The 266066-nt window shown below is 49.0% G+C and overlaps 9 protein-coding genes across 23 annotated transcripts; 5 read left to right on the forward strand and 4 right to left on the reverse strand.

Annotated features, from left to right (window-relative positions):
- The first annotated feature begins 1054 nt into the window (after window positions 1-1054).
- On the forward strand, window positions 1055-15946 carry ATP13A1 (ATPase 13A1). The gene is made up of 26 exons (XM_066268167.1): window positions 1055-1478; window positions 3490-3579; window positions 3685-3875; window positions 5228-5300; window positions 5471-5626; window positions 5709-5778; window positions 5859-5965; window positions 6462-6591; window positions 6735-6790; window positions 7341-7467; window positions 7543-7680; window positions 7756-7876; window positions 8218-8375; window positions 8717-8892; window positions 8977-9087; window positions 10019-10144; window positions 11248-11356; window positions 12762-12961; window positions 13038-13134; window positions 13827-13987; window positions 14063-14177; window positions 14265-14461; window positions 14894-15036; window positions 15199-15310; window positions 15395-15538; window positions 15623-15946. Exons 1-26 carry the CDS (start codon window positions 1089-1091, stop codon window positions 15731-15733), a joined length of 3609 nt encoding a protein of 1202 aa, XP_066124264.1. The 5' UTR covers window positions 1055-1088; the 3' UTR covers window positions 15734-15946.
- A 1604-nt stretch (window positions 15947-17550) lies between these two features.
- Window positions 17551-27602, forward strand: GMIP (GEM interacting protein). 3 transcript variants are annotated; one of them, XM_066268192.1, is made up of 21 exons: window positions 17551-17682; window positions 18583-18667; window positions 19059-19134; window positions 19244-19301; window positions 20037-20162; window positions 20245-20309; window positions 20404-20511; window positions 20955-21047; window positions 21190-21282; window positions 21375-21512; window positions 21824-22020; window positions 22356-22462; window positions 22535-22624; window positions 22913-22990; window positions 23063-23217; window positions 23436-23624; window positions 23712-23849; window positions 23950-24146; window positions 24897-25284; window positions 26502-26565; window positions 26692-27602. In XM_066268192.1, the coding sequence occupies exons 1-21, from the start codon at window positions 17619-17621 to the stop codon at window positions 27069-27071; spliced, it is 2889 nt and encodes a 962-aa protein (XP_066124289.1). In that variant the 5' UTR covers window positions 17551-17618; the 3' UTR covers window positions 27072-27602. The 3 variants fall into 3 exon arrangements, with proteins under 3 accessions (XP_066124289.1, XP_066124279.1, XP_066124297.1); XM_066268182.1 differs by having other exon boundaries at window positions 20955-21035; window positions 21112-21282; XM_066268200.1 differs by lacking the exon at window positions 17551-17682 and adding an exon at window positions 17953-18106 and having other exon boundaries at window positions 20955-21035; window positions 21112-21282.
- A 334-nt stretch (window positions 27603-27936) lies between these two features.
- Window positions 27937-32089, forward strand: LPAR2 (lysophosphatidic acid receptor 2). Of its 3 annotated transcripts, none has more exons than XM_066268231.1 (3): window positions 27937-28115; window positions 29670-30411; window positions 31127-32089. In XM_066268231.1, exons 2-3 carry the CDS (start codon window positions 29670-29672, stop codon window positions 31438-31440), a joined length of 1056 nt encoding a protein of 351 aa, XP_066124328.1. In that variant the 5' UTR covers window positions 27937-28115; the 3' UTR covers window positions 31441-32089. The 3 variants fall into 3 exon arrangements, with proteins under 3 accessions (XP_066124328.1, XP_066124310.1, XP_066124318.1); XM_066268213.1 differs by lacking the exon at window positions 27937-28115 and adding an exon at window positions 28129-28242; XM_066268221.1 differs by lacking the exon at window positions 27937-28115 and adding an exon at window positions 28342-28480.
- A 3411-nt stretch (window positions 32090-35500) lies between these two features.
- PBX4 (PBX homeobox 4) lies at window positions 35501-53673 on the forward strand. Its single transcript, XM_066252639.1, is given in 6 exon segments — window positions 35501-35506; window positions 35863-36053; window positions 46359-46432; window positions 53037-53200; window positions 53202-53303; window positions 53521-53673. Coding segments are annotated over 6 exon segments (690 nt in total).
- Window positions 53674-73645: 19972 nt separating this feature from the next.
- Window positions 73646-82061, reverse strand: CILP2 (cartilage intermediate layer protein 2). The gene is made up of 8 exons (XM_066253267.1): window positions 81986-82061; window positions 80947-81045; window positions 79857-80129; window positions 78567-78722; window positions 77380-77658; window positions 76934-77042; window positions 76623-76780; window positions 73646-76422 (listed from the first exon to the last, which is right to left on the reverse strand). The coding sequence occupies exons 1-8, from the start codon at window positions 82047-82049 to the stop codon at window positions 74087-74089; spliced, it is 3474 nt and encodes a 1157-aa protein (XP_066109364.1). The 5' UTR covers window positions 82050-82061; the 3' UTR covers window positions 73646-74086.
- A 580-nt stretch (window positions 82062-82641) lies between these two features.
- YJEFN3 (YjeF N-terminal domain containing 3) lies at window positions 82642-92053 on the reverse strand. Of its 3 annotated transcripts, none has more exons than XM_066253271.1 (6): window positions 91934-92053; window positions 87651-87759; window positions 84849-84953; window positions 84501-84614; window positions 84264-84423; window positions 82642-82902 (listed from the first exon to the last, which is right to left on the reverse strand). In XM_066253271.1, the coding sequence occupies exons 1-6, from the start codon at window positions 91990-91992 to the stop codon at window positions 82697-82699; spliced, it is 753 nt and encodes a 250-aa protein (XP_066109368.1). In that variant the 5' UTR covers window positions 91993-92053; the 3' UTR covers window positions 82642-82696. The 3 variants fall into 3 exon arrangements, with proteins under 3 accessions (XP_066109368.1, XP_066109369.1, XP_066109367.1); XM_066253272.1 differs by having other exon boundaries at window positions 84273-84423; window positions 84843-84953; XM_066253270.1 differs by having other exon boundaries at window positions 84843-84953.
- Window positions 92054-92598: 545 nt separating this feature from the next.
- On the reverse strand, window positions 92599-101472 carry NDUFA13 (NADH:ubiquinone oxidoreductase subunit A13). The gene is made up of 5 exons (XM_066268257.1): window positions 101335-101472; window positions 94656-94734; window positions 93364-93435; window positions 92943-93012; window positions 92599-92783 (listed from the first exon to the last, which is right to left on the reverse strand). Exons 1-5 carry the CDS (start codon window positions 101426-101428, stop codon window positions 92664-92666), a joined length of 435 nt encoding a protein of 144 aa, XP_066124354.1. The 5' UTR covers window positions 101429-101472; the 3' UTR covers window positions 92599-92663.
- Window positions 101473-101617: 145 nt separating this feature from the next.
- On the forward strand, window positions 101618-103502 carry TSSK6 (testis specific serine kinase 6). Its single transcript, XM_066268241.1, has one exon. The coding sequence runs from the start codon at window positions 102283-102285 to the stop codon at window positions 103102-103104; it is 822 nt and encodes a 273-aa protein (XP_066124338.1). The 5' UTR covers window positions 101618-102282; the 3' UTR covers window positions 103105-103502.
- A 1639-nt stretch (window positions 103503-105141) lies between these two features.
- On the reverse strand, window positions 105142-238489 carry GATAD2A (GATA zinc finger domain containing 2A). 9 transcript variants are annotated; one of them, XM_066268283.1, is made up of 14 exons: window positions 181833-181920; window positions 181122-181272; window positions 157192-157313; window positions 151602-151867; window positions 118570-118702; window positions 118314-118445; window positions 116529-116618; window positions 115391-115522; window positions 115059-115226; window positions 112680-112959; window positions 111182-111480; window positions 110440-110514; window positions 109964-110159; window positions 105142-106957 (listed from the first exon to the last, which is right to left on the reverse strand). In XM_066268283.1, the coding sequence occupies exons 3-14, from the start codon at window positions 157228-157230 to the stop codon at window positions 106827-106829; spliced, it is 1941 nt and encodes a 646-aa protein (XP_066124380.1). In that variant the 5' UTR covers window positions 157231-157313; window positions 181122-181272; window positions 181833-181920; the 3' UTR covers window positions 105142-106826. The 9 variants fall into 9 exon arrangements, with proteins under 9 accessions (XP_066124380.1, XP_066124414.1, XP_066124396.1 ...); XM_066268317.1 differs by lacking the exons at window positions 157192-157313; window positions 181122-181272 and adding an exon at window positions 238132-238489 and having other exon boundaries at window positions 151602-151862; XM_066268299.1 differs by lacking the exons at window positions 157192-157313; window positions 181122-181272 and adding an exon at window positions 238132-238488.
- Between the last annotated feature and the right edge of the window lie 27577 nt (window positions 238490-266066).

The raw sequence follows: 266066 nt of genomic DNA on the forward strand, positions 1-266066 counted from the left end.
TTTAGAATCCAACTTTGATTTCACAACTTCAAATCACCTCTATGCTTTAAAACCATTCTCTCTGAGAAGGTTCCCTTTATATTGTGTATTGAAACAAAATGAACGTCATCATTATTTTATTAAATATAGAATATTATCTAAGTCCAATTGTACTTAAATTCTCCTTTTACAAAACCTTACATTTATATATCTTAAGAATATGTCAATATATCGCCTGGAAATTTAAATATCCAACAGAAAGCTTAAAAAGTAGATAAAATAAATTGCTGTACCGGAGGACACAAAGAAACGTAAAAACACTGTTATACTTTTGTCTCCCATGTATTGTATAATTAATTCTACTATAACTACAGTACTACTAATTATCACTGTTAAGTAGCTCTTGATGGTTTTGTTCAAATAGTAATATTTGTGTAACAGTAAATTATACAAACTAATACAGCCTTTTAAATAAACACCAGTTTTTCATATTTTTACGTTAAAGTAGTAACTTTGCGTCCGTAATTATCCATTACGTGATGGCTCTTGCCCAGCGTGCCTGTTTCTGTGCCTGCTCTCTAACCCCGCCTCCCCAGCCCTGTCCGTGATCCGAAGAGAGGGACCTCCGAGCCCCAGGGGACCAACTTGGGCTCCACCCATCACAAGTTCTCCCTCCTAACAAATTTGGCATCTTCAGCGCTTCCAGGACCCGCTCCATGAACAACGTCACTTCCCTGACTGGCCCCACCTCAAGGTTTCGCCCCAGTCAGGCCTGGGCAGTCACCGAGCAGAGCCAGCCGCTTCCGGCTCAGGTTGTCATGGTGGCACTCAGCCCGCCTTGCCTCGTCTTTTCCGGTCTCAGTCCGGCGTGGCAGAGTCCGCAGGCACCCCAGCTCTTTCAGATCCTATCGCTCATGGCGGCGCCCTGCCTCTCCTTCCGGCCAAGCGCGTTATGGCGGCACCCTAAATAGCCACTTAAGGACTAGCCTCTTACGTTGCCCTACCTCTCCTTTCTCCCGGGTGCCATGACCGCGCCCAGGGATCACCGGAAGTAAAACTTTGAAAGTGGGGCGGGGCCTCTGCCGGAAGCGAGCGCGGTGTTAGAAAAGATGGCGGCAGCGGTGGGCAACTCGCTTCCGTGCGGGGGCCGGCCTTGTGGGTCTCCGCCCGGCGGACAGCACAAACCTGTACCTCAGCCGCGCACGTTCCTTGCCGCCGGGCCGGCGCTCATCGCGAGCGGCGACGAACTAGTCGCCGCTGTGTGGCCGTACCGGCGACTGACGCTGCTGCGGCGCCTCACGGTGCTGCCGTTCGCCGGGCTGCTCTACCCGGCCTGGCTGGGTGCCGCGGCCGCGGGCTGCTGGGGCTGGGGCAACAGCTGGGTGCAGGTCCCCGAGGCCGCGCTGCTTGTGCTTGCCGCTATCTGCCTCGCGCACGCGCTCACCGTCCTCTCGGGGCATTGGTCCGTGCACGCTCACTGCGCGCTCACCTGCATCCCGGTAAGTGTGGGGGCCGGAGCCCGACGGCCACACACACGGTCCGGTCTCGCGGTGGGTCGCAGCCACGGCGTTCGCGTCGACCCTCGTCCCGTCCCGGGCCTCCTACCTGCTGCTCCTGGGTTCCCAGCGGCACCCTATACCCTTTAGCGCTGGCATAATTTTCGTCCCACTACTGACTTGCTGTGCGACCCGGGCACAGGTTATTATCCTTGGGGCTTTCTCCCCGGTGTTGTCATTTAGATTCCATAAGGTAATACCTGTAAAAAGCTTAGCGCAGGGCCCAACGTATGTCGCCATTTGATAGCTCCCATCCTAGCGAGTACTCGGCTGTTTCTCCTGGAAAGATCCCTATCTTGTCGTCTGCTTCCCATCTTGGTTTTGGAAGTGTGACGCTAGACCTGTCTGGTGTCTTTTCCTGTCTGTGAAGCTTAGTTTGAAAACTAAGCATCAGTCCTGCTATCCAATGTTCAGAGGTCTCTGGTACTGCAACCAAAAGGGGCTTGGAATGCAGTAAACAGCAGCATTTAAGAGGAGCAAAGAGCTCTGTGTGATCAAGTGACTTAATTGTTTGGGGTCTCTTTATGTCCGTATGCAAGATGAATATGGTATGAACTGTTGTCAGGATGTAACCTTTAGCCCCAAGATGTGGAACTGCCCTGGGTCAGCAGTTTATATCCGTGATTGTGTCTCCGCTCTCTGGGCCTGTCTCATGACCCCAGCAGGTTTGGAGCATTGGGGGCAGAAAGATGTCAGCCTCCAGCCAGCCCTCCCCTCTAATCCCAGGTGTGTCAATTGAAAGAAAAGGGGAAGGGAACAGCACTAAGGGCTGCATAAAGAGATAGGAGCCCCCATCTTTGACTCTGAATGTGGACTGAATTTTTCTTCTGAGAGAGTGTAATCTCCCTTATCCCAACAAGCCTTATTCCAGGGGAGGGGCTCAAACTTTAGGGCTTGTTAGAGTCAAATCAGTACAATGAAAGACCTGAACAAGGGACAGAAAAATGGAAGGGGCTACAGGTAGTTTGACAACCCCCCCCCCCAATTTCTAGCTGAGCTGCCTTTTGGCCTGCAACTTAAAAGTGTGACTTAACTTCCTTCCCAAGGATGGAGAACAAGGAGGAGCTAAGCAGCTGTGGGGTTAGGACAGCGAAGTATGAGTTTGCATCAGAGACCTCAGACATTGCTGCTTCTGCGTTCTAGGTTTCAGTTTTCCCTTTTGTAAAGTGAGAACTGCAGCACCTGCCTCGGGTGCCATTGTGAGAGGAAACATGGTATCTGCAAAGCTCCTGTATAGGGCTGGCCCACATAGCAGTTTGCACTTTCTTTTCATGGCATTACCAGATAGTTCAGAGAGTTCATAAATATATGTTATTTTCTGACCACTTCCATTGCCTATGAACTCTCCGAGGGGTGGGACCTTATTTTTCATCATCACTGCTGTGACACCCACTTTCTCTCCCTCCTCTCAAACACGCTGGCAGAGCAGCAGTGAAATGGATGCAGCTCATGACTGATGGAGTGCTCATTGAGCTCTATTCGGCCCTTCCGTGTCTTAGGTGCCAAAGAAGCAGCAGTGAACAAAACAAAACTTGTTGCTTTCCTGGGATTAATGGGGGAGACTTGCACTCAACAGTCCATGATAAAGAGAAAATAGGGTTGAGGATAGGAACATAGTGATGGAGCTTCATGTAGGGCATCCAGGTGTGACCTCTTGAGAAGATGATATCTGAGCAAAGGCCTGAAAGCTGTGGGACCACGTGTTCCAGACAGAACAGCATGTGCCAAACCTCTTAGCTAAGGCAAGGACGAGCCTCCAATCTCATTGCTCCTCCTTGGTGAGAACACAGCAAGAACAGTAAGGGGGTATGGGGAGGAAGCCAATCAGCAATAGACCAGGTGAGCTCTGACAGGGCTTGGTTCACATGGATCAAGGGTGCACCGTGTGCCAGGCAGTATTCTTCCTACAGTGGAGGTTAAGAAGGGCTCAGCAGCACCCCTTTGCCTCTCACAGGAGTATGATCCCAGCAAAGCGACCTTCGTGAAGGTGGTCCCGACCCCCAACAATGGCTCCACTGAGCTCGTGGCCCTGCACCGAAATGAGGTAGGGATCACCTGCCAGACTGTTCAGTGCAGGACTGAGGTGAGATTCCCAGAAACTGACATCCCAGATCGAGGACCTCTGCCACAGACCAGCCTTCTCCCACAGGGTGAAGACGGGCAGGAGGTCCTGTCCTTTGAATTCCAGAAGATCAAGTATTCCTATGACGCCTGGGAGAAGAAGCGCTTCCTCCCTGTGGCCTTTCCTGTGGGAAACTCCTTCTCTTACTACCAGAGCAACAGAGGGTTTCAGGAGGACTCAGAGATCCGCGCAGCTGAGAAGAAGTTTGGGAGTAACAGGTACGTCCTGATGTCCCCATGTGTCCCCCCCTGCTAACAGATCTGGGCTTCTGCCTGTGGTCATAGACCTTGCACTGTCCCAGCTGGTGGCCCCTTTCCTGTTTCTGCCCCTTCATACTCCTGAGTCATGGTGCCTGAGAGATGGGGTAGAGGAATCCACCTTCTCAGCAAACATCCCAGGTGAAAGCGGTGCCCTTTGAGGAAAGTGCTAGAGTCCAGTCTCCTGAACTTGCCTGCAGATAGGACCCTCAGAGGGCTCTCGGCCAGGAGCCTTCCTGGGGAGCCTGGACCCTGGCATATAAGAGTTGGTTATTAATCCTCGTGTTGTTTTTGCAATCCCCCTCTTGATTTGAAATTCTTTCTTTAAATGTAGGTTCTTGCCAGTCAGTCGTCTTATACACATCCCAACCCTGAAAGTCAGTGATCAGGATAGCTCTTACCTGTAGCTCTTACCAGGTAGAGCGGCAGCTGCTCCGTACACACTTTCTCCTCTGACCTTCATCTGAACTGCCAGAGCTAATGTGCCTGGAAGAAGGCAAGGCTGAAGTTCAGAGCCCCATCCTTGCCACTGTGACAATCAACCTGACAACTCTCGGAACCTCTAGAGAATTCTTTCTAGGCTTAATTGTTTACCACAACTATCAATCTATTAGGAGTATTTATAAGAAGTGTTTACTGGTCCCCCCATCCCCACAGGTCACATCATTCTGGCTCCTTTAAAGGCAGCAGACACAATACCGGGTGGGGCTGTTTATTTTTATCATGGTGGGGCCATGGTAGTTTCTCTACCCTACATCCAGGAGCTCATTACACACAGTGCCACGGGACACACTTTAGCGCCCTCCCCCTCCCCTTTGTCACATGCTGAGGCTTTATTCAGGGAGTTTTTAGGAAATCCTGGCTCCAGACCTCCCCTCTCCAGAGGGATGTGGGGCTTAGGCACTATATCTCAGGCCCCAGGGGGCTCAGAGGTATCTGGCTGCCGGCTGCCTCCGTGCAGCGTCAGCTTCAGGGCTCACATCCCAGTCACAGGTTCCTCTGCACTTGCTTTGTCTCCCGACAAGACAATGGATTCTTAACCCACCAACCCCCACCCAGGTAGGGGTACTGCCTGAAGAGTTTGTTGCTAGTTCAGAAGTTTCATCTGGGTTCTGCAGAGCAGAGAACAGGGGCAGTCAACATGCCTGCCCTTTTAGGGGAGGGGAGCCATAGTTGAGTGGAGCATCCTGTCTAGAAGCTTCCTAGGATATCTTGTTTCCTGAGGAGGCCTGCAGTGCCCCAGGTAGAAATGTCAGGGTGGGGTCTTCAAGGCCTCCCACCTTGAACAGGGCCTAGGGTCTGGTTTCTTGCAGGGCCGAGATGGTGGTGCCTGACTTCTCAGAGTTGTTCAAGGAGAGAGCCACAGCGCCTTTCTTTGTGTTCCAGGTAAAACAGCAGCTCCAGCCCTTCTCCCCACCCCATTCTTTAGGACTTTCACAGCCAGAGCAACCTGTGTCCCAAAACCTCCTTGTCCTTGTGGGGCAGAGTCCATGGGTAGAATGGCCCTCAGTGTACGTTCAGTCCTCAGCAAATAATCTCTTGCATTCCCGGGACAGGTGTTCTGTGTGGGGCTCTGGTGTCTCGATGAGTACTGGTACTACAGTGTCTTCACTCTATCCATGCTGGTGGCCTTCGAGGCCTCCCTGGTGCAGCAGCAGATGCGCAACATGTCTGAGATCCGGAAGATGGGCAACAAGCCCCACACAATCCAGGTGTGGCTCTCAGGGTCCCTGTGGTCTCGATGGGGCTGGTGCAGATGCATTTCCAGAGCTGACCGCACCCCACTCCACTCAGGTCTACCGAAGCCGCAAGTGGAGACCCATTGCCAGCGATGAGATTGTTCCTGGGGACATTGTCTCCATTGGTGAGGCCCAGTTCTGCTCCTTCCCAGTGGTATCTTAGCCTTGGCTTCTGCCTGACCTTGTGGCACTAACTACCCTACAGGTCGCTCACCTCAGGATAACCTGGTGCCATGCGACGTGCTGCTGCTTCGGGGCCGCTGCATCGTGGACGAGGCCATGCTCACAGGGGAGTCGGTGCCACAGATGAAGGTGCGAGGAAGGGGATCCTCAGTCCACTCAGGTGTATCTCTGACCCATTCTTGGAGGAGTCACCTGCCAGGAGAGTGCTGGGATTATCTGTCCAGGCACACATGAAAGACGCAAAGTGGGTACAGCATCTGGACAGAGCTTCTGGTCTCAGTGCCCCGGGCAGAAGGAATCTTGGTGGTAGTGGAGAGAGGAGATGAAAGTCCCACAGCATTAGAGCATGCAGGTGCCCTGAGATGCCAGACCTAGGTGAACTGAGAGAAGTGGGAAGGGCGTGATTTCTGGAAGAGGCCCAGTGCAGGGTCACAGGGAGTCAGCAAACATGCAAGTGGAGAAAAGACAAGGCAGGGCCTCTGTCCCTGGGGAGATTTGCTGCACCAAGTGGGGAGCCCTGTGGAGCAGGTAGGCTCCTCTAGTCCTAGGATCCAGCTCTTGAGATGGATGGAGAAGGCCAAGATAGGACTGCCCGTTGACTTCACTGTCCTCCCATCCTCCCCAGGAGCCCATTGAAGACCTTAGCCCCGACCGGGTGCTGGACCTGCAGGCCGACTCCCGGCTCCACATCATCTTTGGGGGCACCAAGGTGGTGCAGCACATCCCCCCCCAGAAGGCCACCACAGGCCTGAAGCGTAGGTGCCTTGGGGCTTTCTGGGATGTCCTGACCCCACCTCTCAACCTCCTCCATGTCTGGTTGGTCATAAAGGAGGAAAGTCCAGACAGACATTTGTTTCCAGACAAGCACAAATGACATTGGCTCTGCTTGTTTCCACAGCAGTTGACAATGGGTGTGTAGCCTACGTCCTAAGGACTGGATTCAATACGTCTCAGGTGGGACATTTTGCCTGGCTCTGGGGAGGGTGGGCTCCATAGCAGGTGGTGGACACTCAAGACAGCAGCCCTTTCAGACCCCCAGTACGTCCACCGCAGAGGTTTACTCTGGCAGCAGGTACTGGGCCAGAAGCCATGTAGCGGCAAGCCAAGACAAAGCCTGCCTCCCTGGCTGAGGGTCTGGTGGGGAACAGACAACAGACCAGCTGTTAGCATGAACAGAGATGGGCCCTTAAATTTACTAACACAGCAAGAAGACTGCCTGGTAGAGGTGATGACCAGACCTTTTTCCAAGAACTTCTGTCTCATCTTGGCCACTTCCTTCCCACACCCCTAGGCTTTGGCCACTGATCTCCGTAGCTCTTGACTGAGTTGCAGCCTCACACATAGCCGTGTAGTCCCTGGAACATGTGCGTGATGGGTTGCAGGACTCACTGGGCCTACAGCTGGTGCTCTGTCAGCTGAGGGAGGACCCAGCCCTGATGCCCTCAGATCAGGGAGGCTGCCTCCCTCCACCCCCCAAGAAAGACCTCTAACTCCATCCTTCCAGGGCAAGCTGCTGCGTACGATCCTCTTTGGGGTTAAGAGAGTGACTGCGAATAACCTGGAGACCTTCGTCTTCATCCTCTTTCTCCTTGTCTTTGCCATTGCGGCAGCCACCTACGTGTGGATTGAAGGTAAGCGCCATGTCCCCTACCTGTCTTCTGAGTCCCCTGCCCACCACCCCAGGCTGGCAGGCCCTGTCTTCACAGGCACCAAGGATCCCAGCCGGAACCGCTACAAGCTGTTTCTGGAATGCACACTGATCCTCACATCAGTCGTGCCCCCTGAGCTGCCCATTGAGCTGTCTCTGGCTGTCAACACCTCCCTCATTGCCCTGGCCAAGCTCTGTGAGTGCCTGGGATGGGTGGGGCACCAAGGGGCTGGGCCCTGGCAGGACCCCTGACCCTGACTCCACCTCCCAGATATGTACTGTACAGAACCCTTCCGGATCCCCTTCGCTGGCAAGGTGGAGGTGTGCTGCTTCGACAAGACAGGGACCTTGACCAGTGACAGCCTGGTGGTGCGTGGTGTGGCTGGGCTCAGGTGAGCATGGAGACCTGGGCCAAGAGATACCCAGCCAGCAGCAAAGGGCTTTCTGGGAGCTCAAGAGCCTGAGAGTTGCCTGCCCAAGCCCCCAAGTGAGAGTGTGTCAGAGGCCCCACTGTAGGGGGCTCCGTGTGCAGTCTCTGTGCATGACGGGGGCATGAGAATCACCTTGGGCTCCAGGCAGCCACATGATCTCTGGGAGCATCTGTGAGACAAGGACCAAATCAACACCCTACTCCGTAGAAGTGACTGGCACAGAATATGGGGGTCCATCTCTCCTTCTGGCTAGCAATTCCTAGGGGGTACCTCCACCCTTTAACTGTTTCCTTTCCTTGCAGAGATGGAAAGGAGGTGACCCCCGTGTCCAACATCCCTGTAGAAACGCATCGGGCCCTGGCCTCTTGCCACTCTCTGATGCAGCTGGACGATGGCACCTTGGTGGGTGATCCCCTGGAGAAGGCCATGCTGACAGCCGTAGACTGGACACTGACCAGAGGTGAGGGGCTGGAGTTTGGGGCACAATGCAGACACATTGTCAGTTCTCACACCCCCGGGTAGGCAGGCCAGACCCCTCAGAGACAACCGTTTCCAACTCAGGCTGGTGGGTGGGTACAGGCACCTCTGACATGGGACAGTGCCACACCCTTGGTCATCCCCCTGGGGTGGAACCCACCCCACCCAACGCTACAGGGCAGGGCCCTCCAAGCCCAGGTCTCCCAGCACTGATCCCTGGAGCCAGGAGCCCACAGGCCCCGGGTCTGGGATGGGGAAGCAGGCGGGGGCCTGGCTGCCTCTTTGGAGCGAAGGCCCTCAGGACTCGTACTTATTTGTTTCCAGATGAGAAAGTATTCCCCCGAAGTATTAAAACTCAGGGGCTGAAAATTCACCAGCGCTTTCATTTTGCCAGTGCCCTAAAGCGAATGTCCGTGCTTGCCTCTTTCGAGAAGCTGGGCTCCACCGACCTCTGCTACATCGCGGCTGTGAAGGGGGCCCCTGAAACTCTGCACTCCATGGTGAGCTAAACCCAGCCCGGGGCTTGCTGGGGGTGGGGGGGTCAGTGCAGAGTGGTCAGTGACATCCTCCTACGTTCCCTGCAGTTCTCCCAGTGCCCATCCAACTATCACCACATCCACACGGAGATTTCCCGGGAAGGAGCCCGCATCCTGGCTCTAGGGTACAAGGAACTGGGGCACCTCACCCACCAGCAGGTAAGGGCCCAGGATCCCCACCTGCCAGACTGTCACCACACTCACCCACAGCCATATCACCTTGTGTCCTTGTAGTGCCCTTTTGAGTAGGCACTATTTCATCTTTCTCCCCCCAGCCTCTACCTTTAGAGACTTCCACTGGCACTCAGTCCTCAGTTTCTTCCTCATGGTGCCCTGCCTCCATGGGACCCCGGCCCATCTTGGAGCTATACCTCCAGCCTCCTGTCCCCACACCCAAGGGTCCTCACATGCCCGCAGGAAACAGCAGGGGACATCTTGGATGATCGTCTCCAGTCTAGCTCTGCCCCTGCCCAGCCACATGGTCACTGGGTGGCTTGGGGACATCCCCAGCTCCCAGTTGTACCCCATGTCCCATCAGCTTTTCTCCTGTCTCCACTGCCAACACTCCTTTACCTGCTTTCACCTTGGCCTTCATCCAGGCCATTTGCACCCAGTGGCCAAGAGATCCTTCCAGAACACATTCCTGATCACATACTTCCCTCAGACCCACTCCTGCTCAGCGCCACCTTGGCCCTGCCTATCATATTCCCTGTCTTCATCTGTCCTATGGCACTCAGCATTCTGATACTGTGATTTTATTTATTATACTTCTGTTCCAATAGATAACAAGCTTCACGAGGGTGGAGCATTTTTTTTTGTTTCGGGAATGTGGTAGAGGGTGAACGCATGTTTGGTGGTTAACAAAGAACAGGTACCGATAGAAGCCAAGACACAATGCCTCCGTAATGACATGCCATGTCCACACCAGGGAGTAGAGGCACCATTGGAGGCAGGGCCTACTCAGCCATTGCCAAACCCCTAAGCTACAGGGGGAACCATCCCTTCTCTGACCTCCCCACCCAGCACATTGTTGAAGCTTGTGATGTTAGGGAGGGGACAGGTCGTGAGCATAGCCTTTGTTTGTCTGCAGGCCCGGGAGGTCAAGCGGGAGGCCTTAGAATGCAACCTCAAGTTCGTCGGCTTCATCGTGGTCTCCTGCCCACTCAAGGTTGATTCCAAGGCTGTGATCCGGGAGATCCAGAATGCCTCCCACCGGGTATGGCTGCTGGACCTCTCCAAACCAGGCCCCGCAAGCATTTGGGTGGATGGGCGGGCCTCAGCTCCTCCTCACAGAGAGGAGGCTGTGACGGCAGAGGGCACTTCCACCTTCAGTGGGGCAAGTTGGTACTTCCTTGGGCCCACAGCATCGCTGGGAGGCTAAGGCTGGGGAAGGAGGTATGGAAGCAATTCAATACCCAGATACATTTGTCTCAGTGGCTTTAGTCTGTACGGTAGTTTGTGTTGTCTAGTTCGGGACTTGGGGCAGTTTAGAGTATGGGAGATAAGTGAGCTGACAGTCCTACCTAGCACTTGGCAGGCCTCACCAGCTCTAAGCTGGGGGGTTGGAATGTGTGGTTTACACCCCCACACGCACACAACTCCTCGGCAGTTAACCGAGCCAAGAAGGTCCACTCCAAAAGCTGGCTCGTAGTTTATACTGAAAAGAAAAGGTCTGGGTGTTCTCAGAAAGCCACACATACATGTGTTGGTTTCTTTCTGTTTTTTTCTGTTTTGTTCTTTGATATTTAGAGGCCCTGGCCAGTTGGTTCAGTGGATAGAGCGTCAGCCTGGTGTACGGAGGTCCCAGGTTCAATCCCTAGTCAGGGCACACATGAGAAGCAACCATCTGCTTTTCTGTCTTCCCTTCTCACAGCCAGTGGCTCAGTTTGTTTGACCATCAGCCCTGGGTGCCGAGGATGGCTGTTATTCGAGCATCATATCCAGATGGGGGTTGTCGAGTGGATCCCACTCTGGGCGCATGTGGGAATTTGTCTCCATCTCACCTCTCACTTTAAAAAAAAAAAAAAGTTAGAAACATTGGTTTTTGTTCTACTTATTTACGCATTCATTTGTACATGTTCTCTGACTGGGGATTGAACCCACAACTTTGGTGTATCGTAACGACTCTAACCAACTGTTACCCAGCCAGGGCTGTATTGTTTTTATAAAACATTGCCAGGCGAGGGCAGATTGTGGCCTTGGAAGCCCAGTCCTCAGTCGGGGGCCAGAACCTCCCTCTCTGTCCTTCCTTAGAGGGACTCAGGCACCAGGTTTGCAGGCTGGAGTTCTGCTCCACTGAGCCTCCACTCCTCTCTCTAGGTGGTCATGATCACAGGTGACAACCCACTCACTGCCTGCCATGTGGCCCAGGAACTACACTTCATTGAAAAGGCACACACACTGATCCTACAGCCTCCCACGGAGAAAGGTGAGACCCAGAGTAGCTGGGGCACCATGAGTCCAAGAACAGCTCTCCTGGTGGCCCTCCTGTGTGCCAGGCCTCAGTGAACACACCCATGTCACTGAATACCTGTGATGGTTGCAGCAGTGTGGCATAGGCCTGTGGATCACAGCCCTGCTCCTTGAGCCTCTGGCCAAGGAGCTCCATATTCGTGTGTCTAGCAGCATGCAGCCAGTCACTGGCTCCAGGATCAGTGATGACTTACAATCTCAAGGTAATTGATTATAGTCACACCATCCCACGTTTCATACTTCATACCCATTTTGGACCCGACAGGCTGCCTGTGCACAGCAAGTCTCCCACTCCCTAGCTCAGGGACTTAGGAGGTGGTGCTTGGCACATTAGGCCTGGTGTCTGTTACCACACTGTCTCTTCACCCTGCACAGGAGGGCTTGCCATCCTCATGCCACTTAGGTAGAAGCCATCCAGGTCAGCTTTTGACACCCAGCTTTATAGACCATGAAATAGAGAGCAGTGAAGCCACCCACCCAGGTCACTTGGTGTCACTGTGACTAAGCATTTGAACCTGGATGGCCTGACTCCAGCCGCTGGCTTCTCCTAAGTGATAAAAAACTGGTCACTTAATTGGCTACAAGTGGTACCCAAGAGTTAGACCAGTCAAGAAGCCAATCCAGCCCCGGCACTTTCTGGCTAGTAGGTTGGGGTGGGTCAGACGCTGAAGGATGGTGTCTCAGGGCTAGAGGCCAGGGGAGCGTGTTGGTAAGGCCTAGCCAGGGCAGCTTCTGGAACCTCCTGGCCTTTCTCCCAGTCTGCACTGTTGGTCCCAGGGCTCTGTCCAGTTCCATGTGCTGGGCTTTTGAGCGGCCAGGGATTGTGGGCAGGTGGCCCAGAAAGGTGGCTGTCAGGACTGCTGATTGGCAAGTGAAGTTCCTCTAACAGAAGGGCAACCATAAGCCAGGTGGGGGTTAATTTCCTGTCCAGGGTGAGCCATCCAGTTCCAGGAGGGCTACTGGGCGAGCCAGCTAGAAAGAGGAAGCGGATAGTAAGTGGCCAGAGGAAATGACTTGAGGTGCTCCAGCTCTGGGAGAGTGGGGTTTCAGCAGGCCACAAGGATGGGGCCAGTCAGCTAACAGGCTTGGGTATGCCTCGATTAGAATTTGGCCCCTTCATGTGGTCTCAGGCCCTGGGTTTTGGGATACCCCATCTGTGTTGGGAGGATTCTGAACAACTTCTGTAGGGCAGTTGGGTCCAGGGTGCATGTAGATGTGGATGAGGCTTGGGAGGGTAAAGATGGGTGGGGGTTCAAGACGGTGCTCCAGAGAGGAGAGCCAGGGACCAAGTATAGCATCTGTATGAGGGGTCTGCCTCAGCAGCTGAGCCCTGTCCCTGACCTTGGGCACTGGCTCTGCAGGTCGACCTTGCGAGTGGTGCTCCATCGATGGCAGTATTGTGCTACCCTTGGCCAAAGGCTCCCCAAAGGCACTGACCCTGGAGCATGCCCTGTGCCTCACAGGTGATGGCTTGGCCCACCTGCAGTCTGAGGACCCCCAGCAGCTGCTGTGCCTCATCCCCCATGTGCAGGTGTTTGCCCGCGTGGCCCCCAAACAGAAGGTGAGTGCAGGGGGGTGACGGGCAGGTGGGGCCTTAAGGCAGCACACAGCCTTCATTTGGTTCTTTGCCCACACAGGAGTTTGTTATTACCAGCCTGAAGGAGCTGGGCTATGTGACTCTCATGTGTGGGGATGGCACCAATGACGTGGGCGCCCTGAAGCACGCTGATGTGGGTGAGCCCTGTGGGCAGGGGCTGTTCCTGTTCTCGCTATTCTGCCAACGAGAGCTAAGCATAAAAGACACCTCTATGTGCATGAGAAGGCAGTGAAGGGGGTAGGGCAGGGCCGATAGGATCGGGGAACCAAGGGTCTACAAGGGCAGGAAGGACAAAGGTGTCTAAGGAGCAGTGTAGCTGGGGCCACCAGAGCCATGCGGAAAGTTTGGGACTTGTGTGGGGCAAATGCGTCGTGGTTTGCTCAGGCCCCCTGGGCACCATGCGGGTACAGAGGCCAGGGAGAGATGGAACAAGTTGGGACAAACAAGTAACTGGATCTGAAACATTTGCCAGCAGTTCACAGCCTCGGATCTCTATCAACAGAACATATTTGTCTGCTTTACTTGTCAACTACAGCATTTACCAAGTATTATTTACCTCAGAATTATGATCCTTGGCAATAAACTTCTTTGAAATTCAGTTAGTTTTGACTTATTTAGAGTTATGTGCTTTGGGGGTTTTGTTCTTATTTTTAAGTAGGAAGTAAGATAAAGGCTCTCTGAGGTACTCCTTGGGGAGGTCCAGTGCAATGGGGAGGTTTAACTTCAAGGCCCATGGCTCCATCTTGGTATTGACCAGACACTCTGTACTGGTCTAGGGCCAGTGGGCTCTCTTGGATCCTAACACACATATCTCTTCCCCCACCCCAAGGTGTGGCACTCCTGGCCAACGCCCCAGAGCGGGTTGTCGAGCGGAGGCGGCGGCCCCGTGACAACCTAGTCCTGAGCAACAGTGGTGTCAGGGCCACTTCCAGGGCAGCCAAGCAGAGGTTGGGGCTCCCACCCCCAGAGGAGCAGCCCACCTCCCAGAGGGTGAGTCTTCAGAAAGGGGCACCAGCACCCCCTTTGTGGCCAGGTTTCACCCACTGTCACCAACCCACCCCACAGGACCGCCTGACCCAGGTACTACGGGATCTCGAGGATGAGAGCACACCCATCGTGAAGCTGGGGGACGCCAGCATCGCTGCGCCCTTCACCTCAAAGCTCTCATCCATTCAGTGCAGTGAGTCCCGCCACCTGCCCTGTCCCCCCAGCTGACTGTATGGCACCTATGCCCACATCTGTCTCTCCCCTCCCTTTATCCATGCAGTTTGCCACGTGATCAAGCAGGGCCGGTGCACGCTTGTGACCACACTGCAGATGTTCAAGATCCTGGCTCTCAATGCCCTCATTCTGGCCTACAGTCAGAGTGTCCTCTACCTGGAGGGTGTCAAGTTCAGCGATTTCCAAGCCACACTGCAGGGGCTGCTGCTGGCTGGCTGCTTCCTGTTCATCTCCCGCTCCAAGGTAGGCTGGGACCCCAGGCAAAGTAATTGCTCCCACCCAAGGGCGTACTCTGCCTCTGAACCATGGCACCAGCCCTGGAGGTGCTGAGCGGCTTTATGGATTCGTGGCAAGGGACACAGGCCAGCCAGGGCAGGCTGTTAGAGGTGCTGCTGGATATCTTCTTCCTCGCAGCAGCCCTCAGGGTGGAGCTGTCATCCCCACATGACAGGTGGTAGGGGGAGCCTACTGAGGCTCTTGCAAGTAGCGCAGTTCAGGCTCCAGCCCGGTCCACAGGCAGCCAGGGCTGTGGAAGTTGGTGCCAGCCTATGGCTTCAGGAGGTGCTGACTACTCTCTGCACCAGGCCTGCAGGAGGCATGGTGGGTGTGTGGATGGTTCTGGGTACTCTGGGCTTTGACACCTGCTTATTTCTGTCCCCTACCACACCACTGCAGCCCCTCAAGACCCTGTCCCGAGAGCGGCCCCTACCCAATATCTTCAACCTGTACACCATCCTCACGGTCCTGCTTCAGTTCTGCGTGCACTTTCTAAGTCTTGTCTACCTATACAGCGAGGCCCAGGCCCGGAGCCCTGAAAAGTGAGTGCCACCCAGCAGTGGCTGTACCCAGAAGAGGCAGCATCCCTGTGGTGGGAGGTGGGGAGTAGGATGCAGGTGCAGACATTGGCCTGGGGCAACCAGGACCAGGTAGAGCCCTGGCTGTGTTCAGTTGGGAGCCACAGACCCTCATGCCTCCTGCAGGCCGGAACAGTTTGTGGACCTGTACAAGGAGTTTGAGCCGAGCCTAGTCAACAGCACTGTGTACATCATGGCCATGGCCATGCAGATGGCCACCTTCGCCATCAACTACAAGGTGAGGTCCATCCCTGGCCAGGACATGCCCAGCCCACCCACCTGGCCCCCATAATACACAACTCTTCCATCTGTGGCCCCACAGGGCCCACCCTTCATGGAAAGCCTGCCTGAAAACAAGCCTCTGGTATGGAGCCTGGCTGTGTCACTCCTGGCTATTGTGGGCCTGCTCCTCGGTTCCTCACCTGACTTCAACAGCCAGTTTGGCCTGGTGGACATCCCCGTGGAGGTGAGTGTCCCTGTGGATGTGGCCCCGGGACTCGACCTGGACCCATCTGCAGTCACCCAGTTCATCATTGCTCCTGCCCTGCAGTTCAAGCTGGTCATCGCCCAGGTCCTGATCCTCGACTTCTGCCTGGCACTCCTGGTCGACCGTGTTCTGCAGTTCTTCCTTGGGACCCCGAAGCTGAAAGTGCCTTCCTGAGACAGCAGTGCCAGCATCCACTGTCCACCCTACTACTGCTGGGCAGGGGCCTCATGCAAGCCCCAGGAGGGAACACCACCCCGTGGCAGGGCTGACCCAGTCCTGCCTACCAAAACTGAGCTGGGATACCACCCCCTTCATGGCTGTCCATGAGCCTATGTGGCCCCAGCCAGCATCTTTAATAAATAAAGCAGCATCCACAATTTTTAAGAAGTCCTGTCTCCACCTCTGTCTTTACCACACAAATGGTCACTGGGATGCTGGGTGTTCACCAAGGAAGATTCTAGCACCCTCCCAGAGGGCTGTGTGTGATGGTAATGACACCGTCTGCAACAGTCAGTACTTGGTGGATAGGCCAAGCTTCCAGGACTGAGAGCTCTGCGTATTTCCTGGTTTAACAAGCGCCCTCATATTTCTGAGGTCTCAGCTTCATATTTTGACACCTTTGGGCATTGGGGGAAATCTTAGGATCAAGGACATTTTTCCCTTTTCAATAATATGCAAAATAGCATGCCTTCCCCCCATGGTGTCTTAGGTGTGAGGAAGTTCAACCCACATCATTAGAATATTGGCTCAGGTTGGAGTACTGGAATCCTGAGCCACATGGGTGCTGTCGCCATCTCAGTTACAGCCAGATTTTGACCCAGCAGCCTGGCTGTCATACTGATACTGTCCTTCCTTTTTAAAGGGCATGCATTCACTGCAATTCAGGAATGTCCAAGGCAGCATGAGAACTGAGTCCCAGGCAGTTAAAAGATATGCCTTCTCAACAGCAAAATCTTTAGGAAGCAAAGGTACAAACATGAAGTTATTTAGAGCCAGGAATTCCACTGAGTGAAGAATGTGGGTGCATTTTTGTAACTTTGACAAGCTGCATGTGACAACCGCAGGCCAGGAGTCTCAGGCCCAGACTTCTGGGCAACCTTCCCTCTCTACCAGTGCTCACTGGGGGACTCTCAACCCTTTCCTGCCCTGCCCTGCCCTCTTAGTCATCTGTAGTAGCCCACCCCTGTCTGGCTTCTCCAGTCAGCAAAGTGTTGCTGGAAGCCCAAGGCCTTGGGTAGCAGCAGGGACCAGCCCTGGACACCCCATGAGCAGTGGCTGGCCAAGGTCTCCGAAGGGGCTGTGGCTGCAGACCCCAGCCTGCAGAGGGGTTGCTGTGGTTGTGTGGAATGTAGGGGAATGTCAGATCCCTTGGACAACTTGAGGCAACTCAGAGGAGCACTCTGGAATTGGGTTTGCCAGGGATGATTCTTTGGGTGCTCAGAGTGGGGTCTCTGTGCCGCCCTCCCCCGGGCCCATGCCTAAGAAGCACTAAGGGTGTTTCTGGCTGCACTATAATCCAGCCTCGAGCCTGATCTAGCTTTGAGTGCCACTAGGAGTCCTCCAGGCCATGGGTCTCCAGCCAGCTACAAAGCGTTGTAGGACTTCAGATTTGGCTGTAATTGGGCAGGACTGCAGGCCTCTACAAGGGGTTTCATGTCTCTGGTTGTGCTGGGATGGGTGCAGGATTCCAAGACACCTACCTGAACAGGGCTGTTATGGTGTATAGAAGGGTCAGAAACAAGTGAACTCTGGGATTTAGAAGTCACTTCTGGGGGGAGTGTGCTGGGGCTTTGAGACCACACAAAGCTGTGGGGAAGAGAAACCTGGCCAGGATAGAATCCGGGAGTGTCCAGGTCTGCAGCATTTCGGGCTGTGGTGGTCGCCCAGGAGGCACTGGCTCTACAGCCTCTGCTCACCACTTGTGCTTCTGTACTTTGGAGGCGTGGCCTGAGGCAAGGGCGTGTATGGGTGATACAGTGGGTGTGGCCAGGCAAGGGGCAGGTCGTTGCAGAAGCCGGTGGAGTTGCAGCAGGATATCTGGGCTAGGCCCGGCTGGTGCATGATCCCATCCCAGTCCCTGTCCCCACCGAGCGATTCTTGGGCCATGGACGCAGCACAGCCGGGTAGGCGATCCGGGATACGGGATCCAAGAGGGGCATTCCCAGCCATAGTCTACTTACTAAATTGAAGGGCCATGGTTGCCCCTCTCTGTCTAGAGCAAGGCGAGGACTTTCTCAATGAGGAGGACGCAGGGATCCTCCATTGTGGGAACCGAACCCGCAAGCCGAGAGGGGCCTGGGACACCAGTCCCTGACCTCCTCCCGCTTTGGAGTCTTCACCCCGGATGCCTGGGGGAAGGGGCCCAGGAAGGGGAAGTGGCTGCTTCTGCTTTTGATATTTGTGATGGGGGCAGGGTGTCACGACCGCTAATGGAGAACGGAGAGAGCGACAGCGCGGCAGGATCCCCACCTGGCTGCTCCATAGCCCAGGGAAGGGCAGTGCTGAACTGAGCCCCCTAGAAGAGGGGGCTGTTGCAGAAAAGTGAAGGTTTTACTTGTCTTTGGGGCTGTCTTTTGTGTCCCTGCTGTGCATGTTGGGTGTCATTCAGTCTTTATGACCCTCGTAGTTTCAGTCTGCCAGTGTTTCTGCCACAGCTCTGTGCCTGTCTGTCCCACGTATATTTCCATCTCTCTGGCCTGAGGTCCATGTGGTTCCGTTGTCAAGCTGGCTGTCTTCCCTGAGGACATTGTGACTGCATCTTGTCTCTTGGCTTCAGAGCCCGTGCATTTGTGGGTGCCCTGTTCTCTGTGTTGGGTTGTGCTTAGGTCCAGCTGCCTGCCCCGAGTCAGCCGCACCCACCCAAGCCGATGCTCCCCCTTTCTCACACTCCCCATAGAACTAAAACTTTATCTGTGTCTGTCTCCTCTTTTCCTCTCTCTTCCAACCCTCCAAACAACAAGCCAATGTGCTGTGGACAGAGGGAGGCTTCAGTGTGCCCATGTTGACACTTCTCCCCTTTCCAGGCCTACCCCCAGCTCCTGAGAGCAGGAAGAGGTACAGTGACATCTTCCAGAGCCTGGACAACCTTGAGATTTCACTGGGGAACGTGTGAGTCTGCGCCTGGGTCACCCTCAAATCCTGCCAGAATCTCTAAAACTTCTGAATATCCCAAAATGCAACCCCCTAAATACACTGGAAATCCTCATAGTGATTCTAGATAGAACTCCCACATACCCTTCCTGTGACCCCTAATACATTTGAGATCTCTATAATCCCACTCTCTGAACCCCAAAGTTACCTGTAATCCATCAGACTCTCTCAAGTCCCATAAGAAAGCATACTAGTTCTCCCCCAAAATCAATCCTTTAGACCTCTCAGATACAAGAGATGTCACTGAAGTGATATCCAGGACCATCCATCAAACTGCTCCGGGATCCTCAGCACCCCTCAGAGGGACAGACTGGGTGGAGGGTGGTATTCTTACAACCTTACCTCCTAGGACCCTTGAGATGCTGGCTGGAGACCCTGGACTTTCAGGAGACATAGAGCCTGACAAGACCTCCACAGCCACTGCGGTGAGAGGCAGAGCCAAGGGGGCAGGGAGGAGGGGCACCCAGGAAGAGGGGCTTTAAGGAGGTGGCCCCTGACCTGCATGCTCTTCAACCTTGTCTCCTTCCCCCTCAGACCAATGAAACCAGCCATTGGAGTGGCCCCTCCCTGGAGGCTCCTGCACTCCTTACAGGTAGGAGGTTTTTTTGTTTGTTTGTTTTTGTTTTTTGGGGTTTTTTTGTATTTTTCTGAAGCTGAAAACGGGGAGAGACAGTCAGACAGACTCCCGCATGCACCTGACCGGGATCCACCCGGCACGCCCACCAGGGGGCGACGCTCTGCCCACCAGGGGGCGATGCTCTGCCCCTCCAGGGCTTCGCTCTGTTGCGACTAGAGCCACTCTAGCGCCTGGGGCAGAGGCCAAGGAGCCAACCCCAGCGCCCAGGCCATCTTTGCTCCAATGGAGCCTCGCTGCGGGAGGGGAGGAGAGAGACAGAGAGGAAGGAGAGGGGGAGGGGTGGAGAGGCAAATGGGCGCCTTTCCTGTGTGCCCTGGCCGGGAATCGAACCCGGGACTTCTGCACGCCAGGCTGACGTTCTACCACTGAGCCAACCGACCAGGGCCAGGTAGGAGGTTTTGAGGCCAGGGACTGAGGGCTAAAAAGAAGTCCTTCCCTTAAGTCATCACTAACTGCCCATCTCATGCACCTATGACATTGCAGTGCACACAGCAGAGCTGAGCCCTTAACTTCAGGGATCCCCCAGTCTGGGTGGAGAATCAGTATAAAATTGCAAGTCATTGTAAAAGGGTATTTTGGAGCCATAGGGTGTAGAATAAGGGTTACTGGTCTGGTATAAGGGCTCAGGTGAGGTCAAGGTCCCATGGGAGTTTAGAATTAAGAGGTCAGAAGTCCACCCATCTGCCTCAGGTGAGGAACTGGACTTGCGGCTCATTCGGACTAAGGGTGGTGTGGATGCAGTCCTGGACTACGCCAAAACCTGGAGCCGCTATGCCAAGGAGCTGCTGGCATGGACTGAGAAGAGAGCCAACTTTGGTAAGTGTCCCTTCCACCCAGCCTCAGGCACGAGGGAGCAGCCACACCCAGCACAACTCAGACCCCTGCTGTCTACCCCCAGAGTTGGAGTTTGCCAAAAGTATTGTGAAGATTGCTGAGGCTGGCAAGGTGTCAATCCACCAGCAGGTAACGATGACCAGACACCCCAGAGGCCAAGCCCTCCATAGCCCCAGCCTGACCCCCTCCAGATCCTTAGCATCATCCAATACCCCCACCCCAGAGCCACATGCCACTGCAGTACATCTACACCCTGTTTCTGGAACACGACCTCAGCCTGGGAGCCCTGGCCGTGGAGACAGTGGCCCAGCAGAAGAAAGATTACTACCAGGTGAGGGAGCTGTGCCATCCATGTGTCATTCCCTGCACAGCCACCCCGCAGGAAGGCATCCTTACCATCACTGCCATTTTGCTGATGAGGAAGCTGAGGCCCATAGATGCTGAGGAACTTGCCCAAGGTTACTCAGCAGAGATTCACACCAGGCTTCCTGTACAATTGCAAAACTGTGCTTTTGTTTGTCGGTGGGGCACAGAATGAGGCACTCAGTGTTCGCAGGAAGAGTCTTGGCATCTCTGGGTCAAAGCAGAAAGGATGAGGTGACCACCAAATCTCTGTTGGAAGTGGGAATAGGGAAGAATAAGTCTGGGTCAGAACACCCCCTGCGAGAATGCAGACCCAGAAAGGGTCCAGAGGGTACAAGACACATACATGGCCTTGGGCAATGGAAGAGCCAGTGGCCCTGAGGCAGCATCCTCATCCCCTATCATTGCCAGCCCCTGGCAGCCAAAAGGACTGAGATTGAGAAGTGGCGGAAGGAGTTCAAGGAGCAATGGATGAAAGAGCAGAAGCGGATGGTGAGAACCAGGGTGAGTGAGGGCCAGCTGGGGAGGAGAGGAAGGGACGCTGACCTTGCTCATGCCCTGCCCCCAGAACGAGGCAGTGCAGGCACTGCGGAGGGCCCAGCTCCAGTATGTACAGCGAAGTGAGGACCTGTGGGTACGCTCCCAGGCATCCTCAGAGGACCCAGCCCCCCAGTCCGCACTGGGACCCAGTAAACAGCAAGAGCGGCGGCGGCGCTCGCGAGAGGAGGCTCATGCCAAGGTGGGGACCCAGGCCCATGATCCCCCCGAGCACCTTGGTGCCCCCCATTTCATGCTGTCTCCCACATATGCCCCCGGCCTTGGTTTTTCCAGGCACAGGAGGCAGAGGTGCTATACCAAGCCTGCATCCGTGAGGCTAATGCAAGGCAGCAGGACTTAGAGGCCACCAAGCGGCGGATTGTGTCGCACATACGCAAGCTGGTGTTACAGGGAGATGAAGTGATGAGGCGGGTGAGGCCCCCCCCCCCAGCTGAGCGCCCCTCCCTCCTGCTCTTCCCAAACTGCCTCTGGAACAGCAGGCCTAGCTCCATCTCCACAGACAGCCAGTTTCTGCCCCCAAACCCTGATGGCGGCTCTGCCTAGGCCCCACTCCCATGGGGTCCTGCCCCCAGGATGACACTGCCCAGCTCTAACCACCCACCACCCCAGACAACTGCCCTCATTCCTAAGCTGCCCCATTTCCAAATCCTGACTATGCTGGTGTTTCTAAGGGTCAGCCCTCCCCATCCACCCCCATCTCATGCGTGGTCTCCACTGGGCAGGTGACCCTGGGACTGTTCAGGCTGCGGGGGGCACAAGCAGAGCGTGGTCCCCGCGCCTTTTCCGCCCTGGTCGAGTGCTGCACACCCTTCGAGCCCGGCCAGCGCTACCAGGAGTTCGTGCAGGCACTGCAGCCAGAGGCCCTGCCACCCCCACCACCTGCCTTCTCTTTCCAGGAGTTCGTACCTACCCCGCACAGGTGGGCCCCGAGGAGCAGAGCCAGGGAGGAGCCCCAGAAACAGTGCCAGCTGTTGGCATCGTGGGGCTGAGAACTCAGGGTCTGCTAACTCAAAGCCTCAGTACTACCTGAATTTAGTACCCAAGGCTCTCATTGGGGAGCGTGCATGGGGGGCTGGGGGGGCGTGCAGGGAGTTCCAGTCCTGGACTTTAAGGTTATTGCACTGACCGTGATGCTCAGGCACATCAGGGCTTGCAGATCCAAGTAGCTAGAGTTGGATCCAAGATGCAGTACCTGTGTGCTGTCACTCCTGGCCAGTGTGCTGATTCTCAGAACCCTCAAACCTATCCTCTCAGTGCCCCTCTGGATACCAGAAGAAAGCTCTCCGGCCCGCCACCTCCACGGCTGGATGGGAGTGCAGCTGAGACAGGCCCATGGGAGGACACGGGCACAGGCTGGCAGGGTAAGTGAAGTGAAGAGCGAGCAGGAACGGTGCTAGGACAAGGGGTGTCCTCACTGACCTGTCCCTTCCTAGGAACTCCAGGCCCCGCTCCGGGCAGCGATGTGGACAGCATGGGCAGTGGCAGCGAGCCTCGATCCCTGGACTCTCCCACTTCCAGCCCAGGTGGGGCCAGGCCCTGGCCCTGACCCACTCCTGACCTCGGACCATCCTCCCTCCATGGCCAGGCTCTGACCTTCAGTCTCTAACCTAGCCTTTGTTCTCAAACATACCTCCACTCCTTACCTATTTCTTCGGCCTCTGAACCGGTCTGACCCCCTCCAGACCTCCAACCCTTTCCCCAAGGACACCTGGGGGGTAGCTCTGAAAGGCCTGAAAACCAGGAAAGCGTCCTTAGCCTGGGAGTTTCCCATGACCCCTAAAACCTCAACTTCTGTGACCCTCTGACTCTAGGCCCTGGTACTAGGCAGCTGGTGAAGGTTTTGTCCACAGGCACTGAATCCTCAGATGACTTTGAGGAGCGAGACCCTGGTGAGGCTGGAAACACATGGGACAGGGTGGGATGGGAGTGGACCAGGCCCTTCTGACCCTATTTTCCCACAGATCTGGGGGATGGGCTGGAGAACGGGTCGGGAAGCCCCTTCAAGAAGTGGACACTGTCCAGCGCAGCCCAGACCCACCGGCTGCGGCGGCTGAGGGGCCCAGCCAAGTGCCGCGAGTGTGAGGCCTTCATGGTCAGCGGGACTGAATGTGAGGAGGTGTGGCCCAGGCCAGTGACCCATTGCCCTCTGCTGACCCCTAGTGACCTCCCTCAGCCCAGGCACCTCCATAGCCTGATATTCCCATGAACTTCCTGCCCCTGGGACCAACCCTGATCTGATGGTTTCCCATGATCTTCCTGTTTCCTAATGATCCTTAGAACCTTTACTTCTGCTGACCCCCAGTGACCTCCTTGACCCTATAACCTTCCCTCTAGTGCTTTCTGACCTGCCACAAACGCTGCCTTGAGACTCTGCTGATCCTCTGTGGACACAGGCGGCTCCCAGCCCGGACTCCCCTCTTTGGGGCCGACTTCCTGCAGCTTCCCAGGGACTTCCCAGAGGAGGTGCCCTTTGTAGTCACCAAGTGCACGGCTGAGATAGAACAGCGCGCCCTGGGTGTGCAGGTACCACCTTACCCTTGACATCTGACTCTCCTCAGCAATGGCCTGCCCCCTCCATGGCCGGTATTTATTTACCACCCCACCCTGCAGGGCATTTATCGGATCAGCGGGTCTCGGGTTCGTGTGGAACGACTGTGCCAGGCTTTCGAGAACGGCCGAGCATTGGTGGACCTGTCTGGGAACTCACCTCATGATGTCTCAAGTGTCCTCAAGCGATTCCTCCAGGAGGTGGGTACTCAGGGAGCAGGGGCAGGGGCTGGGCAGGCTCAGGCTAAGGACCTTCTGCAGCCTGCCCACACCCATGTCCCTTCTGCCATTTCATCCCCAGCTCACTGAGCCCATGGTCCCTTTCCACTTCTACGATGCCTTCATCTCTCTGGCTAAGGCCCTGCATGCAAACCCTGGGCACGACACTGGGACCCCCAGTCCCAGTCCTGAGGTTATACACTTGCTGAAGAACCTCTTGGTGCAGCTGCCTGGCTCAAACTACAAAACCCTGCAGCATCTGGTGGCTCATCTGTTCAGGTGTGCACTGTCCCTGACCTTGAAACAGACCTCTGACCTGAGGCATGGCTCCGTGACCCCTTCCCTAGACATGTGTCTACTGACCCCTGGGATGGACCTGACACTGACTTCTGCCCTTTGTGTTTTCTGAGCTTTGACCCTTAATACATGACTTCTGACTTTGGGTGCCCATTCCTGACCCCCATCATTGGGCAGGTAGTGAGCTGCTTGGTCTCAAAAAATGACCACTGAAGCCCTGGCCAGTTGGCTCAGTGGTAGAGCGTCAGCCTGGCGTGCAGAAGTCCCGGGTTCGATTCCCGGCCAGGGCACACAGGAGAAGCGCCCATCTGCTTCTTCACCCCAACCCCTCTCCTTCCTCTCTGTCTCTCTCTTCCCCTCCCGCAGCGAGGCTCCATTGGAGCAAAGATGGCCCGGGCGCTGGGGATGGCTCCTTGGCCTCTGCCCCAGGCGCTAGAGTGGCTCTGGTCCCGACAGAGCGACGCCCCAGAGGGGCAGAGCATCGCCCCCTGGTGGGCAGAGCGTCGCCCCCTGGTGGGCGTGCCAGGTGGATCCCGGTCGGGCGCATGCGGGAGTCTGTCTGACTCTCTCCCTGTTTCCAGCTTCAGAAAAAAAAAAATACAAAAGAAAAAAAAAATGACCACTGACCCGTGACTTGGGCAGGTTGCTATAGGTCTGGGCTTCAGGTCTTACCTGATAAGTGATGACTGTGCCCTCTGTACCCTCTTACCCTTCTCCTCACCCCATCCCCAGGGTGGCTGCACAGTTTGAGGAAAACAAGATGTCTGCCAACAATTTGGGCATTGTGTTTGGACCAACGCTGCTGCGGCCACCAGACAGTCCTGGAGCAGCCAGCACTGGCCCTGTTACCAGCCTCCTGGACTCTGGGCACCAGTCCCAGCTTGTCGAGTTCCTCATTGTGCACTACGAGCAGATCTTTGGGATGGACAAGCTCCCCCTAGCCACTGAGCCCTTGCCTCAAGAGCCCAGCCTGGCGCCTGGGCTCCTTACAACCAGCCCCCAGCCTCTACCCCCATCCCTTACACCAGATCCCCTGCCCCCAACCCTGCCCTCAGACCCAGCCCCAGATCCTGAGCCCCACAGTACCCTGGAGACGCATCCTGAGGCCATGCCCCCTGAGGTAGGAACCCCCTGAGCCCACAAACATGGGAAGGGGCTTCTCTCCATTTAATCTTCTCACCGTCTCTCCTCTCTTCCTTTCTTTCCCTTTACAATTTTCTTTTTCATTTCTTCCTTATGTACCCCATGCTCATTGTAGAAGGAAAAGTGAGGAATGGACTGTGGGGGTGTGGAGGGCGGATGTTAATAATGGAATGATGACAGGAGACAACCCTACAGAGGAACTAACGTGGGTGATCATTTATTCCTATTTATTGGATACCTACTATATGCCAAGCATTGTTCAAGGCATTACATATATATCAGTGAGCAGAAAATTCAAAGACTACAGAATAAACCAGCAATAAATAAGAAATATGATACAGATTAGTCATATAGGATGTTTATGGTAACAAATACTAGGGGGAAAAGAAAGGGTAGCATAAAGTGAGAGGTGATGGTGTGGAGGTGGATTTGAGCAAAGACTGGAGAGTGTGGAGGAGAAATAAGCCAGGTGGAGATCAGGGGAAGTGTGTCCAAGGGAATAGCCAATGCAAAGGCCTTGAGGTGGGATCATGCCTATTGTGTTCCAGGCATGTGCTATAATGAATAAGGGGAAGGTGGTCAGAAGTGAGGCCCAAGAAGGGTCTATAGGGCACCACCTACTATGCATGGGCACTTTGTAGGCTTCCTGTCATTCTCATCACAGCCCTGAATGATATATACCACTAGCAACAACCATTTACAGGTGAGACTCCTAGGGAAGTTTTTCTGTCACTCAGATTCTGTTATACCTGCCATTCCTGAGCACGCAGACCCCCTTCAGAGCAGCCCTGAACTGAGGAAAAGGCTGTGCTGTGGGACTCTTGAGAATGGAATGGCTCAGGCAGTACTCAGGATGGTGTCTGACACGTAGAAAGAACTCCAGCTGCTATTAGCATTTAGCTAAAAGCAGAACAGAGAGAATATATAGCTAAAAAGTGGGCATAGGGTTGCAGATAATAGAGCAGAAAGGAGATTCACCTCATCCTAGTGTGGAGATGGGTAAGTCACAAACTGGTTCATGACATTTATTGCTCTGCGCAGCAGGACAAGCAGTACACTGTTAAGGACATCATCTCTCCCTAGACTCCAAAACTACAAAGGAATTTGCATGTCCAGGAACAAACCCTCAGTTCAACAGTCTCAACGAAGTAGGATTTTATTGTTGGGGTCTTCGTCTTGGGTTTCTCCCTACAGATTCCATCTCCACAGAGTGAGCAGAGAGAAGTGGCCAAAGACCTCAAAGATGAAAGAGAGGAAGGTGAGTGTGTCGGAAAGTAACCCAGGAGTTCTGGGGCTGCCCAGGGTTGCTTGGCTGAGAGATGGCTCCCGGGAAGGATATCCAGAAGACCTACGGGTACTCAGCAATGACCATCCCATTCCACAGTGTCCAGCCAAGGCCCTCAGGACTCACTTCTGGGGACACAGTCCCGTGCTTACTTCAGCCGCCAGCCAGTAAAGTATCCCCGGGGGGGCATGAGGCCTGTCACCCACCAGTTGTCCAGCTTGGCCCTGGTAGCTTCCAAATTGTGCGAGGAGACCCCAGTCACACCAGGTTCCCGAGGGAGCTTGCGGAGGAGGGGGCCAGACCCTACTGCTGCCTCCCCTGAGGGCAGCCTCCTGCGCCACACCACACTGCCCAAGCATTTTGAGATCACCCAGGAAACAGCCCGACTACTTTCCAAGCTGCACAATGAGGCTATGCCCAAGGCCACCTGTTGCCCGGACTCCCAGCCTGAGGATGAGGAAGTCGAGGACCATCTCTGACCTTCCCAGCACTCTGACCAAGTGGTCCAGGACTAAGGAAATAGATCCATTTCTCCCCAGGAATTCAATGTTGGGTTTTGGAGAGTTCCTATAAGGAGAAACTACATGTCCTGTGGGGAGACTAAAATCCTTTTGGGAGCAATGTACCAGGATCCCACTAGACACAAGGCCCTGCCAATCAGGGCCACTCAGGTTCAGAGGTCAGTCAGGGTCAAAACTCAGGTTTAATACAGGTCACAGGATCCTTGGGGTCCACCATAGTCTCTGACCCCTGGGACAGGAATGCCTTTTGCTACTTTGTGGCCACTTCCCCTCCTCTGCCTGTCTCCTTAGCTGACCTCGAGGGACCTGCTCTTGGAGTGGGGGAGTGAAAACTTAGGACATCCTGGTGGTGCCTGGGGACTGGTGACCTCTGAATAAACTGTGTCTTTATACCCTTGAGTGTCTTTCTTTGCTAGGTGAGGGCAGCACACTCTGGTCCCATATTACCCATCAGGGAAACCGAGGCTCCCTTTCTTTGTGCACCTACAGTCGGGCTGGCCCTGGGCACCGAGTTGAGTCATGCCGACCGGCCCTCCCGGAGCTCTGCATCCCGGATCCGGTCCTGCGTAATCAAACAGAACAAAGTGCAGATAACCGGGACAATGAAGCTGTGTGCTCTGTGTGCTGAGCAGGGCCGTGGGAGCCCGGCAGGGTGCAGCGCCGCCAGGGGCGGCGGGGGGCGGGATTGCGAGAAACCTGAGTGATGCGAGACGATCAGCCAGGGCCGAGGAGTTCCGCGGCATATGAGAGGCGGCGGGCGGTAGCTCCGCATTAAGAAAGACGCGGGGGGCGCGTGTCCGGGCGGTGGGAGCTCTGTCGGATCAGGGCGTGGCTTGGAGCTCGGCGGCGGATTGGACGTGAGGGAATGGGGGTGGGCCGGGGCAGGGGTGCGGACCCTGGGACCACCCGGAGCTGAGCCCGGGCGGCGTGAGGTCACGGCAGGAGTTCCACCGGCCGCGAGTGACTCAGCTGCCCCGAGGCCCGAAACTGCGGGCGCGTGAGGTGTGCGGGGACAGGGTGGAGGCACTGCACCGGAAGTGGAGAGGAGCCGCGAGGCGGAGAGGAAATGGGGGGCTGCAGTTCCGGGCGACCCTGTCTTCGCAGGGCCGCGGAGGCGGGGCTGCCCCAGGTGGCGAGGGCAGGGCGGGGCTGCCCCAGGTGGTGGGGGCGGGGCGCCGGCGCTGGGCCGGGACTGGGCGGTGGGGGCGGGACCCGGGCAGGACCCTACCCGGCTTCCCGCACTGTGTGTATCCCACACTGAGCGCACCCAGACTCTCCACTCTCCGCGCGGTCGCTGGGCCATGGGTTTCCGACCCGTCCCTACCCCCCGCGAGGCCGCCCCGTCTGCGGCGTGACGGGCGACCCAGGTGAGGCCGGCATGGAAGGGGGCGGTTGGGCACCGGCCCCGGGGAGGGTGTGGCACGTGCCAGCGGAGCCCAGGTGCCACCTCCTTCCTTCTCCCCCTCCTCCCTCAGTCTGGGGGCTCCAGAAGACCCACCGACTGCCCTCTTTGTCGCGCAGGCCACCAGGGCCCTCCGTCCCACCTGGATCGGCCTGATGCCCCGCCCGTTTCGAGAGCGCTCTTGTCCAAAGTCGGCTCGGTGCCCAACTTCTGGGGCTGTCTCACTGCCCACTTAGGTCGTCTCCCCAGTTACCTCCACGCCCCAGCCCCAGCACTGACTGTCCGCAGGGTCCCAGCAGTAATCCCAACCTGTGCACACATCCCCTCTAGGCTCTGCTCTCAGCAGTGATTCTGACCCCAAACTGACCGCTCCCTTCCCTCCTTTCACAGCTCACACTCCTTTGTCCTGCCCTAACCAACTCCCCTCACTGATACAGATTGGCCCCATATTGGTGGCATGTGGGCAGATGGATTTTTGTTTTGTTTCTTTAGGTTCCAAAACGAAACCAACTGGGGTGAAAAAACAACAATAAACCCAGACAGTTGTTTGATTTGACCTTTTTATTTATTTTATTTATTTATTTATTTTTTTTACAGAGACAGAGAGAGGGATAGATAGGGACAGAGAGAGATGAGAAGCATCAATCATCAGTTTTTTGTTGTGACACCTTAGTTGTTCATTGATTGCTTTCTCATATGTGTCTTGACCGTGGGCCTTCAGCAGACCGAGTAACCCCTTGCTTGAGCCAAAGACTTCAGATCCAAGCTGGTGAGCTTTTGCTCAAACCAAATGAGCCCGCACTCAAACTGGCGACCTCAGGGTCTCGAACCTGGGTCCTCAGCATCCCAGTCCGACGCTCTATCCATTGTGCCACTGCCTGGACAGGCTGATTTGATCTTTGTAAAGAGTCTTATTAAGTTGTAAATAAGCAACAGCTGTCCCACTATCACCACCACCACCACCACCACCACCCCCAAGCCATGGAGCTTACTTTTCTAGGTCATTCTGGTCCCCATTAACACCATTTTACCCTGAGGCACTTGAGTTGGAAAACTTTGGCCTTCTTCTCCTGACCTTATCCTCGGGGTGCTTCTCCTTTCAATGTCCTTCCAACAAGTGCCACCTGCATTGACCTTTTCATCTGTGCTCCTAGATGGTTACCATGGGCCAGTGCTACTACAACGAGACCATCGACTTCTTCTATAACAACAGTGGCAAGGAGCTGAGCTCCTATTGGCAGCCTAAGGATGTGGTTGTGGTGGCCCTGGGGCTAACTGTCAGTGTGCTTGTGCTGCTGACCAACCTGTTAATCATCGCAGCCATCGCCTCCAATCGTCGCTTCCACCAGCCCATTTACTACCTTCTTGGCAACCTGGCCGCAGCTGACCTCTTTGCTGGCGTGGCCTACCTCTTTCTCATGTTCCACACTGGCCCACGCACATCCCGGCTCTCACTCCAGGGTTGGTTCGTGCGACAGGGTCTACTGGACACAAGTCTGACGGCATCGGTGGCCACACTGCTGGCCATTGCTGTGGAGCGTCACCGTAGTGTGCTGGCGGTGCAGCTGCACAGCCGCCTGCCCCGTGGCCGTGTCCTCATGCTCATTGTGGGAGTGTGGGTAGCTGCGTTGGGCCTTGGGCTGCTGCCCGCCCACTCCTGGCACTGTCTCTGTGCCCTGGACAGCTGTTCACGTATGGCCCCTCTGCTCAGCCGCTCCTACCTAGCGGTGTGGGCCCTGTCCAGCCTGTTGGTCTTCCTGCTCATGGTGGCTGTCTACACCCGCATCTTCTTCTACGTTCGTCGGCGGGTGCAGCGCATGGCGGAACATGTCAGCTGCCACCCCCGCTACCACGAGACCACGCTCAGTCTGGTCAAGACTGTTGTCATCATCCTGGGTGAGTGGGACCCTGCATCCCCCCCAATTCCTCCGAGACCTGGTGGAAGAAGTTTGGGTGAGGAAGGTTCTCCAAGATGATATTTGAGTAGAGACTTGAATGCTAGAGAAGGGAAAAGATTTCTAGGCAGAGGGAACAGGGAGCCCCAGGCAGGACTAGGCCAGTACATCCAGAAAGGAAAGGAGGCCAGCACAACTTCAAAGGGCACAGATAGGAGTAAGATTTTTTCCCAAATTCTATGGGAAACCCTTAAGAGTTTTTAGCAGGAGTAACTTGGTCACTTTGGCTATTGAAATGTAGGATGGTCTGGGTAAAGCAGGCAGTAAGAGGCCTTCCCATTGAATATACCCCTTCCACACACACAAGAACAAGGAGCAGCTCTTCCCAATGATCACCTTCCCCCCATAGAGTAACTGTTCTATGCCATGGTTGACCTCCTTTCCCCCACAGAACAGATCTCCATGTAGAAATGTCCAGGGCTCTGGCCACAGTGTGCCAGTTAGGAAAGGTGTCCCTTCTCGGGCAGACAGATCAAAGAGTCCCTTCTTAGCAGTTCTGTCCTACCACTCTGCCAAGGCAGCAAGACAAGCCTTTCTGGCAAGGCAGACCACCGCTGTTGTCTAAGCTCTGTACACCCCTCCAGCTCTGAGCTCAGAACTGTGGGTACCCGGTCTTCTGACAGCTGGCCTTGCTCACGTTGCGTTCCATCCCACAGGGGCGTTTGTGGTCTGCTGGACACCGGGCCAGGTGGTGTTACTCCTGGACGGTCTGGACTGCAAGTCTTGCAATGTTCTGGCTGTGGAGAAGTATTTCCTACTCTTGGCTGAAGCCAACTCACTGGTCAACGCTGTGGTGTACTCCTGCCGCGATGCTGAGATGCGCCGCACCTTCCGCCGCCTCCTCTGCTGTCTCTGCCTCCGCCGGTCCACCCATGAGCTGGCCCGCTTCACACCTTCCACCCGGACAGGCACCAGCACTCGCATCATGCTTCCTGAGAATGGCCACCCCCTCATGGACTCCACCCTTTAGCCAACGTTGGACTTCAGTGGGATGCTGCAAGTGCCCGACCATACCCCTAACCACTTGTGGATGTGCCTGGTTCAACACAAGCTGAGGGACAGAATTAAAGGCGGCCCCTCAGTCTAAGATGACATGACTTTGCTGCCAGGCCTCCCCTGACACACAGCTCTGCCTGCTCGAGGGCCTGGGGGTATGTGGTCACCTCCAGGTGCTCAGGAGAGTGTCAGATGGGGTATAGGAATCTAGCTCTTCAATCATCTCAGGTTGTGGAATTTTTAACAGGCCTTTTTCTATTTTTACTGCTCATTCCTGGTAAACTCGATGGATGGATTGCTTCCTTTGTCTGTGGTGGTATATGGTAAAGGTAGGCAATATGAGGACTCTTTCAAGCCATGCTGTCCAAAATAACAAAGACAGATCATGGATGTCATCTACCTGAGGCTGATTCTTTTTTATTCTTTTTTTTTTTTAGAGAGGAGAGGGAGAGACAGAGAGAGAGAGAGAGAGAGGAGAGACAGAGAGAGAGAAGGGGAGAGGAGCTGGAAGCATCAACTCCCATATGTGCCTTGAGCAGGCAAGCCCAGGGTTTCGAACCGGCGACCTCAGCATTTCCAGGTCGACGCTTTATCCACTGCGCCACCACAGGTCAGGCCTGAGGCTGATTCTTCACGAGCATAGCCTGAGCGGGAGCTGGGAAAGGTTTGTGGCCCTGTGAGGCCTCCAGAGTTTGCCTGTCCCCGTTAGACTTGAGGGTGTCCAAGAGGAGGGCATGTTAAGGAGTAAACCTTTATTTCTCCTCTGAGGTCTCCAAAGCAGTTTCTGTCATCAATTCAGTCTGTCACTGTGTCCCAGAATTGTCCACCTCAGCTTTAGCCTGGCAAGGATCCTTCAACAAGGTATCTCTTCCACCCTGTTCTTATTCCCCTTCAGGCTCTGGCTGGCTGTTACTCCATCTTTCTTGGAGTTTTGCGTCTGTTCCCTCTTGTTCATCTTCTCCATTTGTTCCCCTGCCTTCATCTTGTCAATTGCCTGTCTTCGTCTTCTGGAGCCCAGAATAGCTCATGGCCCATGTGAGTACTCTCTCCCACCTGCCCTTTTGTCCTGGTCCAGGTTAACAGTCAGGTGTGTCTATCCCATTGCACACTATATACGTGCAGGCTAAGGAAAGAGGAATCCATGGAGCAGGGTGCAAGATTTGAATGTTGCCATTTCTCAAGCTCTTCTAATGTTGCTTGGCACACTGATAAGCACTTTAGGTGCATTATTTAATCATCACCTGCAGGTATTACACTTATTTTCATGTGAGGACAGTGGCTCTAAGAGGTTGATATCTGGCCCATGGTTACACAGCTTTGAAAGGGCACAGAGATACATCCTGGGGAAAGGGCTTCAAATTCCCACAAAGTGTGGAATTGGTCACAAGCTCAGGCTGGCTTTTCTCATCTCACCCTACAGCCCCCAAAGGCCTCAGATATGCCAAAGCCCTGAGGATGAGCCCCATCTCAGATGCTCATAGAGGCACCCTGCTAGACATGACATAGACCAGGATCCAGATTCTATCCTTACACCTAAGGAGGAGCTATTGTTATGTCCCTACTTCAGGTTCACACAGAATAACGGCTGAATTTGAAACCAGGCCTCCCATCAGAGGTCCAGTTCTGTTTTTGGGTTTTTTTGTGACAGAGACAGAGAGAGGGACAGACAGGAAGGGAGAGAGATGAGAAGCATCAATTCTTCGTTGTGGCTCCTTAGTTGTTCATTGATCACTTTCTCATGTGTGCCTTGGTGGGGGTGGGGGGAGGTAAGCAGAGCAAGTGACCTTGGGCTCGTGCCAGCAAACTTGGGCTTTAAGCCAGCAAATCTTTGGGCTCAAGCCAGCAATGATGGGGTCATGTCTATGATCCCACGCTCAAGCAGGCAAATTTGGGGTTTTGAACCTAGGTCCTCTGTGTCCTAGTCCCACGCTTTATCTACTGCGCCACCACCTGGTCAGGTAGAGGCCCAGTTCTTAAGCTACTAATGTACATATTGCCAAAGAACCAAAAACATCTAGGTCCTCTACATTAAATGAGGCTGGGCTTCCCTTTGGGAAAACCCCTGGCCTAAGGCAGTGTTATAAGGAGGCAAGAATGAACTAGGGCCCTGGCTAGGTCTCAGTTGGTTAGAGCATTGTCCCAATATACCAAGGTTGCAGATTTGTTCCCAGTCAGGGTACATACAAGAATCAACCAATGAATGCATAAATAAGTGGAGCAGCCTGACCTGTGGTGGCACAGTGGAAAAAGTATCGACCTGGAAATGCTGAGGTTGCCGGTTTGAAACCCTGGGCTTGCCTGGTCAAGGCACATATGGGAGTTGATGCTTTCCAGCTCCTCCCCCCTTCTCTCTCTCTGTCTTTCTCTCCTCTCTCTCCCTCTCTGTTTCTCTCTCTCTCTCCCCCCCTCTCTCCTTTCTAAAAAATGTATAAATAAAAAAATAAAAAAAATAAGTGGAACAACAAAAATCAATGTTTCTCCCTACCTCTCTCTCTAAAATCAATCATTTTTTTTTAAACGAACCAGGGTGCTGCTTACATTTCCAGGGTCCAAGGTGGGTAGCATGGTTCCTAGGGGCTGGGCCCTGAATCTCCAAAGGAGATGCTCTAGGCCAGGGGCAGTCAACCTTTTTATACCTACCACCCACTTTTGTATCTCTGTTAGTAAAATTTTCTAACCGCCCACCGGTTCCACAGTAATGGTGATTTATAAAGTAGGGAAGTAACTTGACTTTATAAAATTTATAAAGCAAGTTAGTTAAAGCATATAATAATAATTACTTACCAAGTACTTTATGTCGGATTTTCACTAAGTTTGGCAGAATAAATCTTTATAAAACAACTTACTATAGTTAAATCTACTTTTTATTTATACTGCCCACCATGAAAGCTGGAACGCCCACTAGTAGGCGGTAGGGACCAGGTTGATTACCACTGCTCTAGACCAACAGCTTCCACCATGTGCCTGGGCACATGCCAGTGAAAGATGCAGTTCTTGCCTCCATGGAGCTCTGGGCTTGCTGGACACACATGTCACTTTAGGGGCTGAGGCAGCCAACCAATTCCTATGACCTCCAGAAGACAGCTGTGTTTCACCTGCTCTGAGCTGGCTGCCCTTGCGGCAGCATCTCCAGGTCCCAACTCACACTCCTTAAGTCTCCTTTGGGATTTTGTCTCACCAGATTTTCCCTCTCTTTTAGGTCTCTTCTCTATCAGGTGACCAGTTTTGTCTCTGCTGATGTTTGAAGCTTTCAAACACCTATCCCCCATCCTATTCTCCAAAGGACACCAAAGTTACCCACTGTTTTCACACCTCCTGTGCAAGTAATATGTGCGGCAGCTGACCTTTTTATACAGGGCCTTTGCTCTCTGTGGCGCCCACGTGTTCTAGTACTTCCTGTTATTGGGGCCAAGTGTCAGCTCTCATCAGGAAGCTTTCAAGGTTCTTACACTGGCCCACATCACTCATTTCCATTTTCTGCTGTCTCTTTCGGAGTTCCCCAATCTGATCATGCCAAATGGTTATTGCATTTCCTTTCCGGCAGCAATGGGAAGGAACCCTGCCCCGAAGGGTTGGCAGCCAGGCTGAGGACCTTTTATGAGCCTGCATCTGGAGTCTGCCCTCAGAGCAAACAGACTTCAGGAGGTCCCAAAAAGTTGGATAAGTAATTCTTGTCCAGTCTTTCCTTTTCTCTCACGTGAGGAGCTGTTTTGGGTTCACCACAGGGTAGGTCTTCTGGAACCATTTGCTCATTAACCATGTGACAGCATTTTCTAGACCTGGAATGCTGCAGAGCAAGAGAGAATAAACAAGAGAGATCATGCTCAGACATCAAAAGGTGACTAGAACTGACTTCTACCGCTGACAAAAGCACTTAAACATCGTCCTCCCGGTCACCATCCTCCCAGACACCATCACCACACACTTGTGACCCTCATGGAAAGCCAGGAGGCAGAGAGCTCTAGTGACCTCCTGATGGAGCTGACTGGAGCATTAGGGGATTGAGCAGGGGTCTGGGTCTGGAGCTTCTGGAGATGACGGTGAGGGGTGGGAGGGGGTTGTTAATGGAGCTTTGAGAGCCAAGGAAGACTGAGAAGGAATGGTTGGCTGAGAGGAAGAGTGGGCTACTCTGACAAGTGGGGACTCAGGAGACATGCTGGTGTCTAAGGAGTGGGGACCTTATTTATGAGGGCTCAGAGGAAGAGTAAGGAGCCGCTCTGCGGGGGCTCAGGAGGCGGAGACATGAAAGGCGATGATGTGGGTAGGGGCCGATGAACGCGGTGGAGCCAGCGGAGCCCTCTCGAACTAGAGGAGAACGGGGGTGGGAAGTGCCGTTGCCTCGACAACCCTAGCGTATCCGGGAGCCGGGCTGTTAGGGGCGTGTCCGCGGGACTAGCGCGGCCGGAGTGGCGGCGGGTGGCTGCGAACCCCGCACGAGTGCTTCGGGACCCGCCGCCACCCACCCCGCGCCACCCGCCGCCGGGGCTCCAGCCCGAGCCGGGATCGGGCGACATCCTATAGCTGCTACAGTGTAGCAGCTCCTAGCCGTCAGGGACCAGAGCCTGGAGTAGAGAAGGCGCAGGCCAGGTGCTGCACGGGTCCGCGCGGCGGGAAGGGGCGGGCCGGGAGGGCTGGAGCGTGAAGCCGGGGCCCGGGCGACGGCGGGGGCGTGTCTCCGAGCGGGAGGGACGGCTGAGGGGCGCTGTGGAGGACGACGGGGGAGGGGGGCTGGTTACGGGGTTAAAATGGAATGGATTGAAAGGCTTGTGGGGCTCACAGTGGGGTAGTGGGTTTTGGGAATTCGTCCTGGGGTGAGAGGGATGGATTTAAGGGTAGTTCGTGGAAAGGAAGGTTTATGGTAAAAGGTGGTTTCAGGGTTCTGGAATTGTAAGGGGGTAAGAGGAGTGTGGGGGATTCATGGAGGAGGAAGTTTTGAGGGCAAGAGTGTTGTGGGAAATGGGCGTTGGGAATGAAGAGATCGCCCCCCCCCCCATTTTTTAATTAATTTACCTTTTTTTTTTCTTTTCCCAAGTGAGGGAAGGGGAGATAGAGAGACAGACTCCCACATGCACAATTCCCGTCTGGGGCCAATGCTTTGCCCATCTAGGGCCATGCTTGATACTAAGCTATTTTTAGCACCTGAGGTGGAGGCTCCATGGAGCCATCCTCAGTGCCCCTGGGCTGATGCTCTGGAACCAATGGAGCCATGGCTGCGGAAGGAGAAGAAGGGAGGGGGGGAGTTAGGAAACTGCCTAGGGCTGCAGGAAGGGTGGATCTCTTTTCCTGTGTGCCCTGACCAGAATGGAACCCAGGACATCCACATACAGGCTGATACTCTGCCACTGAGCCAACCAGCCAGGGCCTCGGCAAATATTTATTAGATATTATGCAGAGCACTGAGCTGGCTGCTGGCAAAGTTCCAGTTTTCAAGCTCACGGTTTGAGGGAGAACATAAATGCGAAAAACTTAGTATAAATTGTGAGAAAAACTGGAAGGGAAGGGATGGCATGCTGTGGGAAGCCAGGTGGAGAGGGCACAGCACTTTCAGAGGCCTTGAGGTGGGAGAAGCGGGAAGAGAGCAGAGCCAGGGACTGAAAGTCCCCAGTTGAGTTTGGAAGGAGGTTGTAACATCATACTCGGCCTACAGATCTCAGAAAGAGTTTGAGTTTTATTTCAGTTGCAATAGGAAAATCACAGCAATTAGAAGACCACTCTCCTGCTTATCTCTACCCACCCCTTTCCATCAGCCAGGACTGGTAAAATTGCCTTCACAAGAAAGCCCGTGTGTTTGGGTTCTGTCCAAATTATTAGAAAATGGAAAAGGATTGAAGTCCTTTTGGAGGATGAGGTCTTGTTACATGAGAGCCTTTTGGGGGGAGAAGGATGAGACCAGGGTCTCACGAGACCTGTAGTCAGTCACAAAAGCCTCCTAGTGAAGAGGGGTTACTAAGTCAGTTGAACAGCAGCCCTAAGCAGTTTCCTAACTATCTGGAAAGTTGGGAGTGTCACCAGCCACCACTCCCAGCAGCACCACCATCATGTTTACTCTACTTTTTGAAGCATTGTGCTAGGTGTTGGAGAAACAAAGATAGCTAAGATGTTCTCCGCCCCTCTTGGAGCTCACTGAAAAGTACGGTGTGTGGGAGACTGATTTATGAATAGTCATATCAGGAATATGCTGAGTAGAAGTAATTCTGGCACGAAAAAGCTGGGCTGGGAGAGGGTTCTTCTGTGGGTTGCCCTATCTGCTAGACTAATATGAGACCAGGGGTTTTGTTGTACTTTTCTTTGTATTTCCAGGGCCTGGCACCTACCATTCATAAACTTTTGTGGCACTTAGATTCTGGAAGGATTAGCAGGAGCTGGGGGAGAAGGAAAATGGGTTCTTCACACCCAGAACCGCAGAGGCAGTGCTCTGCTTGTTGGTAGAGCTACCTGTGTTCCTTCTGTTTCTAGGTGGAGAGTTGCTTAAGGAGTGAGCTCTGCCCAGCGATGGCCTCAGGAATCTGTCACCCCAGCACAGCCCCTAAGCTGCTGCTTTTTTCTTCTTTTTAAAATTTTTTATTTATTGCCTGACCTGTGGTGGCGCAGTGGGTAAAGCGTCGACCTGGAAATGCTGAGGTCGCCGGTTCGAAACCCTGGGCTTGCCTGGTCAAGGCACATATGGGAGTTGATGCTTCCAGCTCCTCCCCCCTTCTCTCTCCCTGTCTCTCTCTCCTCTCTCTCCCTCTCTGTCTCTCTCTCTCCCTCTCTCTCTCCTCTCTAAAAATGAATAAATAAAAAATTTAAAAAAAAAAATTTTATTTATTGATTTAGGAGAGAGAAAGAGAAAGAAACATCAATTTGTTGTTCTACTTATTCATGCATTCATTGGTTAACTCTTGTACGTGCCCTGACTGGGGATCAAACCCACAACCTTGGTGTAGCAGGACAATGCTCTAACCAACTGAACTACGCAGCCAGGGCTCTGCTTTTTTCTTGTAGCCACCTCTTGAGACTCCCCTAGATAGGCTTTAGAATAAAATGCAGTCAGTTACCTCTTCTTGCTGTTCTTGAAGACAGCTCTCTTTCTTTGAAGGCTAAGAAAAGAAATATTGGGGTGTTGTACATGCTTGACAACATGGCTGTTAGATATCTGACTCCTGGTTTCTTTCTGCAGAAAAAAGACTACGGGGCTTTTATTTTGAGATGTAGAAGCTTAGGCCCTAAATGTCACCCCGAAGTCAGACCTCAGGTGGGCCACTTAGTCCACTCAGGAGAAAACAGCTTAAGTAAGTCTATTTTTTTTTTCCATTGATGAAAGTAGGGGATAGGGAGGGAGAGAGAGATGAGAAGCATCAATCATTAGTTTTTCATTGCGAGTCAGAGAGAGGGACAGACAGACAGAAACAGAGAGATGAGAAGCATCAATCATCAGTTTTTCATTGTGACACCTTAGTTGTTCATTGATTGCTTTCTCATATGTGCCTTGACCTGGGCCTTCAGCAGACTGAGTAACCCCTTGCTCAAGCCAGAGACCTTGGGTAGAAGCTGGTGAGCTTTGCTCAAACCAGATGAGCCCACGCTCAAGCTGGCAACCTTGGGGGTCTCGAACCTGGGTCATCTGCATTCCAGTCAGATGCTCTATCCACTGCGCCACCACCTGATCAAGCTAGTTCCATTTAGTTTTGTACTCATTGATTGCTTTTTGTATGTGCCCTGGCTGGAGTTGAACCCGCAACCTCTGATACACTGGGTTGCCATTTTAATGACTGAGTCACCCAGCCAGGGCCTTGAGTGAGTCTTTTCTTCACAATAAACTCTGCAGCCTGGACAGCTGACTGGATGAGTGAGGCTTGCACATCTTTCTGACCCTGCCCTTTCACAGTGTGCCTGCTGACCCCTTCGTAGTCCCTAGCATCAGTTTAGCTTAACTGGCTAGCAAGAAAGAATTTTTCATCTCAGCTATGAGGCCTTTTCAACCTATTTTTCACCACGTTACCAGAAAAGGGACCTTACCCTGAGCAGGCCTGCCTAGGCACTGTGTGGGTTCTTGACTTTGTGCAGGAAAAATTTCACAACACAGGTCAAGTGATTTGGGGAGTACTTTTATTAAAGCTGGGGACATGGAAACAGGGAAGGGCCTATAACAGAAGAAGCAACAGGAGAGACTAGGTTGGCTGCTTTGGCTCTCGGGAAACCTTATAGGAAAGAAAGAAGCCTACACTGGGAAATCAGAGAAAAGGGAGCCATGGAGACAGGGTCTGGGGTTAGCTCGGGATGAGCTTCTGATGCCCACTGCTCTCTTGGTTGCAAGTCTCATGGGGACCCTTCGAGTTTAGGTGATGCATGCCTTTAGGGGAAGAAGAGGGGTGAGGGAAAGGTGCCCACTGGAAGTTTTTAAATGTTAGGAGTTTAGGGGAGGCTTAGGGGAGATCTCAATAGAGTATTCATCAGCTTTTCCAGGGGTGCCCTTTCAGGGTCATGATCTCTACTGGTTGGTCAGATCCAGAACAGGGGCTCATTAGCCACCACAGCTGGTCCTGGCGCACCCGCCTGGCTTTGCTGCTTTTCTGAGCCTGGAGCTAAAATACAACTGAGGCCTATATGTCATCTCTAGGAAGGTGACCTTCAGTATCTTGCTGTAAATTGCTGGGCCGGTTTGTTCAGTTATCTGTCTCAGTTTTTCCATTTTACTTACCAAGAAATTTTTCTAGCTTCTTACTATACTACTTCAACCATAGTGTATTTAAAGCACATCTGCTCTCCTTAAACCCAAATTCTTTTTTTTTTTCTTTTAAGATCTTGTTTATTGATTTTAGAGCGAGGAGAGAGATAGAAGGGGGAAGAGCGGGAAGCATAAATTCATAGTGGCCCATCTTGACCAAGCAAGCCTGGGGTGACCTCAGCGTTCCAGGTCAATGCTCTATCTACTGCACCACCACAGGTCAGGCTAAACCTAGATTCTTACTTAAATCTTTCTGCATTATTAAGAAGGCAGCTACATGAGCTTGTGCATAATGTATTTTGTCATTACAGCTAAATAGTCTCAGGATACTAAACTGTGTGTTTTTCTTCCGTCTGATACACAGATAGTGGAGGGACACTGGGAACTTTGGGGTGCACCATCTTTATTTACATTCAGCCCAAGTCAGCTAGAGGCTTTGTGTGTGAGGGGTGATCAGTCTCCTTGAATGATCTTCTGACCTTCTTAGGCTGTCTCCTGAGCTCTCCCTGGAGAAGGGATAGTTCCACGTCTTCTGATTTGAAACTTTCATTAATCATGTTCTCATATATTTCTTATATAGGACCAGTAAGGCAGAAACTTTTATCTCATTTTCCAAGGATTATCTGAATATTTTGCTGTATCATGCATAGCCATATATATATATATATATATAATTTTACAACATTTTACAGTTTACATAGTTATTTCATTTCCTTTTCTCTACAACCTTTATGAGGGATTTATGAGAGTTATCCGACTAGGGTTGAAAGCTCTTCTGCTAATATTGTCAAGCTCCAAAGTTCTTCCCTTCTCTCAGGCCCTTCTCTCAATGTTTGAGTCATGCGTGCTTTTGAAAATCTGTGCAAGCTCTGGGCCCTCCCCCGCTCCCTCAATAGCCTGCCCTTTTACCACACCCTTGGGGATCCTCAAGCTTCAGGTGTCCTGAAGCCTGGACTCCATTTTTTGTCTATAGTGTGATTCCTAAGAAGTCAGTATGAAAACTCTATAGAGCTAGGAATGGCTGAGGGGTGCGATGAAAAAAAAGGAAGCAGAGTGGTCAGCAGTGTCATCCTGAAGACCCAGGCTCCATTCCTGAAGCTCTGCTAGAAGCAGCTGAAGAGGGCTGGTCCTTCTTCACGTGGTTCTGCGTGTAGGATGGGCAGATTTGGCTGTAGTTCTTCCTTCTTGACCCTTTGCTCACAGGTGCATGTGGATACTCTGGAGGATTGCATGGTCCAGTGTGGTGGCCACTCACCACGTGTCTTTTTGAATTAAAATGAAATAAATTAAGCATCCAGTTCTTCAACTGCATAGTTACATTTCAGGTGTTCAATAGCCATGTGTGGGTAGTAGCTATCATATTACCTCAGACAGAGAAGAACATTTCCATCATCGCAGAAAGTTATCCTGGACATTGGTGTTCTAGAACAGTACTGCTTAGGCTCTATGTGCAGCAAAACTGTGGGAGTCTTATTGCATTGCAAATTGTGATATACTGTAGTAGGTTTTTGGGGAGCTAGGGGGCAAGAGCCTACATTCCTAACAAAGTTCCAGCTGAGCCAGTGACCCCTCGCTCAAGCCAGAGACCATGGGATCATGTCTATGATCCCACGCGTAAGCTGGTGAGCCCGTGCTCAAGCCAGCGACATCAGGGTTCAGAACCAGGCTCCTCAGCATACTGGGCCGATGCTCTATCCACTGCGCTACCATCTGGTCAGGCCTCTCTGAACTTTTTTTTTGTGTGTGTGTGTGTGTTTTTCTGAAGCTGGAAATGGGGAGAGACAGACAGACTCCCACATGCGCCCGACCGGCACGCCCACCAGGGGCGAAGCTCTGCCCCTACGGGGCATCGCTCTGCCGCGAGCAGAGTCACTCTAGCGCCTGGGGCAGAGGCCAAGGAGCCATCCCCAGCGCCCAGACCATCTTTGCTCCAATGGAGCCTCCGCTGCGGGAGGGGAAGAGAGAGACAGAGAGGGGGGGGGGGGTTGAGAAGCAAATGGGCGCTTCTCCTATGTGCCCTGGCTGGGAATCGAACCCGTGTCCCCCGCACGCCAGGCCGATGCTCTACCGCTGAGCCAACCGGCCAGGGCCCTCTCTGAACTTTTTAATGTGCTTTTTACACATATGACTTCTTAAGTATTTTCATGAAGGGCAAAAGTAATGCACCTTGGAGGGAGGAGAAGAAGGGCAAGGGATAGGTTTGGGCCTGCTGGGGAGAAGAGCCAGCTGGGTCCTTGGCTTGAGGGTTTTAAAATCTGGGAGGATCTCAATAGAATATTCATCAGCTTTATGCTGATGTGCCAAATGAAAATTATTTCTGTCCTCATTTACATGGCATTCTTAATGCATTCAGTATCTCAGCAGATTGACTTTGCTTGAAATACGGATTAAATTCTAATAATTATTAAAGGGAAGTGATGTAATTTTGAATATCCTTAGAACCTACCCAAATGGCAAGGCATAAGCTACCTACCGAACAGTGTGCCCCTTGTCTCAGTAGCTCTGGAATACTAAAGGGGACACAGACCTTAGAAATATGCACATTAATGCATGTCAGCCTCGGCTTTCAGCACGCCCATTCAAAGAATTCAAGGGTTAGAGGAGGAATTTATGGTTTGGAATTTCCCAAAGCCAGACAGCGTTGGCACGAGAGACTGTTAGTCCACCAGAAAATAGAATTTCAGAGTCAGAGTGTTTTTTCATCATTCTTAAGGAGCTTCATTAGGTGTAGTGGACTCAGTGCCTGCAGTCTGTGTTCTTAGCCTGCTTATAGCTTTTAGTTTCACTCTTAGGTTAACATCCTTATCTTGGCTTGGTGTAGTGCCAAGGCTTGTCATCTTTGCTGTGCTTGAAGTTGAATTTTGTGGTTTCGAAACGATTTCCTGAAGCTGTCTAAAATCTAGGATCACAGTAAAATCCCTTTTGAAGTGATTTTATTAATAAATAAAGAAATGTGCAGAATGTTTCATGAAAGTTTCACAAGTGAGCCGGTACAGCTCATTCATTGAAGTGACCAGTTGCTGAGTGCTTGAGTCTGAATACACACCTCCCAATAACCCTAGGAAGTGGGCAGTTTTTCATTGAGTCTCTAGATGAGGAACTGCTCCTGAGTGAGTAAGAACTTGCCTGAGGTCAATTAGGAGGTGGTTGGCTAGAGATTTGGCTTTATTCTCTTAAACTGGTGCTGCCCTGCAGAGCTCCTCCTCCCAGAGTTCCTCCGTGCTCACTAGAAGATGACATCACTTCCTGCTTCGGGTACTTGAAGAGATCAGACTGTTGGGCTAAGGTTTTAGAGCAGGGGTCAGGAACCTATGACTCACGAGCCAGATGTGGCTCTTTTGATGGTTGCATCTGGCTCGCAGACAAATCTTTAATTAAAAAAAATAACGTTAAAAATATAACACATTCTCATGTATTACAATCCATTTATTTCCTACCGTGCATGTTCATGGTTGCGGGTGGCTGGAACCAGTCACAGCTGTCCTCCGGGACAACACCAAATTTTTATTGGATAATGCGTAACATACACGGGTTATTGTATGGCTCTCACAGAATTACATTTTAAAATATGTAGCGTTCATGGCTCTCTCAGCCAAAAAGGTTCCCGACCCCTGTTTTAGAGGAGCAGAAAGAGGGTGAGGAATTAGCTAGGGCAAGGGAGGCCACCTGTCAGCAAGGTGAGAGCTTGTGGAGCATGAACAATTGGACCCTAGAATTCAGCAAAAGTCAGGCTGGGGCACAGGAGTGTACCCTGGAGATGACCATGATCTAGACATGAGCCTTTTTGTTCAGCAGAGAAAGCAGGGCAACATTCTAGGCTGGGGGCATACGCATGTGCAGGGAACGCCCAGAGCAGGAAAGCATGTAGTGTGGTTCCATCTGGCATGAGAAGAGGACATGGCCTTTGAGGGGGGACTCGGGTAGGGTGCCTGCCTGCTTTAGCTGCTGTTCAGTCAGACGTGGCCTTGAACTCCTTGCCATGCCAGAAGTGAGCCTGCAGTTAGTTCTGTCCCTTGTTTTTTTTTTTAAGTACTCTGATCTTTCTAAGACATTTGTCTTGGATCAGAAGAAATAGTCATCACATCTGTTTCTCTGACCACCACTGGAAGATTTTGTGCACTTTTAATATGCTGAGAGTGTGATTAGACTTGGGTCCTCTTTTTCTTTCTTTCTTTCTTTCTTTCTTTTTTTTTTTTTTTTTTTTTTTTTTTGAGAGAGAGAGACAGGAACATCAAGCTGTTCCTCTTTGTGCCCTGACTGGGAATCAAAGAGCACTGTAACCTCTGTGCTCTTGGATAGTGCTCCAACCAACCGAGCCATCCAGCCAAGGCTTAATTTTTATTGATTTTTAGAGTGACAGAGAGAAGGGAGGGGGAAGGGAAACATTTGTTTCACTCAATCATGCATTTTTTGGTTGCTTCCCATGTGTACCCTAACCAGGATCGAACCTGCAACCTTATTGTTTTGGGATGACGCTCGTAACCAACTGAGCTAATTGACCAGGGCCAGACTTGGGTTCATTTGTATAACCTGAGTTGATCTCTCCATCTCAGAATCTTTAACCTTAATCGCATCAGCAGTGTTTTCCCTTGTAAGGTAATGTGTCATGATTCTGAAGATGGCACGCAGACATCTTTGGGGCCATTCCTCTGCCAACCACAGGCAAACAAAAGCCAGATTCAGCCTTACTGCCTCTCTAATGTCACCACTTGGCTCTCTCACTCACCTCTCACCCTACAGCATCCTGGTTTCTTAAAAAGGTAAGTGTGGACCCTGGCCAGTTGGCTCAGTGATAGAGCGTCGGCCTGGCGTGTAGGAGTCCTGGGTTTGATTCCCGGCCAGGGCACACAGGAGAAGCGCCCATCTGCTTCTCCACCCCTCCCCCTCTCCTTCCTCTCTGTCTCTCTCTTCCCCTCCCGCAGCCAAGGCTCCATTGGAGCAAGGTTGGCCCGGGCACTGAGGATGGCTCTATGGCCTCTGCCTCAGGCGCTAGAATGGCTCTGGTTGCAACAGAGCAGCATCCCAGATGGGCAGAGCATCGCCCCCTGGTGGGCGTGCCGGGTGGATCCCGGTCGGGCGCATGCGGAAGTCTGTCTGACTGCCTCCCTGTTTCCAACTTCAGAAAAATACAAAAAAAAAAAAGGCAAGTGTATTCTCACCCAGGGCCTCGGCACTGGCTCTGTCCTCTGCTTAAATTATTACCTCTCTTCAGCCCTTTTCCTGCCTGCCTTCTCCTTGTCATTCCCATCTTGACTTCGGTGTCACCTCAGAGATCTAGAAATTCCAATAAACCTCTAGTCATCACTCTACTGAACGTTGTCACAAAGTACCTGCCATAGCTGATGGTTTTCTTGTTTGTGTGTATATTTGGTATCTCATTCCCTCCACCGTAATTGCCACATGAGTAGGAACATTGTCTACCTGTGTCTTTGTGATGCTAGAATGGTGCTCAGTAGACACCTACTAAGTTAGCATAACATGACTGGAATAGGATGACTGGGCTTTCCCCTTATCCACCAAAATGCCACTACAGGACAGTAGTGTGAGCACAAGTTTCAAATGCCTGGACCTTGGAATTTTATAGTTCTTTTTTTTATTTTTTTTTTATTATTATTATTATTTTTTTTTTACAGAGGCAGAGATAGGGACAGACAGACAGGAACGGAGAGAGATGAGAAGCATCAATCATCAGTTTCTCGTTGCGCGTTGCGACTTCTTAGTTGTTCATTGATTGCTTTCTCACATGTGCCTTGACCGCGGGCCTTCAGCAGACCGAGTAACCCCCTGCTGGAGCCAGCGACCTTGGGTCCAAGCTGGTGAGCTCTTCGCTCAAGCCAGATGAGCCCGCGCTCAAGCTGGCGACCTCGGGGTCTCGAACCTGGGTCCTTCCGCATCCCAGTCCGACGCTCTATCCACTGCGCCACCACCTGGTCAGGCGGAATTTTATAGTTCTTGATGAATTAATGTATTATATGTATTGTTTAAAATTCTACATATAAAAGGAAATGTTTTGAATATTTGTGTATTGCTCTGTTTACACTTTGTACAAATCGAACTCATATGAAATGCTATGGTATTGTATTTTCGTAAGGGATTTTCGAGAGAACTGGGTGACTCAGTATGGAGGATCTTTACTCTGGTGGACAGGATGACACTCTCACACTCCTCTGTCACATCTCTTTCAGAAAGCATGCTCTTCATTGCCATCGGATGAAGCCTGCTCTCTTTAGTGTGCTCTGTGAAATCAAGGAAAAGACAGGTAGGCCGTTGAGAGGACACTTTCTGTGTGGATCCAGGATTGCCACAAGCATACGCCTCTGGTCCTGCCTGGGCCCAGTGTGCACCACGGACCATCTTGCCCAGCTCATCTTCTCTGGCAGCTGTTGGCTCATTTTCCGCCTGTCAGAGCCCTCCTTTCTGATATATCACATCATCTATTTTACAGTTTAGAGCTGGAGCAATTGTTGCCAACGAACAGCTGCATTTGTCTTAAGCAAAATCTAAGAGGTGCTATGGCATTCGCTGGTTTAGGAAAAGGCAAGGATGATAGCAAAGTAAATTTTCTTTTGTTTGTCTGTTTTCAGCATCTGAAGTGATGCCCATGGAAGGCTTTTACCACAGCAGTTTTAAAAAAAAAGCTTTATTTTGAATTAGTCTTAGATTTGCAGGAAAGTTGAAAAAAATGTAGTACAAAGAGTTCTTCTACACCCTTCTCCCAGCTTCCTGTCTAAGGTTAACACCTTCAGACCGTAGCACAGTGATGGAAACCGGGAGGTGAATCTTGCCACAGTGCTCCCTCACTGAACAACAGGCCTTCCTCGGACTTCCCGGGTTTTGCCCTAATACTTCTGGCCCAGGTTCCCACGTGGCACTTAGTCCTCATGTTTCCTTTGTCTCCTCCAATCTGTTACGGTTCCTCAGCTCTGATGGTTCCTTGGTCTTTCCTTTTCGTCCACAACCCACACACTTTTGCTGAGAACTGCTCATTTTCTGGTGTGCCCCTCAGGCTGGTGTGTGCATTGTTTCCTCATGATGAGACTGCAGCGGCCTGTCTTTGGTGGTGATCCCGCAGAAGCAGTGTTGTGTTCTGTTCAGAGCATTGTGTCCTCTGAACAGAACACATGTGCTGTCAATATTTCCTGTTACTAGTGGTGCTGACCTGGATCACTCGGGCAAGGTTAATAACAATTTGAAGATAGTTGACGAGAGAGGCCACCAAATAAGATCAAGATATTGAAACCAAAGATCATCGGCCCTGGCCAGTTGGCTCAGTGGTAGAGCATCAGCATCATCCCAGCAGGTGATGTCCCAGCTTTGATTCCTGGTCAGGATACACAGGAGAAGCACCCATATGCTTTCTCCACCCTTCCTCCTCACCTTCTCCCTTCTTTCTCTTTCTCTTCCCCTCCTATAGTATTGGCTCTATTGGAGTAAGTTGGCCCCAGGTGCTGAGGATGGGTCCATGGCCTCTGCTTCAGGTGCTAAGAACAGCTCTGTTGCTGAGCAACAGAGCAACTTCCCAGATGGCCAGAGCATGGCCCCCTAGTGGGCTAGCCGGGTGGATATCTGTTGGGGGCTTGCAGGAGTCTATCTCTGCCTCCCCTCCTCTTACTGAATAAAAAAAAAAGAAGTGGCACACACAGCTTAATGATGAACAGTTTTATACCAAATGAAAGCAATGTATGGGAAAATAATTTTGAATTGCCGTACCCCTAGTGTCAGGTAGGCATGGCAACTATTAAATTACTTCACTCTTTGAGATGATTTTTATCAGGAAATAGAAAGAACCGTCACTGTTTTCTGTGATCATTGATCTTTAGTGTTGAAACTGTATAAGTCACACAGGTGATTATCACCCATGGTTTGTGCCTTAGTAAGAAATGTTAGGAAAGCTCATTGTTGTCTTGGTTACTGATTAAGTAAGCACCCTCTCCTTCCCTCCATCCCAGCCCAACTGAGGGCTGTAGGGGGTATCTTTTCACTCACTTGGTCAGAAAGTTGTTGATTAAAGGGGACAGTGAGGGCCTCCGAGTCTCTGGTGCTCAGCGGTGGTTTAGAGTTCTTCCTAGGTAGTTGGAGGTCCTGGAGTAGCCTCAACCCCAGATAGCCGTGCCTTTGTACCATGAGTAGAGAAAAATAAACACAACTTGGGGTCATGTTCCTGTCTTAGTCTGCTCAGGCTGCCACAGCAAAACACCACAGATTGGATGGCTCAGACAGCAGACATTATTTCTCACTGTGTGGAGACTGTGAGTCCAGGATCAAGGAGGTGTGGGTGAGGAAGAGGTATCTCTTCTTAGAAGGCCACAGTCCTGTCATTCAGGGACCCAATCTTATGACCTCAGTTGACCTTTTTTTTATTGTGTTGAAGGCTGACTTGCGATAGATTGCAGCAAGGGAGATGCTCTGCTACCTACAAAGCTCCAGTCATTTAACCTTAATCACCTCCTCATGGTCCTGTCTCCGAATTCAGCCACATTGGGAGTTGGGGCTTCCACATGTGCATTTGAGGGGGACACAAGTCAGTTCATAGCAATTCCATGTTGTTTCTTACAAAAAACGGATTGATATTCATAATTCTATTGTACTTCATTGTTTGGTTTATCACCTGCAGTAGGTTGGGAACAGAAGGAAATCTGGCAGTTTGGGGTCAGTGCCTTTCTTTGAGTTCCCACCTCCTCTTCTGAGATCTGCAACAGATGGTGGCCTGAGCTGGTCCCCAAGGCCTCCTGCCCGCCAGTCAAGTCCCTGGGGGAGGGGGCTGAGTAGCACGTCTGAGATGCTCTGGAACAGTCCACAGGAAATGAACGTGTTGTGATTGAAGGTATCAAATGTCTAATGCTCACAATTAGGCCAGTGACAGTGCCCTGGGATGACAGGTGCCCGGTACTGAGGGAGAGGCAAGGCTGCATGGGAGGCAGTGGTAGAGCAAAGAGACACTGTGCAAGCAGGTGAAGTGAAGCCCAGATACACACGTGTCGCATGGCCTCATCCACAGCTGTGATTTGGAGTGGTGACCGGGTAACTTTTTGTAAGCTAGGCTTTTACTTATACATATTGCAAAAATGTGCAGCCTAAGAAATAAAGCTGATAGTGTGATTGTTGGTTATAACAGTACCTCAGGACATATACTTGGTTAACACCATAAGACACAGTAGTCATGCTGTCTCCTTCATGGACCTCTGGGCAGTTTGGAGTCTTCACTCTTACTCACAGTGTGGTCATGTACACCCTGTGAATGCAGCATTCACAGGGGACAGTGCTTCTGTACACTTTCTCAGTATTAATCAGCATTTCAAAACTGCTCCAGGCCCTGGCCGGTTGGTTCAGTGGTAGAGTGTCGGCCTGGCATGCAGGAGTCCCAGGTTCAATTCCCGGCCAGGGCACACAGGAGAAGCGCCCATCTGCTTCTCTACCCCTCCCCCTCTCCTTCCTCTCTATCTCTCTCTTCACCTCCTGCAGCCAAAGCTCCATTGGAGCAAAGTTGGCCTGGGCGCTGAGGATGGCTCTGTGGCCTCTGCCTCAGGCGCTAGAATGGCTCTGGTTGCAACAGAGTGATGCCCCAGATGGGCAAAGCATCGCCCCCTGGTGGGCGTGCCGGGTGGATCCCGGTCAGGTGCATGCAGGAGTCTGTCTGACTGCCTCCCTGTTTCCAACTTCGGAAAAATACAAAAAAAAAACTGCTCCAGCCTGACCAGGTGGTGGCTCAGTGGATCGAGCGTAAGACTGGGATGCAAGGACCCAGGTTTGAAACCCCAAGGTTGCTGGCTTTAGCGTGGGTTCATCCGGCTTGAGCACAGGCTCATCAGCTTGAACATGTGGTCGCTGGCTTGAGCGTGGGATCATAGACATGACCACATGGTCACTGGCTTGAGCCCAAAGGTTGCTGGCTTAAAGCCCAAGGTCGCTGGCTTGAGCCCAAGGTCACTGGCTTGAGGAAGGGGTCACTCGCTCTGCTGTAGTCCCCCGGTCAAGGCACATATGAGGAAGCAATCAATGAACAACTAAGGAGCTGCAACGAGAGGTTGATGCTTCTCATCTCTCTCCCTTCCTGTCTGTGCCTATCTTTCACTCTCTCTGATTCTCTCTGTCTCTGTAAAAAATATATAAAATAAAATAAACTGCTCCAAAGAAGGCTGCACTGGCGCACAGACCATGGGAAGCGAAATAAGAAAGGCCTTGGCTATTCTCTTCATTGTTTAGAGTTTTCATTCTGACAACAGTAAGTTCTCTAGGGGTTTTTGGTGTGGGAGGTCTCAGATGCTTGTTATTGCTTAAATAAAAGAATGAAAGAAAAACCACCTTACCCCCCAGGCAGCCCAGCCTCCCATCTGCAGACTCACATGAACGCACACACTCGGAGCACCCTTTCACTAAGCTGCACATTCCAATCTTGACCACTCCTTGTCCTAATTCAATTGAAGCTGTAATGGAAGGTGAGGAGGTAGCCTCTTCACCCCTGGGTGGCAAGGCATGCTTGGGGCCCTGTGGGGAGGGACTAGGAACTGAGTATCCCTCTCAGCCTGCTCCGGACCCCTGGCTGGGACTCAAGGAGGAGCTAGAATCCGCCTGAACAGGAGCAGAGCACCGTGCTGTCAGAGAGCTGAGCAGGAAGAACAGAGGGACAGTTCATGGAGGTGGGTTTTGGAGGGATATCAGGCAAGGCTCCAGGTTTTACCTGGATGCCAGGGAGATGCTGAAGACTTTGAACAAAAGACTGGTGTGGGGAACACAGCAGTGGGAGGTGGCTGGCCTGCAGGTATACACCATGGATCAGCAGGAGAGAGCATTTTCCTTTACAGGTCACAGAGGGCTCAAGATGGGTGGTGTAGCAGGGGCCCAGGAATGGCATTAAGGGAAGGGGACGGATGGTGGGTTGCTAGTGAAGATAGAATCAGGAGGATATGGACACAGAGGGTCTGCAGGGGAGGACAGCTAGCAGAGGGAAGGGAAGGGGCCTTTACAGTTCCCCTGCAGATGAACTCAGGAGCGGACTTATGTCCAGGAGGTGTCTCCCAGAGTCTGCAAGGACCAGAGGGGCTGTGTACAGTGCTCAAGGAAGCACTGTCCTAGCTGAGAGGATCCCTCACTCATGGGGACTAAAGTTTGTGTCTGGTGCATCTTAAAAATCGAGTCAGATTGTTAGAGAAGTGAGTCTCTGTACTGGAAAGCTAGTAGACAACTGATGAAAGAGCCACTTCTCCTTCAGTTCTTTCAGAAGGAACCTCGTTGCAGCTGAATGAGACTGAGTGGATGTAAGGGTCCCTGTGTATGAGATGAGGGTCCCTGAATGTCGGGAAATTCCTGCAAGGATATCTTTTGAGCTCCTTTAGTTTTCCCTAATGAGCCTTTGACAGAAAAGGTAAATCTATGTGTTCTGTAGGGAAGAAGAAAGACCCAAGTGATTGAGGCAATACAGGGTGAGGCAAAAGTAGGCTGACAGTTTGAGTATGTGAAATACAGTTTATTCTTGTATTTTCCATATAAACAACTGTAAACCTACTTTTACCCAGCCCTGTCTAACCTTTAAGTCAATTATTAGCTGAGAGTCTGTTCCCAAGAAAACACTATAAACTTTGTTTTTCTGTAAGGTGAGCCCTAGAACGACACCATCGCCTCCCTTCCTGTCCCTGCCTTCTCCCCTCAGGAACCGCCCGCCCCAGCCTCCCACCTGCCCCTTTTCCTGCAGACATCTCTTCTGTCACTGAAAAGGCAAATAAAACACGTGTCTGATTAGACCACCCCCCTCGGTCTGGGCCCTTGTTCTGCCTCCCATACTCCTCTGGAACATTCTAGTTGGGCTTTGCCTCACAAATCATGCCTCTTTGAGGCTTCTGGTTTTTCTCGACTGACCTGATCATTCTTTCTGTCTCCTCCCATTGCTGTCACTTAAGTGTAGGCTTTCCAACACACAGGCACTGTGGCCTTCTTCCCAGAAGTGGAACTATAGGAACAGGCAGATTGCACACCAATTCTCCAAACACACCAAGTACAATGACGAATAAATGCCCGTTTCCCACCTGAACTGGTTAGCTCAGCCCCGACTCCCAGTAAGCAGCTGCCTCAGCCACCTGGACACATGCTTAGCTGGGCCAGGGACCAGGCTATAGTGTCTTTTCGGTTGCCCATCTGCTGCTCTGCACACTGTGTTTGGGAGAATGCTGCCCCACACAGGGCAAATGTGGACGTCACCCTGGCCTCTTCCTTCTTCAGCACCTGCAGCCAGTGGTCATGGATCCTGAGGACTGTCTTTCTGGCTGCTCTGTGGCTGTTCTGCATCCCACCTGGATGGTAGTCACACTCCCCACTGCCTCCTCTGCCCATCCAACTCTGCCCTTGAGCCGGTCACCCTCTCAGACCATCTGGAATGGCTTTTCCAAGTTGCAGGGCCAGTTGTCTCATTTCTCTGCTTAAAATCTCTCCCTGGGTTATTTCATCTCTTCTGGCACATCCTGGATCAGACTTTTCCTTCCCATAGACACACACAGCAGGCATGACAGACCCACCAGGCACACACACAGCCTGTGCCCACTCCTGTGCTGGGCTAGCATCTGCAGTGTGTCTTGCTCTCCCTTCAGGAGATATGGTGCAGGGCTCCAGCTTCTCAGCGCCAAGCACCACCCAGCCAGCTTTGGACTGTGAGCTCTGCCCTCACAGCGGCCCTGAACTGCAGCCTGTCTCTGCCCTTAGGCCTCGCTCCTGAGTGTGGCAGTGGGTAATGGTGTCTGTTGCCAGACAAAAAGAAAACCTCCTCCCTAAGGATTCTGGGAAGTTGTCTGTCTGTGCAGACATGGCACCAGTGCTCACAATGTAGTGGTGGTTTTCCCTCAGTGGACCCTGATTCGGTCCTATCTCTTACCCAGTGTTAAGCATCTGTGGCATTCAGGAAGAAGGTCTCCCCGTCACTCAGCTCATGAGGCTGGATACCCTGCTGCTGGCTGAGGGCGTGTCCAAATTGGAGAAGTGAGGAAGAGAACCAGCAGTGACAGTGGGCATGGCAACATCAGGTGGCTGTCCAAATGACAATAGGACAATAGGACTCTGACTACAAGGCCAAGCTGTCCCAGATTCAACAGATTTACCACTGTGAGCCAGAGAGCTATGAACAGATGATCTTTCTGCATGGAAGAGTTTCTGTCATGTGAATGCACATTTGTCAAAGCAGAACATGGACCATTGACTGCCTTTCCTTTGTGGCACAGACCAGGAGTCCATGCTCTTGGTTCACAGCATAGGTGCTGGTTTGACTGGAAGCCCTTTGCATTCACTTCTTCGTAGCTAGCTTGTGTGGGGCCCCAAGCCCGTCTGCCAGATAGTCACAGCCTGGCATGTGTGTCCCTGCCCCAGACCTGCCGTGAGTTCACTACGCACGTCACCAACCACCTCTAGAAGCAGAGCAGGGTGAGGCCCGTCTTGCCCGAGGAGATGGAGCACATGGTTGGCATCATCCATGGCAAGTTTGACAACATCCAGATGCAGCTGAAGCAGAGCCATGGATGACCCTGTGCTCCCGGTTCCTTGATGCCGGATCAGGCCCTGCTCACCAGCCCCAGCCCCAGGGTCAGCTCTCAGAAAGAGGAGCTGACCAGGCCCACCCAGCAGTTCTGGCCACAGCTGCAAGTGTAGCCCTCACACGGCCTCTTAAAAGATGATCAGAAGAGTTGGCTGCTATTTTTATAACCTCTGGAATCATAGGGGAGTGAGGGGACATTGGTGGATTCCCGGTGTATGAACATGGCCATAGTTATCTGTCTTTGCAGGCATAAGTGGTAGAAGTTTAGCAAGGAGGCTATGGAGGTTCTTTTTTTTTCTTTTCTTTTTTTTTTTGTATTTTTCTGAAGCTGGAAATGGGGAGAGACAGTCAGACAGACTCCCGCATGCGCCCGACTGGGATCCACCCGGCATGCCCACCAGGGGGCGACGCTCTGCCCCTCCGGGGCATTGCTCTGCCACGACCAGAGCCACTCTAGCACCTGGGGCAGAGGCCAAGGAGCCATCCCCAGCGCCCGGGCCATCTTTGCTCCAATGGAGCCTCGCTGCGGGAGGGGAAGAGAGAGACAGAGAGGAAGGAGGGGGAGGGGTGGAGAAGCAAATGGGCGCTTCTCCTATGTGCCCTGGCCGGGAATCAAACCCGGGTCCCCCGCACGCCAGGCCGACGCTCTACCGCTGAGCCAACCGGCCAGGGCCTATGGAGGTTCTTAATGAGTACTTTTATTCCCAGTTGAACAACCTTATCCCACCTAGGAAGGGTGGCATCAGAGTCTCCCAGGTGACAGGCCTCTCTTGCCGTGCTTCCTGAACCCAGAGAGAAGGAAGGTTAAGCCTAGTGAGGAAGACACGTACGAAAGTTTACTAAATGTGGAGCAGGAGCTGAGTGTCCAGCCTGGAGGTGGCCTGGCTGGGCTCGGATTCCGGCTGCCTGCTACGGGACTCGGGTGCGCACTCCTACCAGGCATGAGAGCTCCCTGAGACTGGTGGGGTATAGCCTGTGGTCGTCCTCAGTGTATTGTAGTAGTTTCTGTTTAGTATTATTGGATCAGATGAAGGTGCTTTGTTGCACAAGAAAGGTCAGGGGTATAAGTTTTGAAGAAAAAGAACTTGGGGCAAAATTAAGGCTTACAATGAAAGACCAGCTCTTGAGCTAAAGTAGCAATTCAGTTATACTGGGATAAGTTCAGGTGTATGCGTGCTTGATTGCTTCTCAGATAGTCCAGTGTGAGTGATCAGGATACAAGATAGGCAACATCTGGCTCTGGGGGGGATGCTGGTGCAAACAGGAGATAGGACCTAGATGACCTTGGGAGTCCTGAAAGTCTTCTCAGTGGAATTAGGGGTGCGGGGAGGGGAGCTGGAGGCAGGACCAGGCCACACCCATGGGCAGCGTGAGTGTACGGGCGGGTGTCTAGGTGCAGCGCGCCCCATCTGGCAGCGAGGGTGCCTGGTGCTGACAGCGCCCATACTGGCTCACTGAGGCAGCCCCCCCTCCCACTGTATAGTTGGAGGGGCTGTCAGCCCAGTCTGGCTGTCTCCAGTGTCTGTGCCCTTAGCCACCACCCTGAGTGCTCCAGCATAGGACTGCCAAGACTAGCTGTGACTTCATGATGAAAGTACTCGGGGCCCTAAAGAGTCACTCAAGCAGAATTTTTCATGTGTCTCAGTCACATCTGGCTTTGCTCACCCAGAACTGCTGTGGTGTGCTCAGCACCAAAGCCAGAGGTTAAGTGAGGGGCCATGCCTCTGGGGCTCCCAAGGTCCCAAAACAAATGTGAGGTGGGGGCTTATTTGTCATCATGAGCAGTTGTCTGAAGAACAACCAGGTTCACTTCAGAGACTGGCTTGTCTAGAGAACAGATGTGTCTTTGGGACTAAGACTTTATCTGAGGAGAGGATTTATTGCAAACAAAATTTTGAAAAGTACCAGCCACATTCCAGTGACTCCTGCTCCATGGCCGGACCCTGAGACCCTCACCCACCAGCAGCAGAATTCTGTGCTGGAAGCCTCTCCTTACTTTGGTGGGTCCCCTGGTCTCAGGACAACCTGAAATAGCTGACAGGTGAGGGGTCTTCCAAATATAGAACATGGACATGCAGGCTCTGAGGTTCACCTTAGGGTACCAGCTGTCCCCACCCACCAGACTCCCCCCACACACATCCACCCAGGAACAGGGCCAGCCTCCCCCGCACGCTCCCACACAGGAAGCTTGCTCTTTGTCCCTATAAAATACCAGTTGAATTCAACATAGAAAACTTGCCGCCATTTGCCTGCATACTTAGTTCCACAAAGACGTTTTGGCACATTACTTGTTGATAAGTGGAAACCAAGAGAAGGCAGGAAGTGTCAGTGTGTAAGAAGCAGGGAGCACACCCCTTTCATGGTTAACATTGAGAGGAGATGTGGGGACTTTAAAGTAGGTAAGTCATCCGCAATCTGCCATCATAATCCACTCTTTGTTTCTGTTGTTAAATTGCAGACATCTCACTGCAGGAAAAGCTTCTCTATTGTGGAGCATTGAGGTGTTTCCAGCTGTGCTTGCTGGTCTCCACATTTGAAGGCAGGCACTGGCCCAGGGTCCTATGTATGTAGTTCTACCCTCAAGGGGCATTTTCGTTGTCATGACTGGGAAGGTACACTACTGGCATCTAATGGATTGGGGGCTAGGGATGCTGCTCCCCCTACCACCCTACAGTTCCCAGGGTTGCCCCACCCAGAGAACGACCTCTGAGGGAAGCCCTGGCCCAGAGGGTCCCCTCCATGTGTGGAGGTGCTGGCTTATAGAATGGATGTGATGATGCCTCCCGTGGACCCCTAGGACTAAACACAGGCAAGGGTGAAAGGCACTAAGCTCAGTGCTGGGATGCTCTGGCTTTCCCTAAAGAGAAGTCTATTGCTGCACCTTTAGTGCATGGACACTCAGCTCTGAGTGTGTCACGGACATGCCTGTTCTCCTCCCAGCAGCACTGAATTCTTAGGCAGCATGGCCCCTTTCTCTCCCGAAAGACATGCTAGCTTCAGGGGACCCTCTACCCACCATAGACATTTCCCTGGGTCCACTGCCTTCTCAGTCCCGCCCTCCCACCCCACCCCCCAGGACCAGACAGTGGGAATAAAGTTACCTCAGAAGGAGCCTAGCATCTGTTCACACTGGCTCATCACTGGGTCATCTCTTCCAGCATCTTCTGTCTCTGTTCACAGGTCTCCAACTGGCTCTGCAACAAAAGAATCTGGTATAAAAAGAACATAGGGAAGTTTCAAGAAGAGGCCACCATTTACATGGTTAACACAGCAGTGGACACCACTGAAGTTGGAGGCCCATAGAGCCGGGCCAGCCACCCATCCAGACCCCACTCTGGTGAGTGACACTGCCCGGCCCAGGTCCCATCATTCCCATGAGGCTGGGCCCACTGAGCTGCGATTTCTGTTCTTGATGGCAATGATCGTGATTGAGTCAGCTCCCTGCAGGCTGTGCTGGTGCTGCAGAGCAGTGACACCCCCATCGAACACCTCTGTCCTGACCTCTTCCTGGTGAGAGAGCCTGGGAAATCCAACTGAGGATGGTCTGCAACTTTGGGGGCTAGAACACTTGTCATGACTCCTCCCAACCCTTCCAGGTTCCTCTGGACCAGAGGTTCTCAACCTGTGGGTCGCGACCCCAGCGGGGGTCGAACGACCAAAACACAGGGGTCGCCTAAAGCCATCAGAAATACATATTTTATTTTAAATGTATTGTATAATAAATATGTATTTTCCGAATAAAATATGTATTTTCCGATGGCTTTAGGCGACCCCTGTGTTTTGGTCGTTTGACCCCCGCCGGGGTCGCGACCCACAGGTTGAGAACCGCTGCTCTGGACCCTTCCCTCTGACCAGTGCCAGAGACAGATTTATCACCCTGCGGACCCTGGCCTCTCTCCAGCCTGCCCCTGGGGAAGGCATCTTGTGGTTCCAGGGGAGTCTCAAGGATGCTTTTAGGGTCCCTGACTCAGTTTCAGGACAGAGATGCAGAGCTCGGGTGGATGGCAGGTCCTCAGAACGGGCCATCTTGTTAGCAACATCTCGGGCTCTGCAAGGCCCCCCTGAAGTCCTGGCAACAACACTGGCTTGTTGGGTACTACTTTCATTTCATCATAGAGATGAGTGCAGGTTGGCAAAGCCACCAGCAGGCACAGCTTTGTGGGGCCCAGTCTGAAAAACCCTGTGCCCTTCACCGCTGTCCCTGCGGGATTTAGTAACTCTTAGCTGAGTGGTGGGCACCAGTGCCCAAAACAAGGCTTTGGCTGTTGAGGAGAAGAAGCCTGCCCCGCAGAGAGCGTCTGTACTCCGGGGTGGGGGTGTGAAGGAGTGGGGGCAGGCAGATGAGACCCTGACCATGAGAGTGTGCAGGCAGCCCCATTGAGCTCAGACCTGCTGCCCTGTCGGTGCCTGGGCCTCGCCAGCCTGGCTGCCCCTCAGTTGGGACCCCGCTGTTCCACAGGGAAGATGCCCACATAGGTACCTGGGAAGAAAATGAGCCAAGGAGCTGGATTCAGTGTCTGGAAGTTGCTCAGGGTACTGAGCATCATGCCGGGCTGGCCAGGATCGAGGGGTACCATCCTCGTGATTCCTGGGACCACCCCAGCCTCTCATGGCTAATTATAGGGGCCCAGCCCCATACTCAGAATCATCTTGAGGAGGCTACACAGTCAGAGGTAAAACTGGGTAGGGCCTTACACAGCCCAGCTGTTTCCTTCATGTGGGTGTTCCCTGCCAAGCCAGAAGCAGCCCCCCACCGACTTACCCTCACCCTTAGTAAGGGTGCAGGGGATGGATGCCTCCCGGCATCTTCAGCAAAGGGTACATGTCCTATCACTATGGCAACCCACTGTCCATAATAAGCACGTAGGCAGAACAGGGGACTTTGTGCTTGGGGCTTAGCACCTCGGTCACAATGGATGCCAGTAGGTGAGAATGAATTGGGTCCCCACTGTGGGGACCCTGACACACAAGGCCAACCCTTAACTCTAGAAGCATCCGAGGTCCAGAGCTGCTGAAGTCCCCACAAGGTGTCCCCAGACCATGACCTGTAGTAAGTGGGGATGTAGAAACTCTGGTGTAGGCAGCACGCTGTGAGCCCCTTCCTGTGCTGCTGCTCCCACTGCTGCACGGCCCCTGCCCTGGGCAGGCACAGATGCCCTCTCAGTGGGACGGGTTGCTATCACCTCTGTCCTGGGCACCCGAGCAGCATCTGAGCTGCCATTTGGCTCCCATCCCACCCCTATGTGCCAGTCTGTCCCCCAGTCTGCAGGTGGACACCTCCCCTCATCGTTCACGTCTGCCTTTCAGGAACACAGGGCTGTGGGTGTCCATCTGAGGGTAAAATGTTGTTTCCCTGCGGCCAGTGTCTGCACCCCAGTTGCTCAGACTGATGGGTGGGGCAGTACCGGCCCCTTGGTGTCTCCATGTCATATGCCAAGGCAGTCCTAAAAAAAGCCTGTTGATTCATTTGCCCAACACTGTCCACTGAGGCACAAGCACCATGGCAGCTCCTTGGAGCATGGAGGAGGAAATAGCTGAGGTGAGGCCCTCCTATTGGTGGGTTAGATGGAGTAGAAGGCCAGCAGGAAGGCTCAGTAAAGGAAAGTGCGAGAGAGGAAGGTGAAAAGGCTCATGCTGCCCTGTCCAATGGCGGCAACCATGGTCTTGGGCCGAGTCAGGAGGTCTGACCCTGAGGTTTTGAGTACTGTTGTGGGGCCTGTGAACCATTGACTCAGGAGCCAACACCAGAGCCTGAGTTAGGAAGGGGGACTTATAGCCCTCCTCTTGTGGGCTGTAAATAGGACTTGCCACAGAGCAGACCACCTTAGGAGAGCTGTTTTCAGTGGTGTTTTCCTTTGGAGTGGATGTTCTGTGGACAAACATCTCAGAGTCATGTGTGCTTGCTATGTCTCTGCACTGCAGACGGAGCCCCCGAGTGTCCAGCCAGGTTTCTGATCCACTTCTCGCTCACTGTGTCTCGCTGTGATGTTCCAGGGCCTGTCATCAGCTCCAGGCCTGACTGGGCCTCCATGCTCAGAGTGTCTGGAAACCCCAGCTGTACTGAGATGCCTCATCAGTCCTTATCCAGAGCCCCCTGGGCACCCTTTTCCTGCTGGGGAGTACCGCCATGTCACAGGTCAGGCATCAAGGCCCAGGACTGACCCCTCCGCATCTCTCCTGTCTCCTCTTCGTGGTTTACCGGGAAATGGGGTCAAGACAGGCCATCAGTCTCAGGGCTGCCCCTCTGACACTCTCTTGCTATCTTTTCAGGCAAGGGAAGCTGGCGGTGAACCAGGCCCCCAGTGTCGACCATTTCACTCGCTGGAGATCCTGGCATTGCCAACTCACATGCGTCTAATTAAGTTTTGGGGACAACAGAAAAGAGGACAGTGTGACCTGCTGTAGATTGCCAGCATTGTGTTTTTACTGCATATGCAGCCGATTACCTCAAAAAACCCAGAGCTGACAGCAGATAGTTCTTCCTGAGCCACATTCTGGGGACACCACACCGACTCTTGTTGATGATCTGGGATTTGAAAAAGACCAAGATGCTGCTCATTTTCTCAACTCTTTTTTAATAGTAATTTTATGGTAAAACTGATTGTCTCTCCTAGGACTTGTCACAAATTCCCCTGTTAAATTTTTTTACTTTAATTTTAATATTGTTCACCACTGGATCTGTTTCTGGTGATAGTTGACCGTGGGGACGCAGGGCCGTAGTGGCGCGTTCGTCCGTCCATTATTACCAGCTCACGCAGACGCTGCCTACTCTTGTATCTTTTAGAACAGCTTTGGTTCAAGTCTGTCATGGGCTCAGAATTTAACCAAGGGTTAGTTTTGCACTTTTTTTTCCCCTGTTAATACAAGTTCTACCATTTTCAGCTGAAATGTCATTGAAGACCATGACAGGGTGTTTTCAAAGAACCGAGGTGGCCTTGCCCCTGGCTCTTGTGTGCCCTCTTGTGGCCATGGTGTGAATGCAGCTCATGATTCGATTGGCTACTGACTTCAAGCTGGGTCTCTTGGAGGGTTTTAATTTGAGGAAATGCCCCCAGATCCAATTCTGCACATAAAGTCACATTTTACTAACATTACATATTGTACTATTTTAAAATGCCTAGAATGTGGCCCCACAAGAGTAATCAAGCTGTAAAGATTACAAGAGTGCAAAGAAGTTACCCTGGCGCCCCTTGAGCCTGCCCTGCTAGCACAGAGCCTCCATGCAACAGGTGGGGAGACTGGGGCTTGGAGGCTTCTTGACCTGTGCCCCAGGCCCCAAGTTAGGAGGAACTGGCAGAACTAGGGTTGCAAGCCTGAAGGCAGTGCAGGGGTACTGCTCATCAGTATAGCTGCTCAAGATGGCAGTTTTTTGGCCCTGGCTAGTTGACTCTGGTTAGAGTGTTGGCTAGCATATGAACATCCTGGGTTCAATTCCCGGTCAGGGCACACAAGAGAAGTGACCATCTGCTTCTCTACACTTCCCCTCCCCCTTCTCTCCATCTTCTCCTCTGCAGCCAGTGGCTCGATTGGTTTGAGCATCGGCCCAGGTGCTGAGGATAGCTGGGTTGGTCCTAGTGTGTCAGCCTCAGGTGCTGAGGATAGCTTGGTTGATTTAAGCATCGGCCCTAAACAGGGATTGCCTGGTGGATCCTGGTTGGAGCAGATGCGGTAGTCTGTCTCACTATTTCCCCTCTCACTTAAAAAAAAAAAAAAGATGGCAGTTTTCTAGAGGCTATTAAATATTAAAAATGCAACCCTGGCCAAGTGGCTCAGTTGGTTAGAGTGTTGTCCTGATATGCAAAGGTTGTGAGTCCAATCCTCAGTCAGGGCACATATAGGAACAGATTGATGTTTCTGTCTCTCCCACTTTCTCTCAGATCAAATAAAAAAAATTTTTTAAATGCACACACCTTTTCCCCGCTAATTCCCCCTTCTAGAGATTTTTCTACAAATACTTGGATATTAGTGCAAAATGATGCTTTTCTTGCCACATTTTTTTGCAAATTAAACAAACATTGCCTGACTTATAGTGGCACAGTGGGTAGAGCTTTGAGCTGGAATGCTGAGGTCGCTGGTTCAAAACTATGGCTTGCCCAGTCAAGGCACATACGAGAAGCAACTACAATTGATGCTTTCCACTCCTCCCCCTGCAAAGGAGATCAGGGTGGGGTGGGGTGAGAGGTCCAGCCGCTGTGTCTGAACACAGACACCAGGGGTCGCTGTGGTCCACAAATTCTGCAGAGGATGCAGAGATGGAGATAGAGTCCTGGACACATGCCTCTTCTGGGCTTTGACCCCAGGAATGTAAGACATCCTTACTGTGTGTCTGTGGGGTCCAAGGGCTAATCTTAAAGGGCTGTTCAGTAGGAAACAGTGAACTCTATTCTTACTGTTATACTCAACATGTCCCTTGCAATGTGTCTGACGACCTCCAGCCCAGGCTCCCTCCTTCAAGTTATATTTGCATATAATGTACAGGCCCTGATTTGTTTGTTTATTAAAACTGATGTTTGCATATAATTTTTATGTTATTTGCATTGCTTTTTATAGATTTGTCTTGATTTTGTGAACCACTTTGGTGGGAAACACTGACTGGGAACCACCAGATTGCCTGGTCCTGGGCCACCATGAAATCACATCTCCACTTACCTGATTGGGAGTCATATAGGAAGTCATGATTCATCCTCTCAGGGCCCACAGATTCACTGAGGCAGAGGCCACCAACACCCAAGCAAGGTTCCAGGCAGTGGAACAAAGACCAACTGATAATCCTCCAGTCATGGGGGCTACCCCGAGGGCTGTAGGCCAGGGCCTCTCAGCTGGACCACTGGGTTAAACACAGGTCCTGGCAAGGGGTCTGGGCGAAAGAGCTGCTAATATCCTCCCTGATCCACACCTTTCAACCTCATTCCTCTTACCAGAAAAATTGCTGATGTTCACCATGCTAATTATTAGCAAAGTATCTAGGGTTGATTGGCAATTTTTAAAAAGGCTGAGCTTTAAGTTAAGAGTTTTTTCTTCTTTCTTTAATTGATTTTAGAGAGAGGAAGGGAGAGAGAGAGGCAGCAACACTGGTCTGTTCCTGTATGTGCCCTGACCAGGGATCGAGTCGGCAACCTCTGTGCTTCGGAGTGATGCTCTCACCAACCAAGCTACCCAGCCAGGGCAGTTAGAGTTTTTCAAGTGGCAGCTGAAAACCTAGAGTTGAGCCTGACTGAGATCATTGCCCTACCTGAGCATGGACCCTACATATGACACCTGTCACTTGGGGCCAGCTGAGACAGGGCACGGGCTCTCAGCTTCCTAAGAGTCTTTATTTTGGAATAGCAAGATTCTGGAAAGAGAGAGATGGCACTTCCCATCTCAAAACACATTCAAACCTGTGGGAACCAGAGGTTAGGGAGCCAGAGGACCTGACTTTTAAAAGTAAATTACAGGCCTGACCTGTGGTGGCACAGTGGATAAAGCATCAATCTGGAATGCTGAGGTCGCTGGTTCAAAACCCTGGGCTTGCCTGGTCAAGGCACATACGGGAGTTGATGCTTCCTGCTCCTCCCCCTGTTCTCTCTATCTCTCCCTCTCACTCTCTCTCCCCCCCCCTAATAAAAATGAATAAATAAAAAAATCTAAAAAAGTAAATAAATAAAAGTAAATTACAAGCACAGGCTCATCTTGTCCCCATTCTGCTGGTAAGAACACCAGGACAGGAAGACAGGAGATGGGTCATCTGAGTGAGATCTCCAGTATTAAAGGAACCACCACTGGCCTATGATGGTACCAGCTGACCCAGTAATCACTAACAGGCACCAAAACTAGCGAAGGTAAGTTTGAGGAGGGTATTGGTGCATTCTTACTTGCCTCCCTCGACCAAAGCATTGGGGAAACCGAGGCACGGGGCTGGGTCCTGGGGTGGAGGTGTAGGCCTTCTCCCCCACATTCTGGGCTCCTCAACCCTCCCCCTACCTACCCACCTGTGGACCTCACAGGCCCTTAATGCCCCCTCCAGTTTCTGACCCGGGTCCAGCTGCTTGGCCAAGGCTTCCTTACACCAGGGCCACTTGTCAGGAAGGGCTCAACCCCCACCAGGAGCAAACTTCTCCTGCCAGAGCCCCAATTTGAGTCCTACCTCCACATCCTATGTGCTGCCCTCCCTGACTGTTTCTCCCTCTGAGAAGTGGAAATAGATGTAGCTCCGCCTAGAGGGCTCTGTGGGACTCTTATAAGTACATCCCCACGAAATACTAAAGATGGTATCCACACCTGTGGAGAGTCTGGGGTTATATTGTCCCCATTCTGCCAAGTGGGACACCAAGACTGGAGGCCAGTTGTCAGACCAAGGCCAACCTTACTCAAGCTGTCACACTTGACGTGACCTGCTGTGAGTGCCAGCATGTGAAGCAGAACTTCCCCTGACAGCTCTCCACTGGGCCGCTAAGGGGCAATCTTACAGTGAAGCAGGCCTATGTACTTAGTGGCCCTTAGCTTCTCTTTCCTCTGAATCCAATCATCCCCCCCCCACTGCACCCCCGCCACAGGGCCTGTAGGATCCGTCTTTTGCATCATCTTTCTCTTCACCAGTCCCTTACTATCCCTCCCATAAATACATTCCCACCCCAGGGTCACTTCCTCTGCCCGAGTACCTTCTCTTCCCTTCTTTGCCTGGCTAACTGCCATGTCCCTACCCAGACCTTTCCCTGCTCCCAGCCGCTCCCCAACATCATCAGCCATAACCTCCCCCCAAGCTTACTTCTCCCCCGAGCCTATCCTGGGACCCCGGCCATAGGCCAGGAGCACCTGAGGGGCTGGGGACATTGTTTCTCCCTCCTGATACCTTGTTCTCTTTTAGAGTGAGATGAGGCACTTCAGCAGCTGCTGGCCTGGCTCCTGCTGAGCTTGCCCTGGGCCTCCAATTACAAGCCAGTAACACGGAGGGTCTGGGCTGTGTGTCCGTTAAGATGTCTGCCCCTCTCTGGTTCTCAGCCTTATACCTGCCTTGCCAATGGGAATTTTCTCAACCCAAGCAAGCCCTAAGCAGGTTGAAAGGTGAGGAGAGCTATGATCTGGGGCAAGGAGGTCTGCTATCTCAGTCATCCCACATTGGTTGGTTGTCAAAGTTTCCCTGAGACCTTCTGGTTTAAATTCCTAGAGTAGGCAGGCATATGTTCTGGTCCACCTGGACCCTGCCCCTCACCTGATCCACCACCCCTCTGAGGCCTCCCTGCAGTAACCCCATACATGATCCTGACTCTGGCCCCCCCCCCCCATCTGACATCTGGCCCTGCCAAGCCCTGGCTTTATACCTTATTGTGAGCTTTGGTCACAATAAGCCCCTGATCCTGGCTCCACCCCTTCTCCCTTAAAGCTTCTGCACTCTCCACTGCTGCTCTGAACTCTGAACACTGAGCCTTCTCCATTTCCAGAGAGTCTGTCAGAGAAACCTGGGACAGGGAGGATCGGAAACTGGGATTATGTCTGTGGTGAGATTGGCTGCTGTCCCTGGACTCTGGACCCCTCTCAGTCCTTGGGTTTAGAGGGGCTCATGTTCAAAGTCCTTGCAGAATTTCCTCCAACTCTCCTTGCACCTCAGTCTCCTACCTCCAAGAATGGCCACAACCTTTCCCCCATCCCAGGGCCACTAATAAGGGTATGATTCTAGAAAATTTTTTGAAATTTTTTATTTATTGATTTTAATGAGAGAGAAATGAAAAGAGAGAAGGACAGGAACATCGATCTGCTCCTGTATGTACCCTGAGCGAGGATCAAACCTGCAACCTCTGCTTCAGGACAATGCTCTAACCAACTGAGCCACCTGGCCAGGACAGTGATCTAAGAAATTTTGTGGGCCCCTCGTCCCTGCATGTAAATTTGGAGCCTTAGTAGAAGTTTTCAGATTCCCTGGGCCAGTGCATGGGAAAATTTAGAGGTTGTAGAAGTTCATCCAGGCCCAAGTTAGGTGGGTTGTGGCAGTTTCAAGTTCTCTCACATGCAGTTGTATACCCTCTTGCAGTTTCAAAGTCACCCACATCAAATTTCAAGATGAAAATTCTAAGAGCCTCTTCGTCAGTGCATGGTAAAGCCCCATACCCAATGCCTAGAAAAGATTTCTGTTCCACTAAGACTCCAGGAGGCATGTCAAGGTCTGCCCCACCAGAGCCCTGCAGGAAGTCTGGAGGCCCTCAGATCTGGTGGAGAAATTAACGCCCTGATTTAGGTGCTTTGGGAAGTTTTAATGTCTCCCACCCAACACTACTGCAAAGCCCTGGGGGAAGGCAACAGCTCAGGGAGGGAGCTGGGCTGCCTTGGATACCAGTTCAATCCCTGTCCCTCTCCTGTGTGATACTGAGCGCCTCTGCACATCAGGCAGCACCACCAAGACCTAAAGAAGAGAAGCCGTTGTTGGCCCAGTCCTCTGCAAGGGAAATTAGACTGTGAGGTGGACTAGAGGCAGGGCCTGGGTTTGACCCAAGAGTCTAGATTTTTTGCTCAGGGGTCTCTGTGGTGACCCATCAAGGGTTCACCAGAGAACGTGCCCCCACTGAGGAACCATGAGAGCCATGCAGGGTGTGTGAGCAGGGCTGTAACCAGAGCTCGTGGGAAGCCAAAGACACTGAGGCCCAAAAATGTGGCTCAGGCTGTAGCTCTTCCTTTGCAGGGGTTTCCCTGGCCCAAAAGACAAGGCTCCTATCCTGGAGCCAGCAGGGCACTGGATTCTACTTCCAGAATCAGCCCCTGCTACTCCAGGACACCAAGTGAACCCTCTGAGCCTCAATTCCTCATCTGCAAAGTGGAGCAATAACAGGAACAGCCTTACTGGGAGGGGTCAGTGAAGAGATGCAAGTGCTTCAGAGCCACTGGGCAGATGTGTGAGCCACCTGTCAGCTGTGGTTCAAGGCAGGTGGACAGGTGGGCAGTGCTGAAACATATCCACGAGCCAAGGTGCACATTCTGGGGAGAGATATTCGGGTCTACTTGGAACACATGAACCCAAAAGGCCTGGGGGAAGTCCAGAAGCCCTGAAGAGAGTCAGACACACAGAAGGGTCTGGGGTGGGTATACTGAGGCTGCCCTGGCCTTCCTCCATGTGGTCAAGGAAGTCAGAGCCTCCTGTGTGATATCAGTCCAATTATAGGCTCCTGGCTGCTGGGTATAATGGCGGTGAAGGGGTGAGCTCCCCATTGTCAGGAACAAGCAAGCAGACAAGGGATCTCCAAAAGTAACTAGGCTAGGAAGCCAAGCCAAGAGGCCTGATTCTCCAAGGATACACTAGGAGGCAGGTCACAGCCTCATGACAGGAGACCGAAGTTAGTACCGCCCAAACACTGGATTCCCTGGTCTAACAACAGGTTCCAAAGAGCTAGGGAGTGAACATTCCTCAGCTCTGGGCATCGGCAGGCCGCTCTTGCCTGGTGAAACGTAAGCTGGGCCTGGCCCCGTAGACTGCATGTTTTTCCAGTGGCTTCTTCAGCCATGGTCTGACCACAACCTAGATTCCACTGGGTCGGTCATTTCCAAGTGTTTGTTTCCAGCTGGGCCAGACAGTGGGTGCGGACCAAGGACAGGGGCCTCAGCCTCCCAGAAGGCCTGGAGAAGCACCCTCGGGCCTCCACTTGGTCCTCCCTCTTCCTAAAAACCCCTCATTAAATACACTCAGCAGCCAAGTGACAAGCGATGGGGGACAATCTTGCTGAACAGGCCCAGTGGAGCTTGTGTGTTCCATACAGAGGGTCTTCATCCCCCACCAGGACCCCATATGCAAAGGCCCCCACCAGGACCTCAAATGCAAAGGACCCCAGATGCAAACCCTAGGCAAAGCTGATTTACTTGAGCCTTACTGTTCTGTCCTTCAAACTCTAGGGTCAGCTTGAGAGCAGGTTAACAACTACAATCGCAGGTCAGAGGCCACAATTATGTGTGAACCCCTCTCGTGGGGTCTTAGGCAAGGTAACTCCCTCTCTTAGCCTTGGTTTTCTCAGCTGTAAAATGGGGATAATAGTGGAACCTGCCTTAAAGGGTTGTTGCTAGAATACAATCCAGTGCATAGCAAGTACTTCATAAACCTGAAGCCTCTTCTATCCCTCCCGGCTGGGTCTAGCTCTGCCTCTGATTGAAAGCCCTCTGTCCCTGCCCTAGCCAGATAGCTTGGTTGGTTAGAACATCATCCCAAAGCACAGAGGTTGCCTGTTCAATCCCCGATCAGGGCACATACAGGAACAACTCGATGTTCCTGTCTCTTTCTTTTTCCCTTCCTCTCTCATTGAAACCAATAAATAATCATTTTAGGCCCTGGACAGATGGCTCAGTGGATAGAGCGTTGGCCCAGCATGCAGACGTCCCAGGTTCAATCCCCGATCAGGGCACACATGAGAAGCAACCATCTGCTTCTCTTCCCCTTCCTTTCTCCCTTCTTTCTCTCTTCCCCTCTTGCAGTCAGTGGATTCAATGGTTCAAGAGTTGGCCCCGGGGAGGTGCTGAATATAGCTTGGTGGGTCTTAGGTCGGCAACTGGCATTGAGGATAGCTCGGTTGATTTGAGCATTGGCCCCAGACGGGGGTTGCCGGTGGATCCCAGTTGGGACACATGCAGGAGTCTGTCTCACTATCTTCCCTTCTCTCACTTAAAAAAAAAATTAAAGAAAGAAAAAAGAAAGCCCCCCTGAGGGCAGAGGCTATATTCTTAAGGGGAGGTAATGGATTGGGGTTGTTTGTGTCCCTCCCCTGCTCAAAATCTCATAGACCAAAGGCACACTCACCAGCATTCAACACCTTTGGACATCCGATCTTGGTTTGGCAAATTCCTCTTTATCCTTCAAAGCCCACATCAAATGCCCTCTCCTGCAGAAAGCCTTCCCTGAACCCTCCTCTGGGTTTTCCCAGCCCCTGGCCCTCCTGCTGACCCAACTTTGATCCTACAGCTAGGGTACCTCTGCCTTGCTCTGTCTTGCTCCTCAGAATGGGGCTCTGTGAGGGTCAGTCCAGAACTGTGTATCAAGTATATGTGAGCCAGCCTGACCAGGCGGTGGCACAGTGGATAGAGCGTCAGACTGGGATGCAGAGGACCCACGTTCGAGACCCTGAGGTCGCCAGCTTGAGCGTGGGCTCATCTGGTTTGAGCAAAGCTCATCAGCTTGGACCCAAGATCGCTGGCTTGAGCAAGGGGTTATTCGGTCTGCTGTAGCCCCACAGTCAAGGCACATATGAGAAAGCAATCAGTGAACAACTAAGGTGTCACAACAAAAAACTAATGATTGATGCTTCTCATCTCTCTCCGTTCCTGTCTGTCTGTCTCTATCTATCCCTCTCTCTGTAAAAAAAAAAAAAAAAAAGTATGTGAGCCCACAGGTCTGCATCTGGCCATCACCTGGGTGTGTGTGTGTGTGTGTGTGTGTGTGTGTGAGAGAGAGAGAGAGAGAGAGAGAGAGAGAGTGTGTGTGTGTGTGTGCGTGTTTCTCTCTGTCTGTCCCTATCCTTGTGCTGGGCCCTTGGATGAGCAGCCAGCCCAACTGTCCCCAGACCACCTGAGAAAGCAGTGTCTTTAGGAGAGTGGGCTGAGCAGGGCCCCTTTATGAGGGAAACCTGGCTCAGCCAGGATGAACTGCGGGTATGAGCAGCCAGTCTCAGGCTCAATTACACCTCGAGATCCATCTAGGGTGAGGGAGGGCTGGGGCCCAGGGAAGAGATGAGTTCCAGTGGAAGCCCCCACCCCCGCCTTTGTGGAGGCCTTGCAGGCAGCCTTTGAGGACATACCTGAGGTTTGGCAGCGCCTGCTGGCCAGCCCCCAGGGCTGAATCAGCAGGAAGAGATTCAGGACTTCCCAGGAAAAGGGCTGGGACCGTCATCCTCAGGGCCCAGAGAACGTAGAAGGTTCATGTGCACCTGGCTGTGACACAGTGGGCTTAGAAGGACCAAATTCTGGGGGGTAGTAGGGGACTGGAATCACCCTATTAGGGCATTCTGGGTGGGGGTGGGGGTCAGAGGGTACCCAAATGTGGGGAGAAAGCAGGGTGACTGTGGGTGTGTCAATGCTCTGTGTCATGGATTGGCCTGTAAGGGTGCATCTGCCTGTGCGGCTTTGAAGGTTGGACAGCATCCAGTGTGTTCGTTGTGACCAGTGCACTGGGCAAGTCAAGCCACATTCACCTTGGGCGGGGTGACTGCGTGTGGGGCTGCAATTGAGAGTGATAGTGTAGATGAATGGGTGACAAGAAGGTGGCTCCAGTGGTGTGGGAGGGAGTGTCTGACTGGGGAGGACAGGGACAGGGTGTGACAAGAACAGTGTTACCTCGGGCATGACAACAGGGTGCCTAGTGGGCCATATCCACTGTATTGCACCTGGCTGTGACTCTGGATAAAGTAGTGTATATTCCTCTGCATCCATTCAAAATGTCTGTCTGTTGTTCCCTCATCCTTGAGTCCTCCCTCTCGCCTGCCCTGACTCCCACCCCAGGCCCTTTGGTCTGGCTCAAATCCTGCCCTGGGAGGTGTCAGAAGAGTTACCTAGACTGGTGTTTTTCGACCACCGGTCCGCAGACTGGTGCCAGTCCACGAAGGAGTTAATCACCCTGATGTAAACCCTGTAATCTTCATATAACATCAGGGCGGTTAACTCTTTCACAGACTGGCACAAAATTTCTGGTGGATCGGCACTGATCCACGAACATGAAGTTGAAAACCACTGACCTAGACTGCTCTTTCTCTACTGTCACTCTGCCTCTGTTTCCACCATTAAAACCAGCCATTCCCCTGACCCAACTACAGCCAGGTCTCCCCGCCAGGCTGGCTCCAGACTTAGGGGTCTGAGACTAGGTCATACCCAACTCCAAGGGCTGATGAGAGAGACAGACAGGGCTGGGGAAGTGGTGGGCGGCCACGCCAGGTCCACGAGGCCCCAATGGAGGAGCCAGCGACGTTCAGCCAGGACAGGAGGCAGGAGGGGAGGGGGCGCTAGGCTGAAGGGTTTGAACCCTGCAAAGGCTGCCACATGGGAGGGAGCAGACCCTAGTTCCATTAAATAAACACTTTGCAACAAGCCTCAGACTGTAACAGCTCCAGGGGAGTCTTTGTTATAAGAAATTGCAAACTTGCCCTGCTCTGGCACCTCCCCTCGCTCGCAATCACTCGCCAGAGACAACTCAGGATCCTTACTCAGTATTCAAAGCCCGTTCGCCTCTCTGTCGCCCTTCTGCTGCTGCTCTCCATGCCCACCTGAATTTTTCCTCCTCCAGCTTTCACATGTTTCCAGCTGCCTGGAATGCCCTTGCTGCTTTGTTACCTGGCAAACTTCTACACATCCTTCAAAACCCAGTGCCTATGTTCCCTTCTCTGGGAAACACTGCCCTTCTTCCCAGCCCATAGTGTCCCTGTTTGCTGTGTGACCCTAGGAAAGTCCCTTCAGCTGTGAAATGGAGATAATTGTGAAATTCACCCTCCTAAAAGCCTATTTTGAACCCCAAGACAATAAATAAATATTAGGTGCCCTTAACATGAGTTAGGCCTTGGGGAGCAAGGAGAGCTTGCATCCAGTCAGCACTCAATGTGTGTTCATTTTTATCTTCCACCTCTTGGATTCTGTGGTTTTAAGACTCTCTTGTTTTAAGCATTATTCCAAGATTTTTCTCACACTCCGCTCGCTAGGAATTTTAAGAACCCCTGGTTCTAAAGTTATAGAAGTCTAAAATGCTGTTGGAGGGATCAAGGGTCTTCCTGTGCCCTGAGCTGACTTCAGGGTGGCTCAGAGCCTAGGTCTTCGGGGGGCCTCATGCCCTCTGCTCCCTGCAGGCTGAGCAGTGTGGTCTGGCAGCCTCAGCTGTGGAGAGAGCAATGAGTTTACCAGGAGGCTGATGGCCAACTTTCTGGTGGGGGTGGGGGAACTCCTGGCTCATCTGCTAGAATGGGGTCACGAGGCAGTGTGAAGAGGCTCTGGGCTGGAAGCTCAGAGTGATGGCTTCTTTCTCTTGGAGCCTCAGTTTTCTCATCTGAAAATTGGGGCTAGGTGTTATCCTTTGAAGAGTTGTCAGCAGATGGGGAGGACAGTCCTTGTCTGGTGCCAAGCATTTGTTTTGGGCTGGGCCCTCCACCTGGAATACCCTCCCTGATCCACTTCCCTCCAGGAGCCCCTGCTCACTCCTGGCCCAGCCACAGCGGCTGAAGAGGAGGTTTCAGGATGACGTTCACCCACCCCTGCCCACCCCAGGGAAGGAGGGCTAGCTGTCTACCCCAAACTTGTCTGCCCCAGGCCTGGCATCAGCCATGGCCCCAATACTTTCTCAATGGAAGGTATTTGACTGTGGAGCCTGACACCTCATTACCCTTGGCCTGAAAGCCAGCTTCGCCTGCTGGCTGCAATAGGAGCCCCCCCCACTCCTGCTGCTCCCCAAAACCCCAACAGACAGCCCTGAGCAGGGCTTTGTGGCAGGCGGACTCAGAGTTTGGTCACCTTGGGCAGGGTCCTGCCCCTCTGAGCCTGTCAGCTAGCGGTATAGACACAGTAAGGTCTGGATAAAGAAGACATGTCTCCTGGATCCTGAGGGGCCTTAGAGCATCTCTCCTCTCTTGTCCATCACAGCCTATCCAGGACAAGGCTGGGGTGCCAGCACCTGGGGTCTCCCAAACCTTGACTCCAGCAGAGCCTCGGGGCCCACCCTCACAGACTGGGGCTGTTGCCCTTGGGTTTGCCATCTTCTCCCTGACTCTCCAAGCCCCACATGTACTGCCCAGGCAGAGGCAGGTGTTCCCATAAAGGGAATGGCTTAAGCAAAGGTTTGAGGTGGGAGAGGTTGGGAGTTGTCAGATGGAGAAGAGCTAGCAGGCTGTGTTGGGGTCTACATGTGAGCCTATCTCCCCGCCAAGGCTGGGCCCTCTCTAAGCCTCTAGTGTTTACACAGATGTGATGCCTCTAGATCTGGACAGGCAGACGGTAGGGTAATAGGAAGGGGTGCAAGCAGGCAGGTGGCTGAGTAGATGGGTGGGTGACAGAAGGGGAAGTGGGTGAGTGGGTATGCAGAAGGCCCAAGAATTTCATGGGCTCCCTTTCATTACTGCTTCCCAAGGGTGATCAACCAGGAAAAATGCCTCTCATCCCAGGTTCTCAACAATGCCACTTTGATGGCTTCCAGGGGCCAATATCTCCAGACCAAAGGAGTCACATGTGTGCTCAGGGAGCTGCTGGGTCATCAAGGGAGCCCCACTCCTGCTGGGATTCACTCCAGGGTCCACGAAGCCCTTAGCCTCCCTTTTGGGGCCTCTGTTTCTCTGTCTGGAAAGTGAGGTATGATCAGAACAGTGCCTGCCCTGTAGGGTGCCAGGAGGACTCACCTAACCATGTACACAGAGCGAGAGCAAGTGATGGTTCTGCCGCCTCCAGACTGAGGGTCCTGGTGAGGTCAGATGGTATCACTTGGCCAAGGTGTGGGGCCTAGGGTAAGGCAGCTGTGGCCTCAGCTTAGGAAGTCCACAGTAGCCTCAATTCCAGCCACCTGGGGCATGCAACCCTGTCAGGGCCCCTCCTTCCCCATAGCAGCCCCAGGCACACAGCCACGTTCTGAGAAGGCCAGGGCAAGAGCTGCTACTGTGTTCAGTGGTCAGGGCTGCACAGGTTCCGGCCACTCACGAGTCAGCTCTGCACACACGTGTCACAGACACACTTCTGCATGCCTCAGCCAGAGCAGGGGTGAGGGTGGGGTACAGGCCTGCGAGAGGCATATCCGGTCACTTCTGGGGGCCCTTGAGCTGTTTGCACATGAATTTGCTTGTGTGTTGGGGTCTTCTTCTGCCAAGATATGTCTGGGTCTGGCCACCACAGCCTCCATCCTCTGCTCCCGGACACTGACACCATGAGTTAGAAATGAAGCATCTTTAATTGATTCCCTGCCCCTGACTCCCTGAGGGGTCCAAGCACCAAACATGAGAACTGTGCCCCCTAACCCCAGAACCAAAAAGCCCCTTCCCCAGTCCTTCACTGGGCCTGGACTTCCCATTTACTTCCATGACAAACCCCATAGGCTTTGTTTCAATAAATAACCCCAAGAACAAAGCTTGGGGCCTAAGACCTGATAAAACGCCCAGCTCAGTGACACACAGAGAGCTTTAGGCTGAAGGTCAGAAATCCCAAGGGATAGAATATTTGAAATCAGGGTCAAAATAAAATTGAAATCAGAGCTGACATGTAATCTGGGAGCCATTCCCTCCAGCCCCCACAGTCTCCCAGGATGCTGGTCCCACAGTCAGGATAAACTCAAACTCCAGTTAACATCACAGCAATAATTTCCTGCTTGGTTTTTCCACCATTGGAATTGACTCTGAATTCTGAGCAGGGGGCAAGGAGGGGACATCTGGAGAAGAGGATGCAATTTCCCAGAGATAGAGGAGTCCGGAGCAAGGCAGAGGAGCATAGCTGGGGCCCAGGTCACTGCCAGGTCCTGCCCCGGCGGGTGCGGAGGGGACCCTCAGCTCTGGCCTGTGCCTGGGCCACCTCACTCATCTCCCTGCGAATGTCAGCAAGTGCTGTTGCTGGGGACTCCAGCAGCTTCTGGAAGAGGCTGGGCCTGCCAGCCAGTGGTTCCCGGCACTGGAATGTGACAGCTATGCCTGCATCAGCCTTCATCTCCCTGGAGAAGCCATCAGAGGAGCCATCAAAGCAGCGACCAATGGCAATCTCTTTGGCCAGCCTTGGACTCTGGTCAGTAACAGTGTAGACACCATAGTTGTGACCCAGAGGGTCGAGAGGGGCCAGCATGGCAAAGGTGGTTGGGTCATCAGTCGGGGCGGGTGGGGGGTGCCTGGCCAAGTAATCTCGAAGGAGCCCATTGATGGCCACACGACGACAGCTACCCTGGGGCATGATGGTTACCAGCGTCCTGTCTACTTGTCTTTGGTCAAACAGCATCCCGCTGCACTTGAACTCCACGCAGGCAGCAGACGTTCCAGGGCGCTGGGGGTCTCGAATGCTGCGGACATCCCGCAACCCATAGAGCTGGCCCTTGGTGCGTGGGTGGCTGCCCCCCACGTTGTGGGAGCGTACCATGTACTCCTGTGGGCCTTGGACCTTTACCTTGAGGAAGCAAGCCCTGAACTCCTGGGGGTTGGGCCACCAGGCCAGGAGATCTCCGATCCAGGAAGCTGGCGCGCCCTCCCGGAATGGGACCACGTTATACTCATACTTATCCGCCTCCATGCGTGCGAAGCGGAAGTGGCTGGCAGTCACTGGGGCCTCCTGGCACTCCCGCAGGCTGCGCCAAGGATATACCGGGCCATTGACTTCAGCAGAGACGCCAGGCCTGGGTTTGGCTAGGTTGATGCGGAAGCCGTTGCGTTTCAGGGCAGGGTCGTCGTGGTCGGTTCGGCGGTACCCCAGCTTGTCCAGGTAGGGCTGGGCCACGCCCACGGTGGCCGGGAGTGGGCGAGGCCGGGATGGGGCGGGTTCCAGTTCCTCTCCGCCCAGGGTAGCTGTGACAAGGGCTGTGTAGGCGTCTGGCCGGTCTGCGTCGCAGAAGGCTGGGAGGCAGGCGCCGCTGGGGCCTGTGACCACACTATCGAAACGGCCCCAGGCGCGGGGATTGGCGGAGTAACCTGGAGCTGGCTCCAGGTTGACCAGTGTGACCACCACGCCCTCTACCTGCTCGCTAGGGGCGAACTTGTCGCTAGCATAGGCGCGCACCTTCACGAAGCAGCGGCGGCGCTCCGGCACATCTAGGTTGAACAAACGCCGCTCTCGAATCTCTACATTGCCCACTAGGAAGACGCGTTCTTCGCGGCGGACCCGTGGGGCTGACGACTCCTCACGCTGGAAGCTGCTCTCCTCCTCCCACAAGCCTGTGTCAGGATTCAGCGACCATAGCTTGAGGGCCTCCACGTGGCCCGCCATGTGGATCTGGCCGGTGGCTACACGCACAGTCAGAGGCCGGGCCTGCAGCTGCTCGGTGGAGCCGGCAGCCCGTAGGTCCACCTCGAACATGCCGTAGGTGCGCAGTGGGGCCAGCTCACCATCACTGTCCACAAAGCGCAGGTCACTGGGAGCAGCAGCCGCCGAGGCGAGATCTCGAGGATCCACGAAGGTCACCCGGGCCTCCACAGCCCCTGAAAAAGGTTCTCCATTGGTTCTGTAGAAAGTTCCAGGTGGGAGGACCAGCTCGCCCAAAGGGGGCTCTTCTTCCAGATCCCCAAGGGGGAGCGTGTTGCTCTGGCTGGCATCTAAGATGACGGGGGCTTTCTTCCGCATGGCCTTGACCTCGTGGTACACACCAGCACCTCGAGGATCAAAAGGCAGGACCCTGACAGTGTCCATGAAATCACCACTGGGCTCCACAAAAGTCACCACCAACCGCTGGGTAGAGGGCGGCACTTCAATAGTGAAATCACCCTGGTAGGAGGTAAATCCGATAGGCTCAAGGCCCAGCAGGATCTGGGCAAAGCGCAGAGGCTCCCCTGAGTCAGCAGCCACCACGCGTCCCTGGACTAGCCCCCGGGGGGGCAGACATTTCTGGCAGCCACACTCTGTCACCACCTTAACTGGAAGGATGTAGTTGGAGCAACTGATCTCCCTGCTTTCCAGGCGATGCACAGAGCAGCAACGGGAGCCTGCATCTCCACACTTGGGGCTAGAGCCTGCAGGGCTAGGGCAGGGAGTATCAAGGCAGAGACCCACATTCAGATAGGCGGGGCCACTGCCTGGCTGACTGCAGTCATCTGGGAGTTTGATGAGGTGCTCGTGAGGCTGAGGGTCACAAGCTGGCTGTCCTGAGGCTGGAGATGGAGATCAAGAAATAAGCCTAATCAGAGTAAGTGAAGGTCTCCATCTGAGACCAAGGATGGGGAATTGGACTGGGGTCAGTGGCTTAGAGGGGCCTGAGATCAGACTCAGCAAGGTCCAAAATCAGTCTGACTTTGAGTCTTCTTTTGGGATTGAGTTAGGGCTTGCTGGGAGGAGGGGGCAGGCTGCTCACCAAGCACGATGAGCACGGCGGAACCTGAGTGCACGGAGCCTGCATCATTCCATGCTTTGCAGTGGTAGGTGCCTGCCTGGTCTGGGCGCAGCCCCCGCAGCTCCAGATGGGCCCCATACCTGTGCTCTCGCTTGTCTAGCAGGGTCCCGTTGTGAAACCTGGTGGCAGGTGGGCAACACCATGGGGGCCATTGGCACAGCCCAGGGAGGGTGCAGAGCTGCTCCCTCCAGGTCTCTGAGGCACCACATATCACAAGAAATCCAACACCAAAGCAGGCACGAGGCCACTGAACATGGGGTGGGGGCACTTACCAGGAGTATTTCTTGGGCATGGGGGTGCCTGAGGCTTTGCAGCAGAAGGTCACATTCTGGCCTGCCTCTCGTACTCGGGACTCAGGGTGCTTCACCAGGTAGGGTTTCTCTGAGGGCAAAGGTGGCAAAGGTCAGGGCACTGCCTCATCCAAGCTTTTCCCAAGGACCCCTCCAAAGAGCAGGGTTCACCCTCTCCTTTCCAAGGACACCTTATTCCCCCAACTCAAGTTCACCCTACATCTGCTCAAGATGATGAGCCCCATCTTAGTGCTTCCCTCTGCAACTCCATGTCTTACCTTGCACCTTCAATAACTGCATCACATCTCATTTCTTCCCCTAGTGACATTGCCCTAAAATATCATCCCAGTCCCAAGTGCTTTGCATCACCCCAGAACTTCCTCCCCAGTTCCTTGGTCCCCTCACCCCCTTTGCCACAAGGTGCTTACCTAACTTATGAAGAACAATAGTGACCACAGCTGATATGGAGCTGTTGGCCTGGGCCTGGGCCACACCAGCAGAGAAGCCATCCATTTGGGCACTGACGTTGGTCTGGCTGCTGGCACAGACTCCAGGCATATGAAAGGTTCCATGGGCATCACTGGTAACCACAGTGCCAGGCCAGTCTCTCAGGAAGATTCTGGCCCCTGGCAGCGGTTGACCAGATGAGGTGACCACTGAGCCCAGGAGGATGTGATTGGGGCATCTGCATGTGTTGGGGCTGCACCCTGGGGGACACAGGGAGAACAGAGGGGCACAGGGGTCTACATAGCAAAGGTGTCTCAGCATAACCCTGCTTGGAACAGCCCCTAATGTGAGGCGGAACATGGGGCTGACTGTTAGGGCTGAGCAGGGAGAGACCCGAGGACCAGAAGGGCAAGATGACTTGGAGAAGGGGATAGGAGAGGTGACTTTCACAGGACCAAGGGGCTCCTTCCAACACGAGAGAAAATGTCCAGGTGGGGGATGGGGACCAGTGAGGGGCTGGGTCTTGGGCCCAGAACATTTCCCTCCCTTCCCAATCCTGCGGTTTCTCCATAAAATGGAAAATTCCACTGGAAACTTCAGGGCAGAGCCAGGCAGGGTAGGGTGGGGACCCCACCACCGTATTGGCCACCATGCTCCCCCACCTGGCTGCAGGCTCTGCCGGCACAGTCTCCAGACCGTGTTTGTGGAGCCCAGGCCGGATCGGAATTTCCAGTCGCCTCCTGGCTGGCCTGGTGTCTGGCCCTGGGAGGGCCTGAGTATCGTGTCTGCCAGGGTGTAAGCGCGTGCCCGCGTGGGTGTAAGGGACAGGCAGGGGCTGCAAATGCCGAGTGTGTAGACCTCAAGTGTGTGAGCCGGCTTCTCTGTGTGTGTCTATGTCCACCAGGGGAAGCGACCCCCTCAGAAGTGCCAAAACTGGATACGACCCCGGGGCGTTCACCCGTCCAGATGTACACAAGAAGGGGGGCCCAAAAGGAAAGGAAGGACCAATCTTGTGAACCAAGTTGGGTCCCTCCAGACCCTGCTCCTGCACTCAGGCCCCGCCTCCTTCCTCCAGACCCCGCCCACAAGGCTCCCACCTAGCCCCTCCCTTCTGAGTTTCTCCCTCAACTGGCCCCGCCCCCTGAAAATTCAGGACCCGCCCCCCTACCTGAACACCGAGGTCGCACACACTTCTGCACCTCCAGGGGACGCCCAGGACAAGTATCGCCAGTAGGGCTTGGGCACAGGCGGCGACGCAAACGACGACCTGGCCCGCAGTTCCTTGAACAGGGACCCCACGGGCCCCATGAGCCCCATGCGGCCTCTGCGGGAAGAGAGGTTGGGGAGGGTCAGGCTACCGCTCACCCTAGGGACTGCGCCTTGGAAATCTGGTGACAATGTGGGACCGGAGGACGCCCCCGCCACGTGTACCCAAGGGCACTCCAAGCAGAAGTCCTGTCCACTGCTTCCAACAGTTCTCCCCCAGGCGCACCCGTCGAAGGTGCAGTTGAGGTACCTGTCACCCCGGTAAACTCTCCGATGTTAGCCTGCTGTTCTGCATTTCGCACACATTTAATAGGCTCAAAACACACCCCAACAGAATTGGAGCTGTTACAGATGAACAAATGAGCGCAGCGAGAGGTAGCTACTCCTGGGTGCCCCTTCCTGCCACCACCTGGAACTCCAGCTATTCAGAGCCTCTCCCTTCTAAAGTCCCACCCCTATCGGGTCCTACCCTCTGCTAAGGTCATCCTCCTAAAGCAGTGGTCCCCAACCCCCGGGCCGCGGACCGGTACCAGTCCGTGGGCCATTTGGTACCGGTCTGCAGAGAAAGAATAAATAACTTACATTATTTCCATTTTATTTATATTTAAGTCTGAACGATGTTTTATTTTTAAAAAATAACCAGATTTGCCTGACCTGTGGTGGCGCAGTGGATAAAGCGTCGACCTGGAAATGCTGAGGTCGCCGGTTCGAAACCCTGGGCTTGCCTGGTCAAGGCACATATGGGAGTTGATGCTTCCAGCTCCTCCCCCCTTCTCTCTCTCTGTCTCTCCTCTCTCTCTCTCTCTCTCTCTCTCTCCCTCTCTCTCTCTGTCTCTCCCTCTCCTCTCTAAAATGAATAAATAAAAAATTAAAAAAAATTAAAAATGATCAGATTCCCTCTGTTACATCTGTCTAAGACTCACTCTTGACGCTTGTCTCGGTCACGTGATACATTTATCCGTCCCATCCTAAAGGCCGGTCCGTGAAAATATTTTCTGACATTAAACCAGTCCGTGGCCCAAAAAAGGTTGGGGATCACTACCCTAAAGAACCCTGCTTCTCCCTAGCCACGCCCAGGCCCCTGGCGTCCTCCTCAACATCTTTCATTCAGGCCCCACCTACCTGGAACCCCACGGGTCTCCCGATTTCCCCCCCCCATACAGGCCCCGCCCTCCCTGAGCCCTGTCCTCACCCAGCGGGCAGCGGAAGCGCACGTGGTAGTTGGAGCAGCGGCGGCCGCGGGGCTGCTCGCGGTTGAGGCACCAGAAGCCGCGCGTGGGGTTCAAGTGCACACGCTCGCCGACGGTGGAAGGCAGGGCCCAGTCCGTGGTGCGCGCCTCCAGCGCCAGCGGCCGCGGGCACACGCGCGCCGGCCCGTAATAGAAGCGGATGGCAGCTAGGCTCTCGAAGTCACCGTCGCCGCCCGGGTGGTCCACGTTGAACCAGGATGTCCACTCGCTAGCCTCTGCGGGCACCATAGGCGCTGGGGCTCGGACCACAGCCTGTCGGGCCCCACCTGCGTGGTACGGGCCTTACATGCAGTCTAAGCATGAACCCTCCCTTCCTCCTCAATCCAAAGAGAGAGAGAGGGCTAGCAAAGCCTGCCAAAGGCCAACGGTCCCTTATTCAGAGCCCTTAAGGGCAGAAGCTGTGAAGGGGTCACCGAGAGCTTAACCTGTTACCCACTGCCTGAGCTGGTGCTTCAATGAAGCCAGAGATATTGCCACTGTCTCACCTGTCCTCACCTTCAGAATTCAGAACCCCTGAGGTGTGAGGAGATATAAAGGCAGCTGGAGAAGCCGGCCAGACACAAGCCGTAGCTGTGTCACTACCTAGAAGCTCCCAGTTAGCACCAGCTCTGGCGTTGCTCACTGCCTGGTTGAACTCAGCACAGGTGGGAAGGGACTGGCCCCCTATATTAATCCCCCAGAGAGAGCTCACCCTTTTTCTGCTTCAAGAGCAACCAAACAGAACTTCCCTGACCTGGATACTAGAGACCCAGGTTCCAGAACTTGTGCTTTCCTGAGTGGTCCGGACATGTGGCCCAACATACCACCACCACTCCTCCTCAGTTTCCTCCTTGACAAACAAACTGGACTCTCACCTCCCTGCTCCTTAAACTTAGACATCTTGGGGCACCACTTCCAGGGGCTGTCATGTCCAGAGACCAGAATGATTCTGGGCTCTTCACCCAGCTTGTGTCCCTCCTCATATGTCCTCACAAGCCAGAGCTCACACAACAGTCCATAGCAGAACCAAAACCGAGACCCTGGATAACTCACCTTCCCAATCCTCCAGGGCTAACGCGGACTGACTAGGGTGCAGTGAGGGACCTTCAAGGCCCCACATGGTCTCCATGGGCTCCTCAATGGGGGTGGTGCCTGTGGAAAGGGTGAGAAGTGGGGGAAGGAAGAAGTGCTGATGGGGAACCCTGTGAGCTCTTTTTATGCATGGTGCTGCCATGATCATCCCTACTTCACAGGGGAGAAAACTGAGGCTTTAGAAGCCAGAACCAAGCCCTTGCTGACCCCAAGGACTGCTGCACCCCTTCCTCCAGGAAACCTCCCTCTGACACCACAGCCCCAACTCAGTGGGCCTTGGAAGTCTGTCTACCCTGCTCCCCTTACCAAGTTCTCTCCCTAGGTGTATTCTGCCCTCAGGTTGAGCTGCATTCCCCTTTGTCCATTTGCCTGTTGGAAATTTTTCCCTCACTCTACCTTCCATCCCTGCACTTGGGGCCCACCCTGCCCTCAGGAGGTCTTTGGAATTGAGCCTGAGTCTCAAGTGGTCTCAAGTTGTCTAAGATAGTTGGGCTGGGCAATGAATTTACCAGTCCCTTTCCTCTTGAAACCTTAGTTTCCTCGCCTGAGAAATGGACCCAATTCCCTCCTCTGGAATTGAGTGTTCCAGATATAAGACTTTCTATTCTGAATGGCAGGTGTGTGTGGAAGAGGGAGGAGTTAGGTTAGAGGGTCCAGTACAGGTTGATCCAGGGCCCAGATGTTGGGGCTGAGATTGAAATAGGTACCCTGATATCACCTGGTACCCAGAAGAGCCTGAAGTTCATATCCACACTCCGGGTGCCCCTACATCTCTTAGAGGAGAGAAGAGAATGAGAACGTTTCCCTCCCCACCCCAGGCAGCCCTGAGCTGTCTTCCTGGTGCCTTGCCACTCCCTCTACCCCCTAGCTGGCAAAAGGAACCCAGGCCTGGGGAAGCGAGTGGTCTCTTGGTTCTCTATCCAGGCGCTGCTTCATGCCAGGCCTGCTACCAGACGTTGGGGCGCTTAGGGGGCTAGGCTGGGGCCTGGGGTCACCTCACCTTGGGCCCCCACCAGGTGCGCGGCGGCGACACAGAGGCAGAGAAGTGGCGGCAGTGATGCCATGGCAGGGTCCGAGGGTCCGAGGGAGGATCCGGACTCCGCCGCGCGCTTAGGTCGGACTCTCCGTGGGTCTGGCGGCCGCTGGACCTGAGATTGGGGGCGGGACGCGACCGCAGGCCCCTCCCAGCCCAGGCCCCGCCCCGTTCAGGACGAGCTCCTTTGCCCTGGGTGACTTCGGTGCGTGAGCAACAGATCTGGGTCGCCCCCCTAAGTGCGTCCGGCTGTGCCTCCGCCCTCAGGCTGGCCTACGTCCCCCTGTCGGTGGCTGGAAGTCCCTCCCTCCACCCATTATCCACCTTCACGTTGGGTCCCAAGCTGCCTTTGGGAAGTGCCTCTTGGAATAGGACCTGAAGCTGCTCGAACCTTCACGCTTTAGGCGGCCAGAAATCCTCCATCGAGTAGAACTTCGAACCTATAGCCTTAGACAATACTAGCAAGCTAGAAGTCCCTGAATCTACCCATTACGGAGATCAGTAGGAAGTCCCACTCTGCGTCTGCCCTCCAACCCTCCCGCCTTGGGCCGTTTCGGAACCAGTGGGAAGTCCTTCCCCGAGTCTGCCCACCCGCGGCACACAGAGGAGGCAAGACCAGGAGGTAGTAGGACGTCTGTTTATTGGCTCACGTCCAAGCCGCCTGGGCGCAGGTGGCGGTCACAGCGCCGTCACGCAGTCGGTGCCTGCGTACCCCGGCAGGCGCAGAGCAAACTTTCTGCGCACTTCATCAGGCACAAACCTCCCGGCCACAAAGTGGTGGCGTCCAGAGAAGCGGCCGGCGCAGCGCTTGGGCGCTGCCAGTGATACCAGCACGTCGGGCCGTAGCCCATCCTCGGAGTCAGCGCCTGTTTCTGCGTCCCAGCCTGAAGAAGGAGGGATGGGAGGGAGGTTCAGGAGCTGGGTGCGAGATCAGGACCCTCAGATGAAAATCCTGTGCCCCACTAGCCTCCCCATAGAACTGAGCCTCCATCCTCAGACCAGTCTCTTCCCCTCCTTGGAAATGTTTTCCCCTTCCCCTCTGGACAGAGCCCCCATACTTTTCTGCCCCTCCTCCCATCTTGCTACCCAATCTTTCTCCTCCATCTGATTCAGCCTCTGCCTTCAGACTACATCATTTTCACCTACTTCCCTTTCACAACCAGACCCATGCTTCTTCCAGTGTTTATCCCCCTATCTCCCTCCTTATCAAGCCTGAGCTACCCCACTTAGACTAGAGGCTTTTTCCACCCAGACTTCCCAGCCAGCCTCCCCTCTCTGACTAGATCTCCACTTAGAGGACAGACTTACCTTCATCCTCAGGCAAGCCTCTCCTATCTGACCTGTCTCTTTGCCCAAGTTCTTGCCTCTGATAGGAAGTGCCCCCTTTCCCACTGAACTTGAGCATCCATTGTACTCCCTTGACTAGATACTCCTTCCTCTGATCTGACATCCCTGCCTTCATCCTCACACTAGCTCTTGCCTTTTCACTGGGCAGGACCCAACCACCTCACTCATTGGGTCATAACCTCTGCTGCCCCTCAAATGACCCTCCACTCTCAGACCCTCCACTCTCTTGCCTTCTCTCCTGCTTCTGGCTGTAGTCTGAAACAGCTAACTAAAAGCCTCCTCGTTCTGACTTTAATCCTTCTCTTTCTGATCCTGACCACCATCATACCAAACAGCCCAGCTCATAGCCACCCAAGGCCCTGTCTTCAGCACCCTGCTGAGATGGCTCTGAGGTATTGCAAGCCAGGGGACATCCCTCTGAGTTTGGCCACCTGTGGAGGCTCCCACTGGCAGGAGGCTGTTTGTTCTGCCCGTGGCCTAATGGCTCCAACAGGCATGGGGCGGCAGAGGAGGCCAGGATGGGCGAGGCTTTTGCAGAGTGAGCTCACATCTGCCGTCTGCCAGGGGACCCGGGAGAGAGGGGATGGGGGACAGGGGGGTGGGGAGGGGGGGCGGGACACACGACTAGGCCTGGGTAGGCAGCAAGAACATTGGGCTGGGTGTGGTGGGGAGGGGACATAGGATCACCTGGGTAACAGCCTTGGTTTTCCCCATCTGAGGAATGGATGTGACCATCTGCCACACACACCATGAATAATCCATCCACACTGGGAAAAATGAGGCTCAGAGTGGCCCAGACAACAGAAGCTGGAGCACAGGGAGGTCCCCTGGTCCCCCAGCCCCTCACACGCATTGCCCCCCTGGTCCCCCAGCTCCTCACACACATCCCCCCCTCCACCTGGCTTGCCTGACGGAATGTCCAGGCTCACGAGGGGGATGGACAGCAACTTGAGTGTGGCCAATGTACGGGTGCAGGGGCCCCCGATCTCATGGGGCTCCACGCCAGGGCCCAGCACGGCATCCACCACCAGCCCATAGGCATTGTTGATGAGCTGGACCTGGGAGGGCAGACAGGGTAAGGGGCGGCCTTGAGGTACCACCCACACCTGCCGCTCAGTTGCTGAGGACCACTGACCTCTGTGGGCAGATAGGACAGGAAGGGGATGTCCATCTTCTCACACTGGGTGGTCAGGTCCCGGTGCAGTGGGTCCAGTGAGCGTGTAGGGTAGAAGATTGTTGGTTCGTACTCCTGGGGGGCAGGAAGGGGTCAGTGTGGGGGTTGCCCGTGCTCCTACTAGGCTCTGCTAAGCCCCCAGGCTTGGTACCAGGCAGCAGACCCTGCCTGAGGCAAGCACTGGACATTTTCTGTAATATTTCCAGCCTCAGTGTTCCCCTAGGACTCTACCAAGAGGAAGCACGTTCTTCAGGACAGGGTGGGGGGTGACCCTAGGAGGGCCATGGGGTCCTTGCTACTCACAAATACCCGCAGGTGCCGGGCACAGACCAGCCCCACTGCTCCGTTCTGCTCCGGGCCACACACGACCAGCACCATCCTCTGCTTCCGGGATAGAGCAGGCAAGGGGAACACCTGGCATGGGGCACAGCAAAAGCAAAGGCACAGCACTTGGAATTCTTCCTAGCTCAGGTGGGAATACTGAGGCCCCAGGTAGAGGAAGGGGCTTGGGCTTGGAGACAATAGACTAGGACAAAAGAAGGGGCATTCTGGGTGAGGGGTGGCCCTTGTGGGGCCTCAGATTCCTCCTCGGAGATGCAGATTCCTTGCCTTGGGATCTGCCAAGCCAGAACAGGAAAGTGTACCTTCTGCCACCATCAGGAGCCTGGACTGTGGTTTGTTTATTCTCAGCCTGAGTTGCAGACATTCTTCCACTTTTTTCTACTGCAGTAGATGCCCTTCCCCTGCCCATTTTCCAGGACTCAGGCCCTCCCACAGGCCCCAAAGTTGGTGAAGGAAGTACTTTTCCAACCTGCCATGCCCTGTCTCCCCCTCTTCCTCTTCATCAGCCTCTGTCCTCACCTCCCTGTCTCTCTGTATCTCTTAGACTCTCTCTGTGTCTCTCCCTATCTGTCTCTCTCCATCTAGCCTGTTTCTGTCTTTGTCTCTTTGTCTCAGTCTCTATCTCTTAGAATCTCTGTCTTTGTAGGCCTGTGTATCTCTTTCTTTAATACAGGAGTTAAGCATGCTGATGTCAGAGTCCCAGCCTAACCTGAAACTGTGTCAAGCCTCAGTTTGTGTCTATTAAGTAGAAGTGACAACAGCTCTGACAGGCCCATGGGGCCTCTCCCTGGCTCCACAAGGCCTGTCCATACTCTAACTTCCAACCACACAGAGGGGAAGTTATTCTATTTTCAATCTCCTCCCATGGTCTCAGTGATGTCCTGAATACTGACCCTGACTATGCTTGTGACCCACTACATCACATTAAGAGTCAGGAAGGGTGACACTGTCTGGCTGGCTGGGCCCAAGGGCATTCTGGACAAACTTGGGGCTTTCAAGGTAAAAACTGGATGGTCACCAAAGACCAGGCAAGAGTCTATTACACTGCCGTTGCTTCTGTGGCTTAGATTTTCATCATTTCCTCCTTTGAGCACTGCATTCAGGATATGTTTCATTTGGAAATAAGAACATTTAAGAGTTAAAAAAAAATTGAGTCCACATAAAGAAAACTATTGAGGTTTTTAAAAGTATATAGTGATGCCCTGGCCAGGTAGCACAGTTGGTGAGAGCATCATCCCAATACGCAGAGGGTGTTGGCTCAGTCCTCGGTCAGGGCACATACACACAGTTCGATGTTTCTGTCTCTCTCTCCCTGCCTCTAAAATCAATTAAATAATTTTTAAAAAAAGTATACAGTGGTAATAAGAAGAGGAAGAAGGGGAGGAAGAGAAGAAGGGTTACATGCTGAAGCCCTGACTCTATCAGGCACTTAAAAAAAAAGATTTTATTAATTGACTTTTACAGAGAGGAGAGAGAGAAAGAAGAAGGGGGGGGAGCAGGAAGTATTAAATCATAGTAGTTGCTTCCCATATGTGCTTTGACTGAGCAAGCCCAGGATTTCAAACCAGCAACCTCAGCATTCCAGGTCAAATGCTTTATCTATTGCACCACCACAGGTCAAGGTATCAGGAACTTTTCTCTTTTTTTTTTTTTTTTTAATGATTTTATTTATTCATTTTAGGAAAGGGGGGAGAGGGGGGGGGAGAGAAGGGGGAGGAGCAGGAAGCATCAACTCCCATATGTGCCTTGACTGGGCAAGCCCAGGGTTTTGAACCGGCGACCTCAGCGATCCAGGTCGACGCTTTATCCACTGCGCCACCACAGGTCAGGCGGTATCAGGGACTTTTCTAAGGAGTTTATATTTATTAACCAGTGTCAGTTTATTATCCTGTTCAGAAGTAATATGGGGCAAAGCACGAGATCATAATATCATTGTTGCTATTAGTCTCCAGTCCTTGTAGACACCTCAAGGGTAGGGGGTTTGCCCCAGAGCCAGACACAGCTATGCTTCCCACCCCCCTGAGACCCTGCTCAGGCCACTCTCTGCCCAGAGCATCAGTTTCCTCACCTGTGACGCTGGAAATAAGTGTCAGGGCTTCAGCATGTAACCCTTCTCCTCTTCCTCCCCTTCTTCCTCTTCTTATTACCACTGTATACTTTTTTAAAAAATTATTTAATTGATTTTAGAGGCAGGGAGAGAGAGACAGAAACATCGAACTGTGTGTATGTGCCCTGACCGAGGACTGAACCAACAACCTCTGCGTATTGGGATGATGCTCTCACCAACTGTGCTACCTGGCCAGGGCATCGCTATATACTTTTAAAAAACTCAATATTTTTCTTTATGTGGACTCAATTTTTTTTTTAACTCTTAAATGTTCTTATTTCCAAATGAAATAAGAACATTAAGGTTGTTTGGTGATATTCAGACTGTGGGAGCTGACATTTTCCATGCCCAAGACCCAGGAGGTAGCAGAGACAGGTGGTCATGTCTGCACCTCAAGGGCACCAGACCCATCTATGTGGCAGCCTCAGTCTCTGTTCTGACCCTCACCGACACCCTGAGTCGTGGGTCCCTGCTTGGCTTGGCCCAGTGATGAGCTGCTCGGGCCCGTTTCTCTATCTGAATGATAGGCTGGGGTGGTCCCAAACAAAGAGAAGCTTCTTGAGGGCTAGACCATCTTGGCCATAGGAGTCATGCAGCTAGGCCTCAACTTTGTGGGCTGGCTGTCCGGCTGGGGTCAAGGTCAAGGGTCAGGGGTTTGGTACCTTGGTCACAGCCACAGCACTAGCATGGCCATATAACTCCACCAGCTGCTGCCGCCCAAAGCGATAATCCTCCAGTAGCTCCCGCTCCAGAGCAGCCGCCTCCTCCGTACTGGGAGACAGAGAGGAGAGAGATGCTTAGAGACACAGAGATGGAGACAAAGGTTCAGATGGAGTCCAAAATGTTCCATCAATGTTCTGAGCCAGTCTCTGAGGCCCCCCTCACCCCTAACCTGTTTTCCTAGTCGATGCGCACGCGACTGAATGGAACCTGGCGGTAGGAGGTTTGAGTCAAAGCCTGAGGTGAGGGCGCCCTCTGGTGATCGAAGAATTGTGCGGTGGCACGTATTGGTTCTGTTCTTCCAAAGTGTGGGAGATTGATCCTTACTCAGAGCTCCCAGCCCCCAAAGCGAGAGGAACCCAGGAGAAATGGAGCTTGAAGGACTTTGATGGGGATGATGGGTGGATTTCGGGCAAGGGAAACCACAGTTTGAGCTCTAGAATACTGGAGGGGGCTGACTGGTCTAGGGGGTGCTTAGGGTAGGTGTGTAAAGGCTGCAGAGGCATTTAATAGCTCACTCAGAGAGGTGAATGTGAGCCCTCTCCAAAGACAGTGGTAAAATTCCAATAATTGTGCCTAGAGAGATGGGGCTAACTTGTTTGAGGCAAAGCTCTGCTATAGAGTTGACTCACTGGAGTGACTGGGGTCCATTTCATCTTACTGAGCCTTGCCTCCTTCTTTGCAAAAGTGAAAAGCAGGATGGGCTACATCAGGGGTAGTCAACCTTTTTATACCTACAGCCCACTTTTGTATCTCTGTTAATAGTAAAATTTTCTAACCACCCACCGGTTCCACAGTAATGGTGATTTATAAAGTACGGAAGTAACTTTACTTTATAAAATTTATAAAGCAGAGTTACAGCAAGTTAAAGTATATAATAATACTTATCAAGTACTTTATGTCAGATTTTTGCTAAGTTTGGCAGAATAAATCTTTATAAAACAACTTACTATAGTTAAATCTATCTTTTTATTATTTATTTATTTATTTATTTATTTATTCATTTTAGAGAGGAGAGAGAGAGGGAGAGGGAGAGACAGGGGGGAGGAGCTGGAAGCATCAACTCCCATATGTGCCTTGACCAGGCAAGCCCAGGGTTTTGAACGGTTACCTCAGCATTTCCAGGTCAACGCTTTATCCACTGCGCCACCACAGGTCAGGCCTTTTTATTTATACTTTGGTTGCTCCACTACTACCCACCATGAAAGCTAGAATGCCCACTAGTGGGTGGTAGGGACCAGGTTGACTATTACTGGGCTACATGATTTTTGAGGGCCAGTTCAAAATGCAAATATGGGGCTCCTTGTTCAAAAACTAAGAATTTCAAGCCTGACCAGGGTTGACCTGGGATGCTGAAGACCCAGGTTCGAAACCCCAAGGTCGCTGGCTTGAGCATGGGCTCACCAGCTTGTGCATGGGATCATAGACAAGATCCCATGGTCACTGGCTTGAGCAAGGGGTCACTGGCTCAGCTGAAGCCCCCCAGACAAGGCATGTATGAGAAAGCAATCAGTGAACACTAAGGTGCTGCAACTATGAATTGATGCTTCTCATTTCTCTCCCTTCCTGCCTGTCTCTGTCTCTCGCTTAAAAAAAAAAGTTCAGGATGGTGATGGCATAGTGTTAAACCAAGTGTTGGGCCTTGGTAACAGCAGGGACCCAGCTAGCCCTGGCTTGGGGGGTTTTCAAGGGAGCTGGGCTTGGTGGCTGCAGAGAGGAAGAGCTGAATTTGAAGATCAGGTGTTCCTTACTCCAGAATCAGGAGTTGGGGAGTTGGGCAGCTAGGCAGGGGGGTCTGCGGCCTGATGCTTGCTTTCCCTAGGCAGAACCTACCCCCAGCTCAGCAGACCCTAGAAAGGGTAATAATAATAATAACAATAATAGAAGCAGACTCAGAGTTGGAAGAACATCAAACAACTCAGAGAAGCCAAGTGGCTTGCCCAGGGTCATGTAAGAAGCAAGTGGGAAAACTGATACTTTCACCCTTGGTGTCTGTCTCCAGGGCCATGGACAGAATCTGAACAAAGCAGCAGAGGACAATCTTCAACAACAGAGGTTTGGGATGAATCTTGGATTCCCTCAATTCTGTGAGTAGGAAACCACAACTTTCCAGCCTATTTGCAGTGTGACTGGGCCAAGGAGTATGGGGGCAGAAATGCGAAATGAAGACTGCTGTGACATGCAGAGTCAGGGAGGGCTTCCTGGAGGAGCTGGCCTGGAACACTATAGGAGGTAATCCAGGTGGCAAGATCAGTGAGGGTCAGGGCCTCTTGGTGGGAGTGAGTTTAGCAGGTTCAAGGGACAGAAGGGAGACTGGTGTGGTTGGAGCAATAAAACTGAGAAACTGGGGCATGAACACACTTTGGGGGCCCAAGCAAATGGGGAAGATGAAAGCAGAGGACAAGGAGGTCACATACCCTGAAACCCCAGCAACTAGAGCCAGATTCAACCCTCAGTTTGTCTTCAGCCAATGTCAGATGAGACTGAAGTACCAGGTGGGGAAAGGAGCTCACAGTGTGAGCTCAAATGAAGTTTACCTCCACCTCTCCCCCACCCCTAGCAGGGCAGGTGGGCTCAGCTCCTGGGAAGGTTATTTGAAAATGTGGCTTCTCTGCCTTCATCTTGTTACAGATCTGGCTTCAGCCCTCACTAGAGGCTGGGGAGGGGGGCAGATGAGAACGGTGGAAGGACCATCCATTCTTCTTTTTTTTCCCTCTGTCCCAAAGTTTTGGCCTCTGGTCACCACTCAGAACATTATCTTCCTGCCAAACTGGTCATTAGAGTGATAATACGGACTCCATAGGAAGAGGGAGGTCCAGGCAAGGATCCTGAGGTGGTGACTATAGGTGGGGTTTGAATGGGAATTAGGGCAGTGCCATTGTGTGACTGGGGAGGGGGCTCGGTTATGAGGGTGCCTCTTGCTTCCCCCACCTACCTCCCAGATAAGGGCTGTGAAGCCTGGGATTTGCCCGCCAGCCCCTGAAGGGCTAGCAGACCTGGTTTCAAAGGGCATTAGGCCTGACACTTCCAAAATGCATCCAGGAGGGGGCTCTTTGGGAGATGAAGCCATGAGGCCAAGATACCCATATCAAACCCTCCCTGTGCTCTCAGCTCTGTGTCTCTTCACTCTCACCACCCTCATACATCTCCCACCAGCCTGCCATTACTGTCCCCCTGGCTGCCTACAGCAGTTTCGTGCCATACTCCCACAAATTCCCCAACACTAGCCATGGGCTTTGAAAACTTGAACACCGGATCACATCACCCTTGATGCAAACCTTAAGGCTCTCCAGGGCCCTCTTCTCAGGGCAGATATTGCCTGATGCCTGGATTCACAGAATATTCAAATCTCTCATCACATCTACATACACCCCTTTATGTCTCCAACCTCGCTGCCTCTTCCCCTTCACTGTTCCACTCCCACCCACCCCACAGAGCCCATCACTCTTCAATTGACGTTTGAGGCACCCCACTGCTCTCCATACCAGATGAAGCCATAGCTTGTTTCTGGAACATTCATCTCCCCCTGCCTACGATGTGCTAGGTGTTTAGGCTGAATCTGGATATCAGCCAGAATCCAGACATCAGGCAATATCTGCCCTAAGAGGAGCTGGTTGACAGTGGGCAGGAGGGGTCAAACAAGTGGCTGTGGAACAAATCTGGTTTTTAGTGAGGACCATAACCCTGTTTGGGGTCCCATGTCACACAGGATGACTCAGAACAAGGAATGAGAGAGCCATAGCTGCCAGACAGTTCTAGACCCTTGGCAAGTAGCCCATGTGTTCAAAACTCGCCCTAACCTTGACTCAGGGAGTGGCACTCCTCCCCAGTCCTGTTTCTTTCTCTGGACAAGGTGTTAACTATAGGTGGACCACCATGGAGGAATATAAGATTTTTAGGAGCTGAGAATAAGAGTTCAGATGGGAAAGGGCAGTTGGGGGTCCAGAGTCCCTGGGAGATGGAAAGGGGAGGTGTGCTCTGGTCGGGTAAGGGGTGATGGGGAAGCAGCAGTGCTGATGCATAATTCATGAGGGGCGGGGCTTCTGAAGATGCAGTTTCTTTGGCAATGCAGCTTCTGAGGCATGGGCAGCCTAAGGCCGTCTTTCCAGTGAAATGCAGGGTGGGCCTCCCATACCTGGCCCCCTCCTGTCCATACTTCTTACCCCACTACCCCTTTCAGCCACACCCCTGCCATGGAGTCCCAAGTATCCTTATCCCGGCTGACCTGAGAAAACGCCGCTCCTCCGGCGCCACCGCCGAGTCCCGGCTGGCCGCACCGCTCATGGCCCCTAGGAAAGCCTGTGCTTGAGTGGCCCTTGCAGGCCCCCGCCCTTTTAAGCGTATCCCCAAGCAGGCCCCACCCCCAGCCAATCAGAAAACGCCGCGAAGGCGCTGCACGAGGCCATTGGTCAGTGGGTGCAGGACGACTTAACCCTTTTTTGTGCTAGAAGAGCTGCTGCAGACATGTAAAGATGCCCACCGATGCCCATACTGGCAGGAAACGAAGTCTGAAGGGGCAAAAGTGGGTCATGATGGGTCGGTCATCCCTACTATGGGATCCTTGCCTGGGAGTATGGGGATGTACTTCTACTGCCCACTCCTGCCACTGGTCTGCTCCCCTCCAGGCTCTTAACCATCCCTGTGCTCTGGTGAAGCCTAGAGAGATGGACTGTAGTCAAGCAGGACTTCAACAGAGGTAGGAGAGTCAACACATGTTTAGGAGTCCATCCTGGTAGTGGATTTGGGAACAGCCTCTGGGTGTTTTTTGAGGCCAACCAGCTTGATGTTTTCTGCCGAATCCCCTGGTCCAGTCCCTGAGTCCCCACATCACCATGCGACCCAGTGGCACTCCCTTTCTCCCAGTCACTCAGACCATGGGACACAAGCAGCCAGGTGTCCAGAGCATTTATTCTCTCCATCCAGAGGGGTGGGGTCCACTGGCCCAGCGGCAGCCTCTATGTATACCAGATGAAGCCATAGGTGGCATTGAGAATCTCCTCATTCGTGCGCAGTCCATAGAGCTCGCCCATTATGGGAGACACCCAGCGTGTTGTGTTGAACACAGACTCACCCACCTGAAGGAAAAGCAGATATAGGTGGGGGTGCTGGCCACTGTCAGAAGCCTTCCTCTCCTCACACCCAGCACCCACTACCCTTTCCAGGCCCCAGGTTTTCTGTGGGAGGCTTCATTTCTGCAGTGTCCTAGATCCCTGCCCTCCAAGCAGGGGACCCACCTTCCAGTCGGGCACATCCTTCATGATGATGGCCTCTGCCTCTAAGTTTTCTCGAAGCATCTGCAGGACCCTACAAGGATGGAGTGGGAGACAGGCCTAAGTATCCCAAGGGGACCCCTGCCTAATGTATCTTCTAGACCTCTCCCTGCTCCACCCCGTCCCATCATTCCTGCCAATTCCAACCCTGCCCACACTGACCCCTTTTTCTTTCCTTTCCTCTCCCTGGTAAACTCTTTCCTGCCCCAATCCCATCCTCTTGCAGAAAGGCTTCCTGTTCTTCCCCTTGGGTCTCCACTTTGTCTAGGGTCCTCTCTAAGGGCGACAGCAGTCCATGTGTACAAGGATGCAGCTTCCAGTCCCCATGTGCATTTTGGCTGTGTTCCCAAATTGCAAGCTGGGGCACTGAGGCCTGTGACCCCACCTCCGGTCCTTCTCTGCCTGCAACAGCGGCATCAGTGCAATGCGAGCCTCAAAGTCCTCAATCTGCAGGCGCCTGTGAAATCCCAAAACCAATACTTGTATTAGATTAGAGTGGGCAGGGTAGAAGGCAGGCAATGTGGCTCCTGAACAGTCAGGGTGCTGCATGGGAAAGTAGCTGCGAGAGAAGCAAGTGGACAGAGCTTGGGCAATTGGCCCTGCCCACCAGAAGCCCAAGATGGAAGGACCCAACTAGTGCAGGCATTGTCCCTCAAAACTGCTGGCTTCACACTTTCTTTTCAATTAAAAACTTTTTTTTAATCCTAAAAATAGCCCAGGCCTGTGAATGCAGTGAAGGAGGGGGAGCGTTCACCATTGCCTCTGGGCCTGTCTCCTTCATCTCAAAATAACCTCAGGGTGTGAACCCTGGGCAGGTGGTTCCTTTCTTTTCCCTGCTCTTCAGCATCTTCCAAGCCATCATCAACCCTGTTTGTGCTAGGGGGTTGAGGGGAGCGGAGCCATGTTGTGGCCTCTGGTTCTGTCTTCTCATCACCAGAAATCTTACAAGGGTACAGGGAAGGGGTAGATGAACTTCAATTCCTTTCCCCACCCCATTCCCCAGGCTACTGCCCCAACCACAGCTGCACACTGTGGTCACTACTGTGTCCCCCTGGGAGGCTGGGCCTGGTCTTGCCTGTCCAATGCAGAGGCCCTAGCATTGGCACCTACCAGGTGCTCCTGAGTTCATTCAACAATGTGAAACACCCTCCATGAGCTGGGTTTTCTCTAGCACTGTCCTCAGAGATTCCTGGCCTTGTGGAGGATGCTAAGGACACATGACACAGGTGGGACAGGATGGAGGGACAGAAGGAGCCACCTGGCAGGGCAGCAGGAGAGTGCAGAAGTGGCTGGAGTCTGAACCGAGACTACCGCAGGCTTTGGTTCCACAGGCCCCACATGACTGCCAGAGCCATTGTCTTGCATGATCTGCTTTCTAAATCCTTATATCACCATTGCCTGGTTACCATGGACAAAAATCTAACAGAGTATATTCCTGAACTACACCTTCACCTCTACCCAACAGGTTATCCTAACCCAGGCCCTTGAGTCCCCAGCAACAGAGACTACAAGGGTGCTTGGTGAACATCTGGAGGTAAGATCCTTGCTTACTAGACAATCGAGGGTAAAATCCAGAAACAGACTTGCTGGGTCCCCAAGGCCTAGGGAGTTGATGAGGGGCCCCGATCAAAATAAAGTCCACAGGCCGTACCTACCCTCACCTGGAATAGGGCCTACCTGCGTTCACGATTCCACTTCATCATGCTCCAGTACCCGAAGAGCAAGGTCCCAATGCCCATGGCAAACATGCTGTAGCCTGTGGAGAGAGGAGCGCCTGCTCAGCATCTGCATGTAGAACAGGCCATCCTTGTCATTTCTTATGGAGCACAATCTACTCGCTGTACAAACAATCCCAGAAATATATAGGATAGAGGTGAGAGCCTCCTGGCCCTTTCTAAGACGGCTCACATTTCTTCAGACCATTTTTTTGTCTCTGGAATGTCCACTGGCCCTTTCCTGGACATGCCCTCTTCCATAGCTGCAGACCACTCTCTATCACACTTGTCCACTTGGTAGGCAGGGGACACCAGAGAAGTCTCAATTTCTCTCATAGGCAAGGCTGTTGCAGTTGTAGCAACTCTGCTCCCATACTGGGGTTTCTGGAAGATAAAGATCAGGGAGGGACCACAGAAGGGCTCAAGGGTCTAAATGTTTATGGGTGAGTAGCCCTAGCACCACAATCTTTTAGATTGTTTGGTTCCAGGTAAGCTGGCCAGTCCCCTCAAATTACGTCAGTGTTGATGGCTGGGTTCCATTTCCATAGTGGCTCCTGCCTGTCTGGGCCACCTCCTTGCATGTTGCCTACAGGGGGTTGAACAAGGCTGCCAGTGACCAGCAGTGCCCTTCAGGGACTACTATCAGCACCTGGCCTCCTGGGTGCAGCTACTGGCCCAGTGGGGTCCATATCACCCCATCTAAGACCAGGGGAACAGGCTGCTATGAATATTTACTGAGCTCCAGCAGGCATTCTTTATAATTCTGACTGACAGGATGTGTGTTGTGGGGCCACTAGGGTCTTCAGGGAGGCCGAGACACCTGGGGGCTGGCTGGCCCTGCACCCCCTCTTTTCAAGCATGGTCTCTTCTCAGGCCAGGCTTTAAGGTTGCTATGACAAATGGACAAGCTCAGCCAGGTCAAGCTCCAGTTAACACCTAGTAAAAGACCAGTAAAAAATGGATGATGCCACTTCCTGGGCCTCATGGAGAAAAAAACGAGGGCTTTTTCTTATTCAGCTCACCAGGCACCTCTGCTGGACCTGAAGATAAATGAGAAACTTTTTCCATATTTTCTCCCTTAGTTTGACTTGTTAAAAACACCTGCTCAGGTCAGCAAAGGCACCCTGGTTCCAACACTGAGAAGCAGGACCCCTCCTAGCATAACTATAGTTGGTCAACTCTGTAGGGCATTTAATTAGAGCTGCCTCATTCTTTTTAACAGCTGCAGAGAAGCCCAGGGGCCTCTCCCTTTGATGCCTCCTCAGGGGACAGACGTAGGCTATCTTTGTGGAAATCCTCTGCTGTCACACTAGGCACCCAAGTGTGGGCCCATCTGTAGGATAAACTCCAGGACTAAGGCAGCCTTTGTGATGATACAGCTCTTCCTCTTAGGCCCTGGGTGGGGGATGTCTGTGCCTCTGGAGCTGCCAGTACAGTAGGGGAGACCAAGGAGTGGCACGCCCAGAAAGGTGTGTGGACCATGGGTAAATAATGGAAACTCATCCTGTGTTCATGGATCAGAGCTTAAAATTTAACATTTTGTTCAGATGGCAGCACTCTCCAAGATGAGGTGGATTCAATGTAGTCCTCCTCAGAATCCCAACCCATCCCCCAGTCTCGCAGACATTGACAAGCAGATCATGAAATTCATATGGAAATGCAAGGGAAGAGAAGAGCCAAAACAATTCTGAAAAAGAACAAAATGGCCTCACATTTCACAATTTCAAAACTTCTCAGGCAGCTGTGTGTACAGGACAGCGTGGCACTGGCATAAGGACAGACATGTACATTGACAGAACAGAGCCAAGAGTCCAGAAATAAACCCTCAAATTTATGGTCCATTGAATTTGTACAAGGGTGCCAAGACAATTCAATGGGAAAAGAATAGTCTTTTCAGCAAATTAGACAACTAGATATAGTGTGCTCTTTTTACTCCCACAAAAATTAACTCAAAATGGATCAAAGACCTCAATGTAAAAGCTAAACCTATAAAACTCTTAGAAAACAGAGGAGTCAGTCTCTGTGATCTTGGATGACGATATGGTTTCTTAGATACCAAAAGCACAAAAGACAAAAATAGATAAACTGGACTTCATTGAAATTAAAAACTTTGTGCTACAAATGATACCACAAACAAGCTGAAGACAACCCAGAATGGCAAAAGTATTTACAATCATATATATAAGGGAATGATATCCAGAATGAAAAACTAACAAAACTCAATGATACAAAAATGACCAACACAATTAAAAAATGTGTAAATGAGGCCCTTGCTGGGTAGCTCCATTAGTTGGAGTGTTATCTCCACAGGTTGAGGTTGTATGTTCCATCCCAGGTCAGAGCACATACAAGAATCAAGCAATGACAGCATGAATAAGTGGAACAAAGAATTGATGTTTCTCTGTCTCCCTCCCTCCCTCCCTCCCTCTAAACAGAAGAAAAGATGCTCAACACTATTAGTCACCAAGGAAATGCAAACTAAAACCACAATGGGATAGAGACCCACTAGGATGGTGAGACTCATTAAATAAAAAAATAATAGCCCTGGACTGACAGCTTGGTTGGTTAAAACATGTCCAGAAGGGTAATAGTTGCCGGTGAGATCCCAGTCAAGGCACATACCAAAGCAGATTGATGTTCCTATCTCTCCTCTCTCTAAAATCAATAAAATAAACATTAAAAAAAAAGAGAGAGGCCCTGCCCAGTTGGTTCAGTGGACAGAGTGCTGGCCCGGCGTGCACACATCCAATTTTCAATCCCCAGTCAGGGCACACACAAAAAGCAACCATCTGCTTCTCTTTCCTCTCTCCGCCCCCTTCTCCCTCTCTTCTGCTCTCGCAGCCAGTGGCTCAACTGTGGCTCAACTGGTTCGAGAGCTGGCCCTGGGAACTAAGCATAACTCAGTTGATTTGAGCATCAGCCCCAAATGGGGGTTGCTGGGTGGATCCCAGTCAGGAAGCATGCAGGAAGGTGTCTATCTCCCTCCTCCCACTTAAAAGAAAAAAAAAAGTGTAAATATAGATCATGGTGATGGTTGCACAACTGTGAACAGATTAAAAATCAGTGATTTGTGCACACAAAATCAGTGAACTATATGGTATGGAATCTCAATATAAATGGCTGACACACAAGAAAAAAAAGGAGCCACGCACTAGGGAAAAGAGGGAGTAGAGAGAGGATTTGGGTGTGAGAGATGAGATATCAGGGTAGCAGTCACTATGGGAGCAGTGTGGATTAAAGGCAGTCTGAACCAGCTTGGCATGTTCTGGAATGCTGGTGGTGAACAGTCCAGGGAGAGAAAAGGGTAGTTGGTGCCAGGCTTGGGGCCACAATTCCTTAATAAGAGCAGGGGAAGCTTGACCAGGTGATGGTACAATGGACAGAACGTCGGCTTGGGATGGTGAGGACCCAGGTTTAAAATCCCAAGTTTGCCAGCTGAACACGGGATCATAGACAGGACCCCATGGTCACTGGTCACCAAGGAGCCCCCTGGTCAAGGCACATATGAGAAAGCAATCAATAAACAATTAAGGTGCTACAACTAGGAGTTGATGCTTCTCATCTCTCCCCCTTCCTGCCTGTCTGTCCCTCTGTCTCTCGCTTAAAAAATAAAAATAAAAAATAAAAAAAAACAGGGGAAGATATGCTGTGAATCATGGTGCACAGGCAAGGCTGCAAAAGGGCCAAGAGGACCAAAGATGGTGGTGTGTAGGCTAGAGCACAGGGTCTTTGCACTTGCCATCTCCTCCACCTGGGAACTGTCTTCAGAGGTCCTTCAGGCCCATCCTAGCTAAAGCAGGCCCTGGTTTACCATTGGCCACAACAGGAAATTCTGGCATATGACACTGAACTCCTAAAGACAGGGCCCACAGCCATTTGCACACTAAACTAGTTAATGAATGAATGCAGAAAGAAAGTGTTATACATTTAGCCCTGGTTAGTTGGTTAGAGCATTGTTCTGAAGTGCAGAGGTTGGTTTGATCCCTGGTCAGGGCACATACAGGAGCAGATTGATGCTCTTATCCCTCCTCTCTCTAAAATTAATAAAATAACCATTAAAAAAAAGAAAGAGAGCCTTACCAGGCGGTGGCGCAGTGGATAAAGCATCCGACTGGGATGCAGAGGATCCAGGTTCAAAACCCCAAGCTTGAACACGGGCTCATGTGGTTTGAACACAGCTCACCAGCCTGAACCCAAGGTCCCTGGCTTGAGCAAGGGGTCACTCAGTCTGCTGTAGCCTCCCCCCCCCCCCCATCAAGGCACATATGAGAAAGCAATCAATGAACTAAGGTGCCGCAACAAAGAAGTGATGCTTCTCTCATCTCTCTCCCTTCCTGTCTGTCTCTCTGTCCCTATCTGTCCTGTCTGTTACACAAAAAAAAGAGGACCTGGTCAGTTTGCTCAGTGGATAGAGAATCAGCCCAGCTCTACACATAAACAAAAACCAAACCACCAGAAGGGGATTCTTCCTCACATCTCTTCAGGCAATGACATTTAGGGCCTGGCCTCTGGGAGGCACAACTGTGTCATGAACAGGGAAAGGGCAAGTATAAAGGGTGCATCTGTGACTCAAAAATTTAAAACACTGTCCTGTGGTGGCGCAGTGGATAAAGCATCGACCTGGAAATGCTGAGGTCGCCGGTTCGAAACCCTAGGCTTGCCTGGTCAGGGCACATATGGGAGTTGATGCTTCCAGCTCCTCCCCCGTCTCTCTCTCCTCTCTAAAATGAATAAATAAAAAAAATGACACTGACTGGGGAAAGTCTAGGGAGGCCCAAGGGCTGGAATCTTTCTGGATACAGGTCACACAGGTGCATATGTCTAAGAGAACTTGTGCACCACACTGACCTGGGTGTATTGTTTGTTATGCCTCAAGAAAAGAGACTTAGATCACATTAGATTCCTTCAATTGGCTCTAGGACGTTAAGTGTCCATGTGGTGCCAAATCTAGTCTGTAATCTGTTTTTGTGTTGCCCCTAGCCTAAGAACACTTTTAGATATGTAAATAGTTTAAAATAAGCAACAGCATGGCAAACCAGGCAGTGGCACAGCACATAGTGTTGGCCTGGGACGAAGAGGACTCAGGTTTGAAACAAAGAGGTTGCTGGTTTGAGCGTGGGCTCACCAGCTTGAGCAAGGGGTCACTGGCTCAGCTGGAGCCCCTCATCCCCCAGCCAAGGCACATATGAGAAAGCAGTCAATGAACAACTAAGGTGCAGCAACTATGATTGATGTTTCTCATCTCTTCTGTCCTGTAAGCCCACTCCTTCGCCCTTAAAAAAAAAAAAAAAAAAGCAGCAGCAACGGATAGAGATCATCTAGCCCAGTGGTCCCCAACCTTTTTTGAGCCACGGACCGGTTTAATGTCAGAAAATATTTTCATGGACCGGCCTTTAGGGTGGGACAGATAAATGTATCACGTGACCAAGACAAGCGTCAAGAGTGAGTCTTAGACGGATGTAACAGAGGGAATCTGGTCATTTTTAAAAAATAAAACATTGTTCAGACTTAAATATAAATAAAATGTAAATAATGTAAGTTATTTATTCTTTCTCTGCAGACCGGTACCAGTCCGCAGCCTGGGGGTTGAGGACCACTGATCTAGCCAGTAAAGCATAAAATATTTATCTAGCCCTTCAGAGAAAAAACTTGCCAACCTCTGTTCTGAAATACAAAAAAGCCAAGAAGAGGAAGAGGAGGATTTGAGTTTTCACTAGACATTAACTTTTCTACTGTTTGAATTATTACATTCTCTCTACCATGCACATAAATTGTTTTTGTTTTTAATTAAAACATAATTTGCATAATATGCATATTTTAAATGTAAAGCTTCTCGCTTTACAGCAAATGTATTTATCCTTAACTTGTTTTAAACTTCTCTGGCCTGACCTGTGGTGGCACAATGGCCTGGAGTGCTGAGGTCACCAATTCAAAAACCCTGGGCTTGCCTGGCCAAGGCACATATGGTAGTTGATGCTTCCTGCTTCTCCCCCCTTCTCTCTCTCTCTTTCTAAATATAAATAAATAAAATATAAAACAAAAAAATTTTTTTTGTATGTCATTATGGATCCTGGGTGTGGAATATGGGCGCCTTTTACTTTCTCTCTTACATTTTTCCTGTGATGAACCCTGTAATAAATTTTAAAATGTTACAAAACATGAAAAATTTAAGAATACATATTGCTGAGACATACTGCAAGTGGGAGGCGACCAGCAAGGACCCACCATACAGAACATCTTTTTAAATTACTTCGGTGTTCCGGGTTTTGGCTCCAGCTTTGCTACAGGTGGCCCTGGTGGGTTAGGTTGCAGCCTCTCTCGGGCCTCAGTTTTTCCACCTGTAATATGGAAGCAGGGTTAGGGCTATGGGTACAGGTTAAACTATTATCAGTTTAACCTCCTGTGAAATGGGAATAATGAACAGGACTGAGTTCTGGGCTATTACGAGAAAGAATTAAAAGATTTAATAATCGCTCCTCAGATTGCACCAGTTATCATTACTGTTAACAGTAGGATCCCCAGACTCCGCCTCTCGCCACACCACAGCTCCACTAGGGCCTATTAGCCTCCCCAAAGCCCTATCTCCGTTGCGGCGCCCAGGAGGCCCAGACCCTGCCATCCCGGCACAGGCATATACTGACCCGATAGGCCCCGACGCGGAAGGTTCCGTTTGTAGGCGATAGGACCGTAGCCTCCCGGCGGGGGCATGTCCTGCTTCACCTTCGAGGCCGCCATATTCGCTGGGCTTTGCACTTCCGCTCGTAGGAGGAAGTGACGTTAGGCGCCCGCCGCCACGATGAATGGGGTGGAAGCTGTTGCGCTGGCTTCGGGCGGGGCTCGGGAACCCAGGCCTCTGGGGTAGCGACCCTACTGTTTGGGAGAAGTGAAGTTGCGACGCCAGGTTGCGCCCGGCCGAGGAATCCTTCTTTCCTTTTCTCCCAAAACGAGACGTGGCTCCGTCCGTATGGGACGGCTGGAGCCCGTCGGGTCGCCCAGGTCCTTGCATCAAAGGACCGCCGGTTCACCCCCGTCTGGGGCGATTCGCAGGGTAGTAAAGCTCCCAAGGGAGCTGGGTCACCAAGCTAAGCCCCCTTACCCGTTTTCTCCCCCTCCAGGCCTGTACGGGTAGCGAAGGGCTGCATATGGTTAGGGATGGTACAAGATGTTGGGTGGGGGCGGCTGCTGCTCAGATTTGGACTCGCGAGGAGCCATTCCAACCCCAGACACGGTTTCTGCCCCTCAGTGGTGATGGAAAGTCCTTGGTATTAGTCTTTCAGCGGATACGACCATTTAGAGCGATTATGAGTCACAAAACCCTAGAGTCTTGCGGGCCTTCATCCACAGGCAGGGTGACGCCCGCGGGGTCCCCACTCCGAGATGTGGTGACGCTGCGGTCACTTCACAAGGCAGAAATTGTTACCTGGGCAATAAAATTCACTGCGGCGGCGGCGGGGGCCCAGGAGTGGGCACATGGGGGTGCGGGGCTGCAGGTGCCAAGCGCCATGGGTTAGGCCCGAGATCGGAGTCCGGCCGCCTCCACACTCCCGACAGCAGCCGCCTCCTCCTCCCCGCGCGCCCCAGGCGCCACCATGTCGGGTGACAAACTACTGAGCGAACTCGGCTATAAGCTGGGCCGCACGATAGGTGAAGGCAGTTACTCCAAGGTGAAGGTGGCTACGTCCAAGAAGTACAAGGGAACGGTGGCCATCAAGGTGGTAGACCGTCGGCGAGCGCCGCCCGACTTTGTCAACAAGTTCCTGCCGCGTGAGCTGTCCATACTTCGAGGCGTGCGGCACCCTCACATTGTGCACGTCTTCGAGTTCATCGAGGTGTGCAACGGGAAGCTGTACATCGTGATGGAGGCAGCCGCCACAGACCTGCTGCAGGCTGTGCAGCGCAACGGGCGCATCCCTGGGGGGCAGGCGCGCGACCTCTTCGCACAGATCGCGGGCGCCGTGCGTTACCTGCATGACCACCACCTGGTGCACCGCGACCTCAAGTGCGAAAACGTGTTGCTGAGCCCTGACGAGCGCCGCGTCAAACTCACCGACTTTGGCTTCGGCCGCCAGGCACATGGCTACCCTGACTTAAGCACTACCTACTGCGGCTCGGCAGCCTACGCTTCGCCAGAGGTTCTCCTGGGTATCCCCTATGACCCTAAGAAGTACGACGTGTGGAGCCTGGGCGTCGTGCTCTACGTCATGGTCACCGGGTGTATGCCCTTCGACGACTCAGACATCGCCGGCCTGCCCCGGCGTCAGAAGCGCGGCGTTCTCTACCCCGACGGCCTCGTGCTGTCCGAGCGCTGCAAGGCCCTGATCACTGAATTGCTGCAGTTCAGTCCGTCGGCTAGACCCTCGGCGGGCCAGGTAGCGCGCAATAGCTGGCTGCGCGTGGGGGACTCTGGCTAAAAGTTGGGGTTCCCCTATCTCCCGCCTCCCCAAGCACTGCGCAAGCGCAGCGCACACGCGAGAGGCGCGCTTCCAGGATCCCGCGAAGCCATTGCGCGCCAATGCGCATGCGTCCTTTCCCCTTTCCCTTTTGGGCGCGGGATGCAGTTCCCCGTCTGGAATCTAATTCCTCCGCGATTCGGAGATCCAGAGGGCGCAGAAGCATCCTAGATTTCCCGCAAGAAAGACCCGGGAGGGGGCGGGACCAGAGGATGCGGGAGCATTGCGCCTGCGCGGTATGAGCAATGGCTGTGCGGCAGGCGGCTTCCTGGAGGAGCTGCGGCCGAGAGCATGCACATTGAGTGCATGGGTTCCCACCCTGTCCGGCAGGCCGCCACGGAATGGCGTGCTCCGGAAGCCACTCCAGTTGTAACTTGCAATAAACTTGCTCTGCCTCGCATGTGGCTCTAGTGATGGTCCGGTTTTACGGGAGCGAGGTCACTCCCCCAGAAGGCAGGTGCGGGCACTCCATTTTAGTTTGTTTTTGTATTTTTCTGAAGTTGGAAACGGGGAGGCAGTAAGACTCCCGCATGCGCCCGACTGGGATCCACCCGGTATGCCTACCAGGGGGCGATGCTCTGCCCATCTGGGGCGTCGCTCCGTTGCATCCGGAGCCATTCTAATGCCTGAGGCAGAGGCCATAGAGCCATCCCCAGCGCCCGGGCCAACTTTGCTCCAATGGAGCCTTGGCTGCGGGAGGGGAAGAAAGAGACAGAGAGGAAGGAGAGGGGGAGGGGTGGAGAAGCAGATGGGCGCTTCTGTGTGCCCTGTACACAATCCGGAATCGAACCCTGGACTCCTGTACACCAGGCCGACGCTCTACCACTGAGCCAACCGGCCAGGGCCTACATTTTAGTTTTAAGGTTCTGCTCCACTTCTCAAAAGTGAGTTGAGAGGATTCAAACCTGGACCTTTTGGGCACCCTCAGCTTGGGAAGAGGCGAAGGTGCTTTGAGGTCCCTTCCAGGGTTGATATGGTCCCTGAAAATAAGAGATGCTGGGCAGCTGAGCAAAGACCTATCACCCTTCTAAAGTTTAAGGAAGGAATGGCATCAGTGGGTGGGCGGACCTGAGTGTTTGCAGATGAGGAAAGTGATGCTGACACATGTCACCTGCCCAAAAACACAGCTGGGATTTGAACCTGGATATGGCTTAAGTGGGGCGAGGGGTGAGGGAAGCTTCTTTCCTGAAGAGTCTATGGGGTAGCCTGACCAGGCGGTGCGCAGTGGATAGAGCGTTGGACTAGGACGCAGAGGACCCAGGGTCAAAACACTGAGGTCACTGAGGGGCTCACCAGCTTGAGCGCAGGGGTCATTGGCTTGAGCATGGAATCAGACATGACCCCATGATTGCTGACTTGAGCCCAAGGTTGCTGGCTTGAACAAGGAGTCACTCATTCTGCTGTAGCCCCCCTCCATCAGGGCACACATGAGAAAGCAATCAATGAACTAAGGAGCCACAGTGAAGAATTGATGCTTCTCATCTCTCTCCCTTCCTCCCTCTCCCTCCCTCACACACACACACACACAGTCTCTCATTTTCTTGCCCTTTTAAAAAAGTTAGGTTTCCATCACAGTAAGTCATCTCTGATGGGAATGTGCGTAGTGATGCTGGGCTGGAGGAGGCACAGCCAGGGCATGGCTGTCCTTGTCCTCCACCTAGGTGGTCTGGCCAGGTGAGGGGAGATGAGGACAGGTGGTTCCTGAATGCAGTTATGAGCCAGGTTCTGATGGGGATGGGGGACCAACATATGCCCTCAAGTCACAGATTCAGTCAGTTAAGCTGGGGGTGGGGGTGGGGGTGGGGGTGCGGTGGGGGAGGAAGGGGCCATGACAATCCTAGCACACCCCTCCAGAAGTGACCCTGGCCCAAACACCTGTTCTGGTTACTGCATAGAACTGAGATCTGTTTGCTGGGGGTGGCCAGCCCAGTGCTCCTTGTTGGAACATTTGGAGAGTTTGGCCCATGTAACTGAACAGAGAGGGTTAACAGCTCAGGGTAGTATAAGACAGGTATTTATTTACGAGGCACACACAAAAAATGCGAGGAATAGAAACGTTTGCATACTAGAGTTTTTGGTGTATAAAAAACACACCCTTTCATCCCACTCCTGAATGTTAATTTCCCTTTCCCCTCAAATCCCTGGATTTTGTAATGAAAGCCACCCTTCACCCCCTCCCCTCCTTCAGCCCATCTACTCAAAACAAAAATCAATGAGAAATTTAGGGTTCTACAGAACAAAAAATTAGAACATTTTGCAAAACTAAGTCTTCTACCACATGTCAAAAATGTCTTCTAAACACTGATATTCACACAACATGAGGGGATTAAATGAGCCTTTATTAGAATGTTGAAGCAGTGTGTTTGAAGAAGGCAGCCTACAAAATAAGAATTTTAAATTAAGTCCCTAACAGCATGGACAGGAAAACCAGGGCAGGGGCTGAAGTAGGGAGCAGTGTATCCCGGCTCTGCATCAACACACAAGTGCACACATGAGACTCTCACATGTGCATGAAGCCAGCCCTATGTGCAGCATACACATGACATCTTCTGCCTTTCCTCATGGAACTTTTAAGGAGTGGGAGAAACCAAAATGAAACACAACTAAGAGATGACCTGATCCTTTGTAAGACATTTCTGTAGCCTATAAAGAGGATATTAAAAAAAGTCTGAAGGCGAACGCTGGCAGCATGGCCCTCCTTCAAGGGAAGATTCTAAACTAGATCCAAATGGAAACCCTGAAGTCTGTGGGTGCAGGGGCACCTCCCCACCTGACACACCTGAAAGGAGCACAGGCCAGGGCAGCTTGGGATGTTGTCCATCAAAATAAGTAGGAAAAAAAAAGGAAAAAATTTAATAAAATAAACCACCACAACAAAAAAAACACAATTGCCCCCCCCCTCCAACTTCCCATTCAGGCTCTGTACATTGTTGCCGTTTCTCTCTTCCCTTCTCCAAGGACAGCAGCATGGCTTCCAGGATCCCAGGCTCTCTGACTGGGTCTGGGTTGCAGTTTGTTCTTCTGTGAAGTGTGGGAGGTTGGGGGTCTCCAGGACGAGCAGCAGCACAGGCCTTCCACTGGAGCAAATGAGGGCTGGTCAGTGAGTGGCCCATCCTCTGGGGCATAAGGGCTGTGCTCAGCAGGAACCCCTGGGTCTGCATGGTTTACTTTAAACTCCATCATCATGAGGTGATTAAAAAAAATTGTCAACCTAGAGATCGCCGTGAAGGAAGGCAAAGATTGGGAGGCTAAGACAGGAAAGAGCAAAAACAAAACAGAACAGTCCGCTCAACTTCAGAATCCCCGGGCTCCGGTCTTGCCCGAGTGTGTCACAGTGTCCAAGCCGCCCATATGCCCTGAAGGGGCTGAAGGGGAGGACGGGAGCAGAACCAGTCCCCGAGGTCCGAATTTCTGCTGGTGTTGGGCAAACTAAAGGCAAAGAAAGGAGGAAAGCCCATGGGAAAAGTCCCCCAGTGATGATAATCCTCATCCACCTGTGAAGTGGCCCTCCAGCCATGACAAAAACAAGACTTTGCAGCCAAGAACGGAGCTCTTGTTTTTGCAGTGCAGCAGACACTCGCTTGCTCTCTTGGGGAGCAGGGTGTATTCCCCAGTGAGCAGAGGGTGGCAGGCCAGGTGGGAGGAAGGGAGGGGGGGCCTGTTCTCCACTGGGCTGGCTCGCATTATTTCCACGTGGCCGACTGGGGAATGGAGCGTGGCGGGATCATATCCAGGAGGTACTCCCGCTGGCGGTCCACGGCTGAGGAGGTCTTGTGCACCGCCAAGCTTGGGCTGACAAACGCAAGGGCCCCACCTGCAACAGAACAGGGCAACAGGCCAAGATGCACCCAGTTAGGAGTAGGCTCCCAGGAGGATACCAGCCTGAGTGGGGCCAACCAAGCACGGGCAGCAAAAGTCCTAGCCTCAGAGATAAAGAAAATTTAAGAAATAACTCAGGTCCTGGCTGGATAGCTCAGTTGGTTAGAGTGTCATTCCGATACACCAAGGCTATGAGTTTAATCCCATCAGGGCACAAACAAAAATCGACCAATGAATGCTTAAGTGAAACAAAAAATCCATGTCCCTCAAAAACAAAAAAAAAATGCCTTTACAATGTTCCCAGCCCCTGATGCAGTAACAGAAATTCCATCAGCTACCTGAGAGCTCTATAAACTGAAGTGTTCACCACAGTGCCGTTTAGAACAGTGAAAAATCACAAATGGCTGAACTGTACAACTAGGAAATCAGGAAGACGGAACTAACAAAATGATAGGGTAACATTCTCTCATTAAACCATTCAGAGGGACAAAATGGCAAACACAGCACAGTCCCTTCATAGGACATTCATTGACACACGTGACACGTGAATAAAGAGGCAGACTGAGGAAGGCCCCTAAATGTTGTGTGTTTTCTCCTGGGGTAGAAAGTACCAGTCGTTGCCACCATGCTCCCTTTTTATAGTCTCTAAATTTCCCCAATGCACTTTTTTAATTTGAAAATGAGAAAATGGCCCCCACACACTTTCGTTTTTGACTGCTCTGGTGTAAGGACTGCCTTGCATCCCTAGCTCCAACAGTGCCCTCCCAGAGTAAATGCATTACCCCAAGAGTATTTTTGGTGGAGGTTAATATACTCTGTGGAACAAGGGTTCTGAGGTCAGATGCACTAGAGAGCCCTCCCTGCATATTGAAGGCAGAACCGCTAACTAAATCACGCCCAATTTCCCTCAAACCATCACCTAGTAACACAGAGTAACCAGGAGTTCTAGCAGAACTCTCCTGGGAAAAGTGGCTTCTATGCCTTCTTCACCTCTAATCCAATCACTAAACACAGTCAATTATTTGTTCCTTCATTCCCTTTACCCTTCAGTGCACACATGGTTTTCACATAGTTGCTATTACAGTATATACTATCCTTCACTTTTCCCACATTGTTTCATGTACTTTCAAATTTACCATAAAAGGAATTTCTGACTAGCCCATGAGGTTCTTAGCTGTTATATCTTACACATGCTGAGCAAAAGTATCTTTGCCTGGTGTGTTAAAATGCTTTCTGCTTTCCAGGAGACCTGAATTATTCTTCAGACAGATGAACACCTTTCTTCTCCTATCCTGTGGGAGACTGAGACTCACTGTATCACTTATACATGGTCAGCTACATGTATAGCGGGCTGTGCTTCTGTTGCACAAACAGCCCTATTTCCCCAGGTCTGACTAGGGTCCCTCTTTGATGGTGCTGCTTCTTCCTACAGGGATGCAACATGCACTCATGTCCACAAAATGAGCACTCTAACCCATCTCTTTAACTCAGTCTTTTGTGCCTTTCACTTTCTTTTTTTTTTTTTTTTTTTTTTTTTTTACAGAGACAGAGAGAGGGATAGACAGGACAGAGAGACAGGAACAGAGAGATGAGAAGCATCTATCATTAGTTTTTTGTTGCACGTTGCAACACCTTAATTATTCATTGATTGCTTTCTCATATGTGCCTTGACCACGGGCCTTCAGCAGACCGAGTAACCCCTTGCTCGAGCCAGTGACCTTGGGTCCAAGCTGGTGAGCTTCTGCTCAAACCAGATGAGCCCGCGCTCAAGCTGGCGACCTCAGAGTCCTCGCATCCCAGTCCAATGCTCTATCCACTGTGCCACTGCCTGGTCAGGCGACTTTCCCATTTTTTTTTTTTTTTTTTTAAATTTTATTTATTTATTTATTCATTTTAGAGAGGACAGGGCGAGACAGAGAGAGAGAGGAGAGACAGAGAGAGAGAAGGGGGGGGAGGAGCTGGAAGCATCAACTCCCATATGCGCCTTGACCAGGCAAGCCCAGGGTTTCGAACCGGCGACCTCAGCACCTCCACGTCGATGCTTTATCCACTGCGCCACCACAGGTCAGGCGACTTTCCCATTTTTGATGGACATAAATACTGAACTTAATGCCAGCACATAATTAAGAAATTTAAAAATATAGGATGGCCCAGGATGGTGTAGGGTTGTGCAAGAAAAATATCTGCCTGAGCATCTCCACATCCCCTGGATCATTCCTCAAATGTCTCTTCAGAGGTCCTTGCCGCCCGCCTCAGTTAAAATCCCATGTCCCCCCTCCTCTCTCTGTATTCTTGTTCTATTGTGCACTCTGTACTACCTGATCTGTCCAAGCCAGAGCAAGGTAGGAAGTGGCCTAGAGATCAGGGAATAAAGGACACCATCTGGGTGAGCAAGAAATAGTACAGCAGGAAAGGCATAAGCTAACAGTAAAAACAAGTGTTACCAGCCATGGCTAGTTAGCTTAGCTGATTAGAGCATCGGCCTGAAACACAAACGTTGTGGGTTCAATCCCCAGTCAGGGCACATAGGGGAAGTGACCAATAAATGCACATCTAAGTGGAATAACAAATGAATGCTTCCCTTTCACCTCATCTCTCCAAAATCGAACAATAAATTAACAAACAAACAAACAAAAAAGGCATCCCCTATGGCGGAGTAGAGCAAAACTGGTTGGCAGGGGTAACAGTGGCTGAACTGGCTCTGTCCCACGTTTTGGGTCAAAGGCTAAGAGTCTGAGTACAGAGTGTGGAGACGGTGAGGACGATTAGCATCTACCCAGGGATGCCACTTGTTCAGGGCATCCTATTTAGTGAACAGAAGAGATTTAGCTGAAGGCAGCTACTCTCAAGGAGAGTTCTGGGGGTTCAGGGCCCTTTGTGCCATTTCTCTTCACCACGCGCGCGCATGTGTGTGTGTGTACATCTTTGTTAAAAAAAATAAGGAAGGAATGGACCCAACCATGGCAAGGTCCTTACTTTGAACCCATCAGGGGCTGCCCACCTGTACTCAGGGGTGCCTTCTTCCAGTTGGAGGTGGCATTACCCTTGCCAGAGCTAACGGCTCTCTCGGAATGTCTGCCGATCCTACTGACGAGGGGTGTGGCTGAGGCTGCATTCTGCAGTTTGGGTGACTGGCTGAACGTGTGCAGAACACCTCGGGGCGCCGTGGCCGAGCCCCGGGACAGCTGGCTGGAGGCCTAGAGTGGAGAGAGGGTGCAATGACTCATCTGGGAAAGGAAAGGGCAGAGGGTGAGATGCTCAGTGCAGCCTTTCCTTGCTGTGGCTGACCTCTACCCACCCACAAAGGCACCCTAAAGTCCAAAATCAGGAGACCAGGTAAGTTACACTGAGGGAACAGGGGAAGGAAAGAGAAGAAAGAAAAATAGACAGACGCAGGCAGCTGATGTGGTCACGGTGTGGGGTATGAGGGCTGGTTGGTGGCGTGGTGCAGAGGACTCCCAGCACTGCAGTTCTGACCTGTAGCACAGCCCCGTTACTCCAGTCGCGGGCCTCTCCTGAGCGGAACGCCAACTTACGTCGGGGTTTTATGACCTACACAAATGGGGGTTGAAATCAAGGTAAGCACCATCTACAGGCTGGCCCAGGGTGACCTAGAGTGACCAAAGGGCAGCAGCTGTGGCCACATGAGGCTGAGTCCCCATAGGACAGGTCGTTTCCTGAGGGCAGTGTGGCCTCCCATTACGTAGGGACCTTGAGAAGATGTGGTCATTAGTAAATTACAAATGACTTCCAAAGATACAAAAAACTGCCAACAGGGCAATTTGTATCTAAAGGGGATGGGAAAGCAGAGCATTAAAAAAAAACAAAAAAAACCCTGGATTTCAAACTTCCTTCTCTCCTTAATTTAGCAAGAACATTTCTTCCAAAAGTCCTTTTCATCTTAATTATCTTAATATGGCTTTCAGAAAAGACCTTATAGACAAGAAACACTTGTCGGCTGGCACACAGAGTGTGAAAGCTACAAAATCTAAAGAAACTGCAAATTAGTATTTTCACCATCAAACACCACCATTAAATGCAATTTAGACACAGTTAACAATCAGGCAGATGCTTGCCGAGTGTGGAGAGAACACCAGAACATCTTGCCTGCTAATGACAACTTCCCCGCCAGAGAACAGGCATCTCTCTTTGAGGGTGAGACCCCAGTCCAGCTCCCAGTCCTCCAGGACATGGCTTTGGCTCCTACACAAAGACTCACCTGCTTCAGAGTGGGGTGTGGGGCAGTGGTGGGCTCAGTCTTGGCCTGCACAGGAGCTGCGCCCTGCTGCAGGAGACGCTGCTCGATCTCCTGCTCCTGTTGCAGTGCCTTCACAAAGGCAGCCTTTAGTCTGCTCGTGTGCTCCACCTTGAGTGCCTTCTTCTGGTTGGACGCCATGCAGTTCTCACACATGATGGCACCACCCTTCTCCTCCCGCCAGCGGCATGTGAAGTCTGTCTTGCACTGTGCACACATGTAGGGTTCCCGGGACAGCACAACAGCAGCTGACATCCTGCCCGCTGTAGGGAGAGATGGGTGGGCTCACAACCAAAGGAACAAGATGCCAGTCAGAATCTCCACCACCCAGGGTGCAGGACAGAAGAGGAGCAGTGCCCCGAGCCGTGTGGCCCAGTGGGTATTAAAAACCAATGCCTCAGTAGATGCCAACTGTGCACAGAACTAGCCTGACCTCAGGAAACCTTTTCAGGCAGAAGCTTTGGAAATGCCATGGGTAAGGCATCCTTGGTATGAACTCTCAAAAATGTTAGCACCACAAGCTTAACTTCTCCCAAATGCCTTGCCAACCCACAGTGCTGGATGGCGAGGCACCTCATCCTAACTCGGCTTCCCACCTGTCCTTCCTATACTGGCCTTGCAAGAGCTCTTTTGCCAATAAAATTAACTCATCATAAGACACCAAAAGGAGCCAGACATACCCAGTCCATGTCAGAGTCTGCCAGCCCCTTTCCTATTCCCCTGGACCAGTTATAGCCATGCCTCCTCCTCAGCTCTGAGCATCTGAAAAGATCACACAGGAAGAGTTCAGGCTGGCTGCTCAATAAACTTCACTACTAGCTCCATCTCAGGGAACAACAGTACAAGTTCAGTGTTTGGCAGAGGCCCCCTAAGGGCCCACATGGCCTCCACCTCCATTTCCAATATTGTCTTTGATCACTATCTTGTTTATGCCCTTTTATTCCTAAAACTTCCTAACATGAAGGTACACTTTCCAAACTGATTCCAAGGAAGGTGATTTAGTGAGTCTGGCTCAGGTATAGGTATCAATTCTCCCATCTTGGGGGCTCCAACACTCAAGGCTCTGGTAAGTTCCACCTCTATGATCACTTCCTGTCTGGGAGCAAAGCCTGTCATGCCAGTCTCCTGAAGGCATTCTTCTTCACTACCTACCTGCCTCACAACACACCAACATCAGTGCTATTGCTTGTCCCACTGGGCCACACGTGTGGGGATCTTGGGCCTCACAAGGACCTGACTTCTCAAGAGGCCCTAACAGGAAATATGCCTGCAATGTGTTTAAAAAACTATCACCTCACAGCAAGCAGAACTGATGACAAAATGTCATCCATGATATCCAACCTCTAAGACAGCTCTGGGTACACCACTGACACACAGATGTACTATACATTGAGAAAAAACCTATGTAACAGAAACTTCAGTGGCAAGAGATAAAAACAGCCCTAGCCCAGGACCCACTCACCTTGCGTCTCCAGCAGGTTTTGTACCACCTCCTCCAGGCCGACCAGGTAGATAAATTCGTTGTTGGCGGCACTGGGTAGGAAGTTCATCTCTGGGGCAGGGGGCTTGGGCGGGGGGATTTCAAGCAGCGTCTTCTCCAGCTGTTTTCGCAGTGCGAGCTTGGCGGCTGCCTGCCGGCTGGCTGGAGAATCACCAGAAGTGACCACGGAGGTCACACTGGTGGGGGTGGAGTTGCCCTGAGCAGAGGTGGCTGTCGTTCCTTTCAGTGAAGCTGGGGAGGGCTTTTGGGAAACAACAACCTGGTCAGGGTGCTGGGGGTGCCCTGCCATGAAGCAGGCCCTATCACTGCAAGCAAAGCCCAGGTCAGCACCATTAGCTGCACTAATAAGTCCTTGAGAGTGAAATTCCAAACTGCCTGACACCTGTGAGCAACAGGCAGAGGTAGCATTAAACTGTTCACCCTATGAGATGACCCATCATATACACACACTTGTTGAGGCTCAATTGAAATCCAATAAACCACACACACTTTAAATGTTATTTGCTACATTTTGCCTAAAGCACACTCATGAACCAAACCATCATCAAAACCAGGTCAGTGGGTACATTCTCGTCAATGGCCCCATGGCACCAACCCAGACAGCATGACCACCATCCTGGCTCTGCAGCCTGACCCTCATCCTCTCAGCACAGGTCTGGACAGCCTCCTTCCTTGCAGGGATGCAATGATGGATCAAGTGGCACTTGTGACATCTCCTTTGTGAGCATCTTTCTGTGTGTTTATCTGGAGATGCTAATGTTTTAGTCAGCTCACATGTCCTCACTGGGGTTTCAGGAGAGCAGCCCCTACACCAGCCACTCGCCTCTCAACCTCCGCTATTCCTGCACTACTGTATTGTCTTTGGACCCCAGTGGCCTAAGTTCCATAGTCTCTTTGCTCCAGTCCACTCACCCCCAGCTCTGTCAAGTGCTCTCACCAAAACCTGGAGCTGACCACAGCAGTGCCCTTAGCTTCACAAGGCTGAGGACCCTTTTGGAAATCTGAGGAAAGCGGCATACATCATCCCCAGGAAAATGCACATACCTGGTAATTTGCTATACTACATCACAGGGCTCAAGAAGCCCAGGATGCTTTCCCAGGACCTCTACACTCACAGAGGATCTGAGCCAAAAGAGGCTCACCAACACAGAGAATGCCAGCCATTTCAGCACCTTGGCCTGGCCAAACCCCCACTGACCAACCAGACAGTTTCTCTCTGACTCCCTCTTCGGTTCCCACTCCACTTGGAGAACCCGTGCCCCCTGCCAGCTCCACTGTTGCTGGCCTGCTCTCCATCCTCCCGGCATGCTGAGTTGGGAACAGGGTCTGGCACCCCAGAAGAATCTAATCAAGATTTATGGGGTAAATGAACTGCTTGCACAGATCAACCTTTTATTCTGCCAGGACATCCCTACATGGTAGCAGGACTATATCTGATTCCAACTTAGAGGAGGCAGGCAAGAATATACCAGGCCAGTGAAGGCAGAGAAGCTGACTTGCCCATCAGCAAAAAGCCCCTGCAGACCCAGTAATTTTATCTATCAATGAGGTTTTGCTTCCTGCCTGCCAACTTCTTGTTCCATCTTCCTGGCTCCACTGGGTGGGAACAGCCCCATCCCATCTCAGAGGCTGTGTCCAGAATTGAAGGGACTCGTGGATAAGAATAGATGCGCTGGTATTGTGAGGACATTCGTAGACACATGTTCCTCACGTGCTGTCCCTGCAGGGGGAAGGGCAGGGAGGGCTCTGGTGCCCCCCAGCCATCTCCAGGCTCATCAGACATCTCACCTGACCTCATCTATCTCCCAAACCCTGCCTCGCCCAACCCCTCAGACTCCCTAAGTCTTGGTTCAGGTCTGCACTCCTCACTCTCAGCAACTCTCCATATCTGGTATGTGGCAGATTCAAACACAGGACTCCTGCCTGTGATCTTTATTTATTTTATTTTATTTTATTTTATTTTTTTAATTTTATTTATTCATTTTAGAGAGGAGAGAGAGAGAGAGAGAGAGAGAAGGGGGGAGGAGCTGGGAGCATCAACTCCCATATGTGCCTTGACCAGGCAAGCCCAGGGTTTCGAACCGGCGACCTCAGCATTTCCAGGTCGACGCTTTATCCACTGCACCACCACAGGTCAGGCTCCTGCCTGTGATCTTCATACCTGACAGACCCCAAGGAGCTCAAGTACAAACCCTTTAGGTATGGGGTATATAAGGCCTCACCTGGCTCTGAGGGAACAGGCAGGTCACACTGCATAACCCCACTGTATCCCAAGACCACAGGCCCTTTTAGGAGCAGCTGCATGGCACACTCCCCACGTTGGCATAGCAGAGCCCTCACCTGCGGGATGTTGACGAGCAGACTGGTGTTGGGGACATTGGCGACACGGATAAGGCCCTGCTGAATGATCCTCTGCCCCTGGATTTGCACATTGGGCACAGATGCCCGGGGGGCCAGAAGAAGTGGTGGTGGCCCCGTGCTGGAATGTTGTCTGATATTGTGGATTTGCTGTGGGATGGGGACAAGACAATGAGGAACAATGGAAGAAGGTATAGGCAAAGGGCTAAAATCCACTGTCCCAAGCCTGAGGACTAAAAAGTATCATTCTTGCAAGGTGAAAGGTTGCTTTGGGCTGCCTGGCCGTACTCCTGTCCCAAGGATGCCCTACTCACCTGGGCCCCTCTGACAAGTGGAGGCATGATGACCTGTGAGCTTGCCTGCATCCCCAGCTTTGAGGACACCTGCTGCCCACCACGGACCAAGGGAGGTGGGATGACACTGCCAGGCATTCGAGTCGAAGAGGTCTGTCAACAAAACCAACCCCCAGATCTTACACAGTTGTTTTAAACAAAGGTTTGCTTTTGGATTTTTTTGCTTTGTTTTGTTTCTTGTTTTCCAAGTGAAAAGAAGGGAGGCAGAGAGACAGACTCCTGTATGCACCCCAACCAGGATCCACCCAGCAACCCGTTGGTAGCTGATGCTCTGCGTATCTGGGGCTCTGCTCACAACTGAGCTATTTTTAGCGCCTGAGGTGGAGGCTCCATGGAGCCATTCTCAGTGCCTAAAGTCATCCTCAGTGCCCCGTGGCCAAAGTGCTGGAACCAATCCAGCCATAGCTATGGGAGGAAAAGAGAGAGAAAGAGAGAGAGAGAGAGAGAGAGAGAGAAAGGGGAGTGAGGGGGGTGGAAAAACAGATGATTGCTTCTCCTGTGTGCCCTGACCGGGAATCAAACCCAGGACATCCACCCGTGGGCCGATGCTCTACCACTGAGCCAACCAGCGAGAGCCAGTTTGTTATTTTTGTAAAAGCACATTCTCATTAACAAAAAAAGAAGAGAGCAATAAAAAAAATACACAAAAACAAGGAACATGAACTCCAACAAGAACCTTGTAAACCAATTAAGACACAGACCCCACCACAGCAAGAGTCCAGCCAACCAGGACTGGAGCTGCTGCTTGCTGGTATGAGCTGGGAGCTCAGGCCTGTTTGAGGGGGAACTGGGACCCTGTCCAGATCTCAGTCCTGTGGCTGGGAACAAGAACTTTGCCTGTGAAGAGAGGAGGCTGGAAGTCTCACTGGGATAAGACCCCAAGACCATTGGGAGACTCTGGATAAAGGAAGTCCAGTCTGTCTAGGCATTGGTGTGATGTGATTTTTATTTTTTACGATGTCATTGGTGGCCTAGTTTGGGAACATGAACGTAATTTATTCTGGGGCCGCCAGCAAAAAAACCTCACCCAGTCTAATCAAAAGGAATAGGCAGCCTCTTGCAGGGCTGCTCAGGAGACCGATGAAGAGGGAACACTTACCTGAAGTGATGGCTTGCCTGAAGGAATGGTCTGGGTGCCCCGTACAAGTGGGGGAGGGGTGGTCACTATGCTCCCAGCAGAGCCTGTGGGCTGCAAGAGAGCAGGACACTCAGAAAATTAGCCACCAGTCCTACCCCCTGCCCCACCATAATTCAGATGGAGTAGGATGGGTTTTTTCTTCCTTTTCTAAAGGTACTAAGCTCAGGAAATTTTGCTTCTAGCCTGTTAAATGACTCTTATCTATCTGCATCAGGAAGTGACACGTTCAAAATGGGCAGAGGAGAGGTTTTGTTTAGTTTTTACATTTTATTTATTGACTTTTAGAGGAGGGAAAGAAAAAAAAAAGTTGCCCTGGCCAGCTGGCTCAGCGGTAGAGCGTCGGCCTGGCATGCGGGGGACCCGGGTTCGATTCCCGGCCAGGGCACATGGAGAAGCGCCCATCTGCTTCTCCACCCCCCTCCTTCCTCTCTGTCTCTCTCTTCCCCTCCCGCAGCCAAGGCTCCATTGGAGCAAAGATGGCCCGGGCGCTGGGGATGGCTCCTTGGCCTCTGCCCCAGGCACTAGAGTGGCTCTGGTCGCGGCAGAGTGACGCCCCGGAGGGGCAGAGCATCGCCCCTGGTGGGCGTGCCGGGTGGATCCCGGTTGGGTGCATGCGGGAGTCTGTCTGACTGTTTCTCCCCGTTTCCAGCTTCAGAAAAATACAAAAAAAAAAAAAAAAAAAAAGAAAAAGTGGGGGGGGGAGAAACAGGAAGCATCAACTTATAGTAGTTACTTCCTATATGTGTCTTGACCGGGCAAGCCCAGGGGTTTGAACCAGCGACTTCGGTATTCCACGTCAACGCTTTACCCACTGTGACACCACAGGTCAGAGAGGAGAGCTTTTACAGCACTCACCACCCCCTGGAAACTCCTGACATCATCCTGTAGTTCAGGTGCTGGCTCTGCCCTTCAGGAGGCAGGAAGAGCTGACAATGGGAAAGGACCTAACTCCTAGACAGATTAATGCCAGGAAAACAACATATTCCACTAGGGAAGGGGCAGTGACAGACTTGGGTCACTTTACCATGTCTTCAACAACTGACAAGAAAACAAATAATAGGCAGGCTCTGTCCACTCGGAGATTAACAAATGCCAGGCCACAACAAATGAGTCTTGTCCCATCTTCTTGGGGATAAATGTTCTACATACACTGTCAGCCTTCCTGCTGACATGTATTCACTTTTCTGGTTTAGTGGCAGTGGTTACAATAAAGGCAGCTGCATCATCAACCACGAACCTTCCCAGAACTCCAATAAAATAAACATGAACTTGCCCTACATGGTGAGCTGTGCTCAAAGCAGCACCACAAAGAGTCTTGGGCACTAGAGGAGACAGAAGGAGCTCCAGGACAGGGCCTCTGTCCACAACCCCACTGCAGCCTCTGCTGGCCAGCACAGTCATCCACAATATAGAAGGCCTTTCTGGAAACAAACTCAGGAAGAGATCTGAATTTAGAAGTGTGCTTCCAGCAGCCTTACACATCTATCTGCTTTCCCACTCTCCTTGATGCTTTTACAGGATGTAAGTTTTATGTACTCATATCTGGAACATTCTAGACCAAGGAGAACTCTGATATTCTTTTAGCTAAATCCATAGTGAAAATTTGAGTCTCCAAGTTTCTATTCAGACCTTGGCCCTTATGCCCCCAAGGAAATCTGTCCCCCATGACCAGCCTGACCAGCCTTTCCACCCCCAGCTCGTAAAAGCTTCCATTGACTGCTGAGGAAGGTAAAGACTTGCACAAACCTTCTGGGCAGTGGTTTCCTTTTGTATTTGACTCTGCCGCAACTTTTTCAATAAAACGAGTTTTGCTTCTTCTAACCGTAACTCTTCTTTCAGCTGTTTAATCATCCTTTCTCGTTCTTCAGGACTGCTTTTCTGCAAGTGTAAGAGAACAGGGTTGAGAGGGAGGTCTGGAGGCCAGGAGCACAGGCCTTACTCGTGAGCTGCACTCAGGGATGCCGTCGGGTGGTGTGGTCCCCAGCATGGGGACAAGGCTCACCATGAGGACCTCGGTGCTGGTCTCCTGCATGACCTCTTTCGGAAGCCCGTTCACCCGCGGGCTCACAGGCTGCTCACTGTCGGAGAGCACAATCACATCAGGCGAGGGGGCTCTCTTCTCGGACTTCATGTCACTGTTGAGCAGGGATAGTGGTTGTTACCAGAGCACTCTGACTCTGCTGGACACTGTTTTCCTGAGCCCCATACTCACACCCTCCAGATGCCCAGATTTAAACAAAGACACAGCAAGGAGGTGGCAAGCACACTGCTCTACCAGTGGCAACCTCTCTCTTGTGTCTTCCCTGATGGGCTCCCCACAACCCTCCCAGTATGCCTTCTCTTACTGTACTCACCATGCAGTACCCCAAACCACCAGTGAAGGGCTGTGCCTCTCCCACTTGGTTCTATTCTTGGTGCCCACCTGTGTCTCCAAGGATTAGAACACCTATATGTCTGTGGATGACACAGACATTTTGGAAAACACCACCACTCTTTTCTCTATCCTGTGGCTAGGCGTTGAATTAAAACCACTTGGTCCTAGCACTGGCTGGATGGCTTACTTAATTGATTAGAGTATCATCCCAATGTGCAGAAGTTGCCAGTTTGACCCCAGGTCAGGGCACATAGTTCCTGTTTCTGTCTCTCTCTCTCTCCCTTCCTCTCTCTCTAAAACCAATAAAATAAACATAAAAAAATAAAACAAACAAATGGTTGGCTGAGGCTGCCTGCTGGATAGTCCTTTCTGGGCCACATGTGGCCTCTTCATACTTCCAGTGGCAACGTGGCAATAGTGGCTGCATGTTTTGAAATAGATAGAACATGGAACACATTTTATCTTGCAGATCTGGGTTCTTTTCATCCACCTTATCTCCTCAAAACTGGTTTCCAGCAAACCCCTCTCCCCATGCTCTAACAGCAGGAGGACTAGTCCAGTGCCAAGGTGACCCCTGCCCATTGCTCTCTCGCCCCTTATCCCAATCTTGACCAGTCACAAACCCCCTAAGATTTGTGCTGAGGGCACAATGTAAACTTTCTCTTAAGATCTGGTCTCAATACTTCTGATGAAAGGAACAGATTCTTCTTTCTGTCTGCAGCAAAACTAGCAAAGGAACAAACATGTCTGCTAGGTGGCACTGTTACCCAGAGAATAAACTTGATGAAGTTAACTAGGAGTATTATCTCAAAGCTGTTCCACTCCTTCCACTATGTATCCCAGCTAAGCAGAAACAGTTATAGATTAAAAATTGGTGCTTAACGGCCCATTAAACCAAGTTTTGTTCCTGGTAGTAAGCTGCATATTCGCAAAGAACCAGACGCTGAGAGTTTGCCGACTCCCCCTGGACCCCCAACCTTGATCCAGGCTAGTCCTAATCCCACCTCCCAGAGCTGCATGGCAGCTGTACCTTAACACTCCAACCCTGATCTGATTTAGCCAGCACAGCTGCTAGTTGGCCTCTCACAAGAGACCAGGGTAGTGGACAAAAAGGCACCCATTTCAAGGTATACAACCCCTCACTGGGGTTATCAGCCCACATTCTCAAGTCCAGAAACTGGCTGCTGTTTATAAAAGTAATCCAGGACATCTCGCTCAGGAAGGTCTCAGTAAACCAAAAACCAATGCAATTTAGGAATTGCCGCTTTTTCAAGTCTCTGTCTCTGTTGGCTGCCCAATCAGACCAAAATCAACTTCCAAGGTGACCATGGACTCCATTTCCAGGTTTTCTGGATGTGCATACAGACACCAAGAGCATGCAAGGCCCCCAGCACAGGAGCTGTGGCACTGGCCCCTGCCCAGGTGGGCTCCCAGGTGGCTGTACACAAGCAGAGCAGCAGCTCAGGCAGAACCACACCTAGATTTACAGATTGTAGGCGCTTCCTAAGAAAATGTGTGCTGAGACCAGGGTGATCTACAGGGATTTATCACTTATTTTATTGAGAGCATGTACTTCTTCAGAGGGTGAGATGTCTTGAAAAAAACAAAACAAAACAAAAAACTGAAATTTGCCTGAGGGAAGAGAGCAGGGTGAGGGAATGAGACCATCTGGAAGCTGAAGCTCCCAGAGATAGCCACTCTGACCACAGCATTCCCAGGTCCCCCACCTTGGACTGACATTAATCAATAACTCGTCCAAGAGATGACATCACCTCCTATCAAAGATCACTCAGCATCCCAGCAGGGAGTGAACCTCCTGTATGCTAATCAGGCCACCCAAAAGTCATGTGACAAAAGCAGTTCCTTCCTTTGTCATGTGATCCTTTAACTGTGCCTTCCAACGTGAAAACCATGGCAACAGCTAGTTCTTACCGGTTTGTGACAAGCAGCCTTCATTTTGAAAAGTAAGGTAGGGCTCAGGTACTGTCAGAAAATGGAGGCACCCAAATTCACCCTGGAGCTGCCAGGTTGGCAGGCACTTCCCGTGTGTGGTGCCCACCCACATAGACTATAGTATATTATAGAGATTGGGTCACCTCTTCAAAACTTTCCTAAGCTCCATCTTAAGTAAAGATTCTTCAAGTCTCTCAGTTCCTTCCCAGAAAGTTCTTTTAATTCAAGGAAAAGAACACCTCTCTTTGATACAAGACCAAAATCAACATGGGCATTCTTTTTTAGAAATTGTTTTAAATTACAGAACCATTTAAGCTAGGAGAACAAAAGCAGAGGAAATCTAGCACAACATGCTAGGGGGACAGTGGTATGGCCAAGTGTACTTCCTTCAGTTCACGGCAGCCACCCAGGCACCAAGTTTATTTGGAAGCTATATAATTTCAGGGCAAATCTGATTAAGCCCATCCTGCCCATCTTGGGAAACTTTATGTAAAATACTATGATTAAAAGATTTTTTTAAAAATTGATTTTAGCCTGACCTGTAGTGGCACAGTGGATAAAATGTCAACCTGGAACACTAAGGACACCAGTTCAAAACGCAGGGCTTGCCCCATCAAGGCACATACAAGAAATAACAACTACAAGTTGATGCTTCCTGCTCTTTCCCCACCCCAACCCCACTGCCTTCCCCTCTCTCCTCTCTGTAAAATCAATAAATAAAATCTTAAAAAAAAAAGATTGATTTTAGAGAGACAGAGAAAGGGGGGAGGGGGAAGAGTAGAGAGAGACAGGGAAGGAAGGGAGGGAGGGGGAGAGAGAGAGAGAGAGAGAGAGACAAGGAGAGAGGCATTCGTTTTGTTCCATTTAGTTGTGTATTCACTGGCCGCTTCCCGTATGTGCCCTGACCAGGGCCTGAACCCACAACCTTGGTGTTTTGGGACAATGCTCTAACCCAGTGGTTAGCAAACTCAGTCAATAGAGCCAAATATCAACAGTACAACGATTGAAATTTCTTTTGAGAGCCAAATTTTTAAAACTTAAACTGTAGGTAGGTACATTTCTTATCGAGGTAGCGCCCACATTGGTATTTTGTGGAAGAGCCACACTGAAGGGGCCAAAGAGCTGCCAACCAGGGCTCTAACCAACTGAGCTAATCAGCCAGGGCCTGTGTCCAAATGATTTTACCTGACCTATGAAAATCCCTGGAAGCAGGCCAGGCTCTTATCAGTGAAAATGGTCTCACCACCTTCTCCCCCTAGGGCAGGCTCTGGCTAAACAAATACAAAAATTGCCTGCTAGGAACTTTCCTCAAGTTTTCTGGAGAGAAGACCAGCATTCTAAACTTAACTTATGACAGAATCCTGCATCCACAATGTAAGGTTACTGTCCCAGCTATTCACCAGCCAGCAGTCAGTGTAAGGTTAATATCTAGTGTCCTCTCAACCCCGGCCCAAGCCAGGGGAAGCAGTCTAATTGAAGGAACACAGAAACTGTCCTCAGCAGCTCTGACATTTGTTACTCTCTGAATGAGCCTGCCTGCAGCTGAAGAAGGAGTCTTCATCCATACTCATTCATTCATTCATTCATTCATTCATTCAATTCTTTATTTGCTGAACGCCCACCCTAGAAGTATGTATAGTTCCAGGTAGTGGGGATAAACCTCTGGATAAAATGTGGTTCTGTCCTTAGGACCTACCATGGGGGACAGGACTACTTACCTATCTCAGCTCAAGAGAAGCTAGGGCAGCTTCTCCAGGGCTTATAGAAATGTAGCATCTTGCTAACCTAGACCTGCTCAATCAAAGCCTACATTTTGTTAACAAGATCTCTGAGATTCCTGCACACACTAGGGAAGCTGGGATTGACCGTGGACTCAATAAGGCCTCACTCAGGACAAGAAATTCTTCCTTAGGGTTAGCAGCAACTACACCCTGCCAGACCCTTCTCCGCATCTCTCCAGCCCCACAGCTGGGTACAGAAGCAGCTAGCTGCTAGTTGTGGTTACAGGTGGGCTGAGGAGTTGCTAGATAGCACCAGCCTCACCTGCTCCTTCTGCAAACCCCTACCTGGACCCCAGGACAAGCTTCTTATGCCTCTTACCCACCCACCTTACCCAGCCCCACCAGTCTCTCCAGCCTCTATAACATGGGCTCATCTAGCTGTGATCTCCTACCTTTACCACCATTCCCACACCTCCAAACCACCCTTGTGAGCCCCAACTAACACTTCAAGATGCACTTCCTTCCCATGCCCCAACCCCTGTAGTGGCATCAGTGCTCCCACAGTATGGGTGCCTAGGGAAGCTACCCTTAGCCCTGCCTACCACTGTCCATCCTGGGGATGGGAGCTCAGGGCAGAACTCTAGGTGATCCACTTAAGGGCAGCACAGGCCTGAGTAGAGCACTTCCACCAGCAACCAGCTCCCTCCATCCTCACTCCAGTAAAATCATCCAAGTAAAGTGCCTCCATCTTCCCACACAGTGCTAGTATGGCAGCCTCACTCCAGTCAGCCCACACTGTCATTGCCCATTAGACAAGGAGTTCTCCCATCTCAAGCTGGGGCTGCAAGACATCATAGAACAGCAGCCAGAGTCCCATGACCCTACTTGGAGCCTGTCCCTAGAAGGCCCGTGTACTGCAGCTCCCATGGTAACAGGGTGACCCAACAAGCAAAGGGCAAAAAGACGGGTCTAGTCCTGATGTGATACTGTGGACCGAGAAGACTGGGTGAGGCTTCCCAACTCCCTAGATCCAGAAGAACAAGAATCTCCTCCTAGTGCCACGCTGGATAGGGGTGGCAGGAAGGCCACAGTGCCTCCTCTCAGAGCTTTTGGCTGTGCTCACAAAGGCCTACTGTGAGTGGGCACTGTGCACCAAGCTTGCACACTGGGGAAGTTGGAGGTGGGGGAGGTTTGCTGTTGTACTCCCACAAAACTGCCTGTGGTCTAAATTGGCTCTGCTTCTTGCAAGTGAGGAGCCTAGGGCAGGACACTTCTCTCTCTGTACCTCCTATAAGGACAGGGACAAGGGTTATGGCCTGGCTACCCTTCAGAGTTGCTGGGCGAGACTCAAGATAGCCTAGGAGGCTGTCAAGACAGCCAGGGCCCCAACCTTTCCTGAAACACTAAGGGGCTGCTCACCATAAATGTAGGCTTGGCACACATCAGACATTGAGGTAACTTTCAAATATTCTCAAACCTGGGAAGGCAGAGATTGTGTCTATTGTGAACTGCTGTGTCCCAGCATGGCCTGGCACATTGGGTGCTTAGGCAACAGGGTGGGCACATGCCCATTTCCTCTTCTTTCTGGTACCTGGTTCCAGGATGGGGTCTGAGTTCATAAGGAACCAACAATACCCGTACAGTGACTGATAACCTTACATATACGGGTGGCTACATCCACAGGCACAGACAGAGATGCTGTTTTGCTCAAGGATGTGCAAATTCACTTAAAAGAATTTCTGAATTCTGTGTCATTTGTCATTTCAGGAAACAGGCTCTGGAAATCCAACCTCTAGCCTGTGAGTCCAGGACTTTGGTGGATGTTAGAGGTAGCCCTAATACTCATGGTTGATAAAACCCTGTACAGAGAACCTATGCTCTACCCTGATAAGGCTAAGGCCATAAGCCCAGCCATCAGGGCTCTGTGGAGGCAGCTTATTCCAACTGAATCCATGTCTGTGCTCACACCCCCATCAGTCCTATCCCATGACCTGGACTGGTTTGTTTGTTTTTTTGTGTGTGTTTTTCTGAAGTTGGAAACGGGGAGACAGTCAGACTCCCGCATGTGCCCGACCGGGATCCGCCCGGCATGCCCATCAGGGGGCGATGCTCTGCCCATCTGGGGCACGGCTCTGTTGCATCCAGAGCCATTCTAGCGCCTGAGGCAGAGGCCATAGAGCGATCCCCAGCGCCCGGGCCAACTTTGCTCCAATGGAGCCTCGGCTGCGGGAGGGGAAGAGAGAGACAGAGAGGAAGGAGGGGGGAGGAGGGGAGAAGCAGACAGGTACTTCTCCTGTGTGCCCTGGCTGGGAATCGAACCTGGGACTCCTGCACGCCAGGCCGGACCTGGGCTGGTTTTGTGGCTTGCTCTCTAAACTGCAGGAATGTGGAGGAAGCAATACCGAGCACTTTCAAGGACAGGTCACAGGAACCTTGCAGTTTCCTCTTAGGTCCCTACAGTGAGTGCTGGGGGTCGGGGGGGGGGGGGGTTCTAAGTACCCTGGTATAGATAGGATGGCAAGCTAGCTTCGTGGAAAGAAGGTCTATGAGAGTCACAGAAACAGTCATGGAGACGGGCCTAGCCATCCAACGTAAGTGACAAACCCACCAGACACATCCAGCTCAGCTGATGTGGAGCTGCAAGGACAAGAGCCCAAAAAGCAGTGCACGGCTGGGATTAGCCAACCAGCAGACCCAACAGACAATTCCACACTAATACATCATTACTTTAAATCACTAAGATAATGATGCCAACAGGGAGCCAGCCCACACCATGGTAACTCCTTCTCCTCCCCGAGACTGTCCCCAAGCCTAGACGCGCTATCCTGGGATAGAGTAGGGAGAGACAAGGGGATTAAGAAAAGGTTTTTCCCAATGGCCACTCCTGCTGACCCTCAAAGCTCCCCAAAGGGACCGGTACAGTTCTCCACACACAGGGGCTACCTGTGACAGATTCAGACTTGGGATAAGATGGACGTGAAGTTCCAGAAGACCTGGCAAGAGACCAAAGCTGCACAACAAAGGGGGTGAGGACAAAGTCCTAAAGGAAAAGAGGGTCATCCTCAGGCCAGGGAGCCACTACAGTTTCAGATACAACCTGGAGTGGTATTCAAGTCAAAGCCAGAAGAAATTCTATTCTACATACTTAATCTAATGAGCACCCCCACACACACACACAATTCTAGAAACACTTCTAGGAAAGTTCTACAAGAGAGAAAATAAGAGTTGTTGCCAGATCCCAGGCAGTCCTACACCAACAGGCATCATCTCACTGGCAGGCCTCTGTGAACTGAGTGTCTGGACAGACACACTTCTCAGACCCTATCATGGCCACCTGGGTGTGGTGGCTGCTCACTGGGACCCCACAATACCCCACTCTCCTTTTCCCAGGGGTGCCATTCACTCAGAGACATTTGATGTGATTAGAAAGGAAACTTCGTTGCACAGACATAGACTGTGCCTCAAAGCCCAAGTCCTGCCTGCCCAGAGGAGGGGAGTGTGCCTGGTCTCCCCAGGCCCTGGAGCCATGAAGCCCACACACTTCCCACCCCTCTATTTGAATCCCTTCTTGGCATCCATGGCCACTTCTCCCAGCACTGTAACTTGACACCCTATTGGCTAGGATTATCAAGAGAAAAGCCTACTTTGTGGGGGCCAGGATGTCAGAACACATTTTGCTTCTTGGTCACAGAGGCCGTAAAGGTGAGCAGCTGTGGTGGGGTTTTTGAAACCCAGCTATCATTTTTCCTGGAGACATCAGATCCAACCATCACGCTGGGATTCCATTATGGTGTGCCCTGCCACAGCTACAGCTGAACATTCAGGAGAAAAGGAGAGAACATGTGTGCCCAAGATCTGGCCTGTGAGCCCATTCCCCCCTTTTAGGGCCCCCAGCACAGAGGCAGGAAGTCCCAAGGCATGTAGCAGGAGCAGAAGGACACTGTGTCATCAACAAAGTCAAGAGACATTCAGCCTGTCTTGCTGGGTCTCCTTCTAGGAATACAAAAACCCTAAGAGTCACAGAGCCTGGTGAGGGAAGCCAAGAGGACCTTACTGTGACTAGAAGCAGTGATTGGGGCAGTTCTGGAGGCATACAGACTCACCAAGAGTTGTAGAGATAGCCAAGGGGGAGCAAAAGTGGAGCTCCTGGGCCAGCAGCAGGCAGCCGTCCCATGGAAAGACCCCAATACCAAATGGCAAGGGGCAGCCTGCAGGTCCAGCTCTCATCCAAGGAGGTCACTGCAACATGTCCCTGATGACAGCCAATTTGTCCAGCCAGGACCCAACACCACCAGAAAGGTTAAATCCAATTTAGCACATACTGTTCAGAAAATTCAGGAAGGGGCACTTGTTAGAAATAACCACAGTCATAAACTGAAAAGCTGATCTGGCCCTGGCTAGTTAGCTCAGGCAGTTAGAACGTCATCCCAAAATGTCAAGGTTGTGGGTTCGATTCTGTCAGGGTACATACTGGAAGGAACCAATAAATGTACGACTAAGCGCAACAACAAATGAATGCTTCTGTCTTTGTCTTGTTAAAAGCAACCAATAGATAATAATTTAAAAAAAAAAAGCTGATCTAGGTCAATTCTGGAAAATCACCCAGGATACGCACTGATCCTTTATAATAGCCATTCCTGTGCCAACCACCAAGATGCATGCTTCCATCTAATCCTATCAACTGCTCGACTATCTATAGGTGAGTAACAGTCTGAAGGGAGTGACCTCCCCAGGTCACATGCCTGCGGCCTGCAGACAGTATAGGGTGGGAGAGAATGGGTCCCACGTGATTTTCAACTGATGCCAAACACCATTTCTGTACTAGAGTAAAGAGAAAAACGGGTTTTTTGGGGGTTTTTTGAGACACAGAGAGAGAGGCAGAGAGAGGGACAGATAGGGACAGACAGGAAGGAAGATATATGAGAAGCATCAATTCTTCATTGAGGTACCTTAGTTGTTCAACAATTGCTTTCTCATATGTGCCTTGACTGGGAGGCTACAGCAGAGTGAGTGACCCCTGGCTCAAACCAGCAACCATAGGGTCATGTTTATGATCCTACCCTCAAGCCAGCGAACCTGCGCTCAAGCTGGTAAGCTCAGGGTTTCAGACCTGTGTCCTCTGCATCCCAGTCCAACACTCCATCCACTTTGCCACTGACTGGTCAGGCAGAAAAAGTGTTTTTTATTCATACTTGAAGGATCCTAGACAACCGCTAGCATCCATATGTCAAATCCCTGAGGTGACAAAAAGATGACAGTGAGGACTTACATAGGGTCCTCGAACTTGACTGGGAAACAACTATCACTACATATGGACTACCATCTACCTGAGAAAATTGGGTAGGGTTCTGGCACTTGAAAATCCAGGTTCCTAAAGCATGAGAGTCCTGGAAGAATGAAAGAAAAACAAATGCCAAATTCGGACTGTTGGCCACAGCCAACAATGCCACCATCCCTTCCTTCCTCTGGTCTCGACCACATGCTCAGCCTGTCTTCCACCAGGGAGGACATGATGAGAACCCAGGAGCACTCTCCAGCTTGAAAAGGGACTCCAGACATCAGATAAACCCAATGCACCTCTTGGTAGGCCAGCTTCCTCACCAACATACAACAAAAGAGTCACCTGTGTGCAGGTGGAAATCACACACAAGAAATAAACAGCTTGCAATGACCACAAACATTGTGATAAATGGAAAGTGCATGCTTTGCCTGGAAATTTCCTGTCTCCCTTTAAATAACTATTTCACACTGCTGGATCTTCCCCCATCTTGCTCTGGCAAATCCTTTCAGGCTCAGCTTTCTCCCAACCCCAACCAGACCAGCTTCTCTAAAGCCCAGCAGCCACGGACTCAACATAAGCCAGCCACTCAGGTTATACAGAAGAACCAGGAGGGCTGGGTGCACCTCTGTGGCTTTGGGAACCTGGCCCCACACTTCAGTGAATGAATACCGCTGACGTCAAGAGGTTGTTTTGAAATGTAAAAGGTAGGCCCTGGCCGGTTGGCTCAGTGGTAGAGCGTCAGCCTGGCGTGCGGAAGTCCCGGGTTCGATTCCCGGCCAGGGCACACAGGAGAGGTGCCCATCTGCTTCTCCACCCCTCCCCCTCTCCTTCCTCTCTGTCTCTCTCTTCCCCTCCCGCAGCCGAGGCTCCATTGGAGCAAAAGATGGCCCGGGCACTGGGGATGGCTCCTTGGCCTCTGCCCCAGGCGCTAGAGTGGCTCTGCTCGCGATAGAGCGATGCCCCAGATGGGCAGAGCATCGCCCCCTGGTGGGCGTGCCGGTCGGGGACATGCGGGAGTCTGTCTGACTGCCTCCCCGTTTCCAGCTTCAGAAAAATACAAAAACAAAAACAAACAAACAAAAAGCAAAAAAAAGAAATGTAAAAGATACCAAAAAATGCATCTACTCAAAAGACAGTGCCCCACTTCTCTTCCAGATCCTCACAGAATGCAATGTGTACACTCAAAACAGCCCCATCACTTTTTCTGCTCTGGATCGATTCATCTGGCCACCCACCCTGTACCTGGAGGTCCCTGGGGTCAAGGTCCCAGGCTGAGAGTTTCTCTTCCTTCCACTGTCTGACCCCAGCAGGCCATCAATGGCTCTGCCCACTCAAGATGATGAGAAATAGTCCACCTGTGCTCCTCTGCATCACACTGGGATACTAGTGGTTCCCCAGCATGGTCGCTGGGACCCCTCCAGGGACTCTGCAGGTTGTTGTAAAAGAGACAAACATCTGTCTTTTTCTCCAAGTTGGGAAACAGTGCCAAACTGTGCCAGGATTCAGTGTTGTCTTGCTACAGGCAACGCCCTTATGAAGAAGGACAAGCTGTTAATTGTATTAAACCTAAGCCTTGAGTTCATGTCTTTTTAATATTCTGTGACAAGATAAACATTTCTGCTGCTTGAAGGAAAGACTAACAGACACACTGTGGTTATTCAAACTTAGACGTTTGGCAGACATGTTCTTCAAAATGGTCGAAATAAAACCTGTCATTTCTAACAGTAATCACCACCAATGATGAAGTTTGAGCTTCCAATAAGAAAATACAAAATTTTGGAAAACTGTGTTTGCTGCTATGACCTCAACAGTTTCTCAAAATATCAGAGAAGAGACTAATCTGATTCTGCAATACTGAAAATGAAATGTGTCAGTATAATTGACCCTTGAACTCAGGGGTTAGGGACACTGACCCCTCCATTGTCAAAAATCCACATGTAACTTTTGACTTCCCAAAACTTTACTAATAGCCTACTGTTTGCTGGATGCCACACAGATAACATAGTCAATTAATACATATCTTGTATGTTATATATACCCCAGATCAGTGTTTTTCAACTACTGGTCTATAGACTGCTGTCAGTCTGTGAAAGAGTTAAGCACTCTGATGTAGTTTGAATACTATAATAAAATCTATACTCATCATACATCAGGGTGCTTAACTCTTTTGTGAACCAGCACAAATTTCTAGTGGACTGGCACTGGTCCATTAACTGGTAGTTAAAAAACAGTCATAGACTGTATTCTTATAATAAAGTAAGCTAGAGGAAAAGGTCAAGAAAACTATAAGAAAAAGACATTTACAATACTGAACATTACCTAATGAAAAACATCCATGTATAAGTAGACGCACAGTGCAAACCCATGTTGTTCAAGGGTCAACTGTATTTGAAAAATCTCTGGGCCCTGGCCGGTTGGCTCAGTGGTAGAGCGTCGGCCTGGTGTGCAGGTGTCCCAGGTTCGATTCCCAGCCAGGGCACACAGGAGAAGCGCCCATCTGCTTCTCCACCCTTCCCCCTCTCCTTCCTCTCTGTCTCTCACTTCCCCACCTGCAGCCAAGGCTCCATTGGAGCAAAGTTGGCCCGGGCGCTGAGGATGGCTCTGTGGCCTCTGCCTCAGGCACTAGAATGGCTCTGGTTGCAACAGAGCGATGCCCCAGATGGGCAGAGCATCGCCCCCTGGTGGGCATGCCGGGTGGATCCCGGTTGGGCTCATGAGGGAGTCTGTCTGACTGCTTCCCCATTTCCAACTTTAGAAAAATACAAAAAAAAAAGAAAAAAGAAAAATCTCTGTAACTCAGGAAACTATACTGCTCACAAAAATTAGGGGATGTTTCAAAATAAATATGAAGTAATAAAAAAAAAAGCATTTAATTTTTTTCTTCAATTAAACAAGATCAGAAAAGCAAACAAGGCCCTGGCCGGTTGGTTCAGTGGTAGAGTATCGGCTCAGTGTGTGGAAGTCTCAGATTCGATTCCCAGTCAGGGCACACAGGAGAAGCACCCATCTGCTTCTCCACCCTTCCCCCTTTCCTTTCTCTCTGTCTCTCTTCTCCTCCCACAGCCAAGACTCCACTGGAACAAAGTTGGCCCAGGCGCCAAGTATGGCTCTATGGTCTCTGCCTCAGGCGCTAGAATGGCTCCGGTTGAAATGGAGCAACATCCCAGATGGGCAGAGCATTGCCCCCTAGTGGGCATGGATCCCAGTCAGGCGCATGCGGGAGTCTGTCTCTCTGCCTCCTGGCTTCTCACTTCAGAAAACAATACAAAATAAAAGAAGAAAAAAAAAAGCAAATGACAAGTCAAAGAAAGTTGTTTCATTATGCAAATGGGATGCAAAACCAACTTTTATTTCATTAGTGGAAATGCACTATACAAAAGGCTGAAAGTACTGGAGTATCTGTACGTTTCCTGATCCTCTGATTTTTGTAAGCAGTGTAGTATCTGCTAATGTTCAATGGGACTACAAAAATCAAACACGAATAAGAAATCAGAAGAGACAAATTTCCCAGGCAGAAGAATATCAAATAATTCGTGCAGATACTGCACCCTTGAGAGGAGAATATGACTCCCTACCTTTTGGGGCGGGCTGTAAATAGTGACTTCCTTGTAAAGGGAACAGCACAGAAAAAAAAAAGGGAAGAAAGAAGCATTACAGGAGACAACTGACAGACCTGCCTCAGCCAGGGGAACAAGGTCAACATTAGCGAAAAGTTACACTGATGGCATGTGCTCTGGCCATGATGTACCACTAAGAAGGGTGCCTCACCTCTTTGGTCCTCCTCAACCCTCAACACATCCCAATTGAGGATATCCTACGAAATACCTCACTAGTTTTTAAAACTGTCAAGGTCATCAAAGTAAGGAAGTTGGAGACCCTATCTTAGCCTAGAAGAGCCTAAGGACACTAAATGTAACATGGATCCTGGGACAGAAGAGGTAAAAAAAAAGAAAATCTAAATGGATTGTTGGGTTCCAGTAACCTACTAACAATGGGAAGAATTGAGTACAGTGTGCAGAAAAAAATCTTTGCAACTTTTCTGTTAAATCTAAAATAAACTTAAAATTAAAGATTTATTATTAATATTTCTTTTAAAAAGACTATCCAAAGTGCAAGAAAGACTGATGGACTTTAATGTAACTGAGTACAAGAACTTCACTAAAGTGGTTTCAGAGTGTACAGTGCAACTAACAGGGAGAGGCCACTTTGTGTTTTCATGTCGCATTAAAGAAAGAAATACACAAATATCCAGAAAGACTAACCAAACACACCCATGATCAACTGCTTCTCTGTGTGACGCTGGGTTTTCTTCACCTGCCTCATCCCTAATAGCACATCACACAGAACTGAATGCAGAAGAGATATGTGAATCCAGCTATTTACTAAGCCAAGTAAGTATTAAAGAAATCTGCAAAATACTATAGTTACTTCTCATAAAAAATGTTACCCTTAGCCAGTTAGCTCAGTCCGTTGGGAGTACCATGCCCAAATGCCAAGGTTGCAGGTTCAATCCCCAGTGAGGGCACATACGGGAAGCAATCAATGAATGCCCACTAAGTGGAACAACAAATGAATGGTTCTCTCTCTCCCTTCCTCCCTCTCCCTTGCTCTATGATCTCTAAAATCAATAAATTTTTCAAAAATTTATGCTATCATGTAATAATTGATTTATTACGTCATCTTTAAGTGAATTAGTATTATCAATATATATTTTGAATACAATCAAATGTTCTTTTGGTCCAAGAGATGGTAAAAGGGCTGTGCCAGTGCTTGCGGCAAAGGGTTTCCCATCCCCATGGCAGATAGCAGTATGAGCAAAGGCTCCTGAATAGAGTCTTCCTGACAGGTGGACTTTGTCTTGCTGCCAAAGTTGTGTTTTAAAAAGTTAGAGGTACAAGAGACAAGATGGCGCTGGAGTAGGCGAACGTACCAGCATCTACCTCCCAGAACCAATGTGGATTACAAACTAATTTTATGAACTATCAACTGGAAAAACCAACTTTGGACTAAACTAAAAGGACTCTTCAACCCAGGAACGCTGAAGAAGCCACCCAGAGACTGGTAGGAAAAGCGGAAACGCGGAGAGGGCTGCCCAGCTTCTCGGAGCGAACGGCAGCAGGGAGAGACTCGTGTGGCGGGAAGTGAGTTTAGCAGAGGGGAAAGGGCCCTGAGCCCCAGGAACAAAGCCCCAGCCTGCAGCCCCAGAGCCCAGAAGAAGCATAAGGACAGTATTTAGCTGGAAACAAGTCAGGATACTGTTTGTGAGAGAGTCTGATTTCTCAGACCCAGGATCCTTCTTAAAGGGACCATGCAGAACATCTCTCTCACAAACACTCACCCGGGGCTCCTGGAGACGGAGGGAGAGGGGAGAGAACCACAGTAACAGGAAGAGAGTGCAACCTAGGAGGCATAGGGAGAAACATTTTTGGGAGATAGCCACTCTAACCCCTGGGACGAGTCACTCCCCAAAGCTGAAGTGAATATTTCCCCCGGAAACAGCAATACCAGCAAAGGGAAGCAGGAGAGCAGCCAAACAAGCTCCCCCGCGGCACTCAGAGCAGAGTCGCATAGAAGGAGGGAGCTTTCGGGTCTACGGTAGTGAGTCTTAGGGTCCGAGCTGCAACGCCCCCACCCACACGGCTGAGGGCACACCGGAGAGCGGGCGGCAGCGGGAGACAAAAGCGCGGTTCTGCTGGCAGGGGCGGAAGCCGGCTGGCCACCAGTGGGCTCAGGTGTGAGCTCAATCTTGCCCGGCTAGGGAGAAGGGGGCGTGCAAAAGCGGCTAAGCTCAGCTGCCGGCAGCCTGTAATCCAGCCTCCGGGAGAAGGGCGGGAAACCCAGAAAGGGTAGAAACCAGCCCAGGAGCAAGGGCAGAGGGGCACATCCCTGCCCCGCCTGTGCAACCCAGGCTTGCAGTCTGACTTGGTAGCAGGCTCCTCCCGCGGGGGTGGAGCCAAAAGCCCAGAAGAGGCGGAGTTCCGCTACGAAGCTGAGCTTGGGCACGCAGCCTTTCCTGGTGGTAGAGCCAAGGCTAGCAGCTGTTCCTTGAGTGGGATCATCCTGCAAAGGCAGGGCGAAAGCTCGGAAACAGGCGGAGACCCGCAGCTGAGCAAAGGTGCTCGCCAGTGCCCTCAGGACCGAGCATAACATCACACATGGGGGCGGGGCAAAGGCCAAGGCCACCAACCCTTGTGCACCCGAGCACGTGATCACAGCCACTCTCGTGAAGAGAAAATGCGGAGGCAGAGAAATACAACACAAATAAACCAAGAGAAATCCCCAGAAAAGGACCTAAGTGAATCAGATATAACCAAATTACCAGATGCAGAGTTTAAAATAACGATTGTTAGGATGCTCAAAGATATTAGAACCACCATAGATGGCCATTACGAAAACCTAAATAAAGAGATAACAAATATAAAAAAGGACATTGAAATAATAAAAAAGAATCAGACAGAAATGACAAATACAATATCTGAAATAAAGAATACAATGGAAGGAATTAAAAGCAGGATGGATGAAGCAGAGAATCGAATCAGTGAGTTAGAGGACACAATAAAGGCATGGAAGCAGAGCAGAAAAAAGAAAAGAGACTCAAAAAGTCTGAGGAAACTCTAAGAGAGCTCTGTGACAACATGAAGAGAAATAACATCCGCATCATAGGGATTCCTGAAGAAGAAGAGAAAGAACAAGGGATAGAGACTTTGTTCAAACATATTATAGCAGAAAACTTCCCCCAATTAAGGCAGGAAAATATTTCACATGTTCAGGAAGCACAGAGAACTCCATTAAGGAGAAATCCAAAGAAACCAACACCAAGACACATCATAATTAAATTACCAAAGCTAAATGATAAAGAGAAAATATTAAAAGCTGCTAGAGAAAAAAAGACAGTCACCTACAAAGGAGCCCCCAGAAGGATGACTTCTGACTTCTCAACAGAAACACTTGAGGCGAGAAGGGAATGGCAAGAAATATTCAAAGTAATGCAGAACAAGAACCTACAACCAAGACTACTTTATCCAGCAAGGCTATCATTTAAAATTGAAGGAGAAATAAAAAGCTTTACAGACAAAAAAAAACTAAAGGATTTCACTACAACCAAACCAAGGCTGCAAGAAATGCTAAGGGACCTGTGGTAAACAGATCAAAGGAAAAAAAGAATATAGCAAAAGAGAAAAACAGTTTTAAAGAAAAAAATGGCAATAAACCATTACATATCAGTAATAACCTTAAATGTTAATGGATTAAATGATCCGATCAAGAGACATAGGGTAGCTGCGTGGATAAGAAAACAGGACCCATACATATGCTGTCTACAAGAGACACACCTTAAATCAAAAGATGCACACAGACTGAAGATGAAAGGATGGAAAAAAATATTTCACGCAAATGGAAATGAAAAAAAAGCTGGGGTAGCAATACTTATATCAGACAAAATGGACTTTAGAACAAAGACCATAGTTAGAGATAAAGAAGGTCACTACATAATGATAAAGGGAGCAATACAAAAGGAAGATATAACCATTATAAATATCTATGCACCTAATATAGGAGCACCTAAATATATAAAGCAGACTTTGATGGACTTAAAGGGCGAGATCAACAGCAATACTATAATAGTAGGAGATTTCAATACCCCATTAACATCATTAGATAGGTCCTCAAGAAAGAAAATTAACAAAGAAACAGCAGACTTAAAGGACATATTAGATGAACTCGATTTAATAGATATCTTCAGAACCTTTCACCCTAAAAGAACAGAATATACATTCTTTTCAAGCGCTCATGGGACATTCTCTAGAATAGACCACATGTTAGGGCACAAAAGCGGGCTCAACAAATTTAAGAAGATTGAAATCATATCGAACACTTTCTCTGATCACAATGGCATTAAACTAGAAATCAACTACAATAGAAAAATTGAAAAACATTCAAACACTTGAAAACTAAATAGCACGTTATTAAACAATGAATGGGTTAACATTGAGATCAAAGAAGAAATTAAAAAATTCCTAGAAACAAACGATAATGAGCATACATCAACTCAAAATTTATGGGACACAGCAAAAGCAGTCCTGAGAGGGAAGTTTATAGCATTACAGGCATACCTCAAGAAGTTAGAAAAAGCTCAAATTAACAACTTAACCCTGCATCTAAAAGAACTAGAAAAAGAACAGCAAGTAAAGCCCAGAGCTAGTAGAAGGAAGGAAATAATAAAGATCAGAGCAGAAATAAGTGACATAGAGGCTAAAGAAACAATACAGAGGATCAATGAAACCAGGAGCTGGTTCTTTGAAAAGGTAAACAAGATCGATGAACCCTTAACAAGACTCACCAAGAAAAAAAGAGAGAGGACTCAAATAAATAAAATTAGAAACGAGAGTGGAGAAATAACAACTGACACAACAGAAATACAAAATATTGTAAGAAAATACTATGAAGAACTTTACGCCAAAAAACTAGACAACCTAGATGAAATGGACAAATTCCTTGAATCATATAATCTTCCAAAAATCAATTTGGAAGAATCAGAAAACCTAAACAGACCAATTACAACAAATGAGATTGAAACAGCTATCAAAAAACTCCCAAAAAAGAAAAGTCCTGGGCCTGATGGCTTCACAAGTGAATTCTACCAAATATTCAAAGAAGAACTAACTCCTATTCTTCTCAAGCTATTTCAAAAAATTCAAGAGGAAGGAAGACTTCCAAACTCCTTTTATGAGGCGAGCATAATTCTGATTCCAAAACCAGGCAAAGACAACACAAAAAAAGAAAATTATAGGCCAATATCCCTGATGAACTTAGATGCAAAAATCCTCAATAAAATATTAGCAAACCGGATCCAGCAATATATGGAAAAAATCATACACCATGATCAAGTAGGATTTATTCTTGGGAGGCAAGGCTGGTACAATATTCGCAAATCAATCAATGTGATTCATCACATAAACAAAAGAAAGGAGAAAAACCACATGATAATTTCAATAGATGCAGAAAAAGCATTTGATAAAGTCCAGCACCCATTCATGATCAAAACTCTCAGCAAAGTGGGAATACAGGGAACATACCTCAACATGATAAAGGCCATCTATGACAAACCCACAGCCAACATAATACTCAATGGGCAAAAATTAAAAGCTATCCCCTTAAGATCAGGAACAAGGCAGGGTTGCCCCCTTTCACCACTCTTATTCAACATAGTTCTGGAAGTCCTCGCCACAGCAATCAGACAAGAAAAAGAAATAAAAGGCATCCAAATTGGAAAAGAGGAAGTAAAACTATCATTATTTGCAGATGACATGATACTGTATATAGAAAACCCTAAAGTTTCAGTCAAAAAACTACTAGACCTGATAAAAGAATTTGGCAAGGTGGCAGGATATAAAATCAATACTCAGAAATCAGAGGCATTTTTAGACACTAATAATGAACTGTCAGAAAGAGAAATCAGGGAATCAATCCCCTTTACCATTGCAACCAAAAAAATAAAGTACCTAGGAATAAATCTAACCAAGGAGATTAAAGACTTGTACTCAGAAAATTATAAAACATTGATAAAAGAAATCAGGGAAGATACGAATAAGTGGAGGCATATACCGTGCTCATGGTTAGGAAGAATAAACATCATTAAAATGTCTATATTACCCAAAGCAATTTATAAATTCAATGCAATACCAATGAAAATACCAATGACTTACTTCAAAGACATAGAACACATATTCCAAAAATTTATATGGAACCAAAAAAGAACACGAATAGCCTCAGCAATCCTGAAAAGGAAGAAAAAAGCGGGAGGTATCACACTTCCAGATATCAAGTTATATTATAAGGCCATTGTACTCAAAACAGCATGGTACTGGCATAAGAACAGGCACATAGATCAATGGAACAGAACAGAGAACTCAGAAATAAACCCACAGCTCTATGGACAACTGATATTTGACAAAGGAGGTAAGACAATACAATGGAGTAAAGACAGCCTCTTCATCAAATGGTGTTGGGAAAACTGGACAGCTACCTGCAAAAAAATGAAACTAGACCACCAACTTACACCACTCACAAAAATAAACTCAAAATGGATAAAAGACTTGAATGTAAGCCATGAAACCATAAGCATTTTAGAAGAAAACATAGGCAGTAAGCTCTCTGACATCTCTCGCAGCAATATATTTGCTGATTTGTCTCCACAGGCAAGTGAAATAAAAGACAGGATAAACAAATGGGACTTTATCAAACTAAAAAGCTTCTGCACAGCTAAAGACAATAAGAACAGAATAAAAAGACAAACTACACAATGGGAGAATATATTTGACATAGCGTCTGATAAGGGGTTAATAACCAAAATTTATAAAGAACTTGTAAAACTTAATACCAGGAAGACAAACAATCCAATCCAAAAATGGGCAAAAGAAATGAATAGACATTTCTCCAAAGAGGACACACAGATGGCCAATAGGCATATGAAAAAATGTTCAACATCATTAATGATTAGAGAAATGCAAATTAAAACCACAATGAGATATCACCTCACACCAGTCAAAATGGCGCTCATCAATAAAACAACACAGAATAAGTGCTGGCGAGGATGTGGAGAAAAGGGAACCCTCCTGCACTGCTGGTGGGAATGCAGACTGGTGCAGCCACTGTGGAAAACAGTATGGAGATACCTCAAGAAATTAAAAATCGAACTGCCTTTTGACCCAGCTATACCACTGGTAGGAATATACCCCAAGAACACCATAGCACTGTTTGAAAAGAAGAAATGCACCCCCATGTTTATGGCAGCATTGTTCACAATAGCAAAGATTTGGAAACAGCCCAAGTGTCCATCAGAGGATGAGTGGATTAAAAAGCTTTGGTATATATATACTATGGAATACTACTCAGCCATAAGAAATGATGACATAGGATCTTTTACAACAACATGGATGGGCCTTGATAACATTATACTGAGTGAAAGAAGTAAATCAGAAAAAACTAAGAACTATATGTTTCCACACATAGGTGGGACATAAAGATGAGACTCAGAGACATGAACAACAGTGTTGGGGTTACAGGGTGGGGGGAGGAGAGGGAGGGGGTTGGGGGAGGGGAGGGGCACAAAGATCATGGCTTTTCAGCATTTGCCATATTCCCCCCTTAATCTATAGACAGACAGCAAATATTTACGTATGGTGTTCCCCCTATAAAGACTGCTGTCTTAGGGACAAATGCTGACAAACTATTTCAGCAGTTCCTCCTTCTTCAAAGTCTTATATGTAAACATAGAGCTCCATGTTTCATAGGACATACTCAAGCTCACTCCATGCTCCCTGGTGCTTTAGCACAAGGGAATGACCTCCCCCCCCCTTTTTTTTTTTGTATTTTTTTTTTTTTTGTATTTTTTCTTTTATTTATTTATTTTTTGTATATTTCTGAGGATGGGGATGGGGAGGCAAGCAGACAGACTCCTGCATGCGCCTGACTGGGATCCACCTGGCATGCCTACCGGGGGGGAATGCTCAGCCCATCTGGGATGTTGCTCTGTTACAACCGGAGTCATTCTAGCAACTGGGGCGGAGGCCATGGGGCCATCCTTAGTGCCCAGGGTGGATTTGCTCCGGTGGAGCCTTGGCTGTGGGCGGGAGGAGAGGGACCAGGAGGGGGGAGAGGGGGAGGGGTGGAGAGGTAGATGGGCGCTTCTCCTGTGTGCTCTGGCCGGGAATTGAACCCGGGAATTCTGCACACCAGGCCAATGACTCCGACGGGTCTACCATATCATGCTTTTAACTTAAAAAAAAAAAATTTACATTTCTTTTGAAAGCTGATGAACAGGAGACACCAAATCTACCTTCTTTTTAGATCTAGCTAATAACACTGTTCTGTCTTTTTTCCAAATAGCTCCAGATATATGGAAAAGATTTATATAGGCGGATGGGGATCCTCAAACCCCTCAGCGAGATCTTCTGAGAATGGCTTTTAAGATACCTAGAGGCAGAAAAAGCCCAATAGAGATCAGGGGGAACTACCAGCTTTTAGGATACACCCTTAAAGGCTCCAGCACCCCAAAGGGGTCTCATAGGATGCCATCTGGGTCCTGCTTCAATAGTGGAAAGGAAGGTCATTGAGCTAAAGCCTGCCAGGCTTACACACCTCTGCTGTGAGGAAACAGGGACACTGGAAGGTAGGCTTCCCCCTCGCTCCTCTAAGGGAGGGTTCAGTCTCTTCCAGGCCTGCTCCAGCCACCTATGACCTAACCTTGCCCAGAATGCTGGGGTTTGCCACTGAAGGCTGAAGGTGCCCAGGGCCGTCGACCCCATCTACGACACTGTGGACGAGCCTAGGGTATTTCTTCCAAGAAGCAGGTAAACTGATCTCATTTGCACAAGGGCCACTTAACTATGTTTTGCCTGAATAGTCAGGTTCTTTATTCTTCCCTCAAAGATCTCTGTTGTGGGTGTTGATAGTCCTATTTTCTGCTGCTTTGCTTAATATATAGTGATTCCTTTATTCCTCCTACCTCAATGCCCCACTCATATTTCAGGCTGGGACCTACTCTTAATTTAGAGCTCTCTTTCCTCCTTTTGCCAACTTGTATTATGAATTTACCTTTGCCACCCAGCTTAGTGTATCCCAAGGTTCTCTTTACCAGGCCACAGTCACAGAGCTCCAGGGAAAAGCAACCTGGTCTCAACTCTCCAGGCAGAGGAGAACAGAAGCTCCATATCCACGCATGCTGCAAATGGCTTTTTCCAGTCTACCTGAATCATTACCAGCTAGAAGCAGTGGTCATTGGGACTTGGACATGAGCTGCAAAGTACAGAATGGTGACAACAATTCCAGTGCCATACGGACTTTTCCTGTGGGGAACTTTCCTGGACTCCTGCTCCCTGTAACAGCTCCTAACAGACTGAACTGTGGTTGGGTTGCATTTTTCAGGGATTTGGCATGGTGAGGGGGCCAACTTGGACTTGGGGAACATGTTAAGGACACTACTCATTTATGGATTCTTGCTGTATTGGCCAAGAGTTTGCTTAAAGGCTTTTAATCACTGTAAAAAAAATAGAGGACTAGATGAAGAAGACGGGGCACATATACACCATGGTATATTATTCAGCTAGGAGAAATGGTGACATTGGATCACTTATAGCGGAATGGTGGAGTCTTGGTAGCATTGTGCGGAGTGAAATAAGCGAATCAGAAAAAAACAGGAACTGCAGGATTCCATACATTAGTGGGACATAAAAGCGAGACTGAGAGGCATGAACAGGAGTGTGGTGGCTAAGGGGGGTGGGGGGAGGGAAGGAGGGAGAGGGGGAGGGGAGGGGGAGGGGTACAGAGAGAACTGGAAGGAGGGTGGCAGAGGACGATCTCTCTTTGGGTGATGGGTATGCAACATAACTAAACGACAAGATAACCTGGAAATGTTTTCTTTGAATGTATGTACCCTGATTTATTGATGTCACCCCATTAAAAAAAAATAGTGTTAAAAAAAAAAAAAAAAAAAGTTAGAGGTACTAAAAATTTAACAGGACTCAACCTACAGATATGCCATAATTTCTCTATAAAATCTATTCAATTCTAAGTCAGCAAAATTTGGCACCCTGTTTTTGTGGCCTTTAATAAAAGTAGCAATTGTACAGGCCCTGCAGTTACCTAATGCAGAGATCTTGGAACCTCCTAGGGCAGCTCTGCTCTGACCCATGTGTCTGTAGATAGGGAGACCAAGCACAGACACCCAGTGGCCAGCTCAGGCCCCCAATGCCAGTACAATACCCTGCACCCCATGTCCCACTCCCCACAGACTTTCACTCTCTAGGTTAAGGAATCTTCTCTCTTCCCCAACAGGTCCGCCTCCACCCTCAAGTCCAGGTACTCCTTGGCTCCACCCGGGCCCAGAGCACCAACCCTCCCCACTCTAGAGGGTACTGGGCCCATCCTTCTCAGCCAGATAGCCACCCTGCTCCTACCAATCTAGGCCCTCTCAGGCTCCAACTCTGACCAAACCAATGGCTCCAGGGACCTCAAGCCCCAAATTCCAGGCTGTCAGCAATCTTGAAAGTGGCAACAGGACTGCTTTGTCCAACACTGCCCATGGACACTGCTGAGTGCTCCCAAAAGAAAGAAACGCTGCATGCCTGGACCAATCATTCTCAGTGCACCACTGTGTTAAAGCTGCTTCTGAGAGTCGTCAATGCCTTGCCTTGAGGAACACTGCAAGCCACCAGGTCTCAGACTCACTAAGACCTGAAGCTTTGCAATGTGGTTACATCACAACTATTTTTAAGATTAAGCTCCAAAAATAAACAGCATTATGGCTTGGGACCCAGAGAAGGGAATATGCAGCAAGAGCTGGTATATGTCTCCTGTCTATCCACCCCTCACACACTTCCCACCTCCTTGCCCATCCTGCCCTCAGGTGGGCCTGTCCAAGGTGCTGCCCTGAGGTTGCTTTGACCAAAGGGAACTCGCATAGCCAATGGCATCTGACCCTGACTGGCTGCGTATGTCACCCCCTGCAAAGGGGCCTATGGCCACCTCCCTATTCTCCTCTCCCTCGTTCTTAGATACCCATGAGTCCCATGGCTCCTTCTGCTGCACCATCCTCAGACTCATAAATTATAACTTATGTGCTAATTTTCTTGAGGAAAAAAATCTTTGCAATATCTTGCAAACAGGCCAGCTCCCTTTTTCCTCCAGGGAACTGAGAAAATGCTCCTGTCCTGGTATGACCCCTGCTTGTCCCAACTGGGGTTACAAAACCCTTGGGAGGTCCCAGGAATTCACACTTGTTTCCACCTGTTCTAAACACAGGCCCCTTTTATCTTGTTCCTTCACCAGGTTAGGTGGTTGTAGGAGACAGGATGGATCCCTTAGCTCCAGTGCTCTGGCCAGTGCACATGCCACCTCTGTCTCCTAGGTGGTTATGGTTCTGGTACAACTGCTCTCAACATGGCAGAGAAACTGTCTGCAAGATAAAAAGCAGTGTATATAAGAGCAGTTTTAGCCAGCCCAGTGGAGGGCTGATCAAAGACTCTCCCTCACATACCCTTGCAACTGGAACATTTAAATGACCCACTAACACAGCCAGGGCACTGGTTACAGGGTAACAAGCCTGTCAATATGTGACAAAGCACTAGCAAGAAAATGTGCTGTGAGGAGGTATCAGAAACTGCACTGCAGAATTTTACCAAGTAACTTCAAAATAGTCTGTATATCAGCCTAATTCACACGTGTGGAGAGAAGCATTACTGACTGCTGAAGGATGAGCACTTAGGGTGCTTGCCTTGATGACCATTCACACGGGCCACCACACAGGACATCCCCAGAAGGCTCCCACTGTCTAGTGAGAAATCATCCCCTCCATGGCCAGAGGAGAGCGCCATTAAGGCAACAGAAATATGGTAGCACCACAGCATTCCTGAGCAGTCATCAAGCTTGTTCATACTGTACCTAGTGTGAATGGGGTTACTTTAGGAGCACCCAGAATCTGTCACCCTGGTACCCCAAAATAATCTAATGACTTTTAAAAGTATAGTGAACCCCCTCAACTATTTCTACTATTTTTTTTAAAGATTTTATTTATTCATTTTAGAGAGAAGAGAAAAGAAAGAGAGAGAAGGTGGGAGGAGCAGGAAGCATCAAAGCCTGGGGTTTCGAACTGGCGACCTAAGTGTTCCAGGTAGATGCTTTATCCACTGTGCCACCACAGGTCAGGTTTAGGTCCATTATTTTAAACCTGGAATAAGCTATAAAGAATAAAGGCAGGTGGACACAGAACTGGGATGAGAAGCCCAAAGGGAAAGGGAAAGGCAGAGAATGAGGAGTAGATGAAGAGAGGTCAAAGTAGTTCAGAGGTGGCAGCTGAGGCAGGGAAGAGAATTCGGAAAAAGGAACCAATTTCCAAAGGTATGTACCTCTCTGTTCCCACGTGCTAAACTCACTAAGAAATGCAAGCAGCCTAAGATTTCTAGTTGGAGCTGATGGAGCTGCCCAAACTCTCCTGGAAGTTGCCCAGCAGCAGACAGAGAATCAGCAGTGAAAGGCAGCAACCAGCCCACAACAGGTGCTGGGGAGGGGCTAGGCTACAAAGAGTCTCCCAGAGTGCTAGAGCACCAACTAGAGGAAGTGATGGTCTAATGGAAGGAACAGGCTGCTGGCTGCAGGATTTTCAAAGCTCTCACAAGACAGAGAGATAAATCCCTGTGAGGAAGAACCAGGGTGAAGGCCACGCCCAACCTACTTGGCTGTGTGAGAAGCAGGGCCCTTTAGACCCACAGCTGTGTCATATTCGCCCAACTCACTCGAAGACCCACATTCCAGCAGACAGCTGGCCGACAGGCCGGGCACAGCTGCAGTGGGGCATGGTCCTGAGAATAGGGCAGGTGGGGACTCTGATCACCCTTCTATCACCAAGGGGGAAAGACTGATGGTCATACAAGCGAGCTAGGACCTAGACCCCAACCTCTTTGGAGACCCGCTTGCTAAAATTGTAAGGACTGAAGACACCAAGTAAGAAAGAAGTGGCCAGTCCCCCACACCTGCAAGAGCAGAATGCTCTGGAAATTTTGGGGGAAAGGCCTGGTAGTTTCTTTAAAACAACACACACCTACCCTAGGACCCTAATATTCACCTACCCTAGGACCCTAAAATTCAACCCAAGGTGTTTAGCAAGAGAAACGAGGATCAATGTCCAAGTGAAGACATCTGCAGGGATGAACACGGCAGCTGTGCTCCCCCAGCCCTGGTGTGTGTAAATAGGTGAATAAATAACTATGCATAATCACTCAGGAATCGCTCAGCAAAATACACACACACAACACGAATGAATCTCTACGCACACAGAGAGAAGCCCCATTGAACACATATTGCATGACTCCATTTGTAGGAGATCTGAGAGATCAGTCTAGAGTAGGAGAGTGCACCCAGTCAGGGAGGGGAGGAAAGCATGGAGGGCTTGAGGAAATTTTCTGGGGTGATGAAAAGGTTCAGCATCCTGCTAAGGCTTTAGACTACATAGATGGATGCATGTGGGCAAACTGCACTGGGAGAGGCTCACACGGTGTTACCTCCTGCCAGGGCAGGCAGCCCCATTGTTTATTTCATCCTTCCCCTCCCAGGAGGCCACTTATGAAGAGTATTATCCAAACAACAAAAGCTCTATGACCCATGAAGTCATCTTAGCTGATGTAAACCTTTTTCTGCAGGGCCCATTTCTACATAGAACAGGCTATTCACACATTTTTACATTACTGATAACAAGTGGCTGCATTACCATGTTATTCTTAAGATTCATTTTTGCTTTTGAAGAAGACCTAGATGTTAACGTGGGCATGAATGATGCGGCCACAACACTCACACTCACTACTGTGGGCCCCCCAAGCCGTCTTAATTCAACTGATTGTCCAATGAGATCCCTGGGCACAAAAGAGGTGACTGGTTTCTACATAGCTGTGTCGCCCTCTACTACTCTTTTGGTGAATGCTCAAGTCTCAACAGAAAGATAAAACAGTGATTCTGTCATTGAAGATACCAACTTCAAAAAGGTGCCTTGCCAGCTTTGCAGATCCAGTAAATAGCACTTTTAGTGAACACTACAGCAGGAGTCCCCAAACTACGGCCCGCGGGCCACATGCGGCCCCGAGGCCATTTATCCGGCCCTCGCGGCACTTCCGGAAGGGGCACCTCTTTCATTGGTGGTCAGTGAGAGGAGCATAGTTCCCATGGAAATACTGGTCAGTTTGTTGATTTAAATTTACTTGTTATTTATTTTAAATATTGTATTTGTTCCCATTTTGTTTTTTTACTTAAAAATAAGATATGTGCAGTGTGCATAGGGATTTGCTCATAGTTTTTTTTTTATGGTCCGGCCCTCCAACGGTCTGAGGGACAGTGAACTGGCCCCCTGTGTGAAAAGTTTGGGGACCCCTGCACTACAGTCTATTCAAATTTCCAAGTGCTTGACCAGGAGCTGGAAAGTCAGAAAAACTGAAGCTAATAACATCTCCAAAGGTTCAGAATGCTGCCAGTTCCCAATAGGCCCTTGGTGGGCAAAGAAGCCCCTGCCACCCACACCACATAGGGATATGTCCTTGGTCTGAGTGAAGCCCCATTCCACAGCTAATGAGATGCATAATGCGATAGGGGAGGAAAGAGGAGGGAGATACATAGACTGCCTCAAGGCCACAAGCCCCAACAGAAGCCAGAACTGGCAGTCACTAGGATACCTGCACCATATCCAAGGTACACATGGCAGGCTATTAAAAAGGGGAAACAGAGGCCCTGGCCGGTTGGCTTAGCGGTAGAGCATCAGCCTGGCGTGCGGGGGACCCGGGTTCGATTCCCGGCCAGGGCACATAGGAGAAGCGCCCATTTGCTTCTCCACCACCCCCCTCCTTCCTCTCTGTCTCTCTCTTCCCCTCCCGCAGCCAAGGCTCCATTGGAGCAAAGATGGCCCGGGCGCTGGGGATGGCTCCTTGGCCTCTGCCCCAGGCGCTAGAGTGGCTCTGGTCGCAACAGAGCGACGCCCCAGAGGGGCAGAGCGTTGCCCCCTGGTGGGCGTGCTGGGTGGATCCCGGTCGGGCGCATGCGGGAGTCTGTCTGACTGTCTCTCCCTGTTTCCAGCTTCAGAAAAAGAGAAGAAAAAAAAAGGGGGGGAACTCCCAGTCTGCCCCTGTCCTGTGTTTACTTCCAGGTAAAATGAGGAAGTAGAGATGGTCTGCTCAGGCATCCATTGACTTTCATCCTTCATAAGCCTCACCCTTAACAGTCTCCCCAAGACTTCTGCATGTTCTTTCATAATATGGTATCCCAGAAAGTAGCATGATCAGGTAATTTCTGTCCCTAGGACCAGCCTGTCACAGAGTTGGTGCCACAGAAAAAAACACACACAAACATATTTTCAGTGAAACGTGTTCACAGAACAGACCCCCCCCCCCGCCACCCCACATATGTCCAGGGTGACAAGGGACCTAGCCTTTACATTTCAGGTGCAGAACATCTAAAGAATTTCATGTTTTGCTGAGTTAAATGCTCCTTAACCCAAGGGAAGGAGGGAGAGAGTTGTTCTCACCTGTGTGTTTCCCAGATTGTTTCTGAAGATCAAAAATTTATGACAGAAAGACTCTCATCTATACGAAAGTACAGTAGAATCTACTTATCACAGAAACAAAAATGAAGAACTCAGCACAGCTTCCCTGCCTGCCCCAGCTTCAGTCTTATCTAATGGTCCTGACTTGAGGTGGGGGGAGGGCAGTCCATGCCCAATCTTCTGGTTGGCCTTACAAGACCAACAAGCTCACAACTCCCAGCTGTGTGATATTTTTTTTCCTGTCAGCACTTATGGATGCCAGAATGGAAACCAAACTATTTTAATCTTGTTTGTTTTTTTAAAGCATCCATATTAAGGTATAATTTACATACTACAAAATTTTTCCATTGTAAGAGTACAATCCAATGATTTTTAGTAAATTTAGAGTTGTGCAACCATCACCACAATCCAATTTTAGAATTTTCATCACCCCAAAAAGTTCCCTTGTACCCATGAGCGATTAATCACCCACCGTGCCCTGCCCCATGGAGCCAATGACTTCTCTCTATACCGCTTGCTTTCTTGGATACTCTCTATAGATTAAATTCTACAACACACAGTCTCTGGGTTGGGAGTCTCTTCCTCAACATGATGAGCCTGAGAATCATCCATGTTGTAGCATGTAGCGACACATTTGTACTTTTCATTTCTGAACAGGCATCTACTATACAAACTTAGCATATCTTGTTCAGCCAGGGATATGTGGACTGTTTCTATTCTTTAGCTATTACAAACCATGCTGCTAAGGATGTCCAAGTACCTGCCTTTGTATAGTCATATGTTTTCATTTCTCTTGGATAGATTGCTAAGTCACATGGAAGTTCATGTCTAACTTTGTAAGAAATGTCAAACATTTTACATTCTCACCACTTTACATTCCCACTACGTATGAGGATTCATTTTTCCAAATCCTTGTCACACTTGTCTCTCTTTTTTTATTACAGCCATCCTTGAGACTTGTTTTATGGCCTAGCACATGCTCTAGCCTGGAGAATGTTCCATGTACTTGTGAGAAGATATATTCTGCAGTCACCAGATGGAGTGTTCTATAGATGCTTGTTAGCCAAACAGATCAACAGTGTTCTTCAAGTCTTCCAGAACTATACTGACTTCCTATTTAGAAGGGGGAGCACAGAAATCTTTATAACTGACAAATTGTCTACTTCTACTATTAAGCATATTAGCTTATGCCTCAGATATTTTGGGGTTCTGTTATCAGATGCATATACGTTTACAACTATTGAATCTTTCTGATGTATTGTTATAAAATGTCCCTCTCGCCCTGGCCGGTTGGCTCAGCGGTAGAGCGTCGGCCTAGCGTGCGGAGGACCCGGGTTCGATTCCCGGCCAGGGCACACAAGAGAAGCGCCCATTTGCTTCTCCACCTCTCCGCCGTGCTTTCCTCTCTGTCTCTCTCTTCTCCTCCCGCAGCCAAGGCTCCATTGGAGCAAAGATGGCCCGGGCGCTGGGGATGGCTCTGTGGCCTCTGCCTCAGGCGCTAGAGTGGCTCTGGTCGCAACATGGCGACGCCCCAGAGGGGCAGAACATCGCCCCCTGGTGGGCAGAGCGTGCCCCTGGTGGGCGTGCCGGGTGGATCCCGGTCGGGCGCATGCGGGAGTCTGTCTGACTGTCTCTCCCTGTTTCCAGCTTCAGAAAAATGAAAAAAAATAAAAATAAATAAATAAATAAATAAAATAAAATAAAATGTCCCTCTCTGGTTCCAATAACACTGCTTGTCTCAAAGTCTAGATTTATCTAGTATAATATAGTCATTCTACTTTTTGTATGTTTACTTATAATGTATGTTTCCCCATCTAAGTGAAAGATCTAAGCAATGTTTCTTATAGACAACACATAATTAAACTGGATTGCTTTTTGTTCTACTCTGATAATTTATGCCTTTTTAATTTGGGTATTTAGACTATTCCCATTTAATGCAGTTATTGATGTGGTTGAATTTACATTTGTCAGTTTTTGGTATTGGGAGGGGATCCTGGAACCAATCACCCACGGACACTGAGAGACAACTAAGTTTTGGGGAGTCAAAAGTTGTATATGGCCCGGGCCGGTTGGCTCAGTGGTAGAGCGTCGGCCTGGCGTGCAGGAGTCCCGGGTTCGATTCCTGGCCAGGGCACACAGGAGAAGCACTCATCTGCTTCTCCACCCCTCCCCCTCTCCTTTCTCTCTGTCTCTCTCTTCCCCTCCTGCAGCCAAGGCTCCACTGGAGCAAAGTTTGCCCGGGTGCTGAGGATGGCTCTGTGGCCTCTGCCTCAGGCACTAGAATGGCTCTGATTGCGGCAGAGCAACGCCCCAAGGTGGGCAGAGCATTGCCCCCTGGTGGGCATGCCGGGTGGATCCCGGTCGGGCGCCTGTGGGAGTCTGTCTGACTGCCTTCCCGTTTTCAGCTTCGGAAAAATACAAAAAAAAAAAAAAAGTTGTATATGGATTTTTGGCTGCGCAAGGGATTGATGACCCTAACCCCCATGTTCTTCAAGGGTAGACTGCTTATGTGTATAGGTTCTAAGGGATATCCAGAGTCAGACATTCTCAACCAGAATCCAAAGACTGCTCGCATCTAACATAAAAACTGTGGTTACTCACTCCAGAATGAATTATAGTTTTAGAATGACTGTGAGCTAAACTTTATCCCATGAGTCTGTCAAAACCCACAACTGTACTTTTTCAACAAACCACACAGATGAACTCAGGGAGACACTAGTTACACATGCGACATCTTATTTTCAGTGAAGCTTAATACCAAAGGGCAGTTATTGCCAACATTTTTTTTTTCTTACCATATACCATACACCAGGCTGATTCTAGGTATACAGCTGTCACCCATCAACCTGCAAGGCAGATATTATTACCCATTTTACAAAAGAAACACAGGCAAAGATCACCTAAGCAAGATCAGTCAGAGAATGTGATTTGATCCCCACTCTTCGCACAGGCTTCCAAAGCCGGGCTCTTTCCACATTCCCACAGCTTCACAATGCCCTGGGGTATCTCTAGTTCTACAGGAGGGTCCTGCCCTGTGTGCCTGGATTAATCTCTGCCTCCTGCTCCTTTACATCCTTTATGTGTAAAGATATCATCTCCATCAACTTCATAAAATATTGCATCATCTAAGTGCCCTTGGGTTGGAAGCCAACAGGCACAGTGGGGAAAATCTGGGACCAAGAGGCCCAGAGACCAACTGCAGTCTCTGCAGCCCAGGCTTTGGTAAAAGAAATATCTGAGTATAGAGTCCAGCTCTGAGCTCCTTCAACATTTAACCCCTCACAATTCACTGGCTTGCCCTGCATGGGAACATGGTGATTACAGGAAAAAATGTACACCAGGAACCCAGGAATACAAGGGACACAGCAGATCTCCACAAACACAAGCTCTTCTTTATCCTCACAATCTGAGATATTGCTGAGGACCAAGTCAGAGAGAGGGGAAAGAAGCTATAAATTTATTTCTAGAACTTTAAAAGAGGCCTCTGGCTTTAGAACAGGGGCTACAGAAACCAAAACCATACAGAAAAGGCCTTTCTTGGTAGCAGAAACAAAGTATATCCCATCCCCCCAGACTAAGACATTCTCCCAATAGGAAGGGTTTGGGTTTTCCCATTAAACTAAAGAAGTTAAAGAGTTTTAAACAAGAGGAAAGGCCAGGTCAGACGATCTCCTTCGGATACCAATAGTCTGTATTCTAAAATGGATTTAACACAAAGACCTTAGGATGAAGCCCCTCTGGGAGAGAGTCTGACACTCACTAGAAGGCAAGGAGCCCCCAAGCTTCCTCAGCTCTGCACTCCCACCCTCCATCACCATCTGGGCAAACAGGCATAGAGGTGAGTCTGCAAGAAAGACAAGAGACAGACCACAGAAGAACTGCAGGGCTCGCTGGGAAGCTGAGGCCACACCCACATGACCAAGTTGAAATGTCCTGAGGCACCTGAGTATAAATATTTTGAAGAGAATTGCTCTCACCAGAACTCTGAGGGGATGCAGTGACAAACAGGAGCAGTAGCTAGGCCTGAATGTCTCTTTATAGGGAGAAAAGGTTTCTGAGGGAAGAAATAGGGTAGTACACTGAGTCCTCTTTCAAGTTTTCCTTAAGAACCTCACAAAAGCCAAGGATCATCTTGAAGTAATCAGCATCAGCTAAGGAGAAATCAACAGAGCAAGCCACAAAAGACCTCTCCCCGGTAAGGCTTCTCCTCCAAGATGAGCTGCCTATGAGGAGCAGTAGCATGTGTGAGAAGTACCCTGCACTGGGCTCTAGACTCTGCCTGTAGCCAAGTGACCCAAGCAGGGCATAGGATCCCTGGCTTCCTACGCCGCACATCTGAAAAGCAGAAAGTCATGACCAAATGAAAAACTCAATTTTCTACAAATCAAAAGTACCAAGATGAACAGATAGCAGGGAGTAGAGAGAGGATACTGCTCCCCCTCCTATGCGACGCATATCCTGTGCCAGTGATATCCAGGCCCCAGGAAGGAAGTTCCTTGGATGGCACATGATACCAGGGATGGAATGCACAGCCACCTACATGCTAACCCACCAAACCCTGCTTTCTGCAGGGCCTTGAACTTAACCTGTCACACCTGGACCTGTCCTGGTTCCATCCCCAACCACTCACCTGTGTGAGGTACGCATGTCCACAGGCCCGTCACCTGCCTGCTCTTCGCCTCTGGCCATGGCCATCACCTCAGGCCCCGTCAGCAATCCTTGGGCTGGGCCTCCTGGCTCAATTGTCACTCTCATGTCACCATCAGTGTTTAAATCTGAAGCCAACAATCTTCTCTCCATTTTTATTTTCTTGCTTTCCACATCATCCTCCACTGGATCCTGTTCAAGCGCTCGTTTCTGACTCCGTGTCCGACATGCTTCTTCAGTCATTCTGAACTTTGGGGAAGGAGAAAACAAGACACTTAAACTTGGCACAACAGAGTTGCTACCTTCTTAGTAACTTTTCAGTGTCAGCTTGGAGTACTTTCCTTGCCACGTGACATTAGCAGAAGTAAGTACAACCACCACAGGGCCCACAAAGTGTGCCTGTGACATTTTCTTCACTGCCCTCAGGAAGGGCTGAGACAGGAGTAGTGGAGCATCTGGAGAGCTGAGAACTCAGGGATCTGAACAAAAACAATGGAAGGTGGCTAAATATCAGAAAGAAGAATTCTTGGTGTTCAGACTCAAACAGAAAAAACTGTAAACACCCTGGAAGTGTCCGGAAGCCTGGAAAAAGGACCATGTGATACCAGGAGCAAGGTCACTGACCAGGTCCAGTCCTGCACTGCAAAAACTCGAGCTGACTCTTAACCTTTTCTCCCCTTTAGTGAAGGTGGCCTCCTTACTCCCTGTGAGGAGTAGAGGTAACATTTAACCCTTTAACTAACAGTGAGGTAAACTTTGAGTAGACTGAGTCCTGGCCCATTGCTGTACCAGCATCCTGTACCTACAGTACATATATATTTTGATTTAAAGAAAAAAAAAAAAAGAGCTGAGTCAGTTATTGATCCCATGAAATCACTAGGCTCCACATGACCCTTGCCAGGATTCGGTCTGAAAGACAAAGCACTTTCCAAAAAAACTAGTCTGAACCGGTTCCAGACAACAAGCTGAAGTGCTGTTAACCCTGGCGGAGACAGAAGGGAGGACAGGCAGTGATGTCTGCCTGCAGGAAGGCTGCAGGAATTCTATAGCAGAGGCTGGGACATAGGCACCCACTCTTAAAGGGGTCGCTCTGAGCCTGGCCTCAAAGATCCAACAGCACAGGACAGAAGTAACAAGACTATGAGAGTTCACCAGGGGACAGAAAGGAATATAGCTGCCAAGCTCTAGTAGAATTCCCAAAGTGCCAGTTTTCCTCAGAACAGTCAGCAGTCACGTCCACCAACACTCAGCCAAGGGGGAGAATACTGTGTGAACCTCACAGAGCCCAAATTCACACCAGCAGTGTGCCTACACTCAAGGCCTCTCAGTTCTGTCCATGCAGGTAGGGCAGTCAGCGTCTCAGTTCCCTCAGCAGCGAATACCCATGGACACTTGTTTTGGAGAGGACTGGGGGCAGCACAGGGCAACAAAGGGGCCATGTCATCATATATGGGACATGCTCCTGAGATGACTCACTCGCAACATCCTTAAAGGAGGCCTTGCCCCAATTTGCCCTACTGTGGATTTAGGCTGAAAGGAAGGAAAGGACAATTGCTTCTCACTGCTGGCAGACGAGGCCAAGCAGCCCCTCCGCACACGTTCACGGCACTGACATCTGCTCTTATAGGCAGCACCAAAGGATAGAACAGAGCAAGTCTCCCCATGGCCACTTCACCCCTGGAGAGCTCCCCAATCCATCTCAATGGAGGGCAGGGCTAATGGCTATGGACTGACCTCCATCTGCCCCCAACCTCTCCTGGCGTCCTAGACCGTGCCTGTGGTGTACCCTGTAGCAACTGCTCAGCCTCAGCTGCGCCCATACAACCCCCATCACTCTGCTCTCGCCCAGATCTCCCATTCCCTCATCCACTTTCCTGTCATCTCCTCATTGCCCCACAGGGAAGCAAGAGGTGCTCCCATGTACCTCTTAGCCTAAAGTGCTAGGTTTCTTTTTTTCAACATGCCTTGACCACAAACCCTGTCAGCCTGCTCAATGAGTCTGTCTATCCGGTCTCCCCATGAGACTGAAGACAGGTCACTACCCTAAGTGTCTATCATTGTGAGAGGGGTAGATTATCTTCCCTTTAGGTAGAGCCTGAAATGAGATGGGTGGGTTATTTTTCCTTTGGGTACAGCCTCAAACAGGAGCTCCTTAAATACCTGGGAACTGGAACAAGGGCCGCCTTGGCAGGCAAGTGTGTGTGTCAGGACTGGGGAGAAGCCTGTCTAGGTGGAAGATGAGGATACCAGGGTCTCAGGCAAGAAGGGCCCCCACTGGAGTGTGGGGAAATTTTGCCCCTGAGGAAGAAGTTCCCAATCTGGCCTGGTGCCTACTAGAAATGAGTCCCAAGTAGATGAGGAGAACATACTCCCACTGCGTAACACTGTATCTTCCAATCCTGCACTCAGAGCACCCATACTTCCCCACTCCACTTCTGCGCTAGCCTGACCATGCTCCCCACAGGGTAAGTCCTGAGATCTTATCTATGAAGATCATATGAACTCCAGGACCTGTGTGAAATCCTTCCATCCAACTGCCCATGGATAAAGGGGCCAACAAGATCACTGTAAGCCAAGACACCAGACTGGCCAGGGGGTACGAAGTGGCCTCACTTCATCATCACTGGTATAAAACAAGCAGATCATGAGGAGCAAGAGCAGAGCCTCACACCCACTAGGCCAGTCCCTCCAGCCCCATTAGAGGCCCCAGGAATCTGTAGGTTTGTGCTGTGTGTGCTGGAATGCTGCTAACCCCAGGCCCAGAACTAATGTCCTAGCCTGCACCTCTGGCAGGCCACTCTGAGGTGAGATGCTAAAGCCCTCCCCCACCATACAAAAGCCAAGCACAGCTAGAGGGGGTAGAGCCTGCCATAGGGGACAAAGCCACAGCAAAGTAGTTGTTTTAGGGCTCAATGGGGCTTGCTATGGCCAATCCCTGGTCCCTAGGGCCTTGCTCCTTGTGAGGGCAGGTACTGGTAAGTAGCTACTCTTCCTCTCAAGAGGAAGGGCCAGTGCCCTCAGCACATCAGTGCTGGAGGCCAGAGCCTTGCAGACACAGACCTAGGGATGATGACAAAGAGTCAGGAAGAACCCAACCTTGTGAAATGAAGTTTGCCAATTTCTGCAAAAAGCAGTGAGGAGGTATATTAGAATACTTTCTAAAGAGCACCTGTAGAGGCTGGATTGCACCAACTGGCAAATTTAAATCAGCTTCAGAATTCCTGGCAAGTGAGGAGAGAGGAAAATGAAGAGGAAGCAGTGACTGTAGAAGTTTCACCACTGGTTTATTTGTTTGGGAAATGCAGGGCCCACAGAGAGTAGCCCTTCTTGGTGCAATTATGTGCAGGCTGCGGCCTGAAAGGCAGATCCAAACAGCATGCCCATTGTACAGATGAGGCCATTAGGGTACAAGGCTACCTGAATAACTGACTACTACACAGGGAACAGAGCTGGAACTCAGCCCCTCCTTCTTACTCTTCAAGCACAAGACTACGCTAATGTGTCCTGTCCTCTGATCTGGCAGGACCAGCAAGAGGTGGCAGGACATAACCATGGTCTTCCTCAGCCAAGATGAGCAGGTTTTAGACACACTATAGGCAGCAAAGGCACAGCTCAGACTGAACCCGGGACGTGGGGCCAAGTCCAGGGCAGAATGTTGTTGACATGGCTTTGGCTCAGACGCAAATTTCAACTGTCTCTACCAAAAGCTGCTTTCTTTTAGTAAAATCCCACTGTCTAAATGGTCTGAGAACCTCAGAAGGAAAATCTGTCTTAAAACAACTCCAGAGGGTGAGTTATGCTGCAGCAGGAACCAGAATTTTTAACAGGACATGGGAAACAAGTGGCACAGGTTGGTCACACCAGCCAGTAAAAAATAAAGTGTAAACAGACACAAGCCACAGAGCCATAACTTTACCTTTAATACTGTCTGGACTATTTATACTATCCTTACTAATATGCCAGCAGGATTACCTGAGCAATGCTCCTGTTTCAGACAAGAGAAAAGTAAGATTTGGCAATATGTCCTTGGGAGAAGTGACAAAGACAATGCACTGAAAAGTGGACTTGAGGTGCTTTTCCTAAATTACAGAAGGAACATGGAGGCAATGGAAGGAGGTGCTGCGTGTGGACTGACTTCATGGAGAGCACAGATTCAATTCATTCTAAAGGATCATCTGCCTAATTTGGGGACAGACTGGGGGCTTCTGTATCTTGTGGCCCAGGACAGGAAGGGGAGGTAGCAGTAGGGAGACATGACCAAAGAAAGGTTGGGTTGTACTTTAGAGGATACAGACATCACAACATGCCAACAGCTGCACATGAGGCAAGAGAGGGCTGCTTTCTTTTATTGGGTTTTGCCTGAGCCACTGGGGAAAAAAATTGATTTTTTGAGATGGGAAAGAAGTAATTCTGGGGGAAGAAGTTTGGGAGTAGAGATATAGGGAAGCTGAGGAACATTGGCTGACAGGTGAAGACCTGCACATGGGGCAGCCACTGTCCTCAGGGTAGTGTAGGGCACACAATCCTTCCTGTCAGGAAGGAAGAAGAGCATGTGAAGCAACTGACACTAGGTTGGGTGATGATGGGGTCCAGATGCCAGCCTCACCAGTCACTGGTCAAGCTCCAGTCTTGACACACAGCACAGGTAGGTCTCTGAACCCTAGTGGTCCCAGGACTGGAGCTATGCAACTTCTCCCTTGTCTTGCACAGCCTCCCTTGTCTCCTGCTTAGACCCAGGAACTCCACCCACACTCCCCAAGACAGCAGTTTGACCAAGCTTACAAAGCCAAGTTCTGCATCTGTATACCCTCTGAAGGCTCCCCACGTTTTTGAGAATCAAATCCAGGTGCTTGGAGAGGGGTCAGGTGAAAATAAACTAAGGTGCACTTTGATCTTTCCTTCCAGAATAGACCTTATTCTGCTTCGGGCCTGAGCCACTTCCTGACACCTATCTCTGAGTGACAGTGACAGAGATGTGGTGGTTGTAATCTAGAAGGAACTCACACCAAAAATGCCAACTGGAAAACCATTCCTCTAGAGTTTTAAACAATGTCAAAGCCCATTAATACCAAGTATAAGGAATGCAATTTAATTTGGGCAATAGAAAGATGATCTAACAGCTAGCCTGCACCACTGGACACAGAAAAGAGGGAAGACCTTAGGGAGCAACAGGGGTTTTGGGAAGGGAAGCTTATCACTCTCTGAGCCTCAGTTTTCCAGTCCATACCTCACAGACATGTTACATAAAAAGAAAGAGTGACAGAAAAAATAACTTGAATAAGAAAATCAAGTTGCACAACAGTGTAATACCATTCACATGGTTTAAAAGTACATCCTCAGGTTATGACAATTCCATTCCTATGACAGTGATGTAACCCGAATTTTGGTGTAAGGTGAAACACACCCTAGCCTAAATCACTCACCTATCCTAACATAGTTGTAAAATCATAATCCCGAACATAAAAACACAACTAAGTCACAGAAAAAGGAAAAGGACATAAGTATACAGTATTGTACACTGTATGCAGTAACAGAACAAATGATAAAGAATGAGTATAAAAAAAATTCCTTACCTTTATTCCTGTGGTTGGCTTGTACACTGGAAGGGGCATTGCAAGGTGGGAGGAGGAAGCTGGAGAGGCAGGAGAACCTGCAGAAGGTGCTGGAGATACTGGGTCAGGAGAATCAGGATTACCTAAGAAACATGCAGGAGATGCTGGAGATGATTCTACCTGTACTCCAGGTGTTTCATCTCGAGAAGCAGCTGATGTAGAGGGTACAGGATCTGTTGCAGGCCTCTCTACCTTCTTAAAGAATTGTTCCAGGCTAGTCTGGAAGGTTGATGGCTTCTTCTCTTCCAGAATCTGCCTATAGCATTGCAAGGCATCCATAACAGCTCTGTAGACCTTACTGAATCTGTCATCACTGGGGTCCTCAGCCTGAAATTTTGCCAGCCCATCCTCTACCATAGAAAAACCTTCCGCCAAACCCTTGGTAGTTAATCTCTTGGGTTCTTGGATTTCTGTCTCTTCCTCTTCAATCAGCTGCTTCTCTAGTTGAATGAGGTCCTCGGCAGATAGCTCCTCTCCATGTGATGCCAGTAGCTCTGTGACATCCTCAGCCTCCACCTCCAAATTAAGCTGTTTACCTATGGCAACAACCTTCTCTGTTATAGCCTCCACTGACTCCTCAAAGCCATGGAAGTCATACACAAACTGGGGACACAGTTTTTTCCACACACCATTTAAGTTTGTTTGCCTCACTTCATCCCAGGCAAAAGCAATATTCTGTACAGCATTGTAAATGTTATAAGACTTCCAGAAGTCTTTGAGTGTCAGGTTCTTGTCCTTCTCAGTTGCATTAAGGGCTGCAGCAAATGTCCTCCGAATGTAGTAGGCCTTGAAAGAGGCAATGACACCTTGGTCCATGGGCTGTAAAAGGGCAGTGGTATTAGGTGGAAGGTAAACCACCTTGACATTAGGGTTAAAGTCATTCAAGTGGGCAGGGTGACCAGGGGCATTGTCCAGCACTAGCAACACCTTAAAAGGTAACCCCTTACTAACACAGTAGTTCTTCACCGCTGGCACAAAATGACTGGAAAACCACTCCTCAAAAATCTGAAGTGTCACCCATGCCTTCTTGTTAGATCTCCAGACGACAGGCAATTGACCCTTCCAAATGCCCTTTAGTGCTCTTGGATTCTCTGCCTGGTACACCAACAGAGGTTTGAGTTTAAAGTCACCTGCAGCATTCCCCCCAAGAAGCAAAGTCAGTCTCTCCTTGCCAGCTTTATAGCCTGGTGTTGTCTTCTCCTCCTTGGCGATGTAGGTCCCATTAGGCATACGCTTCCAAAAAAGGCCTGTCTCATCAACATTAAACACTTGTTCAGCACAGTAGCCCCCCTCTTTAATTAATTCAGCCAACCTATTAGGAAATTCGCTTGCTGCTTTCTCATCCCCACCAGCAGCTTCACCCTGCACCTTAAGGTTATGCAAGTTGGCACGAGCTTTGAAACGCATAAACCAACCCCTACTAGCCACAAACTCTTCACTCCCTTCCCCCTTTTCACTTTTTATTACTTCAAACAATCGTTTAGCCTTGTCCTGAATCAACATTAGACTAACTGGTATATGCCGCTGATGCTGGTCTTCCAGCCACAAAACTAGCAATCTTTCCATCTCAATCATTATGCCATTTCGCTGTTTAGTAATCACAGTCGATTTCATAGGGGCTGATCCCTTTATATGCTCTAAGATACGGTCTTTATCCTTGATAATTGTTGCTACAGTAGAGCGGCTAAGGCCTAGTATGTGGCCGATGTTCGTCGCTGATTCGCCTTTTTCTGATCTCTTCACAATGTCTAATTTCACTTCCATCGTGATGGCTTTCCTCTTCTTCGAAGCACTACCATCTGAAGACTCTAACTTCCGTTTAGGAGCCATGATAAGGGCCAGAAAGTTGCCAAACAATGCAACACAAACGGAACACTTGCGCTTCTAACAGTCCAAAATGGTGTAGGTAAGCGTACTGGGGGATGCCAACTCCCTCACTCATAGGCTGCGTTACTGCACATTCTTCCGCCGCGCGCAACCAAACTAGTTCGCCCACGTAGTCCGTAAGTAGAATGCTAACGGCGTAAGCCGAAACACTCACGTTACTAAAATCAAAACTGAAAGAAATGGGGCTATAATCCACAGCACTCATCTCTGAAGAGCGGATTATTATTAAGAAACTTTCACTTTCTATATTAAATCATTTCTCTTAACAGTGACTATGTATCAGTCTTGTATAAAAAGAAAACAAAGAAAAGCTAGGTAAAATAACACTGTCCCCTTCAGAGGCTGAGAATTGGAAGAACAGGTGTTAGCAGGGGCGGGGAAAGGAGAGAAAGCCCTGTGGGGAGCAAGGTGCTGCCTTCCACTGCTCTTGGCCAGGAGGGTCCCTAAGGTGCAGGAAGGACAATTGGCTGGTTCCTACAAAAAGACAGAACCAAGAACACAAGAGGAACTTCAGTATCTGAGGGGGGCTGCTGCCTTTCCTACTTGTTTCTGGCAAATGTTTACACAGCTTAAAAGTCCACCATATCTGTCACGTATTACAATGACTCCTAAGCGCTAAGCAGAAAACCCAATTCCCCTGGCTCATCCACAGAGCATACCTTCCACCTCATCCTCTAGCTGTCCAGGAGCCACCAGGACACAGAGTCAGTGTGGGCCTACACTGATAGGGCCACATTCCACACAGTCCCTCACCAGGACTGTCCACAGCAAGAACCCCAACACAACTCAATGGCTTCTTCTCTCCTCCCACCTCAATGCTAAATTCTTCCATGGCAGAAACTTCTTTTGCCATCCATCTTCATTTTTAGTGTGGAACAAACTGTTATGGGTTTAGTATGTGCTACTCAGTTAAACCTACACTTCTGTAAACCAGCCTCATGAAGTGTATGATTCCTGGGGTTGACCTACAGGGCAAAACAAAGCAAACAAGTCATGTGCTTTCATCAAAAAACCCTGAGTTCTGACAGTAAGGCAAGTATACTGAGATGGAGCCCTAAGAACAGGAATCTGGGGAGACAGTCCAGACAGGTGAACAACATGGGCCAAGCGGCTGAGTAGGGAAGGTCTTGTGCAGAGCAGGGAAACCTCAGTAAATCCTGTGTTAAAGGTTTGCTCAAAAGAACTAAGTCTTGCTACTCACTGACTAAAGCTGGGATCTTACCTTTTAGTGATCTGAAAACTTAAAATTTATTTTGAGAGAGGCAGGGAAATAGGACATCAAACTGCTCCTGTATGTGCCCTGACTGGGGAATCGAACCGTCAACCTCTGTGCTCTGGAACGACACTCCAATCAACTGAGCTATCTGGGTAGGGCTTAATTTTTATTGATTTTTTTTTTCTTTTTTTAGAAGAGAGAGAGAGGAAGGGAGAGAGAGCAGAGGGGAAAGGGAAGCATTTGCTGTTCCACTCAATCATGCATTTTTTGTTTGCTTCCTGTGTGTGCCCTGACTGGGGATTGAACCCACAACCTTGTTGTTTCAGAACATCACTTCATAACAGACTGAGCTAACTGGCCATGGCCAAAACTTTTTTTTTTTAACAGAGTCAGAGAGAGTCAGAGAGAGGGATAGACAGACAGGAACGGAGAGATGAGAAGCATCAATCATTAGTTTTTCATTGCGCATTGCAACACTTTAATTGTTCATTGATTGCTTTCTCATATGTGCCTTGACCGTGGGCCTTCAGCAGACCGAGTAAACCCTTGCTCGAGCCAGCGACCTTGGGTCCAAGCTGGTGAGCCTTGCTCAAACCAGATGAGCCCGTGCTCAAGCTGGCGACCTCAGGGTCTCGAACCTGGGTCTTCCGCATCCCAGTCCGACGCTCTATCCACTGCGCCACCGCCCAGTCAGGCCCATGGCCAAAACTTTTAAGATATTCCAGAAATATGGGCATTTTCTCTCCTTTACACCATCAGGAGGGCCCAAGGCCCAGATCCCTGGCTAGGAGTTCCCAGAGTCTTCAAAATCACAAACGGAGAATATGTTGGGTAGACTCTTCCTGCAGCAGTCCAGGGGAGGGGTACATCCACAAACATTGGGGGTGACAGCTGCAACTCACCCAGAGCCTCTGAGTGTTGACAATAGGACGAGCATGCCACATCACGAGGTGGAGAAATCCAAGTCTAGATGGGTTAAGGATCTAGGCCTGGAACTCAGGTTCACACTCCTCTTTTCCACATGGTGGAACCAAAAAGATGCACATGCCAGTGAGGAGGATGGAAAAGCCATCCTCAAATGCCTGCAACAGGACCACACCTGAGAGAATTAAGATTTACCCTTTATGGGAAAGTATGAGTCCCCCGTAATCAGATGTTATCATCACCCACCAGATAACAAACAGCAGGGTATCAGCATCAAAGTTCCTGGTGTGGCCTTAGTCCTAGAAAAACTACTGGTCAGCCTGACCTGTGGTGGCACAGTGGATAAAGCGTCGACTTATAACATTGAGGTCGCCAGTTCGAAACCCCAGGCTTGCCTGGTTAAGGCACATATGGGCGTTGATGCTTCCTGCTCCTCCCACTCCTCTCTCTAAAATGAATAAATAATTTAAAAAAAGAAGAAAAAGTACTGGCCACACAGTAGGTATACAGCAAACATCTGATGGATGGATGGATGAACAAATGCAGGTTTGAGAGAGAGGAACTCAGGAAGCACAGTACCTGGACCAGATACTTCAGGCCCTCTTTCAACACTGGGATCCTCAGATCTCGATCCAAGCTGATTGCTTGTCTGCTGTTAACAGAAATGTGGGACCTTTAAATTTCATTTACCCAACATGGATCACTTCAGATGATCTGCAAAAACACCTGCCAGGTGCTGTCATCAGTCCCCATTTTATAAGTGGGGAAACTGAGACAGGTGGAGGTCATACAGCAAATGGGTGGTGGGACAGTGCTAGGTACTAAAGGCCATGGTCCTCCAGGGAGTGTCCATAAAACATGCCTTCAACCACCCAGTCAGACTCAGGTTTCCAAGGACACTTGGAAGGAGTGGGCTTCACCTCTCACTGCACAGAGCCCAGACGAAATATTAAGCGATTACAGTCTATGGAGTGTCATGAGTGACACCACAACTTTTGCTGTTTGCTTTCAAAGTACAGTAAATTCTGCTGGTGCACAACAAGTGCATTTTTTTTAAGAGAAAGAAAGATAGGAAAGGAGAGAGAGACAGAGAAGAGAGTCAGTGAGAAGCATCAACTTGTAGTTGCTTCACTTTAGTTGTTCATTGATTGCTACCAACCTTGGGATCGTGTTGATGATCTTGCGCTCAAGTCAGTGATTCTGCACTCAAGCCAGCCACCTTGGGGCTTCAAGCTGGTGGCTGAAGACCTCAGGCTGACACTCTACTCATTGCACCCTCACTAGTCAGGCACAAGAAATGAATTTTTTTTTTTTTAATTAGTGAGAGGACCCTGGGGGAGGCAGAGACAGATTCCCACGTGTGCCCTGACCGGAATCCACCCAGCGGTCTAGTAGGGGGTGGTGCTCTGCCCATCGGGGCGTTGCTCCATTGCTCAGCAACCAGCTCTCCTTAGTGTCTGAGGTGGAGATCATGGAGCCATCCTCAGTGCCCAGGGCCAACTCGCTCCAACTGAGCCATTGCTGCAGGAGGAGAAGATAAAGAATGAGAGAGAGAAAAGCAAGAGGAGGAGGGGTGAAGAAACAGATGGTCGCTTTTCCTGTCTGTGTGCCCTCATCAGGAATTGAAACCAGGACATTCACACACCGAGCCAACATTCTACCACTGAGCCAACCAGCCAGGGCCTAAAAAATGCATTTCTAAAAACAGCAGCATGTTAAAAAATCATGCAATAAAAACATAGTGCTTATGGGAACAACAGGATTAGGTGCACAGCACTCCAAATCTCCATCAGTCACATTAAAAAAGACAGGAACCTGATTTTTAAATAGCAGCAAGTTAAACAGCCAAGAAACCTACAAATGCTACCTGAGACCTGACCCCTCCCCTGGGAATGACCTAAGTATGCTATGATTGGACAAGCTGCAGTTTCTGTTATAGTGACAAGCTGGCAGGAAGCTATCTGACTCCAGAAGGGATGGGTGTGACCTAAGGGTGGTTGGTACATCTGAGGTTGTATTTTTATTTCTTTTGACTAGCAACAGTCTTCTGGATTCACCTGGTACAGAAGCAGCAGTATTTTCAGCTCTGTGGGCCATTCCATCTGTTCCAATTACTCAGTTCTCTAAACTGTAATAATATGCCCTCAAAATGGGCATAGCTATGTCCCAGTCAGACTTTATTTATCAAAACAGGTCACTAGCATGACCGGGGGTGGGGTGGGGGTGGCACAGTGGATAGAGCGTTGGACTGGGATGTGAAGGACCCAGGTTCGAGACCCTGAGGTTGCCAGCTTGAGTGTGGGCTCATCTGGTTTGAGCAAAAACTCACCAGCTTAGACTCAAGGTTGCTGGCTTGAGCAAGGGGTTACTCAGTCTGCTGCAGCCCCACGGTCAAGGCACATATGAGAAAGCAATCAATGAACAACTAAGGTGTCACAACGAAAAACTAATGATTGATGCTTCTCATCTCTCTCCTCTCCTGTCTGTCTGTCCCCATTTATCCCTCTCTTTGACACTAAAAAAAAACAAAGAAAAACAAAAAAACAGGTCACCAGCTAATCTACCATTTTTCCTGGACAAAATCACACATAATCAAACACAACCTGGAATTATACGTCAACTGTGCTCTAATATACTGCTCACAAAAATTAGGGGATATTTCAAAATGAATATGAAGTGATAAAAAGAAGCATTTCATTTTATTAAACAAGAATATCAGAAAAGCAAACGACAAGTCAAAGAAAGTTGTTCGATTATGCAAATGAGATACAAAATCAACCTTTACTTCATTGGTGAAAATGCATTATAGAAAAGGCTGAAAAGTACTGGAGTATCTGCATGTTCCCTTTCGCCCTAATTTTTGTGATTCAACAGTGCTGAAATAAATTTGATTTTCCGCCTGACCAGGCGGTGGCGCAGTGGATAGAGCATCGGACTGGGATGCAAAGGACCCAGGTTCAAGACCCCAAGGTCACCAGCTTGAGCGTGGGCTCATCTGGTTTGACACCAGCTTGGACCCAAGGTCACTGGCTTGAGCAAGGGGTTACTTGGTCTGCTGTAGCCCCACAGACAAGGCACATATGAGAAAGCAATCAATGAACTAAGGTGTCGCAATGAGAAACTGATGATTGATGCTTCTCATCTCTCTCCGTTCCTGTCTGTCCCTATCTATCCCTCTCTCTGTTCCTGAAATAAATGAATGAATGAATGAATTTGATTTTCCAAAACAAGCATTATAGAAGAATTACAAAGTAAAACAGGTTTCAAAAAAAAAAAAAAAGAACCTGGCCTGGCCTGTGGTGGCACAGGGGAGATAGCACTGACCTGGAATGCTGAGGACGCTCATTTGAAATCCAAGGCTTGCCTGGTAAAGGCATATACAACAATGAACAACTAAAGTGATATGAGTTGATACTTCTCACTTTCCCCACCCCTCTGTAAAATCAATAAATAAAGTCTTGTGGGGAGGAGAGGAAGGATCTGAACATGTAAATTGAATCCTAAGCCGACTCGTGGTAAACCCTCTTGACAAATCAGAAGAAATTTAGTTTCAAAAAGTGCCTAGTGTACACTGCTCAATGCAAGGTCAGCCTATCTCAGTATAGGTTATACCATCCTAAAAGCCCTACACACACTCAAGACAAATAGGTCCCTTGCAGAAAGAAATTACCTGCTATAACCTTGATTGCTACAGCAAATAAAACTTGAACCTAGTTATAGAAACAAGCAGTTCCTCAGCACACATGCCTGAGCATCAAACCAAAGCTCTGAGAAGCACAGAGGCTGAGAAGAGAATCTGATAGGTGAAGGGTCCAGCTGGGAAAGGTGACAAGAGAAGCCTCACTGAAGGAGGGGAGTGTTAAGTAGGGATGGAAACTGTGAATCGAGCACACTGGGCCAAGTCACTGGAGATCTGGTCTCCCATAAAGATGAGCAGCAAGGCCACCTTCTGCAGTTAACCAGTACTCACCTTTGCATTAGAGGGCTGGAAAAAGAGGGGTCATCTGTGCCAGGGAAACCCTGAGAAAGATACTTTATCTGGCATGAAGAGGAAGAAACACCTAGGAGGATCCAGGGCAGAATAGCAGAGCCATCATAGACCTGCACCTGTTGTCCTATCCCACAGATGGATCAAGATCTCCAAACAATCACTATTTGTGATTTTGCCTGTGGCTGCAGCTTTACAACCCAGCGTAGAGATAGTAGAACATCCTTGAGGACCCTGTCTAGGGCTCAGCTTCACCTGGTCACCACTTCAGTCCTCCAATTCTGCTGACCTTTACATTAACAGTGGGCTTGACTAGTGGGCACATTACTTCGCCCCCAACCTGGTGGTGTCCTGTTTGTCTTACACTGGGGCTTCTTGGACCTGGGGGGCTTAACACAGGTTTTCTGAGCCATCTGCCTGTTAAAAGAAGCCAAGGAAGCCCATCAGGTAGCCACTTTACAAAAATGAGACACAAGACCATGCAATTCTCCTGTCGTAATGAAGGGACTCAGCTGCTCTTCCAAAGGTTTCTCATGAGGTGGGCAATCTCACAGCCACCCTCCAACAGCTACGGTTCCAGGGCTCTGGGTGTCTGGGGAGGCCAAGAGCAATGAGTAGAGAAGAAAAGGGACAAGAAACAAGGCACTCAGACTTGGGAGCATCTGACCCCTCTCAATGGACACCTTATAGGCAGAGGACAAACGCAGGAAATTGGGTCATCAATAGATGCCTCCCCGCTCCTCAAAGGTGCAATACATCTGGCTAGGTGAACACCAAGCAATCTTGCTCCACACACACAAATACACCCACACTTATGTATACACACATAAACACATGCACCCACACACGCATGCACAGCACACCCACTCACACATGCAGTTTTTATCCCCTCCTCCCACTTTTGAATCTTGCCCAATTATCTCAGAAAAGGTCTTTCTTATCTGTTCAATTCTGAGCAAAGAATAATCCTTGTGGGTGATTAGTGTGTTCACTCAGCTCCTGATCCACCTGGCTCAACAAGGAGGAAAATCATTAAATATGAATATGAAATTAGATACAGGGCCAGGATCACGAACTTCTAAAGCACATGAAGGAGTCCAGGGCCCTGCAGGATCTGGCATGGATGCCCATGTACCGCCATCACTTCAATCAACAAATAATTTTGCACCCAGAATAGCAGAGGTTTTCAAATCACTAACACTGTAACCACACTCATTTCTACAACTTTGTTCATACACAAGGTAGTATGACCTTCCAGAAAAGGTAAAGAACCGTTTGCTGGTTTATGAGCAACACATGAACCCAGAAAGGAACTTTCGCAGCAAAAAATACCTATTATTCAAGGCCTGGGACACCCCATCTCCAAATTTGTAACCCACCTGGCCCATCAGAATGTAGAGACCAACAGGCTCCTGACAAATACTAATCCTGTGCCTAATGGTTACCTCCAAGGAGCCAGTGACCTAGGAGTGCTCTCCTCTGTGGAGGGCTCAGGTTCCCTGCTTTCTTTCTTTCTTTTCTTTCTTTCTTTCTTTCTTTCTTTCTTTTTTTTTTTTTAAGAGAATGAGAGAAAGAAAGGGGGAAAGGAACGGGAAGCACTAACCCATAGTTCTCATATGCACCCTGACTGGGCAAGCCCAGGGTTTCAAACCAGTGATCTCAGTATTCCATCCAAGTCAACACTTTATCCACTGAGCCACCACAGGTCAGGTTCAGGGTCCTTGCTTTCATTGGGAGCACAGACCCAGTAAGGGCTGTGAGATGTGTGTGCCAATCACCATTTTATTACAAATCAACACCAGAAAAGGAGTCCACCTGCTGGTTCAGAGGAAGAGGGGAAGAATTCAGAAATTATTCATTGGAGGCTGGGCCCCAGGTGCAGAATCTGAATTTGTGGAGAGAAAAGAGGGAGAAAAAAATGGTAGCAGAAAAGGTGAATTAACAGAAATATACAGGAGTGTGAAAACCTACCTCCAAGAAAAGTAGATGAAACCAAATAAAAGGATCCCTGATCAAAAAAAACTGTTTTCAAAGATTCTATTTCTTGATTTTACAGATAGAAGAGGGTGCAGGAACTAGAAGTACAGTAGTTGCTTCACTCTAGCTGTTCATTGGTTGCTTTGTCCTATGTGCCTTGACCAGGCAAGCCCAGGGTTTCGAACCAGCAACCTCAGCATTCCAGGTCAGCGCTCTTTCCACAGGGTCATCACAGGCCAGGCCTTGATCAAAACTTTTAACAGTGTTTTAAATGGAATGAGGTCGCTTAGAATGAAAAAGCATCCTTGTTACAGAGAGTCCACCTGTATTCAGTGTGAGAAACTAGTAGCAATGACCAGGTCTCCCATGGGCTTCTGTGGGCTCGGGGTGCCCTTAAGAAGTCCAGAGACTGGGGTCTGAGTGGGGTCCTGAGCGTCTACCAGCCTGTGAGTGAGGAGGGCTAGAGCCTTTCTCTGGGTCCTGAACGACAGAGGAGAGCACTGAAAGTTGTCAGATGACACACAGCACACACACTCCAAGAAGATTTGTGTATGCACAACAACTTAAATGAAGTGCTTTCAATCATTCTGAACATGGGTGTGCACGCACCTCAGGGCACCTCTCTGCCCCCAGCCCCAACAGGTGCTTTCTACCTAATCCTTCCAGGAAGAGAGACCACTTGTAAGTACAGTGCTAAGCTCTGAAGCATGAGTCAAAGGGGAAGGTTAAATAAGGAACATCTCAGCCTTCTCCTCAATAGAGCACTCTTAACATCCCAGGTGTGCCCAAACACTACACTCCAACTGATATGCTATTGAACCATCAAATATAAGCCCATCACCATGGGAGGGAAGGGTCACACCCAAGGTACAGTCAGACCAAAACATCCATCCTATCCCTGTCAGTCTTATCTTCAAGAAACAACCAGCAATGCAGGTCATTAAGACTAAAAGTTAAAAAAAAAGGTGGTACCTAAAGCATTCATATTTATAAGTAAATACACATTTACAATCTGATTGCTTTAAGGTGGAAAACTTGTAAATAATGCCTCTGAATTAATGCTTTTTAGGGATTTATTTAACAAAATTAATCTGACGAGCATAACATTTTAATGTACTCAAGCAATGATCATCAACATTTTAAAGAGAAAACCTCTTCAGATTCCTCAATGCAAAGCCCATACAGACTGCACAGCAGAGAAAGCACTGGAAGCATCTCACCCCAGCACACTGTATAGAAACAAAGCCAGTTTCAGGACAAGTCATCTCCAAAAAACAGTCACTGCTCTTAGCGAGGCTCATGCCACAGTAGCCACCATTCCTATGATGGTATATCTGGGTGCTCAAACTCACCCTGGGACAGCCAGGTCCCCTAACCTAGTGGTTCCCTAACCCAGTGGTCCCCCCCAACCTTTTTTGGGCCACAGACCGGTTTAATGTCAGAAAATATTTTCACGGACCGGCCTTTAGGGTGGGACAGATAAATGTATCACGTGACCGATCCAAGTGTCAAGAGTGAGTCTTAGACGGATGTAATAGAGGGAATCTGGTTATTTTTTAAAAATAAAACATCGTTCAGACTTATATAAATAAAACAGAAATAATGTAAGTTATTTATTCTTTCTCTGCGGACCAGTACCAAATGGCCCACGGACCGGTACCGGCCCGTGGCCCAGGGGTAGGGGACCACTGCCCTAACCTCAACTGTCCTCCTTGGAGTAATGGGGGGAAAAAAACTGAAGCACAGCTCTTCCTGGAATATTATGGTACAGGGGTTATGCTTTTATTTTCCCCCAAAACAGACAACCTCCTGAAAACTCTAACAGGGAACAACATGATCACACAAGTCACATGAATCCCACTCAGCTTTGTCTGCATTGCAGCCCCATTCATTGGCCTCTGAGAACCCTTCCTAGTGACATAAGACAAAAGCTGGTCTTTATCTCCAAGTTCTGGCACTCAGTAGAAGAAAGTACACCTACACCGATCATATGTTAAGACAGGGAGACTGCTAGCAAGTGTCTAAAATTGCCATTAGCTCCCCAGGCTCACAATGGTGATGAGGACTTAGCTCTAGTGTTTGCAGAGGAGCTCAATAAGCATCCAATGCCACCCACTTGGGCCACTTCCAGGTGGGCATAGGAGCCTCCAAGAGCAGTTGGGCTGTGGCCAAATCCCAACCCTGCAGCCCCGAAGAAGAAACAGAAGCTGCTGGAGGAACACACAATACAGAAACAAAGGTGCCACCTATAAAGGGGAATCTAGTAATACTAAATGTCCACAGGGGCCTCACTTGTGGTGGTGAGTAGATAAAGTGCCAACCTAGAATGCTGAGGTCGCTGGTTCAAACCCTAGTAGTTCCAACTACTAGGAGTTGGTACTTCCTGTTCCTCCCCCCCCACCTTCTCTCTATCCTCTAAAAACCAATGGGTGACCACAAGTTCCTTTGATGAAGAACGTCACTGTGAAAGCTAGCTGACCAAATTTCCCACCCATGGGAAAGGACCAGGCCTCTGTCCCCTCTCAGCTGGCTCCTGGGCAGCTCTGCAGCCCACAAAGGGTTATGCTGCCATTTCTACGACATCTACAATGTGCCCATCGGGGTCACATCACAAAATGGCCCAGCAATCCCTCTACTGGGTATATACCCTCAAAACTCTAAACATGGGTATGAAAAGACACATGTACCCCCATGTTCACCACAGCATTGTTCACGGTGGCCAAGACATGGAAACAGCCAAAATGCCCTTCAATAGAGGACTGTATAAAGAAGATGTGGTACATATATACAATGGATTACTACTCAGCCATAAGAAATGATGACATAGGATCATTTACGACAACATGGATGGACCTTGATAACATTATACTGAGTGAAATGAGTAAATCAGAAAAAGCTAAGAACTGTATGATTCCATACATAGGTGGGACACAAAATTGAGGCTCATGGACACAGACAAAAGTACAGTGGTTACCAGGGGGAAGGGAAGGTTGGAGAGGGAGGGGGTTGGGGTGAAGGGGAGGGGCTTAAAGAGAAACAATATATAGGGTGACAGAACATGATTTGACTCTAGGACAGGGGTCTCAAACTCAACTCAGCATGTGGGCCGCAGAGCAAGATCACAGCAGTTTGGCGGGCCGCACTAGGTCTACAAAAGAAACAAAAAAAAATCAGTACAACAAGCACAATCATACATGCAGTTTACTCAGTGTCACAAAACGACCAGAAACTGTAGTTCGCATGACAACTGCTGTTAACTAAGCTAATATCTAGCTAGGATGCTAGAGAAATGAAAAATACAAGTAGGCCCCTAGGCTTACTTAATTTTATCCAAAATATTTTGAACTTCGTGGATTAGTCTGCGGGCCGCACAAAATTGTTCGGCGGGTCGCATGCGGCCCATGGGCCGCGAGTTTGAGACCCCTGCTCTAGGAGATGGGTATACAGCATAATCAACTGTCCAAATGATATAGAGATGTTTTCTCTACATTTATGTATTCTGGTTGACCAATATCACCCTGTTAAATTTAATTGTCTAAATTAAAAAAAAAAAAAAGAGGAGAACCTAACCCTTCCAAGGTCAACCTCCTCAGGGCCCAGCAGAGATGCAGCCCTAACCACCAGCTCCATCCAGCTCCACGGAGGTCTGTGGCTGGAAATGGCAGAGAGGTTTTGCACAGAAAATTTTAGAAAGAGGCTTAAAAGCCTTCTGCATTCCAAGGAGGAGACATGAGTGGAAAGTGAGGAACAGGTGTGCATCTGCTGTTTTCATCAGGATGCCCAGCAATGTTGAAGCTCAACTGCCCAGAGGCCTTGCCTGGGCCTCCTCTGTCAAGCTTTTGCCTGCTGCATAAGTCCTTTTTCGGGGTTAGAGCCCTCAGCTGCCCCATGAGGATTAGAGCCAGCAGGGAAAGCTACTTTTAGGACTAAAGCAAGTTTCTGGTCTCAGTGAAGCCTACTGGCCTAAGAAACGTTCTCACAGAGCTTTCTGCACAACTGTTAAGAACTGGAACAAAACCTCACCTCTCCCTTCTAAATGAAAATCTTTCCCTTGGGAAGAGGTTGTTCTGGTTTTAGACACCTAAACCAACCTCCAGGAAACTGCTGAACTTAGCTAGAGGGTATATTAGGGGTCCTCTTGAAAAACATTCTACTAAGGTAAAAGCAAGGACCTCAAGATCCTCTCTGACCTCATCTCCCACCATCCCATGTCCCCTTCCCCAGCCCCTGTCCCCATTCTCTCAGCTCTGGTTATCCGGTTATCCTGGCTACCCCCCTGACAGCCAAGCTCACTCCCACCCCAGGCCTTTGCACTTCCTATTCACTCTACCTGTAAGGCTGGCTCCTCCCCCGGGTCTCAGTACATTTTTTTCTTTTTGTGTGTGTGTGACAGAGACAGAGAGAGGGACAGACAGGGACAGACGGACAGGAAGGGAGAGAAATGAGAAGCATCAATTCTTTGTTGCAGCACCTTAGTTGTTCAGTGATTGCTTTCTCATATGTGCCTTGACTAGGGGACTGCAGTAGAGCAAATGACCACTTGCTCAAGCCAGTGACCTTGGGCTCAAGCCAGAGACCATGGGGTCATGTCTGAGATCTCACACTCAAGCCGGTGACCCTGTGCTCAAGCAGATGAGCCTGCGCTCAAGCCGGCAACCTGGGTCCTCTGTATTCCAGTCCGACACTCTATCAACTGTGCCACCGCCTGGTCAGGTCTCAGTACATTTCTTCACTTCTCAGCTGAGAGAGCAAAATGACATGTACCTCCCCTTCACACATGCCTCTCGATGAGTCTCTACACCCTTTCCCAGTTCATCACCACTAAACATTCTATTTACTCATTTCTGTTTGTGTGTCCCTGGCTCCTGCCCCCATGAGAACAGGGAACCCCTCTTTGCTCAGTGCTACCACCCCAAGGCCCAAGACAGAATGGTGCTCAATACCCTTCTGTTAAAAAGCTGAGAAAAAGTACTGTCAGAACTCCCAGCTATTGCCCTCTCATTCCTAGTTAAATAAGTCAAAATGTCTTCATGTCAACAGAAAAGATAACGATCAAAAACAAGTAAAACCCTACTTCACACCGTATATGAACAGTAACCCAAAATAAGTCAAAGACTTAAATATGAAATGCTAAACCTAATATAAAACTCTTAGAAGAACATATAAAAGGGTAAATCATGACCTTGGATCTGGCAACAGATGCTTAGATATGACACCAAAAGCACCGTATCACAAAAGAAAAAAGATAAATTTGGACTTCGTCAAAATTCAAATCTTTTGTACAAAGGACAGTACCAAGAAAATGAAAAAATAACCCTCAGAATAGGAGAAAATATATGCAAACTACATATCTAATAAGAGTTTAGTGTCAGGAATATATAAAGAACTCTTGCCTGGCCTGTGGTGGCGCAGTAGATAAAGCACTGACCTGGAATGCTGAGGATGCCAGTTCAAAGCCCTGGGCTTACCTGGTCAAGGCACATATGATTGCTTGTCATCAAGTAATCAATGAACAAATAAAGTAAAGCAACTATGAGTTGATACTTCTTGCTCCCTCTCCCTTCTATCCCCTCTTTCTCCTCTCTGTAAAATCAATAAATAAAACCTTAAAAAAAACCCTCTTAAAACAATAGAGACAACCAACCAAATTCAAAACAGGCAAAAGAATTGAATAGATATTTCTCCAATGATATACAAGTGGCCAATAAGTTATTCAACATCTCTCCTTATCAAGGAAATGCAAACAAAGCACAATGAGATACCATTTCACACCAACTAGGATGGCTATGATAAAAAAAAAATTATTTTAAACTGGAAAATCAGTATGGCAAGGATGTAGAGAAACTGGACCCTTCATACATTGCTGGAGAGAATGTAAAATGGTGCAATGATGTGGAAAAGTCTGGCAGTTCTCAAGAAGTTAAATACAGAATTATCATATGGGCCCTGGACAGTTGGCTCAGTTGATAGAGCGTCGACCCAGCATATGGACATCCCAGGTTCAATTCCCAGTCTGGGCACACAAAAGAAGTGGCCATCTGCTTCCCTCCTCCTTCCTCTCCCCTTTTCCTCCTGTAGCCAGTGACTGGATTGATCTGAGCATCGGCCCTGGGTGCCAAGGATAGCATAGTTGAATTGACCATCAGCCCCAGACAGGGGCTGCCAGTGGATCCCAGTCTGGGGATGCATGCAGGAGTCTCTTTCACTATCTCCCTTCCTCTCATACACACACACAAGAAAAATAATCATCATATGACCCAGAAATTCTACTACTAGGTATATATCCAAGAGATGTGAGAAGATGTATACAAACAAAAACTTGTATATGAATATTAAAAGCAGGACTATTCACAATAGCCAACAAGTAAAAATAACTGTCCAACTGTCTACCAACAGATGAATGGATAAAATATGGTCCATCCACACAATAAAATATTATTCAGCCATAAAAGGGAATGAAGCTCTGATCTGTTCACAATATGAATGATGAAAACAATCTAAGTAAGAGAGCCAGACACAAAAGGCCACATAGTGTATGTGAAATAACCAGAACAGGCAGATTCAGAGACAGAAGAAGATTAGTGGTTGCTAGGGCTCTGGGGAGAGCAGACATGGGGGAATGAAGAGTGGCTGCTAATGGGGTACTGTATAGCTTTCTTTTTGGGATGATAAAAATGTCCTGGAATTAGAGGTATTAAGTTGTACAATGTTGTGAATGTACTAAATGCCAATGAATTCACACTTTAAAATAGTTAAAAGAGTAAATTTTACCTTTATATTTTTTAAAAGGCATGATAAAAACAAAACAAAACAAAGCAAAGCAAAGCAATCCTAATCCCAAGAGCTATACCCCTCTAGAGCTCCAAGAACAGAGAATCAGGTTTTCAAGGAAAGACTCCTTTATGCAACAAGATCCCAAACCACTGAAGAGCCCCTATCTACCAGGACACAGTCCTCGCAGTGGTCCCCAACCCCCGGGCCATGGACCGGTACCAGTCCATGGGCCATTTGGTACCGGTCCGCAGAGAAAGAATAAATAACTTACATTATTTCCGTTTTATTTATATTTAAGTCTGAACGATGTTTTTTGTTGTGGGTTTTTTTTTTGTATTTTTCTGAAGCTAGAAACGGGGAGAGACAGTCAGACAGACTCCCGCATGCGCCTGACCGGGATCCACCCGGCACGTCCACCAGGGGGCGACGCTCTGCCCCTCCAGGGCGTCGCTCTGTCGCGACCAGAGCCACTCGAGCGCCCAGGGCAGAGGCCAAGGAGCCATCCCCAGCGCCCGGGCCATCTCTGCTCCAATGAAGCCTCGCTGCGGGAAGGGAAGAGAGAGACAGAGAGGAAGGAGAGGGGGAGGGGTGGAGAAGCAGATGGGCGCCTCTCCCGTGTGCCCTGGCCGGGAATTGAACCCGGGACCTCTGCATGCCAGGCTGACGCTCTACCACTGAGCCAACCGGCCAGGGCTGAACAATGTTTTATTTTTAAAAAATAACCAGATTCCTTCTGTTACATCCATCTAAGACTCACTCTTGACGCTTGTCTCGGTCACGTGATACATTTATCCGTCCCACCCTAAAGGCCGTAAAAATATTTTCTGACATTAAACTGGTTCATGGCCCGAAAAAGGATGGGGACCACTGCTCTACATGTATCACCTGTCTAGTAAGCCCACTGTACAGGTAGGAACTAAAATATCTCCCAGAAAAGGAGCGATGCCTCGCAGGGACCAGAGCTGACTGGGCCCCATGGATACCCCTGGTGTCAACAGGTCTCCCACCCAGAGCAGCAAAGGCCCCAGGAAGCCCTGGGAGAACACAAAGGTGGGAAGTAAGCAGTGAACATAGAGCAGGTGGGCAATGCAAGGCAAGGGCCCACCCATGATGAGAAATGCAGTGATCCCTAGATGGCACAGGCTCAAACTTGTAAAGCACTAAGACAAAGTCATGCTGAAGACCAGCTAACGACCTACTCTCCACTCTACTAGCTACAGCTGCTATGGATGGATGACAATGGGGAAGTGAGACTAGTCTCTAATCAAAAATATATTAAATTAGGCCTGAAAACAATGTATGGGCTGCCACAGAGTCAAAGCCTAAAGTGAGAAAGCACAAGTGGTAGTAAGATGCACTTCAAGTGTGTTGGAGGGGCAGGCTCACAGAACAGAAGGTGCCAATGGGTACAGAATAATGTCTGGTTCACCTCCACGTGCCTGAGCTTCCTTACCTGTGAAATAGGAACCGTATCCACCCACTTCATCAAAAATGCTAAGGGCTCTACAAAGGGTAGCTGTGAGTGTTATTACAGAAAATATGAATGCTGTAATGAGAGGCTGTCCCACCTGACAGGCTACTTAGCCCCTCACAGCAACTCGAGAATCTCTGCTATAGGTTTTCTGTTTGAATTTAAACTAATCACAAGCAGACTCCATTCTCACTTTGTAAATGGCCATTTACCCTGCCCTGGGTGAAGTGCCTCATAAAGCTCCCTGAGGCAATGCCTGGGTCAAGCCTGTTTTATAAACTTTGATTATGGAAAATTGCAAACATACCCACAGAAGTAAACAGAGCAGCAGGATTAACTGCATGCACCCACCACCCATGTTTCAGGTGACTAACCTGAGTCTCCTATACCCCACTAACTTCGGTGAATCAAACCCTACTCGACGTGCATTTACGAATGAACAGATTATCCCCACAGGACAAACCACCACCACCCCACAGTCACACCTTCAACAAGCATTCCTTAATCTGTCAGTCATATTGGTCAAAATCTATAGGCTCCCCCACAACCCTCTTTCTTTCAATCAAACATTGAAGAAACTAGGTCATTTATCCGTTTACCACAGTCAGCTCTGCTGGTAGTGTCCTGTGGTATAATACTACCTGCCTCTGATTTCCCGTAAACTAGATTTTGAGGCCCAACCAAGTACATGCACCAGGATGCTTGCTGTTGGAACCCACCATTTCATTATAATTTATAATTCCATCACTTCATTTCAATTAGCCAGAATACAGCAATAGCTGTGCTGCTGTCCATTAGCCACATGTGGACATTTAAAAAAATTAAAGTTAAATTAAACAAAATTAAAACCTGACTTCCTCAAACTATTCCAAGTACCACACTAAACAGTATAGGCTCAGAGAATTCCAGAAAGTTCTGTAGGGCAGCGCTGATCTGTAAGGGAAACTTAACCCTCACCCATTATTTGCAAATTCAGTCCATAGATAAGAGGTAATAAATGCTTACTTCTTTCCCTCTATTTGCCAATTTTCAAAACGAGTTGGCTCCCTAACATCCTCCATAGGGACCAGCTAATAGTGTCTTCCCTTCCTTTGAGCACCAACATGAAAATGAATTTTTTACCCCTTTGATGTTCCAACCTGGGGACTCCTTATTCTCCCTCATGCTCATCTGCCCCACCTTTGGCCAGGGGGTTCTCCTGTGGGTCTTTCTCGACCAACCCCATTACTGACTGCCGTAACTGGGATATGCAGATTTAGAATGAAAACATTTTTAACTTAAATTAAGCTTTGATTTTATCTTTACACTTTCATTTCATGCAAAAATTCTGGTTCTTAAAGACATTAATAGCCTGACCAGGTGGTGGCACAGTGGATAGAGCATCAGACTGGGATGCAGAGGACTCAGGTTCAAAACCCTGGGGTCTCCGGCTTGAGCATGGGATCTTATACATGACCCCATGGTCGCTCGCTTGAGCCCAAAGGTCACTGGCTTGAAGCCCAAGGTCACTGGTTTGAACCCAAGGTCGCTTGAGCAAGGGGTTACTCACTCTGCTGTAGTCCCCCCACCCCCATCAAGGCACACATAGAAAGCAATCAATGAACAACTAAGGAGCCACAATGAAGAATTGATGCTTCTCATATCTCTCTCCCTGTCTGTCTGTCCCTATCTGTCCCTCTCTCTCTGTCTCTGTCACAAACACACAAAAAAAGACATTAATGCCTTATTTTTTTCTATAACACACAAAATTGAGACTATTGGTATTGTTAATCTGAAACCAAAATATGATTCCTAAAAACATTTTAAAGAATTAAAAAGTTTTCACTTTGACGTTATGGTGTATCTCACTAAAACATTTACAGTATAGTCAAACTACTATGTTTTAAGTCATGTAAAATAAATTCTTTCTGAGAGACTAAGTCACCAACTTGAGTCGTAACTGACATGCATCCTAGATTCACTTATTCCTTTTTTGCTTTAGTTTTTAGGGATTGCCACCACCCCTCCCTGACATGGTTTTATTTTATAATTATGTAAAACACACACCCAGTGCTACAGAAAGGACAATCCAGGTAAGCCTCCAGTAACCCTGTCCCCTCTCATTCCTCTTCCCAGAGGTGACCATGTGTGGTTCATTTATTGGTTATACTTCCATTTTTTTTTTTTTTTGTATTTTTCCGAAGCTGGAAATGGGGAGGCAGTCAGACAGACTCTCGCATGCACCCGACCGGAATCCACCCGGCATGCCCACCAGGGGGCGATGCTCTGCCACAATCAGAGCCATTCTAGCGCCTGAAGCAGAGGCCAGAGCCATCCTCAGCGCCCAGGCAAACTTTGCTCTAATGGAGCCTCGGCTGCAGGAAGGGAAGAGAGAGACAGAGAGGAAGGAGAGGGGAGGAGGGGGAGAAGCAGATGGGCGCCTCTCCTGTGTGCCCTGGCCGGAAATTGAACCCAGGACTCCTGCATGCCAGGCCGACGCTCTACCACTGAGCCAACCGGCCAAGGTCTCCATTTTTTAAATTAAATACAGCACATATATCCATATTCTCCCACCTCTCCTTAGATAAAAGTGAGCACACTACAGCTCTTTAACCTTCACCTTGTTCTTTTTTCCACTTATCATTTCACCCTAGAAATCCTATCACCATGACATGAAGATCTTATCCTTCCTTTGCTGAGCTCCCCCATCAGTCTCCACAGTCCCACCTGACAAACAAGTAATTCATTTCCAGTTTTGCTACTTCAAAATGTTATAATGGACAGCCCTAACACAATCCTTATTTCTAACAGTGTATCTTTGGGAAACATTTTTAGAAGAATTACTGGAGCCGAGGAATTATAAACCCCCCCTAAAGCAACATATGATAGTGCCTGATTCCCAACAGAATTGTATCCACCTCTGTGACAAAAGAGCAGAAATGTTTTAACGAACCTCAAACAATCATTAGTATCAGAGAGACTGAACATCTTCCATACCTTGGTTGGTTAAGGAACATCTGTTAGTTACTCTTCCTATGAACTATCAGTAAGTCACATCCACTTTTAATCCTGAACAACCAGCACAAGGCCCATCTCTTGGAACACAAGCAATGTGTACCTACTAAACGAACAGGGCCCAACAGGATAACTTCAAGGGTGAACACCATATCCATTAGCCCAAGCAGGCAGCCTGACTCGTAGCGTGCACACCAACAACTACATACAATGTAGGTGTTGTGTGGGGGCTGTCTAAGCCTCGTGCCTTGCCAAGAGTCAGCCCTCCTCCCACCCTGCTCCTCCTCTGTAGTAAGTTCTGGGTGATAGGAATGAGCACACCCCAGCCAACCACACGCTGTGGTTCAATTAAAGTGGGTATGAGCTGGTAGTAATCAGAAATAGCCTAAAATCAACCGATTTGTTGGGCTGACTTATATTCCACTACAAAAAGCACACAAGCTGACATATTTATAAATCTTTCAGAAATAATTACTCAAGGCGTCACGTGACCTGTGGTGGTACAGTGGATGGAGCGTCAACCTGGAATGCTAGGGTCATCGGTTTGAGGCCCTAGGCTTGCCTGGTCAAGGTACGTATGAGAAAAAAATATTATGAATTGATGCTTCCCACTCCTCCTCACATTCTCTCTCCTCTCTCTAAAAAGCAATAAATAAAAAATTTTTTAAATAATTACTCGGCCCTGGCCGGTTTGCTCAGTGGTAGAGCGTCGGCCTGGCGTGCAGAGGTCCTGGGTTCGATTCCCGGCCAGGGCACACAGGAGAAGCACCCATCTGCTTCTCCACCCCTCCCCCTCTCCTTCCTCTCTGTCTCTCTCTTCCCCTCCTGCAGCGAGGTTCCATTGGAGCAAAGATGGCCCAGGCGCTGGGGATGGCTCCTTGGCCTCTGCCCCAGGCTCTGGAGTGGCTCTGGTCGCAACAGAGCGACGCCCCGGAGGGGCAGAGCATCACCCCCTGGTGGGCAGAGCGTCGCCCCCTGGTGGGCGTGCCAGGTGGATCCTGGTCAGGCGCATGCGGGAGTCTGTCGGACTGTCTCTCCCCGTTTCCAGCTTCAGAAAAATACAAAAAAAAAATAAAATAAAATAAAAATAATTACTCAAGGGTGTTTTTTGCCTGACACTGACCATCACGTGCCATGACTGTTCAGAGACCGTCCTTTCCCATCAAACCCCTTCACACACTAGGTAGAGGAAGGCAGGGCCTGAGAAACACCTGGGATGACTTCCAGAAATTCTGTTCCAAACCCCCAAACTGACTGCTTGTAATGCTATGGCTTTCTCTTCCCTGTTGGTCCTGTGACAAGGGAAGGAGGAGGTTTCATTCATTCATTAACTCATTCATTCACTACTTACTTACTGCTTAGACCAGACAGAAGTGAGGGGCACCTAGCCTCAAACCTTGGAGAACCCTGAGCCAGCCACTCACTCTACTGGGCTAGAAGTAAGATCTTTCTGAGATATGAAGTTCCATAATTTTTAAATGCTAATGTTTATAGAGACCCTGTTGAAAGCCAAGTGCCAGGCTAATGTTCTTCATGGCTGTTCCACCACATGCTGCCACCAGCCCCAGGTAACAAGCACTGTCAACACTGACAATCCTCAAGAAACTCTACAAAACTAGCACAGACTTCTTGTCTCCAAAGAGTTCTGGGGCCTCAGGCAGGGGCAGGAGATTAAACGCTGTAGCCACCACAAGTTTGGGGGTTCCTCAAAACATTCAACAGTTACCACACGACCCAGCAATTCCACTCTTATGTATATATTCAAAGGAACAAAAAACATATCTATACAAATTTGCAAACACAAATGTTCACAACAGCACTATTCACAATGTCTAAAAGGTGGAAACAGTCCAAATTCATCCTAGATGAGTAAAACAAAATGAGGGCCCCATCTGTCCAATGGAATATTACACAGCTATAAAAATATATGAGGCACTGATTCATGCTACAAAGTAGATGAACTTCAAAAACATTACACTGAGGCCCTGGCTGGATAACTCGGTTGGTTAAGAGCATCATCCAGAAGCACAGAGGTTGCCGCTTCAATCCCCAGTCAGGGCACATACAGGAACAGATTGATGTTCCTGTCTCTGTTTCTCTTGCTCTCTTCCTCTCTCACTAAAATCAATAAATTTAAAAAAAACAGACATTACACTGAGTAAGAGAAGTCAAACATGCAATGTCATAGGTTGTATGAATATGAAATGTCCAGACAGATAAATCTGTAGACACAGAAAATAGATTAGCAGTTGCCAGGGGCTGGGGAAAGGGAATGTAGAGTGACTGCTAATGTAGACGGGGTTTCTTTTTGAGGTGATGAAAGTAATCTGGAAATAGATAAGGTGATGGTTGCAATCACTCCTGAATATTAAAAAAAAAAAAAAATCTCTGAAATGTATAAGTGGGTAAATTGTATGATATAAAATCTTATTCGATTAAAAAATTTTTTAACCACTAGTAAAATTTGTTTTTGTTAGAATTTTCTGTAAATGTTTTCCTGACACCAAGATTACTTGATCATGCCCATATTTTCTTGCTATTGGCAGGTAAAAACTGAAACCTAACAAAACAGACCCTTGTTAAACATCGAGCTCAGCCCAGCAGACAAGTCAAGCAGTCAAACGGATGGTGCAGCTCTTTATGCAGGTTAGGACACGTACCTTTCAGCAGTCACCTGTTGGCTGGACTATAAGAGGAAGCAGTTGACTGACTCAGGAGGTCTCCATACTGCCTCCAAGTCCTATGACGACTCCAGGTTCTACATTCTCCTGCAGACAGGCAGCCTTCAGCCAAAACATTGCTGGCCAGGCACTGATACAACAGACAAAATCCAACCTGGATGGTGGGCTCTGCCTACTGGGTCTGGACAGCCCTTGACAAAGCCTACACTTAACAGCTCTAAGCAGTGTAGCAGAGTATGTGTGTTTGGGGGGGCGGGGGGGGCTCGGTTTACCCACAGACACAAGATAAGGGCAACCAGTTCCAAACACTGCTGACAACAGTTAAGGAAAAATTGTTTTGGTAAGCACTAGGAAATCACAGAAATGGCCAGAGGGCCAAGGCCACCTGGCCAAGATTATTTTCTGCCCCTGATTCTCAAGAGGATGGCTCATCCTATTAAAGCCAGGGCTTTTTAAGTGAGTGACCCCTGAGACACAGGGGAAGAACAAACGAAGGCAGGCAGGGCCTGGTGGCCCCATGGAGACAGTCTTAGTGTAAATCTGGGAGGGACTTGCCCCCCTCCATTTTCTCTACGAGGCTGCCATCAGCTTCTGAAGTGGCACTCAGTTTCAAATGTCCAAAGAACTGAATGAGGCCTAGTGGGCAAGTCAGAACCTTCGTTACACAAATACCAGAACATAAGCACTCACCTGGCTTCTGGGCATGGGACTCTGGTCCTACCAGCTGGCCATGGCAGCAGCTATTTAAAAGGCAACTCGCATCAATGTGCTTACCAACCTAAAGTGAAGAACAGAGAAACACTGAGTTTCCAAGGAAATTTTCTGGAATATTCTGGCAGTTTTAAATGCCACCAACCCTGAATTACAGTGAAATTTTAGATTTCAACCAGAACTCTGTCTCAGCTATCTTCCACAGCAGCTAAGAAAATAAATTTCTATCAGTCTCTGACCTATGACCAGATGTGGTGCTAACCAACAAACACATGGCAGATGCTGTCATCAATAATATGATAGACACATAAAGTTTTATGTAGCCAAAGACCCAGAAAATGGTTCAAGGTCTGACTGTGATAGAGTAATGACATTAACAGCAGGAACAGTAATACCCAGCATTTACTAGGTACTTAAGAGTTAGTTCCAGGTACTGTGCTAGAAAACTTAGTATATCTCTATGAATCCCCAGGACAACCTTTAGGGGCAGGTTCCAGAATCATACATATTTTACAGATAAAGAATCTGATATGTCTAATACTCATGAACTCACCCAGGGTCTACCTCTCCAGATGTGACTTCTTTGCTCCAATGTGTGTTCCCTGGCACAGACCCCGAGAAACTACCTACCATTCCAGTGCAGGGTTTGCACTCAAGAGGTTGAGGGTGCAATGTACCTGAGGACAGGGACACTTTACCTCCCTAATGGCGGTGGTTTCACCATTATGGGGCAACTCACAGTTTTACCCCAAGGATCATCTCCACAGAGCTAACAATGCCCAGGAAGAAATGGGCTGCCCATCTTACAGACAGGAAAACTAAGGCTCGAAAATATTCGGGAACTGTCCCAAAGTCACAGAGACAGCTGGCTCCAGGACTTCACCTTCTTTGTGACATCAGATGTCCAGGGCTACAGGTACATAGGCTAACCCCAGTGAACCAGCCAAATCCTGGACTCCTAGGTAGTGAGTATTGTCAGTACTACCCCTGCTGTCATTCTTTGCTCCCACATGACTACCAGAGCTTGCTCTAATATGAAACCTTTATTTTTAAACTGTGTTCACAGTGATTCACAGCTCATAGATGGTGAAAAACACTCCCACAGGAAAACTTGCAAAATAAGTATCAGTGAACTCTACTGAAAGAACTTTGGGCACCAAGGAGCACACAATGTATTCCTTAGTGAGGTACAGGGCAAAAAACACAGTGGATACAGTTTATCCTAGTTCTTCCATACCTCCTAAGGAGAGGCCCCTCTCTGTTATAAAGGGGGAAGCCCTAGAAACAGGAACCCTGAACTTTCCAAGCAACTGCTCTCTTCAGGATCAAGGTTAACAGACAAAGTCTATTGCCAGTATTTATACACACTGGCAACAAACAAGAACTCAAAGCTTTAAAAAAAAATCCATTCACAATAGCATAAGTGTGAAATACTTAAGGATAAATTTAATTTTTAAAAGATGTGTAAAACCTATAAATTGAAAACTATAATATATCCTTGAGAGAAATGGAAGAAAAAAAAAACTAAATAAAGAGATGTTGTGGCCCTGGCCGGTTGGCTCAGCGGTAGAGCGTCGGCCTGGCGTGCGGGGGACCCAGGTTCGATTCCTGGCCAGGGCACATAGGAGAAGCGCCCATCTGCTTCTCCACCCCCCTCCTTCCTCTCTGTCTCTCTCTTCCCCTCCCGCAGCCAAGGCTCCATTGGAGCAAAGATGGCCCGGGCGCTGGGAATGGCTCCTTGGCCTCTGCCCCAGGCGCTAGAGTGGCTCTGGTTGCGGCAGAGAGACGCCCCAGAGGGGCAGAGCTTCGCCCCTGGTGGGCGTGCAGGGTGGATCCGGTCAGGCACATGCGGGAGTCTGTCTGACTGTCTCTCCCCGTTTCTAGCTTCAGAAAAATACAAAAAAAAAAAAAAATTTTTTTTAAAAAGAGGTGTTGTACATGGGTCAGAGGTATCAAGTCTCTCCCTCAAATTGATCCGCAGACTCAATGCTGTCCCAACCAAAAATTCCTAACATGCTTTTCTGTAGAAAAGAAACAAAAGCTGATTCTAAAATTTATATGGAAATGCAAAGTACCTGGTAGTGAAAACAACATTGAGAAATTAGGAGAGCTTACCCTACCTGAGCTTAAGACTTACCACAGGCTACAAAAACCAAGTCTGTGAAATGGACATATAGACAGACATATACATGGATGACCAGAATACATCTATGAACAGGTAGACAACTGATTTTTGACAAAGATTCAAGTGTCCTATTCCGTGAGAGCACAAGACACTAGTTAACATTTTCTGGAGGATTAACTGGCAAGGAGGAAGGTCATCTTAATCTGTTATCACAACACGCAGTGCATCATGAATAGAGTGCAATATGCAAATTTTAAGGTCACAGACCTTCACGTTCCACCATCTTAGATGGCTTTCCCTATCTTAGCTCATGGCAAATCCACAGTCTACTAGTTGCTCAGATTAAAATTGAAGTTGACCTTCTGATCAGACTACTGCACTATCCAGTCCATCAAGAAATCCTATTGAGCCTGACCAGGCGGTGGCGCAGTAGATAGAGCGTCAGACTGGGATGTGGAGGACCCAGGTTCTAGAAGACCCTGAGGTCGCCAGCTTGAGCGCGGGCTCATCTGTTTTGAGCAAGGCTCACCAGCTTGAGTCCAAGGTCACTGGCTCGAGCAAGGGGTCACTCACTCGGCCTGCTGTAGCTCCCCGGTCAAGGCACATATGAGAAATCAATCAATGAACAACTAAGGAGCCGCAACAAAGAATTGATGTTTCTCATCTCTCTCCCTTCCTGTCTGTCCCTATCTGTCCCTCTCTCTGACTTTCTCTGTCTCTGTCAAAAGAAAAAGAAAAAGAGGGAAGGAAAGGAGGAAGGGAGGGAGGGAGGGATCCTATTGATTCTGCCATCAAACACACCTGGGATCCAACTGCTTCTCACACCTCCACTGGCCACACTATCGTCCCTGATATAATGGAGACCAGCAAACTAGATCCCCTGCTTTCACTTCTCAGCTTGAAACCCTCTAAAGGCCCTTCATTCATTTAGAATAAAGCTCAAGCCTCCCCTGAATTTGGGAGGCCCAACTACCACTGCCTGCTTATCTTGCTCCAGCCATGCTAGCCTCCTGGCCATGATTCCAATACACCAGGCATCCTCCTCACCTTGGGGTCTTTTTACATTTTAAACAAAACTCCAAATACTTTATCATTTTGACAATTAATTCTTCAATTTACATTCAAAATTTAAAAAGACTTTTGAAAACATAACTACCATACAAAAATCCCTAAATGTCAACAAATGCCCAGTCCATATTCAGTTCACAATTTCTCAGAAATGTCTGTTTACAGCTTGTTCTAACAATAGTTGCCAAAGCATTTGTGCTAGCTGCTCCTGCTGTTTCCATCACTATCCTTGCAGATGGCTGACCCCCACCCACAATGTCCCCCCAAGTTGCTTCTCAAATGTCTCCCTCACAGAGGCCCACCCTCTGCTTTTCCTCACAGCCCTAGCCATACTGCATGCTCCACACAAGGCAGCTTACAGTGTTTATGGACTTTCTCACCTGACAAAAACATATTAATAAATGCCACAAAAAAAAAGGGATGTCTGTCTGCCTGATGCCTGTTTTATTCCAAGCACCTAGAACAGTCAGACACGTACCAGGTACCTAACAAATATTTATGGAATGAATGAAACAGGACAGTTTAACATTGAAGAAGGAACCAATCTGAGGAGCAGCAGACACTCAAATACAATTAGTGTGAAATTCAAAAAGGAGCTGAAATCAAGCAGAGACCACTCAGCACCATGAGAACTGGGAGTATTTCTCTAAAATAAACTATAATCGCTTTTCACTGATATATTACTTGGACTGTTTTGCCATCCATTGACACTAGCTGGGTTTAGAGAGCTTTTACTGTTTTTATTTCCAACCTATACATTTAAAACAGTATCAAGTAACCCTTAAGTACACAATTACCAACTCATAAGAGACTCTTCTGCTCTCTTGAAAATCATTATGGTTTGGCTTTGACCCTGCATCTGGGTACTCCACTTACACACACACACACACACACACACACACACACCAACTCTGAGACACACTCCACACGATTAAAGAGATCACACTTGCTGAGAGGGCAGCCATGGTGATTAACACGAAATCAAGTCACTGCACTTTGGGCAACAGAAGTCCTTTGTTGCCATTTCATCCTCTCAGCTCAAGCAAGTAACACTGGCTCCCTTTTAACTTTGGGGGAAGGTGCCCCAACCAGACACTTGGCTGCAATATGGGAAGCTCCAGTTCTGAGGAGATGGTCGGGCTGCAGGTACCCGTGGCCAGCGCAGAGACAAGTCTCTGGGGCTGTGGGCACCTCACAGGGAAGCCTAGGCTCTCCAAGGCATCCCTAGACTGCCTGTTGTCCCTGCCAGAGATCTAGCCATTATGAAAGCTGCACACTTCTGGTCCCCTCATAGCACCCTCTGCAATAACCAAACACTTGTGCTATTGCTAAAGTTCTTTAACTGTGTTTGCACTCAAATATTTACCACTCTGGCTCAAATCCATTCCTGGGAACATGACATTAGGCCAAAAAACTCCGAGGTGAAACCCAATGACACATGCACCTTCTCCCACCCCCACGTCCACACAAAGTCCACTTGTCCTATGCAATCAAAGTGCCCCAGAAGGGTCACCGAGACCAGTTGTCGGCAAACTGCAGCTCACGAGCCACATGCAGCTCTGGCCCCTTGAGTGTGGCTCTTCCAAAAAATACCATGTGTGGGAGCTACCTCAATAAGGAATGTACCTACCTATATAGTTTAAGTTTAAAAAATTTGGCTCTCAAAAGAAATTTCAATCGTTGTACTGCTGATATTTGGCTCTGTTGACTAATGAGTTTGCCGACCACTGACCTAGACCCTCTCAGTCTTAACCTCACTGCCAAACTGTCAATAAGAGTACTCCCTGGCCAGCCCTATCTGAATGGGAGAAACTAAGGCAGGGCAACTATGGAATATGTCAAGGAAGCCCACAGGTCATACTGCTCCAACATGTGCTGGTTGGTTGGGAAAGGATTCACTTGAGCAGACAATTGGGTTTTCTAATATGGAGACAGCAAACTACTACTCGAGCCTGTTGTGGTAAGTGGTTTTCCTGGGACACAGCCATGCCCACCCAAGTACACACTGTCTATAGCTGCTTCACTCACAAAGTAGAGTAGCGACAGAATTAGTACCACCCTAAAAGCCCAAAATATTGACTACCTGGATCCTTGAAAGCAGGAAGAAACTGTAGCCCTGATAGACTGTGCTGAGTATTACAAGGACACTGGTAATTCAGCACAAAGGCATGCCTGAGACAAAAAGTTAGGGCAGGAGCACACCAAGGAGGTGCTTCTGCTCCAAGTCAGTCCCAGAGGACAAAGCTGTACCTGCTCTCCCCAAGGCATGGAGCCTCATTAACCTGCAGAGCAGGAGAGAGCATGACTTGGCAGACTAAAGGCAAAGAATCAGCCCATGAGGGCTGCTGAGCTGACAGTGAGGCCACACAAGCCTATCCTTGGCAACCAGAGCTGGGCTGCCTTCATTGTCAAGCTGAGGCATCCACTGGGGTAGCAGTCAGTATGCGCTCTCTAAGGCTGTAGTGTGCCTCAACCTGTCTTAATTCAGCCACAGTAACCACACCCTCACTGAGGAACAGATGTACCACTCCTTGTACTGCGTCAATAAGGCCATTCATAAAGCCCCTTAAAAATTCTCCAAAGTGGCCCTGGCCAGTTGGCTCAGTGGTAGAGCGTCGGCCCGGCATGTGGAAGTCCTGGGATCGATTCCCGGTCAGGGCACACAGGAGAAGCATCCATCTACTTCTCCATCCTTCCCCTTCTCCTTTCTCTTTCTCTTCTCCTTTCCCAGCCAAGGCTCCCTGGAAGTAAAGTGGCCCGGGGCGCTGAGGATGGCTCCGGTTGCAGCAGAGCAACGCACCAGAAGGACCAAGCATCGCCCCCTGGTGGGCATGCTGGTAGATCCTAGTCGGACGCATGTGGGAGTCTGTCTGCCTGCCGCCCCCTGCTTCTTACTTCAGAAAAATAAATAAATAAATAAATAAATACCCTCCCCAAAGCTAGCAACACCTCACCATGGCCTTCAAGGCTATGCTTGCTTTAGGCCCAGGTGACATTACAGAAGTCATCTAGCATACATGTACATGTGTATACACACTCTCTCACACACACACACACACACACACACCATGCTACTGGCTCCAACTTCACTGGCTTTTGTCTCAATTCTTCACACCTTCCACACCTGCTGGCCTCTACTGCCAGGCCTTTCCACATGCTATTCCCAACGCTGAGACTGCTCTTCCTCTCGCTCATCTTTCAGACACAAACATCTGTTATTCAGACTCATTCTACTGGAATAGCTCTCACCTATCCCCTCTTCCATCCCCGAGGACTAAAGCCCCCTCACTTGGCACAGCTGAAACTTGACATCTGTCATCAAGCATCCCACTAGGTTCTATTCCCCAAATGTTCCACAAGAGAAAAGGCTCTTGCTCATCTCCTTATCCAATGTCCAACAAAGCACACAAGAGGAAATGGTGAAATGGAATCCTCCCTGAGTTATAAATACCCATCCACTATGCTTCTACCATAAACTTGAGTCGAAAACATAACAATACAAATATAAACTCTATCCAGAACGAAGCAGCATGGAGACAGGCAAAGACAAAGCCCACTATAGGCAAAGGGGAAGTTCTCTCTGTCTCTTGGACATGCTGTTTGGAGAAACGTACTTGAAGGTTCCAGAGGCCACTATGACCTCATACCTTGAAGGGCCTCCCTATTATCACTGAGATGTGTGAAAAACACCTCACCACCCATAGGCCTACATCTTTCACTTCCCTCCTCCTTTCTTATCCTACCCTAAAATATCCAGCGATAGTCCTTCCCCACTCTGTCCTCTCCAACACTTGACTCCACCACACCCCTCTTTTTCTCCTAAACATTCCAGTAGTCCCTCCCTTTCACACCACTAAACCATCACCTATGTTTCAGTGCTTACTCCTGATGAAATCACTAGCTGCAGGAGCCCACCTGGCCCCTTGGGCCTTGGGACAATCCTGAGGACCAAGTGACAGGCTCTGGAACCAGGCAGGTTCTCAAACAGAAGTTAGCTCGTACTTTTACTACTGTGATTGATGCTGTTCCTGAAAATCTTGACTCCTTTCTACAGGTTCCTTTCAGTGCATCCACCCTTGCTCCCCAGCTTCCCTTGCCCAGGGAAGTCTACACAGCAGTTCAAAACTTCAGATATTTAGGACAACAGAGGCAAGAATATACAATGAGGTAAATAGAGTCTATTCAATAAATGGTGTTGGAAAACTGGACAAATACAAAAAAATAAAACTAGACCACCTTCTTATACCATAAACAAAAATAAACTCAATTCAAAATGAATTAAAGACAAATATAAGACCTGAAATCATAAAACTCCTAGAAGAAAACATAGGCAGTAAACTCTGACATTGTTCTCAGTAATATTTCTGTTGATCTATCTCTTTGAGCAAAAAAAGAAAAGTAAACAAATAGAACTATATCAAACTAAAAAGTTTTTGCACATCAAGGAAAACCACCACCAAAACAAAAAGACAACCTACAAATTGTGAAAGATATTCTTCACCAATGACACATCCAATAAGGGGTTCATCTCAAAATTTATAAAGAATATGCCTGACCTGTGGTGGCACAGTGGACAAAGCATTCAACCTGGAATGTTGAGGTGACCAGTTCAAAGCTCTGGGCTTGCCTACTTCAAAGCACATGTGAGAAGCAACTATGAGCTGATGTTTTATGCTTCTCTCCCTGCCTTCCTCTCTCTCTCACCTCTCTCTAAAATCAATAAGTAAAATCTTTTTTAAAAAATGTATGAAGGTCCTGGCCAATTGGCTCAGCAGTAGAGCATTGGCCCAGAGTGTGGAATTCCTGGGTTTGATTCCTAGTCAGGGCACACAAAAGAAGCAACCATCTGCTTTTCACCCCTCCCTCTCATTTCCTCCCCTAGTCATGACACAAATGAGCAAGTTAGCCCTGGACACTGGGGATGGTTCCATGGCCTTGGCTCAGGTGCTAAAGATAGCTTGGTTGCCAAGCAACAGAGCAGCAGTCCCAGATGGGCAGAACATCAGCTCTAAACAGGGTTGCCTGGTGGATCTCAGTTTGGGTGCATGCAGGAATCTGTCTCTCTGCCTCCTTGCCTCTCACTTGATTTAAAAAAAAAAGTATAAAGAACTCATATAACTTAATAACAAAAGACAAAAAACAAAAATAAAAAAAGGGCAGAAGAGTTGAAAAGACATTTCTCCAAAGAGAACATATAGATGGCCAACAGACACATGAAAAAAATGCTCAATGTCACCAATTATCAGAGAAACACAAATTAAGAAACTACAGTGAGATATCACCTTACACCTATCATCAATATATCAACAAATAACAAGTGCTGGAAAAAAGAGAACCCTCATGCATTGTTGCAGGGATTCCAAATTGGTGCAGCCATTATGAAACACAGTATGGAGTTTCCTTAAAAAAACTAAAATAGATCATATGGCCCACTTCTTGATACTTACCTGAAAGAACACAAAACACTAATTTGAAAAGATACATGCATCCTCTGTTCACTGCAGCATTATTTACAATAGCCAAGATATGGAAGCAGCCTAAATGCCCATTAATAGATGACTGAATAAAGGATGCAGTACATACATATAATGGAATATTACGCAGTCATTAAAAAAAAGAAGACTGAAATCTTATCATTTGCAACAACATGTTTGGACCTGGAGAGTATTATGCTAAGTGAAATAACTCAGAAAGAGGAAGACAAATACCATATGATTTCCATTATAAGTGGGATCTAAAGAACAATATTAACAAAACAGAAACAAACTCATAGATACAGTGAACAAATTGATGGTCACCAGGCAGGAGGGAAGTTGGGGGACTGGGTGAAAAAGGTGAAGGAAATAAATACAATTGGTAGTTACAAAATAGTCACAGGATGTAAAGTACAGCATAGGGAATATAATCAATAACACTGCAATTACTATATGGTGCCAGGGGAATCACTTTTTAAATTATATAAATGTCTAACCACTATACTGTACATCTGAAGCTAATACAAAATAATATGAATGTCAAACTGCAGTTGAAAGAAAATAAACTTCAGATAAACCTCTATATTTAAAATATCCAAGAAGCCTGACCTGTGGTGGTACAGTGGATAAAGCATCGACCTGGAGTGCTGAGGTCAGTAGTTTGAAACCCTGAGCTTGCCTGGTCAAGGCACATAGGGAAAGCAACTACTATGAGTTGATGCTCCTCCTTTTCACCCCTCCTCTAAACAATAAATAAAATCTTTTTAAAATAAGAAATAAAAAATAAAATGTCCAGGAATCAAATTTCCACATTTAAATTAGTATGAGTTTGGAAAGTGCTGTGTTTAGTACTGAGGATATATGGCATATTACAATATTAAAGGACATCCCAAAGAAAATGCCACAAGAACAAAAGAGGAAATGACTTCTCAATTAATAACAAGGTCCTAGGAACTGGTGTCTCCCACTTTGTGTACATGCTATATTAAGGAAATTCTGTGACAAATAGCCACAGGAAAACAAGGAATACCTCTGATCTCTGAGCCAAGCACTAGAGCAGAGACCTCAGATGTTCCTGACTGGACTCTACTCTCCAAAGTCCTCTGAAAACTCCAGGAATCCTGTGTCACCCCACCAAGCTGGAAGAAGTACATTCAGGCCTCACCACTCTAGGGACCAAAAAACACTTACGGAATCTCTGTGCTCCAACACTCCCAAGATGATGTTATAATGAACCTTCTAGAACCACATATATCCTTTTTTATTAAGTCCACAGTATCTGGCACAAGGTAGACCATAAAAACATGTCTGCCTCTGTTTTTCTCCTAACTCTTAGAGGATAAAGTGACACTCTCATGAGGAGGCAGGATATTTATGAATTCAAAAAGGTTCCATTTTTTTATTGTTTAAAATATTCATAACATACACATAGATACAGACAACAGTACAGTGGGTACCAGCGGGAAAAGAGAGTGTGAGGAGTAATAAGGGCTAAAGCGAGTCAAATATATGGTGATGGAAAGAGATTTGACTTTGGGTAGTAAAAACATAATGCAATATACAGATCATATATCAAAGAATCTACCCTTGAAACCCATACATTTTTGTTGAACAACGTCCCCCCAATAAATTTTAAAATACACGTAAAATGTACCATCTTAGCCATTTTAAGTGTATACATTCCTCCCTGGCCATATTGAGGTCCACTTTTCGTGGTCTCACTGTATTGCAGATTTTTATATTGTATATATAATTTTGTATCGCGGATTTTTCGCTATATTATGGGATTTTGTAGTATATAGGTATTTTTATATATTTATTAATTTAATTATTTTTGCAGCAAAATAAGTATGTGAAAGGTCTATAAGAGTGTGGGGGAGGTTTATAAAGCCTTAAATATATTATATATAAATAATTAAGTAAATATAAGGTCGCTACTTCGTGGATTTTTGCCTATCGCGGGGGGTTCTGGAACCTAACCCCCGGGATAGACAAAGGATCACTATACTTCAGTGGTGTTAAGTTCATTCACAATGTTATACAACCGTCTCCAACATTCATCATCTCCAGAACTTCTTCATCTTGCAAAACAAACTCTGTCCCTATTAACCCTTTGAGTAGTGAGTTTTTTTTCATGCTCGCTGACCCCGGGAGTGAGTTTTTTTCAAAAAATGAAATTAGTTCCAGTTCTATTAACTTAAAATCATATTTGTTTGATAACCATTTTATGGAAACGAAGAACATACATTTACCTTACACATTTTTAAAATAAATCGATCATACTCTGGATGGTCAGGAAGCATGAGGATGTACATGAACGTTCATACTACCCAAAGGGTTAAACACAACCTCCCTATTCAGCACCCCCAGCCCCTAGCACCCACGATTATACTTTCTGCCTTTATGAATCTGACTACTCTAGAGACCTCATATAAGTGGGATCACACAGTATTTGTCCTTTGTGTCTAGTTTATTTCATTTGTCACAATGTCTCTTTAAAGTAGACCATACACGTTTTAAACCTCTGGGGCCAAGGCCCATGGACAAAGCCCTAGTATACCAACAGGCAAAATGGCTCTAGAACCCTGTTTTCCAGACCAGCCAAGTCCCTACCAACCTCTACTATCAAGCAGTGCTTTTCCACTCCCCAAATAAATTGCACAAAAGGACAGTGGTACTGGAAAGACTCAGAACAGTGAGCTGGAAGAGCATCAAATGTTATGCCTTGGATGCACTTCAAGTACACCTGTCTCACCGTAGCTCTTACCTCCCACAGCACTGTATCCCTAGACACACCTCTTCCAGACCCATCTCACAGCCATAAACCAGGGAGTCAAAAAGTGCCCCTAGGGTGAATAGTAAAGGTGACTAACTTGTCTTTTGCACAAACTTTTCCTAAAACTGGAAGCTAGAGACATCACAGCTCAACCAAAACCTATTTCCTAGAGCTAGATGTGGGCCCACTTGGGAACTGAGCTCCCACCATGTCCAACTCTAGAGAGACCTAGACAACCAATATAAATGGCCCACCTACCAATCCACATCACTAAAAAAGAAAATGCCGCGTTCCCTTTGAGTTCTGAGCATCAAGCCCACCTATCTTGTGAGGCATGCTGCACAGAAAATAGTAACACCAAGGGACCCCACACAAGGTATCTACTCAGAGGGAAGCCATTTCATTACTACTCATCATTTCAAACAGGAAAGCCCAGAGCATCCCAATTACCTCTGGGTCAACTGCTCCTGAAGAGAATAAGATAAGGGAGAACAAATGACCATCTCTGGTTCCCTAATTTGGCTTGGGCAACCAAGCAAGTATCCTTTGAAAACATACATGTTCTTGAGTGATCTCATACTACAAAACATACGAAGAAACCTTCTGAGACAAATAACAAGGGCAGAGGTTGTGGAGTAGCTGAGTCTCCAAGACCAGTCAAAGCAGGGAAATTTGGGAGTGATGATCACAAAAAGCCCCACATGAAGTAGACATCACCTACACTCTAGCAGGTGGCCAACAAGAAGTTCCAATGGCATCCAGCCTCCTACCCAAAAGACACCATTGTGAGGGCCTCCATGCTGCACAGCATCCCAACCAACTGTATTAGCTTCATTGCTGGATTCTGTTTATTTTCCAGTCAAGAAATAAATCCTCTAGAGCAGGGGTAGTCAACCATTTTATACCTACTGCCCACTTTTGTATCTCTGTTAGTAGTAAAATTTTCTAACCGCCCACCAGTTCCACAGTAATAGTGATTTATTGATATAAAGTAGGGAAGTAACTTTACTTTATAAAATTTATAAAGCAGTTACAGCAAGTTAAAGCATATAATAATAATTACTTACCAAGTACTTTATGTCAGATTTTCGCTAAGTTTGGCAGAATAAATCTTTATGAAACAACTTACTATAGTTAAATCAATCTTTTTATTTATACTTTGGTTACTGCACTACCGCCCACCATGAAAGCTGGAACACCCACTAGTGGGCGGTAGGAACCAGGTTGACTACCACTGCTCTAGAGCGTTAACCTGGAACGCTGAGGTAGCTGGTTCGAAACCCTGTGCTTGCTTGGCAAAGGGCACATATGGGAGTTGATGCTTCCTGCTCTTTCCCTCCTCTCTCTCTCTCTCTCTCTTCTTTCTAAAATGAATAAATAGCCTGACCAGGCAGTGGCACAGTGGATAGAGCATCGAACTAGGACACAGAGGACCCAGGTTCGAAACCCCGATGTCACTATTTTGAGCATGGGCTCACCAGCTTGAACATGGTGTCACTGGCTTGAGCATAGGATCATAGAACCCCGCCCCCCATGGTCGCTGGCTTCAGCTCAAAGGTTGCTGGCTTGAGCAAGGGGGCACTTGCTCTGCTGTAGAACCGGTCAAGGCACATATGAGATAGCAATCAATGAACAACTAAGGTGTCACAACAAAGAATTGATGCTTCTCATCTCTTGCCCTCCCTGTCTGTCCCTATCTGTCTCTTTCTCTCTCTCTGTCACAAGAAATCAAATCAATCTTAAAAAAAAAAAAAAGAAAAGAAAAAAAAAAGAAAGGGCCCTGGCCAGTTGGCTCAGCGGTGGAGCGTCAGCCTGGCTTGCGGGGAACCCGGGTTCGATTCCCGGCCAGGGTACATAGGAGAAGCGCCCATTTGCTTCTCCACCCCCCCTCCTTCCTCTCTGTCTCTCTCTTCCCCTCCCGCAGCCAAGGCTCCATTGGAGCAAAGATGGCCCGGGCGCTGGGGATGGCTCCTTGGCCTCTGCCCCAGGCGCTAGAGTGGCTCTGGTCAAGGCAGAGCGACGCCCCGGAGGGGCAGAGCGTTGCCCCTGGTGGGTGTGCTGGGTGGATCCCGGTTGGGCGCAAGCGGGAGTCTGACTGTCTCTCCCTGCTTCCAGCTTCAGAAAAATTAAAAAATTAAAAATTAAAAAAAATAAAAAGAAAAAGAAAAGAAAGAAATCCTCCAGCCATTCTATTCGTGCAGCAAGTTTTCTGGAGGGTTTTTTAAATTCTATTTATTTATTTATTTATTTATTTATTTATTTATTTTGCAAGCAAAAGAGACAGAGACAAGGACAGGGAGAGATGAGAAGCATCAACTCACAATTGTGGTACCTCAGTTGTTCACCGATTGCCTTCTCATACATTCATTGATCATGGGGGGGGCAGCCAAACCAGTGACCCCTTGCTCAAGCGAGAGGCCTTGGACGTCAAGCCAGCAACCTTTGGACTCAAGCCAGAGACCTTGGGGTCACATCAATGATCCCACACTCAAGCCAGCAATCCTGTGCTCAAGCTAGCAACCTCAGGGTTTTGAACCTGGGTCCTCGGCATCCCAAGCTGATGCTCTATTCACTGTGCCGCCTGGTCAGGCCCTGGAGTTTGTTTTAAAAGAAACAACACCTTTTCACACAGATAACCTTCTGGAAAGGCAAGAATCCTTCTTTCACCAATAGATAGGGTATCCTCCACTGTCTCTGAGGGTTACTGGACCCTGGCCACAAGTGTCATATGCTATCCCAACCCAGGTACACACAGCCAGGGGACTGTATGAGTCAAAAGAGTGGGGCCTGGCCCTGGCCGGTTGGCTCAGCGGTAGAGCGTCGGCCTGGCGTGCGGGGGACCCAGGTTCGATTCCCGGCCAGGGCACATAGGAGAAGAGCCCATTTGCTTCTCCACCCCCCACCCCCTCCTTCCTCTCTGTCTCTCTCTTCCCCTCCCGCAGCCAAGGCTCCATTGGAGCAAAGATGGCCAGGGCGCTGGGGATGGCTCCTTGGCCTCTGCCCCAGGCGCTGGAGTGGCTCTGGTCTCGGCAGAGTGACACCCCGGAGGGGCAGAGCGTCGCCCCTGGTGGGCGTGCCAGGTGGATCCCAGTCGGGCGCATGCGGGAGTCTGTCTGTCTGTCTCTCCCCGTTTCCAGCTTCAGAAAAATACAAAAAAAAAAAAAAAAAGAGTGGGGCCTGACCAGGCAGTGGCACAATGGATAGAGCGTGGGACTGGGATGCCGAGGACCCAGGTTCGAGATCCCAAGGTCGCCAGCTTGAGCGCGGGCTCATCTGGTTTGAGCAGAAGGCTCACCATCTTGGACCCAAGGTCACTGGCTCGAGCAAGGGGTTACTCGGTCTGCTGAAGGCCTGCGGTCAAGGCACATATGAGAAAGCAATCAATGAACAACTAAAGTGTCACAATGCACAACGAAAAACTAATGATTGATGCTTCTCATCTCTCCGTTCCTGTCTGTCTGTCCCTGTCTATCCCTCTCTCTGACTCTCTCTCTCTGTCTCTGTAAAAAAGAAAAAAAAAAAGTGGGAGCGCCCTGGCCGGTTGGCTCAGCGGTAGAGCGTCAGCCCGGCCTGTGGAAGTCTGGGTTCGATTCCTGGACAGGGCACACGGGAGAAGCGCCCATCTTCTTCTCCACCCTTCCTCCTCTCCTTCCTCACTATCTCTCTCTTCCCCTCCTGCAGCCAAGGATACATTAAAGCAAAGTTGGCCCGGGCACTGAGGACGGCTCCATGGCCTCCACCTCAGGCGCTAGAATGGCTCCGGCCACAACAGAGCAATGCCCCCCAGTGAGCATGCCAGGTGGATCCCAGTTGGGCACATGCGGGAGCCAGTCTGCCTGCCTCCCTGCTTCTAACTTCGGGGGAAAAAAATAAAGAGTGGGAGCAAAGCTACTCTAAACATCTCCATGCAACCTTGAGCCTGTGGTGGCGCAGTGGATAAAGCGTCGTCCTGGAAATGCTGAGATTGCCGGTTCGAAACCCTGGGCTTGCCTGGTCAAGGCACATATGGGAGTTGATGCTTCCAGCTCCTCCCCCTCTCCTCTCTCTCTCTCTCTTTCTCTCCCTCTCCTCTCTAAAAAATGAATAAATAAATAAATAAATTAAAAAAAAATAAACATCTCCATGCAGGGATCTGGCAAGTTTGCTCAGTGGTAGAGTGTCGGCCTAGCATGTGAATGTCCCAGGTTCAATTCCCAGTCAGGACACACAGAAGAAGCACCATCTGCTTCTCCACACCTCCCTCCCTCTCTTCTTTCTCTCTCTTCCCCTCCTGCAGCTAAGGCTCCACTGGAGCAAGGTGGCCCCTGTGCTGAGGATAGTACCATGGCCTCCGCCTCAGGGGTTAAAATGGCTCTGGTTGCAATGGAGCAACAGCAGCTCCAGATGAGCAAAGCATTGCCCCCTACTGGGCTTGCCGAGTGGATCCCTGTCAGGCACATGTGGGAATCTGTCTCTCTGCCTCCTGCTTCTCACTTAAAGGAAAAAAAAAAAGAGAAAACATCTCCATGCAGTAAAAACAGCCTCCATTTGGAAGGTCATTTCCTCACTGTTGACAACAAGGTACCAACCCTGATCTGCACATTCATGAGCAGGCAAAGACCAAGGAAATCCCCTTCTGAGGAACAGCATGGAGGCCATCACTGAGCAATACTCATTCAACAGGTGTTCCTGGTACTAAAGAGCTAGTTCCAGCACACAATCTCATACCTCTGGCAGATGTTCCCCACATACTTTCCAGAATATTTTTCTTTGGAAGGGAAAAGGGAAAATTTTTGTTCAAGAGCACCCAGAGAGAGCAGCATTCTGGGCAGCCCCACTGTACACAAATGAAGACCTGAGCCTAGGCTAAAAGAAAAGAACTTCACGGTCCTAGACTCCAAACAAAATCTACCCACAGTGCCCTGGCTCAGTGGATAGAGCATCAACCCAGAGTGCAGATGTCCCAGGTTCGATCCCCGGTCAGGGCACACATGAAAAGCAACCATCTACTTCTCCTCCCTCTCCCCCTTCTCTCTCTCTTCCCCTCTTGCAGCCAGTGGTTCGACTGGTTCAAGTGTCAGCCCTGGGCACTGAGGATGGCTCGGATGATTTGAACATTGGCCCCAGACAGGGTTGATGGGTGGATCCCGGTCAGGACATATACAAAAGTCTGTCTACATTCCCTCCTCTCACTTTATAAAAAACATATATATCTATCAATAGTAGTTCACAGAACTTATCCCTGCAACATCCAGACAAGACTAACGACTGTGATCAGTTAGCAACAGCAGACAGAATGGCAAAAAATCCCTCTGATGAAAGGTAAACAGGGAGTACCTCCAGTTCTTACCTCTAACCCCCAGCCACCACCACCACCCCACAGCTGCACCACACTATCTGGAAAGATCTGGAGCCTCAGGGGAACGCTGCCTTGATCTCAAAGAAGGGTTCTATCCTCTAGGTTGGCAACAGGAAACCAGGAATGAGAGACTGAGGTCTACTGAAGCTGGTGGTTTCAAGAATACTACAGGACTTGCTTATATCCAAACCTGGAGTGGTTAGTGAGCACCCAGGGAGAGAGCAGGATCAGTATCAACTACTCACAAACCTTTCAGATGCTCTTGAGCCAAGTTTTAAACAGGAGGGTGAACTTAAAAGAAATCTAGAGCCTGACCTGTGGTGGCGCAGTGGATAAAGTGTCGACCTGGAAATGCTGAGGTCACCGGTTCGAAACCCTGGGCTTGCCTGGTCAAGGCACATATGGGAGTTGATGCTTCCAGCTCCTCCCTCCTTCTCTCTGTCTCTCTCTCCTCTCTCTCCCTCTCTGTCTCTCTCTCTCCTCTCTAAAAATGAGTAAAATAAAAAAAATAAAAGAAATCTAGAAATCCAGTCTGACAGCCTTCAAATAAGAACCTGTAACCATCTAACCCAACAAGTTTCCCTAAGAGAGATAGAATTCAGTTTCTTTACCAATTAGGGGACAGGTCAAATAGTGAATACCATCTGGTAACTTCTTAATTATGGCAGGAGCTGTCCACCAAACACACCACAGCACTGATGGCCTTGACTGAGGCCACATCATTGGCCCAAGAGGTCCCAAGACCTCACAAGAAGGTCCAGGCTAACAAGCTGGTTCCCAGCCCCAGATGCTTCATCCTTCTGCAAACTCTGATAAAGCAACTCAGCAAAGGCAAAAATCTCATGACTGACAAGAATGCTTCAAAGTGTGAAGGAAGAAACTCTTAACAAATGGCAACATCTATTAGTAAACTGTGGCTTACATTACACAAACCAATTAAGAACAAACTGAGAAACAATAAAAAGATGCCATACCTTTCTGACAACAGAAGGATGCCAGGAAGGTGTCCCTCAGAAAGTGTGTTCAGAGAACCACCAACTGTTCTCACCACCCTCAACCCTAGAAGGTAATAAGAAGCCCAAATGGAGGTGAAGGTGGGCTATACCTGGCTTCTCTCGGCTGTCACAGCTCCCCAGCACCCTCCATGGACCCTTCCCATTATGTAATCCTCACAGAAAGGCCAGAGAGAGGAGGTGCTAGACAAACTCAGGGCTTCGCCTCTAGGAGGAGTCTTGTTTATCGTTTCCAAAGAGCCAGAATCTAAGGAGCACACAGTAAACTGTGCTGGGGGTCAGACACCTGGAGAACCCCACTCTAAAAGGAGCAAGGCTGCAAAGGCCTAACTGCCCCACAGAAGCGTAGGAAAAGTGAAGTGCCTGACTCTCAGGATGTGATGACAAGGAGACGGGAATCCTGAAACTTGCTTGCTACTTCTCCCTCAAGTCAGAGTTTTCCTTGCCGATAAGATGTTTAGCACTAAAACTGATGTGTTTATAAGGTGCAATGCAAAGGTCATTTGAATCTCTGCCTTAAAATAAAAAGACCTAGGCCTTGGCCAGTTAGCTGTTATAGCATCGTCCTGAAATGCCAAGGTGCGGGTTTGATCGCAGTCAGGGTACATACAGGAAGCAACCAAGTGGAAAAACAAAATAAATGCTTCCTCTCTCTTGCTCTTTCTTTTCCTCTCTCTTTCTAAAATCAATCAATTAAATAAAGTTTATATAGCCCGACCCATGGTGGCACAGTGGATAAGTGTTGATCTGGAATTCTGAAGTCACTGGTTCTAAACCCCACACTTGCCAGGTCAAGGCACATACGAGAAGCAACAACTACAAGGTGATGCTTCCCGCACCTCCCCCACCACCCTTCTTTCTCTCTCTCTCCTCTTTCTAAAATCAGTAAGTAAAATGTAAAAAAAAAAGTTTATATAAAAAAAAGACAACCTGAAGAAATCTGCAAAGGCCATGCAGGCTCAGGATATGCCCTCAGTGGGACTTCACTTACATTTGAAATTAACCCCTGCCTGACCTGTGGTGGCGCAGTGGGATAAAGCGTCGACCTGGAACACTGAGGTCGCCGGTTCGAAACCTTGGGCTTGCCTGGTCAAGGCACATATTGGAGTTGATGCTTCCTGCTCCTCCCCCTTCTCTCTCTCTCTGTCTCTCTCTCTCTCACTCATTTCTCTCTAAAAAATCAATAAAAATAAAAAAAAATATTAAAAAAAAAAAAAAAAAAAATGAAATTAACCCCAAACCAGGGGGCTGCACAAAAAGCAGGACTCTGCCACACAAAGTTCATATCTAACACGAACTGGAATGTCTTTCTTCCACTTGCACACACCAGAAGTCAGGTTCCTCTCCAGCAGGAAGGGCCAGAACACACACACACACACACACACACACACACACACAAATACACGTGTACATATATATACAGAGGGCCAGCACATACTTTGTCTTCCAGGCAAAGGTGCATTTCTAAGCTATCATTGTTGAGAATATAAACTGCACATCCCAGAGAAACACTGTTCTAGGTGGGGTCAAGTTTCCAAGCAATCCACAGAGTTTACCTCATTCCAGTGTCTCTGGAGCATAATCCTACCAAGAAAACCCCATCTCAAGCGAAATAATCCCTGGGAAGTCACCCAAGGTCCCAGGCCACAAGCTCTCCCTGCAAGGAGGCTGCAAGACAGGCAGGGCGAGGGCATAAGGAGAGAAAAGGCGGAGGTGTTCATTACCATCCTAAGCCTTTACCTAAGGCTTGCTGGTGACCCTCACGCATCCTCCAAGGCCCACCCCACTGCTCTGCTATGCCTTTAGAAGCCTCATACAGACTCACGTCCTACTTAACCAACCAGAACCAAGATCCAGCCTGAGGCCCAGGCCCTGCAGAACTGTCTCCAAGACCGCTGTGGCACTACTGCCAGGGTGGGGTCTCTGTTCTCTCCATGGTCCAGGCCTCCTCCTGAGTGTTCATCAGGTTTCAGTGGGGCAAGAAGGGGACTACCTAACTCTTCATCGAGAAAGCTACCATGGGACAAATTAAAAGTGCTACAGAAAATACACACTGAGCACAACTTTGAGGACATCGAAAGAATCATCTTTACTTAACACATTGAAAAGAGAATTGGCTACTAAAGGGGAAAAAAAAAAGCATTAACAGTGGCTAGCAATTATTAAATACTTTACTTGGTACCAGGCACCATGTCAGCACTTTACATGCCTGATTTCATTTAATCCCCATAACCACAGAACAAGGTACTGCTAATGTTACCCACACTTCACACAGGGACTGCCATGTTACACTTTACACAAGGGACTGCCACTGTTACCCACACTTCACACAAGGATCTACATTGCAACCCACACTTCACACAGGGGACTGCCATTTTAACCCATACTTGACATGGGTACTGCCAAGGTCACCCATATTTCAAACAAGATACTGCCTTTGTCACTCACACTTCAGATAATAAACTGCTTTTGTCATCTACACTTCACACGAAGGACTGCCAATGTCACCCACACTTCACACGGGAACTACCGATGTTAACCACACTTCACGCGGGGACCGCCATTGATGCCTACACTTGACAGGTAAGAAAGCTGGGGCTGAAAGGTCAAAGTGATTGGACAGAGTCACAAGGTTAAAAAGTCAAATGGGGATTTAGACCCAAGTCTGCCATCTCCCAGACCCACATTCAAATGTGAACTACTGCAAATCCAGAAGTCTGACTCCTAGACTATCCTTGGGTTGGATCCTTCCCAGGGTTCTGGGAAAAGTTCCTAAAGCAAAGATCAGTACACACACAATTCCTCTTCTGAGAGCATACTAACTTAACCCTTTACTGAATTGCTGAGAAACCTCCCTAGAGGCCGAGTCAGCATCCAGTGGACTTCCTTCTGTTCAGATAGCACAGCCCTCAACCATTTAAGGCAGTGAACAGAGAAGGCATAGACCAGTGAGGAGACTGGCTTCCCTGGCTACTAATAAAACAAGCAGAGTTCAAGGATGGCAGAGACACAGGACCCAGGGGACAGCCCAACCCCTGCAGGGAGGGCTTCCCACGTGGGCAGTAGCCAGGGCATATGCCAACTTTCCCAGCTCTGTTTATGAGGCACAAGACTGTTGCCCTCACCTAACTCACCTAATTCCTTACTGCCACCCTCAATCCCAAAATCAGGACCCTGACAATGTCATGTGTCACTACCAGCCATGTGCCGCTCTCTGACCCCACGTAGTTTCTTCCAAGTGTCAAATCCCCAAGGCCCCTTTCCTTCCTGAAACCACAACCCCTCCCCATTCTCAAAACCAGTGTCATCACTTGGCAGGACACCCACCTACCCTCTTCTTGGCCTCTACCAAAAGAGCCAAGATTTGAAAACATTTGAGTAATACATGAAACAAGGAAAATATCTCAAACCAGGAAGCAGCAGCTGTTGGAATAATAGGATATTCCAGAGAAACATCTTAATCACTCTGGGTCTTTCTGGAAAAGTGGCCAAAATCTCAACCTGAAAAATTCTCAGGACCTAGAAAATGTGGGTTACCAACTAGCTCCCAGAGCACTGGAATCATATCAAGCCTCCTCCAGGTCCCTCTAATTGCTACAAAGCTCTTTCTTAAGACTACATTAAAGGCTGTGTCTAACACTACTTCATTCCTGGGAGCAGAGCAGAACAAACTTTTCCTACATATAAGAGATAGTCCCCTCAGATATTTCATTCTCTCGCCTATCATTTATAACTCTCACCTAACACAAAGCACTATTACTTTGGAGAGGAGGAGATGCTAGGACAGATCAAGTTCTGCAGCTGACCCCAGAGCCAACAGCTATCCTGAAGGATCACATGCATGCCCCTCAGGCATGTCCTGAGGGTCCTGACAGTGCCTCCATGCCTCAAACCAGTGTCCTTCCAGCAAAGAAGCAATGTAGCCATGCAAGGCCACAGGGCTGTCTCACCAATACCCACCTTCTACCACGCAGTAGACATAACCTAGCACTACCCTCTCCGGAACCCAGCTCACCTCACCTTTGCTCAAACTCAGCACCCCTAAAATCAAAGACCCACAGTCTGGGGGGCCTGTGTCACCTACCAATCCTTACTCAGCTGCCAGCACCCAGATTTGTCCCTGCCCACCTTTACTCTCAGGGCACCCTATCCTGTCTCTCCATGTGGCCATAGATCCCTGAGAACAGGAACGGGTCATCTCATTCATCAATGGACTCTAGAAGCCTGCCTTTTACTGAAGGCCTTTTTTCCTGACTGGCTTCCCTGATCAATTCAAGTTAACATTCTTCTCCCCAGAAACCTCTGAGGTTCTTCATGCTTTTAGGATGAAGTATAAACAGTCTTCTATTTAAGGTCGTCAACAATAATCAGAATCTGTATTTTTCATCTTACTTTCCCACCACAACTTTCCATAAACCCTGATGTCTGGGAGGGTGATTTGCCAACTTAACCCCTCCCTGATGCTCCAGTGCAGGGGACATTCCTTGTGAACAGTCTAGCCCAGTGTCACTTTCTCCTCAAGAGCTGTAAACCCTCTTAGACCAAGAAAACCAGACCTCTTCTCAGAAGAGTAGGGGTGGAGGGAGATGATGGATGGGACAGGAGACAAGACACAGATCAGATGCCATCTTTCTCACAGCATGGTTGTAACAAAAATGATATTTGCACAAACACCAGAGTAAGACAAGGTACACAGCCTCAACTGATGCCTAGGAGCTGGGGCCACCTGGCTCCAAGAACAAATCTATAGCCCACTGGCTAAGATCTGCTTAGAGAATCCCACAGCCAGCAACCCATCTCCTGCTCTGGTCATTTCATCATGTAGTGATTATAAGCCCACACTGCATTTCACTCCATGGGGTCCTGATCAGAGTTGTTTATGCTCTTAAATGTCAATGGGTTAACTTCAGAAAAACAAAAAAGAACCCAACAGTGCTTCACAGACTCACAAGGCTGGTTAAATTAAAGTTACCCTACTTTTTTAAAGCACTTTGTTTCCTTTTCCCTTCTGCAATAAACCAAGGCAATAAGCTCCTACCATCTCAAACTTCATAGGTGATAGCAAGTCTCTGAGCTGCTTTACCCAATGCTCACCCCAGATGATGACATGACCACTTCTGTTACTTTTTATGGCAGGGTCACCTGATACTATCTCTGGAAAGTGAGAGGAACTCCTTCCATACTCCCCAAGGGGTGAGCAGGTATGTACCTGATGGCTCCAGCAACAGGAAAGGTCTTTGTTCTATCTTGAGCTGGATCCTGACTCACCCAAGGGTCTCCTAGAAACCCTTGCCACCTCCCACCCCCAATCTTCTCTCCTACAAACAAAATATGTTCAACCTCTCTAACCAGTTCTGTGACATGGTTTAATGCAGTGTTTTTCAACTGCCGGTCTGCAAAAGCTTTAACCACCCTGATGTTGTATAAGGGTTATAGTCTAGTCACTGGGTCTATAATCTTCATACAGTATCAGGGTGGTTAACTCATGCACCAGCATAAAATTTCTGGCAGACCAGCAGCTGAAAACCACTAGTTTAAAGACCACTCCAGCCTGACCAGGCAGTGGCGCAGTGGATAGAGTGTCAGACTGGGATGCTGAGGACCCAGGTTCAAGACCCCGAGGTTTCCAGTTTGAGCGTGGGCTCATCTGGTCTGAGCAAAGCTCACCAGCTTGGACCCAAGGTCATTGGCTCAAGCAAGGGGTTACTTGGTCTGCTGAAGGCCCATGGTCAAGGCACATATGAGAAAGCAATCAATGAACAACTAAGGTGTCACAACAAAAAACTGATGATTGATGCTTCTCATCTCTCTGTTCCTGTCTGTCTGTCTGTCCCTATCTATCCCTCTCTCTGACTCTCTCTCCGTCTCTGTAAAAAAAATAAAAAAATAAAGACCACTCCAGCAGCCAGAAAGACACCCCCAGATGTAAAGGATACACAGTAAAGAACCATTCTAATGCTTTTTAGCAGCCTGGGTCGTACTGTTCTAGAATCACCCAGAGTCCTTTGAAGAGTGTCAAAGCCCCTCTCTGTTGCCACAGACTAGTACATCTTACCACTGGAACCTGGTCTAGGACCTGACATTAAGCCAGTTCCACTTTATTTCCATAGGTTGCTTTTAAAGATTTTGAAATGGTCACCAGCATGTCACCTGAAGGATGTCTACCCTAGTAAGTGTTGTGTGTTTTTTTTTTAGTAGACAGGAAAAGTAGGTTTGTGCTCTTAAAATTGAAAGCCATCACCCACTCAATTCCAGAACAGGGAACACAGCTACATCTTTTTTTTTTTTTAAGGCAGCCCTGAGATTCCAAAAGCAGCCCTGAGTTCTTCCCGTGTCCTGACCCATCCTCACACGATGATGATCTCCATCGGCTCAAAAAGAACACCTGCCAATCGACCTATGTAAGGAAGAACCTAAAAACAAAACAAAGCCATGAAGAAATAAAGATGATGGCAATCAGACCAGGGTAGCTCCAGGAAGGAATAAAGAGCTATATGTTCCCTCCCTTCTGCAAGTCAGCCACTCCTTTTCTCAAGCCTCAGTTTCCAGTGTATAATATCAAGGACTACCCCACTCATCTTGAATGAAGTCTGTTTACCACATGCTGAGCACAGAGCAAAACTGCACACAGAAACAAGCTAGTCCCAAGTGAATCCTAAAGTTGTCTGCTGCCCAAGAACTAAAACTACCATATTTCCTCATGTATAAGACGCGCACACCCCCCCCCAAGAATTTGGGGTCTAAAAACTGGGTGCAGCCATGTGGACGACCCACGTTCGAGACCCTGTGGTCACCAGCTTGAGTGCAGGCTCATCTGGTTTGAGCAAAAGCTCACCAGCTTGGACCCAAGGTCGCTGATTCGAGCAAGGGGTTACTCAGTCTGCTGAAGGCCTGCAGTCAAGGCACATATGAGAAAGCAATCAATGAACAACTAAGGTGTTGCAACATGCAATGAAAAACTAATGATTGATGGTTCTCATCTCTCTGTTCCTGTCTGTCCCTGTTTATCCCTCTCTCTGACTCTCTGTCTCTGAAAAAAAATTAAAATTAAAATTAAAATTAAAAAAAAAAAATAGGCCTGAGCCCTGGCCGGTTGGCTCAGCGGTAGAGCATCAGCCTAGCGTGCGGAGGACCCGGGTTCGATTCCGGGCCAGGGCACACAGGAGAAGCACCCATTTGCTTCTCCACCCCTCCGCCGCGCCTTCCTCTCTGTCTCTTTCTTCCCCTCCCGCAGCCAAGGCTCCATTGGAGCAAAGATGGCCCGGGCGCTGGGGATGGCTCTGTGGCCTCTGCCTCAGGCGCTAGAGTGGCTCTGGTCGCAACATGGCGACGCCCAGGATGGGCAGAGCATCGCCCCCTGGTGGGCAGAGCGTTGCCCCATGGTGGGGCCGGGTGGATCCCGGTTGAGCGCATGCGGGAGTCTGTCTGACTGTCTCTCCCTGTTTCTAGCTTCAGGAAAAAAAAAAAAAAAATAGGCCTGACCTGTGGTGGTGCAGTGGATAAAGCATTGACCTGGAATGCTGAGGTCGCCGGTTCAAAACCCTGGGCTTGCCTGGTCAAGGCACATATGGGAGTTGATGCTTCCTGCTCCTCCCCCATTCTCTCTATCTCTTTCCTCTCTCTCTAATAAAAATGAATAAATAAAATCTAAAAAAGTAAATAAATAAATAAATTTAAAAAAATAAAAACTGGGTGCATCTTATATAGTGGTTGTAGTCTTTTTACTTGCATTTCCTGCTTTTTTGCACTTGTTTTTGCACTCATTGTTGAAGACAGTGATTCATCATCAGACACAGATGAGGACAAGCTAATGGATGGGAGGTTTTTGTGTGTGTGTGTGTGTGTGTGTGTGTGTGTGTGTGACAGAGAGAGTGACAGAGACAGACAGGAAGGGAGAAGCATCAATTCTTTGCTGTGGCACCTTAGTTATTCATTGATTGCTTTCTCATATGTGCCTTGCCCAGGGGCTACAGCAGACCGAGTGAACCCTTGCTCAAGCCAGCGACCTTGGGCTCAAGCTGTGACCTCAGGGTTTCAAACCTGGGTCCTCTGAACTCCAGTTTGACGCTCTATCCACTGCGCCACCACCTGGTCAGGCTTAATGGGAGTTTTGACAGTGATGAGCTGTATGAATTTCATGATGAATAAACTTAAGTTCAATAATATTTAAGACATTTCTTTTCAAATTTCAGGCCCCAAAACTAAGGTGTGTGTCTTATACATGGGAGCGTCTTATACATGGGAAAATACAGTAGTTACATTTCTAACAATGTGCTTGACAAATACAAATTGGCAGTAAAGCTGCAATTAATTACATTTCAACCTAAACTCAGTATGTTAATATCTTTATCCAAGAAAACTTCAAAAGCAGACCAGGCAATTACTACCACTGACACCTAACACTCTTTGTCTTCTCCCCAGACTTCAGTATCAAGAACTGTGGCTTGAGTCAGAAGGAGACCCCCCTTAAAAAAAATCTCAGTAATAATAGAAACTAAAGGTTTGGGGAGACAGATAACCCACAAACAGCTGAGGTCAGTTAATCAAACAAATGTTAAGGAAAACACTAATCAAACCCTCAAGATCTCCCAGGGTTCTAGTAGGTAGAATCCCACCCAGGGAGGGATCTGACTAGAGAATCCTCTGAAAAAAAAACACTGCCATTAAGAGGGTGGACATTAACCCTTTAAATGCACAGGAACAACACATGAGGCAACAAAAATAAAGTTCAGGTGTTCTGTCAGGATACACAAGTCCTGAGAACATCACAGGTCTGGGGTGACTCAACCAATGCCTTCAAATCAAGAACTCAGTTTGCCATGCTCCTACTTTCCTCAGACTGCTGAGCAATTGGGGAAAATGTGCCTCCTCTGTGGATGTGAATGAAGGTTGTGACAGCCAAGTTTTCAAAACTGACTGGCAGAGTAGCCTGCCCAAAACACACAAGAAAACTAAACAATCTGTTCAGTGCCATAAAAATTCACCTACTGGAACTCAAGTGACCTGGCTTGAAATCTGCTCACCTCCAAGGTCATGGTGAGCTGCTGCCTCCATGGTAAGAATGTTTTAAATTTAGAATTTAAAACATTTACTCAATTTAAAACATTTAGCCCATTTACTCAAGGGCTAACTGCACAGGACAATGGGAACTGAAGGAAATGTTACTACACAGGGTTTTTCACACTACTTTTGGATAATCTGACAGAACTTTTTAGGTGAGATCTCCTTACAATGAGCTCCCAACACCTCCAAATTGTTAGGTTTTAGTAAGATTTTGTTATAAAGAAATTCTAGCTCCTCAAATCTGTTTCATTGTGCATAACTGAGCGTGATACCCCAGGGGAATCATCCAGTAGTTATCACCTAGGAGAAGAATCTAGTCTCAGAGGTGAATGGAGGAGCAAGGGGTGGGATACCCCTGACTACTTATCCTCAAGCCACCCCATAAAGTGAAATATACAGTGCTGACCTAAAGTCAGGTGGCCAGGAGACCCACCCAAGGCTGAAGAGTGGTAAGCAATAAATCTGTTCATTCTCCCAACCAGCTAGAGAGCTGGAAGTCTAGAAGCAAGATGGAATTCAGACCAGGCTCTCCCATTTGTCACTACATGCACCATCAGGCAATCCATTTACCACCTCTGACCAGAATCCACTCAAGGATAAAACCAGAGATGTAGGAATACCTCTTGATTCTCAAAGGCAGGACCTCATGACAGATATGCCTGTGAAACATCTTCCCATCTCACAGATGGAGGGAGTGTCCCTGAAATCAAAAGTGGATTTCAGCAAGCCCAGGGCCAGAAGAGGCTGCCTCCTTTACCCTGGTGCGGCCCCACAAATCCAGCCACTCTGCATCTCTAGGCAGGCACTGAGGCTAACAGGATAAAAACATGCAAAGTCTGAAATCAGAAATGCTGGTGACAAATCCCAATTATAACTAACTAAGCAAGGTGACTCTGGCAATGTCACCCTCTGTAGAAGAACCTCACCTTCTTCCATATAGATCAGGAGTAGTCAACCTTTTTATACCTACCACTTTTGTACCTCTGTTAATAGTAAAATTTTCTAACTGTCCACAGTAATGGTGATTTATAAAGTAGGGAAGTAACTTTACTTTATAAAATTTATAAAGCAGAGTTGTATAGCAAGTTAAAGCATATAATAATAATTACTTACCAAGTACTTTATGTCAGATTTATATCTTTTTATTTATACTTTGGTTGCTCCACTACCACCCACCATGAAAGCTGGAACGCCCACTAGTGGGCGGTAGGGACCAGGTTGACTACTGCTGATAATAGATGGAAGTGGAACAGTCATTAATGCTTTTGTTCTCTGCCCCATCTGTTCTAGTAGTCATAATGGTACACTCATTGAACTCCAATTTATTGAGCAGGTAGACACACTAGGTGCTGGGCTAATTCATTGCATTTATTAGCTCACTTACTCCCAATTCAGCTGTTCAGGGTAGACAATAACCACCTTTTTTAGAAATGGGAAACGGAGGGCAAGGTTCAGGAAGGTCACAACACTAAGAAGGGGCTGTGCAAAGCTCACATCCAACCTCTTTGTGGCAAAGCCAGGGCTGGCCCAGAACCCTATTGCAGGTATTTGCTGCCTGGGAACAGGTCCACAGCCTCACCTGGTAAACACTAGGCGGCACTGTACACAAGCGGCCTCCCTGGCACCAGGAGCTGGCTGGCCACTATATTGCAGCAGAATTTTTTTAAAGTGTGCTCAAAGGCACCATCTCATTTAAACTAAATTGTTTGATAGTTCAAACCAAAAGATCTGACCAGAAAGACAGGTCAGGTGGTATGGGGTCTGGAGACAGAACTGCAGGAAGACCAGCTGCAGGAAGGATTCTTTAACCTCAAACAAGTGGAGAGACTTTCTAATCCCATGCTGTCTCCCTCTCCCGGCCCCCAGCTGCAGTTGTATCAAGAAGCCTCAAAGTCCTACAGTCTCAAACCTTCCCCCAAACTCCTGCCTCAACTTGCAGGAAGCTCCCTTTTGGGTTACCAGCCACAGACTGCCAGTAACTCTTATCTCAAATGCTGGCCTTTCTGTTTCTTGGATAAGTATCAAATTTTTAGACCTTCCTACAAGCCCAAGAACTGGATATCAGGGAAACCGGAAAGCAAGGTCCCTGTGAAACAGGGGTACCTTTGTGAGGATGGAGAAAGTGGGTACAGAGCACTGAAAGAATGCAAGGACCCTTTCCCAGTCACTTCCTAAGGCTACCTGCAAGTACTCTATTAAATTCCTTTGTCTTCTTAAAAACTAACCTACATTTTCATCTGCCAGAAAGAGGTCACAAATGCAGTCTAGAAAGAGGGGAGGGGCAAGAAGCCCATGGTCTGACATCCTTCTCGACTAAAAAGTTCTGAATCACATTTGCCAGAATCCACATGCATGCAGTCTTGTCCCCAGCTGGTACTTTTGTTTCTAAGAACAAAGTTTGACCTGACCAGTGGTGGCACAGTGGATAGAGCATCAACTTGGGATGCTGAAGACCCAAGTTCAAAACCCCAAGGTCACAATCTTGAGAACAGACTCATCCAGCTTGAGCACAGGGTTACCGGCTTGAGAATGGTGGCTGGTTTAAGCCCAAAGGTCGCTGGCTGAGCAAGGAAGAGGTCACTGGCTCCACCGAAGTTCCCATCAAGGCATATAGGAAAAGCTATCAGTGAACAACTAAAGTGATGCAACTACGGGTTGATGCTTTTCATCTCTCTCCCTTCCTGTCTCTCTCTTAAAAAAAATAAAAATAAAAATGAAGAACACTAGTCTCACTACTTTCAACTCACTGCTACCACTTCAGGTTCCTGTCTTTTTTAATCTCTACTTTTTAACATGCTGCCTTCCTAATTCAAGTCAGAGAAGTAGCTTTATAGTTAGCACATATATTGTACCTCAAAGAATAGCCATCTAAGGCCAGATGGTCTAACTCCTAAAACAGTTCAGATAACTCAAGAGCATCCATCTTAACAGTTAATCAACCATATTTAGCAGGCAACACAATTCTGTAAGCCTCAAAATGTAATACTGCCAACACCTACTTCTGGTTCTGGTGTACTTCCCTACCTGACAACTGTTAAAAGGAAATTCTAGGGATGCTCATGAAGACCTCATCTGTTTCATAATCTTCCTTGTTTTCTAAAATGAGCATAAATTAACTCAATTAGCAGGGGGAAATTGTCTAGGGAAAATAGCCTTGGCTGTTTCAATGGATGGCACAGAACCACCCCAAGTCCAAGAAAGCATTTCTCCAGAAAAGCACTTGCATTGCCTATTCTTTTTTTAGAGGTTAGTACACTACCAGTCCTTAACTGGATTCAGTGGTAAGGGCATAATGTTTCTGTCTCTGTTGAGAATTTATATTTTCAAGACTCGGCAGGTCATTCTTTTTAAGTGAGAGGAGGGGAGATAGTGAGACAGACTCCTGAATACACCCCGACTGGGATCCACCCAGCAACCCCTTTCTGGGTATCAGGAAAACAGGAAAGCAAGGTCCCTGACAAACTCACCTGTGAAACAGGGGTACCTTTGTGAGGATGGAGAAAGTGGGTACAAATCAACCAAGCTATCCTCAGAGCCTGAGGCCAACACTTGGACCAACCCAACTAACCTCAGTGCCTAAAACCAACTGAGCCACTGGCTACAAGAGGGGAAGATAGAGGAGGGGGAGAGGGAGAGGGAGAGAAGTAGATGGTCACTTCTCATGTGTGCCCTGATCGTGGATTGAACCCAGGATGTCACCGTGCCAGGCCAACGCTCTATCCACTGAACCAACCGGTCAAGGCCTCTGCAGGTCATTCTTAATTTTCTCCGAAGAAAATGCCAACATTTTATAATGGCTTCACTACCTTCCCAATCATGTACTTTAGGAGCATCCTTCAGGTATCTGCTATTTAAGGACCAATGAGGTCCTAGCAGCTGAGACTCATCATACCACCCGTTTGAAACCCCAGGCTTGCCCAATCAAGACACATACGAGGCCTGACCTGTGGTGGCGCAGTGGGATAAAGCGTCGACCTGGAACACTGAGGTCGCCGGTTCAAAAAAACCTTGGGCTTGCCTGGTCAAGGCACATATGGGAGTTGATGCTTCCTGCTCCTCCCCCTTCTCTCTCTCTCTGTCTCTCTCTCTCTCTCACTCCTCTCTCTCTCTAAAAAATCAATAAATAAAATATTTTTTAAAAAGTCATATAAGACACATACGAGAAGCTACACTGCTCACAATAATTAGGGGATATTTCAAAATGAATATGAAGCAATAAAAAAAGCATTTGATTTTTTTTTATTAAATAAGAACATCAGAAAAGCAAATTAACAAGTCAAAGAAAGTTGTTCCATTATGAAAATAAGATGCAAAACCAACTTTTATTTTCTTGGTGAAAATGCACTATACAGAAGGCTGAAAGTACTGGAGAATCTCTGCATGTTCCCTGATCTTGAATGTGCACATCCTGTAATTTCCCAGCCCTTGCAACGCCCCTGTAACAATATTTGCCCGAATGCAAAGCCTGGAGAGCCACAAGGATGTCTTGAAGCTGGTCAAACACAGACGACAGTGGCAACAGCACTTGGAACATCCCAAAGTGAGATTAGCAGACTGTGGAATTGCTTTCAAGAGACTGGCACAGTACAAAGAAGACAAGGGCAGGGTCACCCACCTGCCACAACAGCAAGAGATGATCACTACTTGACCTTATTGGCAAGAAGGAACAGGCGCAGCAATGCAACAGAACTGCAGGGACAGTTTCTTGCTGCCACCAGACGACGGATAGCACCCAGACCATACGAAATCGGCTCCAATGTGTTGAACTGCATACCCAGTGACCAATGGTATGCATTCCATTATCTGCTGAAACACCGCAGAACCCGTAGAAGGTGGGCTAATGAGTATCATCAATGGACCCGTGATGAGTGGTCAACTGTCCTCTTCTCTGATGAGTCACGGTTCAGTCTGCAGCCTGACAATCATCGTGTCCTGATCTGGCGTGAACAAGGAACATGAGAGAATCCATGTTTCATGCAAGAAAGGGACTCTTTCGGTGGTGGTGGAATCATAGTGTAGGCTGGCATCAGCATTGGTGGTCATACTGATCTCCACATCAAAAGAAAACGGATTACTGACTGCTGTCAGATACTAAGATGAGGTCCTGCACCCTATAGTGGTACTCTATGTTGGAACAGTTAGAAACAACTTTCTTTTCACGGACAATAATGCAAGGCCCCACATGATTCAGGAGGCAGGAATTGAACACATGGACTGGCCTTCACGTTCTCCAGACCTGAATCCCATTGAACATGCTTGGGATACACTGAAAGACATCTGTCCTGGAGCAAGGATCCCACAAGAACAGCTGGACAATCTGATCCTGTCCAAGCCCCATTGCTGTTAGTGTGTTTTGGCAGTCTTGTGTGACCATACGCCCTACTGAATAGTCAATGTGTAGCACTCTTGTCCAGTTTGACATGCTTCACTCCCACCAATATGTATCACTTGCTACTCAATCACAATTTAGTGTGCATCTCATTTGCATAATCAAACAACTTTCTTTGACTTGTCGTTTGCTTTTCTGATGCTATTTAATAAAAAAAATCAAATGCTTTTTTATTGCTTCATATTCATTTTGAAATATCCCTTAATTTTTGTGAGCAGTGTAGTTGATGTTTCCTGTTCCTCCCCCTCCCTACCCCACCCCTCTTCTCTCTCTAAAATCAATAAATTAAAAAATAATAATCAATTTTAAAAAAAACTACTAACCCTAGTCAAGAGATTTTGCTGTTGACATTTTGGTACAAATCCTTTCAGAATTTTTTCTACCAAGAGTAGCATTATTTCTCTCGTCATTATCAAAATATAAGATTGTAGGATCTGCCAAATGATACTGCATTAACAGATGACTTGACATTTTAAAAAATGATGTCATCTGAGTGGAAAAAACAACACATCCAAATCAGTAATAGAGAAACCATCCATCCTCTATAAAACAACCAAGACAAGAGGCAGTCCTCTATAAAAACTAGCTTCAGAATCTTAAGAAAAAGGAATGAGAGATGAAGAGTGGGGGAATAAGTGAGATGAGAATCTAGCAAATCACTCTCACAATTCTCATTCTAAACTGCTTGCTTTAGAAAAGGGCCAACTTTCCTGTATTGGAAGCTGAGGAAACAAATGCAAAGAGGTGACTGTGACTCTGGTCTGGCTCCTTAAAGGCCAGCTGGTAACTGAAGACAAACCATGGTTAAAATGGTGTCACTAAGTCACCCCACACCTACAAGTAAAGGGCACTGGAGCCTGAACAAGTAAATGTCCTTGTGTTTTAAGGAGCTCCCAGGAAATGCTCCCACACTGGGTTTGCAAACAGAACATTCCTGGGCTCTGGTACCCCACACAGAAAGTTCAAGCCCATCTCTGCCTGGAAGTCTCCATTTCCTCAACTGTAAAGTGGGGACTCTACTTCCCTCCTCCCCATCAGATTACTACCATTACTGAAAATGTCTGCACACTGAGCTTAGCATACAGTAGGCACTCAAATCTGGGGACTAATATGATCTATTAGCCCCTCTCCATAGCTTGCTCTAACAAGCTACTGATCTTCAAGTAGGGATCATACTAATGCCAACTGGATGCTAGCAAACATCACTTTACATGATCTAACTTAAAAGAAAACTTGTAAACCACTACCAGAAGAAAAAGAATGTCAACAAGACTGAAGCAAATGCGTAGAAGTCCGTCTGTCCTTCAGGTTCTCTGTGCTGCTACAGCCAGAAGGTGTCACTGTGGGAAACAGACACACAGAACCAGACTTAACAAGCACTGTGAACTCCAAGAAAACTTGAAGTAAAAGGGTGAGGAAGAGAGAAAATTAAAGGCCAAGTGACTCACCTGAACTTTGATCTAAAGAATCAAAAGATAAGCTTGAACTACACCCCTAAAGACCTTGGGTCTCAGATACACAAAGTCAAGCAGTTCCTGCAAAATTCCCAGGGCACAGCAGAAATGTGCACCAAACCACTGTCATTTAGTTACCTAGGGAGAAGTCCCCGTTCATTTCTGGGTCCCTGTGTGCGCACACATCAAGTGTCAGTCACAGTCACGACCTAGCTGAGGCCCAGCCCATACGCCCTTCCTTGTTGAAGTGATCAATTCCGACTCTTGGCAATAATCCCCTTAAAAGGCCAGCTGCTGCTGTCTAAGTCACTGATGCCTACCCACTCCAGGTGGGGGGAAAAAACTCAATATTGCCACCGTCTAAACAGGGAGACAAATTTAAAGAGCACGGCCCTGTGAGGGGCTGGAGCAAAGTGAAGGAAAAGGATCCTGCAGCTCCCGGGGATCAGGCAGGAAGAGCGCAAGCGAGGAAGGGACGACGACCCTGCAGACGTGGGCGCGCGGGGACTCTTATTCTGACACGGGACCTGCCTCTGCCGCCGCCGCCGCCGCCGCCACGGGGTCCAGCGCCGCGGCCGGGACGGGTCTGCCTGGGATCCCCGCGGCCTGCCCGGACCCCCGCCCCTCGCGCCCACGTGACTCCCGCCTGCCGTCCCCACCAACCCCGCCAGTCCTGGCCGCTCCGAAGCGGCGCCTCAATAACCGGCCTCTCCTCGGCCCCGGAGAAAGTGCAGAAGGTACAGGGGCGACACCGCGACTTGCCTGGACCCCCGCCCGGCCCCCACGTGCCCGGGTGGCGACATAGCGCAGAACTTTCCAGGGCAGCGCGAGACTGACTCTCCCGAAATACAAGGACTAGCACTCGCTTGCCCTCACTTTTTCACGCTCACGAGGGGTGTCTCACGACCCCCAGACCTGTCAGGTCCGCGCCGCCCCCACCGCTCCAGTCTTCACCGGCCCCCCCGGCCCCGCTAAGTTTAGTCCGGAACTTACGGGGCCGCGGGCCGGCCGGGCCCTAGGGCAGCGCGTGAGTTCGTGGGGCCTTGGGGCCGGGGTTGCTCGCGGGTCCGGGCGGCCGAAGGACCGGGGTCGCTGGGCCACGCGCTCTCGTTCCGTCTCTGGGGCCGCCCAGGCCCGCGGCGCTCGCTTCGCTGGTCCGCCCGCCCGCCCGCGCCGCCGGCCAGATAATGCGCCCCTCGGCAGCACACATGGAGCCCGGCGCCGGCGTCACCGCCCGGGACATGCGCACCAGGTCAGCGCGCCCGGCCTGCGGCCCCCAAAACACCGGGGAGCTCTTAAAGGCGACGCCGACCGCCCGCGCCCGGAGGGGCGGGGCTATGCAAACCGGGGCGGGGACCTGATTTGCCGGCAATGCCGGCCCCACCCCGGAAGCACCGACCTCTGGACCGCGCTCCAGGCGGTGCCCAGATCCTTCGGTTTCCCACGTGGGCCCCGGCAGGATCCCAGCGCCGGGCAGAACTGGCCGCGACCAGGTCAGACTCACGTCGCGCTCGCGACGCGCTCACAGCTGACCTCAGTTCAGCTGAGCTGCGCGACCTGGAACAACTCAGCTGCTTCTGAAAACCGAAGTCAGAATGCGGAGTCGTCACACAGAAGCTCACCTCCCCGGGACTGAGTAAACCATCACTTTTCCAGCTCAGTTAAGAGTTCTACGAAGTAAGCTCCAGACCTACCCACTTCTAGACACTTGGGGATGACTTGCGATTCCTCTCCAGTTACCTCCAAATGTGCTTCAGTGCCTCTGGAAGAAAGGAACCTCCCAAGAAAGGAACCTCCCCTCTGCCAAGAAAACAAATAGGCATCCTTTCCTCTCCAATGACATGAAGGAAACACGCAAAACAGTCTAACATGAGAGAGTATGACCTTTGGAGATGTTAAACTACATAGAGCAGAACAATTTCAAGAAGGAAAAAAAAATATTACAGGTCTCTCAATATCAAAATCAGTTCTGCAGAATCACCAAGAAAAGTCGTCTTTTTTCCTTTTTGGGGGGGAGGCGGACTGACCAGGCAGGCGGGCGCAGCGCAGTGGGATAGAGCATCCGTCGGCTAGGTTCGAAACCCTGGTCGCAGCTTGAGTGCAGGCTCACCAGCTTGAGGCCAGAGTTGCTGGCTTGCGAAAGGAGTCAATGGCTCCACTCCAGCGGCTGGCCCCCCTGGGGGAGGAAGAATGGGGGGGAGGGGGGATCAATGAACAACTAAGGTGCTGCAACTATGAGTTGATGCTTCTCATCTCTCTCCCTTCCTCCCTGGCTGTCCCTGTCTGTCTGTCTCTCTCTCTCTCTCTCTCTCTCTCTTTCTCTCAAAAAAAGTCCTTTTTCATGTTCTTTTTCCACCTTAAAACAATTTATAAGACATCCAGTTGTTTGTAATACATCCTAATACATATTGACACAATTTAAACAAAAGTTGCACCAAACTGCACTTCCAATGTACTCTGATATTTTCTATTCTATTTCATTTTTTTTTTAAGTCTTTTTTTTTGTGTGTGTGTATTTTTCTGAAGCTAGAAACGGGGAGAGACAGACAGACTCCCGCATGCGCCCCACCGGGATCCACCCGGCACGCCCACCGGGGGCCACGCTCTGCCCACCAGGGGGCGATGCTCTGCCCCTCCAGGGTGTCGCTCTGTTGCGACCAGAGCCACTCTAGCGCCTGGGGCAGAGGCCAAGAAGCCATCCCCAGCGCCCGGGCCATCTTTGCTCCAATGGAGCCTCGGCTGCGGGAGGGGAAGAGAGAGACAGAGAGGAAGGAGAGGGGGAGGGGTGGAGAAGCAGATGGGTGCTTCTCCTGTGTGCCCTGGCCGGGAATCGAACCCGGGACCCCTTGCACGCCAGGCTGACGCTCTACCACTGAGCAAACCGGCCAGGGCTTTTTTTTATTCATTTTAAGAGAGGGGGGGGAGAGAGGGGGGGGAGAGACAGAGAGAGAGAAGGGGGGGAGGAGCTGGAAGCATCAACTCCCATATGTGCCTTGACCAGGCAAGCCCAGGGTTTTGAACCGGCAACCTCAGCATTTCCAGGTGGATGCTTTATCCACTGTGCCACCACAGGTCAAGCTCTATTTCATTTTTTAACACAGAATCAGGCCCTGGCCAGTTAGCTCAGTCGGTTCAATCCCTCCCTGGTCAGGACTTACACATCCGTGAAGCCATCGATGAATGCACAGCTAAGTTGATGCTTCTCTCCCCCCACTCCTTCCCCTCTGTATCTCTAACATCAATTTTAAAAAAATAAAAAGGAAATTAATATAATTCCAAACCATGATTGCTCTTGTCCCCAAACTTGAAAAACACAATGTAGAACGTTTTACAAATAAAATTGTTTTTCTGCTAGGTGCCCCACCCCCCAGCAAGTTCAAAAGGGTCTATCTTAATTCTGGGTCAAGTTCCACACATAAATGGCAACATTTTGTCATTGATTCCACCCCCCCATCCCCCAAATCTTCCAAATACTTAATGCGACATCTGACACAACCTCCCCCGGTCAAAAGACAAGCATTTCTCAAACTAAAAAATGATACAAAACCCCAAACGCATTCCCTGACCCAGTTTTGTCAACAATTTGCTTTGTTACAAAGCGATTCAAATGTTCACATTTAAAAACTAAACAAAAACAGCCTTATTCTCAAACAGGTGACTTGGTATAGGAATGCAAGAAGCTCCCTGGACCCCATATACAAGGATTGGTTAAACCAAATACCCAGAATTTTCACTCTTAATTCAGCAGCTGTATATATTGAGAACTGCTTGACTCTACAACAAATTAATCAGATGATGTATATTAAAGCAATACAAGCAAAATATTACTGCACTGCTTCTCACCTGGGTCTTGATTAATGCCAATTAACTACAAACAGAGCAAATTGTGGTCAGGTGGAAGACCCAAGACTTGAGACAGACGGAGGGATTCCAGAGTCTGAACTGGCAATCTCTGTGTGAGTCACCAAGGTGACAACCACCCTGTTTTAAAAAGGGAGGCATCAGCTGTAACATATTAATGACACACCCCTGTGGACTGAGGTGTGTACTGGTGACAGGTGGGCTGCTCCAGAGGGCAGCACCAACATCTCCAGCTAGGAAAGCAGGAGTGGGGTTGGGGTTAAATGGTTACAAGGTTTATTTTTGTAATAGGAAGAGAAAACCAAGTGTGTAAATGGAAAAAGCAACAGTGAATCCAAACCTGTTTGGCTTCTCTAATGTTCAAGCCGGTGAATGCTCAGACTGCTTGGACTCAAGGCTGCCTCAGTGTCTGCTACTGGACTAAACAGCAAATAGTTCAGCTGGGTAATTATGAAATATGATGCAATCACCCTCAGATGCCATTCTAAGGCTGAAGAAACTCTGAGACAACTAACTATGGCTAGAACCATATCTTTCTCGAAGTTTTCCCTCTGTCCTAAGAACAAGGAAGTCAATTAATACTTACAGATCCCAGTTAATATAATACTTTAAAAACACTTGTTATTTAGTTAAAATTTCCTTCCAAAATCACTTTAAATTTCATATTCTTCATAGACCAGATAGATCTTTGCTAATAATAGCTAAGCCACCTTTCATCCTAACCACTACTAAACTATTCTAAATATCTTTCTAATATACTATTTGATACACTTCTAAATACCATCTGAGCCTGTTCCTGCACAAAAAAGAGCTGAAGAAAAATTTGGGCCAAAATCCAAGTTCATGTCCTTTTTTTTTTTTTTTTTTTTAAGTGAGAGGAGGGGAAATTACTAAGACAGACTCCAGCATGCACCCTGACCAGAATCCACCCAGCAACCCCAGTCTAGGACAATGCTAGAATCAACCAAGTTAGCACCTGAGCTCAGCACCTAGGACCGATGCTCGAGCCAATCAAGCCACTGACTGCAGGAGAGGAAGAAAGAGAAGGGAAAGAAAGAGGGGGAGAGAAACAGATGGTCACTTCTCTTTTTTTTTTTTTTTATTATTTATTCATTTTAGAGAGGAGAGAGAGAGAGTCAGAGAGAGAGAGAGGAAAGAGAGACAGGGGGAAGGAGCTGGAAGCATCAACTCCCATATGTGCCTTGACCAGGTAAGCCCAGGGTTTCGAACCGGCGACCTCAGCATTTCTAGGTCGACGCTTTATCCACTGCGCCACAGGTCAGGCAGATGGTCACTTCTCTTGTGTGCCCTAAGTAGGAATCAAACCCAGGAAGTCCATATGCTGAACTGATGCTCTAGCTACTGGGCCACCCACCAGGACCTCCTGTCCTCTTTTATACGTTCACATAGCCAAAATCTTCACAATAGTGTGAAACTGACTAAAAAAGAGTAGCATCACTTAATGAAAGGAGTAGCATCACCTTAAACATTCATTAAACTTTTTTCTTTTTTTTTTTTTTCTTTTTTCCAAAGCTGGAAACAAGGAGGCAGACAGACTCCCGCATGCGCCCGACCGGGATCCACCCAGCATGCCCACCAGAGGGCGATGCTCTGCCCATCTGGGGCGTTGCTCTATTGCAACCAGAGCCATTCCAGCGCCTGAGGCAGAGGCCACAGAGCAATCCCCAGCGCCCAGACCATCTTTGCTCCAATGGAGCCTTGGCTGCGGGAGGGGAAGAGAGAGACAGAGAGGAAGGAGAGGGGGAGGGGTGGAGAAGCAGATGGGCACTTCTCCTGTGCACCCTGGCCAGGAATCGAACCCGGGACTCCTGCACGCCAGGCCGACACTCTACCACTGAGCCAACTGGCCAGGGCCTATTAAACTTTTTTTAATCAGGAAGTTTAAAGTTTCTGGTGGACAAAATTTAAGGTATCTTCTGTGATAAACATTGACAAGAACTATCTAAGAAACCACTCATCCCAAGGGTTGAGCAAGGATAAGGAGCCTGCAGGCACCAGCTGCAAAACTTCACAAGGAGGTGGCAGAGAAAGATACAGATTGATTTCAATGCAGAAAAGGCACTCATAGAAAAGATTGAGGAAGGGGTTGCTCCCCTGCCTGGGGAAGGGCCCAGGACATCTTTGCAGATATGACATTTGAGCCAGCTTTAAAGATGAGCATCTGAGACATTCAGAACAGCAGAGGCAAAAGCCAGAGCTGGCTACGCCTAGACTGTGGGGGCTTTGGGGCAAAAAGGGCTGAAAAGAGATAGATTCTTTATACTTTAAACTTTCTAGATGTAGCCCTGTTGGTTAGTGTCATCCCAACATGCTGAGGCTGCAGGTTCAATCCCCAGTCAGGGTACATACAAGAATCAAGCAATAACAGCATGAGTAAGTAGAACTAAATAATTGATTATCCTCTCTCTCTCTAAAAAAAAGAAAAAAACACAAAACAACTTTCTAGATGCCATTTTCTCTCAAAACACAGAATGAACTGTCTACCAGTTACATTCACAATCTAAGCAAACCTGTTTTCTGAGAAGCTCTCTAAAGAATAAACAGTATAGCCTGACCAGGTGGTGGCGCAGTGGATAGAGCATCGGACTGGGATGCGGAAGGACCCAGGTTCGAGACCCCGAGGTCGCCAGCTTGAGTGCGGGCTCATCTGGCATGAGCAAAGAGCTCACCAGCTTGGACCCAAGGTCGCTGGCTCCAGCAGGGGGTTACTTGGTCTGCTGAAGGCCCACGGTCAAGGCACATGTGAGAAAGCAATCAATGAACAACTAAGAAGTCGCAACGCGCAAAGAGAAACTGATGATTGATGCTTCTCATCTCTCTCCATTCCTGTCTGTCTGTCCCTGTCTATCTCTGCCTCTGTAAAAAAAAAAAAAAAAAAAAAAGAATAAACAGTGTATATATTCAAAGATATATGAAGTTTTTATTTTTTTAAGTATTCTTATGAAAAGAGCACTAACCACTTTCCATACTTTGCATTTTTAGTACTCTAAACGCTGAAACTGTTTTCTTTGAGTTTAGGGATAAAATAACCATGAGAGGATTGTTCTTAAGTTTCTTATTTCATCCCAAATTCATGCTCACATGGTAAGATTACAAAGCAATTGGCTAGGAAAAGATTCATTTTATGTGAATTTGATTTTCTCAGTTCTTTGATATTTTTAGTCCTTACAGTGATACTCTATGAAAAATATACAATGGTCTCTCATCTATCATGGGGGGCTAGGTTCCAGAACCCCTGTAATAGGTGAAAATTCATGAAGTAGCAACCTTATATTTACTTTATTATTTATATATATTTAAGGCTTTGTTTTGATTTAATATTCTTTTACTATGTTTTAATTAATATTCTTTATATTTTTATATTGTTTTCAATTTTTTGGCTAGAAAATGCTTATTTTACCGCAAAATTAAAATAATAAATATACAAAAATACCTATATACCGCAAATCCCGCGATATAGTGAAAAATCCGAGATACAAAATTAGATATATACAATTTTAAAATCCGCAATATAGTGAGACCACAAAAAGTGAACCATGAAATAGTGAGGGATGACTGTACTCATGCATTACGACCCTACAACAAATGTTATTTTTAAAATCACATTGTTTTTTTTTTTCGTTTTTTTTCTAAGTGAGAGGATGAAGATAGTGAGACAGATCAGGTCCACCCAGCAACCCCTGTCTGGGGCCAATGTTTGACTCAACTAAACTATTTTTAGCACCTGAGCCTGATGATACACAGACCAACAAGCTATCCTCAGTGCCTGGGGAGGCCAATTTGGGCTCGAACCAATCAACTCACTGGCTGCCCCAGGGGAAAAGAGAGAAAAGGGAGGAAGGGCGGGGACAGAAGCAGATAGTTGCTTCTTCTGTATGCCCTGACAGGGAATTGAACCTGAGACGTCCATATGCTGGGCCAATGCTCTATCCATTGAGTAAACCAGCCAGGCCAAATCACAAAATTCTTACACTAGATTAGAAGTTTATGCGAGACAGATAAGCACCCATTTACCTCATCTCTGTCGTGTATGTTGAAAACTTCTCTGTATCAGCTTTCTAGAGATGGGCCACTTTGTCAGCATATGTGTGCTTTGTTCTGAGTGTCATTTCTATCCACTATTCTGAACCACTTGGTATCTATCTGTACAATGTGAGGTTTAGGCTCCATCTGCAGTTAGCCTCTGAACCACTATTATAGGATTCTGAGCACAAATGCTTCCCTACAGGGTTAAATACAAATAGCTCAGAAGTATCACCATGAACCAGAAGTGTATCTCCCACTCTGTCTTCATCTACATGTATCACAGTATGCAGGGCAGGGAATATCACTTTTGTGTCTATACACGGCTTACAAAAAATGCCTACCTAAGTCTTTTTTTTTTTTTGGTTTTAGAGAGAGGAAGGGAGAGAGAGAGACAGAAATACCAACCTGTTCCTGCATGTGCCCTCACGGTGATCAAACCTGCAACCTTTGCGAATTGGGATGATGCTCTGACCAACTAGAGCTGTCTACCTAAGTCTTTGAAAAGTTACTAAATGAACCATGTTTTCTCCCATCCAAGTTCTAACCATGCCCAACCCTGCTTAGCTTCTAAGATCAGAGGAGATTGGGCATGTTCAGGGTGGTATGGCCGTAGACTGTGAACTATGTTTTCTATGAATTAAAGAATTAAAAGGGAAAATCATGCCTGACCAGGCGGTGGCGCAGCAGATAGAGTGCCGAACTGGGATGTGGAAGACCCAGGTTCGAGACCCCAAGGTCACCAGCTTGAGCATGGGCTCATCTGGTTTGAGCAAAAATTCACCAGCTTGGACCCAAGGTCGCTGGCTCAAGCAAGGGGTTACTCGGTCTGCTGAAGGCCTGTGGTCAAGACACATATGAGAAAGCAATCAATGAACAACTAAGGTGTCGCAATGCGCAATGAAAAACTGTTGATGCTTTTCATCTCTCCGTCCCTGTCTATCCCTCACTCTGACTCTCTCTCTGTCTCTGTAAAAAAAATAAAATAAAATAAAAAATTTTAAAAGGGAAAATCATAAAACTACCAGAAAAAAATGTTTTATGACAGTTTTAAGTCTAGAGGTCAACCTATTCAAACCCACTTAGCAAAGAAAAAGTGTTAATCACATCAGCCTGTTAATAAACTTCCTTGATTTCAATATGAAGAAAAGCATGTTTTAAAAACTTGGTATCCAGCCTGACCAGGCGGTGGCGCAGTGGATAAAGCAGGGGTTGGGAACCTTTTTGGCTGAGAGAGCCATAAACACCAGATATTTTAAAATGTAATTCCGTGAGAGCCATACAACGACCCGTGTACGTTAAGTATTATCCAATAAAAATTTGGTGTTGCCCTGGAGGACAGCTGTGATTGGCTCCAGCCACCCACACCATGAACATGAGCAGTAGGAAATGAATGGATTGTAATACATGAGAATGTTTTATATTTTTAATGTTATTATTTTTTTTTATTAAAGACAGATACAGCCATCAAAAGTGCCACATCTGGCTCATGAGCCACAGGTTTCCGACCCCTGGGATAGAGCATCACACTGGGATGCAGAAGACCCAGGTTCGAGACCCCAAGGTCGCCATCTTGAGCATGGGCTCATCTGGTTTGAGCAAAGCTCACCAGCTTGGACCCAAGGTCGCTGGCTTGAACAAGGCGTTACTCAGTCTGCTGAAGGCCCACTGTCAAGGCATATATGAGAAAGCAATTAATGAACTGAGATGTCGCAACAAAAAACTGATGATTGATGCTTCTCATCGCTCTCCGTTCCTGTCTGTCTGTTCCTATCTATCCCTCTCTCTGGCTCTCTCCCTGTCTCTGTAAAAAAAAAAAGGAAAAACTTGGTATCCAGTTCACACCCCACTTCCCCAATTGTTAAATGGCAGATCATCCAACTTTATATCTCCAAAAGTTTTCCTAATAAGATGGTCCTCTTCCTCCTTCCCTGGTGCCCAGCATTTCACTATAGGTGGCAGGTATACCTAGTTTTCTCCTTCACAGTTTGATAACAAATACCCAGGCCCTCTTTGCATGCTGACCTAGTCAGGCCTACATTCTACCAACTCATGGTTTGAGAAGAGTAAGATCTTTACTTTATTTTTTTAATCTTTTCTTTTTTTCTTTTTTTCTTTTTTTAGCACGAGATAGAGAGAGGCAGACAAGGACAGCAGATAGGAAGGGAGAGAAATGAGAAGCATCAAGTTGTTGTGACATGTTAATTGTTCATTGATTCCTTTCTTATATGTGTCTTGATGAGGGGGCGGTTTCCAGTTGACCCCATTGGAGTCCTTGTTCAAGCTAGAGATCTTGGGCTCAAGCAATGATCTTTGGGCTCAAGCTAGTGATCATAGGGTCATATCTATGATCCCACACTCAAGCCAGCAACCCAGAGGTCAAGCTGGTGAGCCTCTGCTCAAGCCAGCAACTTTGGGGTTTTGAACCTAGGTCCTTAGTGTCCCAGGTCAACACTCTATCTACTGCACCACTGCCTGTTCAAGCTCTTTCCTTTCCCCTTCCCTTCCCTTTCCTTTTCTTTCCTTCCCTCCCTCCCTCCCGCATTCATTCATTCCTTCCTTCCTTCCTTCCTTCCTTCCTTCCTTCCTTCCTTCCTTCCTGCCTTCCTGCCTTCCTGCCTTCCTTCTTTTCTTTTTTAATCTTTACTTCAAATTCAGGTCAAAAGTCAACCTTTAATAAAGATTCTCTGAGGCCTGGCCAGATAGCTCAGTTGGTTAGAGCAGGGGTCTCAAACTCGCGGCCGTGCGGCCCACCCACCAATTTTGTGCGGCCTGCAGACTAATCAAACTTCGTGGAATAATCTGCGGGCCAGTCTGCGGGCCGCACAAAATTGGTGGGCGGGCCGCATGCGGCCCGCGGGCCGCGAGTTTGAGACCCCTGGGTTGGAGCATCATCCTGAAGAGTAGAGGTTGCCACTTCGATCCCTGGTTAGGGCACATAAAGGAATGGATTAATGTTATTGTCCCTCTCTCTCCCCCCCTCCTCTAAAAAATCATTAAAATAAAATACTTAAAAAATATGTTAAAAAAAAAAGATACTCTGAGGAGAAGCACCCATCTGCTTCTCCACCCCTCCCCCTCTTCTTCCTCTCTGTCTCTCTCTTCCCCTCCCGCAGCCGAGGCTCCATTGGAGCAAAGTTGGCCCGGACGCTGGGGATGGCTCTATGGCCTCTGCCTCAGGCACTAGAATGGCTCTGGTTGCAACAGAGCAACGCCCCAGATGGGCAGAGCATTGCCCCCTGGTGGGTATGCCGGGTGGATCTCAGTCAGGCATATGTGGGAGCCAGTCTGACTGCCTCGTTTACAACTTCAGAAAAAAAATACAAAAAAAAAAGATACTCTGAGGGTTAAACATCAAGTTTCAAGTTTTATAGGCCCTGGACAGTTGGCTCAGTGGTAGAGCATTGGCCTGGCGTGTAGAAGTCCCGGGTTTGATTCCCAGCCAGGGCACACAGGAGAAGCACCCATCTGCTTCTCCACCCTTCCTCCTCTCCTTTCTCTCTGTCTCTGTCATCCCCTCCCACAGCCAAGGCTCCACTGGAGCAAAGTTGACCTGGGTGCTGAGGATGGCTCGATGGCCTCTGTCTCAGGCGCTAGAATGGCTCCGGTTGAAACAGAGCAACAGAGCAACACCCCAGATGAGCAAAGCATTGCCCCCTAGTGGGTTTGCTGATGAATCCCAGTCGGGCACATGTGGGAGTCTGTCTCTCTGCTTCCCACTTCTCACTTCAGAAAAAAAAATACAAAGAAAAAAAAAAGTTTTATACACATAAAACCTAAACCTTGAAAATACCATGCAAGTTGGCCCTGGCCAGTTGCTCAGTGGTAGAATGTCAGCCCAGCATGTAGAAACCCCGGGTTCAATTCCCAGTCAGGGCACACAGAAGTGACCACCTGCTTCACCACCCCTCCCCTTCCTCCCTCTCTCTCTCTCTCTCTTCTGCAGCCATGGCTCAAATGGTTTGTGCAAGTTGGCCCAGGGCACTGAGGATGGCACCATGGCCTCACCTCAGGCACTAAAATAGCTTGCTTGCCAAGGAATGGAGCAGCTGGCTCCAGATGGGCAAAGAATCACCTGGTACGGGGCTTTCCAGATGGATCTCGGTTGGGGCACATGCAGGAGTCTGTCTCTTTGCCTCTCACTTAATAAAAAAAAGATAAAAAAAGAAAATACCCTGCAAAAAAAAGAAAAGAAAAATAACCTGCAAGTTAAAAAACTGTTATGCTATGTGAAGAATTTTATACCATCTTAAATGATGATAATTCTCAAAAGAAAAAGATTCAGGTCTGAATAGGTGGTGGGGCAGTGGGTAGAGCATCAGCCTGGGATGCTAAGAATCCAGGTACGAAACCCTGAGGTCGCCGGCTTGAGTGTGGGCTCACTCGGCTTCAGCATGGGGTTACTGGCTTAAGTGTGGGACCATTGACCTGACCCCATGGTTACAGGCTTGAAGGCCAATGTTGCTGGCTTAAGCAAGGGATCACTGGCTCAGCTGGAGACCCCCGGTGAAGGCACATATGAGAAAACAACCAAGGAACAACCAAAGTGCCGCAACTATGAGTTGATGCTTCTCATCTCTCTCCCTCTCTCTCACAAAAGGAAGGAGGAAGGGAGGAAGGGAGGAAGGGAGGGAAAAAGATTCAGAAGCAGCACCCAAATCTGTTCTCTTGAAGCTCCTTAAAAGATTAAACTCCATGCAGACTGCTTACCATTACAAAGAGAGTCTAGATTATCTAATTTCACTGGCCAGCACTGGCTTCTGATTGAAAAATGCTTATCGAGAGCTCAATATAAATAAGATTTTTGAGTTTAATGTTGTCTACTACTAGGGCATATTTTATATGACTTCCTACCTTTGAGTTCTGAGTTAATGTTAATGTTGGACTTTACTTATTAAAGGTACCCAGTTCAAACTCTGACTTTTAGATGAGCATCACCTCCTCGAATCAAGGGAACATACTAGGTTGTTTTTCATCACCAGGTCCTTGCCTGTGCCCATGCTATTCCTCTCCCAGAATATCTAGCCACCTACTAACAAGTAGCCCTCTCCATCCTTCACTCCTTCCTTTGATGACCCTCCAAATCGCCCCCTCCTTCCCTGATCCAACTGTGACACTTTGCTGCACTTGCCAGTTAATGTACCTATCTTTTCCTAGTAGTCTGGGTTCCTGTGTCCAGCCAGGTCTGACCCCTTAGCAAGTTAGGTAAATATTATTCCTCACCCTCAAAGATGAAGCTTTTACTAGCACTGATAGCAGTCATATAGAGTATAGGTTGAGCCTTTTTCCTAGGACTTACAGTGCCACGTTATGCTTCAGGAGACACTGCACGTCCTTACGGCAAGTACACCCAGTGTAAGGCTACAATGAACTCAGAGAACTCACTGAGAAAAATTAACCAACCCAGGAACCTCTAGATCACGGCCTTTAGTCATGCACAGCACTTGTGGCCCACTGTGGACTGGTGTGCTCTAGTATAAACTGCCATAGAATCTGTCCAAACTTGGATCTCAACCTTGAGAAGAACAGTCAGTCTTGATAGGATTCTGTAACAACTTCTTTACAAGACACCTACAATAATCAGATCACTTGCTTCGTTCTTACCATCCCTACCCCACAAATTGGGAGACTGAGGCTCAAAGAACTTAGGCCGCTTACAGTTAGGCCACTTTCCTACAGTCACAGAGCCAACAAGTGGTGAAACCTGGATACAGACCCAAGGCTTTCTGGCTGTAAAGCTTCTAGTGCACAGAGCCTACTGTAGTACTTTTACAAAGCAACAAAAACAAATAACAGTAAAGGATTCTTCGACAGTACACTCTTGCAGAAAGACCTATTTGCTGTCTGCTTTCCTAAGTTCTACACACCTCTCCAAGAGCATCCCTCTACAGGCAAGATCCTGCAGGCAACACTGTGATAATGCAACAGGAAATCATCCTTTTTGGCCACCCTGTCAGAGTTCCGAGTTTGTGAGTACATTAGCTAAGCCCCAGAACTGCCAAGTGCTCCCAATTCTAACAAATCAGCTTACCAAAAAAAAAATTGTTTTTTATGCTCAAATTGGGACCCAAAAACTCAGCCTGAAAAAAAAAAAAAAAAAAAAAAAAACTCAGCCTGGAGGGCAGAGGAATAAGAAGTGAGAAAGGAGCAAGCATCCAAGGACAGCTGAGCCCAGAGGTGGGATCCTGGTCACATGCACAACTGCATTACTTATTTACACCCACTTCTGGCCTCTTCACCTCCATAGTCAGTACTTGGGTAGAAGAAAAGAAAAAGAAGACAAACTAACCAGAAACTCTCCTTGTAATACCCTCTTCCTCTATCCTGGAGTCCATGCCCCAGTATCCACCCCTCTCTCTGGCTCCCTCACCAATATACTTACCTAAGAAAAGCACCTGTCACCTTACTGATCTATGTGGACCAACATCCAATCTGGCCACAAGGCCCTGGCTGGGTAGCTCAGTTGGTTGGTGGTGCCTCGACATGCCGAGGTTGCAGAATCAATCCCTAGTCAGGGCACATACATAAATCAACCAGTGACAGCATGAGTAAATGGAACAACCAATCAATGTTTCTCGCACTCTCTACCTTCCTCTCTAAAAATCAATAAATAAAAGTTTAAAAATTAAATAAATAATCTGGCTACAACACAGGAAAGTCAAAATAGCCCTTTCCCAAACCCAGTGTAAGTGGGAACCCAAGGGCGGAGGGAACTCCATGTACCATGAACCCACCAATACACAACAAAGCAGTCTATCTATCTGAAACCTCATTTTTCCTATGCTGTAAGTAACCACCAAACACTTTCCTCATCTGAATTTATTTATTTATTTATTTATTTTTGTATTTTTCTGAAGCTGGAAACAGGGAGAGACAGTCAGACAGACTCCCGCATGCGCCCGACCGGGATCCACCCAGCACGCCCACCAGGGGCAACGCTCTGCCCACCAGGGGGCGATGCTCTGCCCCTCCGGGGCGTCGCTCTGTCAGGACCAGAGCCACTCTAGCGCCTGGGGCAGAGGTCAAGGAGCCATCCCCAGCGCCCAGGCCATCTTTGCTCCAATGGAGCCTCGGCTGCGGGAGGGGAAGAGAGAGACAGAGAAAAAGGAGAGGGGGAGGGGTGGAGAAGCAGATGGGCGCTTCTCCTGTGTGCCCTGGCCGAGAATCGAACCCAGGACTTCTGCACACCAGGCCAATGCTCTACCACTGAGCCAAATGACCAGGGCTTTTTTTGCATTTTTCGAAGCTGGAAACGGGGAGGCAGTCAGACAGACTCCTGCATGCGCCCGACCGGGATCCACCAGGCATGCCCACCAGGGGGTGATGCTCTGCCTCTCTGGGGCGTCGCTCTGTTGCATCCAGAGCCATCCTCAGCTCCCAGGCCATCTTTGCTCCAATGGAGCCTTGGCTGCGGGAGGGGAAGAGAGAGACAGAGAGGAAGGAGAGGGGGAGGGGTGGAGAAGCAGATGGGCGCTTCTCCTGTGTTCCCTAGCCAGGAATCGAACCCGGGACTCCTGCACGCCAGGCCGACGCTCTACCACTGAGCCAACCGGCCAGGGCCTCATCTGAATTTATTTTAAGGTTTCAAATAAGGCAGGAAGGGCTTTTAGAGCTGTTTATCTCTGCATAATATGCACTGCCATGAAGAAATGCCACAGAATTCCAAAAACATGCTGCCGCGAACGTCAAGAAAAGCAAAGTTGAAAATGCTCCTGGCTGTGGCCATCCGAGACTCTATTTACTCCAAAATTACAGCCACAGTCTTCCTGAATAAAACAGTGCCAACAGCCAACAATCAACTGGGAGAATGCCATAATTTCTACCGCCTTATATAGAGAGAAAACAGAAGCAAGAAGCCCAGTGAGGACATGCAAAGGGTAGTGAAGTTTCACTTCTAAATCTCCAAGAAACTCCACCCCAAGCTCCCAACATCCAGGGATATTCCCAAAGAAGCACTACAATATTCTTTCTTTCATTTGTTTACTTGTCTGTGACTGGGATGTAAGATCCTTGAAGGCCTAATGCACCTGTCCTGCTTACTACTAGACCCCCAGCACCAAGCATGGTACACACCTGGTACAAGGTAGGCACACAACCACTGCTGAATTATTTGCTGGCATAGAAAATCACATGAGCCAAAAGATTTTCAATCCAATTTAAGTTGCACTTAAAAAAACAACAACAACCTGTGGTAAATAAAGCCCTTCCTTGAGAGCTCTAATGTCCCTTAGAGGCCAGTTTGGAAGACTGAATTTGTATAAACAAAGGCAGCCAGGTTGAAGACAGGATAAAGCCAAGCTTAATACCAGAAATTAAAAATAACACCATCCAGCCTGGCCTGTGGTGGCACAGTGGATAGAGCACTGACCTGGAACACTGAAGTCACCAGTTTGAAACCCTGGGCTTGCCTGGGCAAGGCACATACAACAAGCAAGCAGTGAACAATTAAAGTGAAGCAACTATGAGTTGATACTTCTCGCTTTCTCCCTCACTCTGTAAAATCAATAAATAAAATATTTAAATACATATACACCTATACATATATATATAAAACACCATCCATTCATTTGAATGGAACGACTTGATATAGTAGTTATTTCCCAATTGCAAAAGAGGTCAACTTTCTTATCACCAAGATCCCACAGGGATTTAATGCCCCCTGTGCTGTGTCCAACAGGAAGGAAACCCTGACTTCCCTAGCTATTTCAGTTATATAAATCAACAGTTTATTGTTCACAGTTAGAAATTAGGCAGTGTTGGGACCCACATGCCTTTTAGAGCTGCCCACCAAAGGATAATCATGTTACATTACATCTAATAAATGTACATAGATCAATATTATTTCTAATTATTCAAGAGTTTTTATTGCTGTAAGGATCTTTCAATTCAGAAAAGAAAGGTTCAAAAAACTTCCTGTTAGATAAGAGACTGGGCAGTGGCACCACTATCAACCAGGGTGAAGTCTGTGGCACACAAGGAACACAGCATAATTTCAAAAAGGATAGTGATTCCCTTTAAAGTTGTTTACCTGATTTCTTACACATTAAAAATAATAAACTCTGCTCCTTTCTCATATACGAAATAACTGGCCTTAAAAGAATTAAGAAAAATTTAAGATTGGTGAGTATTTCTAGGCCACAATAGTAAAGTCACTTTGTGTGTGTGTGTGTGTGTGTGTCAGACAGAGACACAAAGGGAGGTATTGGTGATATTTCAAGAAACGGAAAAAACCCTTTTCTTCAAACTTGGGAGCAGCCAACAGGGACTGAGCTCAGATTTTCATCCATTATATCCCCTTGGGTTTTAACTATCAGGGGTAAATGCCATCTGTCTCCACACTACTAAGCTAAAAAGGCTGGGCCCAACTCACAGCCATGATTATGATTTTAGGGCTCTCACTAATTGCTAAGAAAGAATCCTCTCAAAAAACAAACAAAAAAAAAACCTGTCCTGCCCACCTCAGCCTTCACCACCACCAGAGGCAGAGTTAGCATCTCCACAGCCCTCTCTATCCTGGGAGCTCAAGGTGAATTCTGATCTCTTCATGGCACTAAGCCACACCCTGGCCCTCTCAAGGTACTATTGTGTAGCACCAAATGCCTTTGTACATCGCTTTCCCAGTCTTTTGTTCCCAAATCTGATCCATTTCCCCAAAAGAACAGTTATTTCAAGGATCTAATGTCTAAGAGGCCACTCACCATAGAACTGCTCCACATCACTCACTCAAGCAGTCCCAAAGTATGGATATTATCCTTTAGGTTTATGGTTCTCCTACTATTTTCTTCCCATAATTTTTAGAGTTCATTATAATCTTCTATCTTGCCTATGGTCTAATTACAGTAATACATCTCCCTACTTGGCCTTAACTCACAAATTAACCCATTTTACAGAAGGAGAAGGCAAGGCCAAGGCAAACAGAAATGTCTGCCGCACAGCAAATCCACCTACATCTACTATCTGAACACATAAAAATTCAATGAGACCCAGGGGGCAGTGAGCTTTGCAAGAGACATACCAAGTTTCTTTTTCCTTTTTTTTTTTTCCACTTACTTTATTAGTTTTAGAGAGAGAAGAAGGGAGAGACAGAAGCATAGATCTGTTCTCATATATGCCCTGACCAGGGATCAAACCCACAAGCTTTGCGCTTCTGGACAAAGCTCTAACCAACTAAGCTATCCGACCAGGGACAAGTTTTTTTCTCTTTGGGCATATTTAGCCTTGGCAAAATGTCAAGTGCTTCCTGGCCTGGGAGTGCAGGGCAGAACCCTAATCTCCTGAGCACAACAACCAACCTTTATTGCACACCAACCATGAGATAGAGACTGTGCTAGTTGCCTCCTGTTCATTGTCTCAAATTCATTCATTCATACCTCTAGAAAGTACTTCCCATATGTGTCTTCACACACATTCACAGAGATGTAACTCCTCAAATACATATTTAATAACATGCCAATTTTGTGGTATAACTTGTCCAAGACCACAAAACTAGGAAGGCCAGACCCAGAACCTGAATCAGGTCCTTCTGACTTCAAAGCTCTGTCTTCCCTAATATCCTACCTAGCTGTTCCTGTGGGTTTCATTTAAAATAATAAATATGCCTGGCCTGTGGTGGCACAGTGAATAGAGTGTCGATCTGGAATGGTGAGATCTCTCGTTAAAACCCTGTGCTTGTCCAGTCAAAACACATACAACAAGCAAGCAATGAACAACTAAAGTGAAGCAACTATGAGACTATGAGTTGATACTTCTCTCTGCCCCCACCCCTCCTCTCTGTAAAATCAATAAATAAAATCTTCAAAATAAAATAATAGCCTGACCAGGCGGTGGCACAGTGGATAGAGCGTTGGACTAGGACATGGAGGACCCAGGTTCAAAACCCCGAGGTCGCCAGACTGAGCGCAGGCTCATCTGGTTTGAGCAAGGCTCACCAGTTTGAGCCCAAGGTCACTGGCTCTAGCCCACTGGTCAAGGCATATGAGAAAGAAATCAATGAACAACTAAGGTACCACAACAACGGTTTGATGCTTCTCATCTCTATCCCTTCCTGTCCGTTTGTCCCTACCTATTCTTCTCTCTGTCTGTCTCTGTCTCTGTTACAACAATAAAATGAAATGAAATGAAATAAAATAAAAATGCCCTAGCCAGATACCCCAGTTGGTCAGAGCACTGTCCCGCAGCAGAGAGGTTGCCAGTTTGATCCCTGGTCAGTGCACATACAGGAAAAGATTTGTTCCTGTCTCATTCATTTATTCTCTCTCTCTCCCTTCCTCTCCCTCTAAAATTAATACATTTTTTAAAAAATTTACTTTAGCCTGACCTGTGGTGGCGCAGTGGATAAAGCGTCGACCTGGAAATGCTGAGGTCACCGGTTCGAAACCCTGGGCTTGCCTGGTCAAGGCATATATGGGAGTTGATGCTTCCTGCTCCTCCCCCCTTCTCTCTCTCTCTCTCTCCTTTCTCCCATCCAAGTACTAACCAGGCCCGACCCTGCTTAGCTTCCGAGATCAGACGAGATCGGGCGCGTTCAGGGTGGTATGGCCGTAGACCTCCTTTCTAAAATGAGTAAAAAAATTTAAAAATGCCTGACCTGTGGTGGTGCAGTGGATAAAGTGTCGACCTGGGAACACTGAGGTCGCCGGTCCAAAACCCTGGGCTTGCCTGGCCAAGGCACATATGAGAGTTGATGCTTTCTGTTCCTCTCCCTTCTCTCTCTCTCTCTCCTCTTCCCCCCCCCCCCTCTCTCTCTCTGTGTCTCTCTCTCTAAAAAAAAAAAAAAAAATTAAAAAAAATTTTACTTTAAAAAATAAATAATAAATATGTGCCAGAACTTCTCTGCCCTGTCTCAGGGAACCCTAAACCCTGAACTTCCCATCATCCTTCCCCTGCCCTTCAGGGCAGTACCTACAGCTGACCAGGAAGAGGTAGTAGAAGAGCAACCAGGTCTGCAGCAGCTTCTTGCCTGGACTTGACTACCCCAGGAGCAAAGGGCCCAGGAAATTCTCCAAGCACTTCTCCACAGAAGAAAATAGCTCGAGTTGAAACTTGTGTCCACATGGTCCACCAACAGATTTAGAATTCAAATTATAGCCTCGGCAGGAGTCTTCACAAAGGACTCAAATTTAAGCAAGACCCAGATGGAAACAAACAGGAGAGAGACAGCCTTAAGTCAAACTGTAAAGTGAACTGCAGTTCTAGCAGAGTCAGAACGAAGAACTCACTGAAATGCTAAACCAAACAGGAGTTCAGCCTATATTTTAAAACTCCACTTCAGGAACATTCCACATTTTTGGCCTGAAACTTGTGCATGGACACAACGTGGTTACAAGGTTACTCAGGTTTCAAACTGAGTTCACTTCTGTCCTTTGGACCATCTCTCAATGCCAGCATTCATCTACTTGGGCTCCAGAGAGCTCTGCGTTTGGCAAAGCAGATAAAATTAGCTATTGGAATAAACTCAGAATCTAGGGTGGGCCATTAAAAAAGTACATATAAGATTTGTAGGCCCTGGCCGGTTGGCTCAGTGGTAGAGCATCGGCCTGGTGTGCAGGAGTCCCGGGTTCAATTCCTGGCCAGGGCACATAGGAGAGGCGCCCATTTGCTTCTCCACCCCCCCCCCTTCCTCTCTGTCTCTCTCTTCCCCTCCCGCAGCCGAGGCTCCATTGGAGCAAAGATGGCCGGGCGCTGGGGATGGCTCCTTGGCCTCTGCCTCAGGCGCTAGAGTGGCTCTGGTTGCAACAGAGCAACGCCCCAGATGGGCAGAGCATCACCCCCTGGTGGGTGTGCCAGGTGGATCCCGGTAGGGTGCATGCAGGAGTCTGTCTGCCTGCCTCCCCATTTCCAACTTCAGAAAAATACAAAAAAAAAAAAAAAAAAAAAAAAAGATTTGTAAAAGCCATGTAAAAACTTCCTATGGCCAAGCTGAACTCACCTAAAACTTAGAGAAATGAAGTCAAAACCCCTTTCCCTTGTCTCCCTTCTACCCTTCCTGGATCTAAGGTGACCCATTTCCTGCTTCTTGGTTTGCCTTTCAAACCAGAGTGGCCCACAAACCGAGGAGCCTCTAGTGATCAAGGAGTAATCAGAGGACCTAGGGAGAGAAAATGTAGCAAAGATATGGAAGAGCATTTTTCTTCTACCCACCCCTACCTTTTTTTTCTTCAGGGGACGGGGCGGGGGGTTGTTACACTACGCAGGAGGACTAAGGCACGGGACAGGAAGTGGATCAGTCAGTCCCACAGCTTGACAGTATGATAATGGAGGAACAATTTTCAGGCCCTGGCCTGGCCTGCCAACACAGTTGTTGCCCCATGGCTCAAAAATGGAGTAACCAAGGTGGTCATCTGGCAACAGCTCCTGCTCACAAATCTAACCGGTCTTAAAGGACAGGAGAAAATAGTGGGGTTTTTTTGTTTGTTTTGCCTCTCTGTCTCCCAATTCCCCTTTCAGCCAAAATCCCTCAGGTCCCTGGAAGCTGAGATAAAAGTTCAGAGAAGATCCCCAATCTGGCAAGAAAGACTGAAGGGAAGGCCCATTTCTTCTTCCACTATGGAGGGAAGCTAGTGCCATAAACAGAAATAAGGGAATCCTCAAGTTCCAAGGAAAAGTTTCTCCCTGAGTGAATAAAGAAAGGAAAATCAAAAACTAAAAAATTAAAAGAAATTTAAAAATTTTTTAAAGAGAATCAGGAGGAAAACCTCAGGAAAGGAGAAATGTCCTCAAGTAAGTGAGAAGGAAACACCTTGGGATGCGAGGACACCCCTCAGAGAAGTGAAGAAACCCACTATGTCTGTCATCAGACGAGGGTATATTTTAGAAATGTGGAGGCACAGTTCCAGGATGTGAGGAGCCCTTAGGAGTGAGACATCTCCTATTAGGGGGAGAACCTCTGCAGAAGCCAGGGACCCCTCCAAACATTGCAGCATCCATATATTATTAGGGACGCCAAAAGAAATGGAAAATATTTTGGTAAAGTGAGGAATTTTTTCTCCAGAAACTAATAATCCAATCAGATGTGTACGATACTTGGAAGAAGGAGGTCACCCAAACAAATGAGGACAGAACAGCAGGAAGAGTATCTCAGAAAAGCAGAGGTAAAGGGGACCATGAAAAATGATAGACGCCTTAGAAAAGCAGGACGAAAAGGGGCACAACAGAAAAGTGCGACAACAGGTCAAAGAAGCTGGGATCTCCTCAGAGAATGTAGTGGGGGGATCCCTGGAAAAGCGGGAAGGTCTCATCAGAGAAGTGGGCTCCCCCAGAAAAGTGAGGGGAGGGTCCCCCAGAAGCAGGAGTGTGTCCTAGGAGAAGCGGAGTTCCCCAAGGAAGCAGGGAATCCCTACAGGGACTGGTGGTCCCAGAGAGGTGGAGGGTGTCCTCGGAGAGGCAAGTCCCTCAGAAAAGTGGAAGGTCTATCAGAGAAGGGGCTCCCCTCAGAAAAATAGGGGCATGCCGGAAAGGCAGGTCCCCACAGAAAAGTAGGGTCCCTCACAGGAGGATCCTTCAGAGAGTCGGGGGGTCCCCACTCAGACGTGGAGTTTTCCTCAAGAAGCTAGTCCCCTCAGACAAGGGGGTCACGCACTGGAGGCGGTCTCCTCGGAGAAGCGGAAGCCCCAGAGAAGACCTGGGCACCGGAAGCTGGGGACCCGCCACCAGCGGCGCCGGCCCCCCACTCACCGAAGTTGCTCGGCGCCTCCAAGGGCAGCTGCTGGGTCCCAGGCGGCCTCGGGCGACAGAGTCGGGTCCGGTCTGCTCAGGTCCCGTGGCAGCAGCTTCCTCAGGTGGCGCCCGCAGTGGCGACGACGGACAGCGGACCGACCGACTGCGCGGGCGGCGCGAGGCGCACTCAAGCGGCAGGGTTGCGCGTGCGCGGGCCGGGGCGCTGACCCTGAGCGGGTGGAGCCGCCGCGCCGCGCTCGGAGCCTCGGCTCGGTCTGCCCTCCCGGTCTTACACTGAAATTGCCCGCTTCGCAGCTCGGCTTCCCCGGTTGCTAGGCAGATTTCGTCTCGCACACTTCCGGGTTGAAGCACGTCTCACCGAGTGGCGGCGCCGCAGACCAATGAGGTCCGAACGGGGTTTCTGAGATCCTCGCCCCACAGTGGGCGTGACCAGCCTCACGACGGACAGCGTCCGACGGCCAATGAGCATGCGGGCCGGCTCGCCCTAGGGATCGCGCCGGAGGCCTGGGCGGGCCCGAGGGGGTTGGGAGGGATAGACCGCAGTGACTGACAGATAGCCTACTAATGATAGAGTGGAACGGGCCTCAGAGCCAGTCAAGACCCTGAGGGGGCGGGCCTAGACTTAGGGGAGGGAACGCCGCGAAGGGCGGGGCCGGGGAGACGCGTCAATCCGTGGCCGGCTCGCTCGGACCCTGGAAGGCGGTTCGACTGGGCAGCTAGGTGGCCAACTGGCTTGGCTGGGGGTTCCCCGCAGTGCTCAGCAGGGGCGTCCCACCCACAATGCACCGGAGGCACCCTGGGCTGGGCGGGCGTGGAGCCGATACGCCTGGTGATGGGCGGGGTCGCGTAAGGCGCGCTCTAAGGAGACTGGTCGAGCTATGGCTCCACCCTATTCTCGAGGGGATTTATTTTTCCAGTTCTCTTTCCTGACTGGAGTTGTAGGTCTGATCCCCTTCTGAAGAGAAATTTGGGGATTTTTTCCCTGGTCCCTGTTCTGAGAAGAATCTTAAGGATTCTTTGCCTGGCTTTAGTTCTTTTTATTTAATTTTTTAAATTAATTTATTTATTTTTGCCTGGCCCCAGTTCTAAGGAGAATCTTAAGGAATCTTGCCGATACCCCCTCTTCTGAAGAGAATCTTGGAAGTTCTTGCCCTGCCCGCTTTTCTCAGGAGAATTGCCAGGATAAGACTAATTTTGTAGATTGGGAATCTCAACTCTCTTTAGTAAGAAAACTTGAGGGGGCTCAGGCTTCTGCTCCCTTTACTAAGGAGAACTTGGAGAATTCAGGACCCCAAATTCATTGTCTTTCCTGATTAGTATTTGGGGAGCACACCCTGCCTCTTCTGAGCGTTACTGGAGTCGTCTTCCTCCCTTGTCTGAAGAGCAGTGGGGGTTTGGCGCCCTAGCCTTTCTACCTGAAGTTAACTTGGGAAATTATCTTGTGTGTCCCCTAACCAGAGGAGAAATTTGGAACCTCAAGCACCCCTCCTCTCAACAGAGAGGACTTGCAGGAGACGGGTGCCTCCTCAATCCTTTTCTTTTTTTTCTTTTTTTTTAATTTTATTTATTTTGTCACAGTGACAGAGAGAGAGAGGGACAGACAGGAAGGGAGAGAGATGAGAAGCATCAATTCTTAATTGTGGCACCATAGTTGTTCACTGATTGCTTTCTCATATGTGCCTTGACTGGGGGGGGGGGGTCTACAGCAGACTGAGTGACTCCTTGCTTGAACCAGCGACCTTTGGCTCAAGCTGGTGAGCTTTGCTCAAACCAGATGAGCCTGCGTTCAAGCTGGCGACCTCAGGGTCTCGAACCTGGGTCCTAAACATCCCAGTCCGACGCTCTATCCACTGCACCACCGCCCAGTCAGGCTTTTTTTTTTTTTTTTAACAGAGACAGAGAGAGGGATAGATAGGGACAGACAGACAGGAACAGAGAGATGAGAAGCATCAATCATCAGTTTTTCGTTGTGCATTGCGACACCTAAGTTGTTCATTGATTGCTTTCTCATATGTGTCTTAACCCTGGGGCTACAGCAGACCGAGTAACCCCTTGCTTGAGCCAGCGACCTTGGGTCCAAGCTGGTGAGCTTTGCTCAAACCAGATGAGCCTGCAGTCAAGCTGGCGACTTTGGGGTCTCGAACCTGGGTCCTCTGCATCCCAATCCGACGTTCTATCCACTGCGCCACCGCCTGGTCAGGCCCTCCTCAATCCTTTTACAAAAGAAATGTCAGGAAGTTGTGCTTGAGCTTTTTCTAAGGAGTATCTGATTGTTGCAGGAAAGGTTCTTTTTTACCTAAGAATTGTGACCATTTGACTCCTCCCTAGAAAACAGTAGGGAGTTACACTTTCTTTCTATTTTTCTCTTTAATATTTTTATTTATTTAGAGAGAGAGGAATGGAGAGAGGAGAGTGAGAAGCATCAACTCATAATTGATCCACTTTATTTGTGCATTGATTGCTTCTCATACCCACCTTGACCCAAGGGTTCCAGCTCATCCAGTGACCTCTCACTCAAGTCAGTGACCTTAGGATCATGTCAGTGATCTCTGGCTCAAGCTGGTGACCTCAGAGTTTCTAACTGGTGATCTCAGTGTCCTAGGCCGGTGCTCTATCCACTGTGCCACCACCAGTCAGGCTATATTTCGTTTTTGGAAAGGCTACCCATTTAGTCCTTTCCCTCCCCCTTTTTTTCTTTTTTTTTAAATTGATTTTGAAGAGAGAAGAAAGGAAAGAGAGAGAATACATCAATTTGTTGTTCCATTTATTTATGCATTCATTGGTTGATTCTTGTGTGTGCTCAGACCAGGGATCAAATACACAACCTTGGCATATTGGGATGACACTCTAAACAACCTAGCCGAGACTCTTTCCTCCCCCCTTTTAGAAAAATTTCCCAGTCTGACCAGGCGGTGGCGCAGTGCATAGAGCATCAGACTGGGATGTAGAGGACCCAGGTTCGAGATCCCTAGGTTGCCAGCTTGAGCGCGGGCTCATCTGGTTTGAGCAAGGCTCACCAGCTTGAACCCAAGGTCCCTGGCTCGAGCAAGGGATTACTCGGTCTGCTGAAGGCCCGCAGTCAAGACACATTTGAGAAGGCAATCAATGAACAACTAAGGTGTTGCAACGTGCAATGAAAAACTAATGATTGATGCTTCTCATCTCTCTCCGTTCCTGTCTGTCCCTGTCTATCACTCTCTCTGACTCACTCTCTGTCTCTGTAAAAAAATTAATAAATAAAATCTAAAAAAAAAAGAAAAAAAATTTTTTTTAATTTTTTTTCTTTTTCTTTTTTTTTTTTTCTTTTTTTTTTTTTTTTGTATTTTTCTGAAGCCGAAAACGGGGAAAGACAGTCAGACAGACTCCCTCATGCGCCCGACCGGGATCCACCCGGCACGCCCATGAGGGGGCAACGCTCTGCCCACCAGGGGGGATGCTCTGCCCCTCCGGGGCGTCGCTCTGCCACGACCAGAGCCACTCTAGCGCCTGGGGCAGAGGCCAAGGAGCCATCCCCAGCGCCCGGGCCATCTTTGCTCCAATGGAGCCTTGCTGTAGGAGGGGAAGAGAGAGACAGAGAGGAAGGAGAGGGGGAGGGGTAGAGAAGCAGATGGGCGCTTCTCCTGTGTGCCCTGGCCAGGAATCAAACCCGGGACCCCTTGCACGCCAGGCTGACGCTCTACCACTGAGCCAACCAGTAAAAATTTTTATTGATTTTTAGAGAGAGAAAAAAAAAACAGAAACATCAATTTGTTCCGGTATGTGCCCTGACGAGGGATCAAACTCACATCCTTTGCATATCAGAACGATGCTTTAACTAAGTTATCTGGCCAGGGCTGGGCCTCCCTGTTTTGTTTTGTTTTGTTTTTCTTCTTTTCCTAGTGAGAGGAGAGGAGATATAGAGACAGACTCCGTATGCACCCTGACCAGGACCCACCCGGCAGCCCCTGTCTGTGGGCTGATGCTCTGCCCATCTAGAGCCAGGCTCAAAACTGAGCTATTTTTAGTGCCTGAGGCGGAGGCTCCACAAGCCATCATGAGCACCTGTGGCTGCTGTGCTTGAACAGATCTGAGCCATGGCCATGGGAGGAAAAGAGGAGAGAGAGAGAACGGGGAGAAGGAGGGGTAGAGAAGCAGATGGTTGCTTCACCTATGTCTCCCGACCAGGAAACAAACCCGAGGCCTCCATGCACCAGGCCAACACTCTACCACTGAGCCAACCAGCCAAAGCCTGGGGCTCCCCTTTTTTAAAGAGAATTTTTCGCCCTGGCCGGTTGGCTCAGCGGTAAGAGCGTCGGCCTGGCGTGCGGGGGACCCGGGTTCGATTCCCGGCCAGGGCACATAGGAGAAGCGCCCATTTGCTTCTCCACCCCCGCCCCCCCTCCTTCCTCTCTGTCTCTCTCTTCCCCTCCTGCAGCCATGGCTCCATTGGAGCAAGAATGGCCCGGGCGCTGGGGATGGCTCCTTGGCCTTTGCCCCAGGCGCTAGAGTGGCTCTGGTCGCGACAGAGCGACGCCCCAGAGGGGCAGAGCATCGCCCCCTGGTGGGCAGAGCGTCGCCCCTGGTGGGCGTGCCGGGTGGATCCCGGTCCGGCGCATGCGGAAGTCTGTCTGACTGTCTCTCCCAGGTCCCAGCTTCAGAAAAATATAAAAAAAAAAAAAAAAAAGAATTTTTCCATGCAACTGTCTACTCTCCCAACGGTCAAATTTGTTGCCCTTCCTGATTCTGTTCCCTGTTTTCCAGTTTCCTTCTCTGCTGAGAGGTGCCCTTCCAAGAAGCATTTTTGCTTTCCAACCACTTCCAAATAAAACTAATCAGTCACTCAAACTCTGCTGTAGCAGGTGCCATAGCCTAACAGGTGTCAGAAGCCTTCGCCTCTGTCTTCCCCTTGTTGGTCTGAACTTCTTGCATGATTTACCCCCCAGAGAACCTAGTTTTACCCTTAATAGGGAACCAAACGTTCATTGAATCCAATGGGTAAATAAAGAAGGCAGCAATGAAAAAGACCCATAGCCCTGGCCGGTTGGCTCAGTGGTAGAGCGTCGGCCTGGCGTGCAGGAGTCCCGGGTTCGATTTCCAGCCAGGGCACACAGGAGAAGTGCCCATCTGCTTCTCCACCCCTCCCCCTCTCCTTCCTCTCTGTCTCTCTCTTCCCCTCCCGCAGCCGAGGCTCCATTGGAGCAAAGATGGCCCAGGCGCTGGGGATGGCTCCTTGACCTCTGCCCCAGGCGCTAGAGTGGCTCTGGTCGCGACAGAGCGACGCCCCGGAGGGGCAGAGCATCGCCCCCTGGTGGGCAGAGCGTCGCTCCCCGGTGGGCATGCCGGGTGGATCCCGGTCAGGCTCATGCGGGAGTGTGTCTGACTGTCTATCCCCGTTTCCAGCTTCAGAAAAATACAAAAAAAGAAAAAGAAAAAGACCCATAACATTGTAAGGACTTAATATGACAAACTGTTATCCCCCTCTCTTTGTACACAGAAATGTGCAAGATGTTGAGATACCTAAATTATAGGACATAACTTGTGACCCAAGATGAACACAACAAAGGAAAATAGGCTTCTTAGGCAAGGCAGAATGTTACATTCAAGAGATACCAAGAAAATGTTGGCCCTGGCCAGTTGGCTCAGCGGTAGAGCGTCGGCCTGGCTTGCAGGAGTCCCGGGTTCGATTCCCAGCCAGGGCACACAGGAAAAGCGCCCATCTGCTTCTCCACCCCTCCCCCTCTCCTTCCTCTCTGTCTCTCTCTTCCCCTCCCGCAGCCGAGGCTCCATTGGAGCAAAGTTTGCCCGGGCGCTGAGGATGGCTCTGTGGCCTCTGCCTCAAGCGCTAAAATGGCTCTGGATGCAACAGAGTGACGCCCCAGAGGGGTAGAGCATCGCCCCCTGGTGGGCATGTCGGGTGGATCCCGGTCGGGCACATGCGGGAGTCTGTCTGACTGCCTCCCTGTTTCCAGCTTCAGAAATATGAAGAAAAAAAAAAAGAAAATGTTGTAGAAATATAGAGGAGGAAGTGATTAAGTGAGATAATGGATGTGAAAGTGCTTTGTAAACCATGAAGCAGCATTAGTGTGGAAAGGATTATTGTTATTGTTACAAGTAGGCTGACATTCCTGTAAGAAAAGTAAAAACAAAAACCTGAGAGTCACAGGTATGGGAGGTTGGCAGTGAGCCCTTTGGGGCCTGACTCCCTGAGTGAGCTGAGCCTGGACCCAGTGACAAGGCTGAGAGAGTCCTTGACTAAGGAAGAAAGCCACTGGAAACATGAAAGCAACATGTTCCCAGAGCACCTTGTTTGCACATCTCATCTGGCCTAGCACCACATTCTGCAAGTGTCTGAGACAGTCTGGGTGGACAATAAACACTTGCCCTTTGGTGGCTGACAGAGCTGGAATCGAACCCACACCTGCCACTGTCTAGCTAGGCCAGTTACTTTCTTCAACCATATCAGAAGTGAGCACACTGGTCTCTAAAGGTTGCCATGAGGATTGTGCACCATACTTGTTGCACAGAAGGCCTCAGCAGCATTTCCTTTCATTACAGTCACTAACCACAATGCTTTCTTTTTTTTTTAATTGGAATTGAGCAACAGACAGAAGGCAGAGGCTGGACTTGTGTGTGTGTGTGTGTGTGTGTGTGTGTGTGTGTGTGTGACAGAGACAGAGAGAGAGGGACAGAGAAGGACAGACAGGAAGGGAGAGAGATGAGAAACATCAATTCTTTCTTGCACACCTTAGTTGTTTATTGATTGCTTTCTCATATGTGCCTTGCCCGGGGAGCTACAGCAGACCAAGTGACTCCTTGCTCAAGCCAGAGACCTTAAGCTCAAGCTGGTGAGCCTTGCGCAAACCAGATGAACCAGCACTCAAGCTAGCGACCTCGGGGTCTCGAACCTGGGTTCTCTGCATCCCAGTCTGACACTATCCACTGCATCACTTCCTGGTCAGACCCACAATGCTTTTTGAGAGTGAGAACCCAGCATTATCCATTTAAGTAATCCCTCAGTGCTTTTATAGTTATTGCATTGAACTGGGATCAAAGAGCACATTAATGACCAACCCTTCACTTCATATATGAGAAGCTGAAAGGCCCAGAGGGCAATGTGATTTGTTCATATTCAACTGCTACTTTATGGCTGGATCCTAAACTTGCACTGCCTTAATCTCACTTTGGGCCTATGTGCAGGAAGGGGGAAGGGGGACCTTTTGCCCTTGAGTCTTTGTGCAAAGCAGAGCTTTGTTGAGAACCTAAAATTCCCTGTGCCTTACCTCTCTCTTAGGCAGGCTGTGGGAAGGTTCTGGATATAGGTCTAATAGAGTCTCCAAACTCAAGAGCAAAGGGCAAGTGTGAGCCCTGACCCAGGTCAAGACCACCTAAATTAACTTTGTCAAAGGGAGATTGTAAATGAATTGAGGTTATTTCAGAGCTATCCTATGTAATTTCCAGACTAATCCCAGGAAATGTCAGAACATATAATTATATCTTACCTTTTTATTTTAAGAATACACAGAATTTCTTTGATTATCTAGAAAAAGGCGTTGCTTAGAGGCAGAACATTGGATTAAGCTATGTCCATGAAGTCTGGAATCCTAAGCATAAGCAAGAGTCCCATTTGGCTGGAAAATTGTATCTTTTGGGGTTTTTTTGTTGGGGTTTTTTTTTCCGGTATTTTTCTGAAGTTGGAAATAGGGAGGCAGGCAGACAGACTCCTGCATGTGCCCGACCGGGATCCACCCGGCACGCCCACCAGGGGACGATGCTCTGCCCCCCAGGGGGCGTCACTCTGCTGCAATCAGAGCCATTCTAGCGCCTGAGGCAGAGTCCACAGAGCCATCCTCAGCGCCCGGGACAACTTTGCTCCAATGGAGCCTTGGCTGCGGGAAGGGAAGAGAGAGAGAGGAAGGAGAGGGGGAGGGGTGCAGAAGCAGATGGGCGCTTCTCCCGTGTGCCCTGGCCAGGAATCAAACCCGGGACCCCTGCAGGCCAGGCCGACGTTCTATCACTGAGCCAACCAGCCAGGGCAGAAAATTGTATCTTTAAAGAATCCAAGGCAGTCTGACCAGGTGGTGCAGTGGATAGAGCATCGGACTGGGATGTAGAGGACTCAGGTTTGAGACCCCAAGGTCGCCAGCTTGAGCGGGGGCTCATCTGTTTTGAGCAAGGCTCACCACCTTGAGCCCAAGGTCGCTGGCTCAAGCAAGGGGTCACTCAGTCTGCTGTCGCACCCCCCCCCCCGGGTCAAGGCACATATGAGAAATCAATCAATGAACAACTAAGGAACCGCAACAAAGAATTGATGTTTCTCATCTCTCTCCCTTCCTCTCTGTCTGTCCCTATCTGCCCCTCTCTCTGACTCTCCCTGTCTCTGCCACACACAAAAAAAAGAATCCAAGGCATATGGGCATTTGTCAGAGGGATTAAAGTGTGCCACCAAAATGGATGACATGAACATAAAAAAATGTGATCTATACCAAGGATGGGCTTTCCTTTCCACAATGGTAGTAGTGATTGCATCTCTGTACCTCAAGGTGTATCCCTTCATGGGTCTGAGAAATCCTGTGGGCAAACTGGCTAAGTGACATTCACAACCAAATAGAGAAATGGGAGCTCATCCAGGTGATTACATAGTCAGCAAAGAAAGCATGACCTCAATGGTAGAAAAATGAGGGCCTGATGGGTGCCAACCTGCAGCTCTCCTGTCAGTGTCGTAGTCTTGAACAAGGAAGAATGCCCACTGACAATGAAAAACCACACTGGTTAATACCAGTGGGAAGGGTACTAAGCACAAATGTTAAGGCCCTCCAGTGTCATTCAATGACAGTGGCAGTTCAAGTGTACACAGCAAAGTGCCCCCACCATCATTGCCTCTAAAGATGCTTGGACTACATAATTCATTTGGGTTTGTGAACTTTGAGGTTCACATATTTGAATTGCTGATCTGAAAACTGCATCCTTTGGCAAGAAATGTCCTTGGTTCTATCAGTTAAAAGGTGATAAAGTCAATGTCTGTTTCTATGTTGAAGATACCAGTTTCCCTGCCTTTGCCTACCACCCAGACTGAGCCAGGCTTGTCCTTCCTGATGTTGCTGAGCCTCTGACACATCTACTGATCAAGGCTCTTCTTCTCTTTATGAGAATTTTCTTCTGGATTGCTGCTGAAGCATAGACAAGAGAACCAGGAGAGAGAGACTTTTTCCCAGACATATAGAAACTATAGAATCCTATTTGGTCAGCACAGATTTTCCCATCTTCCTCCTCTGTGAGAAAGCATGGGGCCAGCACTGGGTAGGTGCGATGGTGAGCATTGAAAGGGTGGTCTGGAATAAAAGAAAATACAAATGCCTCCTTTTTTTTATCCCGACGTGGTAAGCCGGGAAGCAGTCAGACAGACTCCCGTGTGCGCCCAACTGGGATCCACTCAGCATGCCCACTAGGGGGCGATGCTCTGCCCATCTGGGGTGTTGCTCCGTTCAGGCCAGAGCCATTCTAGCACCTGAGGCAAAGACCATGGAGCCGTCCTCAGCGCCCAGGCCAACTTTGCTCCAATGGAGCCTTGGCTGCGGGAGGGGAAGAGAGAGATAGAGAGGAAGGAGAGGAGGAAGGGTGGAGAAGCAGATGGGTGCTTCTCCTGTGTGCCCTGGCTGAGAATCAAACCAGGGACTTCCATACGCTGGGCCAACCGGCCAGGGCCCAAATGCCTCCATTTTATTCATTTATTTTTTAATTTTTACTTATTGATTTTAGAGAGAGAAAAGAGGGAAATAGAAACATCAGTTTGTTGTTCCACTTATTTATGCATTCATTGGTTGATCCTTGTATGTGCCCTGACTGGGGATTGAACCCACAAACTTGTCGTATCGGGACAATGCTCTAACCAACTGAGCTACCTAGCCAGATCCCTAGTACTTCCGTTTTATTTGTTCTTTTGGACAAGTAACAACCTTTTAAGAATTTACTTATTTGTTGCCATACTGTAGTTGGTATCTGAAGAGTATTCTCAGATTCAACCAACTGCAGATGGAAAATATATTTTTTTTAAGTAACAGTATTGCCTGACCTGTGGTGGCATAGTGGATAAAGCATCCCTGAGGTTACCAGTTCAAAACTCTGGGCTTGCCCGATCAAGGCATGTAAGAGAAGCAACTACTATGAGTTAATGATGCTTTCCACTCCTCCCCCACCACCTTTCTCTCTCTCTTCTCTCTAAAAAAAGTCCATAAATTAAAAAAAAATTATGTTGCATTGTTGCTGATATGTACTATATCTGTACTAAACATGTACACACTTTTTTCTTGTCATTATTCTCTAAATAATACAGCATAACAAGTATTTACATAGCATTTACATTGTATTAAGTACTATAAGTGCCTGACCTGTGGTGGCGCAGTGGATAAAGGGTTGACCTGGAAATGCTGAGGTTGCCAGTTCAAAACCCTGGGCTTGCCCGGTCAAGGCACATATGGGAGTTGATGCTTCCAGCTCCTCCCCCCCTTTTCTCTCTCTGTCTCTCCTGTCTCTCCTTCTCCTCTCTAAAATGAATAAAAAAATAAATAAAATTTAAAAAAAGAAATTAGAACCATCTTTAAAAAAAAAAACCTTTCCCTTCTTAAAAAAAAAAAAAAGTACTATAAGTAATCTAGAGATGACTTAAAGCAGTGTTTTTCAACCGCAGGTCAGTAGACTGACTGATCTGCCAGAAATTTTGTGCCAGTCTATGAAAGAGTTAACCACCTTGATGTTAGTCTATGAAAGAGTTAACCACCTTGATGTTATATAAAGATTTTAAACTCACTTAACCAAGAGGTGGCACAGTGGATAGTGCATTGAACTGGGACGTGGAGGCCCCAGGTTCGAAACCCCGAGGTCGCCAGCTTAAGCATGGGCTCATCTGGTTTGAGCAAGGCTCACCAGCTTGAGCCCAAGGTCGCTGGGTTGAGCAAGGGGTCACTCGATCTGCGGGAGGGGAAGAGAGAGATAGAGAGGAAGGAGAGGAGGAAGGGTGGAGAAGCAGATGGGTGCTTCTCCTGTGTGCCCTAGGCAAGGCACATATGAGAAAGCAATCAATGAACAACTAAGGTGCCACAGCAAAGAATTGATGCTTCTCATCTCTCTCCCTTCCTGCCTGTCGGTTTCTGTCTGTCCCTCTCTCTGTCTCTTTCTGTCTCTGCCACACACATAAACACACACACACACACACACACACACACACGATTATAGACCCAATGATCTTAGTCGAATTCACTTAAGCTCAGGGTGATCTCTGCCTTAATCGTCCCCAAAATAATCTACTATCAATATTTTCATCAGTCCCCAAGTGTAAAAAGTTTGAAAATCACTGATTTAAACTATACTGGAGGCCCTGGCCTTTGCTGGCATAGTGGATAGAGTGTTGACCTGGAATACTGAGGTCACCAGTTTGAAGCACTGGGCTTGCCTGGTCAAGGCACATATAAGACAAGTGTTCAATGAACAACAAAAGTGAAGCAGCTATGAGTTGATACTTCTGGCTCCCCTGCTCCTCTGTCTCCTTTCTCTGTAAAAATCAATATATAAAATCTTTAAAGTATACTGGAGGATGTGTATGATTTTAAGTATATAGGAGGGCCCTGGCCAGTTGCTCAGTGGATAGAGCATCAGCCTGGCATATGGACATCCTGGTTTCGATATCTGGTCAGGGCACTCAAGAAAAGTGACCATCTGCTTCTTTCCTCCTCCATCTCCCACTTCTCTTCCTCTTCTCCTCTGCAGCCAGTGGCTCAATTGGTTTGAGCATGGGCCTGGATGCTGAGGATAGCTCTGTTGGTCTGAGCGTGTCAGCTTCAAGCACTAAAAATAGCTCAAAGCCCTGGCCAGTTTGCTCAGTGATAGAGCATTGGCCCAATGTGTGGAAGTCCCAGGTTCAATTCCCAGTCAGGGCACACAGGAGAAGCGACTATCTGCTTCTTCACCCCTCCTCCTCTTTCTTCTCTCTCTCTCTCTCTCTCTCTCTCTCTCTCTCTCTCTCTCTCTCTCTCTTTCCCTCCCACAGCATGGCTCAGTTGGAAAAGATTGGCCTTGGGCACTGAGGATGGCTCCATGGCCTCGCCTTAGCTCAGTTGACAAACAACAAAGCAACAGCCCCAGATGGGCTAAGCATCACCCATAGAGGGCTTGCCAGGTGGATCCCAGTCAGGGTGCATGTGGGAGTCTGTCTCTCTGCCTCCCCACTTCTCACTTAAGAAAAAAAAAAGCCTGACCTGTGGTGGCGCAGCGGATAAAGCATCGACCTAGAATGCTGAAGTTGCCAGTTCGAAACTCTGACTTGCTTGGTCAAGGCATGTGTGGGAGTTGATGCTTCCTGCTCCTTCCCGCCTTCTCCCTCTCTCCTCTCTAAAATAAATAAATAAATAAATAAACAAACAAACAAATAAATTTAAAGAGAAAAAAATAGTTTGTTTGATTCAAGCATCAGCCCCAGATGGAGTTACTGGGTGGATCCTGGTCAGGGTGCATGTGGGAGTTAGTTTCTCTATCTCCCTCCTCCTCTCATTAAAAAAATAAAGTATATAGAACGATAGGCATAGATTGTATGTAAATACTACACCATTTTATATAAGAGACTTGAAAGTACTTGGATTTTGGTATATGTGGGGGTCCTGGAATCAATTCCTTGTGATTCTGAGGGACGACTGCATGTTAATTTATTCCACAAACATGTAATGGCCTCTAACAAGGGCCAGACACCTTGGGGTAGAGCAGTAGGCAAAGGCACCAGGGAGAAGGCATCTCTTTCTTACCCTTGGGTCCCCTGTCCCTGTCCCCTTGCTCACAGGCAGCTGTTGTCACCAGCTTACATGTCCCTCCAGAGAGGTTCTATTCTACACACAGAGGTCCACTTTGATTTTGTGCACACCCAGAGGCAGAGTGTGCATGCTCTGATCTTTTAAATGGAAAGCAAGTGGGCTGACCAGTGGTGGTGCAGAGTATAGAGCAGGGGTCCCCAAACTTTTTACACAGGGGGCCAGTTCACTGTCCCTCAGACCATTGGAGGGCCGGACTATAAAAAAAACTATGAACAAATCCCTATGCACACTGCACATATCTTATTTTAAAGTAAAAAAACAAAACGGGAACAAATATAACATTTAAAATAAAGAACAAGTAAATTTAAATCAACAAACTGACCAGTATTTCAATGGGAACTATGCTCCTCTCACTGACCATCAATGAAAGAGGTGCCCCTTCCAGAAGTGCGGTGGAAGCCAGATAAATGGCCTCAGGGGGCCTCATGTGGCCCGCGGTCCGTAGTTTGGGGACCCCTGGCATAGAGTGTTGACCCTGAACACCAAGGTCGCTGACTAGAGCACAGGTCACCGACTTGAGCATGGGGTTGCCGACACAATCTCTAGGTTGCCAGCTTGAGCCTGTGTTCAGCTGCTAGAGCCCAGGGTCTCCAGAAGGTTGCCAGCTTGAGCCTGTGTTCAGCTGCTAGAGCCCAGGGTCTCCAGAAGGTTGCCAGCTTGAGCCCCAGGTCACAGGTTTGATCTCTAGTCAGAGCATATATGAGAAGCAATCAATGCACAATTAAGTGGAGCAATGAGTTGATACTTCTCTCTTTTCCCTCCCCTCTCTCTCTCTTTCTCTCCCCCTTTCTCCTCACCCCCCAAAATTTATGGAAAGCAAGTATGCAAATGGGAAATCCTTTTTGGCACAGACAGGGCACCACCCTCAAACAGTGACTCAGGACTGTCCTTTGGGATTTAGTTCAATCTCTAGAATGTTCCTGAGAACCAAGCATCTTCAGCCCCGTATTGTGGTCAATTCTACCTTGGGGCCTTCCAAAAAGGAGAAAGGTCCTACGATCCTTGGGTCAAGGGTATTTCTACATGTTAAGGATTATGAAAGGCCATCACCTTTTGCTCATATCTAGAGACTAACTGACCTTTTTACTAGTGCAGGAGTCACCAGGACTCCCCGGTCTGGAAACCTTTGCTCTGCTCCAAGTGACACTGATAACCAGAAAGTTGCAGCTCGAGAGCAAATGGGGCCTGTGTCAGAAAATTTGGTGCAGGGGCCCAGGTTCCCAATTGGAGCTGTCACCCATGGCTACTGAGAGGCCTGTGGTCACATCCTGGATACCCTGGTGAGCAAGTCAAGGGGGGAGGGACACGTTGATGCAGAAGAGAACAAGGTGATTTTAACTACTAATGATGATGAAGAAGAGTAACCTCAGGGTGTGACTCTATGACTCGGGAGACCTCCAGCCAGGACAAGGAGTTGAAAGCTTGTGAACAGGCAGACTTGAGGAGAGACCTGAATCCTAACAAGAACTCAGCCTGGGGAAGAGCATTTTGGGCAGAGATGACATTGGGTACCACAGTCCTGAGGTGGCAGTGACCACAGTGCCAAATGACATAGGGGCTTGGGAGAAGATAAGATTTTATTCTTTCTTTTTAAATTATTTTTACAGGACAGAGAGAGAGTCAGAGAGAGGGATAGATAAGGACAGACAGACAGAAATGGAGAGAGATGAGAAGCATCAATCATCAGTTTTTCGTTGCAACACCTTAGTTGTTCATTGATTGCTTTTTCATATGTGCCTTGACCATGGGCCTTCAGCAGACCGAATAACCCCTTGTTCAAGCCAGCGACCTTGGGTCCAAGCTGGTGAGCTCTGCTCAAACCAGATGAACCTGCCCTCAAGCTGGTGACCTCGGGGTCTTGAACGTGGGTCATCCGCATCCCAGTCCGACGACGCTCTATCCACTGCGCCACCGCCTGGTCAGACTGAACTCAAGTTTTATTCATCATAAAATTTATTATACAACTCCTCATCACTGTCAAAACCATTAGCTTATCCTTGTCTGTGTCTAATGACAAATCACTGTCTTCATATATTGCCTCGTCCTCAGTTCCATCTATGGCATTAGAATTGCCACACTCTTTAAATGACTTGACAACAATCTCAATCTTTTTTTTTTTTTTAACAATCTCAGTCTTGATATTATCCCAGGATCTTTTCATCCAGGTACAAACTTCCCCTATAGTTGGTTTCTTTACTCTTCCTGCTGGTGTCAAATTGTCTCCAGAAGACTTCATCCATTGGTTCCATTCGTCTCTCATGGCAGCTTGAAGGGTTTGTTAATGCTGACATCAAGTGGTTGAAGCTGGGATGTCAAGTCTCCAGGTATGATGGCAAGTTTGTTTGTTTATTTGTTTGTTTTGCTCTGCAGCAATCTACTTTGTGTTTTTTGTTATGTGTGCCCTGAACTGATCAAGCACCAATAGGACAGGTTTGTGTAAGAGCCCACCTGGTGTTCTTCTCCAAACTTCCTCAAACCAGATCTTCATCCCATCCTGATCCATCCAACTCTTGTCCTGAATGTGGACAATCACTCCCCGAGGAATGTCTTCTTTTCCTTTTTTTTTTTTTTTTTTTTGTATTTTTCTGATGCTGGAAACGGGGAGAGACAGTCAGACAGACTCCCGCATGCGCCCGACCGGGATCCACCCGGCATGCCCACCAGGGGCGATGCTCTGCCCACCAGGGGGCGATGCTCTGCCCCTCTGGGGCATCGCTCTGCCACGACCAGAGCCACTCTAGCGCTTGGGGCAGAGGCCAAGGAGCCATCCCCAGCACCCTGGCCATCTTTGCTCCAATGGAGCCTTGGCTGCGGGAGGGGAAGAGAGAGACAGAGAGGAAGGAGGGGGGGTGGAGAAGCAAATGGGCGCTTCTCCTATGTGCCCTGGCCGGGAATCGAACCCGGGTCCCCCGCACGCCAGGCCGACGCTCTACCGCTGAGCCAACCGGCCAGGGCCAGGAATGTCTTCTTTTGGCATTGTTTTGTGTTTGAAAATCAGCATAGAAGGCAGCTTGGTTCCATCTGCACAACCAGCTAAAACAACTGTATAACAGCTCTTTTCATGTCCACTTGTCTTCACAGTTACAGTTTTCACCCCCTTCTTATCAATAGTTCTGTTACTTGGGACATCAAATTGAAGGGGGACTTCGTCCATATTTGCAGTCCATCCCATCTCAAACTGATGCGTCTTCTGATATTGAATGACAAAGTGATGAAATTCATGGACCTTCTGCTCATAGCTTTCAGGCATCTTTTGGGCAAGTCTGGTGCATGTACGCATGCTTAGTCCATTCCATTTCATGACCCTGCAGCACCAATTCTGTCATCTTTTAAAATCAGTAACATCTTTTTCATCAGCAATTCTTGCTTCATGCTGAACCATCTTTGTGGACACAGGAATTCCAATTGCCCTTTGCTCTTCAATCCATATCTTCAATTCCCTCTCTGAATCAGTCCATTTGGCTGACTTGCCTCTCATGGCCTTCTTCTGCTGTGGCATTTTCAGTAGGGTTTCTTCTTCCCGTAGCCAGTCTCAGATTGATTTCTCAGTTAGAGGAGGACCAAATTTACATTCAACAGCACGATTTCCATTCACTTTTGCACACTGGATCACTTTTAACTTGAGTTCAGTGCTGTATGAAAATCTTTTCTGAGCCATTTCTGGGAAAAACCTGGTGAAACATAACCTACTATAATATACTGGAAACAAGTGCGAAACAATAAGCACAAAGACAACAAGAGCAAAAAAGCAGGAAATGCAAGTAAAAAGAACTACAACTAATGTATAAGACACACTAGTTTTTAGACCCCAAATTTTTTGAAAAAAGGTGCATCTTATACATGGGGAAATGTGGTACTCCTTTAGTTTAAGTATGTATCAGAATGTCAGAGCATCTTCCATGTGCTGGGCCCCTGCTAGGAGTCAGCTGGGTTTGACTCAAACTTCCTCCACAGACTGGTGCCTTTGGAGGAACTGGTCAAATGTGAAGGTTATAGTCTAGTGTGGCTTGGGAAAGAGAGATGAACCAGCTTCAAAAATCCACTTTGGCCCTACATTGTGACCCTGAACTGGTGATTCCTTTGGGTGCCTCCAATTCTTGTTAAATTCTCCCACCACATTGATCAAAATGCCTCTGGCTCCTGATCAGGTGGTGGTGCAGTGGATAGAGTATTGGCCTGGGATGCTGAGAACCCAGATTCGAAACCCTGAGGTTGCTGGCTTGAGCTCGGGGTTGCTGGCTTGAATGTGGGATCACTGACATGACTCATGTTTGCTGGCTTGAGCCCAAAGGTTGATGGCTTGAGTAAGGGGTCACTGGCTCAGCTGGAGCCCCCAGTCAAGGCAAAGATGAGAAAGCAATCAATGAACAACTAAAGTGTTGCAACAACAAAGTTGATGCTTCTCATCTCTCTCCCTTCCTGTCTGTCCATCCTGTCTGTCCCTCTTTCTCTCTCTTTTACTAAAAATAAATTTTTTAAAAATGCCTTTTGCATCCCCCACATCACAGACATATGTCATGTTGTATGGACATAGAGCTAGACTTAGGTTCTGGCTCTTTTCATGGGAGTTAAGAGAAGAATAAGAATATGTTCAGCACTCATTCCGCCCTTCCCTCATCTTCACTGATTGTACACCAGATTTTGGAAGATTCTGGAGAGAGATGATGTGGCCATGGGCCATTGGTCCTGTCACAGGGGCTGAACTGACATGGACATGGGCTCTGTCTTTATGGAAAGACCACCCTGGCCCTTCATTCTACAGACAATGCATGTGGTATTACCCACAGCTAGGCCAAACTCAGGTGTGGCCTGGGCCATTCCAGGATACAGCCAGAGAGGGGTAAATGATCCCTGAAGAATCATCTTTTTCAAAAATTTTTTTATTTTTATTTTTTTATTTATTCATTTTTAGAGAGGAGAGAGAGACAAAGAGGGAGAGGAGAGAGAGACAGAGAGAGAGAGAGAGAGAAGGGGGGAGGAGCTGGAAGCATCAACTTTCATATGTGCCTTGATTAGGCAAGCCCAGGGTTTCGAACCTGTGACCTCAGCATTTCCAGGTCAACGCTTTATCCACTGTGCCATCACAGGTCAGGCTTTTTTTTTTAATTTTTGTTATTTTATTTATTGATAGGGTATTTATTTATTTATTTATTTATTATTATTTTTTTGTACTTTTCCGAAGTTGGAAACGGGGAGAGGAGGTAGTCAGACAGACACCCGCATGCACCTGGCTGGGATCCACTCGGCTTGCCCACCAGGGGGCTATGCTCTGCCCATCTGGGGCATTGCTCTGCCGCAATCAGAGCCATTCTAGTGCGTGAGGCAGAGGCCACAGAGCCATCCTCAGCTCTCGGGCAAACCCTGCTCCAATAGAGCCCTGGCTGCGGGAGGGAAAGAGAGAGACAGAGAGGAAGGAGAGGGGGAGGGGCGGAGAAGCAGATGGGCGCCTCTCCTGTGTGCCCTGGCCGGGGACTCCTGCACGCCAGGCCGATGTTCTACCACTGAGCAAAACGGCCAGGGCCGGTTTTTTTCATTTTTATTTTTTTATTTTTTACAGAGACAGTGAGTCAGAGAGAGGGATAGACAGGGACAGACAGATAGGAACGGAGAGAGATGAGAAGTATCAATCAGTAGTTTTTCGTTGCGCATTGCAACACCTTAGTTGTTCATTGATTGCCTTCTCATATGTGCCTTGACCACGGACCTTCAGCAGACCGAGTAACCCCCTGCTGGAGCCAGTGACCTTGGGTTCAAGCTGGTGAGCTTTGCTCAAACCAGATGAGCCCGTGCTCAAGCTGGTGACCTCGGGGTCTCAAACCTGGGTCCTCTGCATCCCAGTCCAATGCTCTATCCACTGCGCCACCGCCTGGTCAGGCCCTGAAGAATAACCTTAAGTTAAAGTTTGAGGCCTGAAGAGAATTAGATGCCTTGGGAGAAATAAATTCTGTGAAAGGGGGATTTGGGTGTGGCCCAGCTGGGACTTTCCTCTGTCAAGGACAGAGGAATTTTCCCAAGGCAGGAGAAACTTCCTCTGGAGATAAAGTCCTCTTTCTGGGGGAGTGGGTAACTGAGAGTGGTTGCTGCTGGACAGGAGGTTAGGGGTACTAATTGGGAATCTGGCTCTGAGCTATCTGCCAGGGATTGGTTTGTGGATGGAGCCAAGTTGAGCTACTGCCCTGTCCAATGTCAGAAGTGTCTTGGCCACTGAGCACTGGCTATTGAATTCCATGTTATAGGTGGGTGGGGTCAGCAACCCTGTCTTTGTCATTGTTAGCATCTGACTCCTGCCCTTATCACCATTCAGTCCTACACAGATGCTTAGCCTTGAAGTAGTAGCCACAGTATTCTTCAGACCCCATCTTGATGGCCATGTAGCAGATGTTTGAAACATTGTCCAGCTCCAGATGGCCTGGTCAAGGGTGGTTTTCCCTCTGTCCTGTCACAGCATCCCCCACATGCCCCTTGGTTGTCCCTCCTACAGTGCGCTCCTCCCCTCTCACAGGTGGGAACATGGTCACTCCTATTTGCAGCCCATTGTCAGGCTTCTGGTAAAATGTCCACTCCCTGAGAGCAGGAACTTTGATATAGTTCCTGCTGTGTCCCTAGCCCCCCACAGATACCAGATAAATATTTGGCAAATAATGAGGGAATGGTGTACCCTGACTTCTGAACCCTGGAAACTCACATCTCCCACCCCAAAAGTTACAGGTGGGGAACTGAGAGGCCCTAAGTTGCAGGTCATCCCACATCTCTGCAGATGAGGACTGCCTGGCCACACTGGGGTCTGGCAATGTCCTGCCCTCCCTCCCTGGTGGGGACACTGCCCAGTTGCCTGCGCCCCCTGGTGGCTGAGCATGGAGCAGGCCAGGTCTGGGACAGCAAATGGAGAAACAAGCAGATGAAGACAGTGGAGATACACTTCCGGTTCCCGATGACACTTCTGAGCAGTTTTGTACTTAACCCTTTAGGGAAGGCATGGCCAACATACGGCCCACAGGCCGGATCCAGCCCGCATAATGAGTTTATGGGGCCCACGATTAAATTTTTAATATTCTCCGCTACTTTAAAATCTCAGCTACTACAATCGCTTCTTGGCCTTTTGGCTAAGATCAAGTGTAGTAAAATCTCAGCTACTCAGCCTGACCAGGCGGTGGTGCAGTGGATAGAGCGTCGGACTGGGATGCGGAGGACTCAGGTTCGAGACCCCAAGGTCGCCGGCTTGAGCGCGGGCTCATCTGGTTTGAGCAAAGCTCACCAGCTTGGACCCAAGGTCCCTGGCTCAAGCAAGGGGTTACTCGGTCTGCTGAAGGCCCACAGTCAAGGCACACATGAGAGAGCAATAAATGAACAACTAAGAAAAAAAAAAAAAAAAAGAACTAAGGTGTCCTACGCACAATGAAAAACTAATGATTGATACTTCTCATCTCTCCATTCCTGTCTGTCTGTCCCTGTCTATCCCTCTTTCTGACTCTCTGTTAAAAAAAAAACCTAAAATCTCAGCTACTCGGAAGCGGAAGCATCTTTGATTATTGGAAATTGAGATATTTAAGAAGATAAGTGATACACGGAAAAGAATTCCGCATGTGATTAATCTAGGGTTAACTTCCAATAATTAGTGGAATGGATTTGCAATACTTCTTTATTTTTTTAAAAAATTTTTATTATAAAGATTTACAACTTTTGTACTTGTCTGCACTCAATATGAACTGTTTGACGTTTAGCGGAGATGTGAAATCCACATTCTTTTAGGCGGAGTTTGCCAGTGCGCACCCAAGGTCAAACAATTCGTTATTTCTGTGGTCAAGTGTACTGAATCAAGTGGCATTGTAGCATAGACAATAGCTGCAGTTGATAACTGAAAACGTATCCAGGCTGTTTGTAACACGAAATAATTGTTTTATTTGCGATATAACCCCTTCAAGCTCATTCTACTAATTAAATATTGTTTCAACTGATTGCGATACAGTTTGGATATTTATAAGGTATGTAATTATATTTTTATCAAAATAATATTGTATATTAAATTTTTTTCACTCACATTTATTCATAAACAAATTACATAATAAAATTTTGTTTACTGAAACAAATTGTTTTTGTATTTAACATTTTTTTTGTGTGTGTATTTTTCTGAAGCTGGAAATGGGGAGAGACAGTCAGACAGACTCCCGCATGCGCCCTACCGGGATCCACCCGGCACGCCCACCAGGGGTGATGCTCTGCCCACTAGGGGGCGATGCTCTGCCCCTCTGGGGTGTCGCTCTGCCGCGACCAGAGCCACTCTAGCGCCTGGGGCAGAGGCCAAGGAGCCATCCCCAGCGCCTGGGCCATCTTTGCTCCAATGGAGCCTTGGCTGCAGGAGGGGAAGAGAGAGACAGAGAGGAAGGAGGGGGGGTGGAGAAGCAAATAGGCGCTTCTCCTATGTGCCCTGGCCGGGAATCGAACCCGGGTCCCCCGCACGCCAGGCCGTTGCTCTACCGCTGAGCCAACCGGTCAGGGCCGTAACATTTTTTAATTTTAATATTTCGTCCGGCCCATGAAAAAAATTCTTTCTAATCTGGCCTGGAGGCAGAAACTGTTGGCCACGCCTGCTCTAGGGAGTGCTCAGAACTCTGTAGTGGCAGAACTTCTTAAGGGCCACACACTCACTTTGAACAGAGCACACCCAACTGCAGATGGAGCCTGAACTCCACATAGTACAGACATTAAGTACAAGAATAAGGGTTAGAAATGACACTCAGAACAAAGCTAACACACACTGACAAAGTGGCCCATCTTCAGAGAGCTGTGTTTCAGAGAGCTTTTCAGCATACAGGACAGGAATGGGGCAAATGGACACTGATCTTTTTCTCACAAACTAAGATTGTCATGTTTTTAAAAATGACATTTGTTGTAGCAGCTGTAATGTGTCAAGAGTAACATATTTTTCATAAAGCATCACTGTAACAATCCCTTTATAACTACTTTCTGGTCCTTGAAAAAAGTATCAAAAATATCAAAGTACTAAGAAAATCAAATTTACATAGAAATGAAGCTTTCTTTCCCCTTCCCAGCCAATTGTATTGTAATCTCACCATGTGAGCATGAATTTGAGAAAAAATAAACATTTAAACTTGCCAGTACTAATACTCCCTCTTGCCTGACCAGGAGGTGGCGCAGTGGATAGAGCGTCAGACTGGGATGCGAAGGACACAGGTTTGAGACCCCGAGGTTACGAGCTTGAGCGCGAGCTCATCTGGCTTGAGCAAAAAAAAAAGCTCACCAGCTTGGACCCAAGGTTGCTGGTTCGAGCAAGCGTCACTCGTCTGCTGAAGGCCTGCGTTCAAGGCACATATGAGAAAGCAATCAATGAACAACTAAGGTGTTGCAACAAAAAACTAATGATTGATGCTTCTCTCTCCGTTCCTGTCTGTCTCTCCCTATCTATCCCTCTCTCTGACTGTCTCTGTAAAAAAAACCCCACAAAAAAACTCCCCCTTCCTGTTGTCCTGGGGACCAACAGCAGCCTCCTCCTAGGGGATGGGTGGGTGGACAGGTATGCATAGTGGGGTCTCCATGGCCCTCAGGGTCCAGCTCTCCTGTCCCAGGTGGTGTGGGCACCCCACTCTCTGACCCCAGTAGCACTTCTCTTCCTGCGTTTCTAGTCCACAGCTTTGAGCTAACTGGGGCTGTACTGGGAGAAGATGCTGATGAGGTTCAAATTGAGGAAGCAATGTCAGGTGCTAAATATAATGGACCAGAGAGGCAGAACTGCCTGCCTCTCCCTGAATAGTTTTCTTTGTGGGTACATGGAAACCCAAAGCTCAAAGAGGCCAAAGGATGAAGCCAATACACAAGGATATTTTCAAGTCCCAGGCCCCGGCCCTGGCCAGCTAGTTCAGTTCATTAGAGCATCATCCCGATATACCAAGGTTGCAGGTTTGATCCCCAGTTAGGGTACATACAGGGGTCAACCAATGAATGCATGAATAAGTGGAACAGATCAATCAATCTCTCCCTTCCTCTCTCTCTAAAATCAATTTAAAAATAATTCCCAGGCCCCCTAGGGCCTATCAGCTCAGGGATGCCAGTGAGGTCCAGGCTCCCCTGCAAGACAGCAGTGTCTTATTTGTATTTCTGGGAGAAACTGGGCTACAGTGACTGGGCATGCTGATGCCTGTGGCAGCTTCAACAGATGTCCACGTGGCATCTGCTAGACCTGCCTGGTGTTGGGCCATAATATGCTCTTCCCCTGGGCTGCCCCATGGACCCACCAACCATGTGCCAGGCCTGGGCCAGAATGTTCTGGGTGATGTTGAGCAGGGAGAATGCCCCTGGTAGAGGGACATGTGGGAGGGAGCACAGAGCTTCCAAACCATTCAGTGAGGGGGCTGGACAACATCCAGGTGGGAGACTTGACTGGGGCTAGGGAAAGTGTGGCAGAGATGGCCAGAAATGGGCAAAGTGACTAGCAGATTTCTGAGGATTGAGTGTGTGTGTGTGTCAGAGATGACTAATGACATCTGTTCTGGCCATCTGATGATGCTCAGGCCAGCTGCTCTGACCATCCAGTGGCCTCTGTGAGGCCCACTCCTGTTTTCCCCAAGCCCTATGGCCACCTCCTGTCATCCACTTCCCAAGTGTGTCCTCCAGACATTGAGGATTTCTCCGAACAGTATCCCTTTATGCTGACTAGTTCTTCCAGAAGTAACCTGTTTGGAATTACCAGAGAGGTCCCCAAAACTTGATCATAGCAGCTATTCCTTCTTCGCCATCTGGTGTTTTGTGGAAACTTCTCTGGCAACTGCTGGTTTATTAGAAGAGGTTCTGCCTCCTCAACCAGGCATTTCAGGGCACTGTTCTGCTGCCGCCACCTGAGCTCAACTGCTCTGCCTTGGCTACAACATGCAGGTTTCTTAGCACACAGGACCCTCATCTGGCTCCTTCTCACCATCCTCTTTCATCTCCTGCCTCAGGACCTTCCTTTCATGTCTGATAGCTCCTGCCTGTGCCCCTTACATGTTTCCCTATGTGCCCCTCTTCCATGTCATGAACAATGGGGGGCCCAGACTCAGTAACGCTTATCAGCAGACCTCACTAGCAACAGGCTCTGTAATATTATCTGCAAGGCCTTCTTGGGGATGGCTACTAGGAGGGTTTTGACCAGAACATCCCCTCAGGTGCTAGGTTCCTGAAGCTGTATGGACAACAGGCGTGAGGTGGCTGTTAAGGCTCTCTGATGGGAAAGTCAAGCACTTCTTTGTGTGGGTGGCCAGTGACAAGGTGACTTCGTGTCAAGAGACACAACAGCAGCCATCACAGGACCAGCCTGCTGGTTCCACTGTGGGCTTGTGGCAGTGCTCTGGTTGAGTGAGCTCAGGACACACTTCCTACACAGGGGTTGTGAGGCTTACAGTGGGAGGAAATGACATTCAGCCAATAGGCAGAGTCCAACCCCAGTGGAAAAGCTGCCTGAGCCCAGGTTGGCAGAGATGGGGCAGGGGGGAGCCAGATTTAATTGTGGGAGTGGCAGGGCCACTGTACTGGGGTGAATCACCCACATATCCAGAGGCCAGCAGTTCAGCCTCAGGGCCATGTCCCAAAGGAGTCCTGACATGCCCCTAGTAGTAAGCATTGAAGCTATCTGGGCATCATATTGGGGTACAAAAACAAGAACAACCTGAGGGCTTGGGTGCAGCATGGGCAGCAGCCTAACACCACCCCTGCATATTAAAACCAAGGCACAACCCAAGAGAACTGAAAACATGTTAAAAAATGTGCAGCACACCAATAGCACTGCTCACATTCGCCACCTGAGGGAAGCAGCCACCCATCAATGGATGAAGGATGAACAAATTGTCCCCCTCACAATAGAATATTATTCAGCACTGAAGTGTCCTGAGATACACATACGTGGTTAAAACAACTTGTCTCCCCTAGGATCTACTTTTTGAACCTTCCATCCCTATAGCTATTGACTGCATGTATGGCCTCTAGAAATTAGTATGCTGAGCCAAACCTACTTGATGGCAGTAACTATCTGTAGGGCTTGTTTCCAAAGAATATTATTCAGCACTGCAAGTATATACTGAAAACCAGAAAAACAGGCTAAGTGAGGGAAGCCAGACACAAAAGGCCATGTTGTATGATACTATCTATATGAACTGTCCAGAACAGGCAAATCCAGAGACAGAAAGCAGATTAGTGGTTGCCAGGGACTGGTGGGGAGGGAATGAGGATGTCTGCTAATGGGATTAGGATCTCTTTTTGGGGTGATGGGAAAGTTCTAGAAATATAGAGGTACTGGTTGTACACTGTGACTGTATTTAAAACCATCGAATTGTACATGTTAAACAATGAATGGTTAATTTTGCATTTTGTTTTTTAACCTCAAAAAGAAGTGAAGAAAACCCCCTCAGACCTGTGGAGGCTGGCCAAGGTGTGAGAAAGTCTGTATTGGGGGCCAGAAAAGAATAGACAGTGCTTCAGGTCTTCCGGGGGATGTGTTAGGGGTTCCCTTTCCTCCAAACAGGGCTGGGCCAGAGGAACATCAACAGACAGGAAGACTCAGGTTTTTACCAGGTCCTGTCCAGGTATGGGCTCTGCATCCTCATGCCTGATGATTAGCAGAAGTCCCTGAAGCCCCACTGGCTGGATGGGGTGAGCAAGAGCTTGTATGGGGTGGCAAAGGAGAGGCGTAGAAGGCAGGACAAAGACGCAGCAAGTAATAGCCACTGCAAGTGATTTTACTTTGAATACAAAGAAAAGAAATGCACAAAGAAGAGGCTCTATTCTATATTTATGCCTTTTAAACAATGTTTTGAATTTATAAATTTGTTTTCCTGATTAAAAGCACCAGCTGAAGTTACAGGCTGTGAAAACCATATTACAAACCCGTTAAAAGACATTATGCCAAACATACTTATTAAAAACTCTTTAACAAAACAAAGAGACAATGCAATCACAAGCACATCCACCCTGCCAAGCAGCCCTTACCCAATTTCCTTGCCTGTGCTCTTAGTAAGTAGGATAGGGAGTGCTTGCCCCAGCAAGGAGCCTCACATGCCTGAGGGCACCAGCAGAGGGAGGCAGCTGTTTTTGAGGGAACCCAAGAGCACCCCCTGGATCAGCACCCCAGGTCTGCAGACCCACTTCTGCTAACAGGAAGAGATGGGAAGAACACACGAGGGTCTGACCAGCTTTTAACAACTGACCTGCCAACAGCAATCCTTCTGCCACTACATGTCCTGTAAGTTGAAGAGTTTGGAATTTATCTGCTTTTTCTAAAGTTAGCTATATGACACTTGTGCAACATCTCCTTGGTAGCTTGCTTGCTACCTGTCTTAAATTCTTATGATTGAATGAAAGATTGTGAAGCACTGAATGTGGACTCACAGGAAGGTACGTATGACAGTTTAATGTAATTGGTAGATGCTGTAGTAAAGGGGAGGTTTAAAAACTGTAGTTTGGCTTCCATAAAGCTAGAATGAAATATTAAATAGAGTACTGAAATTTTAATTGTAAACTTAAGAACTTATTCTTAACCTTACACATACATAGATAAGTGATCACTAAAAGTATTTTAACATCAAAACAGACATTAAGTTTTGAGGTTCTTGCTTCAACTGCTTTACATACAAAATGCCCTAGAAGCAAAGAAAGGCTTAAATAAATACAAACATAATGTGCAGCGTGAAGTAATGTGGGTCTGGAGAGATCAGTGTGGGATCCAGGCCAGGAGGCGCAGCTTATGGCGAGATGGGGGCTCCATCCCTTGGGTGTAGGCAAAGGCCTGGGGGGCACCCTTGATGGAGGAGGAAGACAGAATGGGGACAGTCTGTGGCTGGGTTTATACCCTCCCCCACAGGCCTCACCAGCAAGGGGTATCAGCAGAGGGGGCAGCCCTGGGTAGCACAGGACAGAGCCAGGGTCTTCTGGGTGACACAGAGATGGTGGGTCATCTTAGGACAAGCCCCAGCCAGTCTGTCCCTCTGACTGGTGGCTCACTTGTGCACCGTTTCACTGCCTCAGGCCTGGTGAGGGCAGTGGCCCAGCACAGAGTCATCTGCTGGCAGTCCTGCTTGTGGCTAAGGCACGCCCAGGCTCAGGGCCCAAGTAGCTACCTGAGTTATCCCAGATCCCAATGTTCCTTCCATCAGACACTAAGGCTTTGAGAAGCAGCCTTCACAGTGCAAGGGTAATGAGACTCAAACCAATAAACCACCCTGACCAGCAAGACCACTTACCACACCTCTTGGTGGGGAGCCACTCCCAAGGCGCCAGAAGCTAGAGGGAGCGGTTGCTGACTGCCCATAATCCCACCATCACCATTGGGGCATCTCCTAGACCTACACTATCCAAGAGGAGCACAGAACCAAGCACACTGAGCCAGGCAGAATCTCCTGGGAGGTCCAGCTCAGGAAAAAGTTTCAACGCTGTCCTGAGACCCAAAGCAAGTAGGTCTTCTCCTCGTCTTCTGTCCTGAGGGCAGGGTTGGCTGAGTTCCAGACATCTGCAAACACAGTCTGCAGAGGAGGCTGCTGCAGATCTGTCCCAGCCCCTTCAATCGGCACCCTGAGTTGGGCAGAGGAGGATCCTCTCCCCTCACCCCCTGCTTCCCACCCCACAATACAGACGCTGACAGGGGAAGGCGGATGGTGCAAACACAGGACTCTCAGCTCTGAGAATCACCACATTCACGCACACACATGCACACCTGTGTCTATAACATGTGCACACACACACCTGTATCTAGAGCACATGCACACACATACACGTGTCTATAGGACACACACACATGCATACCCATGTCTACAGCATGTGCACCCCCATGACCAGACAGTGATCCAGTCAAGGTGCAGATGTCTGGAAGGTGAGTTCCTGGGTTCTCCAGGGCCCCTGACCAGAGGCCCGAGCTATCAGAAGGATGGATGCTGGAGAGAAAGGCTAGCTGGGAAAAGCACTGTAGCAGGACGTGCATTTTTGTCCCTGCTGTGTGTCATCACTTCTTCCTTCCAATTTTGAGCCAGAAACTGGTGTCTTGCCTGAACTCTGAAAGCTACCATAAGAGCATAGAAAACGCTCCAGCCTGGCACAGAAGCCTAGACGATGGAAGCCATGTGG

This window comes from Saccopteryx bilineata, chromosome 1 (genome assembly GCF_036850765.1).
Source record: "Saccopteryx bilineata isolate mSacBil1 chromosome 1, mSacBil1_pri_phased_curated, whole genome shotgun sequence".
NCBI lineage: Eukaryota > Metazoa > Chordata > Mammalia > Chiroptera > Emballonuridae > Saccopteryx > Saccopteryx bilineata.

Bases quoted from the DNA above. Each gene is read 5' to 3' on its own strand.
- ATP13A1 (XM_066268167.1), top strand. From the start codon at position 1,089: ATGGCGGCAGCGGTGGGCAACTCGCTTCCGTGCGGGGGCCGGCCTTGT. The intron at 7,877-8,217 runs GTGAGCATGGAG...CTTTCCTTGCAG, and splicing joins CGTGGTGTGGCTGGGCTCAG to AGATGGAAAGGAGGTGACCC. The intron at 14,462-14,893 runs GTAGGCTGGGAC...ACACCACTGCAG, and splicing joins TGTTCATCTCCCGCTCCAAG to CCCCTCAAGACCCTGTCCCG.
- GMIP (XM_066268182.1), top strand. From the start codon at position 17,619: ATGATCCCATCCCAGTCCCTGTCCCCACCGAGCGATTCTTGGGCCATG. The intron at 21,283-21,374 runs GTGGGGACCCAG...TGGTTTTTCCAG, and splicing joins GAGAGGAGGCTCATGCCAAG to GCACAGGAGGCAGAGGTGCT. The intron at 25,285-26,501 runs GTAGGAACCCCC...TTCTCCCTACAG, and splicing joins CTGAGGCCATGCCCCCTGAG to ATTCCATCTCCACAGAGTGA.
- LPAR2 (XM_066268213.1), top strand. From the start codon at position 28,180: ATGGGGGGCTGCAGTTCCGGGCGACCCTGTCTTCGCAGGGCCGCGGAG. The intron at 28,243-29,669 runs GTGGCGAGGGCA...CTGTGCTCCTAG, and splicing joins CGGAGGCGGGGCTGCCCCAG to ATGGTTACCATGGGCCAGTG. The intron at 30,412-31,126 runs GTGAGTGGGACC...TCCATCCCACAG, and splicing joins GACTGTTGTCATCATCCTGG to GGGCGTTTGTGGTCTGCTGG.
- CILP2 (XM_066253267.1), bottom strand. From the start codon at position 82,049: ATGGCATCACTGCCGCCACTTCTCTGCCTCTGTGTCGCCGCCGCGCAC. The intron at 81,046-81,985 runs GTGAGGTGACCC...CCCTTTCCACAG, and splicing joins GCACCTGGTGGGGGCCCAAG to GCACCACCCCCATTGAGGAG. The intron at 77,659-78,566 runs GTAGGGGGGCGG...TGTGTCCCCCAG, and splicing joins TGTGCGACCTCGGTGTTCAG to GGTGCAGCCCCAACACATGC.
- YJEFN3 (XM_066253270.1), bottom strand. From the start codon at position 91,992: ATGAGCGGTGCGGCCAGCCGGGACTCGGCGGTGGCGCCGGAGGAGCGG. The intron at 84,615-84,842 runs GTGAGTAGCAAG...CCTGCCCCCCAG, and splicing joins CCCGGCACCTGCGGGTATTT to GAGTACGAACCAACAATCTT. The intron at 84,424-84,500 runs GTCAGTGGTCCT...CTGCCCTCCCAG, and splicing joins TGTCCTATCTGCCCACAGAG to GTCCAGCTCATCAACAATGC.
- NDUFA13 (XM_066268257.1), bottom strand. From the start codon at position 101,428: ATGGCGGCCTCGAAGGTGAAGCAGGACATGCCCCCGCCGGGAGGCTAC. The intron at 93,013-93,363 runs GTGGGGTCACAG...CCATCCTTGTAG, and splicing joins CAGGCAGAGAAGGACCGGAG to GGTCCTGCAGATGCTTCGAG. The intron at 92,784-92,942 runs GTGGGTCCCCTG...CTTTTCCTTCAG, and splicing joins AGGATGTGCCCGACTGGAAG to GTGGGTGAGTCTGTGTTCAA.
- TSSK6 (XM_066268241.1), top strand. From the start codon at position 102,283: ATGTCGGGTGACAAACTACTGAGCGAACTCGGCTATAAGCTGGGCCGC.
- GATAD2A (XM_066268273.1), bottom strand. From the start codon at position 157,230: ATGCCCCTTCCAGTGTACAAGCCAACCACAGGAATAAAG. The intron at 115,227-115,390 runs GTGAGTAGGGCA...CCCATCCCACAG, and splicing joins CACTTGTCAGAGGGGCCCAG to CAAATCCACAATATCAGACA. The intron at 111,481-112,679 runs GTGAGTGGGTCC...CTCTCCCTACAG, and splicing joins AAACCTGCTGGAGACGCAAG to CGGGCAGGATGTCAGCTGCT.